This window comes from Rhinichthys klamathensis, unplaced genomic scaffold, assembly GCF_029890125.1.
Source record: "Rhinichthys klamathensis goyatoka isolate OS25496 unplaced genomic scaffold, OSU_Roscu_1.1 h1tg000098l_1, whole genome shotgun sequence".
NCBI lineage: Eukaryota > Metazoa > Chordata > Actinopteri > Cypriniformes > Leuciscidae > Rhinichthys > Rhinichthys klamathensis.
The window spans coordinates 3,050,110-3,255,408 of NW_026606637.1; the positions used below are offsets into that span (position 1 = coordinate 3,050,110).

At 39.4% G+C, this 205,299-nt stretch overlaps 7 protein-coding genes across 15 annotated transcripts; all 7 read right to left on the reverse strand.

Moving 5' to 3' along the window:
• Positions 1-55,373: 55,373 nt before the first annotated feature.
• Positions 55,374-63,105, reverse strand: fam174c (family with sequence similarity 174 member C). Its single transcript, XM_056252662.1, has 3 exons — positions 62,700-63,105; positions 56,148-56,276; positions 55,374-55,978 (listed from the first exon to the last, which is right to left on the reverse strand). Exons 1-3 carry the CDS (start codon positions 62,975-62,977, stop codon positions 55,975-55,977), a joined length of 411 nt encoding a protein of 136 aa, XP_056108637.1. The 5' UTR covers positions 62,978-63,105; the 3' UTR covers positions 55,374-55,974.
• A 2,260-nt stretch (positions 63,106-65,365) lies between these two features.
• Positions 65,366-81,007, reverse strand: ptbp1b (polypyrimidine tract binding protein 1b). Of its 4 annotated transcripts, none has more exons than XM_056252665.1 (16): positions 80,907-81,002; positions 80,328-80,378; positions 79,032-79,062; positions 74,885-74,945; positions 74,625-74,797; positions 73,908-74,054; positions 73,255-73,410; positions 72,970-73,080; positions 72,670-72,844; positions 72,498-72,578; positions 72,250-72,395; positions 68,930-68,963; positions 68,035-68,127; positions 66,927-67,143; positions 66,773-66,850; positions 65,366-66,151 (listed from the first exon to the last, which is right to left on the reverse strand). In XM_056252665.1, exons 1-16 carry the CDS (start codon positions 80,912-80,914, stop codon positions 66,019-66,021), a joined length of 1,695 nt encoding a protein of 564 aa, XP_056108640.1. In that variant the 5' UTR covers positions 80,915-81,002; the 3' UTR covers positions 65,366-66,018. The 4 variants fall into 4 exon arrangements, with proteins under 4 accessions (XP_056108640.1, XP_056108638.1, XP_056108639.1 ...); XM_056252663.1 differs by having other exon boundaries at positions 73,201-73,410; XM_056252664.1 differs by lacking the exon at positions 80,328-80,378 and having other exon boundaries at positions 73,201-73,410; positions 80,907-81,007.
• Positions 81,008-82,538: 1,531 nt separating this feature from the next.
• On the reverse strand, positions 82,539-85,679 carry si:ch211-262i1.5 (uncharacterized). The gene is made up of 3 exons (XM_056252631.1): positions 85,084-85,679; positions 83,817-83,937; positions 82,539-83,658 (listed from the first exon to the last, which is right to left on the reverse strand). Exons 1-3 carry the CDS (start codon positions 85,656-85,658, stop codon positions 82,918-82,920), a joined length of 1,437 nt encoding a protein of 478 aa, XP_056108606.1. The 5' UTR covers positions 85,659-85,679; the 3' UTR covers positions 82,539-82,917.
• Positions 85,680-87,993: 2,314 nt separating this feature from the next.
• On the reverse strand, positions 87,994-88,577 carry LOC130086570 (thymic stromal cotransporter homolog). Its single transcript, XM_056252632.1, has 3 exons — positions 88,499-88,577; positions 88,170-88,326; positions 87,994-88,074 (listed from the first exon to the last, which is right to left on the reverse strand). Exons 1-3 carry the CDS (start codon positions 88,569-88,571, stop codon positions 88,044-88,046), a joined length of 261 nt encoding a protein of 86 aa, XP_056108607.1. The 5' UTR covers positions 88,572-88,577; the 3' UTR covers positions 87,994-88,043.
• Positions 88,578-89,113: 536 nt separating this feature from the next.
• On the reverse strand, positions 89,114-90,169 carry LOC130086571 (thymic stromal cotransporter homolog). The gene has a single exon (XM_056252633.1). It carries the CDS (start codon positions 90,114-90,116, stop codon positions 89,115-89,117), a length of 1,002 nt encoding a protein of 333 aa, XP_056108608.1. The 5' UTR covers positions 90,117-90,169; the 3' UTR covers position 89,114.
• Positions 90,170-94,174: 4,005 nt separating this feature from the next.
• misp (mitotic spindle positioning) lies at positions 94,175-106,825 on the reverse strand. 3 transcript variants are annotated; one of them, XM_056252668.1, is made up of 6 exons: positions 106,726-106,825; positions 106,348-106,518; positions 99,740-102,128; positions 98,830-99,071; positions 95,397-95,435; positions 94,175-95,319 (listed from the first exon to the last, which is right to left on the reverse strand). In XM_056252668.1, exons 2-6 carry the CDS (start codon positions 106,405-106,407, stop codon positions 95,233-95,235), a joined length of 2,817 nt encoding a protein of 938 aa, XP_056108643.1. In that variant the 5' UTR covers positions 106,408-106,518; positions 106,726-106,825; the 3' UTR covers positions 94,175-95,232. The 3 variants fall into 3 exon arrangements, with proteins under 3 accessions (XP_056108643.1, XP_056108645.1, XP_056108644.1); XM_056252670.1 differs by lacking the exons at positions 106,348-106,518; positions 106,726-106,825 and adding an exon at positions 104,006-104,081; XM_056252669.1 differs by lacking the exons at positions 106,348-106,518; positions 106,726-106,825 and adding an exon at positions 103,086-103,162.
• A 5,253-nt stretch (positions 106,826-112,078) lies between these two features.
• palm1a (paralemmin 1a) lies at positions 112,079-194,801 on the reverse strand. Of its 4 annotated transcripts, XM_056252671.1 has the most exons (9): positions 194,629-194,801; positions 162,339-162,384; positions 148,270-148,350; positions 124,790-124,917; positions 121,221-121,329; positions 119,235-119,265; positions 118,861-118,926; positions 115,914-116,045; positions 112,079-112,762 (listed from the first exon to the last, which is right to left on the reverse strand). In XM_056252671.1, the coding sequence occupies exons 1-9, from the start codon at positions 194,631-194,633 to the stop codon at positions 112,185-112,187; spliced, it is 1,176 nt and encodes a 391-aa protein (XP_056108646.1). In that variant the 5' UTR covers positions 194,634-194,801; the 3' UTR covers positions 112,079-112,184. The 4 variants fall into 4 exon arrangements, with proteins under 4 accessions (XP_056108646.1, XP_056108647.1, XP_056108648.1 ...); XM_056252672.1 differs by lacking the exon at positions 118,861-118,926; XM_056252673.1 differs by lacking the exon at positions 115,914-116,045.
• Positions 194,802-205,299: the final 10,498 nt, after the last annotated feature.

A 205,299-nucleotide genomic window follows, 5' to 3' on the forward strand; every position in this document is an offset into this window, starting at 1 on the left:
CCGACCAGCCCAACCTGGGAAATTGGGGTGACCAGGAACAGATCCTTGTCCGCATCTGCCATATCAACCAGGCTGAGCCAACGATGGTGCTCCTGGACCACTAAGGTGGACATCGCCAGACCGATCCCGCACGCCACGACACTTGTGCCCCAGAGGGTGAGGTCGGAAGCACTGCAGTGCTCACCTGTGAGCGCACGGTATGGGCTACCCTCGTGCATGTCCATGGGTGCCCTGGCCTGACAGACCTGTAGCAGCGTCATGGCACGCAAGAGGAGGCGGCTTGCCCACAGGCTTTGTAAGCTCTGCCCGTCGGAACGGACAAGAACTCACAGGCCTTAGGGGGGAGACGAGGATCCCCCCCAAAAGGCAGCGGCCACCGGACACAGGTGCACCTGTGTCGCAACCGACCTCTCCACTGGAGGGATAGACTCGCAACCCTTCAACGCTCCTCCATCAAGGGTAGTGAGGAGGAAAAGCTATTCAGGCAGTTTTTGGCAGAGAAAGGTGCCGTCCACAACCTGGTAAGCTCTCCATGCACTTCGGGAAAGAAAAGCACTGAGGTGGCGAGCTCAGAACCAGCGCGGCCCGCCCTGAGATACCAATCCTCCAACCGAGACTGAACGGGACACGGTGGAGGGTTCCACTCGAGCCCGGCAGCCTGGGCGGCCCATTTCAGCATAGCTGACATTTCTGGATCTGGCTCAGCCAACGTTACACTCCCAGAGGGAGATAACACAGCCGAGTCGTCATCTCCAGAGGCCAGCTCACCCTCCGATGCTGCTATCAACATCTTATCCTCTGGGGGAACCCCAATTGAAATGGATGATCGGTCCATTACAGAGGGACCAGCACGTCTAACAGGAATTCCATCGGCTGCGGTGTGATGGAGGAGTGAGGAGCCCACAGGGAATGGTTACCGGGCGAGACATCCATCACTATCCTCCGATCACCCATCCCACACGGCACCCGGGGGTGGGGCATGGTAATGGGGACTAGCGCTTCGCGGACGAAGGCAAGTCTCGATCACAACACCGCGACAGTCATATTCCCACAATGGGAACATGAACCGTCCACAAAAGCTGCTTCAGCGTGCTGTAAGCACAAAAACACGTGATGCAACAATTGTGACCGTCAGAGAGGAAAAGGGAACGGCCCCATCCAGAAACGCACTGGTGGAATAATATCTTGAAAAATACGCAAACGCACCCGTGTTGCTCTTTCAGGAAATAGGACCCATCACCAGTGCCGGAGCACACAGGGGAATGACCACGGCAACACTGAACAGTGAACTGAAACAGTGAAGCACTCACTTTTCCGCCCTCTAACCAGCCATCAACACACAAAAACATTTAGAAATTTGTTGCTGTTAAAACAGCAGTTGAGAGCTCAAAGCTCGCGATCACCGCTGCACTCGCGCTTTAGAAACCACCAGCACTGGGAGAGTCTTCCAGAAGAACACAGACACACTCGCTCGTTGTAAACAACAGCACTCTTCAGAGACATCAAACGATCGGCTCCGAAGCGAAAGGCAACTAGTGCGTGCATCCACTTCCGTATTTATACCTGCACCGCAGGGGCAGAGTGTGTGATGTCATCACGCACGCCAATTCCCATTGGCTCGTTCAATAGTACTCGAAGATGATTGGCTCCCTGGCGTGATCCCCATTCAGTCGACGTCGACTACGTCTGACGTTCTCGACTGAAAGGGAACCACACTTAACATTAATGAGAACGGACGAAGACTGAGGGAAAACACAGGGTCTACATACACAGAACAAACAAAGGAACTTTAATTAGATAATGAACAGGACACAGGTGAAGGAGATGACTAATTAGACAGACCGGGGGAAACTGGGTCACATGACTAAACCCAAAACACTATGGCTGCGTTCCAGTCCAAAATCTTCATGCCCTTCACTCGCTAACTTCCCTCCGTCTCGTTCACTCGGATGTACGTCATTGCTTACGTTGCATGAGTGCCCACTACTGGCGGAACCTTTTCAATAGGCTGAATTGGAACGTGCTAAGCCCTTGATCCCTTAGAATCCACAATGGGATTGATTTATTTTATTATTTTTTTCCCTTACGAAATTCTTTAATGTAGCATTCTATATGTATATAGGTGTGTTTGTTTGAGTTGTTTAAATTAAAAAATATATATATATTATATCATAGATTTGTTTGTGGTGGGGTAAATTAGCAATATGCGTTGACGTCACAATCGTGTTGCATTGTGGTATTTGGAGCTGCCTGAAGTGTACATATGAAGTAGACTTGCTCCCTCGGTCAAAATCGAGGGAGCGAAGCCTGTCCATATAAACTTCCCTCGTCCACTTCACAAAGTGAAACGCACTTCCAAATGGCGGCAGGGATTCTCCTGAGGGGAAGTGCTTAGGGAAGTTCGCAAGTGAGTGTCTAAAAGTGGACTGGAACATTGTCTAAAAGTGGACTGGAACATGGACTATGAAATATGGGAGACAGACCATACATGTAACACTGAGATTTTAAACTTAAAGGGATAGTTCAATTTAATATTAAAGATAATTTAAATTCTGCCATCATTTACTCACCCTCAAGTTGTTCCAAACCTGTATGAATTTCTTTCTTCTGCTGAACACAAAAGAAGATATTTGGAATAATGTCGGAAACCAAACATTGACTTCCTTTTTTTTTTTCTTTTTTTTTTTGCATGTTTATAATTCTTTGATGCAGGTTAATGGTCACATGATATGCAGGTAAACAAATTATATATATATATATATATATATATATATATATATATATATATATATAAAGCTTCTTCTATGTTAAAAAATATATATATTTATTTATTTATTTATTAGCTTTCATTAATTATTAGCTTTTCATCAACTCACAAACCCCTGCTTTTACCCCAGATTGGGACAACATAAAAAAATAGCTTTTGCTGTTGTTTATTGTGTATTTGTTTTGTTTTGGGTAGCTCAATATGTTCTTTCTGACTTGAATGTGTGTCTGATATTATAAGAACAGCTGCCCAACTTGGATGTAGGAACTTCTCAGGCGGACTTGAAGGCAGCATATGCATCTTTATTGTGCTATCTCTTAGAATCATGAGATTGGTAGTATGGTGACACAAGCACGTCTCCTCAACCTCATGTTCATCAACAACACACAAAATGCATACAAATTAAATTGTACCACAAACATTCACAATTGGCTTTATGCCACAGCTTCACTACTTCCTGAACTTCAGCCAGCCCTTTGTTTCCTGTCTGTCATTATTGGACAAACTGATTAATCCAGGTGTGCCTGGCCTCAGTAACAATAATCAGGCACACCTGGATTAATCAGTTTGTCCAATAATGACAGACAGGAAACAAAGGGCTGGCTGAAGTTCAGGAAGTAGTGAAGCTGTGCATAAAGCCTATTACAACTAAATTCTCACTCAGAAGCTCAGGGATTAAAGAAAATGCAAAGTTTCCCCACTAGTTACTTGATGGCGTCATTCATGCACACTCAACTCGTAAACACGATCATTCCGACATGACTTAGACGAGGCATTAATGAAGATGACAGACAAGAACACAGGCGCTCAAAGAAATCCGTCCATCACAGGCTGATTTTCAGAAAACACAAAAGCTCGTCACTTGAGGACTCATCAGGCATTAATTGGCCTGTACTTTATTGTGTTTTTGCAGGAAAAGACCCTTCCATCCAATCAAAGTGTTGAAAAGGTCCTTCAGGATTTGAGTGTGATGGGAATGGCAGTGGCTCTCCAGAGGTCTAAGTAGGAAACTGGATGATGAGCGGAAAAATGCTGTCCTTTCTGCCCACTGTACACCTCACAAGTGCAACCAATTAGAGTAATTGAAAACAGGAGGCATGTCCAATTAATAGTTTGTTCAGAGAAAGCAGAAATGGTGCAGAGTGGTTTGAGGCAGGTCGAAAGCAGGAAGAAAATTGGCAATTATTTACGTCTCACATGCCAACGCCATTATCTGCCCATTCACTCTCAACAGGGATTCCTGTAAATAAACAATGTAACGGACAAAAAAGCAAGGGGTGGCTGGTGGGCGGTGGAGGGCAGAACAGGACCACCAGGAGAAAAAGGTACTCGTGACGGGAGGCACTGAACCAGAACTTTGCATAATACCCCTTTAGGCAAAAGCGGCAAACTGACAGGGGCATCTGAACTGCGGACATGCCTTACTTGCCAATAGAGCCATTAGGAAGGCCTGGTGCGGAGTTTTGCCTTCACATGTCAAATCATGCATGCTCTCTCATCTTTTCCTCACCAGACAACACATCAAAACCTTTCCCGTTCCATTCTGCCGACACCGCACACGGCAATTTATATTGATCACTCTGACATTCCGCTTGTGAGTGCGATCATTCGACGGTGTGGCAAGATTTGGGCAGCACTTACCGCTTCCAGAATATGGCAGGAGATGTGCCATAAGTAGTTTGCACGGTGGGGGGAGAGCATCTCTGCTACATTTGGCCATTTTTTATCTGCGTGTTTTTGTGTGTATTATGGGAGTGGATAGAATTAGCATATAAACTATTCGCTCGCTTGGTGATTTCTGCTTTGGTGCAGTCAGCCAGATCGTTCTACTGACCTTTAAAAACCTTACAAAAGTCAATCTAAAACTGTCTAGAGTTAACTTTTTGTGGGGTGGGGGTGAATTAATTCCTTTAGGTTCAACACACATAAACATGGCAGCCATTAGCAAATTTTGATCTCCTACTATTATGTGCTAATTTTCAGACAACTGGGAATCTGGACCCTGCTTTAGTAATTGTACAGCTACAAACTGCAGCGTATACGCACACGGTCAACTTAATGAAGACCCTAGGCACCACAGTAAAGGGCAGTTTGAGTCACAAACATTGATGAGTGATGGAGAAAAAGCAAGTTACAAAGTTTAAAATGCAGATATGTGTGTCCCAATAGATTTAGACATAAAGAGTTTAAATATATAGGGACAGATTCAGATCGTAAATGCCATGACTAATATAAAGTCACTGGAAAATAACATCCTGACAGGCCTAAAGGTGATTGTAGTCAAGCCCTTTATTTGTGATTTATCCTGAGCTGTGACATGAAATGCAACAGTGAAAAATATGTCTTAAAAAAGCAGTCACTGGCCAAACATCTTCTATAATATAATGAAACATGAACTATTGAAAATATTGAAATATTTTGCTTGCAAAAAAAAAGGACATATTTAGCAAAATTTTGTAGTTGAGTCATAATAAAAAATTTGGTGAAAAACCTGTCCCTTCAATATTCAGTTATTAATACATTTACATATATATATATATATATATATATATATATATATATATTATAAGGTAATACATTTCTAATAAAACCTTATAATATAATCATAATAGTGTGGAATTTTTGAATATTGAATATTGTTTTGCACACTTAAAAAAATCGAATTTGTCAAGTGTCTGGGGAAAAACTTTCTACTTCATCTGGTACATTTCTATAATATCCACAGTTATGTTTTGCTAATTTATTGATGAGTTTTTTTTAATAAGTGAGAAATGTAATAATCCATTTTAACAATTAATTTAAGTTAAATGTTTTTGTTACATTGTTTTGGTAAAAAAAAAATTAAATGAATAGAGTATTTACATTAAAAACAGAGCAAAATCCAATGAATGGAGCCAGATTAGTACTATCTGGTGGAAATCAATGTCCTAGATCATCCACATGCCAATCTTGGGGGAAACAGTTACTGGCTGGGAGGGTAAGTTTGGTTAGGCAGAGCAAAAACAGCAGAAGTTTTCTACGTTTTATGCAACCTGTGTGTGTGTGTATGGGAAGAGCTACTTCCAAACTGTGATGGTTGGGAATGTGTGATTGGTTGGCATAGGGATAATCAACAACATCAAGTTTAGGTGTCTTACAAAGAAACATTAATGCTAACAGTGTAAACTGTTTGGTATTAATAATTTTTTTCTTATAATTCCTGTTACCAAACTCTGCGTGTATAGAACAGGATTGAGGTCAAGGCAGTAACCCAATCCCAGCAAGGCAGATGGACCACCTGGGAGGCTGTCACCGACAGGTCCATCACGTGGTCTGATCTATGGAAGTTGCCCCAAGCAAGGCTACGTTTCTTGATCAGAGCCACATATGACACTCTCCCAAGCCCCCAAAATCTGCACTGCTGGTACGGCACAGAGGAGCCCTGCCAGCTTTGCGGCCACCAATCTCCCAGCCTCCAGCACATCCTCTCTAGCTGCAAGACTGCGCTGACCCAGGGACGCTACGGGTGGCGTCACGACAGAGTCTTGCGAAAGTTAGCAGAAGCCATTGAAGCACGCAGGCTCGAAGTGAACCGTGCCAGCCCATCAACATCACACCCGCCCATCCAGTTTGTTAGACAAGGGGGAGAGGCACTCAGTAGCACAGTAACAGAGTGGTCCTTGCTGACACCTGGAGGGGAGTGGGCCCTTAAAGCTGACCTGGATCGCCAGTTGAAGTTCCCTCAGGAGATCGCCATAACCTCCCTCCGGCCAGATATCGTGATTTGGTCCATCGTCACAAAGACAGTCGTTATGGCCGAACTGACCGTGCCATGGGAGGATGGGCTGGAGGCTGCCTTTGAAAGAAAAAAGGAGAGGTGTGCGGAACTGGCAGCTGCATCCGCACAAGCTGGGTGGAGAGCATACACCTACCTAGTGGAAGTTGGTTGCAGGGGCTTCACTGGAACCTCCATCCAGTGACTCCTCAAGACCCTTGGAATCAGAGGTGCCAAACTGGAGAGAGTCCTCAAAGAGCTGGCAGAAGAGGCAGAGCAAGGGAGTTTTTGGCTCTGGCTCCGTAGAAAGGACAAGGCTTGGGGGAAAGACGGATCCTAAGGCTGGCTGCAGGGTGCGGCAGGGAGACGTCCCTGTCGCTGCTCCACCACCCGGAGGTGTTCCGGGATTAAAGGAGCGAAACATCAGTGAAGGGTGGCTCCCGGCTGACGACCCTGCAGCCGGACCAAAGGCACTGGTGGAAGTGCGTCAGGCAGAAATGCCTTGCAGGTGGTCTCACCTGTGCTTACAACTACAGTAAGTACATGACTTGAGGTCCTGAGTCCAGGGGTTGCACCAGCGGTAAGTTCTAGTTCGTAAGTTCTTTCTTAAATTGGAACGAAGTCCAAGTCCACACTGGCTTAGTAACTACTAGTTTGTAACTAAATCTGTACTTTATTCGGTTGAACCATTTGTTCTTAAAGGGATAGTTCTCCCAAAAATGAAAATTGGCCCATGATTTACACACCCTCAAGTCATCCTAGGTGTATATGACATTCTTCTTTCAGACGAATACAATAGGAGTTATATAAAAAAAAATGTCCTGGCTCTTCCAAGCTTTATAATGGCAGTGAATGGCTGTTTCTGTTTTGAAGTCCATCAGAGTGCATCTATCCATGATAAAAGGGCTCCACACGGCTCTGGGGGGTTAATAAAGGCCTTCTGAAGTGAAGCGATGCGTTTGTGTAAAAAAAATACCCATATTTAAAACTTTATAGACTAAAATCACTAGCTTCCGGCAGATGGCCTACGCAAGTCGACTTACGCCAAAAGAGTAACACTTGACGATGTATGACGTAGGATGTAGGAGTAGCATAAGCTTTGACACCTCTCGCGGTTCAAACAAACAGGGCAGGGCAACAAACTCAAGCTCCTCTGACATTTCTCTTTAAAAATGGTCATTTTAGACTTCTAATTCGTGACTGGTGTTTAGTTTTGCTCTATCCTCTGCGCTTCCACGTTCATCAATGCGTCAGGGTCAAGGGTCACTCTTTCGCCGTAAATCGATGTGTATGGCCGTCTACCGGAAGCTAGTTATTTTAGTCGATAAATAAAATAAAAAATAAGAAATGACATTTATTGATTGGGACATATTTTATTTGACATGCACAACACGGAGCGATGGGACAGATGTTTAGGACAGGTTTGTGTTGAAGAGCCGTGAACAAAGTAATCTTCACACATAATGTTCTCTCTCTTAAAATGTAAGCAGGTGTAAATGTCAGCATTATATATCTCATTATAATATATGTCTAAAGAATGAAAGTCTGTCAGGTTAAAAAAAGAGCTTATTAATGCAGTTTAGTCAGTTTGCTATTTTATTCCAACCGTTACTCCTGATCAGGGGCTTCCATAAATATTTAGTTTATACGTAGAGTTACGCATTAACTAAGTCTAATGGTGCAACGCAAAAATTTGTAATAGTCCGTTAGTTGTAACTCAGTGCCCATTTACGTCAAAGTTGTAACTTACGCACAGCTGGTGCAACTGGCCCCAGGTCAAAAGAAATTTGGTTCTACAGTTTCTGAAAGTATTTTTATATGTATGTTTTGGTTGAGTGAATTCCATGTTTGAAAGATTCTCTTGATAGTTTTACTAACTCTCTAGTTAGGTTTCCTGAGCATAGACAAACATGTCTTGTCAGACTACAGAGAGCTAAGCTAGAGCTACCCGTGATTGACCTTGGTTTGACCTCTGTGCTGTGGAGGTGGCAATTACTCAACACCTAATTCCGTGACAAATGTTTTAAAGATCTGGATTGAGATGAGATTTTGAGCGATCAGTTTGTTCTTATCTTCAGCAGCTAATGACATTCTGAAGATCATCATCATTTCCTCTGCAAAGCCTCGGTCTTCCCGAGAGGCAGCGTTAAATGAACCTCGCTCAGGCCAAATCAGCTTAACTTCCTCTCAGCATGATAACGATACCGTCTCTTGCCCCCGGGACGATTCTCTCGGTGGGTGAGTGATGACAAACACCCCCATCTCCATCACCCACCGCATCAGTCCCAATCTTCCAGATAAACGAGGGTAACTGGAACGACGACTTGCATATCTCCATAAAAATAACAGTGGATGAGGAAAGCCGTTTCCCTTATTTGGCTTCAATGGTGGGGATACTTTACACCGTAGCATGCCAAGTTACAAGCTGCGCATAATGTAAATTCTTTTGAAAAAGTAGTTAGCTTAAGGAGGTTTAATGCCTCGAGGGAGTTATCCATTAGGGTAGCTTTTAATGAAACTTGTTGGCAACATTACAAGCTACTAAGAAAAAAATATATCTAACATTGTAATACAACATCATTAGCTAATACATGGATTTGCCATGGCAGAAAATGGGCTCCCTTTATAATTACTAAAAATCTGTCAATCATTGCAATCTCACAAAGTTCCGTTATAATCAATTAAACTGCCTGCACAATTAATCTCTTATTTACATAATGTCTACACTTTGTTCTAATGAGAGGATTTGTGAATGTGCAGAACTCAGAATCCACTCACTGCTCAAAACTCTGGAGTTTTTGTTCGATGTTAACTTAAACACCTCTGACTGGACAGCTATGTTTAATAGAAATCTTATAAATAGAAACCTTCCACATACGCACTGGATTATTTGCCAAATCTTTCGCCAATATGCTATTATTACAACTGACCCTAAACCAGCAGTAATGAGAAGCTTTTCCCTCTAAAAGCAATCAGAGGCAGCAGCAGGCAGCATTCAATGCTATAGGCATGCTCCGCCTATAGATATATAATTAATATATAATAATATATAATATATAATTAAACTAGAGCCATATTTTTCTGGCACAAAACTATTAGGGTTTTTTTAATGAATTAATCTTAATTAGGGTGACAATCTTAAAATGTATTAAATCTTAATAATCTGTTAAAAACTAAATAAAATGCCATTTAGGGAGAAGAATTGGTGACGTTTATTCGTCTTTCCAATGCTATATATGTGAGAGAGGACCATTTAAGACAAATTGATTCATTACAGTGAATCAGACTGAGAGAGTACTTAGGACAAACCAATGAATCGCACTTTGCAGTCTCTCATATAAGAGAGAGGACTGTTTTTAATGAATAATATACAAGAATTAATCAAATTTTCCAAAGAAACACATGGAAAAGATGATCGTTTTGGACAAATATATTCACTGGAATGAATCGGATTTAGAGAGATGACCATTTATGATGAACCGATTCACTTAAAGGAATTTAACTTTCCAAACCTATGCGAGGAAAAAAAATGACAATTTTGGACGAAATGATTAATAGAATGATTTCACTATAGAAATTATTTAGACTTGTCTTGAGGGATGAACTGATTCACAAACTGTCACTAAAATGAATCACACTTACCAACTCTAAATATAAGAAACAGCTACAAGCAAAAACAAAGTGACGTTAAAAACAGCAATGTTGCATGTGGTTGCTACACCGCTATACTCTTGGGAAAAAGTAGCTTGTTAAAAAGCTACACTATTTTGAAAGCAGCTGATCTACTGTCATGCTACTGAAAAATGTAGTTACTACTGTCACTACTTTTAGTTAGCTACTCCCAATTCTATTGAGCACATTTCTGTTTTACTCTTTTTCTTTATTCCTGTCTCTCTCACTTTCTCTCTCTCTCTCTCTCTCTCTCTCTCTCTCTCTCTCTCTCTCTCTCTCTCTCTGATTGATGGGATGTGAGTTGTGGTATACCGCACTTGCTCAAAGTTCAGACAAGCTTAAAGATGTCAGTACCAGCAACCTTATGGATAAGCCATGGACACCTTCTCACTGTCTCTTCTGACAGCGTCAGCGAGAAGACGGACTGATGAGGAATGAGACCAGGAAGATGGATGCTGTGCAAGGAGAGCAGGAAGATGGATGAATGGGAAAGGTGCGAAGAAAGATGGATAGATGTCTTAACTGTCAAACACGTTACCAGTCATGTGTGAGGGGCATCAGTCTTAACTGAGTCCAAGACTCCAAATTAAATCAATCGCAGCAGAGCATGATGCATCAATTCCTAATCATTCAATACCACTTTGTTTTTCAATCGTAGGATCAAGTTAAGAACAAATTTGAGTGTTAAAGCAGCTGTATAGTATAGTTAGCACATGCACAGTAAAATCTACAGTGTTGAAATCCCGGTGTTAAGTAAAGTGTTAATTTTCTGGTGTTGAATTTCAAGGGATTAACACTGCTAGTGTGAACCGCACCCTCTGGCTGGTGAAAATATGTAGAGTAAAATCTAAATAACACCGAGAGAGTGTAACTAGTCACATCCGGGACATTTACGAAACAAGCTGAAACTTTTTTCACAGACGCCATTTTCTTTGACTCACGATGCAAGGCATACGAGGAGGAAAAACGCATTTAGTGTTTTATTGTTTTATAACAATATGTATGTGCTGTGCACGGCTAAACCGCTCTCAGAGGGACATTTCTGTTGACGCGTGATGCGGAGCAGACCAGGATGAGGTTGCTTTTTAACAGGGAAACGACGAAAGTAAGTGTTTTATCTAATTTACAAAATGTATTTTATTATATATTGATTTATAACTATATTTAAATGCGCTGCGCTCTTAAACGAGCCGAAACTTTTCTCAAAGGCGACATCAAACGACGAGGAGGTTTGCTTGTTACGTTGAAAGGGAAAACACCGAAAGTAGGCCCTAAGTGTTTACAACATCTATTTTTGTATCTTCTTTGACTCGTGACGCAGTGCAGACACGGAGTTTGCTTTTAACAGTGAAAACACAGAGTAACTGTTTTAACTCATTTACAATACGTGTTTTAAAATGTTATATTGTTTTATGACAATATTTGTGATGAGCAAATATCATACAGTATGTATTTATCCTCAAACTATCTTTTACTCTCGATTCTTCCGGCAGCTGACTATTTAGTGAGATTTCTTAAGGTGCGTGTCTTAATTTATTCTTAAAGGGTTAGTTCACCCACAAATGGAAATTCTGTCATTAATTACTCACCCTCATGTCATTCCAAACATGTAAGACTTTCTTTCATCTTCACAACACAAATGAAGATATTTTTAATGAAATCTGAGAGCTTCCTGTCCCTCCATTGACAGTGCACGTAACTACCACTCTCAAGCCCCAGAAAGGTATAAAGGTACATCATTAAAGTACTCCATGTGACTCCAGTGGTTTAACATAAATTTGATTAAACTACTCAAGTGCTGTGTTTGCAGCAAAAAACAAAAAAACATTTACCACTTAATTTATAAAATATTAATTTCCAACGTGCGTTCATGAGAACATTACAACTCGTGCATGTTGTTGATGCGAGAGCAGATGTTGCGTGAACGTGCATTGAAGATTCATATTTTGTAAATAAAGTTGAGTTAAAATTGTCGTAATAAAGTCGTAAAATTGAGGTCAAACTACTGGAGTCACATGGATTACTTATGATTTCCTTTATACCTTTCCGTGGCTTTGTAAGTGGTAGTTGAATAGGCTGACGATGAAGGGACAGAAGTCTCTTAGATTTCATTAAAAATATCTTCATTAAGTGTTCCGAAGATGAGTAAAACTCTTACTGGTTTGGAACAACATGAGGGTGAATAAGAATGACAGAATTACATTTTTTGGATGAATTAAATCTTTAATTTACTTGGAAATCAGTAAATTCTTAATCTAACCAAAATAGTTTCTTGTTTGAGTCATGAAAGTCTAAGATGATTGAACTTTTTCCACCATAAACTTGCTGTATTTTTAAAACACAAATGGTATTAATTGCAATTGGTCTGGTTTTGTGTTGTCTAGGGAACCAGCACTCCAGGATTTTTTGATAAAGTTGGATCTGCACAGCCTTTCCTGCTCTGTGAAACAAGCACTGAACTTTACTGTTAGCAACTGGACACAACTGATCCACTCATATCTGTTGCAAAGTCGAAGGTACTGAATCAACTTCACTGACACAGGACTTACATTCACTGGCATGTACAGGACTTGAAGTATTACAGACCATTTGATAAGCAGCTTTCATATAATTCTGATGAAAGAAATGCCTATATTTTGCCTTCATCATTTATTTTAAAAGTTAACCTATGATGTAAAGGGGCTTGTTCGTTAATAAAAAACTTTGTTAAAACAACTGTTTGCATTTTGCCTTTATTTTTAACTTTACAATGAATACAGAATTCATCTATGATCCCAGACTAAGGTTACAATTTAACTTTCTGGATTGTTTTGAAATAAAGTTTTGAAAGAGTAATATAGAGTGATGTGTTTATTTCAAAGTGAATTTATTCTTTTTAGATTAAATGATTTGTCAGTTTATTTTACAGTTCTTTAAAGTAGGTAATGCAGAACCCGTCCCTAATAAAAAAAAAAACTGGTAAATCCTTTAGTGTTTTTATTTGTAAAAAGGTGTTCTACCAGAAAGACTCGGGAGATAAGATACTGTACAATGATGCATTTTATTAACAGCCCAGCAAGCCATACAGTATATGCAATAAAGTTCTTTGGCGTAGGCCCCGTCCATAGCTCGCAATCCGAGGGTCCGGACTCTGCATTTCCTGCCTGAAGACGAAGGCAGGGGCGCAGCCGACCCCCCAGGAGGTATAGGAAGGGACCATCCTGGTGGTGGTGGGGAGGTTGGAAGGGAAGGAACCATCTTGGAGGTGGTGGGGAGGATGGAGGTCAATGGAAGCGTCAGCATCTGCGAACTCAAACACGTGTAAGTACCGGTCTTTTATACCGCAAGTATTAGACGCGATTGGATAGATGAGAAGGTAATACATGACATAACAATTGAGTCTTCCTGGCGGAACTTACGCTACGCTTTCATTTCTATCAACACCAGGATGGTGTAATATTTGGGGGTGTGCTAGTTTCTCATTTCTTGCCCTCACTTCTGTCCAGAATGTTCATTTAAATGTCAAAAATAGAGTTTAAATGTGCAGTGGGTAATTTTTGGTACCTCTAGTGGCACCAAACAGAATTGCAACCTGCGAGTGGCCTGACAAAGCAATATTGTGTCAATCAAAGAGGTACGTATGATAGGCTCTGTTCCGTCAAATTGGCAAAATTTCTGTGAGATTTCTATGTTCATAGATTATTGCCAATAGGGTAGTTCATACAGAAGTCACTTCCAAGATGCTTTTTGCTGAATCTGCGTGACCAACTTGAACATGTCGCAAAATCTGCATGGGCAAATCTTCCGTCCTCATGCATCGATTCCTACCGAAGTGATTTCGACCATAAAAAATAGTCCATCGACACCTTTGGTCAATGACACAAAGCTTATTTTTTTTTAAATATTAAACATGCAATTCATACAACTGAATACTTGAATACACTTATCATGTGTTTATTAATTCATTTAAATTAAGTAATTTCTAAATCTGATATTTTTTGGGGCCTTTGACCTTTGAATATTTAACTTTTGAATATTTTGACTACACAGTATGTATATTATTATTATTTTATTATATTACACTAAAAAGCCCCAATCGGACAAGACTGTTTTCACAGAGGACATTAGAGAAATTCACAGATTTACTTTGTAATTATAATCCTGTCTGAATCTGCTAAGTCTGTCTTTTTTTTTACTCCTCTGTAAAAATTCCAGAGCAAATTACCTGTTTTTCAGCAAACACAATAGTTCCCTGAAAAAAAACAAATCTAATCCGAAATCAAATGCCTCCTGTGAAATTCATTTAAATAAGGTTTTTATGATAAATGAAAAATGATATAAAAATAATTCATTAAAAGACCTACGGTAAACCACACTCCTGCCTCTTTAATAAATGTAGAGAGGTTAGTCCAGTCTCATTTGGTACATAAAATCACAGATGTCAGAAAATAATTTTTATCTCAAATGCTGTTTTAAAAACTAGTTCTGTTTGAATAGGGCTTTGTGTCAACGATCTACTTGATTCATTCAGAGTTCATTCATTCATTCAAAGTTCTGTAAACTTGAAAACTCCAAGAAACATTTTCCATGCAAGTTTCTCGCATGACTGGCACACCTGTCGAGAGTTCATCTGTCCCATGAGTCTCACAGTTCGACCTTTATTCCTCATTTTCCGTAGGCTGGTCCTGATTTGGTCTGGGTCGTGAGGCCAGCGTTCATCCAGTCCTCAAGTAAAGAGCACCAGAACAGCTAAAGGCAAATTCCAATAGTTTTCCAGCAGGGGCTTCAATCCCCACTGAGAGTGTTGATGGATCAGAACACAACGAGGACAGGGGTGGGTATCGACGCAATCACTCATTGAGAACATACGGAGAGCCAACAGGAGAACAGGGTCTGATAAACACTCCGTCTGTGCACAAATCAATTAGAAGAGGGCGTCTAAATGTCGGCACTGGGGTGCGTTCAAACACATGCGTACAAACACACCCTCAAAAAGCATTACAAGAAAACATAGACACATCTCTATTGCTTTATTACATTTTCAAAACGCAGGCGGCAACAGTAGGCATAGCGTAGGGCCTCCACCGGCTTATATGAATAACTTAGAGACCACCGACGGCTGCTCCTGATAGCTGGAAAACTCATGATGGCTTTTGAGTGAGAACTCCAGGGCGGGAAGTGATCGCCACATGCATCTTTGAACTGTTGTCTAACTGCTGGTGGCAGCACAGAGCTGCTGCAGTGCCGACGGCGAGCGGGGTAGAATTGCCTCAGTCTGGGGCCGCCATCAGATGCAGAGGAAGATGGAGATGTGCAGTTAAGAGCCTTGTTTAGTGAGGACACAGATGCTCCACCTGCCTCCCATTGTGAATATGCGTGTGTGATGTTTGAGAGATAGACTGGGTTAGGATTTTCACTTGGGAAAGCCACAAGTGTTTTCCTGTTGTAAATAACCAAAAGTTGTGGCGTAGCTAAATGCATTTTTAAGTAACCTGTTCATAGATAATTTTGTAGCTTTTCTAACAAACAACTAGCAACACATTCTCGCTTCCCAACTCGTCACATAGGCCTTGTTTACACTGCAGGTCTTGATGCCCAATTCTGATTTGTTACCTTTATCCGATTTTTTTTGACAGTCCGTTTGCACGTTCTTTTAACTGTGACCCATATCCGATTCATGTGTTTACACTTGCCATACTATCGGAAACATCGCGCCTGCTTAAAGGGTTAAATTATCTTGCACAGATGGACGAACGCGAAATATGCTTGATGCTAGCTCTGCGATATATGCGAAGTTCGCCAAACATCACCATGATTTTGAGGCGGAGGAGGACGAAAAGTGCAGCCATCGCCAATTGCAGCCTGCGTATATGCTTCAGTTATTGTGTGCGAGAGAGATCTCAGGACTGGTGGGAGCATATTGTGTTTAAATATTGGCTTTAACGAGGAGCAGTGGGTCCGAAATTTTAGGATGAGCAACCAACCTTTGATACGTTGTGTCAACGTTTGTCCACATTCTTCTCCTACGACGACACAACGTTTCGTCGGGCCACTTGTCCCTTTGCAGATGCGCGTCAGGGTTTCTCTCGTCATTAAACCGCGGAGACGTTGCCTAATGCCTCAGAAATTCACAAAATTAACGGAATGCATAGCTCATATAAAAAATTGGATGACTAGTAATTTCCTACTACTTAAAGGATTAGTTCACCTCAAAATGAAAATTTCCTAATAATTTACACACCCCAATGCCATCCAAGATATCCATGTCTTTCTTTCCTCAGTGGAAGAGAAAATAAGTTTTTTGAGGAAAACATTTCTGGATTTTTCTTCGAATAATGGACTTCAATGGACACCAAGGTTTTGAAGTCCAAATCAATGCAGTTTCAAAGGTCTTTGAAGTGCTTCAACCGGCTGTGCACGATCGCAGCTGAGGAAGAAGGTCTTATCTAGCGAAACGATAGGTCATTTTCCAATATATATATATATATACTTTTTAACTACAATTGTTCGGATTGAGCTGATCTGCAACGCGCCGGGAACTTTCATCAAGTTGAAAGGTCACGCTCAATGTCGCCGGCGCCGGCGGAAGTACCGCCCCACTGTTTGCAAAGCGACCGTGCGAAGGAGGATAGTTCAAATTGTATTGTATGTTGAATGACATATTTATGTCTTTGTGTCATATTATTGTTTAAAATGGTCCTTATGTGTGCGTATCCTGGGTGTTTAAATCTCATCGAGCGTGACCTTTTAATGCGTTCCCGGCGCGTTGCAGATCAGCTCAATCCGAACAATTGTAGTTAAAATGGGTAACAAATGGGTAAAATGGGTAGGTTTAGGTGCAGGGGTTGGGTTACATGCTCAAACATGTCTTAATAGTGTAAATAAAATAAAAAATAAATGTAAAATTATGCTGGCTGAATAATTTGAAAATAACACCCCAATATATATGTTATAATGGCAAAAGTATACCCAATATATCTAATTTCATTGTGACAAAAAAATTCCAATGCCCATCATATGTATGAAGCCAAAGGTTTTTCATTGAAAGCAATGGAGTACCCTGCACGTCGAAAAAAAATATGCTAAAGGGGTACCCTGTGCATTAAAAAGAGACACTGAGAGGTCCTGAACAAGCATCAATATGAGTTTGGGGTGAAAATGCATAGCAACAAGCTATCCAGCATCGCTGCAATGATAGCATAGTATGCCCAAAAAGATTATAAATTATATCCTCAGATAGCTAGAAGCATTATGTAGTTTTTAAAATTCTTTGTATTAGTACTTTGAAGAGTAGCTAACTCAAATGAAGTGAAGGTTTGACTGGTTAGCATGGTTCTGTTAGCCCCTGTTACATTTGGCAATTCTAATGCTAACAGATAGCTTTCTCCAGGTGTTATATTCCTTGACCTAAATACTTAGTAGTTTGACTGTAGTTTATCCAGCCCGTTCTCATCCCAAGGCGTCATACATGTGACGCTTTTGACATTTCGTCGAAATCTTACGCACATGGCATCCTTTAGCGTCAATATGAGACGCAGAACCCAAGGCGTCATAGAGGTGACGCTTTTGACATTTCGTCTAAATCCGACGCATGGCATCCTTTAGCGTCAATATGAGACGCAGATCCCAAGGCGTCATAGCCGTAACCCTACCCCAGACCTAAACCTACCCATAACAGTGCGTGTTATATTGACGCTAAAGGATGCCATGTGCGTAAGATTTCGACGAAATGTCATATGACACCTATATGACGCCAAAGGATGAGAATGTGTTGGTTTATCTGCTTTAGATTATGAGTAGCTTATAACTTTGTCGCTGTGTGTCGCTAGTCTCTGTAGCCTACAGTGAAGACACTTGAATGCATTCCTAGTGCTGTCCCTCTAATGTTATTTGGTAGACTGCACACTTTGACTAGGAATTAGCCTTAAATTAATTAAAAGTAGCATCTGCTGTTGTAGTGTTGTGATATTAAACTACAGCCATTAAAGGGATAGTTCACCCAAAAATTTAAATTAGCCCATGATTTTTAAATTATAGTGCCCAGCCTAAGGCACACGTGTGCAATAATCATACTGTCTAATCAGCATCTTGATATGCCACACCTGTGAGGTGGATGGATTATCTCGGCAAAGGAGAAGTGCTCACTAACACAGATTTAGACAGATTTGTGAACAATATTTGAGAGAAATAGGCCTTTTGTGTACATAGAAAAAGTCTTAGATCTTTGAGTTTAGCTCATGAAAAATGGGGGCAAAAACAAAAGTGTTGCGTTTATAATTTTGTTCAGTGTAATTAACAACACACAAACTATCAATGAATCAAACTCACTGACTGTTGACAGTTTCTTTTTCACGCATCATTTTACTATGTCCATGTATGTGGTTACAGTCAAATCATATAAAACAGTGAAATCGTTCCGAAGCTCTGTCCTGTCTTGTCTGCACTCGAGCTCCACTGACAGTCTTCACTCTTATTGGTTGTCGCTCACGTAATTTGCTGCTCATTAGCATAAAGTTAAACTTATGCTGTACCTGAATTTGCTACTACGCCCTAAAAGTATGTACTCTTTTTGTGAAGAAGTTGTTGCTCTTATTGCTTAGTTACAATCATCCTTTCACGTAAACTGTTTTCTAAATACTCTGTATTCTATATACACAGTAGGCTACAATACTATGCTTTGGGACACACTTATTTTAATCCCACATACTGTTTAGGATGTATAGTATGGACATTGAGACGCATGGTTTGAACTTCGTTGCATGTCTCGCCAGCGCTCCATTGAAAATGAATGGGATCATGTTGCTTTGTCGCTGGCAGTGTGAACAAAGGCTTTAGAATGCTTCATTACAAAGTAATTTCACCAGCACTGATAACTTGTGATTTAATAGTGTCGAACTGTTAACTTATTTTTGTAAAATCTTACTTAGTTGAACAGATTAGTTTGAGTTAAATGTAATTGCTCTGAACAGAATGAAGTTGATAAACTGACAAAAGAAGACAACAAGTGGTCCCACTCACAGCATGATAATGAGCAACTGAGCATTACCTGAGTCGACTAGCTCCATCATTAGGAGCCTGCTGGGGGAGCTGCCTCTGGACGTCTAATTACACACACAGGATTGTGGTGTCACTCCTAAACTCTGCTGTCATCGGACACAGATGGGGTTTGATACCTTTAATTAGTGTGCGCTGCTCCCTACACACAGCTCTCGGGTGCTAATCAGAGACAACAGCGTGCAGTACATCAACATATGACCCCACTGCGGTCACACTGCACCCCTGCCGGGGCTCATATGCCAGTGGAGATGCAGGGGAATAATCTATTAAATACTCGACAGGAAATCGAAAGAGATGAGAGGAGAGATGATGGCTTGAACTGTGACCAGAAGAGCATGAAGGGAAAATGAAGGCCCACAGCTCTCTCTCTCTCTCTAGAATGAAGAGATTAGATATCTTAAAAAGCAGTAGGAGATGAGTGAGATGCTGGAATTGGTAAGAAGTGTGAGGCATGATTTACGAGTGTGTGTGCGCAAGTGTGTGCATGTGTGAATTTGGGAGCGCACATATGAAAGGACACACTATAGGTGTGACTAACGGAAATGCTGTGCATGTATCAGTAGGTATGTTCGACTTGATGCGGCGCTGCGTTTGACTTGAAGCAGTGCATGCCGGTTAGAAATTCTGTCTGACTTGCGAGTTGCCACGAGATTGTGACATATGCCATCAAAGTACCACAAGAGCGATTCGAGAGCTCTGATGACGACCAAAGACAACGATCATGTGTTTCATGAGGAAATTAGTCTTACATAGCCAGACCTTCAGACTGACGGCAGAAGGTCTGGACTCTATCACAGCTTTTCATGGCCAAGGACCGGCCAAGAGGACGTTTGACTGACATGTAACGCAACCAATCACGGTTCGTTTTGTTCCGCATCATGTTTAGGGGCGTGAAAATATAATGTCGATGTCCCTACAATAACAGACCGTAAATTATTAATTCAAGAAAATGTTGTGTAAGTTTACTGCAACAATGGAGCCGTGAACTTCACATACTTTTGAAAATCCAGCATTTAGTTGATCCTGGTAAGCGCTCATTGTCACAGTTGTAAACACAACGGCTTTCTTCTTCCACGAGGGGTTTTGGCATCACAGCATTTCACGAGTTCACACTTACAAATAACTCAGATAGAATAAATGGTGTGCATATTTGGCGTGCTGTCCGAGGAGAGGGCTCCGGGCTCAGTATTTGGCCTGAACCCAGAGTACTCCCCCCGTATTCCTGCTGTGGAAGGAACAAGCCGAGAGTGAGGTGTCGGGGTGGTGGAGGGTGGAGGTGCTGAAAAACTGTCAAAGAATGTAGGTGAATCGACTGAGTGCCTTTATATATGCTTCCTCTCATGCTGATACAGCCCGTTCTCATCCTTTGGCGTCATACATGTGACGCTTTGTACATTTCGTTGAAATCTTACGCACATAGCATCCTTTAGCATCAATATGAGACGCAGAACCCAAGGCGTCATACAGGTGACGCTCGTCTAAATCCAACGCACATGGCATCGTTTAGCATGAATATGAGACGCAGATCCCAAGGCGTCATAACCGTACCCTACCCCAGACCTAAACCTACCCATAACAGTGCGTGTTATATTGACGCTAAAGGATGCCATGTGCGTAAGATTTCGACGAAATGTCATATGGCGTCACCTATATGACGCCAAAGGATGAGAATGCGTTGGCTGATAGGATAGTCATGATGATTGTTGATGACAAGTTAATTGGATTGATTATTTGAACGTGCTCCTCTCGAACTTTGTTTAGTGAAACATCATTTGTTTCCAGGCGGACCGATAAAGAACGCAACACACACACGTCTCCCGAACATCCTGTAGAATTCAGATCACGACTTCGAAACTCCTGAAGTGTTTCCAGAAAAGTGTGCCATATGCATCAGACATTCAGCCAACGGTATTGGGCGTGACGTCTGAGGCTGAGACTATGTAGAAATGTGCCCAAACCTTAAATCCGAATTTGGAAAAGCAAGGAAAATGAGTAGCCCATTCTACGGAGAATGTCCCCTACCCTTGCTGCAGTAGTCGTTTACATTACTCTACATCAGATTTCTACGGTGGCCGAGACAGCTCAACGCGCTGCAACTGAAGCAAACACATGCAAATAGAAAAAAACGCGTGCAAATAGAAAAAAACACATGCAAATAGAAAAAAACGCGTGCAAATAGAAAAAACACCTGCAATTAAAAAAAAAAACATCTTCATCAGTTTCACAACACATGTGTGCTCCAAATACAGAAACGCGCTGCAAAAGTTCACAACACAACCAAATACAGAAAACGCACTGCAAATAACACAGACCACAACGGAAATGTTTCCAGGGGAACCAAATAAGTGACGGACCCGGCTGGGACATGCTTACTGCTCGTGAGCGTCCCTGTGCCCTACTCCCTTCGAAGGGCAATTGCAGAGCCCTTAAAGTGGGCCTTTGGAGTGAGCAGGGCTCTAGTGTGCTGTTATAGCCGTGTGGAGCGCACTTGATGAAGGGAGCAACGACAGACAACGTAATTTCCTCATTATTTTCACCTGGGATGTTCCCATGACAACGCAGCACGGCGTCCATCAGCTGTTCTTACCACAGAAATATAATGCTGTTAACATAACGGATGCAAATACATTTTTATTTTTAGTTTACAAAAAAGCTTTTAAAATATGCGTTATATATCTGTGTGTCTCAACTTTACAATTTTGGACCCTACGTTACCTAACATTTCTTACGAAACTTTTCTTTATGAAAATGTAATAACATGAAACAATTTGTACAGTGTAACTGATGTATAGATACATATCTTTCCTTCATGTTTTTCTTCTTTATCTTTTTTATTTATTTATTTTAGTTTCCAGCTCATTGTTCTTTTCTCATTTGTATTCTGATGACATTGAACATATTGTTAATACATTTTGTACATTGTATACAAGTTGTATGTCATAAAAAAATGAATCTCTGTATGTTTTGCACAAATAAATAAATAAATAAAGTATCATTTTAAGCTGTAAGCACCAGCACCCATAGATTTATGGATATATGCCAGCACGTCCCAGCCGGGTTCGTCACTTATTTGGTTCCCCTGGGAACATTTCCGTTGTGCTCTGTGTTATTTGCAGCGCGTTTATGTATTTGGTGGTGTTGTGAGTATTTGGAGCACACCTGTGTTATGAAACTGATGAAGATGTTTTCTTAATTTGCGGGTGTTTTTTTATTTGCACGCGTTTTTTTCTATTTGCATGCATTTTATTTTATTTGCATGTGTTTTTTTCTATTTGCACGCGTTTTTTTCTATTTGCATGCTTTTTTTTCTATTTGCATGTGTTTTCTTCAGTTGCAGCGCGTTGAGCTCTCTCGGCCACCGTAGATTTCACTTATGAAGATAGTAAGGAGAGATGACTGACGGGAAAATGACAGAGGATTTGGTGCACAATAGATCCTGAGCATCATTGACAAATAGCAATTCAATGCCCCACATATTGATTTATATACAATATAATTGCCCAACTGTATAATTGCCGATGACCCAAAAGCATAGGAATATATTTTTTCCTCACATCTCATTTTTTTTTTCCATCACCATGTCCCTGTCCTTTAGGGGTTCCGTAGAATGCGTCATTTCCTTTCCGAACATAGTATTCGGCTTCAGGCAGATCCCTAGTTTCATGTTTATTCTGAAACATTCACCTCATCTTATCCTCACAAGTTTGTTTTTATAAGAATAAGAACTATTTGCATGTAACCGTAGTGTTATATTGTGTAATTTATTAAAAATAAAACTGATAAAAATGTAGGCCCACTTTAATTGTGTTTAAATTGTATAGGTTGACATTGAACTTTATTCTTTTTTTTTATCAATATATTTATTATTTTTCACATGAAAAATTCACAGATTCAGTTCAGTACACAAGTAAACAATATATTTTTTTTTTTAAGTTTCTACTTTGTCTTGAACAAGGCAGTTGCAAACAAGTGGCTAAGTGGGACTATAGAGGTTGTCTGCTCTGGGTTAAACGCCATCACAACGAACAGGTAAACTCATCTACTCATTAGTGGCTTTAACAGCCTAATTATGTTTAAATACTCATGCTTTTGCAAACTATTCTAACTCAAACTTTCCAACTTGTAGATTTTAAATAAAGATTGAAAGAGTCGCCAGAAGCTTAGTGCGGATACATTGAAGTCATGTGTTGTTCATAGACTAACTTTCGCTTTTTACTTCTTTACTTCATTTGTGAAAATTGTGTAAGAATCAAACTTTTTTTGGACACTGAGATTATTTTCTGTAAGTCAATGGAGAAGTTCTATTGCCTTTATGTTGAGGGAACCAGGATGATGCTTACTTTCGAGTCATTCTTGCAGCAGTCTGTTCTTTCACTGTAATTCAAATGTAATATTTTTCAAAAGTCACTCTGAGTAAAAACCCATAGCAAATACGTGACCTCCATTAAAGGATACCTTGTTTATCTTTTACTGGTTGTCTAGGACTTGTACTGACAGCTAGTGGCGTGGATGTGACATCACATAAGAACGTTTTCAGTTGCAGATGCTATAAAGACATACCCAATAATTAGATGTGACCATGTGATCTTAACATGTCTGCCCCCATGAGGCTACCTTTTCTATGTAAAATAAAACAGCTTTTGTAAGGCTAATTGATTTTTAAAAGATTTTTCAAAACTATTAAAATGTGTTAAAAAGTTAAATGGTGAAAAAAAGTGGCACCCTGACAAATTCCCCAGCAACTTTTAAATTGGCCTCTCAAAGTTGCCTTACCTCTATGAACATTATTGTAAACTCTGCATAAAAACTGCGGCAAGCAATAATCTCTCAGCAAATAAGACTCAGTGGCCTATTTATACCTGTTATGACTCTAAAAAGATCTGCAAAAAAAAAAAACAGCGGCAGATTTTCACACTCCCTTCTACAAGCCCAAATGACTTTTTCATGAGCCTAATAGGAAATTATGGGTTATTATATTCTGCCGCTTGACACCCTGATTATAAAATAGTGCAACACAAAGAACTGCAGGAGAGTGGGAGAGGAAAAAATGAGCCAGGGAAGAATGTACCACTTTATTTTGAAAAGAATCACATTCTCTAATTCATTACTCTCCCAAGAAGCAATATACACCTCATTACACTAAAATGAATGGAAAAAATAATTTTCCCGCCTTACATTTGCTCATGACTGCGACCTAATCCTCAGGGCCTCGGGGTAACCTACTCCACACCCCCAACATCCACCCTCCGAAAAACTCATCAGCCCTCATTTGCCTCTAATTCAGCTATCTGTTCAAGTTTAACCATCCATCTGCCCCTCTCAGCCGACAGTGGAGGAGACTATAGCGAAATGTATACCATGTTTTACGAGATTTACAGCAACTAAATTCTTCACTAAGAAAAAAGTGTCAAGAGTTTCTTGAGTGTTCAAACATTAAGATAAAGACTGTTAACTAGAAAACAATTATGCGCTGGCCAACCCCAGAGCCTCAACTCTCTCTTTTTAAACATCACAAAAGTGCCCTTTCCCCATAAAGTATGAAGTAACAACAGTTTCTGAAGTCCTGCAGGCCTTGTTGGAACAAATCATTATGTTAACACATTAAAACACAAGATATATGGCCATGCTGCTCCAAAAGAAGAATTTTTGGAACCCGTTTTTTTTGGCACAGTTGTGAAATTCTCCACATTTACTAGCAGTCCAGCGAGAGATGACAAATGAATTGGCTTTCTGATGACTGATGGAGCACTTTTTTTTTAAATGTAAGTGTTTTGTCTTGTTTTTGTTCTTCAAAGTTACCACGGCTTTTGGATTTAAAGTTGTGATTTTAGGATTGTTCTGGCACTGGTCTAAAATGCAAAGATAGGATGCGAGAGATGAGTTGATCGTGTCAAAGCAATCTGTCACAAACAGAATGAATGATATTTCAGACAACTTCATTTATTTTACTTACATGCATTTGACAAGCATGGTTTTTATGTTTATTCATTTTTTAATAATTTTTGGTTTGTTTGTTAAATTAATTTTTTTTTTAAATCTCAAACTAGGTTGGATCATCTTTTTGAGCTGGATTAGTTATTACAGAGACGTTGAAGTTACCTCAGATACAAATAAGCAAAATTAAACACAGCACATTATTACACAACTCTTGATTTTGATTGGCAAACTAAATGGAAAACTGTATATTTGACCATTGTCCACAGCAACATACCGTGGAATTTTCATGTCTCTGTTATCGCTAAAGTCCCTTTTAAGGAAAGTCTGTTCACTTGGCAGCCATATTTGCAACACCTACAGGCATCTATTTGGCGAATGCAAGAACATCTCCAATCTTTTTGAATGGGGAAATACAAAATTCTCAAAAACTGATTGCTTTTTTTTTTCATGTTTCAATACAACAATAAAATCTGACATGAAATGTCTCATAAATGTTGTTCATTGTGCTCAAAAAGTGTTAAAGGGGTCATATAATGGTACATGCACTTTTACAAGTTGATTGTACTGAAATGTGTGTTGGCAGTGCCTGTACACAACCATCATAAAATGATAAAAATCCATCCAGTGTTTTTGTTTTAATCTCCTTATATGTTTTCCCCTGTCTCAAATCAAGCCGTTCGACCTTGTGACGTCACACGGTCGGAAGCCCCTCCCACGATTGTTGATTGACAGGAGCGTTTCAACACAGACCCGCCCTCGCTCGTGAGCCAGCTGTCAATTATAGTCGGAATCAATGAATACCCTATGAATGCCCTACGCCGCGGACAGGCGCGGTCATTGTTGATATGCTGGAGCACTGTCTATGAGCAGAATGGCGTCTAAGCGATTGTGGTGTTCTGTTCTTGGGTGTAATAACGAACACAGCAGTCATTTTAATGTTCCTAAATCCGAACCGCTTAAGACGCAGTGGCTGTGTTTGTTTTCGAAGGGAACATTCCCCACGAGCAACGTCATGCTCTCATGTTTGCGCGAATCATTTCACACACCAGACTACTTTATAAACGAGGATCAGTATAAAGCTGGATTTGCTAAGAAGCTGCTCATGAAAAAAGGATCGGTACCAGATATTCGTGTTCCTGCTGAATCTCCAGAAGAACGGAAGTGAGTGTAACGTTTTATTAAACTTTATATTAATATATTAATCTTTGCAAATCGCTAGCTGCACGCTTCACAATGAATGCGTCTAAGGTTTACACTCAGGGTACATTACGGCATGTTTTCTATGTATGACGTTCTCAATATAATTCATAATCCCACGTTTATACTGAACAACGCGTTATGGTTATTGTGTTATTGAGTTACAAACTGTGTACGCACAGAACAGAGAGGCGGGGTGAGCAAAGCTCATTATCATTTAAAGTCATATGCACTGAAACGGCGTGCTGAAAACAGAGCTGTTTTTGACCAGGTAAAATAAGTGTTTTCTTACAATACTAATGAGAATTTTTAATTAAAGTATATTACAAACTTTTAATTTAGACCCTAAAGAATCATATTAGCTTGTACAAAAATGGCATTATATGACCCCTTTAAAAACATATATTTCGGGTTGATCCAGCCAATGTGCATGTGCAGTCCTAAGCGCAGATCTCAGTTTCTATGTGAACTGGAGCCTCTTGCTGTGTTCATGCCATGTCATAAATGATGTTTTATTAACAAAGTTCGGGAGGAGCACGTTCAGATAATTAAACCTAATTAAACACACGTGGAGCACATTCAGATAATCAAACCTAATTAGACAAGAGTGGTGCTTAATCAACGAGTTAAGCGCTGTGTATATATACAGCAAACTTACCTCCGTTCATTGACAGTTTAACAGCATTTGGCCCCGCAGTACCTTCCTAACATGCCCGAATCGAGCGTTTTCCGTTTGATGAAGAATCTTTCGTCCTTCAGGATTAGGAATCTTTGCCACAATCCTCTGGTATTATCTCGTGGGCGTCAGGCCAAACAAATGGGTCCTCGCCACCGCGGGCGAAACATCAGCAATCTACTTCCGCGTATTTCTTTAAACTGTCCCATTCAATAATTCCTGCCATAGAGAAATGGTCATAAGGCAATGCCGCCCTCTTAATTCGAAGGAACGGGTCTTCCTCCAGCGTCAGGCCGCCCCAGCAGGCCCTAAGTAAGCCGCGCTGCAGATTCAGTCCCGGTCAGTCCACACTCAACATCTGCCGGGTCAACTCTGTGAGTGCTTGGCTCAAAACCTTTTCGTTTTCTGTCCCTAATTGAACTTCGTATCACTTCAGTTGTTGAATCACGAGCAAGTTATGCTATCTGGATACTAATTTTGATCGGGGGAACGCGCGTTTTAAATAGTTTCCGTACAAATGATTTGCCGTTCATTAACGCGATGCTTCCTTTTGGTAAACTCACACGTAAACAATAGGTCGCACATTACGTGCAGATTGCACACAGAATCATTAAGAACCTTTCGTTAACACTGTCCTGCAATTTATTTACAAAAATCGCTTAGAAACTTAAAGTTATAGCATAAATGCATTTTTTTTTTTTTTTTTTTTTTTTTTGAAGTAGGTAGGCTAGTTTAAAGCCACAGTTTCACTATTGGTTTTTCTGATTCAGAACGAACAAATCGGCAGGTAATATGACCCATAGAAATGATCAAAATAAACGAAATAAACGGAGAAAATAAGAACATTTTCGTACGTTTAATAATCGATCTCTCAGCCCCGCACAGTTTCTGCTGAGCTCGGGATTCCAATTGCACAGGTTAAAACCATGGGTTCAGCCTCGTCCATTTGAATTCTGGGCATTAACTTGGATACAGTTGTTTTCCAGGCCTCACTGCACAAGAAAAAATCGATAGGATATTTTGATCTCGCCCACCTTCCCACTGTTCTAAAACGCGAACTGCTATCTTTGCTCGGCCACTTAAACTTCAGATGCGCATAATCCTGCAAGGATTTAATCTCTCACCACCTCTTCGCGTTTTTGATTAACGCGCAAGAAGACGAGCATCGGCCCACCAGGCCCCAACCTACTCCTCCCTTTGCTCAGCCTCACACCAGAGGAACTCAATTTGTCCAGGTAAATTTCTCCACTGCCGCAGCAGTGATGTCTTCTCCGCTCCCGCAGGAGCTCATTTCTCCAGGTAAGTTTTCTGCTCCCGCAGGAGCTCTGTTTCTCTGGACACAAGTTTGACCCATGCTTTTTGCTTAAAGTTGAAGACCCAACTTTGTGTATGTTTTGTAAAATTCCCTTATCTGTCAAACATGTTTTATTAGATTGTTCTGCCCTTCATGCAAGCAGAATGCTCTTTTATGAAGTTTCTTCATTGAAGGACATATTTAATGAGATTATGCCTGAAAAGGTTTTAGATTTTTTATCATGTTAATTTAAATATATATATTATATAATATGACTTGTTGTTTATATTTGCTTTGTTTTTATTGTATTTATATGATACTTGTATTTTTGTGATTGAATTTTTGCCATGAAAATAGCTCTGGATGCCGACATGGCATTAAATAAAATAATCTGATCTGTTTCTCTGGCTATTTTCTCCACTGTCGCTGCAGTGATGTCTCTTCTGCTCCCGCAGGAGCTCTTTTTTCTCCAGGTAAGTTTCTCCACTGCCACAGTAGTGACGTCTCCTCTGCTCCCGCAGGAGCTCTGTTTCCCTGGCTATTTTCTCCACTGCCGCAGCAGTGATGTCTCCTCTGCTCCCGCAGGAGCTCTGTTTCCCTGGCTATTTTCTCCACTGCCACAGTAGTGACGTCTCCTCTGCTCCCGCAGGAGCTCTGTTTCCCTGGCTATTTTCTCCACTGCCGCAGCAGTGATGTCTCCTCTGCTCCCGCAGGAGCTCTGTTTCCCTGGCTATTTTCTCCACTGGCGCAGCAGTGATGTCTCTGCTCCCGCAGGAGCTCTGTTTCCCTGGCTATTTTCTCCACTGCCGCAGCAGTGATGTCTCTGCTCCCGCAGGAGCTCTGTTTCCCTGGCTATTTTCTCCACTGCCGCAGCAGTGATGTCTCCTCTGCTCCCGCAGGAGCTCTTTTTTTCTCCAGGTAAGTTTCTCCACTGCCACAGTAGTGACGTCTCCTCTGCTCCCGCAGGAGCTCTGTTTCTCTGGCTATTTTCTCCACTGCCGCAGCAGTGATGTCTCCTCTGCTCCCGCAGGAGCTCTGTTTCTCTGGCTATTTTTCCACTGCCGCAGCAGTGATGTCTCCTCTCCAGTACCTCACTATTCAGAATTAATATTCCTGTTAAAACCCCTACGTTACCTCTTTCTCTGTCCAGCGAGCATTGGTCTCCCAGCGGACGTTGCATGCATCTATGTTTCCTCTTTCTCTGTCCAGCGAGCATTGGTCTCCCAGCGGACGTTGCATGCATCTATGTTTCCTCTTTCTCTGTCCAGCGAGCATTGGTCTCCCAGCGGACGTTGCATGCATCTATGTTTCCTCTTTCTCTGTCCAGCGAGCATTGGTCTCCCAGCGGACGTCGCATGCATCTATGTTTCCTCTTCCTCTGTCCAGCGAGCATTGGTCTCCCAGCGGACATTGCAAGCATCTATGTTTTCTTCTTTTTCTGTCCAGCGAGCATTGGTCTCCCAGCGGACATTGCAAAGCATCTATGTTTTCTCCTTTTTCTGTCCAGCGAGCATTGGTCTCCCAGCGGACATTGCAAGCATCTATGTTTCCTCTTTTCTGTCCAGCGAGCATTGGTCTCCCAGCGGACATTGCATAATTCTGTCCAGCGAGCATTGGTCTCCCAGCGGACATTGCATAATTCTGTCCAGCGAGCATTGGTCTCCCAGCGGACATTGCAAGCATCTATGTTTCCTCTTTTTCTGTCCAGCGAGCATTGGTCTCCCAGCGGACTTTGCATGCATCTATGTTTTCTCTTTTTCTGTCCAGCGAGCATTGGTCTCCCAGCGGACTTTGCATGCATCTATGTTTTCTCTTTCCCATCCAACAGGTATCGATTTCCCAGCGGACAGCAAGAAATCTCCAGTCCGGGCTTCCAAAAAACGCGCCACTCCACCGTCAGCCGGTAGGGCCCATCAGCCCGACGCTGTGAGCTGCTCCCGTCGGAAGCTACATGGGCCCTCCCGGTTGGGCATTCCCAAATCTTGTCAACCAGTAGGGCCCGTCCGCCCAGCGCAGTGAGCTGCTCCCGCCAGAGGCAACACGGGCCCTCCTGGTCAGGCGGCATAAATCACGCTGTTCATCGGCCGGTAGAGCTCGCCTGTCTGACGCTGTGAGCTGCTCCCGTCGAGAAGCGGTGCGAGCCCTCCCAACTGTTGTTCCAACTTACGACTGCTCCCCGTTCGTGAGCCAGCAGGCCCTCCCGGTCAAGCAACCAGGCTTATTCTCAAAACGCCAGCCCGCCAAATTCTCTGCGTTTTGGGGGGTCTTTAGTCTGGCGGCTGTCCTTTGCTCTTTTTGCCTTTTGGGGGAGTACTCTGGGTTCGGGCAAAATTCCGAGCTCGGAGCCCTCCCCCCGGACAGCACGCCAAATACGCATAATCTTTACTCTGTTTAATTGATGTAAGTGTGAACTCGTGAAATGATGTTTTATTAACAAAGTTCGGGAGGAGCACGTTCAGATAATTAAACCTAATTAAACACACGTGGAGCACATTCAGATAATCAAACCTAATTAGACAAGAGTGGTGCTTAATCAACGAGTTAAGCGCTGTGTATATATACAGCAAACTTACCTCCGTTCATTGACAGTTTAACAGCATCCCTCCACCACCCCATCTCCTCACTTATAGTCCTAATACTCTTACAACAACGGGGGGAGTACTCTGGGTTCGGGCAAAATTCCGAGCTCGGAGCCCTCCCCCCGGACAGCACGCCAAATACGCATAATCTTTACTCTGTTTAATTGATGTAAGTGTGAACTCGTGAATTACTAGATGACAACCTGTGATGTTCTACTTGGAGCTGTTCAAGTGCCAGACTCCGAATTATTCAGTTCTATGGCAACACTTATCAACTTGCCAGCCACTGCCAGCGTTTTTGATTATTTTCACAAAATATTCATGGCCCCTAGAATATTTGTATAAATATCTGAACATGAAATATAAATAAAAAATAACTTTTTTTCTTTTTTTTATCAATACTTGAATGTGGGTATGTTTCATCAAAAAAGCAACATTTTGAACAAAAAGCTGAGAAAAGTAGTGCTTTTTTTTAGATTATTTTGGCATTTTTAGGGCAAAAAAACTGAGATATTTAAAAAAAAAAAATAAACGACTTAGCTACATTTTACTGCTGAAGCCAGTGCCATTTTGAGTGTTTCCGCATGACGTTACAGCAGCCAGGAGGTACAAGTCTGAGCTTTCAGAAAATTCAGTTTACAAGTTGTAATTATGAGTTGTGAACACTTTTTACAAATCAAATTTTGTAATTGTGATAATTTCGACATGGTGTGAATATTTTGCGTTGCATTATCTCTATAATAACAACTAATAACTAGGGCTGTCAAATGATTAATCACGATTAATCACATCCAAAATAAAAGTTTTTTTTACATAATATATGTGGGTGCACTGTGTATAATTATTTTGTATATATAAATACACACACATGCATGTATATTTAAGAAAAAAGTATTATTTATATATAAAATATTTATATTTATATATAATATAAATTATATATAAATCTATATACAGTATATACATGAAAATATTTCTTAAATATATACAAGCATGTGTGTGTATTTATATATATAAAATAATTATACACAGTGCACCCACATATATTATGTAAAAAAAACTTTTATTTTGGATGTGATTAATCACGATTAATCATTTGACAGCCCTACTAATAACTAATACAATTAATAACTAATACAAATATGAATAAAAAGAGTTATCAACCACGTCACAGTCTTCGCTGCATGAATTCTAAATAAAATACAGATTAATCGTTATTAAAGCTACAAAAGTTATTCAGTCAAGAGCAATGAGTGATTTTTTATTTTCTTTTGTTCTTTGATTAACATTAATGACAGACATCACAGCTGCAGGTTTATTAGGCTGCTGCCACTTTAAGACCTGCCGCTGATGCACATGATGTGAATCTGACACGCATCCCATTTTCTCACATCTCTTTACATTCATTTAAGAATTTATTTTACAAACTTAAGACTGTGCTAACGATGATGCTCGACAAAACTGGCATTTTTGCATAATTATGTGTTTTCGTCCATTCAAACGCTGTTTGAAGAGGCTTTCTGTGCGCCAAGTCATGTGTGTGTTACTCAGACATGAGATTCACAGACTCGCACCTGTACTGCACTGCATTTTCTTTTTGTGCCTAATCGTGCTTGAATGGTTTAAAAGCATTTGCTTGAATAAGAGCGTGATCATATACTGGAAAAAAACAGATGCAGCGTTAATTGCATTGAATATTTTTAACACGTTAAACTGAAAAAAATTATCGAATGCTTTAACGTTCATTTTGACAGCCCTTTATATATATACACTACCGTTCAAAAGTTTGGGGTCGGTACAATTTTAAATACTTTTAAAAGAATTCTCTTGTGCTAACCATGGCTGCGCTTATTTGATTAAAAATACAACAAAAATCAGTTATAGTATTAAATATTATTCCAGTGTAAATCAGCTGTTTTCTGTGTGAATATATAGTAAAGTGTAATTTATTCCTATGATCAAAGCTGAATTTTCAGCATCACCAGTGTCAGTGTCTTCAGTGTCAAATGATCCTTCACAAATCAGTATAATATGAGGATTTGATGCTCAAGAAAGATTTATTATTATTATCAATGTTGAAACAGTTGTTGGTCTGTCAGTTGTACAGTTTTTTTTTTTTTTTAGGATTCTTTGATGAATGGGAAGTTCAAAAGACTTTTGTAACATTATAAATGTCTTTACTGTCACTTTCGATCAAATTAATTATTCCTTGATAAATAAAAGTATTGATTTCTTTCCTCCAAAAAATAAAAATAAAATTCTCACTGACCCCAAACTTTTGAACGGTAGTGTATATATAAATAATAGCTTTTTTGGCCGATACTGATTATTGGCCGATACATTGGTGCATCCCCAATATATACTGTGTATATACACTACCGTTCAAAAGTTTGGGGTCAGTGAGAATTTTATTTTTATTTTTTGGAGGAAAGAAATCAATACTTTTATTTATCAAGGAATAATTAATTTGATCGAAAGTGACAGTAAAGACATTTATAATGTTACAAAAGTCTTTTGAACTTCCTATTCATCAAAGAATCCTAAAAAAAAAAAAAAAAAAAAAAACTGTACAACTGACAGACCATCAACTGTTTCAACATTGATAATAATAATAAATCTTTCTTGAGCATCAAATCCTCATATTATACTGATTTGTGAAGGATCATTTGACACTGAAGACACTGACACTGGTGATGCTGAAAATTCAGCTTTGATCACAGGAATAAATTACACTTTACTATATATTCACACAGAAAACAGCTGATTTACACTGGAATAATATTTAATACTATAACTGATTTTTGTTGTATTTTTAATCAAATAAGCGCAGCCATGGTTAGCACAAGAGAATTCTTTTAAAAGTATTTAAAATCGTACCGACTCCAAACTTTTGAACGGTAGTGTATATATACAGTATATATTGGGGATGCACCAATGTATCGGCCAATAATCAGTATCGGCCAAAAAAGCTATTATTTTCACTATCGGCCATCAGTCGATTGTTTAAAAACAGCCCATGATAAAGGCCGATTATATTCTGTCAATCAATAGGCGGTGGAAATGCATTTCAGACTGCAACTCATATTATGTAAGAAGAAAATGTCTCTTTATGGTTTGTCTCTTAATTTAGGGCTGTTGAAGTTAACGAGACAATAACTATAAAATATTGACGTTAAAGCAGGCTCTATTCGACCCTGAATTACCTGAATCATTGTTCAAGCCAGGGTCGCCAAGTCCACAGTTTTTTCCAGTTCTACAAACATTATTTGTAGCGCCTCTCATCCAATAATAGCAAAGAGCTTTGTAACTTGTGATAAGAAACAAAGTCTCAGCTTTCAAATTTTGTCCATTTTATCATAAAATTTTAAACAATAAATGGCGTTTTGACGCTCTTAAATGTGATGTCATGATGTGACAGATCACTGTCGCGCCTCAGTTCAAGTGGCAGCACGAGTCTTTTCTTCCACTTTAGTACAAGTTAGAGCACGAAAAAACACGCATGAACATCAAAAGGTACGTTAAAAGATACAGTATAACTTACCGAAATATATCATTATGTCTCATGGATTCGCTCAATGTGTTTCAACCATGGAAAAATAGTAAAAAAAACCAGCTTGTGAACAATGTATCACTTCATGCATTAACCTCAAAAGATATCCAATGTTCACAGTTTGTTAGTTAGTGAAAAAACAACAGAGAGAAGCTTATTTACTGTTAATTTTTAGGGTTGGGAGGGGGGGGGGGGGGGGTATATTCACCCAACTATCGCAATTATTTTTACGATAAAATTTGTATATGTATTTGTATCGATATTAATACATATTCAATTGCTTTATTTTAGTCCTTTTTTACGAGACAGAGGAAAGTTACCTCTTTTATTTCAGCAGAGAGAGTTGTATCTGTGAGTATTACATGATGTCATATCTCTTACTAGTGGACACAAGAAAGTGAAAAATGGTGGACGGAGAGATATCTACGGATACAACCTGCCCCATCATGTATAAGTGTATCATTCAACTTTTCCCCATGGTCTAGAGCAGGGATGGCGAACCCGCGGAATATGAAATTATTTTTAACAGAAACTCGGCTCTCGCGCGATTTAACATGGCAGCCTATTGCCTTAACGTGAAGTACGTTAGTAGGAATCATCATGGCAGAATCAAAGGAGCGTACAGCTAAGCGCAAATATGAAGATGAGCACAGAACATTTTTATCTGAATGTGAGGATTTATATTTTTTTGTTGAACGAAATGGAAAACCATTCTACTTGATATGCCAGACTTCGTAGTCGCATTTTAAGGCTTCAAATCTTGAGCACCATTTCACATCACTACGGTGGCCCGGGAATTTCCCAAAGGCAGTGAACTTCGCAAGCACAAGGTAAACACTTTGAAACGTCAGTCAGAGAAGTAAAGTCAGCTTTTTCGGAAATTTACCAAGCATTCAGAGACAGTGACATTAAACCACCTCTTGGCTTTCAAGAGGTAATGTGCTTTCTCGTTTTTTTTTTTAGCTTTTAAATCCAGTGAAGCTGTTCCTCACAGAGAAACATAAGGACTATCCTGAGCTACGTGATCCCCAGTGGATTTCGGACTTGTTGTTTTTTTGGTCGACATACTGCATTATCTGAATGGCCTCAATGTGGATCTGCACGGGAAGATAAAGATGGTGTCTGACCTGGTGCAGAGTGTTTTCACATTTGTCAACAAACTCAAGCTGTTCAAGACTCATCTACAAAAGAGACAGTTAACACATTTTCCATCCTTGTTGAAGGCAAGTGGACAAGCAGCAGAGGTTGTAAACGGGAGTACTGCACGGTATGCAACACTGCTTGAAAATCTCGAACAGTTTTGAGGACAGATTCTCCAGCCTACGCCAAAAAAAGACCACAGATTACATTTCTCATCAACCCATTCACTGCTGAATCAGACTGTTTAAAAGCCCCTTTAGTGGAAGATGAAGCAGCATCTCAGCTTGAAATGATTGAACTTTCTGAGGATGACAGACTTAAAAGTGTTCTGAGGCAAGGAACCGTGGAGTTTTGGAAGATTGTGCCGATTGAGAGATATCCCAATGTCAAACAGGCTGCGGTCAAACTATTGTCAATGTTTGGGCCAACTTACATGTGTGAATCACTCTTTTCAACACTGAAACAAGTGAAATCAAAGCATTGCTCTGTCCTGACTGAGTCACATGTGAAATAGTTACTATGAGTAGCCAGAACTGAATACAAGCCAGACTTAACAAAGATTGTGGAAACCAAGGAGTGCCAGGTGTCTCACTGAGTCAAGTAAAAGGATGAAGGTAGGCTGATACAAACATTCAAATCTATGAAAACTATTGTGTGTTATGTAATTAGTAATTGTAATAAGTAATAAATTGTAATAGTAATAAGTTATTGTGAGACACATCTGTTGTGTGGCTCTTTGTAGTGATGAGGTTTTTTTTTTTTTTTGGCTCATCATGCTGAACAGGTTCGCCACCCCTGGTCTAGAGTTTAAAAAGCAAACAAAAATCGCAATACATAGCAATATCAATTCGCAATACTTGTAGAATCGCAATTCACGATACAAATCGTATCGGCACCCAAGTATTGTGATGGTATTGAATCGGTAGACAGGTATATCGTCCCATCCCTAATTGTATGTATGTTTGAATAAACTTATTTGCAACTGAAATAACTTATGTGCAACTGAGTTGTATACAAATATTCAAGTTTTTATTTGAGTGATAATAATGGCTATATCTGAAAATAAATAGAAGATGAATATAATAGTTTGGGCTCTTTTGTTAATTTTAACCTCTAAAACTATAATTTTAGAGTACCAAATAATTTTTTGTACCAAATGAGCACTGTCACAGCTTTCTTTACGTAGCAACTATTAGGCTCTGATGCTTGATCACAAAATAACCTTCTAAAATGCATACACTACTAGAGCACACAGTGCACTGAAAAAAAATCGGTGTAGAATTTACTTAGAAAAGGCTAGGAAACAATGTTCACTATATATTCACTATTTTTCACAAATAATTACAAATAAATATTTAGTAAAAGTTTTTAAGAAGAAAGACTTTCAGTCTTTCTACTTAAAAAAACTGTCAGTGTTTTCTTGTAAAAAAAATACTCCAATAATCTATGTTTTATTAAAATCTTTTGCATAGTGTGTAGTATGTCATTTGGGACACATCTAAAGACAGAACTTATACTTATGCTCTTAAAAATCATAGTTATCTCCTGGTTTCTGGTATCTTTTTTTTTTTTTTTTTTTTTGCCTGTTATTCTTGGTTCTCTTACGAGAGTATCTCTCGTACTGCATAATAGCTTACGCTAGGGGAAAAACTCTTTTCCACGAGATATTGAAGCCAAAAATTATCCTTAATTTTTTATTAATGTAAAACGCTTTGCAGCAGCAAGCAGACATAGGCGAAACAGCTCGCGCGCCTATTGGTTGCTCTGCAGCAAATGCAGCAGCCTATCGAGAGAGACTCTGCGTGACGTAATGACCAATGGGGGCAATTCGCGCCCATATCGTCACGTCCCGCCAGAAGGGGCGTGGTCTCACCCTATAAATATGCTCGTTAGGCTGGTACAAGCTGATTTTTATCTCTTCAGCGACGCACACGCATCGCTGGATCCGGAGTGAGAAGCCGCGCCGTCGAAGCAAGCCTTTCAGCGGGACGAGCTCTGGAGTCGCTGGCCTCGCCGCCTTCAACTGCCGTACCTGCTGCGCTTTCCGGCGTTCTATATCCTTTTATACTCTGTGTGTATTTACTCTGTTGAGAGTAGGGTTGGGTACCGAAACTCGGTGCCAATAGGGAACCGGTTCCGACGTAAACGGTAGTAACCAGACCGAATAAGAACGACAATTTCGGTGCCTGATTTCGGTGCCTGACTTAATTAGGCACACACGCGCACACACACACGCACAGTCTCTTCTGTCTCGCATGCGCGCTCTTGCTCGCAAGGTTTGGCTGCATTTCACGTGTAAAATTACGCGTCAGAACGCCCTCTGGGTGTGCCGATAGTCTGAATCCCATATAGAATCAAGCCAATTCATTGGCTAATGGCGCGTGCGCCGCCTCGACGCACTTACGTCGTCATATTATGTTGGAGCGCGCGCGCCATCAGCTCCTCAGATTTCTCTGCCGAAAAAGGAAGCTGGTCGGCAGCGCGAGGAGCTTGGCAGCGTCTCGTTCCCTATTGAGAGAACATAGGTTACACCAGTAACCAGAGATGTTCTCTTTCATAGGTTCACTCAACGCTGCGTAGCTAGAAGCAGTGGATTTGTATTTGTAGGCTGCTGTATCACGTGCCGTTTGAACTGACGCGCTACAGCGATCTGTCACATTTCAAAGAGCCAAAACGATATTTATTGTATTAATCTCGTAAAAATATTGACAGAATCTGACAGCTGTGGATTTGTTCCATATCAAAAGTAACCTTCTCTGTCTTGTCTGTCGGTGTCCTCTTTGTCCGCGATTTTTCTCTGCGTGAGAAAATGGATGTGTGGCGTGCGTGAGCGTGAGTCTCACGGTCAATGCGTGAGAGTTGGCAGCTCTGCCTGCTAGTAATCTCTATTAATCTCCAGTATTATTACATTGTTTGATACAATATTGTTTTATTTGATATTATGTAAATGTGTAAAATGTAAACATTTTTATTTTATATTGGTTTTATTATTACCATATGTTACTTGTATTTATATTGTTTAAAGATTTAAGTTAATATTGTGTCCAGTTTGGCCCTGTAAATAAAAGGGTATTATTTTTTGATAAAGTGTGTGCGGTTTCGTTTTCTTAAGTACCGTTTCAAGAACCGTTTAAGCACCGGAACCGTTTAAAAAATACCGAGTAGGTACTGGAATCGGATAAAACCCAACCGATACCCAACCCTAGTTGAGAGTGTTTGCTCGCTTACTTGACGCGACTCACACTTCTCTCACAAAAGAGCTGCGTCTTTTTAAAGATGCCTTCCTGTGGCTCGTGCCGCGCCCCGCTCAGCGATGGAGACCGGCACGTCATCTGTGTTTCCTGCCTGGGTGAGGATCACGCGGCCCTCGCGCTCGCTGACGGCGGATGCCCTCATTGCGAGTTTTTGCCTATGGTGACTCTGAGGACTCGCCTGGCATCATTCTCCGAGCCTTCACCGCAGCCCGCCGTGGTGCCGCGCCGCAAGAAGCGCCGCGCCCAGCGCGCTCCCGAGCTCTCTCCAGCCCGCCAAAGCTCGCCGGTTCGCCCGCCAGCTTCGCCGGCTTCGCTCGAGTCGCTCACTGACGGACAACGGCCGCCGCCTGCCGCCGCGTCCATCCACGAGTTTGACGAACCCACCGAGGCGTGTTCTCTTCTGGCATTCGATAGCGAGGATTGGGCGAGCTCCGTGGACCTCCCCTCCGCTAGCGTTTCCCGCCAGACCACTGGTAAGAGAGCCGGCATTGAGACTGAGCTGATGTGTCTGCTCTCTCAGGCCGTGGAAAGCATCGGCCTCGATTGGGAAGCGCCCGCGCAACCGCCGCGCAACAGGCGAGCTCTGTGGACCTCCGCCTTCTGTCCGCGAGTCGTCAAGGAAACGGGCCAGCATCAAGACCGCGAGCCCTAAAACCGCGGCTAGCTTTCTTTACGTTATAAGAAATCTACCCCGCCCCCCATGGGCGTGCGTCACCGGCAAATGAGAAAAGAGTGTGTTTTAGTCCCCGCCGAGGCCGGACTAATCTCCATTTCTTAAACATTTCTCGGCTCCTAGTTTGAGCGGCTGAAAATGTCATTATTGCAGCAATGAGCCTGTTGTATAACACGCACACCTGCATACAAACGCCGACACACACAAAACTGTGATGAAGCTCTCTTATCTGCTTGTGCTAGTGTAGTTCTCCCTGTGGCCCAGTGGCGGAACCCGAAGCTTTCACGCGAGAGACCCGTGTTCGATCCCGGCTCTCGCAGCAGATAAAAATTTAGTCTCGCCGCGGCCAGACTTCCACCAAAAACTTTTCGCTCGTTCAGTTCCAGAAAATGCGACTGTTCCAGTGTATTTTGCAGTAAACAAGCTGGTACCACGGCCCGCTTGCCTGCACATAAAGGCCGTTTCCACGGCGACCCAGAAAAATCATCTAATCATTGTATTTCTGGTTTTCCGGCCACAGCCGATGGTGTTATAAGTGTAATAAAATGCTCACAGCCCAGTGTTCATTTCTACACACAAACACAGCCCGCCACGGTACAGGGCTCGCACAAATGAAATCGACGCATGTCAATTGTGCATTAAATGTAGTAAATGTGCCCACAACCCAGTGCCCACAAACACTACCACGGTTTCTGTAAAACGAAACCAACACAAGTCTTCCTAGCCTCCTAGGAAATCGACGGTGTTTCAGTCTCGCCGTGGCCAGACTTCCACTGAAATTTTCGCTCGTTCAGTTCCAGAAAATGTGACCGTTCCAGTGTATTTTGCAGTAAGCAAGCCAGTACCATGCCCGCTTGCCTGCACACAAATGCTGTTCCCACGGCGACCCAGATAAATCACATAAATGGTGTATTTTCTGGTATTCCGGCCACAGCCGATGGTGTTATGAGTGTATTGAAAATGCCTACAACCCAGGGCTCATTTCTACACACAAACACAGCCCGCAAAAATGCAGGGCTCGCACAAACAAAATCGCCTCATGTCGATTGTGCACTAAATGTAGTGAATGTGCCTACGTCTCAGTGCCCACAAACACTACACACCACATGTCCCACGGGTTCTGTGAAAACGAAACCAACACGCATTCAGGGTTCACTCCTGAGGACCTTTTATGACTCTGTAGTGGCGTCAGCCATCTTCTTTGGTGTGGTATGTTGGAGTAGCTGCATCACAACGGTAGACAGGATGAGGCTGAACAAACTGATTAAAAAGGCAAGTTCTGTCCTGGGTTGCTCACTTGAGCCAGTTGAGGTGGTGGGGGAGAGGAGGGTGAGAGCTAAGCTCTCATCCATGTTGGAGACCTCGTCCCACCCCCTTTATGGGATACTTACATCATTGAGAAGCTCTTTTTCTGGCAGAATGATACATCCACGCTGTGTGAAGGAAAGATTCAGAAGATCTTTTCTTCCGGCGGCTGTGAGACTTTATAATCAGTACTGGTGAGGGGATTGTTCACTTAGAATATTTTTTTTTTTTTTTTAAAGCTTACCTCAAGGGCATCCGGGTTGTATGGAGGATTGATTTCGAAGTGTACTGTCCCTTTAAGGCATTATACAGAAACTACTACGCTATAAATCAATGCACAATGTCACTTTGTATCGTTAAATGGGAATTGTATTTGTTTTTATCTGTTTTAAGGTTAAGAATAGCATGTCTTATGCATATATTTATCTTAATGTAACTTATTATTCTACCCTATTCTATACTATCCACTTTCTGCTGTAATGTTGAAATTTCTCACTTGTGAGACAAATAAAGGCTGATCGTATCGTTTCGTATTCAGTCAGCTCAGGCCGACGGTGTTTTTCAGTGCAGTAAATGTGCCCGCTGTCCTGCGCCCACATTCACTCACAGACATGTTAAGCCCCACGGGGCTCGCCCCGCTCTCTCTCCCTCAGCAAACTGCTATAAGGGTTTTGAGCGCGGCCAGGCTGCCCGCTGCGATCGGCGCGCCCCCCGCCTCACACACTGTAAACACAGTGTCTGCGTTACAGCACGCCGGAGCTCTCTTGCCGTCACTATGTCTCGGCCAGAGCCCAGATCTCATTCTACCCCTAGCTATTCACGCGAAAGTGTGGGCACAGCTTCCTGGGGTATCAGAATGGGTGCTGAACACTATAAATAGAGGCTATTCGCTACAGTTCGCTCGACGTCCCCGCCGTTATACGGCGCGCGTCGAGACGACGGTGGAAAACGAAGTATCTCATCTACTTCGAGCCGAGATAGCGAAACTACTGAGCAAAGGTGCTATAGAACCTTTATCTCAAGCTCAGAGCAAAGGGGGCCTACACAGCAGATATTTTCTGGTACCGAAAAAAGATGGAGGTCTCAGACCCATTTTAGATCTGCGACAGCTGAACAGAGCGCTTGTGAAGCGCCAGTTCAGAATGCTTACGACCAGGAAAATCCTCGCGCAAGTGCGCCACGGGGACTGGTTTATGTCAATAGATCTGAAAGACGCCTATTTCCAAATACAAATGGCGTCCCATCACAGGCGATTCTTGAGATTCGCTTTCGAGGGCCAGGCATATCAATACACAGTCCTGCCGTTCGGCCTGTCCCTAGCACCTCGTACATTTACGAAGTGCATGGACGCGGCGCTCGCACCCCTGAGACTTCAGGGCATGCGAGTCCTGAACTACTTGGACGATTGGCTGATTCTAGCTCGATCACGATCGGAGCTCATAGAACACAGGGGCGCATTACTCGAGCACCTCGAGGAGCTGGGCCTCACAGTCAATTGGGCGAAGAGCTCACTGTCTCCCAGTCAGAAAATTTCCTTTCTGGGAACCGTGTTGGACTCGCTGTCCATGACAGCACGCCTGTCACCAGAGCGCGGGCTAAATATTCAGCGCGGCGCGAAATCCTTCCGCCACGGCGCGATAGTTCCGCTCAAAAGGTTTCAGAAAATGCTGGGGCTGATGGCCTCAGCAGCCTCTGTACTCCAGTTGGGCTTGCTCCGCATGCGCCCACTGCAGATGTGGCTGAAAGCGCGGGTTCCACCCAGGGCATGGACAGCGGGTCTGTTTCGCCTCAGGGTCGACTTTCAGTGTGTTTCAGCTCTGGAACCTTGGAAAATAACCGACTGGTATCAGTCAGGTGTGAGTCTGGGGACCGCTTCGAGTGTGAAGGTGGTGTCTACGGACGCCTCCACCTCGGGGTGGGGAGCGCTGCTCGAGGGCAGACCGCTAGCTGGCCTGTGGTCAGAACGGGAAAAGCTCCTTCACATAAACTGCTTGGAGATGATAGCAGTCGACAAAGCGCTACGGCCTTTTTGTCCCCAGGTAACAGGCCACCACGTCTTGGTCTGGTCGGACAACATGTCAGTGGTGGCATACATAAATCGTCAGGGCGGCGTCAGGTCACGAAACCTTCACAGGCTGACGGAACGCCTCCTGGTCTGGGCTCAGCACAACCTGCTCTCACTGAGAGCAGCGCATGTGCCTGGTCACCTGAATGTGGGACCAGACAGACTGTCCAGGAACAATGTTCCAGCAGGGGAATGGTCGCTGCACCCGCAGACGGTCCAGCTGCTGTGGAAAACGTTCGGCAGAGCACAGGTGGACCTATTCGCGTCCCACGAAAACGCTCATTGCCCGGAGTTTTTCTCAAAAAGCAAGGACGCGCTGGCTCATGTTTGGCCCCGCTGCCCCCTATATGCTTTTCCTCCTGTCTCGCTCCTGCCTCAGGTGTTGGAACGAATCAGGGAGAACGGATGCCCAGTGCTGCCTGCAGCTCCGCTCTGGACAAACCAGACGTGGTTCCCTGCCCTGATGCAGCTGACCAGCACTGCCCCATGGCCTGTACCTGTGGAGAGACCTCCTCTCTCAGGCGGAGGGCTCGATTTGGCACCCTCGCCCGGAGTTGTGGTCCCTGCACGCATGGGCCATCAACGGGTACCCGCTAGCCTCCCAGAAGGAGTGTTAAACACGATCGCGCAGGCTAGAGCTCCGTCTACCAGGCGGCTCTACTCCTCGAAATGGTCTGTTTTCTCTGCATGGTTTCAAGCCCAGAGCTTTTCACCTGTGGAATGCGGGGTTTCGGAAGTGCTTTCCTTCCTTCAAGAGCTACTGGATAAGGGCAGGACCCCATCCACGCTCAAAGTATATGTGGCGGCCATAGCAACGTTTGCAAAACCGGTGTCTGGCCAGTCGCTGGGGAAAAACGACTTAGTCGTGCGTTTCCTTAGGGGAGCTCGGAGGCTGAACCCTCCCAGGCCCCCTTCAGTCCCGACGTGGGACCTTTCCACGGTCCTGGAGGCCATGAAAGGCGCCCCGTTCGAGCCAATCCAGCTGGTGGACATGAAACACCTGTTGTTCAAAACAGTGTTTCTCATGGCTCTCGCTTCAGTGAAGCGCATAGGGGACTTACAGGCGCTTTCAGTAAGCGCGTCGTGTATGGAGTTTGGGCCTAATGACTCGAAGGTCATTCTCAAACCAAAGCACGGGTATTTCCCGAAATCCCTCAATACAACGTTCAGGGCCCAGGTAATTTCCCTGTCCGCCCTTCCGGTTCTCAGTGAGGAGGAGGATGCGAGTCTCCTTTGCCCCGTCAGGGCATTGAGAGCTTATGTGTCACGCTCGTCTGTTTTCAGACAGACGGAGCAGCTTTTTGTTTTGTTTGGCGGGCGTTCCAAGGGACTCGCCGCCTCAAAACAGAGCCTATCCAGATGGATAGTGGATGCCATTGCGCTCGCTTACTCTGCGAAGGGCCTACAGTGCCCCTTGGGTGTCAGAGCGCACTCCACGAGAGGCGTGGCCTCTTCGTGGGCATGGTCGAGCGGGGTTTCCCTGCAAGATATCTGTACGGCCGCGGGCTGGGCCTCGCCGTCTACATTTATAAAATACTATAACCTGGAGGTACCCGCCTTACAAGCTAAGCTTTTGACGGTCTAAAATTCAGTGCTATCTGCCCCGCTGTGCGGCCCAGATGCTGAGTTTACAGCAGCCCCATGAGTGTTGACACACGTATGGCCACCCAGATCAGGCTGAAAGCTTTCACCCTGGCTGCGCGTTTTATTGTCATATGATAGCCCCGCTGGGTGCTTTTTTATAGGGAATGACGCTTCCAGCCTCTCTTCCTCCACTCTATGTGAGTTTATGGTGATTATGCACTACATGAGCCCTGGGCTTCGGCCCCCGGGACTTTGGTGTTGGATCCCTGTACGCACGGCGTGTTGCATTGTGTTCCCCTAGCGTAAGCTATTACCCAGTACGAGAGATACTCTCGTAAGAGAACGTACTCGGTTACTAACGTAACCTCGGTTCTCTCTAGAGAGGGAACGAGTACTGCGTATCTTGCCGTGCTTGGAATAAGCTCTGGTTCGCTTCAGCGATAAAAACCAGCTTGTACCAGCCTAACGAGCATATTTATAGGGTGAGACCACGCCCCTTCTGGCGGGACGTGACGATATGGGCGCGAATTGCCCCCATTGGTCATTACGTCACGCAGAGTCTCTCTCGATAGGCTGCCGCATTTGCTGCAGAGCAACCAATAGGCGCGCGAGCTGTTTCGCCTATGTCTGCTTGCTGCTGCAAAGCGTTTTACATTAATAAAAAATTAAGGATAATTTTTGGCTTCAATATCTCGTGGAAAACAGTTTTTCCCCTAGCGTAAGCTATTACGCAGTACTCGTTCCCTCTCTAGAGAGAACCGAGGTTACGTTAGTAACCGAGTACGATTTCTCTGTTTTCGCATGTGCCCCTTTGACCCTGTTACTGTTTGGATTGGTTTACCCTGGGTTTTGACCTATTGCCTGTCTTTGGATTATATTTTTGGATTGGCCTTCAATAAAACTGTGTTTGGACCGGTGTCTCGGAGCAGTTCATGACAATTATGTATTATAAAATAAAAGTTATTATAAAATCATCCCACTTGATAGTGAAAAAGAGAAAGGTCACAAACTTTACAGTCCCAGAGTTTCCCACTGTCTAACCTATGCGGATACATGATTCTGCATAGCTTTTGTTCTGGAATCCATGAGAAAAAGCAGCAGATAAATAGAGCCGCAGAATAAAAGCAAATCTTCAATCACCTGCTTGAATTGTACTGTTGAGTGTGTTTGAATCTCTACTTCCTCAGAAGTGTCTGTCAACCTTATAGTGAACATGGTCCAATAGATGTGAGTGAAGAGTGAAAGAGAGAATGTGTGTGTGTGTTGGGGGTGTTTAGTGAAGGATTATGCAAATAAAATTTGAGAGAAAAAAATTCCTGTCCAAAAATGACTCGGGCGGAACGCTTGCTCAGGCGGGGTGCTTGACTAGCATGTGTGACCGAGCCGCCAATGCCCACGCCTGCCCACAATCCAGCTTTGTTCACTGGGACGTCACCGTGAGGGTCTGTGGAGAGGAGGAAGAGCAAAAAAAAAGAAAAAAGAAAAGAAGGAACAAAGAATGGTAGATAACTAAGGAAAAGATACTGGTCCATCTTTCCATCTCATTTCTATCAGATTTACTGCAGCGTAAAATACACCCTTGGGGACACAGAGCTCAACAGCTTGAACCTATACAATAGAGAACAGTGTCATGATTTCCTTTCCATTAACTTCTAAAGTTTCCAATAAACTGGCGAAGCTGCAATCCAGCAATCAGATGCAATTATTAACAGGTCAATTGATCAATTATCTAACCGCTCTGGGGGGAAAATGTTTCCTAAAGCGTGGACTGGTTATTGGAATAGCATATGAGCATACTATTCTTATTATTCCTGCATATAAATAATGATTTTGACTAATATAGTAAGTGAAAACTGGGAGGAAAACATTCATGTCCAAAAAATGAATAGGGCGGAATGCTTGTTCAGGTGGGGTTTTAGCATTAGAATAAGTGGGTTGTATTGTAGTATGTATATGCACAGTAGATTTTCTGTAATACCACACAACCCATTACATTTGTCAAAATTTCCAATGAAATGAATGAGCAGAAGTAAATACATTAATGACTTTTATCATCTCTATTCATCTGATTTATTCAATGTTATTAAAATTTTCATTGAACATGGATTGAATCAATTTAACATTAAACTGGCCAACATGAATATACACAAACACAACAGAATAAAGATACACATGAAATAAACAGTGCTTTCCAGGTAGGTATACAGTAACTGTAGTTTTCAGGTACAGAAATTGAATTAAGTAATCAAATGTTCACGTTCACTTAAGCTATAACTGTGTTTACTAGGTTAACAGTAAAGATTTTCTAGACTATTCTAAGTCGTAAAGTGAGCAGGATATATTCAAATTTCAATAAAAATTTAGTCTGAGAACAGCAGCGCCAGGCCCGCCAATGCTATCTTACGACCAATTCGTACGAGGTGGCTAATTCATACAAATTCATACGACCTCACTCGTACGAATTCGTATGATTTGTCTAAACCCCAGTGATGGGTATTTTTAGGGGTGGGGTCAGGGGTAGGTCATTTGTACGAATTCATTCGAATTGGGCAACTCGTGTGAATATGTACGATTTAGCCAAAATCGTAAAGTACGAACGAATAGCCGTGAGAACGGGTTGGGCCAGCTGGTGTTGAGGTGGCAGGGGATACGCAATCATCTTTTATAAAAATATATTTTTTTTATATCAATATTTTATGTATGTACTGAGTTGACAATATCAAATAAAACAATATTTCTTTAAAAGTCTGCAAATTTTTCACCGTATCACTATGATGGCATATTTTGCCATAGACTGCTCTTTTCTAAACCATTATATCCCTTCTCTAGCTGCCAGTCTTTTTAGGCTACATGATCAAAACAATTCTTTTATCATTCAATTTTACACAAAATATGTGACTCCTTCAATATTAATTAAAAATAGCATTATTTCAATCGTCATATATTTTGGGACAGTGGGACAAAAATAAAAATTTTCCTTATTGAGAGCTTTTACCTCAGTTTTTTGTCAAGCCAATAAAGAGATTGAAATTGAAAGTGTCATATGTGGAATTGACTCATTTATTATACATACCAGCAGAAGCTGTCCCAAACTTGAAAAAGGACAAGAGAAGAACTTACATTCCGCACTTTTGAACTTCCTGGGTCGGGCCTCTTTGGTCAACGGGAGAGTGACCGCAGACAGAATCACCATGAACACACCACAACCCCACCAGCAGAAACATTCTCAGCATCTCTCTGACCCGGGTGAGAATGACAGATGCCGCTGGGCTCTTTAACTGATGTCAGTCAGCAGAAGAACACAATGCCAAAGCTACAGCTTCAGCTGAAAATTGTGTGAAACTTCCAGGGGGAATATTTAATGCTTGCTGTGCAGACAATGGACAAATGGCCGAGGAGAGCCAGAGTGACTCAGTGGGGAACCAGGAAAATCTCCACACCAGCCACCGGATTTCAGACAAAGAGGCACAAAAGGTAATTTTTTATCTGCCGAGCAGCATCTAAAAGGTATCTAGCGGGAGCTGCTTTTCACGGCTGAGAGCGCAGATGGAGTGCTGAATCAAGCTGGGATGATCATCAACAACACACCACTGCTCTTCTGCCTTTCAAACAGTCCGAGCACAGCTTTTCACTAAGTTGGATTTTCTCTTCTTCTTTTTTTTTTTTGACTGAATTAATCTCTCTTCTAGCATGCTTCTTAAAATTGGAATTCTATTCAGAGCTTAGCCACTATGTTTCCAGTATTTCTTCCTTTTTTCTGTTGTTGCATTTTTCCAAATTCCTGCTGTGGCGATCAATAGCATTTGTCATTTGTTCTCCTTGTTAGCTTGTCTCTCCACATTTTCAGGAGGTCGGTAAATTGGTCTCTTTTTAGAGTCAACTGGAATCATCAAAAGAGAATCCCATCACAGGACAATGAATTGTTCCAGCAGGAAAAATCTTTTGTTGCTCAAAGCTTGAAAAAACCTTTCACGACAGACCAAAAAAAATCCTAAATGTTTTATATTGTATAAATTACAGCCAAAAAAAACACTTAAAGGGGTACTTTACCTCTGGCAAAATGGGCTTTGTATAAAACGTGTCTGCCTATGCAGTAGAAAGGTGGGATAAAAATTGAAATCAGTGCTACCTGACCAGAGAAAACCAAGAAAAAAGGCCATTGTCTGTTTGAAAACATCAACACCCATAATGCACTGGGCATGTTGCCATCAAAGGCCACTCCCACCAGTCTGCAATTTATAAACTTAACCGGTCAAACACCTCCTTGCTTTAGTTTGAAATACTTATTATCAAACTTTTAGTTATAATGGTGTCGACTTGTATTGTTCCTGTGTGCATGCAAAGAGTAAATGCTTAGCGGGAGTGAGTTACTTTCAGTTTCCAGTGATGGATTAATAACCTATTAAATTAATAAATGGACGTTAATAACCCTGTTTCGATTTCAACCCAACCATGGGCGTGGATACAAATACTTGGAAGTATAATAATTAATAATTATTAAATATAATAATAAGTATAATAATTCATTTACATATATTACCAACATTGTAAAAATTACAAAGCCGGTTGATCCCCAAAATCAGTGAAGTTATTTTTTTTTTATTTTTTTTTTTTTTATGTGTTGACAATTTTCCTGAAACGAGAAGTTATGGATATATAAGACAGGATATATATAATGGCTAATCTCTTTTAAGGGGTCCTATAATGCCCTTTTCACAAGATTTAAAATAAGTCTCTGATGTCCCCAGAGTGTGTATGTTAAGCTTTAGCTCAAAATACACCAAAGATATTTTTTATAGCATGGTGAAATTGTCACTTTTTGAGGGTGAGCCAAAACATGCCGTTTTTGAGTATGTGTCCCTTTAAATGCAAATAATCTGCAAAGGGGGCGGAGCTTCAAGAGCTTGTGTGTTAGCATCTTCAATTACCTCACATAGACACGCACTGAAAATTTTAAAAACTTTTAGTCTTTTATGTTCAAACCAGAGTTGGACAGAGATGGAGAGACTCGGGAAGAAGTGTATTGCAACAGGACTTTTCTGATTGATGAATATATTTAGCTGATGTGGAGTTAACTATCTTCTAGTCACTGAGCATATTCTGTCATGATAATCTATAAATCGCATTCCCGGGGGCAGGGTTTATGTAAATTTTAGGGTTAGGGATGTCACAAACCCGTGAAGAAGCTCATTTTAGTCCCTATTTGTTAGTCCTTAAAAAATGTGATTTCTTTAAAAGAAAACATATCCCTTAGCTTTGAACTTTGAGCGTCGTAACTATGCAGATGTTGTTTATGCTCAAACAGCAACATTACTAAAGTTAAAAAAAGTGAAATCCTAATCAACCACTTTAGTAGGCTTTAGAGGCAGCAACAAACTTGATTTGCAACTTGTTAGTGCCATTAGGGGCCGGGACATTCTCATTCTAGAAACATTTTGGTTGGACAAAAATCCCTGTAGTGCAGAATGAGTCATCAATATTTTTGCTCCGTTTTAGACAGTAAATTTTAAATGCGTATCTGCTAAAAGTGAGCTTTGTCAACCTGTATTACTACACTAGCAAATAGATAGCTGCAAAACTTTGTTTGGATTTAAAAAAAAAACAATAATACATTGTTACAAAAATTTGTAAACATTGTTACATTTAGGCTGTATTTTTTTTCAATATTGTTTAAATAGAAATGTTATTACACATTATAAAAAAAGTATTGTGCAGTACCAGAACAATGATGGTATCGGTGGTATACCATGGTACCATATTCATGGTGTCATATTCATGTACTATGGTATAAATGGTACTCCAAGGTAGGCTACTTTAAAAAAAAGCATAGAACTGAAAAGGTGAATGTCGATGAAATTATGCATGTGATATTCTATAAAATGAAAGCTTTTTGTTGCATTCAGAGTTTGATAATGGACATTGAATCATTCTGATAATCAAATAAGTTTATGTTAATAAGTTAATAAGTTTTGTAGCTTTTAGACATGCTGAAAAGAATTTGAGTTTCTATTCAAACTCAATACTTCATTGAGATTCTGAAATGTGCGAGACTGTTGCTCATTAAGCCGTGTAGATGTAAGCTCTCATCATGTTAATGTAATATAATGATTATGTGTGTTTCGACCCCTTTTGACCCTGCTTGAAGAGCGCTATTTCTGTGCTGATTGTTCATGGTCATATGGGGCTGAATTAGGAGAATATGAACCCTTTTCTGTTGTTTCAGCATAATTATAATCTTAATTCTCTATGTTATTTAGCAGGTTTAATGGTTCATAAGGCAGGAACGAAGCCAAACTCAACTCAACAGCTGAAAGTGCGTGTGTGTGTGTGTAAGTGGTCCTGTATGTTATGGGGAGAAAATGTCCCTACAAGGATAGTAATACCAGTCATTTATGACCTTGTGGGGAATTTTTTTTTTTTTTTTGGTCCACATAAGGAAAACAGCTTATAAATCATAGTAAATTGTGTTTTTTTGTTGTTTTTTTTATGTAAAAATGCAGAATGTTTTCTGTGATGGTTGTTTAGCGGTAGGGTTTAGGATAATGGATAGACTATACAGTTTGAACAGTATAAAAATCATTATGTCCATGGAAAGTCCCCATAAAATATGGAAACCCAACATGTATGTGTGTGTGTGTGTGTGTGTGTGTGTGTGTGTGTGTGTGTGTGTGTGTGTATACAGTGTGCACTGCTATTAGATGGCGCCATCTAGTGACTGAAAATACCAGGTTAAAGAAACGACTATAAGAAATGAAAAGGAAGCCCCCTTCACAAGGAAAATGTTATGATTTTATTTAAATGTATATTTTGTTAAATATAAGTATATATATATTATACTGTTCATATCAATTAAATTTACCGTATTTATACTATCACTCAACAGAGGCTTTATTAGTTAGACACCAAATGTTGATTTGTATTCATTTATACGCGTTTAGAGCAAATTACAATCTTTGTTGATTACAAAAAAAGTTAATCATTTAAATATTTTATTCTAGATGCATTTGACGCGTTTAAAAGTTATTTTTATGCTAAAGGTATGACAACTACATAAGATTTTAGGCTACACATTTTAAAGGTGTCATGACATGAATATAGAATTATTATTTTAATGTTCCTATTTTGCACACACACACACACACACACACACACACACACACACACACACACAGGTGGAAAAAGGGTTATTTTCAACCCTCATTCTGACTCTGACTGTGTCCGAAAACCAGGATAAGGAGGTAGGAAGGTAACCAGGCACGTCCGAATCCAATGTTCGAGCCACATCCTGTCTCCTGAGATACCTTCACCTGAGCGAATTTTGCATAGATGGATCCTACGCTGCCTTTGATATCCCACAATCCTGTGCGTTCCATTCCCTGACTGTTGAGCTAAAAAATAAAGATGGCATCTGAAATTTGAGGTTGGTGGTCAGTTTGTGTAAAGTGTACATTTTGACCAACTTTTCCCACTTTTGATGACATTTTAGTATTGTAGTAATTAAATATTCAATTAGTTGTCACCAAAGCTCTCTGTTTTGTTATCGATCATCAAATCGTGATGCCTCAGAAGTCCGTCTGAAACCAGTTTCGTGAGGTATCTTAACGTGTAAACGCTGGCTGCTAAGTCATTGCCTGGCAGGGCAGCGAGGCAACAAGTCACCGCCTAGGTTTTCAGAAGCAGCCTCTTTCTGAAATTATCTTTGCTTTTAGGGGTTGCTCCTTTAAGGCTTGTCAGTAACCACTGGTATGATTGGCTATTGCCAGAGCCATAGAGAGAAAGAGTTGCGACACTCTTTGATGTCGCCGCGACGGCTGTCACGTCACGTGGTTCATGTAAGCCCCAATAGTTCCAAAACGTACGCGGGCTGTCATGTTCTTCTATGGACAGACAGCAGCGATTGCATTATTAAACGGTAAATATAAAATAAAACACACACCCAAGTACTTTTTAAGCTGTTATTGCGTTTTGTTAATGTCAGTTTTGCATTTGGAGAGGCAGGGTGACAACTTAGATAAGTTTTAGGCTATATTTTTGGAGGGAAAAGCTTAGTGTTCATGTTCGCATGGGTAGTAATAGCACTGGCTTTAGCGGCTCTAACTTAACTTTTCCATGTCATTCATCTGATGATGGACGTCTCATGATATTTATTTTAGCACAACTGGGCTGTATTAGGCTATTGATTCCCGTGATCTTGCTTAAAAATTCCGATTCAGCCATTAGCCTACCTTCGTGATCACGCAAAGAGGTCTGCAGTCCGTTCAGAACTCCAACCAACATAAAATATAAATAATTACGCTGTGCATGTACAAATGAATGATTTAGGAGGGAAATAGACTGCTCCCATAACGTAGAAAGCAACGACTATATACAGCAATGTTCGGTAAATATTCAACCGAAAAATATTCTTCATAAAATTAAACCGGAGAGATAGTTAATGAGTGAATTAACTATGTTCCTAAATACATATAAGCACATGCATAGCCCTAACCCATTTAAATATATGAATTGTGTGTGTGTGTGTATGTATATAATATTATATATAGGCTATATATATATATATATATATATATATATATACATATAAAATATTATTAAAAATATTATATATTATATACATCAGGTTACCAGTTAGCTAACGTTAGTGAAGTGTTGGTCACGTAAGCTATCGCTGCAATTAACCTATTATCTTCCAATAAACATTTAAACTGGCTACATAAAATATAACTACAGACTAGATCCACGAGAGGTCGGCTAATGTGTGTAAAAGTAAAAAAAAAATACAGTAATTTCATTAATTTACCAGCGAACGTACTTCTGAAGCACTGAAAATGAATGGGGTTCAATGGAGAAACTATCAGTGTTTGGAACTATTGGCTGCTCCACGACACGCGTTACTTCCGCATTCCAAAGTTCCTATGGAGGTCTATGGGAGTGTCGCAACTCTTTCTCTCTATGGCTCTGGCTATTGCATAGGAAAAAGTATCAACGTCCCCCTCGAAATCCCAGGCGAGAAAGTGCTTTGAAAACATTAAGCAATAGCTTCATTTTTTGTTAGCAAAAAAAGTGAATAGCTTTGAAAACTTCCAAAGTTGAAAAATGACAACCAGTGAAATTCAGCCATACATGTTTGAGCCAGAGTCTGATCCCGAATCACAAGACAACGAACCTACATCTCAAAAACTCCAGCCTGCAACAGTGTGCCAGTGAATCAGATCCAAAAATATCCAAAATGAACCATTTTTGGAGCTTGGTAAAAAAAAAAAGCTTTGTAATGAGGAACATTCAACAATATTAATGATTTGACTGCACTGACACTATTGGATAAGAACTGAACTGGACGATGACATCACTGTTTTCTGCAGAACTGCCTTATAGATGAAATAAACTTATTTAATAATTGATGATCTTCACAACAGAACTGAATCAACACTGAACTGACTTCAGCTGAACAATGACACTTTTCTTCTGCTGTTCCTTTGTTTGCATCATTGAATAATTTTCCTGTTATCACTTTAAAGCTACTTTTAAACAATCTGTATCATAAAGCGCTATATATATATATATATATATATATATATATATATATTTCTCAATAAGTATAAATTATGATATTTTGTAAAGAGAAAACAGTAGCCGTTTCAAAGCTGGATGTGTAAAAGGGGAAGGCAAATATAAGTTAGCTTCTTCTTTCTCCTTTTTTTTCTATATTTTTTCTTTTCTTTTGAACATGCTGAGATTTTGTTCTTATTATCTTCTTGTTAAAATATGTTCTGTTACTAATGATCATGTTCTGAAGAGGAAAAAGAAAGAAAATAAATAAATTATTCATTCATTCATTCATATAAATAAAGGTGGCCTGAAGATGTTTATTTTTAACATTATTTTGTTTTATTATTTAGCTATTTAACTCACAGGATGTTTTTATAGTACAAAGACCTCTTGTATGTCAAATGATTTCTCATGTCATAACCTCTATAAACTGCTTCACACTACATCAGTTCTACATAATGATTTAATGAAAATTTAAAACGTAAATGTTTTTTTTTTAAAGCCAAAGTAGATCAATAACTTCAGAATGATAAAAATAGAGCAAAGAGAAATAGGAGAAAATATAGAATAGAATTTAATTACAAAAAAGCCCAAAAACACATCCAATCAAATGCACTTACAAAAAGGCGATGAATGCAAGGCACACTTCAGGAATCATTAGAATTATGTACATTAAATATTGATAGAGCAATATATCATGCATTTAAATTTGACAGTATTGGTCAGAATTGACAAGTCAGTACATTTATAACCATGTCATTAATGCCATCATTTACACCTCTGTGGTATGATCCATATACCTCAAGATGGCTTGCTGTTTTGACAGCACAATCATTTGTCATTGGGCGATTTAATTAAGGTTGACTTGTGAAAGTTACATGCTTTTTTTCAATGGGTGTGGTTTTGCAATTAAGTAAATATGCTTAATTGCAAAACCACATCCATTGAAAAAAAGCATGTGACTTTCACAAGTCAACCTTAAGTAACACGCCTAATGACTTTGAATGCAGAACTGAGCACGAAGCACATCTACGTTTGGACCCAAAATGTTTCATCTTTAAAAATACAACTCATTTTATTTATCAAACCAACCTTGTAATGGTACAAAGACGGTCAGGGTGCTCTCATGGCATAAAATATAATGACTGGCTGTTTTAGTTTCTAAACCCTAAAAATTAAAGTGCATCTCTTACATATGCTGGTATTTGGCATATTCATACACATGAAACCCATGAATTTATGACATTTCAGAATTCACATCTGAAATTAATAGTCAGTATAGTCCCAGTATAGAGAAAGAGAGAGCGAAAGAAAGAAAGAAAGAAAGAAAGAAAGAAAGAAAGAAAGAAAGAAAGAAAGAAAGAAAGAAAGAAAGAAAGAAAGAAAGAAAGAAAGAAAGAAAGAAAGAAAGAAAGAATTTAAAAAAGCAAAATATCTTTCATAATATGATGGTACATCTAAAACGAAAAATTCACATAGTCCAAACAATGTAATGGTCTCATAAATTAGCAAACAACTTTCAGGACTGTTAGTGTGTGTTTTATATTAATTAACACACATTGACTCAAGAGATTCATACTCCAAAATAAAATGATGCATAAGTAACTTTGGCACAAAACAGTTTTGTAGCAGAAAGAAAGAAAAGAAGATCATCTGCTAACTTTCTTTCCACACAAAAAAGAAAAGAAAAAAAGTACGACCTTCCAAGAAATTTCCAAAAAGATCAATTTGGTCATATCAGTCCAAAATGTAGCGATCTAGTTTAAAGCCACACTTTAATATCCACTTAATTCTTGGAACAAAAGCATCCAAGCGTCGTGACCAGGTCCTCTCATGGTTGTTGAAAACGACGACAAAATCATTCAACAACCATTTTGGCGGAGAGAATGGGATTGTCTTCATTACATTCTTTTTCTGGCAGTGTTCACACATCCCCAGAGATTCATCTGTTAAAAGAAGCAGGGCAGAAAAGCTGTTAAAAAGCAGGTCAAACAAGATCATATCTGAGGTATAGATTTCCGACATCACAGTCCAAAGTCTAAAGTTGAGCAGAGACTGAGTGATACTTGTGTCAATATTTGAGGGATCTGGCAGAATAATCTAGTGTTTGACTACCTTCTCAAAGATTTGGCTTCATAAACAGTGTTATCGTCCTCATCGCTTTCCAGGTGGGCCATCTCCATTGTGTCGTCGTGGTTTGAAAGGAGCCCGTATTTCTTCCTCTGAACACCTTTTTTTTTCAGACTTGAACGAGAGCACAAAGAAGAATCATTAAACACTTGAAGGAACAGTTCAAACAAACATATACACACACATACATACATATATATTAGGGCTGGGAAAAAATTAATCGTGATTAATCGCATCCAAAATAAAAGTTTTGTTTACATAAAATATGTGTGTGTAGTGTGTATAATTATTTTGTATATATACATACACACACATGCATGTATATATTTAAGAAAAATGTGTTATTAATATAAAAAATATGTATATTTATATATAATATAAATGATGTATAAATATATATACAGTATATACATGCAAATATTTCTTAAATATAGACATGCATATGTGTGTATTTATATATACAAAATAATTATTCACACTACACACACATATATTATGTAAACAAAACTTTTATTTTGGATGCGATTAATCACGATTAATTTTTTCCCAGCCCTAATATATATATATTAAAGGTAGGTACATAATGCAACTTTTTGGTTTAAAATTTGATTTTTTTTTTGTCAATTGCTAAGTATTGTTCAATACTGAAGCCACATTTTCAAAACTCTTCACACAGTCTGCATTACCAAACAGTTAATCTCACCTTCCAAACTCACTCAGACCAACAAAACACTGCATATATGTCTCAAGATAAGCTCGTTCCTGGCAACAATTCTCATTCAGAAAACATGCATTTCATTCATAACACACCGACCTGAAAAAAACACTAATCTTTAAAGTTTGAATGATTATTTTTTCACATAAATATTAATTATTTGATAAAAATAGGATCTTTTCAGTTTACTGACTGCATTACAGCATAAAGAATGAATGAGAAATGCAGCAATATCTTTTTCTAAAGTTTTACATAGAGTAATTTACATGCAAAAAAATGAAAAGTTGAAACAAAACCACCAACAACGCGTCTAGTATAATGTATGTGCAGCATTGGAGACACAGCGATGTCAGGAGGCCTTTCTGTGTGTTGACATTGGTTTCCTCTGGGTTTACCACACAATCCAAAGACATACAGGACAGGTGAATTGGAGACTGTAAGTTTGCCTATAGGTGTGAGTGTGAATATGAATGTGTGCGAGTGCCTGTGATGGACCAGGGTGTTTTCCTGCCTACGACCCGAGACGCTGGGAAGACTCCACGACACAGCCCTACAGGACAAGCGCTTTGGAAACTTGTATGGAATACATGGGTGGATGGATGGATGGATTTACAGTACTGTGAGGATTCTAGTCCTCCTCCTCTCTGCCAATCTTCCTCCCTCACTCTACCAATCTTCTTTCCTCACCTATGTGTCTTCCTTGATCCATGTTTCCATACAAAATCCCTCTGAAGCCATCCCAATTTACTAAAAGATAACCGTAAAAAAAATATTACTGTAATAGAGACTAAAATATGACACCTGGGTCGGCTTTCATCTGAAATTGCAATTAGCTGTGTTTGTAATAATTACTATTTAATTTCATTGTAAATATTCTGCTAAGATTTTAGATTTAAATATAATTCCTGCAAAAATGCACAGAGTTTGTCATCATTCTGATTTGAATGTGCTTTTGTCAGTTTTGAAAGCAGTGTGTTAGCATTCGAAAAATGTGCTGCAAATAGTGTTTTGCAGATGGTGAAGTATGAATGACAAAAGTGTTTATGGATTTTGGAAAATGTGGTCATTGAATGCATTTTCCGTAAAAGCAATGAAAAATGATTCACAGTTTGGTCCGCATATACTTCAAATGTGTGAAGACGCTGTGTGAAGACAATGTATACACTGACTGGTCCTCATTTATCATTCTTGCGTAGAAACGGGCGTATATGTTGGCGTAAGATTATGCTTACACTCCTCTCATCGCCTGATTTATGAAGCTGTGCATACCTTTGAAATCCAGGTGTACGCAATACCTGCCCTTGATAAATCCCGCGGCTGAAAACGATCGTCATTAGAATAACACGCCCCTATATATTCAAGTCTCCGCTCCCCCCACGCCCTCATTTTACGCCATGGACACACGGAAGACGGCAAAGAAGAGAAACTTCTCTGACGTGGAGCCGAAATGACCTATCACAATGCATTATTTTACAGCACGTCTTGAAACAATTAGCATTCAATTTCGAATCACGTCACATGTATTGGGGTGTACAATAGTGATGATGTGATGTGGAGTACCATTCATTCACATTAATAATTGCATGACAATTTGTAATATTCTTATTATTATGATTTGTATTATTAATGACGCTTATTGTTATTTAGAAGAAGAACGTCGTTTTTATTATTTGTATTATTATTTAAAAGAAGAATGTATTTTTTATTATTTTGTCAGTCTGAATTATTTTTTGGTCATTGAAAGCCTTTCATTACCGAACCCAGTCCGTGCGCACCTGCCGGGCCTAACCATGAAACGTCAGGGTAAAGCGCACAGGCTCGCAACTGAAGTAATACATATGGCTACAAATCAAATGCTTTGGTAAAGTCACACAAATTAAACATTGAAGTCCATGTTGCACAAAAATAAACACTGAAGTTTATAATTACTATGTTGTTGTTGTTGGTCATAATATATCATATCTTTTAGTTTGTCAGTGCGTTTTGTGGTGTTAGGAATTGTTTTTCTGCGCATTTCCGCACTAACTCAAAACGTGCGTACACCACCTCCTGAGCTGGCGTAGGATTTGAGCGTGCCGTACGCCAACGTCCATATTGATAAATCTCAGACTGATCTCATGAAATGGCGTATGTATGACACGCCAATTCGTATTTCCATTTTTGGCGTGCTATCAACACGCATAATCGCTTTTCAGCGTGTTTATCAACGCCTTTGACTTAACGTTATATTACTGTATTATGTATATATAGATATATGACCTACCCCAACCCCGTCCCTAAACCTACCCGTCACTGGGGTTAATACCATTTATGAGTGTTCTCCTACCATCCTAGGAAAAGAAATATCGCTCCACAGATGTAGATATAGATTTTGCTTCGTTTCGCTCGGACATTTAACGGCGTACACATACACGCGGAATCACTCGGACGTTTAATGGCGTAGACATACACGCAAAAGATTTCGGCGTGGACATACACGCGGATAGCTCAAAATGCGTATAGATAACACGCCACTTGACTTGAAAGTGGCGTGTATGTTTACGCAAAGTCATGATGTCATGTTGTAAATCTCAAAGTCACCGTGGTTTTGGGTGTATGCCAGGTGTACGCTGGAAATTTGGTGTACGCACTTTTGATAAATGAGGGCCACTGTGTGAAGAGTTTTGAGAATGTGGCTTCAGTATTGATCAAAGCTTGTTAGCAATTAAAAAAAAAAAAAAAATACAAATAAAAATGGTAATGACTCAATAGATCATCAATGTAAAACCAGACCGTTCTCAGTTGTAACTGAGTTATGGTCTGGCAAAGCGTCATAGACAAATCATTTTCCAGAGGGGCGTCACCAACGGACGTCGCGGATAGACCTAAAACCAATCAGAGCGATGAAGGAGATGACGTATGCAGAGCGGCAGAAACATCTCCGAGTGTTGTTCTTTGCTCGGTTTTTAACAAAAGGGAAACGTTCAAATCGCTTAAAACAGACGCGATAGCTGATTCGAACGAGTGATGTTCGACGGCGGCATCCATCTTTGTAATGTAGGCTACAAAATCTGCTTCAAAATCCCAGCGCTATCGTCATCTTGTAAAGCCCGCCCCAACGTTTCTGATTGGTGCCGTGATTTCGACGGATTGGAAATGGGCTTGAATGCGCTCTTTGCCAGACTAACTTTCAGAGCAAATCTAAATTTGCTGGAAGTTGTCTGGGTTTTCCCAGGCTACATCAATCCTTCTTCCAAAGCGTGTTTTTGCCTTACCCTGATTCACTATTATAAGTGTTTATATTTTAGACCAGGTGGGATGGTTTTCACAGGAAATTGTGTACATACGTCACTTGCCCATCCATGCCTCCGTAAATAGAGAAAAGTTGCTCAGGCTACTTTTGATGCCTGTATGATATGGGAGTGCCATAGCTTAGATGTCAAAACGAGCGAGAAAGGTTGACATTTAGCAGCTAAATCTCGAACCTCTAATCACACGTTTAAAAAAAAAAAAAAATCTCAGAACAGAGGAGAGTCTGCTTGCAAAAAGAGAATGCGACCGATCTCGTAATGAAACAAGAATCAACATTAGCTTGGCTTTTCAGAGATGATGAAAACTGAGGGATTTGAAATGTTGTAAAAGAGATGCCGTTTTTATTACTCAACAGGCGAGTAATGTATTTTATTGAACAGATAAATTGCCATATGTAGCTCTATATAACAGGGTTCATCATTGTAAAGCATTATTTATTGTGAAGGGTCAATTCATTATGGGTTGTTGTAGCGCTGTACTGGATTTTTTTCAAGGAAGTACCACACCTATTAATGTGCAAAGCTGCAGTAACATCTTCAGCTAGTCAGCTTGAGATCCTTTCCATCTAAACTGCTATTTTTTCTTAAGCTTAGTAGTGAATGTTTTATGAGCAGTAGGATAATCTCTCTCTCTCTCTCTGTTGTGAGAAAGAACCATTTTTGGCAGAGCCAAAGCACAACCAAAATGTTCTTCTGCAAAATACATGCAGTTTTTTTTTTTTTTTACACAGTGTAAAAAAGCACAATAAAAGCAGCCCACATAACTGTTGTACTTCATTAGTGGACTTAGGGAATAATTATGACCAGGCCAGCTGACAGTCTTGCCTGGGCCCGGGACAAGATAATCTTAGATGGGGCCCCCCCCCCCACGATTTTTTTTATTTTTATAAAACACCATATACTTTTACCCAAAATGAATAATAAAAACACGTTTAAATGGGTACATTTTCTATAAATGTCTTCATTTTCTTTTCTGACATAGCCTACTGCAGTTCTTGTTAAAACACACTAGACATGCAAAATCTGTGCATTTTGGGCACTTTTTGTGTGAAATCATATTTATTTTTTGTCCATCAAAAGTGTGCTTTCACTTCTAAGCATGAGCAGCGCAGCAAAAATAGACTCGGATCTGACCCATTATCTGTTCACCGATGATGACAGTGATGCATTTCAGCCGGCTTTTTATTTCTCATCTCCATAAATATATCTAGTAGTAAAGCTAATCCAAGGGCTAGAAATCAATGAATTCTTTGCTAATACTTCCTCGTCATCATGGAGAGCGCAGTTCGCACCGCTTTCTCCTTTCCACAAGCGCTTAATTGCTCTCCCGTGGCGTCTGTCGTTGCTATGCAACAATGAACTTAGGCGCGCATGTAAAAACGAGCGCGCCGCGTCGCTATTATGCTAATATCCAAAATATTTCCATATGTGGCTCTTTCCTCCTTTCTTATCAACAAGTGGATTTACAGCCAGCACAGCAGCAGCACCGCCGTGTCGCCATGTCTCAGTGCTTTTATGAAGAGGACGCAACTGCACGCGCTTTGGGCATGCACGCGCATCCCGGGTTTGAGAAAACCTGGTACCGTGGCGTGACGTTTAAAAAGAAATTTGTACCGACTTGGTACCGAAGTGCCGGGTCTTTGACAACACTCATAAACGTTGGCTGCGCTGTTTCTTACCTTGCTCTACGTTGACTTTACTAACGTTACTTTCCAGCTTCACCGTCACCACCTTTTTAACAATATTTGTTTAGGACATCTCGAAGGCCTCTATTTTCTTCTTCTCTTTTCTTTTCTTTTCTTTTCTGAGCACCGGACTTGTGCTGACCGGACATTTTGAGCGTAACGTTAATGTGTAGAGGACTTCAAATCAAATGACAACATCACATTTCGATCAGTGGCCAAACCATTTTTGTTTTTTTTTTGGGGGGGGGGGTTCTTGACCACTATTTCTAGGACAATTAGGAAGAAAACGAATAAAAAGCTTTTATGTAACTCAAATATTAGACATTTTTTCAACAAATATGCCTATTTTATTTATTTTTTTAACAATTATTCCATAATTTAATGAGGGCCCAGTTCTGGGCCCCCCTCCCTACCCTGGGCCCGGGACAACAGACCCGTTTGTCCCCCCCTATCGGCGGGCCTGATTATGACACTTCGGTCTGTAAAGTAAAGCAGGGGCCATGAGGGGGCGACTCGCTCCATGTAACGTTATATTTCAACAGCCTTTTCAACAAGATGCGTTTGGGTGGAATCTTCTTGTAAGCATTCTATCCTTAATATTTCTCAAAAATGCTTTTTATTTGTGTAAAACTTTTTAGAATAGCAATATCATGTTAAAAAAAAATAAGTTAATATGTTTTTGAGCAGCTCTCCTGCTCAATAAAAGGCTATGAGTATGACACAACGCAAAGTTTCTTACCATAAAAGCACGTTTGCCATCGAATCTATAGTATTACAGTATGTAAACTTAACACTGTCTAGATGAGGGCATTTTAATACAAAACCTAATTTTCAAGATTTCACTTACCGGACCGCTCGGACTAAGAAATACAGAACTCCGATGGCCGTGATCCCGATAAGAACATACAGTGCCCGGTTAATCATCGCGCCGTCCAGATCGAAGCCCATTTTATTGACGCTGCTTGTGGTGTTTTTATCAGACCCATCGGTACTGATGCTGATGTTTGAAGTGTTCTTGAGTGCGGTTAATTGTTTAGTGGTAGTAGTGGGCTTCTGCCCATTGTTCGCGTCGTCGGCGTAAGACACAGCCCACACAAGCAGAGGCAGAAGTAATAAATGTTTCATAGTAATTGAGTTCGTGGTTTTTAAAGGCAAGAGAAGATCCACACACAAATATGAAGTTCGCTTTAACGACTGAGTCCAGTTCCTCTTCCTGATTTAAGACGTGACGACACAGCACACACGTAACGTTAGTGTTACGGTAAATTGTGTCCTGAGGGGAATCAACAAGGAGACCAGGTTCCTTTGTGAGACCATTAACACGTTCTATTCATAGACTATTCACCTTTTACAGAGGGTTCAAATAATTAATAATATAGTATTTTGATGGAGACTGTTGTTGTCTGAATCATACTCTACGCAAATACGTCGACCAAGTTGGTAGTTACTAGCAAGTCCGAATTTCTTAAGTCTGTGCATAACGCAACGGCATGCGTTTACGCAAGGGGTATTTCCCTCTTGCGTGATGTATGTTTAATGTGATCTTCTCTTAACCCTCTGGGGTCCTTCATTTCAGAGTCACACTCAGGACCTTCGGGTCCAAATGGGCCGGAAGGGTGGGATTAATATTTATAAAAAAAAAAATCATCATTTTTTTTTTTTTACTTGTTTTTTATAAAAAAAAATTATTTTCTTTTTTGGTGTTTTGAGATAATTTCAAAAATAAAAATGATTTATAATTAATATTAATGCAATAATTATGACCCATTTTTTCCCCATTGAATATAATAGAAATTTAAAAATTTTTTTATTTTTTTAAGCTGTATTTCATTTTAGAGTCAAGCCTAGGCCTCATGAAAGCAATTTTTGAAATGAGATGGATGCCATCTGGTGGACAAACTGAGCATTTTAAAAATTCAAAACCCATATGTAATCTGAATTTATTAGTGTGTATGTGTATAAAAGTGTGTTTGTGTGTGTGTGTGGATGTGTCTGTTTTGCACTCTTGATGTTTTATAGATTCACCCCTTCACTGTTGTGTGCTTTTTTTCTGGATCGTGGCTGATTTGTAGTTTGTACGCACAAAATAACTCTGTATTTTCACATTTTTGCCAATTTCCCATTCATTTCCTATGCGGGTCCATTTGGACCCGAAGGTCCTGAGTGTGACTATTTTTTTTACAACCACTTAGACTATTCAAATCCTGTCCCCAATTTTTTGGGGTGTTCATATGCCAAATACCAACAAAGTCACCAAATTTCGGACCATTCCGATAAAGCAATGATTTAAAAAATATATATTTAAATGCTTCGGGTCCATTTGGGCCGAAGGACCCCAGAGGGTTAAAAGACACAGTAGCTGTCCTTTATTTGTTGACACACGAATGAACGTGGCTACACAGACTGGAGTAAGAAATTTATTGAAGGCAAAAAGTACAACTAGGAATGCCATGAGGAACAAGATAAAGACTGAAAACAGTGTAATCCTGATTTTAACCATTTTATTTTGAACTATATTATTGCATGATGATGGTCCATAACTGTAATCAAAATATACATGTTTTCAGGTAATATAAAAACCCAAAACTTTTAACATTGTGATACAAAAATAGTATTTACACCTCATCTGTCCACTATAAGAAAAAGCACTTTATCTAAGGCAGATGTTGTAAAATGAGGGTTTTTAAAGTTGTGCAAGGATGCATAATCAGGTTTTATCCAGCCACTGAAAAATAAATGTTTTCAAAAATGCTAAAGCGATTCTTTTTTCTATATCCAAGGAGCATTTGCATTTTTTTAAAGCACCGCCTTATATTTTTTTAGATTGGTCCCACACAAATTGTATAACATACAACAAAGGAAAAAAAAACATAGACAGAACCTAATGCAAAAATTAAAAATAGTAAAGTAAAATAACTTGATCAATTATGAAACATTGCCAGGAACATAATATAAACAAACAAGATTCCATTTTCTTTACATTTTCTGGTCCGAGTGTCAAATTTAGGCCACCACCATAGAGCCTTTCGTTAAACATTTTTTGAAAGTTAATGCAGATGGATGTCCCCAGGATATACTGCTATGAGTCAACCAAGACATTTTAAAAAGGCACTTGTCATTTCAAAGACCCAAACTTTACAGGGGTCACGGAAGGCCATTGTGTCTGATCTGAGCATTATGTGATGTGCACCTGTCCCAGTTCACTTGAACTGTTTCCATCACTGATCACACTTCTTTACAAAGAAGGGAAAGCATTAAGCCCCTCAGAGAGGCCACGTGCCATTTATCGTGAGGCTAAAGGGTGTCAGGATGTCCCTTAGAAGGTACATGGAGGAAAGGCTTTGGTATCAAGCTGTAGTGTACACACAGGTACATGAATACATAAAATAAATGGGGCATTGAAGTAGAATATCATAAATAATCTACATCACACAATAACATGAAGTACACTGAACATCTACGCAAAATACAGGACAAACAGTAAACGAACAGCGGTTAATGATCCGCTGACCACAGCCAACATGCAATGGCCCACAGTATAAAAACAATACAAATCTTGACAACACTATAGGATTCAAACAAAAATGATTGCATTAACTTGAAGGGAAAAAAATGACTGTAAACATTCTATGTCTAAAATACAGTATAAATGCTGAAGCTAGAGGCTATGATGACTACAAACCTATTGGGAGATACATAACGCAGAGGCGCAGAGTTTAAGGCCTGTACCATCAGCCTGATGAAATTATCCATGTCTCATAGGAGCATCAATGCTTGGCCCCGAGGCCACGAAATGGACTCTTAACCACAGATTTGCAAACATTAGTTGCAGATGTTTGACTGAGGTTCTAGAGATCTGAAGGCACAAATGGAATCAAAGGCCTGAAGTGGTTTGTCTCTGCTTCTATATAAATCATTTTACAAGCCTTAACTAGACTGAAACTAATAGATGGAGTGATACATACAGTTAATGAACTTTTCAGGGGAAACTAATAATACATCTGTTCTAAAAATTTGACTAAAATAAAATAAAAAGAACATTTGTAAATATCCACTAAAATGCCTCTTAAATAAAATAATGGAATGATGGAAGTGAGCTTTGTGATTAAGACTCATTAAGGTTTACAACGACTGGCCACTCCCGCCCATTCTAGAGAATATTTCTCTCAAATGGTGGACTTGGAGAAGGAAACCCTAAGATGGTGGTTTTCTCCAAGATCATGGTTGTGGAACTGGATAAGGCACTCGATTGCTTCCTCCACTGAACCCATCTGAATCAGAGCCATCTTGCGATCCTTCCTGAAAGTTGATGAATTTGTAAGTATTTCTCATGGATAAACCAACATAGAATTTATGTGCTGAAGATAATAATTACAGATTGTTGCTGCCAAAAACTGCATTTTAACTCAAAATAACCAGGTAGCAAATTACTTAAAACCATTCACTATATACTTAAACTAATAATCCAAACTAAACTAACTAAATAATAATACATTTTATAGTGCATATAGGTGATCAGTGTGTTCATACCATTTTTTAACTTGCTGAAGTGTTCTATTTAAAAAAATAATAATCATAACCATGAAAAGGCAGAAATTATGAGAAATGACAATCCAATGTGTCTAGAAATTCTATTATTCAATATAGAAACACAATTTCAATATAGAATGTCTGCCTGATAATATATTTGTAAAAGTTATGGCTAATAACAAGCTTATATTTAATACAGAAGTAATAAAATAGTTTAATATTAAAGTAATATAACAAGTAATAAATAATAAAATCCTAAAAACGTTTAGAAGCGAATTGTGCACAAGTAAACATTCTGTAACACATTAAAGTTATCGGTTGTAATTCCATTAGCAGTATCAATCAATTTTAATTGATAGGCTACTGCATGTCACAGCTGCAAAGACTTACTGAAAGAACTTGAAGTTCTTGACGAGACCACCACTGCTACCAAAGAGCATCTTCAGGTCATCTTCAACAACGGCGGGTCTAAAACACAGAAACAAAGTTACAGATGAGATCTGGTTTTTAAATTCATATAAAAACAAGAAGCTGATAAACTCACGGGATGTTAGACAGGTGCAGGGTAGATGAGGGAGGGAAGATGTTGGAGTAGTTTTTGGAGCCTGGCTTCTTGAAGCGATGGAGAGGAGAGTTGCTGTAGTCTTTGGTGAGACCCTGGTCTTCATGTCCCTCCCGTGGCATCTGGACAGTCGTGTGTTTGGACAGTGTTATGCGCAGGGGCCTGCCGTATAACTTCTGCCCGCTTAGATGGCTCATTGCTGAAATATAAAAGTGTACATGAATGTATACACTAAAATTGAAAACTAACGAAATATACAGAGGGTGTATCATTCTGCCCCTAGTTAGCCATGACGTGAATCAGTATACTGCAAAAACCAATTTTAGCACTACCATAACATTTTTGGATTCTTGCCGAATGAGAATGGAGCTGCCGTTTCAGTATCACTTTCAATAAATTAATTTTTGGCTTGATGTTTGTATGTTAAAGAATGCCACTATAGCCTAATGTGTGTGTGTTTTTTTATAGTTTAATATATAATTTATAGCTACTTATTTTTCATTCTTCTTGTTCTGAATACCATTAAATTTAAAGGATTTTTTTGTGGAGTGAGGGGACAATAGCCTTGGCAATAGTGTTTATAATGTTTGTAAATGTTTTGTTTTATTTACAGAAATTTAATATCTAAATGAATTTAATTGTTTGCAATTATGAGGTTAACGGTGTTTTTGGAGTAAGATCAATTTCTCTTTCATACGATTACTTGCTCTTCTTGGCCGGGTTGTGTTTCTCCATGGGGCAAGGCTCCTTAACCGTATTTAGGGGGCGTGATATTTAGACAGCCAAAGTTGTAGCTGGGCACTGTGGATAGACGGCGTTTATACGGTCATAGAAAACAATGTGTTTGAATTTTAAAGATGTGGCACTGCGCAGCTCCTTTTAGGGGAAGGGCTCTGATAGCAATGCCATGCAAAGTGATAGAACATTTATATATAACGCGCCAAATTGGCTCGTGTGTTATGCGTTACTCGTTACCTGCATTTGGTGGGCATTAATTTTAAACCATGTGAATATTATATATATATATATAGATTATAAAAATAGTCTGCTCCTTCCCTAAGCAAATACCCATAATATTAAGAGAGTTTACCGAGTTGAGCCTGTGTCCCATCAGACATCTGTATTAGAGCGTTCTCCTTTTTGTTGAACATGATTTTTACTCTCATTACATCCCCATATACACCTACAAAAAGACAGGATCATGTCAGATACAAATATGCAATTAGTTATGATCAGACACACCTCATCAAAACCAGTCTGAGCTATAAAACAACTTCAGTTCACAATCAAGATACTCCAATCTATCACACCATCACATGCTTTTCAGGGTACAAAAAAAATATAAAATGACTAGCGTGTAATAGCAATTTTATCAGGGCTTTAAGTGAAAAAGGACAAAGTAACTTGTTTTAAGAGGAAATTCTTAGTTAAGAAAAAAAATATTTAAGAGTAGAGTAGTGGATCTGCAAATCTTAGGAAGACTGCAACAAGCGTTTGCGTTTTTTTACGATCTCATGAGGAACAGATTTAAACTGATCGATTGAGATAAGAATCGTTCAAGACTTGAAAGATAAAAAGTTTTGAGGGGGATGAAAATGCTATCTAACCCAAAAAAAGAATAAACATAAAACAGCAGGAGTCTTGACTATTAAACCAAGTATTTTAAACAGCTTTTCTCCAAAGACATGCAATAAAAAAGGTGGAACGAACAGTTTTCAAAAGCATGCAACATTTTTACAAGAAGCCAATTTGCTTTGTTCCGTCATAAAAAGCGGCAGCCTCCCGTCTGCATTCAAAGGAAGTGCTGTCGTTTCGGGAAAGCTGCAGCTTTTCATGACGCGTCTCATCTCACCACACCAAATACTGCAGAAAACAAGCGAGGCACTCAAAGAATTGGGCCTCACAGATGCCTTGTGAGGAAATAAAACCAAATTAAAAGAACAGAATAAATGAGTGACAAAAAAAGATGCTAAAGGATGACATACCGAAGAGAATAAAGAGGCAGTGGGGCGTAACTCTCTTTAAAGGACAGCAGAGGGGGGCAGCGGAGGAGGAAGAGACAGGTAAAGATCGGAGGCAGAGTGGAGGTTCAACATATCCGAGGCAGCGAGGCAGTTCCACGGGAAATGGCGAAAAACGATGGTTGGATCATGAAGATGGTTAATGGTTTGGGAGCAGAGAGAGGGGTGGGAGTGGGGGGGGGGGGGATAGAAGAGAGAGAAATGTTTGTGTGTTTGAAGTCATGTTGTGGTGTGTGATTGTGGGATGATGTGGAATTGTTCGTACAGATCAGATGAGTAGAGACATAATGGTGCGTGCAGCCAGATGGCAAAGGAGAACGAGGTTTCAAAAACAAAAAAAGAGCAATGGGATGAGGGGAACGGGGAGGGAGAGAAATAGGAGAAAAAAAAGGAGGTAAAAAAACAAGGTCAGTATACATAAAGAAATACAAAATATAGTGCTAAATTTAACAAAGAAACTTTACCAGCAAAACAAGCTAATCTTTAGCAATAAGTTACTGTAGTAAACAATGTGCTTCTTTTTTTAAATATGATAGATACATGTGTAAATGCACTTTCCAATGGTCTGTTTTACAAAACAGTACAAATGAATGAATAAATAAAACCAACTTCTTAACAGACCAACAGAAAATACAATTTCACAATTTTACTGTTGTATAATATTTGGAGGAGATGAGTGGAATATGAAATAAAGCAGCAACATATTCAAATGGAAGCAACAAGAAGAATGAAGCTCAACTGAATGGAATTTTTTAACACAAAACCTGAGGATGTTAGAGGAAGAAATGACAACGCATTATAGAAGGGGTGAGGACACTTGAGCGAATAAAGAGCCGGAGCTTCGGTTAATGGAAACACTAAACAACAGGCTTTGTGCCCTGTACACTGCAATGACTGAGCGAGCCGGCGACAATAGATCATAAACGCACTAAAATTAAAGAAACATTCAGCAGTTTAGCAGTAGTAACAACACCAGTTTACAATATCCACTGTACCGTTAATTTAATTCAGTTAATACAGTTAAAAGGTTACATGCCATTGTTTTAATTGAAATTATCGATATTTATACCAATGTTTGTATTAGAAAATATTTGGGGTGTGACCATTCACTTAGCTCACGTGATGAGACGATACATGATATTGCGTTCACGAGAACGAGACAAGAGTATATTATCACGCTGTTTTTAAGAAATCTTCAATGATGAAATAATGACTGAAAAAAAAAAAATTTCATTCACCAAAATACAAATACTAGGTGCATTTTGAAAAGTCTTTACTTATCTTGTAATGAATGTCATATCAGTTCTACTTTCCGAGTATTAATCATCATATGCTGAACAATATGACAAACTCAACTCCGTCATGCTGATTTCGCGAGACAGCTTTTCACATCAACGAGAAATAGTGTCTCGGTGTAATACTGCGAGATCTCGTCACACCCTTAGAAAATATAAAAAAATTTTTTTAAAAGGTGGCCATGTAGTTCAACTATGTGGCCATTGTTTTATTTATACCAATATTTTCACATTATAACATAAAAATTCACATTTTGTTTTAAAAGAAAAGTGTACCACTCACTGAACTATACGAATGACAGGATTGCTCATGACATCATAAAATGTGAAGCCACCACAAATCATCTGCTTTTAATGAAAAACATTACCTAACAAGTCAGTTTTTATATCTGAAGTCTCCCTGTACATTCTTACAATGCAAACATCCTAAACATTTAAATGGTTATTTAATTTCTACTGCTTATTAAAAGTTATGTTTATCTTCATTTCAGTAGTGAATATCAGATCAGCTGACGGACAAGACACCTATTACAAATGTCAAAATTGTATTACAAACGTCAAAATAATTCTTCTGAAATCTGAATAAGAGCTGCACGATTCTGACAAAATTTGAAATGCTGCAGTCTATTTAAAATGTTAAATTAATCTGAATGGATTATTTTAAAAAAAGGTTTGATTGAATGATTAAATAACTTACTCATAAATACTTCACTTATTTCATTACTGGATGAACCAGCATTTTGAACGAATCTCTTGAATGAATGATTCAATGACAAACACATTTTTAACAGTCACTTTTCGCCTCCTGGTGGCATAATGCAATCGATGCAATCATTATTTAAAAGCGTCAAAAAGTGATTTGCTCTATTTCGATCGCTTCTGTAGACAGTGCTATATCCGAACTTTCCACAATCTTTTAACGATTAATCGTGCAACTCTAATCTGAATACAGATTTATGCTTGGCATGCACATACAACTTAATTTGCCATGTACACAGACAACTTATTTACTGTGGTTATGTAATTAATTATATTGTGTTAGGCTATATAATATTGTTTTTATTCACACAACTACAAAATATTCAACAGTGTTTTCATTAACAAAATTTAAATTTAAACATTTGTTAAATTAATAATTAGCTCAACATTATATACAAATAACACTTGAAGCACACATGGTGAAGCTTGGATTTTAATACAATATACTATAGTGCAATCTTGTAATGGGGTCATGTATGTATTGTAATATTTATTGTATATTCCAAATCAATTTCTGCAAATATTCCCAGATAAGTGTTCATGCTTAATATTTCCTGCATAATTACGTACATAAAGAAATCTATTTTGTGTTAGGTAAAGTCAGTTGCCTGTGTTGGCAGTGTGCAGTACACCCATCTTGGATTTCTATATATCGCTTATCCTAAAGTAACAATTAATTTACATACATATATCCTAAAAACTAATCCTTCACCGCCTGATGGCAGTTTAGAACAAAATGAGCAATCCAGTCAATTATACAGACCAGTGATGTTATACAGGACCAGGTTTTTGCTGTAGTACCATTACCATTGTTTTGATTTAAATTATGATTATTTATTCTATTATATATTACATTAAATTATTCATTACATTTCGTTTAAAATGAATGTTCCACTAAGCTTTTGCTGTGGTGCCATTGTGATCGTTTTAATTTAAGTGATTAATATTTATGCATTACAATATTTGAAATATACACTTAAATGTAAAAAAAAAAAAAAATGAAAGTGTTCCGCTGTTTTTGGAGTGAAATTTTAGCATTGTGACAGCTTTACAAATAATGCATTTCTCATTCATTATACAACTTAATATGAGAGAAAATCTAATTTAAGGATCATTAGGAACAGTAGGCTATGGCACAATAAAAAAAGTCCCTGAGCTTGCTCAAAGACCTAACGTTTAAATAGACATATTGAGCACGTCCCGGTCCATGAGAGACTACGAACTACTAACCTCTGGGTTCAGGTTGCTGACCAGCATAACGCAGTGGGTTCCGGGGAGGGAGGGGAAGCCCATTCTGCTTGCAGCCGCAGCGGCCGCTGCTGCCCCAGGCATGGCCAGTGAGGCCAGGGCTCCATGAACCCCAGGTATTGTCAACCCTGATCAAGACAGTCTCAATTTACGTGACAAATCACAAGACATAATAATTCGGAAAATATAAAATGGAGAAGGCGTTAGAATCAAGCTGTGTGCTGTCGTACCTGCAGCCTGCTGGATAGCAAAATGCGGAGGGAAGGCGTGTGCTCCCGCATATGGTGAGGCAGAGATGATCCCGGGAGTAGCTGCAAAATACGAGAACTTTTAGAAATTTCGAAAAGAGGCAGAATGGGACTGTTACTGTGGTTAAGAAAAGTGTGTGCTGGGCATTTGTACCGAAAGCAGCCATATGGTGATGTTCAAGAGTAGGCTGGCTGTCCCCTGTGGGCAGGTCTGGACGAGTGTAGTCACGGCTCTTGTCGTTATTGTATTTGACATTTAAGCTGGTAAGTTTGGAAAAGCTAATGCGCAGGGTACAGCAGCCATTGTAGATGTTCTGGCCATCTAGAGCCTGAGGAAAGAGAGATTTTAGGCTAAATCTAGACTTTCAAATTCTTTCATAGTATGTGAGCTGGCATAAAACCAAGTTTTAATATTTGTCATTACATAAGATGGCTGATAGATGGCACCACTCACCAGCTTGGCATGTTGTGCTGTCAGGCCATCGGCAAACTGGAGTAGAGCTTGAAACTGATTGTTTTTGGTGAATGTGATCACTTTCAGCACTGTGCCAAACTTGGAGAAGATCTGTTTAGGAACCGAAGATATTTTAGTATCTATCAAACAATCATAACTGCCAACAGCTAATTCAGAAAGGATTAAGTCAGAAAGTCAATTTCAGAGTACTAGACTACAGGAAGTGTATACCTGGTGCAGGACATCTAAGGTCACGGTGTAGAATAGACTAGAGGAAGTGTATACCTGGTGCAGGACATCTAAGGTCACAGGGTAGAATAGGTTTTCAACGATGACTCTCAGGACAGGGCTGGGGCCAGTCATACCGGATGGGTCAACAGCACCTAGAGTCATGCTACCTGTCTGGACAGCATTTACTGCCTGCAGTGCTGCCTGTGCCCTCTGTAGACACCAAACAATGGCAAAGATTAAATTCGATTTCAATTAGGTTTAAAAGAAAAGAAAAACGCTGTTTATCCATGTGCACGCATGAGTGAATTTGTAGATGGCTTATTCTGAACAAAATCGAGTATGGAGTAAACACTGTTAGTTGGTCAAACAGAAAAAGCTAAACAAATTAAGCTATCCTCCAAATGAGCGCTGATGGGCTGCAGCTGTGGAATTCCCTGCTAAAGCCTTTAGCGGCATATAAACTGTGTTTAGAAAAGGGAAACGGGCAGTGTGGAAAATGCAGGGAAAAAAACAAGATGCGTAGAAGACAGCAAACCAGGCCCTCTGCTTGTATCAATCATCATGCACACAGCAGCTGGAAATAAATCTCAATTATAAATGTATACATTTTCAAATGATCAACTATGTAGAAAAGTGGAATGAAGCCTCCCAAAGGCCGCGAACGTTACGGGATGGACGGACGCCAAAAGAGATTTTGAAGCACATACCACTTGGTTTGGTGAGTTGTCTGTTTTCAGCTCTTTGTGGTTGGAGTATTGCATGAAGATGGGATGATTTCTGATGACGGGTGTTACGGAGGAGTAGTAAGTAACCATTGTCTGTGCTGCTTCTTCAGTATTCATTTCCAAGAAAGCCTGCACAAAAATGCAGATCATGCATTTTCCTTTAAGTCTGAAAAATGCTCTATGCAAGCACATGAACGCAAAAACTTCTAGCTAAACAAGCTAAATTTCACATACACTACTTTTCAAAAGTTTGAGGGCGGCAAGGTTCTTTTGATTAAAAATATACTAAAACAGTAATATTGTGAAATATTATATTCAATATTTTTTTAGAAACTAAGATACTTTTTTTTTCAGGATTCTTTGATAAATATAAAGTTCCCAAGAACAACAATTACTTAAAAAATAAATCTTTGGTAATATTATATATGCCTTTGTCACTTTTTTCCTTGCTGAATTATATTATATTGAATTAATTTCTTTCAAGATTCTCAACAATACACTCACAAACAATTTCTAGCCAAAGAAATAATTAAGTCTGATGTTAACGTTGCTAATGCTTAATATGCGATACAAAAACAAATCTAGAACACACTAGTATTGGTGACGGCACTAATACTAGTCTAAAGTCAAAGTTAAGTCAACCTTTTCTCATACTCTGAGCTAATGCTAAGAATGTCATAACAGGAGAGGCAATGGTACCTGGTTCTTTCCCTTTAGCATGAGCAGATTGGTGACTTTGCCAAACGGAAGGCCGAGGGAGATGACCTCTGCTTCGTTGATGTCATTGGGCAGCTTCCGGACATGTATAACTCTGGACGGGGCGGCAGGACTTCTGATTTCACCTTTGAACTTCTTGCTGTCGTTGCCGTTGGCTACATTGAGAGCAGATGATCAGGATGGAATGCTGGGACAACACATCTGAGAAAGAAAGAAATAAGTATAGAGCATAAAAATACTACCTGCTGAGCTCATGATATAAGGCCCACTGGAAACACAGGAGAACAGCTCGTCAGATCCTCTCTGAAAGAAAAGAAAAGCTCTAGATCAAACCTCGTAATTTTTATGAGGTTTAGACAGTTTAGGTCAGTTCTGAGGTTTACAAACTTATAAACAGGACACTTGAAGGAAAGAGGAAGAACATAATGATAGATGAACCCAACCTTAGCCTGAATGGTAACAAGTAGTAAAGGAAACAATGATAGTGGGATGTCCAAAAGAGGACAAGTTTACATCAGAAACTCTGAACGCAGGAAATGGGCAATGCTACATTCAGCCTTCCCGTGCAAACAGCAGAGCCTTAAGGGCGGGCGGGGTCAGAGATCAACCACAAGACATCCCCCACATCCCCAAACCTATGAAGGAAGATCTCTGTAGACTATGGGGAGAGGGGTGGTTTTACATTTCCGGGTCGTCGACCAAGAGGAACGTGTGTCCAGTCCAGACTGAATTTTGCATTTGCTCTATCACACTTTTCTTTGTTAAAGAAGGACGGAACATGTCTAAAACCTCTTATCCTCTGCGCTTGGTATCAAACAGCCCATTTCCAACACATCTTAAGCCAAGATTACACATGACTTAAGACATGTGATTAACATTAGCAATAAATCACAGTTCTGCAAATAACTGTCTTTGTCCCGTTTAATTCAGACAATTGAAAGCAAATGTTTGTTCTGGTTGTCCATTATCCGAGTGCAGACATTTGAGACAAAGAAAGTAACAGTAGTTGGATGAATTAAACTATAGTCTGATTGTCCAATCACAGCGTATGACTAAAGAAAGAGTGATATAAGTGTATTCAGCAGAAACTACTAAGCCCATGCAACCGCACAGGCCTGCCCACCACATATTAAAATTCCACAGTCAAACGACTCAATGAGAACCACATGTAACCCAGAGGGGGGTGGCTACACAAAATACATCTGCTATGACACACTAAGCTAAAAAAAACAAAGGGTTAAATGGTTACTGAAAAACACGCTAATCTTTACACTTTTACAGAAACCTTCTTTATAGCTCTACTCAGTTGCTTGTTACCCTGTGCCGTTTTCTAGCAAAACGAACAATGAACTGACAACATGCTTGCTTGACAACTGTTAAAGTGCTGACAACTGTTAAAGTGCTTGCGTTAATTATTTCTGAAAAGGATTATTAAATTGTCCTTTTATAAGTAGAACTACTATTCTATTCAAATTCACTTCAAGTTTTGGGTTAAGGACAGTGTTTTATGGAGTTTGCTTTGCTCCACGTAGCCGGTACATTGTGAATGTCTAATATTAAATGTGTATTATATTTAGCTTACCTTTGTTGTCATCCAACACTTACTTAAAATTGATCTTAAAAACAGTAGTAACACAGTTAACCGTAATCTTTAAAAAAAACTCTAAACAAATATCCTTGTCATACTGTACATTGTATGACAAAAAATATAAAATTGGATGTTCCCACAACTTCCCTCATTTTAGTTAAATCAAGTCCATATTGTACTAAAACGAACCACTTTCAGTGGTTTCTATTACATAGCTACACTGTTAACTTGAGCTGAACCCAGAACATTCCTTCAAAGCTTCTAGATGCTGTCAGACAGTACTATCTCTGTGCATTTAATGAAGTTAATTAAGCATGGCAAACATTCAATGTGTTAACTTTTTGTTGGGTGTGGCATGATGGGATACTTGCTTAAATAGATTAGGGGGTGTGAAGGACAGGGGGAGGGGCGAAGACAGCAACAATTCACAAGAACAAAAAACGGGGCCGTTACCACGGCTCCGATTGTAATGCGCTCACCATGGAAACCTAGTGCTGCAGGTAACTGAAACCCAACCCAGAACTGAATACACAAGACCCATTATCTCCATACGCCCAGGTGTGCCTTCTAACTTGAGCCATTTACTACACTAACCATACAGGTTATGAGCACAGTTCCAGACCTTTTTTACATTGGAAAGTGCTATAGTAGCAACGGCCGATCAGAAATTGTCCCTGTGGAGAGTCGATATACACGTGGCGGACCACTTTTTTGACAGATAAATACCTGGTTGTGCACCCTGACACCACAAAAACAACATCACGATTTTAGAGAGTTAAAACATGCTGAGAGTATTGTGGATTGCCAGCTCACTGTAATCAGCACCTGTGACCCACAAGCTTTCGACTTGCATTCTTTACGAGATAGCGAGAACAAGAAAGAGAGACTGATAGCATCAAGCGAACCCCCATGTGACCCATTAGCACCTCCCCCAGCCATCTTCCCTCTGATCAGCCCTGCTGAACAAACACAAGAGCTACATGTGTGTGCTGAGTGATGAGGCAAACATATTTGCATTTGATGAATAGACTGCATTCATCTCATCATATCAACAGCCAAAACCAATCTCCGAGGAATGTCTCTGAAATGGGTTCAATCATTAGGCTGAGGTAGAACCTCAATAAAATGCTTGCCACCTGTGTTCGCAAAGACAAATACAGTCATCTGAAAACCATCTAAACAACCAGAACATCCAACGACCAATTTAAAAACATTAAATTACAATTGATCGACATCTACTTCTCTTAATGAATGTCTTTGACCTTATTGTGCATGAATTTAATGCATTTTAAATAAAGAAAACATATTTTGTGCTGATAGAAAAGGTTTTGTTGGTATAGAAAAATAAAAACAAACAATAATATGGCCCAGTGTTCATGATAAACATCAAGTTTCTCCCTACATAATTTCCTACTGTATAATTGGTTTCACTCTGACATGCAGCACATTAATATCTTGCGACTGCAGTTTAATTTAGCCCAAAAGACAAGACCGAATAGCTTGCTCCCAGTTAATATGGACCCTTTTACAGCTTCTGTTCTTATTTTTTAGTGAATGATTGGTGTATGCTATTCCACCATTTTAATAGCTTAAAATGTAAATGTAACATGCTATTCCTCTAAAACGACTTTCCTTGTCTGATGACATCACCTAGACCACATTAATGCTAACCAATAGCCAAATAGCCATTTAGAATGTCTTGTTTCTAGCAAACTTGCATTCAACCTAGCTCAATTCTTGTTATCTAATTTTCAATCCAATTAGTTTACAATTAATAAAATCGAGCCCTATCCTACATTTCTTTCCGATATCCTGATTCACCCAGAAATGTCAGAACGGCTTCCGAATGAGGTTTCACATTGGATTTGAAGTCCCCCTGTGGGGAAAATCAAGTTTTTAAATGTTGTTTATATGTCTATGTGGTGTTTTTAATATGCTTTAAGACAAACCATGTGCAAATTCACAAGTCAACATCATTGATAGTATCTGCTGTGAACCAAAGACTCTCATAAGAGATTTTTTTTTTATTTTTTTTATTGACTACAGGGGGACTTTAACATTTAGGCTAATTGATCATGAGACATAATGCCCTTACAATTATTTTAACTCCAAAACTAGGAAACATCTCGTATAATTTCAGAACCAACTTTTCTAATTAGCAAAACACTCTTAAAACAGTGCCTGCCCCTTTACCATAGTAAATACAGTGCCGGTAGGTTTTATGCAACATAAGTTACTGCATGACCTGAAGCGTGTAAGTAACTAACCTAAATGAACCTCATGAATCAGCCTTTGTTCCACATCCTGTAGGTCCCTCCTCACTAGCCACATACCACAGGAAATAATCTTTAATGAGAGAATGAGCGGGAGTGTTCATGTTGTTGCCTCGTAAAGGCTGATCCAGGCAGCAAGTTTGGGATTTCTTAACTACGCATTTCACAATAATCAAATATTATGACATATGATCCAGCATTCATTTTTTAAAGTTAAATGATAACTCTGATTTCATAAAAAGTTGAGAAAGCACAACGTGGAATGGCACAATGCCACAGTGCTTGTTCTAACAAATCTTTTTTTTTTTGCTTCGAAACGATTCACCTTGTTGCCAGGAATGATGAATCATATCTAGACAGAGTGATAGCACAAGGTGTGGAAGTCACAAAGGCCATGTGAGAGTCATGGCACACAGACAGTTAAAGGATGATGAAGTGTAAAAATCTGCTCTTATTGAACCAATTCAAACTGTATAGCACGTGTCGTCTACCGTAGTGACCCCGAAGGACCAAATATAAAATTCTTACCTTTGTGCCAACTGCAATATCGTGAACAACGCTGTAAAAGAAAAGAGAAACGAAAGGAAAAAATTCAGAGCAGGAAAACAGAAGCAAAATACATGAAATTAGAAAAGAAGAACAGAGGAACCATTCTGACCACATGCATTTGTCTAAAGTCCCAATGAAACAAAAGGTAAAGAAAAAAAATTGTTTCATGCACAGGACAGTATGTCTAATGTGTAATTTTCAGAATCTATCCCATTTCTGCAAGCCAAAAGGCGAAATTAAAATCCTCAACCAAAATAAGAAGTGTGATTCATATTTAAGTGGGTCTAATGAGTTTAATATTTCATTTGGTTCATGTTGGTCAGATGTTTTTCCCATTAAAGGAATAAGCAGAATGTGAATAAACTGTGTAATCTAGTTCCTTCCCACAGATCTCCCTTAGAGCAAGAAATATGAGTGGTATTTTGGGTCAGTCTATGGTTGAAGATTAACCCCCACATCCTGTTTCACATGAACTCATAGTAAACGCAATACCAGAAATCTCCCCTTTGGATCAGGTCTTCAAAAAGTCCTCATATCTACAAAGCACAGCTTTAATGCTTTTATGTTTGAAACAATGAATTGAAAAAGAAACAGACTGTGCCAAACAGATACATCTTTCCCAAGAGGGAAAAACATGTATGCAAATGAGAGCTCAAAGAAGGGGGCCCTGAGGACTGGGGTCATTTTTTTCACAATACCTGGGGTGTGGTTTTAGTTTCTGTGTATCATCTTACATGGTGCATGTGCAGTGTGTCTGTCTGGTTCATCCAGGTCTATCAGACTCATTTGAGACCATTTACCATAGAAACCACAATTTCTGCCACATTACAGTAGTTACAACAGTAATTGTTACTGCTATGTGGTATTAACCACCACTAGGTTACTATTCAACAAACAGAGTTTCTTGTTCCACCAAAGAACAAGCCTCAAGAAGTTGAACTAAATTTGCTACACTATATTGTGGTTGCTTTTTAACCCCAAATTTGCTACATAACAGTCTAAATACAGTTTAAAACTCAAATTTTTGCACTATTCAAGCAATAAACAAAAATAAAAAATAAAATAAAAAGCAATAGTCATTGATAGTCACCTGCAGGAATTTAAAATGGCAAAGTGACTACTTTGTTTTGTGGAATCTATGGCAACTATGGAGCATTTTGTAAGAGAAACACTGGGGCACACTGATATCCCTCTAATAAAACTACTAAATAAAAATGCAATCTCTGGGAGGTACAAAAAAATAATTCTGAGCTATAATATTTCAGATAGACTTACTCTAATTCTGCGTAACTTGATCCCATAGGATACAATTGAGTCTCTAGGCGGCTGCACAGGGAAAAAGATGTCAATGCCATCACACAATCTAACTAATCAAGTTACTCTTACTCACGTTCCTAATCATTTTCTGGTTAGAAAGAAAAACACAACTTTGAATGCCTGCTTTCCCCATTAATGCGTTTTAAAGAATGTTATTGTTTACTTTTTAAACTTTTAAAACTGCATACGATGCAACAAGTCCTCTCGGTGGAAATATAATTGTTTTTGCAGAAATCAAACTCAATTAGGCTGCAAAACACGAACGATGATAGTTTATAAAAAATAAAACAGGCAAACCAGGGGGAAAAGCTAAATGTGCCAAACAAAACAGCGAGCATCATGCAGAAGCCTGACGCACGGAAACCTACGGGTTTGTTTCATCGTAACTGGTGATGATAAGAGCGCTCGCGCTGTCCAATCAAACAAAAAATATATAGACTACATTACAGTTGATAAACGTACGGCTTTACCAGTGCAATGTTTATAACCAGGCAAGTCCAACTTATTTTCCATTCATAACAACGTAGCATCACTCACCCGTCCATCGCATACAGAGGAACAGCAGCTCTGATCCGCAACTTTGATGCTTGGCTGAGTTTTCTTAAAGCGCTACAAAATGGCGGAGTGCGTTGAGTAAAGCCTCAGCGGTGAGCTTGGTGATTGGCCAACCCTAGAAAATAGTGGGCGTATAAGACACGAGGAGGATTGTGATTGGATAAGACGAATTGAAAGCAAAGGGCGGTTACAGTTGAGGAAGGAGAAATTGCGTGTCGTGCATCCTAGTATTGTTCTGCGTGTTTGAATAATGGAGTATTCACTAATGGAATAAGTTTTATTTTGTTCAATAAACGGATTAACCTGTTATTTTGCCAGTGTAATAGTAACTTTACTAGATAAAATAGATTATTTCTTTAGTGATACTAATTATTTTAACATAATAGAATACACGTGATCACTCTTGGCCACAGTTTTTAATAAGTCTAAACAGCCAAGGGTAGACTAGACACAACAACAGCAGACTGAAAGCTAATATAACCGGTTACATGAATATTTAAGTTTGCAAGGGTAGCAGAAATCCATTATGTCTGATTAGGGATTTGATTACTGTTTCCACAAAATACTATATATATATATATATTAAATCGATAAAGGTTCCAGCATCACAGATACTGGCCAAAGTAGGACTATGATGAAGGATCTAGTCTCTTTTAGATAAAATACTGTAACTGGCCTTTGATCAGTCACACAATCTTATGAACAGAATCTTATTTAGTTGGATTGCTGTCAGTTAGATTTAAGCGCCTCGGATATCAAAGGCTCCATGATCTCATTGATGTCTCTCAGAGCCTCTGCAGTGAATCTTTTGCGACCACCTGGCTGAGTCTTTACTGTCATTTACCTCTTTTCACAGACCAACATTAAAACAAGCAAATAAAAACATTTTTGGTTTGATGGAACCATCTTGTATTCAAGGAAATGTAAAAGCCCTACATTAAAGTTTAAAGAAATCTTGGTGATTTCACATGTCTGATCTAAAATAAGAGTTTAAATTTGAACCTGCAAAATGGTTTACACGCTTTAAATGTCTTGTCCAGAAGGACTATGGGACAAGGAGAGCTTTGGCATCAAGTATCATCATCAATAATTACCTGTTTGTCACACTCAGGAAATTACTTTTCCCCCTGTGCCGTAGGAGACGCACCTGCTTAAAGCTAAATAATAGATGGGGGTCCGCAACAGAAACTGAGACTCATTGTCTCCAAGGTAGCTAAATGAATCATCAGATGATCTGGACAGGTAAAAAATAGGCCAGAGCAGAGGCCTATCAATCGGTAAGGCTTTTACAGTACAGTGGTGTACAAGAGAAGCTTTATATTTATAGAAACATTTATTTATATTTATGTTTAATTTACATTAAAGTTATTTACATTTATATTGATGCAGTGTTTCTGTAAACATAAATAACTTTATAAAGCTTTTCCTGTAAACATGTACATATAAATAACTTTGATACCATGTTTCCGTACTTAATTTATTTATATTAACATGTTTCCATTTCAGTGGTGTAAAGGAAACACATTATAAAGGTATTTATAGGTTTTCAGAAACATTGCATAAAAGTTATATATGTTGCGTTTACATTTATGCAGTGTTTCTGTAAAAATTTCGATCCGGTTAAACAACTTTATACAGCTTTTCTGTACACCACTGTAAAAGTGTAATTAACTTTGACACTGTGTTTCTGTATTTACATTATTTTTACATGTTTACATTACAGTGATGTACAGGAAAGGCTTTACAAAGTTATTCATACGTTTACAGAAACACTGTAAATTCATTTATATTAACACGATTACATTATCATTTTTTTTGCTTGCCACTGTTAAGTTGTTTATGTTTACAGAAACATTATGAAAATTATTTATTTACATGCTTACAGAAACACTGTATCAGATTTATAAATATTAACATGTTTAAACTTTACATTTATCTACACAGTTACATTAATCCTTTGATCTAAACCCCAACACCAAGTTTTGTCTAGTCTTTAATCCTTTGCCCATCCTTGTAACAAAGGGCCATTCTGGTAGTTTGTAAGGAGGCAAGCAACAGTGTGTAGCTGGTTGATGGTCCCGATGTTGGAGAGAGGGATGACTGTATCAAACAGCTGGTGTTGCCTCACTCTGCAGATGAGAAGCTCAATGTGGGCCCTCAGCCGAGCAATGGAGTGAGTCTCCTTCACCTCATTAGCTGGAAACTCTTCCTGCTTGAACAGGCAAGCAGGTCTGTAAACTTTGCATGGTACACAGTCATCTACAAAAAAACCTTTGTCGACCATAATGGCCATTCCAGGTTTCAGGAGCGACACAATCCCAGACTGCTTCAGAAGTTCCTTGTCACTGACAGATCCTGCACACAAGGATGACACAAAAGTGACTGCACCATGCGGTGCTATGCCAATTAACCCCTTGAAGGAGCAATGGGACTCTTCACCTTGAAGCCGGAGAGAGGATGGTGTTCGGCAACGCAGCTCTGTGCAGTCAATCACTACTTGTGTGTCTGGGTAGTCTTTGAATTCCTTTGGCATTTGAGCCTTGACCGCCTCCTCAGGCATCCAGACGCGCACAGATCCAAGAATGGTGTACAGAAAATTGGCCCATTTTGTAATTATTTGACTCGCGGTGGACTGATGGATGTTGAATCTGTGGCCCAGATCCCTCTTTGTTAGCCCAATCGAGAGATGGACCATGAAGAGAAAAAACTCATCTATGGGCTGCAGGGACTGATACTGTTAAAAGAACAAAATTGGAGAAGTGTATGTTAATATAGAGAAAGTAACATTAGAAACATTCTAATTTCTTTCTATTTCAACTTTCTATTCTCACATGTATTTAATATATAGCATAATACATGATAGGTTATAAATTGCATTAAGTAATTATTTACAGATGCACTGTCTGATGCTCCATCTTCACTCTTTGTTGTTGCTCTGGTCAAACGAAGCATGTTGTGGGATGCAGGCTCTATCAGTCTCCAGAACGCCATCAAGTGGTTGTAAGTCGCAAACCTACACGAGATGTGGGACATGTTTGAGATAATATAGCCTACACCAACAAATGTAATGCACAACCTAGAGTTGTAGCTTATACTTTTTGTTAAGAGCAAAATATAAGGCTATATGAACTATAAATCCTTGTGAAAACGAAGTATTTGTTATAACAGAAATAATAGCCTATACTTTAAAGAATATACTTGCATACAAACTGATTGAATGTAATGTTTTCAGATAATTGACTGCGCATCATTTACAATTAAATGAAAATATATTTAATATAACCTGTGTGTCATATATTTAAATATATTTGAAATTGCACATTTGTAATGTTGCAATTTAGTACATTTAAAATATATATTAACTTTAAATGTAATATCAAATAACCACACTACAGTTAATTATAAATGTTTGAATTAATAGTGCTTTAAAAGTGCTTTAAATGTGCTCAACTATGTTTGTCAACACATCAAAATAAATGTACTTCTTTAAAGTAAAAAAAAAAACTAAACAAAGGTTGACATTACAAAGTGCACTTTTTTGTGTACGTAAAGCGTTTTCAGAAACATGTCATCAGTTTTGGGTAAATTACTCCAAAAAAGTAATTAATTTCAGCTACTATATCTTCAACAGTGTGATCGATACAGGGGTACAGTTGAAAAATACAGGAGTAGACATGCAACTGCTCTTTTAATGTTTTCAAATAAATAATATAAAATTGCAAATAAATTATTCTTGAACTGACCAAATTATTTAAAGGGAGAAGGTTACATTAAAAAAACATACATTTTAACATTAGGCTTTACATTTTGATGTTAAATCCACTATTGTTTTATATAGAAATATTCTAGTCTATACAGTATGCATCAAAACTGTCAATTACAGAAAGAATTATGGGAAATCCCTTACTTTACGTGTATTAAGGGATAAGTAAATAAATTACAGTGATTCATTGATGCACACTCAACACTGTATATCATGAAAGTGTACATGAATATTTTTGTATCATTAAGTAGTTTTTTTTTTTTTTTTTTTACTGTAAGTGCAAGTGCAAATTCAATACAATTAAGCGAACTTCTTTTATTATTAAAAGACCAGAAGAGTAGTTTTAGTTTCAGACGACCAATGTGTATGTTATACTGTTTATGTTTTAATGCTTACCTAGTGTAAAACCATATGTCATCATCAGATGCAGCAAATCGCCCCAAACAAAATCTCTGAAGGACAGTCAACTCTGCCACCTGTCTCATCAGGCTCTCCACCTGCTTTCGGAGATCTTCGGTCTGCTTCACAGCCAGATTAACCTGGACTGGAGATGAGCAATAATCATGATCCTGATGCGGGAAGTCCGTAGGCACGCGATCTTCTTTCAAATGAATGAAAACTTTTCTCTTCCTCCGTAACTCTGTGCGCTTTGGTGCTGGAGTGGAATCGTTCCTCGGGAACACCGTGGGCACAGCGCCCTTCTTCAGTAGCCGGCGTGCTGTAGGAGTCGATGGCTCAATCAAATCATCACTCGTGAAGTGACGACTGCAGACTCTTGTATTAGGGCTAACGTTCAAATCCTCACGCCCGACATTGAGAAGCCACTTTTTCCGTATTCCGTCGTCCAAAGGGAAACAATGGAAACTTATCACAGAATTAAACCTTGAGGACATTTTACAGAACGGGACACAACAATATCGAGACGATGCACCACCCTCACGCCGAAGGTATTTAAAGCTTTTTGAGCTCATTACTAAAACGATATATTTTAAATAATATATTAAAAGTGTATGTTAATAATGTATGTAATGATATATGCATTTGTTTGTGATCGATATAGTTAACTGAAATATGTCAGAAAGAGTTTACTACTATAGCCTATTAACACAGTTTGTTATCAGTACTATACCGGAAGCTCGAGTAGACACTGAAAGTTTAGCGGAAATACGTAGGCATATGGCAAGCCGTTTTAGCATTTAACCCATTTAATCCCACATTTCCCCAGAATTTGTATGGTATTTGTAAGGAAATTATACAATCAATGTAAATTATGTACAAATAGCCTAATAATAATTGAAAAGTCCAGAATTACTTTTCCGGTAAATACACAAATATGCTGTTCACACAAGCAATGGCATTCTGGCTTTTTACCGGTAAGACACCATTCATACTTTAGCACCAAAATACGGGTTAATTGTTTACAATTGTTTACATTTACAATAGGAAGTGACAGAAGCAATAGGAGCAGACAAGAAAATAACTATCAGAAAAGTATTAGGCCTAACTTTCTATTCTGTTTCAACAGATGACAATATCCTTGATTATGTGCACGGATAAATTATAATAAACACTGACAGCTATAAAAAAAATATATATATTTTTGATTTGAATCATCTCACATTAGGATTACAGAGATATCTCTAATTATCAGTCTGACTTAAAATTATAAATATTACTCATCAAAATACAATTGAAACTAAAATATATCCATGAATAAAATCAAACCAAAGTTTTCTTAACTAATTCTGCTTGCCACAGTAGGTCGTGCACAGACGATTTGTGACACCATGTGGCAGCTGTTGGACATTACAAATAAAACACACCTGAACCAAAACATAAATTGAATTTGGAGGAAAAACCTTTATTAGTGAACTGCAGAACCCCATACTCATGCTGTTACAATATAGCCAACTTGGGAACAGCATGCTGAGCAGCCAACCAACGAGCATCAAGCTCTTTAAATGAGGTTTATTGAGAATAACCCATACAGGAAGCACATTTATTGTAACAATATACACCATCTGTAATGTTGTTCTCTATCAATAAAATCATTTAATTAACAATATATATATCCAATAGAAATATATGGAGGGTTATATAGAAAGTGTTGGTTCACCCTAAAATGAAAATTAAGTCATAATTGTTTGATCCTAGTTATGTTCTAATACCGAATGCCCTTTTTTCTTTGCCGGACCACAAAAGGCTTGTGCTCGTCCATATAATGACAGTGAATAGTGACCAGGAAAAGAAGTTATCGTGTTCACATCTGGCAACTGTCATTCACATCTGACAACTGGAGTTCCGGTCTGGAGATATTCAACTCACAGTTAAGAAAGCACACAGATAATTTTTTGGGATTTCTAGGCATTGTATTTCTGTCGTGTTTTTATTCATCTTAATTTTTCACAACTTTTGTGCTTTTTCTGGGTGAGTCAGATTGAACTGTGGCGCTAATAGAGTCTCATGAACGCGCACGTCACATTATAGCTTTGGACAGAAGACCAAAGGCCAAGGTCAGGATTTTTGTTAAATAATACTTTTTTTTTTACCAAACCATATCGTATACCCCCAAAACACGTTGGATATACAATATGTGTTGCATGGTATCATTCTTTTGCATATTTTATTAAAGGTTGCTGCTGATCGCTTACTGCCATATGCACGAGTGGGACATTTTTTTTTTCCTTTTGTGGTCTTAAAAAGAAAAAGCGGCATACAGTATAAGAACAACACCAGGGTGAGTAAATTATGACTTAAAGGAATTGTTCTCTTAAAAATGAACAGTTTGTGTGTTGATGACAGTTGATGAACCCCATTGACTTCCATAGTATTTTTTTTCCTATGGAAGTTAATGGGGCCCATCAATTGTCTGGTTACCGACATTCTTCAAAATATCTTCCTTTGTATTCAGCAGAAGAAAGAAATTCATACAGGATTGAAACAACTTGAGGGTGAGTAAATGATAACAGAATTTTAATTGTTAGGTGAAAAATTCCTTTAATTTTCATTTTAGGTTGAACTATCCCTTTAAGGCACATGGTGATGGGGAAAAATGAAATTGTATTTCAATGCTTTTGCGCTCGCTTGCAAAACTTTTGTGAATATTTCAGTGCTTTTGCAAGTGAACGCAAAGTTTCATGGGGATGCAAAACTTTGGTGAGAGAACACAAAGGTTCTGTGAAAAAAACGCAGCGTTTCTTGGGGAATGTAATACTTTTGAAAGAGAACACAAAATGTTGTGAATGAATGCAAAGTGTCTCATGGAATGCAAACGCAAACGCATTGAAATATAATTTGATCATATATTATCTCATTAGGGGCTCAAAAAGAATTGCAACAGACACATTTTCATGTTCTCAGGTTCCATGTTCTCTGCCACTTAGATAACTGAAAAACAAAATAAGTAGCTGTTACTACGCATGATCTGAGAAGAAACCAAAAAACTTTTACTGTTGTTTTTTTTTAACCGTAGATTTACTTACATGATCGGGATGGCACTAATGTAACTAATGGCACAGGAGAGGATGAAGCAGAAGCCACTGAACCAGCCGAGAGTTAGTGGATAAATGGAGGTGAAAAAGACATTAGACAAGAGGTCAGTCACAGCCAGAACCAGCTGGAGCAGCCCAAATACTCGCCCTGCCAAGAGAAACAGCAGAGGACTCTCATGAAGTATCAAATAGCATGCATCATGACCTCAAATATATGACTTGTACTTAGATGAAGCACATTCTAAGAGACTTCCATATATGGCCTGCTATAATAGTTTCTTCTGTCTCTAGTTTTTGTTTCTGTGCAGGTGTGACTTTACCATATTGCTGAGGAGGCAGATTCTTGGACAGCATTGCTCGCAGAGTTGGCATGGGAACGCAGGCAAACATCATGATTCCTCTAGCTGTATAATACAACACATCTCAATGCAGAAACTTACTAAAACCAAAACAGCTTAACAATGATGATTTTTTATATTGCACAGTATGTCAGTCATGTTGGACTTATGACACCTAGTAGTGTAAACTGATCCTTAAACTCCTAGTTAACTCATTGTCCACAGCAATATTCAAAGGTCCCATTATTATTTTTTTCTGTTGTTTACTGGATAGTCCAATTTCTACCTGATAAAATATTTTAGAGCTTGGTATAACTAAAAATGTATATTCAGTATAAAAATGCATGGAGTTGTAAGATTTTATTAATCTACATGACAACATGACAATGTAGAAGAAGATATTTTGAAGAATATGGGTTACCAAATAATTGATGAACCCCATTGACTGCCATAATATTTTTTTTCCCTCCATAATATATAAGTACTGTAAATGGGGCCGGGCCCATCGACTGTTTGGTTACCGAGATTCTTTAAAATATCTTCTTTTGTGAAAGAAATTAATAAAGGTTTTAACAACTTAAGGGTGAGTAAATTATTTTCATTTGAAATTTAAATTTTTGGGTGAATACCCCTTTAATACCAACTTACCCAGGAAGTAGACCCAGCTTTCTATTGCAAATGTCATGATTGCCATCCCTGTGCAGTTGGACACAATACCCAGAAGAGTGAGGGCTGTGTCCCCCAACACATTGAACAGAATCACAACCCCTAAGAAGCTACTGAGGTACATGGCACTGGTGGCGGCCCTGCCATATCCTGCCCACACCGAGTCCCAGCTCAGAGGGGGCTTCAGTACATACAGCTGGAGCACATTTTCTGCCCCGATCACGCCTAACATGAACAGCACCATGGCTGTCATCAGCATCCCTATGGAGACTCGATCCATCATGTTCCCACTTACGGATTCAGTCAGCAACGGCTCTCCCTCGGATTGAGAACATCTCAAGTCCGAGAAGGCAAACACAGTGTACAGTAGTGCCACAATGCTGACAAGAATTGCTGTCAGGAGGAGAATTGATGGTCCCATCTGGTACAGATATCCAGACAGGAGACCTCCTACGACCCCTGCGACCCCAAAACAGAAGTCCACGATGTTGAGTTTAAGAGTGCGTTTGCACTGCTCCGAACTCAGAGACGCCAGGGCAGCCACCCCGGCCCAGAACATTGGCCCGCCTCCACTCAAACCATGCAGCAAAGAGCCCAAGTACAGAAACTCCAGAGGAACATCACAGTACATGAAGATTACAAGCATAAACATGCCCAAAACTGAACCCATTTGAGAGGCCACCAGGAAGACTTTAGGTCCATGACGGTCTGCCATGCGGCTCAGTGGTATAATGGACAACATGGCCGCCACTGAGGATAACACACTCTGAATAAGAAGAAAGCGCGAGGATAACACCTGTGCTTGATCACTGTCTCCTCGTGTTGCCCTCAGCGACTGGTTGTACACAGTCTGTGTGAGGGCCATCTCAAAGAAGGACGTCCCCAGTTTATTGATGACAACCACTGGCTCCACTAAAGTTAGAATGACCCCCATTTGATTGGCAGACCTTTAAGACAAAAGATAAGCCTTATATATATATTAGTGCTGTCAATATATTACAAAAATTAACTAATTAATCACACATTTGTTCAGTAATTACTCATGAATAATCACGTTTTTTTTCTTCAAATGAAATGAGCAATCACAGCAATTCAACATTACAGTATAATTGAAAGCCATCGTTTTTAACATTAACAACTTTTAATTTAAATTAACTTAAAACAATCTTCACATAAAACCATTATAATAAATGTCACATTTAGTTATTGCTTTTGTTGTTTTTGATCCATGTAACCTTAATTAACCTTAAAAAATATGTTATGACATCAACATTTTACACCAGTGAAATTTCTCGGTTCCAATTTTTATACCACGACAAAACATATTGGCCTAACAACTATAACGTTTTTTTTTTTTTAAGACAAGAAAACAGTCAGTAATAAAATATGAATGCAATAACAAATTACAAGCAATAGTACAAACTAGTGGAGTAAAGTTTGTGAACAAACTTTGATGTTTAAAAAGCTTGAAGCAGTTTTAAGTTCATAGGGTGTTCTGAATGATTGCTATGCGGTTGCTAGGGTGTTCTGGATGGTTGCTAAGTGCCTCCACTCAGAAAAGTAACACGTACCATGTGACAGCGATGCTAAGTGCAAGCGCTTATATTTTTGTTATTGGTTCAGCCTTGTCAAGTACTCCGGTCATTTTTTTGAAGTAAACTAGAAATATGACATCCTTGTAAGCGTCTCAATTTACTAGAACTTTCACTAACATTGATTAACATTAATGACACCGACTGCAGCCGGTATATTAAGATGCTGTCACTTTAAGACCTAATGCAACATGACATGACACGGATTTGACACACAATTGATTTTCTCCCAAATCTTTGTTCAAGACCTTTTTTTTTATACTCATTTTAAAACTCATTTGAGACTGTGCTTATGAGGATACTCACCAAAAACGGGCACTCTATATATATATACACTCACCGGCCACTTTATTAGGTACACCTGTCCAACTGCTCGTTAACACTTAATTTCTAAGCAGCCAATCACATGGCGGCAACTCAGTGCATTTAGGCATGTAGACATGGTCAAGACAATCTCCTGCAGTTCAAACCAAGCATCAGTATGGGGAAGAAAGTTGATTTGAGTGACTTTGAACGTGGCATGATTGTTGGTGCCAGAAGGGCTGTGTCATGTTGGTATTTCAGAAACTGCTAATCTACTGGGATTTTCACGCACAACCATCTCTAGGGTTTACAGAGAATGGTCCGAAAAAGAAAAAACATCCAGTGAGCGGCAGTTCTGTGGGCGGAAATGCCTTGTTGATGCCAGAGGTCAGAGGAGAATGGCCAGACTGGTTCGAGCTGATAGAAGGGCAACAGTGACTGAAATAACCACTCGTTACAACCGAGGTATGCAGCAAAGCATTTGTGAAGCCACAACATGCACAACCTTGAGGCGGATGGGCTACAACAGCAGAAGACTCCACCGGGTACCACTCATCTCCACTACAAATAGGAAAAAGAGGCTACAATTTGCAAGAGCTCACCAAAATTGAACAGTTGAAGACTGGAAAAATGTTGCCTGGTCTGATGAGTCTCGATTTCTGTTGAGACATTCAGATGTTAGAGTCAGAATTTGGCGTAAACAGAATGAGAACATGGAACCATCATGCCTTGTTACCACTGTGCAGGCTGGTGGTGGTGGTGTAATGGTGTGGGGGATGTTTTCCTGGCACACTTTAGGCCCCTTAGTGCCAATTGGGCATCGTTTAAATGCCACGGCCTACCTGAGCATTGTTTCTGACCATGTCCATCCCTTTATGGCCACCATGTACCCATCCTCTGATGGCTACTTCCACCATGTCACAAAGCTCTAATCATTTCAAATTGGTTTCTTGAACATGACAATGAGTTCACTGTACTAACATGGCCTCCACAGTCACCAGATCTCAACCCAATAGAGCATCTTTGGGATGTGGTGGAACGGGAGATTCGCATCATGGATGTGCAGCCGACAAATCTGCGGCAACTGTGTGATGCCATCATGTCAATATGGACCAAACTCCCTGAGGAATGCTTCCAGCACCTTGTTGAATCTATGCCACGAAGAATTGAGGCAGTTCTGAAGGCAAAAGGGGGTCCAACCCATTACTAGCATGGGGTACCTAATAAAGTGGCCGGTGAGTGTATATATATATATATCAAATATTCTCAAATCAAATATTTACATTTTTTTAGCAAGTAAAAAGGCCCCTTTTATATAATTGTAAAATGTCCAACTTCAGGTTGTAGTGCATGTGTATTTTTGCTGTAAAATCTCTCACGATATGAAAACATAAGAATAACTGATATTTTTAGGAAGCAACTTTAAGGTGTCTACAGAATAAAGCCATAAATATTTTGGTATATTCCAAATATTGGAATATATTCCAATATTCCATATAGCATAAAGTAAAAAATAAACTTCCAAAAATAAAGCCACCTTGAAAAATATTCACTGTAGTAAAAAAGTGTGACAACTAGCCCCAGTCTTTCCATATTATTGGCATTAATGTTCCATGGAAATAAAGAGAAAGAGAACAACAGTACAAGCTGAAGTAGGCCTATGTTGTCTTTACATGGCACAAAGATTAAGATTGATCATCTTCTAAATCAAAATGATAAATGCTGAATAAAATATGTCATCTCACTGATTACACAATAGCAGATGTTATGCAATTACACTCATGCATTTGAATGCCAGTACAGGCTAATATGAAAATTGATGTTAATATACAGAAAAAAAATCTCACGATATACTCACAGGATTTGATCCACTGGAAATGGATTTTAATTGATGTGAAAGCGTGGTAAGCCCCGCTTGGCATTGAACTTAGTTTAAATCAGGATAGAAGCTGTGTGATTTAAGTGAAAGTGATTTTAAAAGGAAACGTGCTGCTGCTTGTAAATGCATCTACTGTACCATGAGATTCCCTCAATTTCACCTCGGAGAGCATAAAAACACAAAGTGTGATATCAATACACAAGGGTTCGTTCAGAGGTGGTTTTGAGTCTTGTCTAGCGTCTGTGGTTTTATTTAATCTGTTCTGCTGTTGTGTAGACATATTTATGACACTGCCATTGAATTACCAAACAATTAAGCAAATTACGTTGCAAGCATTTAGAAAAATCATGTTAATAGAGTTTATTCACTAGGGGGCGCTGTAGTGCCATAGTCATACATGTGCTGGCATTCAAAGAAACAACAACAACAGAACCCAGTAGCACCTCAATGCAGTACATAAGATCCACAGGGAGGAGTCGGATCAAGATCCGAGGGGTGGAGATGGGTAGGATTAGGGGTGGGTTTAGGGATTAGGGGTGTGTTTAGGGATCAGGGGGCGGAGATGGGTAGGTTTAGGTATATGTAAGGTGGGAGGAGTTGGATCTGGATCCGACTCCTCCCCGTGGATTTCATGTTCTGCAGTGAGGACCATCTCACAGAACCACCACATTTAACTTGAATGAATTTAACAGAAATATTGGACATAGGTATTCATTAGATGGACTGGAGCCTGAGACCATGTGAAGAAAAGATTATTTTTCAGATTTTGACAGTGCTAAATTAGTCGGATGAGAATATTGGTGGAACTTGTTAACATAGTAGTTAGCAAACAAGTCGAGATACTCAGTTGTTTTGCACTTTTTGCAGATTATAAATGTATAATTTGATTGTTTGTTTTTTGTTATCTAACTTTTTTTCCCACAATAACTAGACTATTGTTTTCCAACCTTTTCTGTCTTATGTGTCCCAACAAATTAATAAGGCTCAAGTACACCTTCATAAACACCAAACATTCAGCATATACTTAAAGTCAGCCATTATTGATGTTGAAAAAAAGAAATAATAATAAAAAATAATACTGATTGTAAAAAGCGACTCAGCAAATGTATAAAGCCCTATTTCCTTTCCTTTTCCATTATGTTTGATTTCCTTAAAAGTGAGAAGTGATAAAAGTGTCTGAAAAAGTGATATCATAAAATTTCTCTTTCGCTTAAAACCTTTTGCAGTACCACTGGTTGGGAATCACTCTCCAGTCTCTTGACTCTTGTAGCAAATCTTATATTATACAAAAATGTAATAAATATTTTTGACTAAATGAAACATCTCTACTAAAATCAAGCATTTTATTAAATATTTTGAATATTAGTGTATTATCATTATTTTTATTATTAGGTTAACAACACATAATACATCTATTAAGTTAATTTTGATATACCAGACTATTATTGAAACAAAACTCTTCTGAGTGATGATGACATAACTTACAATGTATAATCTTTAAGTAGATTGGACTTTTTTTTCTTTAAAAAAAGACAATTCTCATATCACATTTACAATACTGCAAAAATCTCCAGAGCAACTTTTTGAATCTTCAAAATTCAATACAAAATGAATATTCTATTAATATTTTACATTTTTCAGTTAAAAGCAAGATTCAATATTAGTTCAAAGCGGAGACCTTTGTTAGATCAACAGGCTTGTGTGTGTTAATGAGTTCATGTCCAGGTCCAGATTTCTTAGGCCCTCCTCTTTACGTAGGAACCTGGCTCTGTGATTATACTTTTCTTCATTTGTTTTATTCCTCATATAAAAAGCAGGCTGACCTATCAATTTAAGCACTGATGAAGGTCATTGAAAAATCTGCACTATACAGTTTGATGTTTTATTTTCATTTTTTATAAATGTGTATTTTTTTTAAGAATAAAGAATGATAGTTAAATGTTACTGTTAATCTACTGGGCGGAGAAAGAGATAAAGAAAGTTTTCATTATTGCATTTGCAAGAGCTTCTCTGTAGAAGCGAATGCATACAATTCACCCCAAGCAGGCAAGATGCTCTCCACACCTACACTATTTCCACCATGCCAGTTGATTCTAAACAGCCAGCAAAACTGTGAATGAGATGCCCATCCATGTTTCACGTTCATTGACTTTATATGGTGAGGTGGCGCAAGTAGTGTGTCTGTAAGTGAAATATGGTATTAAAACTAGTCCATTAAGTCATCCTTGTCTGAAGATGATTTCAGGTGTGCATCCTGTTAGGTCGATGACGATTCATTAGCTCTCCTGGTTGGCGTACATGCCAGCCTCCCACTGCAGGGCTCGTTGGTTTTTATGCCTTGTTACACGGGTGGCCTCTACGACCTGCGGAGAAACCACTGTTACACAACATGATCAAACTCTTTATCAGAGGGCACTTGACATAGAAAACCTCATCTCACCTCGTTATTTACGGCATCAACAGGTTGGATCCCAGCGTACTGAGAGACAATGAGGAAAGAAAAATTTATAAAGAGAAAATTTTTAAACGTCTCTAAATTAGGGATGTCCCGATACCACTTTTTCACTTCCGATACCGATACCGATGCCGCAGCTTTGGCTTTTGCCGATACCGATATTAATCCGATATTTTTAGTTTATTCTTAAACTAATAAAAAATATAGCAATTTTCTCAATTAGCCACCTAAAATATACCTCCTATATAGTCCACAACAACAGTTGATTATGAAAGATTGCCACCCTTTATTCAAACACTACAAAAAAATAAAGAAATATATAAATGAAAGAAAATACAGATACTTCAGTACTTAAAGCTAGCTAGCTACCAACAGGTTTAAAGTTAAAACAATTTAAACAGCAGCATTCTACATTGTAAATACCAGTACAGTTTTTGTTTTTTAAATCAAGTAGAATTTCTATAACTGTGTGTTAAACTGATTATCACTCTTGTGTGTGTTAAACACAATCTACTTAATACAGACAGCTTCATTATAAAGATAAACAACAAATCCCCAAAATATATGATCATAATCTATGACAAAAATGCTATTATAAACTAGATTAGTGGATAATACAACATTGCTCTTCTTATTGTTGTAAAATACATTCATGAAAAACAAGGGTAACAAAAATGAAAAAGATAATTATTTTAGATATAGCTAAATCTGCTATAAAATTGAGACATGTTTTAAGTGTATTGCACAGCTATTTAATGAGGCAGCAACATTAATAATTATTAATGTTAATAAGCTTTAATTGCGTCACTGCATTATGATATGAAAGGCTTCAATACAGTGCGGCACAAAGCGCGTATGCGCATCCCGAGCGGAGAATGATGCGCTTGAAGCCACGTGGAGTTACAGCACGCAGCGCGTCGAGTCCGCTTTGAAAAGTTCAAAGCACAACGGAGATACATATTGATGGACAGTGTATTATACAGTATCTATCTATGCAATCGTTTATTGAGCCTTTTCTTTTAACAGTTTTAAATTTTAGTTACTGTGCGCGTGAAGAACAATTATAGTGCTCTGACTCTAGTGTTGTGATCAAACCCTATGGATCAAACCGACAGCGTCCGACACCCGGTAGAGAGTAACACGATTGAGTTACAGGCTACAGCAATAAAGTCCAGCAAGATAAAGTTGTTATATGCGAAAACATAGACCTTTATCTTACAGATCAAGTATAATAGTATTAACATTGAATCATCTTGAAGATAGTTTCATCATTGACTGTAACCGAACGCGACGCGCTGTTTGAATGCTGAATGGAGAATGACTGACAGCCGCGAGAGGGAAAAGTTTACGTGATCTTGAATTTAATGACTTAAATATTAATTTCTATCTCACATAATGGCTTCAGAACACTTATAATAGAGTGCACGAAAACGTTATGGTACTTTAGAATGTTTTTTTGCCTTTTGTGGGGCTTAACAATAACACATAATAGTATACCCACAATATCGGATTTGGATCGGCCTCGTCTGATCGATGTCTGATCGATACCCGATCCCGCAAAAATGGCAGTATCGGAGCCGATACCGATCCTGAGTATCGGATCGGGACATCCCTACTCTAAATACATTGTTAAAACTGTATCTATTGTATACACTCACCTAAAGGATTATTAGGAACACCATACTAATACTGTGTTTGACCCCCTTTCGCCTTCAGAACTGCCTTAATTCTACGTGGCATTGATTCAACAAGGTGCTGAAAGCATTCTTTAGAAATGTTGGCCCATATTGATAGGATAGCATCTTGCAGTTGATGGAGATTTGTGGGATGCACATCCAGGGCACGAAGCTCCCGTTCCACCACATCCCAAAGATGCTCTATTGGGTTGAGATCTGGTGACTGTGGGGGCCATTTTACTACAGTGAACTCATTGTCATGTTCAAGAAACCAATTTGAAATGATTCGAGCTTTGTGACATGGTGCATTATCCTGCTGGAAGTAGCCATCAGAGGATGGGTACATGGTGGCCATAAAGGGATGGACATGGTCAGAAACAATGCTCAGGTAGGCCGTGGCATTTAAACAATGCCCAATTGGCACTAAGGGGGCTAAAGTGTGCCAAGAAAACATCCCCCAAACCATTACACCACCACCACCACCAACCTGCACAGTGGTAACAAGGCATGATGGATCCATGTTCTCATTCTGTTTACGCCAAATTCTGACTCTACCATCTGAATATCTCAACAGAAATCGAGACTCATCAGACCAGGCAACATTATTCCAGTCTTCGACTGTCCAATTTTGGTGAGCTCTTGCAAATTGTAGCCTCTTTTTCCTCGAGTGGTACCCGGTGGGGTCTTCTGCTGTTGTAGCCCATCCGCCTGCGTGCTGTGGCTTCACAAATGCTATGCTGCATACCTCGGTTGTAACGAGTGGTTATTTCAGTCAAAGTTGCTCTTCTATCAGCTTGAATCAGTCGGCCCATTCTCCTCTGACCTCTAGCATCAACAAGGCATTTTCGCCCACAGGACTACCGCATACGGGATGTTTTTCCCTTTTCACACCATTCTTTGTAAACCCTAGAAATGGTTGTGCGTGAAAATCCCAGTAACTGAGCAGATTGTGAAATACTCAGACTGGCACCAACAACCATGCCACGCTCAAAATAGCTTAAATCACCTTTCTTTCCCATTCTGGCATTCAGTTTGGAGTTCAGGAGATTGTCTTGACCAGGACCACACCCCTAAATGCATTGAAGCAACTGCCATGTGATTGGTTGATTAGATAATTCCATTAATGAGAAATTGAACAGGTGTTCCTAATAATCCTTTAGGTGAGTGTATATGTATTTTAATAAATATATTATTCAAAGATATATTACTTTTTTCTTCCTTGGATTTGGAATTCGGGATGACATTAAAGGGATAGTTCACCCAAAAATGAAAATTACCCCATGATTTACTCCCCCTCAAGCCATCCTAGGTGTATATGACAAAAGCTAGTTATTTTAGTCGATGAAGGTTTAAATATGGGTATTTTTCTTACACAAACGCATCACTTCACTTCAGAAGGCCTTAATTAATCCACCAGAGCCGTGTGGAGCACTTTTATCATGGATGGATGCACTTTGATGGAATATACAGCCATTCACTGCCATTATAAAGCTTGGAAGAGCCAGGACATGATTTATGTTTTAATATAACTCCGATTGTATTCATCTGAAAGAAGAATGTCATATACACCTAGGATGACTTGAGGGTGAGTAAATCATCGGCTAATTTTCATTTTTGGGTGAACTATCCCTTTTAGGTGATTACATGATGGCACAATTTAAATTTTTTGGATGAACTATCCCTTTAAGTGCTATTTACTTAGGAGCTTTGTGATATCAAACTGTTTCCTGAAAGAAACTTACTGCACTTTCTTCCAGCTTCAGTTTGACACGTCTGTCCTCAAAGTCCTTTAGCAGTGTCTCAGTCAGACCTTTCTGGGAGACAGGTGATGACACATCGGCAAGTGTGCTCAAGGGATTGATGGGGGTTGCTCGGGAAACAGTTGGGGACATAGGTTTTGGGCTTCCCCATGGCTGGGGTGTCATAATTGACATAGAGGGCAGTCTGGAACTGGGTCGTTGTGAGGACAACTGTAGACTTTTATCTGGAGAGATAAAGCAAAACAAGAGATTATGATTATGATCCATTCACCTACTTAAACAAGTCATTCATTTCCCAATTCCTTTTCTCTGGATTACAGTTAAAATGTTTGAATACTGTTTCATGTTTTCCACTGAGCATTTTTTTTAAATAAATACATCTGAACATACAATACTATATATCTGTTGAAATGTAGGTCTCAATTTCATTGTGGATACAGATTCTGTACTGATAAGTGTACTATAACCTTGGCCTGACATGAATCCATGGTTTATTTGTAGAGGGCCAAGCACCAGCACAAATTATATCAGAAAACAAGACATAGCATGTATGCATTGGATTGTCTGAAAAACAGTCTTTAACTTGAAATGTGCATTTACATCCATAAAGTAAATGATTAATCATTCTTCAGTGAAGCAGAATGCCATGTCATGTCCAAAGTTCAGAAACTAAGTTGGCAATTCTTTTTTCATTCCTTGGTGCTGCTGACATCCATAAACATTTAACACTTAAGTTAATCAGTTAGCTATAAACAAGAAAGTTATGAAATGCATTTGCCCCAAACATTGAACAGAATAATAAGACAATAGTGCCTATATGCAGTCCCCCTTTGCCCATTTGTTATGTTTATGTTGGCCATGTATTGAGTGCAGTGAGACTGAACAGTTTTACCTGCCATGGATAATCGAGAGACAGAGAAAGTGTCCAGACTCCAGGAATAAGGGTAACTATAATCAGTCTTCTTTTCTGGAAATACAGAATCCACTTCTGCTATGTCCCCATGTGGAGTTTGTGGTGAGAATACAGTTTCCGCACTACTATATAATGGAGATCTGGGTTCAGAGGAAGTAGGCACTGAAGTCTTGGGTGCTGAGGTGAGTACTGAGAAAGACTCTCTCAGATCTTGGAGCTCTTGTTCACGCCTGAGGTCCTCTTCAATTTCCTGGCGGATGCTGTCTGGGGCATTCTGCATTTTGGGGCTCCAGTTGGTGTGCTCAAGCTGAGATCTCCTTGTAGGAGTGTACCAACTATTTTTTGTGGGATCCAGTGGGGACGGAATATTTGGAGAGTATAATCTGTTCTTTCCTAACATGCTGTTGTCGTTTTCTGCAATCCAGGGTGGCTCTTTTTCTGTTATGAGGTTATTGGTTTGGCAGTCAACACCATTTTCTTTATATACCCTTACTTCAGAATGGTTGTTTTCCTCAGAATATGCACTCGTTTGGGCTTGGTTTCCAAAAGTGCTGCTGTCAGTGTTTCTTTGAACCATAGATTCATCAGGATGTCGATGAGGACAGCAAGGCGAAAGAACCTCCTTTGAATCTGAGATGTCACCTTCATCTACTAGTACAGGTTGCTCTGTAATCCACATGTCATTTTCAGAGACTGCTATTTGCTCTACATCATTTGAGAGACTTTCTCTTAAACTTGTCCTCATAGATGTGATTACAATTTCATCGGGTTGTGAATCAAATGACTTCTTGTCCTGTACTTGGTTCTCTCGAATATGGTGACTTGAAACACGTTGCGTGTTATGTCTCTGTTTCTCAAGTTCAAGCTCTCTCTGAATAAGGAAACTCACTCTGTTTGTTTCTTTGGCTTTTGCAGCTTTCACCTGTGAAGACGACAAGGTCAGAATTGGTTTTGTCCTAATCTCCACCATCTCTGAATTGTCTGAGCGCAAGATACCCCTTGATCGCCTTAGACTCTCTTCACGTTGTTGGGAAATTCTGATTTCCCTTTGAATGGGAGTCTCATCTGCACTAAGCATTGTCAAGCTACTTCCCATCTCTGAAATGGAAGGTTCGTTCGAAATGCTCCAATTATTGGCGTAGCCTTCACTTCGGTCACCAAGACCAGAATCAACATCATCTATGGCACCACTCAGAACACCATCTTCTGTAGCCTCAGTCACAGTTACAGTCTTTACTTCTGCCTCTTGTTGTGTTGCTAGTGGGATCTGCTTCTCCTCTAGGCTGTTCTCTTTGCTTACTTGTTTTGTAGTGAAGATGTTGGCTGTTGAGGATAGAGATTGTCCTCGCAATTTAGGGGAGTAAGGAATCGGCTGAGAGCTCTGTAGGAAGGGGTTCTGTTTTGATCTTTCCATCATTAAAAACTGCTTTCGTGCTGCATTGAAATCAATTTGCTCATTGTCTATGGTGCCAGGCTCAACCCTGGCCTGTTCGGTCTTTGCACTCACTGGTTTGTAGCGTAGACTAAACCCATCCAGGAGCCTTTGTGGCATGTTACTGAGGTCTAGATTTTCCAAGGCACTCCACTGCTCTTTAAGGGCAGGGCTATTCTTGGGTGCCTGATTCCGGATGATCTCAATTCGATCTTGATTTTCCTCCTCTTCATTCACTGTGGAGGCATCCCTCACTCTGTAAAGGTCATCTCCGTTAGTTTCTTCGAATAGCCTTCCAGGTCTCTTTTCCTCTGTGTACGTCTGCAGTTTAAATGTGCTCTTCTCCTTCAAGGTATTCAGTTTGGCCTGTCTTTTTGGAGAAATCATGTAGACTTCATTCATCTCTGCTTCTGGGCTTGCTGGGTCATCTACGAAGGAATAGAACCCAACATGTGAGCCTGTGCTGCTGGCAGTTCCAGGGCTGCTGGGGTTGCTTGGGGTACTGGCCATCCAGTCCTCACTGTCACTTCCATCCTCAGACACAGACACTTGTCGAGCCTGGACCATCATGTCTGGGGTGCTTTTACCACTGCCAGATGACCCCTTCAGAGTGGGCTGCATGCCTGTTACTGTTATGCTTTCCAAACTGAACCTGAGAGAGTCACCCTCCTCACTGCTACTCCACGTGTTCTCTAGCGACTGTGGTTGACCAGTAGGGCTCAATATGGAGCGCAAATCCGACTGCTCTAGCTTAGGGGAGAAGGGCTTTATTACCCAACGCTTTGGGTTGCTGGTCATGGGGACTGGTGGATGGTTTGGGGCAGGCCTGGGAAGTAGAGGTCTCAGAGAAGGACGGGGATGAATCACAGCCTGCTCCTCTAATGAGGGGGGTGTGCATGAATCATATGGGTTGACTGTCACAGTTGATGCCTGTCTCTGGGTAACAACAAAGAAACGAAAGAAAACAGATTTACTACTGGAGCGTGTGGAGAGTATCAGATGTTTGACACATATTGTGTGTAGTGTGTAAGTAAAAGTGACTAAGTATCTCCAGATATGTAACATGCAAGGTTTAAGATGTCTGAGCTTAAAAGGTTAAGCAAGTTGTGTCTAATGAGTGAAAAACATTTACAATGTACATTTAGAACTTCTATGAAACATTTTACACACATTACATTAAACAGAAAGTCATGATAATTTAAAACTGTAAAAAATATAATGCATAGAGGGAGATAATACACTTTCACTTTCAATACACTTGCCCTTTGTGAAAATACACCATAGTTCTTGCAGAGTAACCATGTTTTAACTGTGGTATTTTGTAAAATTTGGTTTAATTTCTTTATGTTGATGGCTAATTCCAAGCTATCACAGTTTTATAATAACTGTTATTTTAGTGGAAACTATGGTTACTATGGTCAACTTTACAACTGACATAATTGTTATACAATGCATTTCCATGACTGTTTAGAATGAACATTTCCTCAATTTACAAAAAAATATTTCCTTACTATAGTACAATCATGGTAAATTGATATAGTTTCATCAACTCAGCCTACTATTCAGCTGAAAAACAATGTTTCTGTTTGCCTTTTTTTACAGTATAAAAAGACCCATCTTCTACTTTGTATTAAGACATCTGTCTGTATCTCTGTAGTAAGAATTTACATATTAAATTATAAAAATGCAGTAAATGGGTTATTTAAAAGCTATACATTTTATGATTTTTAATAATACAATTAGTACATTTTTAATAAACCTATAAAAACTAAATTTGTATAATAATTTCTGATGATTTAATCTAATTTAGGTCTAATAACTTCTGATGAAAAAAGTATTTGAAAATGTATACAGCTTCAGATGGTGTGAAAGGTTTAAAAAGCTGTCACTCACCTCAAGTTATTGAAGAGATTTGTAATATTCTATAATTTATATAAAATAATTTAGCATTGCGGGAAAAACAGTTACTGCATCAAAACAATAGATAAGACTGTCTACTCTGAACAAGCTTACGTAGTTGTAAGGGAGTTTTGCTTACTGCTAGTGGGTGCCAATATGTGACATTGTGAACTGTGAACCGCTGATAAACTGATTTCCTGGAAACCGCTGCTCTGCCTATGCTGATTGGCTCAGACTGTTTGAGGGGTGTCCCAAAATGTGCATAAAATGTACTGTAGCTTTACAGTGTGTTGACCAAAGCATAGAATCATGCAAGTCATGTTACAGGGAGTCTTTACCAAATACAAGCTTTTTTATTATTATTATTATTTTTTCATATGTACCCACTAGATTAGAGCTTCATTTCCAGATCCAAATGCAATTTCATGAAATTTTAACAACCACTGATAACAGAACAGCCATGTTTTGATAGATGCTCAGTGGAATGTGGAATGGACTCAACATAAAAAGCACATGTAGGTGCACAAGCTGCTCTTTTATTTTCTTTCAGACAGATGCAATCGAAGTACTCTATAAAAAATAATTGCAAGATACATAACCATATTCAACCTGATCAACCTTTAGTGTACAGTGACAATAAAATGGCTGAAAGTGAAAACATTCCCGCCATGAAAAAGATTATAATATTGAGATACGTACTTTTGTCTTTCAGAAAAACGGAATGTTCAGCTACAAAGTTGTACTCTTTTAATTTACTGTTTACATTATATGATTTAGGCATCTTATATATCCTGTCTCTCTTACAAATGATCTCACACCTTTCAAATGTATAAATAAGATTAGCTATTTATTCTAACGTAACAAGACTTTAAAAAAAATACGTTTTAGCCAAAGAAAAAATGACCAACACTCACCCTCTGACATCAGAAGTGGAATCAGAGCCTGTAGTGTCACATGAAGGAGGCACTTCTGTCTTTACTGCACTGACTTGACAAAGTTCAGCTAATATAATATCATATATGCAGACACACCCCACACCCAGACTGAAGGAGTGCAACAGACTGATAGATTGTGGAATGGGTTTTGAGGAAGAATAGGCACCTGGCAGATTAATATAAAAGCTTATTACTGATCCATCTGTACACAACCATCTGATGGTTAAAATTAGAGATGTTTAACAGGCCTGAATAAATTAATAAACATTCTTGTTAACTACGATGTATCCGTATGGACTGTAGTGAGGATAACAACAACAGTGCAATTAAAATTAAAGCTGAAGCTGTCATTTGAGCTGTGCAGTGAGTTGAGGAAAACACTTGGGTCAGAGCAGATGGATGAGTGTAAAATAAAGAGCATGACACTCATATACATTCCAGACTTTATGGCCAAGCAAAGTCATCCCCAGTAACTTTTTAACTAGTCATGTAAAAAAAAAGAAAAAAAAGTCTATTACAGAGTCCTTTCACTTTTGTGCACAGAGGTTTCTGGGAATTGAAAAATACAAATCCTGACATCTAGTGGATAAGAACCATAAACTAGGGAATGTCAAGCAGGATGGCAGGGTCCATTTACATGACACCATTTTAAACTAAAAACTCGGGCTTAGCCATCATTTCAGAAGTGAGGGGGACAGAAATGTCAGGTGTAATACCAGTTTTTATCTGACCTTTGTCTAATTGACAGATTTTTGATTTCATCGCTTGCTTTTAATTAGGTAAGAAATAAAATACATAGCTGAACAATAACCACTAATATCTATAATACATGTTTCTTATATTTTATGACAATTTTATGATTGGTTTATGTACTGTGCATTTGTGCAAGTCCTCATGGATTTTATACAATGTAAAAGTTTGAAACATAACAATTGTTTAATGTTTTTGAAAGTCTCTTCTGCTCACCAAGGCTGCATTTATTTAATAAAAAATGCAGTAAAAACAGTAATATTGTGAAATAGTATTACAATTTAAAATAGATGTTTTCTATGTGAATATATAGTAAACTGTAATTTATTCCTGTGATCAAAGCTGAATTTTCAGCATCATTATACTCATATACATCATATACTTTATTGTCAATAAATACCTTGGAGATGGCCTGAAAAACACACAACCATATATTGTCACATTCGTGTGTTTATTGTCTTCAAGTTGCATCAGTCAAAACATTTCTGTTTTTTTTTATTCAGCTGCTGCTATAGCCAATAGCTGGATGCCTTTGTCCATATAAGTGATTTCCTGGAACGTCATAAGTTATTACTTCTACGAATCCGTTTGGGCTTTCTGTGAGAGAGCGCCCTCCGGCTTTGTGTAAGAAAGAATCATAAATTACATGACAGTGTTAGCGCCCCATAATGTTCATATTGCCTCGTTTTGGAAAAGAATAAAATGATATCATGCATAGACTATCTTGAAATCTCTTTGAATTAAATCTTATTTATTCACATTGGCCTCTATGTGAACACACTTGACCCGCAAAAAATGCGGGGGACGCATTTATGTTTCAGGGGCTGAAAAATGCTAACTTTTAAAAACGGGTTTCAAAATGCAAGTTTTTAAACAATACCGTTATTGTCTCCATGTAAACTACAAAAATGTGGATTTGTGAAAACGGTTATGCCATGCGCATGCGTGTATTACATGTCTAGTCTATAGATAGGCACGTACTGATAGATAGGCACAAAGTGACCGTCAACTACTGGCATTGCTTGCATAAAACAGCGTTTTTAATAGTTTTCGTGGATACGTGTGAAAGGGATCACTTTGACAACGTTGTAGTCAGGACGCGAAAAACGCAATGGAAAGACTTTTCTGTTTTTAGTACATCGCTGTAAGTTAATTAAAAAATTATAATGTTTATTTATATGCGTTAAAAAAATTACAATATTTTCTAAGTTTTTTTTTTTTTTTTAGGTAAATATTTCTTTGCCAAACCACTTTAAAATGTATTAGATAAAAATAAAGTACAATGCACAAGTATTTGACTTGACTGGGTACATCAACAATGAACATATTTTTAGCTATTTAATAAAAGCATTAAAATACTAAAACACAAAAATACACTAGTATTGTACCATACACATTTATTTTATTTTATTTACAGATGACTGAAATTCCATATATGTATAAAACTTTAAATATTTTGTAAACCTGGTCAAGACAGGCTAGTTTGTCAATTTATTGTTGTAGAATAAAATACTTTTTAAAGCCCTATAACATACAAGCACTTCTTGAAACATGTATTTGTACAACCTTACCTTAAAATCACGATCCAGGCTGTTACACAGCACCTGCCAGGGAGGTGTGTACCTGAACATGCTGCTCGCTGTGCGTCTGAGCTGGTGTTTGCTGCAGTTCTACTTGCTTATTAGAGTTTCACAGGAAAACCCAGCATGCAGTTATCTCAACTCAGTCCGAATGAGTCCAGTCTGTGGAGGAAGTTGGGTTAATGAGGAGAGGGTAAAGTGAAAGGAAGAGGACAATCATTTTCATATAACATAAAATATCAACAATCACCATATCAATTAATGTACAAATACTCTAGTATGTGTCAGATAATACAAAATATTGTATGATACAATATATTTGCAAAGTGTTTTTTAATCTCAAAATAAGATATTCTTCCTCTGACTCACCTCATCTTTTGCAGGCCCATGGATACAGCAAGACCATCGTGCTTAATACCGCTGAAAGATACAATCAAAGCAGGGCCCGGCCTCCCCATCTGTAATTCTGCAGGGTTCAGTCTGGTTTAGACCGCATCAGCCACACTTGACACTTTCCCACCCACCACCCATAAAACTTGTGTTTTGGCTCAATTGCTCTGGTAAAGCCCCTCCTCCAATATGGCTGCATGTGTTGTTTACCGTTCTCAGCCAAACCGAGAAGTATCATCTTTAGCGAAAATGCCAAAAATGTATGTGGGGTGACCTGGCCCATGGTCAAAGATTCAGTGCATGCATGCGTGTCCCTGCTGAGGGCAGGGATACCAGTCTGGAATACTGCTATAATCAGCAACCTTAGAACAAAAGCTGAGAATACCACTCTACTATCCAATAATGCACCTCATAGTTGCTCTCTAGCCTGGTCATTTAGTCATTGACAAAGGAAGTGACAATGCCGCAGTGGCTCTCAGATTAGTTCTGAATGGCAGCAGAGTGGCGTTCCTCAGGTCTCGCTACTAGGCCCGCAACGAGCTTGTATTTTATAAATTAAGAAAAATTCTTTCCTTGCTTAATTCCCTTACTCCTTGACTGTGTTCTTTAAAAATCTACTAGTTTGTGTCAGATGTTGATTCAGTAACCACTCTGATGATTCATCAGACTGATTCAAACTGGCAACTGATAAAAGGCATTCGTTCAGGAGTCATACTACACTTGTCATACTGTATGTTTTCAATTCACTAAAAAGAACTGGCTCATGAGAGACATGTGTTCTTGAATCAGACTATATTGCTATTTGTTTTCGATTCAATAAGAAGAATCAGCTCATACGAATCATGAGTTTGTGAATCAGACTCCACGGGCCATGCTGTATGTTTTTGAATCACTAAAAAGAACTGACTAATTTGTTCCTTAATCAGACTACACTGGTCGTACTGTATGTTGATTTTACATTTAACAACGCTTTTCTCCAACATGACATTTCTTTGCCATTATTTTGCTGTGAACTATATTTGTATTGCATTGCATCCAATACAGACTGCAAACTCACAAAATGAATCTTTTGCTTTTGCTTTGCTTTATAAAAAATGTGGAGAAGGGAGTGCTGGTAGATCCTAAGAAGCACATGGTACATTTGTTGTTACAAAGAAAACAAGACAGACGCAGGGATTTCCGTAAAGCACATCACATTTTAATGTCTCGTTCCAACTCTTTCTACAGCTCTGTCAGGTTGATTAGAAAGCAGACCTTCACAACACACAGACAACAGTGGCAGTAATAGCACACACACTCATTATCAGGAGAACCAATAAGAGAGGGCTGTTCAGACAGGCAGAGAAGTACCCCGTCTGGGCCGCCCATTATCAGTACTCATTAGAACCAGGTTATATGTTCCTACATTGTCCTCTGTTCTATCATGCCTTTGAACTCAGCTTGACATCAAGGGTTAGGGGGTTCAAGCACAGGGACATTATCTAACATGGAAATGTATATGTATATGTAGATATGTGTGATTTTTGTACCTATAAAAGCATGCAACTATACAAAAGAGATACGCCGAGCCCGTGGCCAGACAACAAGGCATTCAGGGGTGAGGAACAAGTCGGAACTGGAATGTTAGTACTGACGGACAGTAAGGTGAGCGGCAAAAGTGTGAGGCAACCGTGAAACTCACAGTGAAGCAAAGACTTTAAAGGAGGAGTCCCAGATGAGGATTGGGGGAAAAGCAGACTGGTTCTTGATCAGCTGAACCATGAATTATAAACTCATAGATGCTGCTTTACATCCCCAAACTGTGTACATGGAGAAGTGAAAATGTGCAAGTGTGTAAACATGAGGAAACAAGATAAACAGTAAGGTTGTTTTTTTTTTGCATTCATGCTGACCTCATTTGGCTCCTGGGCCTCTGAACACACACGCATATTGATTTCCACAGAGCTCATCCCAGTGATTCGGGCAGTTAAACAGATATTACAACTATGTAATTAAAATGGGAGATACATGACACATATTAACTGACATAAATCAAAACACACACTTCATCTAGCACATCTCTACCAGGGCCATATAATTAATTAGTCTAAAATTAGTTCATAATTTGTCATCGAATTAAATCGATGAAGCAAATAATTTACAAAATAAGGTACACAACAGATTTAACATTCATGAAGAAACCCTCCAATGTAACGTAATGTACAATTAAAGGTGCATTTAGTAGTTTGGCGCTAATTCTGAAACATGAAAAAATAAATTGTTTTCGTAAAGTGTCATCTGAACGGTGCACACTCACATGAGATGAAGACTATACTCATAAAAGATGTTTATAAAAGCGTTTTAAGTATGTATATGCTGTACGCTACTAGCATAGTGTTGTTTGGCGATTCAGAGAGCGTAAATTAGACAATAGACACTCTAATAATAATGCTTTAGTGTTGAGAGAAACAAAATATTTTAGACTTTGTAACCTAGGTTCGACTTGTTTTCTGAAATCACATCATGTTGGCCAGTTTCACACATGCTCGGAAAACACTGATTCAAAACAAATGATTTGCAGGCTTCATTAGCAGTGTTTTGAAAGCACCCATCACAACCTGCATGGCCGAAGACGCAGAAAAAGTCTGAAGCCAGAAGACAAGACAAAAAAAAAAAAAGGTGGCATATTACACAAGGTGGGGAAGATTTGATGATGGAGAAAATCCTGATATTTATTCAGAAGTTGGTTCTTTTCTGTTGGACAGCTAAGGGAGTTTATTATTCTGTAGAAGACTGCTTGCTAAAACTCACTAGATTGATAAAACTCGAGATGATTGTGCTAGACCACATCAATAGATAACGCCATTGTGATATCAGACTACTGGATGCACCTTTAATCTTACTAGCAATGGAAAACATGGAAATAAAAAGCAAAATAAATTTAAAATAGCACCGCATTAAACCATAATGCAGTCAATCACCCATCTCTTCAACAAAAACTATGCTTTTTGTTTTTACTGAAGCATTTGGCATCATAGCTACTTTAAGGGCAATTTCAACTATTTTTGTTAACACTTTTTTTTCCCTAAAAGAATCTAAAAAAAGAAGAAAAAAAATCTTCAATACTTGGCATGGTAACCTATTAAACTTTTCCTGTCGCCTTGCCACACTTCCCCTCATTTCATCGGAATAGCTAAGGAAGGGCGGATAGTGTCCTTCCTGTCTTTCCATTCTTGAACTGTTATGATTGTTGTTCAACTGAGAGAGCTTTGCTTATTCTGACACTAGTTTACACGCATGAGGGCTCTTGCATAGGATTGGCTGCAGCAGTTTTCTAATGTCACATGTTGGAAATGAGCTGTCAATGACCCTTCCTGAATGCTAATGGCAGTGCAGACTGGAATACAATCAAAATACCATCCTGGACACAGCCAGCTTGATACTTCAACAGCTCTTAATGTCAGAACAAGGGCAGGGCTTTTTCAATAATCAAAATGCATATGAGAGATGCGGGTGAAATGATGAGAAGGCAACAAATGATCCAATGCAAGTTTATATCACGCAGCAGTTTGAAAGTAACCAAGAGAACAACTTACTTCTTACTCTTTATCTCTATTTCCAACAAATAGAGCACTTCAAGTTGGGATAATATATGACAACGTGTTTTAGTTAGAGAACAAAGGAACAATTGAACATGCGTAAGCTCTTTGCTGGACAAGTCTAACTGAGAACGACCACCGAAAAGCCTAACTAAATATCAGAGCTTACTGAGATATCGTCAGCTGACCTGTCCTATGTTTCAATATGAAAGAGTGCAATCTACTGGACTCACGGGAGAACAATAAGAAGAAATACAGATTTTCCTTTAAGGAGGGAAAAATGGTGCTGTATCGCTCCCTTGTGAGTGTATGTGAGGGATTGCAAAGAAAATTGAAAGGGATGCTCTGATAAAAGAAAGCGCTTTGAAATATTCTTTCATTTGAAGCAAATAGTAATTTGTGAGAATGCTGTCTCAGCGTAAAATACAGTTACACGTGCATTTACAGCAATGTTGGTTCGATAGAGGAGAAGCTGTGACATAATTTCATTTAGCACAAAATTGTTATAACTCATCCCTATGTTTGTAAAAAAACAAATAAAAAGCATGTATATAATGCAAGTATAATGGAAGTCTATGGTGGAAGGCATAGGAATAAATTACACATTTTAATAAAGTCTAGCTACAAGACTATACACTACTGTTTAAAAGTTTGGGGTCAATAATTAAACAAAAATTGCATTGCATTAAGTTTATCAAAAGTAACAGTAAAGATTTTTATAATATATTAAAAAAAATCTATTTCAAATAAATGCTGTTCTTTTGAACTTTCTATTCAATAAAGAATAATGAAAAAAAAAGTCAATTTCCACAAAAATATTAAGCACCTTTACTATCACAGGAATAAATTACATTTTAAAATACATGACAGTTATTTAAAATTGTGATATTTGTGTTATACAATATCACTGTTTTAATGTATTTTTGCTGCCTTGGTGACTTCTTTCAAAAACATTAAAAAATCTTATCTACCCCAAACATTTGACCAGTAGTCCATGTGCTCCTGTCATGACCATGTAAAGCCAGCAAGGATTTACAGAATGATTTAGACAACAGCTCAAGAATAAAAAATAAAAAAAAAATACAAACTTCAAATTTTTGTAAATTTTTTTTTTTTCATTATAAACTGAGGAATGAGTCAAAACAATTTTCTATATCAATCGAGAGCTTAACGTGTATTTAACCCAAAAATCATTTAAAACTCCCGTATAACGGTCAATCTGTTTGTTTACAACAATCCTGTCATTTCTAAACAAAGGCGAAGAGCGCTCTGTCCATGGTTTTATTCCTAGTTTGAGAAAACCAAAATGATAATAATTGAAATACTTATCACAGCTTCATCAGTAATAAATAGAGCGCAATGCACGATGTTGAAAATGTTTTCTTTTATGCGAAAGTGAAAATACTTTGCAGTGCAAATGCTTTGCAAAAAGGGAACTCAATTAAAATAAATATTTTTTTCAAAAACAAATGATGACGTCATGTAATTATGTGAGATAATTCATTCCTTTATGGTAGGACTTTAGGATTTAAGAGGCTTGTTGGATGCTGATCGGTTCAGTTCAGTTAAAGGGTCTTTAATCTTCAGACTTTTCTCATAGGAACGCATACGACGTGATTCATTTCAGCCACAATAAAACCAGAAAAAAATAACTATACGCATAAAATTTAAATGAGGTTAGAGAGTATCAAGGGAAAAGGATCAAGCAATATAGAAAATATAAAACAGGTCAAATCAATTAAAGAAACAACAGCTTCTATCAAAAGATAGTGAATGTTTATTCTTTGCCTTGCTATTGTTCTCTCTGTATGTTGTTGCATTTCATCAGTAAAGTCCATGTTTGGGTGGGTGCGTTTAGGCTCACATGATGGCGCAGCACTTGCAGGGTTGTTTCTCCTTGCTCTTGACCTCAGCAGCGCCCCCTTCTGGCTGTCCCGACTCTCCTGCCGCCTCTTCAGCCTTCGGTGGCTCTGCTGGGCTGCCGTTAGAAGGTGCCTGCTCCTGCATGGTGTCACTGGTGGTGGTGGTCTTGGCATCTCCATCCTCTATGACGACCACCTCGGCCTTCACAGTCGTGCTTTCCTGCCCCAAAACCTTCTTTGTTTCATCCTCGTCCTCCACGCTCTGGTAACCCATGAAAACCATCGTAACTGGGTTCTCCGCACTGGCCCCGCCCACTTCTGTCTGAGGTGTTGCGGGTTTCGGTTCTACACCTGTGATCTCCATTACGGGGGTGGAGCCGGCTGCACCTGGGACTACATCTTTCTCAACCTTCTCCACTTTCTCGGCCTGCCCTCGCTCGAGTCGTGGCGTAGTCTTGCCGCTCTCGCTCATGGTCACCTCATCAGCTTTGTGGAGGAGCTCATCCACCTCTGAAGAGCTGAGCTGGTGAACGCCATTGGTCACTGCGCCGTCCACACTGCGCACTTCATGCACCACTGCATAGAGAAAAATAAGGCACATTTCAGTGAAACCCTGACTGACTGCCCTATATCTCAAATTGACATGACACCCCCTAGAGCAATATCGACCCTGAACATTTGTGGGTCAACGACAAATTTGAGTGTCTAAAATCAATTTTAAAAAAAATCCTTTACCTTGTTGGTTTCATATGGTTGCCTAATTTAATCCATCACTAAAGGTCAAAATATCTGATATTTAACAAGACTTAATAATAGGTTTTCTTTTAATGAGGAATTTACATCATTAAATTATCAGGACAGTTGGATCATTTGAATATTCCAAAAAAATCAACATCAAAATTAATTTTAATTTAGAAATTAAAAGCATGTCAAAATGTTATACGTATAAATGTATTTTTTTAAATGTATTTTTACATAAATTAATCGATTCAAACAAAAGTGAGTGTCATGTCACTGACCCTTAAATCATCTTTCAGATTATAATACAGCACTCATGCCTTACTTGACAATGCCTATATGAATCCTTTATAAAGTGCTATAGGAAACATTGCAGCACATTTGGCACATATTAACTGCAGGTTTGCTGTAGTCAACAATTATTATTATTTTTTATTTTTTTATTTTTTACAAAAGAAGGATTTATAATACTGTGACTTAATCATTTCTGCTGAAAAACCACTATTTTATTCTAACCATTGACGAACGCATGGAAAGCATACTGTGCACAGTTAGTGACTACTGTTAGCATCGTCTTTAAAGGTTGTGTGCCAAGTGCACTTCAATTGCTAGAAGTGCTCACTTGACTGAGGGGATCAAACACAGGGAAAGAGTGGCAAGCAGTAAACAGAGCAGGAAGCAAGCAGTGCTACTGGTGTTAGCATTAGCAGCTAGCAGCATACGGTACAAACAAATACAGTAAATTAAGTATTGTAATCATCCATAAAACCTTGGAGAATATATTTAATTTATAGCTTTATTGTATAACAACACATTTTAACTGGGAAGGGTGAAGTCAGGCTGGAGGCTCATGGCTAAGCTTGGCGGCAACATACCCAAAACTAGCAGTCAAGTTGCAGGGTGACCAAATTAGAGTTTAATGAATGATATGGTCTTTTGTTCTCTACCGGGAAATAATGATGTGTCATTGTCAATCAAAATCAGGAGTTTGTGGTAACCCTGCATCTAAAGCCATGTTTAGATGAACTTATTCCTTTACGAGAAGTGGTCAGCATTTGATGACATATCCAGTGTGTTACTTTTACTAAAAAAATGTAAGATTCATATGTGCTAGTTGACACTAACTCATCCTCATGTGGTTCCAGACCCATTTGACTCACTTTCTTTAGTGGAACCCAAAAGAGATGACCAAGCTACTCTTCTCCATACAATAAAAACATGCAGGGCTCATCAAACTCCAAAAAGAACAAAAAGTACCATAGTTCATATGACTCATGGATCATTGGAAAAATGTGCCTGCCTACGTTGGTTGTTGTATTGCGGCTGTTTGGAATTGAAATGTGCGGTGAGTGGCTCTGAAAGGTTAATGCTCTGTTGTGTTTGAAAATAAACCCTAAACCTAACCAATAGTTTTAATGAAAGCAAACGTGAGATTAAAATGCATTTGCTGAAGCAACCACACCATTTTAACTTGCTGCTATAAGTCTTTGAGGTCTTTTCTCATGACTCATATTTCACAGGACTCATACCCGAGCGCTTCAGATCGTAAGTGCAGTGCTCTACCAGTCCCGGATGAGCTATTAGAAAATGTACTACATCGGAAAAGCCATACATAAGGAGCTCTATGTGACGCACACATCAAAATGTATGTTTACAGCATGCTCTTAGTGTTTTGATGTCATACATAGTATTGTGCAAGGAACTGTCTTTATTAATATATAATCTGCCCCTGTAATCATAATTTGTTTGAAAAGGAATAAAACTCTGTGTTTTACTGCCACTAATGTTCATTTCGTCTGGAAACCAGTTAATTGTATTGGTGCGCTTTAGGAGTTTTGCAAAGATGTAGATATAGAGGCACTTTTTTTTTCACTGATACATGTTGTCTTAAATGTCAAACGCCTGTAAATACATGTAACCCTCATCCTTCCTTCGCACTTTGTAACACATCTTTCCCTCGCGGATCAAAATGACCCAAAGCCCTAAAATTATACTTTTTTTTTTTCTCAGAAAGCTTATTTTATGTAATTTTTAACCTTTATTTTTTTTATGCAATTTTTTGTGAGATTTTTCTGTTCTTTTTATTTTATTTACTAAATTTGATCAATAAATAATAAATAAATAGTAATTTAAGCATATTCCTCACATTATTTCAACAAATTCAAAATAACTCACAATTTCATCCCTTTTAATTCAGCTCAAAATATCTTACATTGGTTGTCTTTGCCCATCTCTTGTGGAAAAAAATGTATATAACATGATATTTCATGACTCATGCCACTAGATGGCCTTATAGCTCTATTTGGAGCAAATGAGCTGTTCCGCTGGGTCCTAAAGTCAGTATGTATTCAGATACAAATGTAGACATTATTAAAAAATTGGTGAAGTTTTAGCATTTTTACTTAGAATTTTGAGCATTTTTAGGTTTTTCTTTGTACTGAAGCATTCCTCGCATTCCATTCATTCCTAAAGAGGTCAAATTGACCCGTGAGGGAAGGATTTGTTACTTTTTTTAAATTCAACCACAAAAACTCCTCAAATCCATTACATTTTTTTGGTGTATTCGTGGTTCAAGTGCGACAAATGTCCTAAGGGTCTTGGACCCCTCTGATGAACACTCAATTAATTTCGGGTCAAAATGACCCGAGGGAAAGATGAGTTAAATATACCACCTGGAAGTGCATCATGCCAGGTTTGACGTAAATCATGCTGAATGGAAATGGTTCTCACGTGTCACATGACCCACAACGACACAGCAAACTAAAATATGTGAAAGTTAGAATAAATTATGAGAGCTACGGAAGAAAGAAAGTCATACGGGTTTGGAACAACACAAGGGTGTAAGATGACATGTTTGTGTAAAACAACATAAACACCAGGTCTGGTCAAATAAGATAAACTACAGCTGATGTTTTATGTAAACATGCAGACTTCTCGTAAAGTAGACATATCTAGCAAAGCCACGCACGCCTGCTCTATCGCCAGCCACCTTTCTGTTCATCCTCATAGACCTTGACCCCCTGCAGCGAGAGGTCTTTGGGGAGCAGTGTGTTAGTGGACAGGACTTTGGTCTTTCCAGTCACCAGGTCCTTCTCAACAGTGATCTCTACGGAGTACATCGCTGCAGTGCCAACGAAAGAACACATTACAATCCTGCAATGATGTGCTGTCACACTCACATGAAGTCATTTAACACACACACATACGCACACTTGTTTGGGACCAGTTGCTTTATTCAAACAACCAGTGAAACAAGACTTTCAGAGACTGTCTGTTGAGCACTATGACAACAATGACACAGAGTGAGGTGTTGAAAGACAATATGACTGATAGGCACTACATGGTGCTGTTTGTGTTCTAATGTAATTCATGATAAATAATATTAATTGAATAATCAGAACTTAGAAATTCCTTATAACCAGTTTTATATATATCTTTATAACAAAATACAAAATAAGTAATTAAAAGAAGATTTCACAATACTATTGTTGAGTATTGGAGAAATATTTAAAAACATAAAAAACAAATTATATATGATATTTAATCATTTGTTGCGTTTTTATTGTATATTTTTGAGGTTTATTCTAAATATCTCAATGATAATTTAAGATTTTCCTAAAGTCATATAATCAGAACTTAGAAATTCCTTACCTGTTGTATATTTTTATACAAAATATATAATATTTAAAATTTTAAAAATACTTTTATATATATATATATATACACTCACCGGCCACTTTATTAGGTACACCTGTCCAACTGCTCGTTAACACTTAATTTCTAAGCAGCCAATCACATGGCGGCAACTCAGTGCATTTAGGCATGTAGACATGGTCAAGACAATCTCCTGCAGTTCAAACCGAGCATCAGTATGGGGAAGAAAGTTGATTTGAGTGACTTTGAACGTGGCATGATTGTTGGTGCCAGAAGGGCTGGTCTGAGTATTTCAGAAACTGCTAATCTACTGGGATTTTCACGCACAACCATCTCTAGGGTTTACAGAGAATGGTCCGAAAAAGAAAAAACATCCAGTGAGCGGCAGTCCTGTGGGCGGAAATGCCTTGTTGATGCCAGAGGTCAGAGGAGAATGGCCAGACTGGTTCGAGCTGATAGAAGGGCAACAGTGACTGAAATAACCACTCGTTACAACCGAGGTATGCAGCAAAGCATTTGTGAAGCCACAACACGCACAACCTTGAGGCGGATGGGCTACAACAGCAGAAGACTCCACCGGGTACCACTCATCTCCACTACAAATAGGAAAAAGAGGCTACAATTTGCAAGAGCTCACCAAAATTGAACAGTTGAAGACTGGAAAAATGTTGCCTGGTCTGATGAGTCTCGATTTCTGTTGAGACATTCAGATGTTAGAGTCAGAATTTGGCGTAAACAGAATGAGAACATGGAACCATCATGCCTTGTTACCACTGTGCAGGCTGGTGGTGGTGGTGTAATGGTGTGGGGGATGTTTTCCTGGCACACTTTAGGCCCCTTAGTGCCAATTGGGCATCGTTTAAATGCCACGGCCTACCTGAGCATTGTTTCTGACCATGTCCATCCCTTTATGGCCACCATGTACCCATCCTCTGATGGCTACTTCCACCATGTCACAAAGCTCTAATCATTTCAAATTGGTTTCTTGAACATGACAATGAGTTCACTGTACTAAAATGGCCTCCACAGTCACCAGATCTCAACCCAATAGAGCATCTTTGGGATGTGGTGAAACGGGAGATTCGCATCATGGATGTGCAGCCGACAAAACTGCGTCAACTGTGTGATGCCATCATGTCAATATGGACCAAACTCCCTGAGGAATGCTTCCAGCACCTTGTTGAATCTATGCCACGAAGAATTGAGGCAGTTCTGAAGGCAAAAGGGGGTCCAACCCGTTACTAGCATGGGGTACCTAATAAAGTGGCCGGTGAGTGTATATATATATATATATATATTTAAAAACTTTTAATATATTAAAAAAACATTTTTTACATATATATATTTTTGTCAATATTTTTTAAATATAAAAAAAAAACAGATACATATCATTATGTAATCATTTGTTGTATTTTTTTTTTGTAACTCTATCATGGAAAAAAAATGATAAAAGCCATGTTAACCTAATCCTTTATTAATGTAACTTCCAAAAAAAGCAGTTTCTATTAGATGTTATTCTGCTCACACACACACACACACACACATGCAAACACACATCAACTGAGAGAACAGAGAATCAGAAGACAAGATTAGATGAAATCAGCACAATATTAGTACGTTTTTCAACACTGACAATAGGACAATATTTGTGAGTTTGAAACCCACAAGAGTTTATCAACTTTGTTTTGTGGTCTAGTCATCTATTTCAGTCAAAAAACTGTACATAAATTCAGAGCAGAATTTAGACCTAAACGCTTTTTTTTGGCAGGTCTTTAGTTTTAATCAAGAGATCTAAACAGCACCTTTCATGTATCTGACTCTAAAACACTGATTCAGCAATTTGTTTTGAACATATCAAAATTAACCAAGAGGCATTCAAGTGCTTCTAAACAGACACATAAGGTTTTAACAATGAAACTTTTCTCCAAATATCTCAATCTGTTTCTAATTAGATTACCTGTGCATTTGAATTGGGTAGAAAAAGAAAATTCTAAATATACTATTTGGGTGTATATGCCAGTGTTTAGGACATTTCCCTAGTTCGGCAAAGGCACAGTTAAGGGTCTGAAAGGTTTGAGAACCACAAATCTACTGCAATTAGACATTAATAGGCTAATAGGTCTAAAAGTGTGCTTTTTTGAGCCCAAAGAGAACCTTAACTCTTATTTTGTGCCTCTTTCCATCAGTATGTGGTATTTATCTCAGAATTAGAGAAGTAAAGGGTAAAAACAGCAGGAAGAGTGTGTGATCTCTGCGTGAGCTATGGGTGGACCAACACTCACCTGCTCTCATCATGTCAGAGACACCTCCGGATTTCTCCAGACGAGGGCTGACGTGAACTTTGACCTCTAATTAGGGTCATGAATGAGGACAGAGAAGGACAGAGAATGATAAAAAGGTATAAGAAGTGAGAGTGTGGAACAGGAGGGAGAGAGGGAGGATGGGAAGGAGTACTAGACACAAGACTGACTGCAATGTCCTTTACCCCAGTGGATACATGACAAGGATAACTCCAGAAACTGGCCTTTTGGCAGTGTAACTTATAATTAGCTGTTTTTGAGATTTCAAAGAGTGTGGAGAAAGAATTCTGATCAAAGGTTGATCATGAAAAGGCTGTCATTAGAGGTGTTTCTGGTGTCAGAGATGGTGATGTTACCTTTTACACCTTTTACAGAGTCTGTCACAACCTGCAAAAAGAGAGAGAAAAATTAGGTTGATCCAATAGATACATGTTTGTATTAAATATGAACTATCCAAATACAGTCATCTGTCAAATAAATTACTTTGCTATTGTGAAGATAGACTTTTCTGTTTACTACAAGAGTACTTTTTCAGATGAGTGTTAAGTGAGTCTAAACCAGAAACATTCAGGTTAGTATCTGTGCTTGGGTTTCCACAGTTATCAACATCGTAAATCTAGTAAAGATTTTTTAATATATATATTTATTTTAAATGAATACATATTTATAGCGCTACATTTTGTCTTGTATTACCTTGGTGTTTCTAATACAATGAAAAATGTGACATCTTTTTTTCAAGTTCTAACTGCTGTAATCAATCTCTCGATATTTTTTCCCTCTTTTGGAAAGTAAAATAAAAGCAATTATAGATTTGTTTTCCTTTTGATATTGGAGCAAATGGGAATACAGAAATTATATTAGTTGTCATCTTCCGTTTATAACTATGGAAGTTTACCCAACTATGATGACGACTTCTGCTTCTGAGAACCCCAGAAATGTAAAAATTTAGATTGCCAAAGATTCCATTTAGATTCGCATACAACTTTCTGCAGTGTAATATCTTAAAATGTGAATATGTATCCTAAAAATATGGATTACTTTGTTTAAAACTATAGTAATCTAAAAACTGGGAAATAAAACCATTTAAATATATATTGTGTAAAAATTATGAATGCCCCGTTAACTTCCTGAAGTGTCATTTCCACCTCATTTTTTTTACTTAGTTTATTTGTTTACCAATGACTCGAGACAATTTCAGTAAAGACAAGAGCATGCTTGAGGTGAAATATGAGATATGTATTGTGTGAAGAAAAATAAAAATCAAGCTACCTGTAAACACTGTATAACGTGTAAGCTTATTATAGGTATTTTCCAATCAAGCTGTAATTTAGTCAAATAATATTTTATTGTGCATACACATAAAATGCTAGCTATACAAGCAGCCATAATAAGACAAAAGAGCATGAAGCACAGAATGCTATTTAACACAATACATAATTGGAGATGTGGGAATTTTCATTACTTTCAGAAAAAAAAGACACAATTGTCATGTGATATGTATACTCTATTGGACATTGTTAAATAAACATTTGTAAAACTAGTCTGTGTTTTAAGGAATTTTAGCTTTTAAACATATACCCATAGTTTAATACACACTTCAACTGGTAAAAAAAACCCGATTCAGTTCAAGTCAGAATGTTTTGAAAAGCTCTGACTTCTCTCATTCTCTGTCATTTATAAGAACAAAAATGGCAGTTGCCTCAACAGTTCAAGACAGTTAGCTACCTCAATGCATATTTCATGTGCTCCAAGAAATTGTTGAGATAAGCAAATACTTATTTTTGCTGTCATCAACGACAAAGCTACGTGGATCTATTTTTTCCATTCTAAGGGTTTATATAGAAACTGAACATTTGGCCTTGAACAACTCTAAGTTGTCGTTTCTTAATTCTTAACGGTAATTCCGGCATACATAAAAAGCACGTTTATCTGAACATTTGGAAATGTATTCAAATGAACACATAAACTGTAAGCACTAGAGGCCAACATGCACTGGACAGTGACATGATGTTCTTTAGAGGATATTGACCACAACAGAAAAGTCCAATTTAGAGAAAATAATGTGTTATAGCAGCGTTTCTGCCGTTGCTATGGAATTCCCTCTGAATGCAGAACAATAACATTTCCAGTGAGTGCAAAAGTCAGTCAGTTGTGAATGTTTCGAGCATGCTGCTTGAGTGAGACAGATTTCTGCACTTTAAGCAGTGATGCCCTTAATCAAGATGGCCTTTGTGTAGCCAGACATGAGACGGCCCCCTATTGTGTGTCATGCTTCAATAGAAGCCTTGGTATCTCCTGCTGCCCGGTTTATGGGTTAGAAAGAGCTGCTGGTCAGAACTCACCATTTTCTCTACTGTCACGGTGTTGACTTCCTGTACTGCGTCTGACAGGTTCTCTTTGGTGGATGTTGCAGACAAACCTGTCTCTAGCTCTTCCAGCTCTCTTTCCAGTCTGGGGTCAATAGAGGGAGAGACAGAGGAAAATAAAAGATGGTTATTAAGTATCTTATTTTTATATAACCAATCACAAGTCTTGCACAGTCAAAGAAAATAGCTTACTTCTGCGTTGCAAGATAAGGTTTCGTAATGGGAATGGGTTTATCTTAAGGAAAAACATAGTTGTTTCTACAATTAATAATATTCATTTTATACTACGGGGCTGTTCAATGCTTGAATCTGATTGGTTAACAAACATTTTAAGGTGTGCAATTATTTTCAGGGAAACGCACGGCTAAAGTAGTTCCAGGCTGATCTTAAACAAATTACATGTTCCATATCACTTCGCCAAATGATTTCAGATATTTTTAAAGGTCCATACAGCCTACCACAGCAAAAGAACCAAAACCCACAACGACACTAGCCAAACAAATAAATATAGTATATAGTAAACAATACACTCTTAAGACAAATGGTTCTAAACAGTACCAAATTAGGGTTCTTTGGCTTGTAACAATAGCAGAACCCTTTTTATAAGCTTCCATAAAGAATCATGCTTTGAAAGTGCTATATAGAACCTTAATGGTGTTATAACCTTTTCAACAATATTTATTTTCATTACTATTAGTATATTATCTTCATATTGTTAATATTATTTTTTTAATACATTATTTATTAATATTGGTTTTTTAGCCCTCTATCTGCCTGATCTTATATCTTGTTGCTTCTATTTGGGTTTTACATTTTTAAAAAACCAGCATGTTCTTGTTCATGTACTTTTATTTTTTATTGACATGGCAGATTGTAGCAAAAATGACAGTGCTCTAATAACAGTTGTTAGCTGAATACATTAATAAATAACAATTGACATTGAACACGATATAGATGTAATGAAGACCAAGTTCCAGTGAAATATCTTCACAATCCTCTACGATGTCTTTACGTCCTTCATTATGTGTGTATTCTGAGCAGTTTCTCTCTGCAGATGATGAGGTTATGGCATGGAACAGCATCTGAAATAAACAATTGAGTTTAATGTTACACTGTGTCTCTTCCATTTGATTATGTAAAAACAATTGTGTTCATGAAGGCCAAAATTAGCAAAAATGGACAGAATGAGGCCTTTACCATGTTAAAAGGAAAAAGTGATATAAAGTCTCTGTAAAGTCAAAATTAAGTATGTGTTTTGAGTTTGTCACACCACAGAAAAATGTGTTATTAGCCACCCAGCCAAATTTGAATGATAAAAAAAGCCAGCAAGTACATAAAATAAGCTATCAAAATCTTGAAAAAATGAGCAGTAATCTCTGCTCTCAAACGCTGGGGGCGTGTCCACTGGCTGCGCTGAAACCACGCCCACTCGCGGGAAAGCTGCCGTCGTCGACTCGCCACACTCAATTCTACAGCCGGAATGGATGCTCGCACGGTGGGCACGCACTGCTGAATGGCACCAGTTGTCCGCGCGACGGGAGGATGCTGAGGCGGGAGTCGGTTCGGCCCCATTCACCAGTAACAGCGGATTATCAGTGAATGTCTCAGTTGTCTCCGACGAAAGTTTATAAAACTATCCCGTGTAAAATGATTACTTACAGAGGCGGGTTTTGGCGGTGATCCTCAGCTCTCCATCAAGGTTGGCTCTTCACAAAATTAATTTCCGTGACGAAGGCATTGCTAGTAGCTAGCAATCTGTAGGCTGTGTTACTAATAATAGTACTGACAGTAACTCGCGATTGAGCGGCAAACTGATGTGAATGTGCTCTATAATATTGTTAGGAGCGGCCAGCCTCAGGGGCTCCAGTGCGTCATCAAGTAGGGGCGTGTCCAGGAGCTCAAGGGCAGTGCGTCATCGAGCCCTGTTTTAGCCCCGCCCAGAAAATCCGGAAAATAGCAATGGTGAAAAACTGTTTAACGATCTAACTCCACAATTCAGTACTTCACAGTTCACAGTCTTTGTAATATGTTTTAAGCAATACATTTCTAACATTTATAATGTGTTTAGAATTTTTTTTTGAAATTGCCTTTACAGGGACTTTAATGTTTTTTTTGTGACTGGGTATGTTTAGGCATAAAGTAAAAAAATCAAACAATATGGATCATAAATTCCATATCTTTGTGGAGAAGAGAAGATGAGTATCCTTAACTGAACAGAGCTGCTCACACTTACATGTTCTGTTAAACTAAAAGAGAAAAAGACATGATTGTTAGGAAATGATTGTTAAAATTTTTAAAGTTATAATTTATAGACATTTTAAGAAAGAAATCATTTACCTGTTGAGAGTATGTGACAGTCTGTGTAGTAACTGTAGTTGTATAGCTGAGCTCCAGAAAATCAGTAATAATAAGGAGGCTTTGACAGTTACAGATTTGAAAAACAAAAAGGCGGGAATAAAGAACCCTAATCTCTAACACAAAGAACCATTTCAGCATGACCCTAAAGGGTTCTTCAGGACGATACGGTACTATATAGAACCGCCACTCAAACGCACACACGATGTAAACGTGTTGCCAGCGCCGCTTTGACGATTTTATCAATAAAATAGTTTAGCAACTTAAAAGGTATGTGACATTTCTCACTAACAAGGTAATACCGGCACTGTTCTTAGAGCAAAATACATTTACAGTTTCGATATTAGTCGAGATGCTGCTGCCGAACACTGTTGAGAGACGCACAGTACTCTGGTAATTCACACGCTTAATATCTATCGTCTCCCCTCTCTCTCTCTCTTTCTCTCTCTCTCTCTCTCTCTCTCTCTCTCTCTCTCTGTAATAACTGCATTAAACTACTATCAGTGGCTGAAGCCTCAGTTACTAGCTCTAAAATGACTTTTTGGAATTAGCAACGGAGGCTTGGGATTAAATGCGTAAAGTAGTCCTATTTTTCTAATAATTCAACGGCCCATTGTCAATTAATCCTTTCTTATTATATATCTGCACCAATTAAAATCTGTTCTCTTCATTATTTACAATTATGTACACATGTATTAACACATTTTTAGGTTACAGGACAAAACACTTTCACAAAGTTAAAGGACCTGTAGCAATTCAAATCTGTTTTCACAAATCTTGATTTTTCACGCCACACCTTTATGAGAGGGCCTTCCACACCAGGCCTTACTGGCATTGGCTGTTTACTGGCATGATTCACTGGTTGGCATACCAGTTCTGTGCCAGGAGCCCTAGCAGCCAGAGCAGAGATTTAATCAGGGAATGGAGATCCAGACAGACTGCTCTGACCCATGCCACTTTTTCACCATTAGAATTAAACTGAGACAAATCACATAAGAAAAATCTTGGCCACTAGATCCATATTACACAGTCCAGGCTGATGGATCCCACATTAGGGACTCTAACCGCAGCTGGACTGAAAAACAGAGGCAGGATACAGACATCTACTTCTGTTTACTAGTCCTTTTATTAAAAGTGTCTCCTTTTATAGTTAAATGCAACTCTTTATTGCACTGGTGTGACTGGTTTACCTAAGAATGGTCTCCTCAAGACCTCTGGTTTTGGCCTCGTCTTCCCGCAACTGTTTTGTAGTCTCGTCTTCCTCCGGTCCTGCAGAGGGCGCACCGTCTAGCAGCCATCTTTCCCTCAGTGCCTTTGACTACAAGAAAATGCACATTTTCTGTAAGCAAGGAATACTCAAATGACCTCGTGCATTTGTCAAAATGTGCAATATACAACAGAATATACTCTGGGTAAAACTGTATCCCATAATGCAACCTTCTGTGAAACAATGTAACAAATGATATAGAAGCAATCATTACTTTTTTTTTTTATTCATTGATTTTATCTTATTTCAATTAATCCAAATGTTTCCACCAAATGTCATTTTTACATGCGGAATATATATATATATATATATATATATATATATATATATATATATTTTTTTTTTTTTTTTTTTTCTGAGCGGTCAGTTATGCCATTTAATTTAAAAATATTTGAGCATTGATTGCTGCAACTGACCAATCAGAATCAAGTATTTCAAGAGAGCTATGTAACAACGTTTCACATTGTATACTGTTTTTTATTTTTTGTAAATCGTATGCAGTATATAGTATAAGTAAACAGTATGCTTGTATTCCATTTTGAACACAGCTAAATACACTACTGGTCATCATTACAAACATTACAATTTTTAATGTAATGTGAAAAAAGTCTCCAATGCTCAACAACGCAACATTTATTTAATCAAAAATACAGTAAATACAATAATATTGTGAAATATTACAATTTAAAATTACATTTTTAAATATTTTCTGTGATTTCAAAGCTGAATTGTCAACAGTCATTATTCCATTTATCAGTGTCACATGACCCTTCATTCTAATATTATGTGCTCAGGTATCAATAAATTATTACTGGAGCTCAATGATTAATAATGGTTCTTATTATTATCAATGTCAAAAACATTTTTGCTGTTTAATATTTTTGTGGAAACCATGATACAATTTTAATCTATAAAGATCAAAAGAACAGCATTTTTTTTTTAAATAGAAATGTTTTGTAACATTATAAATGTCTTTACAAAATATTACTTACCCCAAACCTTTGAAAGATAGTGTTTTACAGTGATCACAGAAACAGAAAGTTGCAACATTTTCAACATTGATAATAATAAGAAATAGAGTAATGGCTGCTGAATGGCAAAAAGCTTTTGCATCACAGGAATAAAGTCATTTTAAAATATTTTAAAATAGAAAACAGTCTTTAAATTGCAATAATATTTCACATATCACTGTTGTTCAACTGTATTTTGATCAAATCGTTATTGTATATATTCTTTACCAATGCAAACACAGATTTAGGGTAAAGATGGTGTTGTTACAATGAAGTTACAATGTTGTTACAATCGTTTTAACCAATATGCCCCAATACAGGTCTTGACTGGTTTAGAGAAGAAATAAAAATCACACTTGGTAAAAGAAAAGAAAAGAAAAAAGCTAGATTTAGTGACTTAGATTTGGAAAGTTATAGAAAATTTCCATGGCAAAAAAAAAAAAAAAAAAAAAAAAAATATATATATATATATATATATATATATATATATATATATATATATATATATATATATATATATATATATATGTAGGCTATAGATAAAAGTGATTCATGCATCAGTTGAACAATGATGATAGTGACACATGTCCCAAAAGAGTTTGAATTATGTTATCTCCAGCCTTTGGAGATCTCCTATGAGAGAAGAGATCTTTACTAACCAAATAGTGCACAGCTCTTGCTCTCAGAGCCTGAATTATTCAGTTAATTGGCACTAAAATCGAAGTGTTGAGCTGGCACTAAGCTGCCTTGGCACCAAACCAGGCACTGCTCTGATTTACTCTCTGAAACTGATCTTACCCTCTTCTTGACTCTTAAAGCCTGATGGTTGCTTAAACTTATATGCCAATTTGTTTGCCATTTACAAACTGCATAAGATGTGCATGTGTATAGGCTGTCCTGTACCCAGCCCATTTCCATCAACCATTAAAAAAGTCTTCAGCTAAGTACAGTTCCTTCAAAACTTCAGCAATATAGACTGGGCGGGGCAATAATGCTGCTATGCAAACCTTTTACAGTAGCAAATCCAAATCCAATCATTTTTGCTGCTTTTAGTATACTGCAGTCCTAGCATCATTTATGTTGATTAGTTCTTTTATTGCAATATATGGATATCTGACAGGCAGTCAAAAAAGAAAAATCATAGATAAGACTGAGCATTATGGAAGTGAGTTGTATTATTTGGTGGCTGTCCAGCCCCTAAAGGGCTCTTGGCATTAACTGCTAAATGCTCTGCAGGCCTCGGACATTCCTGCCTCTCCCAGCTGTTACTGATCAAACCTTTGAAGATGGCCGTCTTCTTCCTTTCTGTCAAGTCATAACATTCTTTATGTGCTAATACTACATTATATATTTTGATTCATGCATAATAGTTCATGAATACCCGTTCTGTCTTCTCTAAGCTATATTTCTGGGCCAATAGTTCAGATTTGTTCTTGCCCTTGCAGTTTTTTTTACTGATCTATAAAATTGTTCAGATTAATTTACAGAAATAAAAAAAAACTTACATTTTTCTTTATTTGTTTTTACCATTAATTATTTCATTGTTTGTTTGTTTTTACAAAAAGCAATATTTGTATTAATAAAATGTTTTTTTTATTATTTTATTATACTAAAATAACTAATAGTTATAATATTCACAAACATTTTATTAATAAAGTTTCTCATTGGCATAATAGCTGGAAACGATAACACTATGCAATTCCATGACAATAGAGCTGTAGATTAATATTAATGTTTATAGATATGTTGATATATTTTTTATAATAAGGAAAGATAATTTGTAACCAGATAATTTAAACTTCTTCCTCTTATCCAGCTACATAATATTACCTCGGTGAACATCTGAATATGATCAAGGAACATATGATGGTAAGTAGCACTGGTCTTTTAAAAATACTCAAATCACTAAAAGAGTAAGTAAATCATATTTTGAGTATAGGTCATCAGTGAGCATTATTTCTCTTTTATTCTTTCGTTTCTTTGTCTTCTTTCATCTCCTTTTTCATTTTAGTTTGAACTGCCACCTCCCACTCCCCAGAGACCCACTGTGGGAGAGCGTACTGACCACACTCTCTCTCTCACACACACACACACACACACACACACACACACACACACACACACACACACACACACACACACACACACACACACACACACACACACACACACACACACACACACACACACACACACCTCTTCACTGACACAATGCAATAAAAAATACAGGACAAAGCGCACAAGCGCCTGTGTGCTTATAGTGGCAGACCCAGTGTTTTCGAAAGTAAATGGATCCAGATTTTTAGGCAACAGATTAAAACAAAGAAATTTGTTGGCCTATTAGAGTTCACCGCTCTCGATCATGTGTCATGTGACCTGTGTTAACCTATCCCACTAATCAAACCACACCTAACCAATCCGCATCATTAACATCCTGTCAGTACATCCTTTAATCAGTCTGGAGTAACCAAAGAGCCAATCAAAACAGGGAAGCTTTGGAGCCAAAATACTGACATAGTATGAGTATGACACTTCATTCCGACACATAGGGTTTAGCAGGACTTGGCCAGAGGCCTAAAACTGCATAGCTTCATACCTCAATTGGTTTGAATTGTTCTGTATTTGGACAGAACCCTTTGGCCCCTATCTTAGATTGACAAATGCCTGCTCATATATCAGAGAGCATGTGTTTTCAGGACTCTCAGAGGCCCCTCCATACTTTTGCGACCTGCGGCCCATTATTCACCGGCTATTCATCTCTCTCTCTTTCTCTCCCTTTGCATTTTGCTGACTCTGAATGGAAGCTCCATAGAAACTGCTAATGAGGAGAGTTTTTGGATCTTATCTCTGGCCAGCACAGCAAAGTCTCTGAACCACAGCTGCTCTAATGTTGTGGAGCCTCAAAACACAGACAGAAAAAACACAGCTAGTTTCAACTTCCACAATAATTACAAGAAGGACTATCAATAATAATCATGATCCAATTAATTACAGCATAAGATGAATGAATACTCAAGTTAAATCACAATTAATCATATATATATTAGTATCTGCAGCCTCCAAAAGAAGATAATGCAAAAACATAACATCATTGTGGCAGAAGAAAGCATTACATGCCGCGAAAAAGCATCCACTTTACAATAAAGTCTCTCTGTCTCAAAATAGATTAACACAAGATGCATTTTGGTATTAATGTACAGATTCAAACCTATGCCACATGAGCACCAATTTTGGTGAAATAATGAGTTAAGTAAATGGCAAAAATCATTATTTGACGTTGTTAACAGTACAGGGAAACAATAAAATTGCAGTGTTATTATAGTATTATTTATTCATATTTTTAAGTTTTTAATTTTATTTTTTCAATTTTAGGAAATTTTGTTATTTGCCTCTGTCATTATTATTATTTAAATATTTCTATTTATCCTAATTTAGTTTTATTTCAGTTTTAGTAATTTTAGTACTATAATTTCAACTTTAGGTTTAAGACAACTTTTCTAATTCAACATGCTGGTGCTGCCTAAATAGACATACATAAATCCCGTCGCAGATCTAGGCAGGTGGAGCTGGGGAGGTGGAGGGTTTCAGAGGAACTCTGAACAATGAACCAGACTATTTAAATGTTGATCAAGATATCTCATTGGCTGCAGGATCAGCAGAGGCCAATCAGCTTGTGCCATGTGGTAATTAAGTGATTGCTTGCAGATTGCATGTAAAGAACCTATCAGCATGCGCCCTCTAGAGTTTCGTGATTGAACTAAATATTAAGTCAACCGGGTATATATGTATACAGAAAAAACATGCACACTGTATACATGCTGGACACTCAGGGGTGTGCGTTAACTCTTTTTGAACATACTGGTGCTACAGATGTTGAAAGTTTTGTAGCACAGGCCACACACTTATAGCATAATAAGTATAAAAGCCTTACCATTTCTGAAAACAACCATAAATAGTGCAGTTCATCATATATGCTATGTATGTTTGCTAATTATGTTATCAATCACATAAATAACCTGTTTTTAGGGCTGGGCGATGTATCTTAGGTTGTTGATTTGAGTTTATGGACCAAAATAATATAAATGAAATAAATATGAATAGAAGTCTCATAACATTATGGTTAACTAATGGCGCTTTTCCACTGCATGGTACGGTACGGCACAGTTCGGTACGGCACGCTTTGGCGCTTTTCCACTGCATTGTACGGTACGGTACGGCTCGCTTTAAATGGTACCACCTCTGTTGAGGTTCCAAGCGTACCGTACCGATACTAAAATGTGACGTGAAAACACTGCAGATCACTGATTGGTCAGGCAGAATTGTCGCTAGATTTAAATAGCCAGTAACAGCCACCGCTGTAGCACCTGTTTTAAAACTACTTGCTTGACTTGCTTGAAGAAAAAAGAAAAAAAAAACTTCCAAAAAAGAAATGGCTGAATCGTGGTCAGTGGACGAAGTGCAGACGTTCCTCTCGTTGGTTGCCGAGGAGCGGATAAACTATAACGATCAGTCTATAATCCCACCCACTTTGAAGCGGTACTAACTGCAGTGGAAAAGCAAACCGCCAAAAAAAAGCGCCAAAAGAGCCTATTTTTCTTGTGCATATGGTATTTTCATATATTATTAACTGTGTTAATAATTTTTTATGTTTATTAACTATTATTATATATTGCACTTATTATACTTTAATATATTTGCATAATATATCTTTATTCCTAATAACTGTATTATTAATCTGTATACTGTCTTTATTCTGTTAATTTCTTTTATAACTGTAAAACACAAAAAACATGAAATACACACATTTTTATCAAACATCCTCAATATAAGTATCCACATCCTTCTAAATTAATATTTAACTCTTCCAGAAAATGCTTGACATAAAAACAAAAATTAGATTTGACATTGTTCCGCCAAACTACTACTCACCACTTCTTTCTGCTTGTTTAGAGGATTTCTCTAAACAAGTTTCAGAAAGTAGTAAAACAGTGAGCGTGTTTTCGTGACTAAACAAAGGGCGCCAATGTGAGTATGCACACCGACGCGCAAAACGGCAGGCGTAAAAGCGTAAAATAAAAAAATGCCTCGGGTTCGTATTTTGGTTTGACATGCCGCGTTAAAAACTGGCCAACCAATGAGATTGGCGCTTTTGTCCACGTGCCTGGAGCTGCTGATTTACAGTACTTGGTGGCGCTAAAGCACAAATGGTCTTCCTGAGCACACACTGATAGAAGACGACGACAAAGAGGAAGTAAGTAGACGAAGAAGAAGATGCAACGAGGCAAGATGAATGTAGAGCTGCTGGTCTCTTTGGTGTCTGAACACAAAGAACTTATATGACAAACGCCACAGCGACTACAAAAATATCCATGTTTTGTTTGCCAGTTAGCAAAAAGTGTGTGAATGGTTTTGGCAAGCACGTAAATACTGGCTCTCTTCTTCTTCTGTGTGACAAGCGAGTGTCAGAAGCGTAAAGTTGTGCAGCGCCACCTTGTGTAACGGGGTATTTCTGTTTTTCAATAAGCGCCATCTACTGTCAGAGTGTGAAATTGCATGTTCACTTGGCACGTCGGAAAAACGTCTCAAAAAACGCTGGCGATAAGCGCGAGCGATAGGCAAAAGGAAAAACAAGGCTTGAGTCAGTACGCGAGTCCCGCATTGAGTTATTTTTCGCAGGTTATTGCACTTAATATCGTTCTGTGCCTTTCGAATTCATGTATCTTTATCGATTTAATGTGTCAATAAACTTTAAGCAGTAGCTGCTTCACTGTGCAAATATATACATTATATATTACACATATATTTACACATTATGCATGCAATGTCTCTCATTTCGTCAGCATGAACGCTGCAGAGCATATGAGTGGGAAAAAGGTTTGCCTGTAATGAGTGGAAGCAAAAGGCTGCAATACAACAAACAACAAACTCTCACTTCACAAAAACAAACAGCTCTGTCTCACACACATGCGTTTTGTCCCACGCATGCAACTGTGGTAAATTTGTTCATCGCACAGCCAGATTTTTTCATATAGCACATGCGATATATGTGGTATTGTACAGCCCTCAATGGCGGTCTTAACATAGAGGCATAGGTAGGCGGCTGCTCTGGGCCCCCTACCAGCGGTCGTAGTAGGGGGGGCCCCCAACCAACCTCAAAAAAAAAGAAACAAAAGAAAAGAAAAATCCCCTTATCATTATGAACACTTCAAAAGCATGGTAAATTTTATTAATATTCTTAAGAAATACGTTGAAGCGTTGAAGTAGTAGTTAAAATGTCCAGTTCATGGTTATCTGTCCCTACACATACACCCTCTACTTTCACAATGAAATGGACTAGTCCGTAACGGTGCGCGGCGGGAAAGATAAACACGCAGTGACAGGAGGACTGGGAAGTACACAAACAGATATGAAGCAAGACAAGTCTAAACGCGAAAATGAAACGAAGTTACCCAGGCGGCTCAAATAAAAGAAAAAAGCGAAAAAAGACACCGATAAGTATTTGGCAACGCTGCCAAAGATGACAAACTTTTTTACGGTTACTGTTGGGGATACAGACAGGAACAACAACGTCCAAAGCATTGAACATGCCGCTACAGCAGCAGCAGCTAGCTGTGAAGTGGCACTAGGTGAAGATAACGTTAACCAAGACAATGAAGAGGACATGTTGTTGCCGCCCGCAACAACGTCTCCAACAGTGTTATCAACGTTGACACAGATGAGGTGGAAGAGTTGTCCAGTGATTGCCATTTTGACACCAATGATGACGATGATGGGGCTTTGGTGAGTCAACCGCCTAGTTCTGCTAGTAATAGCCCTAGCTGTGCTAATCCTGCTGCCACCGACCAAAGCACTGTAGGCTTGCTGACAGATGACCCGGCTCTCTGGCCTAAGATGCTCACGGCCGAGGAGCGATGTGTGATCGTTCGCAAAGGTCCCATACAAGTTAATGTAGAATTCCCCAAAAATCAAGAGGGGCGGAGATTTACCAGTAATAATTACTGCATCCAAATGAAAAACGGGGAGAAGATTAATAGGACGATTGCCAATTGCAATGCCAATTGCAACCTCACTCACTCACATGGATATATACGTGGATTTGCTTAGAGCCAAATGCAACCTCAACTCCCCAGTTTGCCCCTCTTACCCCCTCACTCACTTATTCACACACACACACACACACACACACACACACACACACACACACACACACTGTTTGAATGTTTGAAATGTTCAATCTCAAATGTAATGTCAATTCACTTACAATATCCTGTATCTTGTACATGGGTTTGTTTGTTGAATGTTTCTCAAGTGCAATGCCAATTGCAACCTCACTCACTCACTCACAAAGTCAATTATTCATCTTGACAATATTTGCTAAGTATATGGCTGTTTGTGATGTTTTGCTAAGTATATGACAGTTTGTGATGTTTTGCTAACTATATGACTGTTTGTGGGGGTTTAACCTAACTACTTGTCTTGCTGGTTATATTGATATTGATTTGATCTTAAAAAAAAGAATAAACAGTGCTGGGTTTCCTGGCATTTTGGCAAAGACAGGTGTTATCTGAAACCTTATTCTCTGTTGGGTTCCATCGTGACTATTAGTTTGTGTAATGCTACACTTTGTGTGTTCTCTGCTTTCCATCTTCATTTTAGAATAAAGCAGGGTATAAAGGGGAAGTTTTTTTTTTCTCCTCTCCAACCTTTACTTCCCTGTAGATTAACTTTACCTGCATATCACCCATTCATTTTTTTTTCGTTCTCTTTAAAAGATCGGATGGGGGGCCCCATAAATACCTTCACCTTGGGCCCTCAATTTGCTAAATCCGCCACTGTCAACCCTCTGGGGTCTGAGGTGTTTTCGGGGTCCTTGAGATGTTTTGGCATGCTCTGACATTTCTGCTTTTTTCAGTTGCTTATAAACATTAATGGCACAGGTGAAATTACACTCTATATAGCACACACAGGGCTACCATAATATGTGAGCAACATGTATGTACATGTTTGTATTTTTGAGAGAATATTGTTTATGCGTGGTTATTGAAAAAACTAAAAAATAAAGTTTCTAATATAAGGCCACAAATAACATACTAAATATCTTTCCACAAGACTTTTGACAAGTGGATGTTGTTGCCTAGAGTGTTTGCTTCAAATTGATCTGAAAATCATTCTGCCTAATCATTCACATAAAACAATAGATTGTTTTAAATTGTGAAAAACATTTTTTGTTTGCAAAGGCAATATGCGGATGGGCGTGAACGACCCAACCCCCTCAAGAATAATTAGGCAGTTCTCACCTGAGCAGACTGCATACTAATGAGCCTTTCATTCAGGGGTGTCACACAAGAAAGAATGCAAGGACAATATATATAAATAAATAAATAAATATTTATACACACACACACACACACACACACACACACACACACATATATATATATATATATATACAAACAATCAAAATATAAATGAACGCCAAAAGCACATTTTTAGTCACCTTTTAGCCATCCACATACCATTTTTAGCCATCCACCACGGTAAAAATAAACCAGTCGCATTTCAAAGTCGTTCGCGAAATGACCGCCAGGTGGCGCAAAGGGACATTTAGCAAAACGTAAGTGGGGCTAATGTCTGTAGCCTAAGGATGAAATACTACAAGTTATGGTAATTTCCAAATTAGCCTACAACAAACATTTATAGCCTACTCCGTAATTGTTGGTCATACAGATAAGATATAATCTTTTAAAACTGTAAAAGGCTAAAGTATAGGCCTACACTCACAGGCTAAAGACAAAACGTTTTCTCGCTCATGTGAGAAACAAAAGTTCGGGTATTTCTCAGTGAGAAAATTCATAGCCGAGCGGTAGAACTTACGATTCATCATCAAGATGACACGGGTTCAAATCCCGCACAAGCCTGGTCTGTTGTAAGTTTTATATTTATTTAGATTTGTCTAGCTCTAAAACTCTGTTACACCATACAGTTTTTTTGCTTATATAAATAAAATACAATTATCATGCATTTCCATTTTACACACAAAATAGTACCCAACAGAACGACTTTGCATCTGTATAATAATAGGCTACCAATCGTAATTTCAAAAGCAGTTCTGTAATAAATAAATTATATATAGCCTATATATACTATATATATTTTTTTTTCAGGGCTGCCAACTCTCACGCACTGAGCGTGAGACTCACGCAATTGACCCAAATCTCACGCTCTCACGCCACACCCCCGATTTCTCACGCTGTAGTGTCAACCCGGTCGGTCAAATTCCTAAAAGATATAGTTTATCTATAGATCTACCTGTTGAGCCACTCGTGATCGACTAGTTATACCGCAAATTAGTTAAAATATCCCGTAATCTATCTAGAGCGAGCGTGCATGCGAGACAGATATTGTGCTCCAAACCATGCGCGCGCATGGCAGAGAGGTCTGTTCCCTACAACCTAGAGTTTTAAAAAACATGGTTTTAAGTAAAGTGTGATTTGCCAGGGGGGATTGGGATTTCCTTCTGGTCTAAACATCCCTGCTTCTGCTGAATTATTTTAATCCCCACACCCCTCCCTCCACAGCTAATCAATGCTATAGGCTACTTCACCAATATCAAATATAAAATAGAGATATGCAACAGGCACGTTTAAACGACAAACAATAAAATCAAAACCAGCGTTTCAGTTGTTCATTAGTTCCAGTGGCCCTAATGCATGCAGGGCTTTTCAAAATTTCACAAAGCGTGTTGATGAGATTATTTTGAATGAAATATTGAAGTTTATAATTAAGTGTTTTGGCACACCACGCCGAGTGGCCCTATGTATTTTTCTAAAGTCGGGTTCTCTTACGAGAGTATCTTTCGTACTGCGTAATAGCTTACGCTAGGGGAAAAACTCTTTTCCGCGAGATATTGAAGCCAAAAATTATCCTTAATTTTTTATTAATGTAAAACGCTTTGCAGCAGCAAGCAGACATAGGCGAAACAGCTCGCGCGCCTATTGGTTGCTCTGCAGCAAATGCAGCAGCCTATCGAGAGAGACTCTGCGTGACGTAATGACCAATGGGGGCAATTCACGCCCATATCGCCAACGTCCCGCCGAGAGGGGGCGTGGTCTCACCCTATAAATATGCTCGTTAGGCTGATACAAGCTGATTTTTACCTCTTCAGCGAAGCACACGCATCGCTGGATCCGGAGTGAGAAGCCGCGCCGTCGAAGCAAGCCTTTCAGCGGGACGAGCTCTGGAGTTGCTGGCCTCGCCGCCTTCAACTGCCGTACCTGCTGCGCTTTCCGGCGTTCTATATCCTTTCATACTCTGTGGGTATTTACTCTGTTGAGAGTGTTTGCTCGCTTACTTGACGCGACTCACACTTCTCTCACAAAAAGAGCTGCGTCTTTTTAAAGATGCCTTCCTGTGGCTCGTGCCGCGCCCCGCTCAGCGATGGAGACCGGCACGTCATCTGTGTTTCCTGCCTGGGTGAGGATCACGCGGCTCTCGCGCTCGCTGACGGCGGATGCCCTCATTGCGAGCTTTTGCCCATGGTGACTCTGAGGACTCGCCTGGCATCATTCTCCGAGCCTTCACCGCAGCCCGCCGTGGTGCCGCGCCGCAAGAAGCGCCGCGCCCAGCGCGCTCCCGAGCTTTCTCCAGCCCGCCAAAGCTCGCCGGTTCGCCCGCCAGCTTCGCCGGCTTCGCTCGAGTCGCTCACTGACGGACAACGGCCGCCGCCTGCCGCCGCGTCCATCCACGAGTTTGACGAACCCACCGAGGCGTGATCTCTTCTGGCATCCGATAGTGAGGATTGGGCGAGCCTTGTGGATCTCCCCTCCGCTAGCGTTTCCCGCCAGACCACTGGTAAGAGAGCCGGCATTGAGACTGAGCTGATGCGTCTGCTCTCTCAGGCCGTGGAAAGCATCGGCCTCGATTGGGAGGCGCCCGCGCAGCCGCCGCGCAACAGAATGGACGGACGCTTTCTCGGAAATGACGAGGCTCCGACGAAATCGCGGCCCGCGCACTTCCTCCCGGAACTTCACGAGGAAGTGACTAAATCGTGGAACGCCCCCTTCTCCGCCAGGCTGCGTACCTCTGCCTCTGCTGCTTTCTCCTCGGTGGATGGCGCGAAGGACAGAGGATACCTTTCTGTTCCTACTGTGGAACCAGCTGTAGCGTCTCATCTCTGCCCGCCCTCCGCTGGACGGCGCGCTCACACGACGCTACCTTCTAAAGCCTGCCGAGTGACGTCAACCATGCACGGTCGCGCTTACACCGCCGCCGGGCAAGCAGTTTCAGCGCTGCACACTATGGCTATCCTGCAGATCTTCCAAGCCGACCTTCTCCTTAAATTGGACGAGGAAGGACCCGGAGCGATCTGCGTGGCGGACCTGAGAAGCGCTACAGACCTCGCTCTTCGCGCTACTAAAGCCGCTGCACAGGCCATAGGACGAAACATGGCCTCCCTCACCGTGGCTGAGAGACACTTATGGCTGACGCTGTCCGAGATGACGGAAGCCAAGCGCTCTGTGTTCCTCGACGCGCCCATTTCACAAGCGGGCCTTTTCGGATCTGCCGTCAAAGATTTCGCGGACAGATTCGTGGAGGTGCAAAAGACTTCGCAGGCCATGAAGCACTTCCTTCCGAAGCGCTCGAGCTCCGCTGCAGGCTGCTCAAAACAGCCGTCTGCTCGCAGTTCTCAGCCGCAGCCTGCACCGCCCGCCGCCGCCGCTTCACAGCGCCGCCACGCCCGAGACCAAAGACCGCGCTCTCGCTCTGCTGGATGCCGCCCCCCTCAGCGCGGGCCCCGGCCGAGGATTGAGATCAAGCCCGAGGCCTCAAAATCTTCCTAGCCATTCTAGGAAAGCGACGGTGTTCAGATCCCGCTGCGGCCGGATTTCCACCAAAACTTCTCGCTCGGTCAGTTCCAAACATCGCGACTGTCCCAGTGTATTTCGCAGTGAGCCAGCCGGTGTCTCAGCCCGTTTGCCTGCGCACAAAAGCCGTTTTTACGGCTACCCAGATAAATCCAATAAAGAGTGCATTTTCTGGTGTTCCGGCCACGGCCGATGGTGTTATAAGTGTTGTAAGAATGCCAGCCCAGTGCCCATTCCCACACACAGACACAGCCCGCCACGGTGCAGGGCTAGCACAAATAAAATCGACTCCGGTCGATTGTGCAAACAATGTAGTAAACGCGCCCATGTCACCATGCCCGCTCACACTACATGCTGCGTGTCCCTTGGTTTCTGTAAAAACGAAACCAACACACATTCAGTCGGCCATGAACGACAGTGTTTTCAGTGTAATAAATGTGCCCGCAGCCCCGCGCCCACATTTTCTCACAGACACGCCGATTCCTACGGGATCTCCCCCGCTCGCTTTTTCTGCACAATCTGCCATAAAAAAGCTGAGCGCGGTCAGGCCGCCCGCTGTGATCAGCGCGCCCCCCGCCTCGATCGCTGTAAACACGGTGTTGTGTTCCCAGTATGCCCGGGCTCTCGAGCTGCCGTTTTGCCGCGACCAGAGCCCGGATTTCATTCTGCCCCTAGCTATTCACGCAGATGCGTGGTCAAAGCTTCCCGGGGTATCAGAATGGGTGCTGAACACTATAAAGAGAGGCTATTCGCTACAATTCGCTCGACGCCCGCGCCGTTATACGGCGCGTGTCGAAACTACGGTGAAAAACGAAGTGTCTCATCTACTTCGTGCCGAGATAGCGAAACTACTGAGCAAAGGGGCTATAGAACCTTTATCTCAGGCTCAGAGCGAAGGGGGCCTATACAGCAGATATTTTCTGGTGCCGAAAAGGGATGGGGGTCTCAGACCCATTTTAGATCTACGACAGCTGAACAGAGTGCTTGTCAAACGCCAGTTCAGAATGCTTACGACCAGGAAAATCCTCGCGCAAGTGCGCCACGGGGACTGGTTTATGTCGATAGATCTGAAAGACGCCTATTTCCAAATACAAATAGCGTCCCATCACAGGCGATTCTTGAGATTCGCCTTCGAGGGCCAGGCATATCAATACACAGTCCTGCCGTTCGGCCTGTCCCTAGCACCTCGTACATTTACGAAGTGCATGGACGCGGCGCTCGCACCCCTGAGACTTCAGGGCATGCGAGTCCTGAACTACTTGGACGATTGGCTGATTCTAGCTCGATCACGATCGGAGCTCATAGAACACAGGGCCGCATTACTCGAGCACCTCGAGGAGCTGGGCCTCACAGTCAATTGGGCGAAGAGCTCACTGTCTCCCAGTCATAAAATTTCCTTTCTGGGAACCGTGTTGGACTCGCTGTCCATGACAGCACGCCTGTCACCAGAGCGCGTGCTAAATATTCAGCGCGGCGTGAAATCCTTCCGCCACGGCGCACGGCGAAAATGCTGGGGCGAAAACGCACGGCGAAAATGCTGGGGCTGATGGCCTCAGCAGCCTCTGTACTCCAGTTGGGCTTGCTCCGCATGCGCCCACTGCAGATGTGGCTGAAAGCGCGGGTTCCACCCAGGGCATGGACAGCGGGTCTGTTTCGCCTCAGGGTCGACCTTCAGTGTGTTTCAGCTCTGGAACCTTGGAAAATAACCGACTGGTATCAGTCAGGTGTGAGTCTGGGGACCGCTTCGAGTGTGAAGGTGGTGTCTACGGACGCCTCCACCTCGGGGTGGGGAGCGCTGCTCGAGGGCAGACCGCTAGCTGGTCTGTGGTCAGAACGGGAAAAGCTCCTTCACATAAACTGCTTGGAGATGATAGCAGTCGACAAAGCGCTACGGCGTTTTTGTCCCCAGGTAACAGGCCACCACGTCTTGGTCCGGTCGGACAACATGTCAGTGGTGGCATACATAAATCGCCAGGGCGGCGTCAGGTCACGAAACCTTCACAGGCTGACGGAACGCCTCCTGGTCTGGGCTCAGCACAACCTGCTCTCACTGAGAGCAGCGCACGTGCCTGGTCACCTGAATGTGGGACCAGACAGACTGTCCAGGAACAATGTTCCAGCAGGGGAATGGTCGCTGCACCCGCAGACGGTCCAGCTGCTGTGGAAAACGTTCGGCAGAGCACAGATGGACCTATTCGCGTCCCACGAAAACGCTCATTGCCCGGAGTTTTTCTCGAAAAGCAAGGACGCGCTGGCTCATGTTTGGCCCCGCTGCCCCCTATATGCTTTTCCTCCTGTCTCGCTCCTGCCTCAGGTGTTGGAACGAATCAGGGAGAACGGATGCCCAGTGCTGCTCGTAGCTCCGCTCTGGACAAACCAGACGTGGTTCCCTGCCCTGATGCAGCTGACCAGCACTGCCCCATGGCCTGTACCATTGAGGAGAGACCTCCTCTCTCAGGCGGAGGGCTCGATTTGGCACCCTCGCCCGGAGTTGTGGTCCCTGCACGCATGGGCCATCAACGGGTACCCGCTAGCCTCCCAGAAGGAGTGTTAAACACGATCGTGCAGGCTAGAGCTCCGTCTACCAGGCGGCTCTACTCCTCGAAATGGTCTGTTTTCTCTGCATGGTGTCAAGCCCAGAGCTTTTCACCTGTGGAATGCGGGGTTTCGGAAGTACTTTCCTTCCTTCAAGAGCTACTGGATAAGGGCAGGACCCCATCCACGCTCAAAGTATATGTGGCGGCCATAGCAACGTTTGCAAAACCGGTGTCTGGCCAGTCGCTGGGGAAAAACGACTTAGTCGTGCGTTTCCTTAGGGGAGCTCGGAGGCTGAACCCTCCCAGGCCCCCTTCAGTCCCGACGTGGGACCTTTCCACGGTCCTGGAGGCCATGAAAGGCGCCCCGTTTGAGCCAATCCAGCTGGTGGACATGAAACACCTGTCGTTCAAAACAGTGTTTCTCATGGCTCTCGCTTCAGTGAAGCGCATAGGGGACTTACAGGCGCTTTCAGTAAGCGCGTCGTGTATGGAGTTTGGGCCTAATGACTCGAAGGTCATTCTCAAACCAAAGCACGGGTATGTCCCGAAATCCCTCAATACACCGTTCAGGGCCCAGGTAATTTCCCTGTCCGCCCTTCCGGTTCTCAGTGAGGAGGAGGATGCGAGTCTCCTTTGCCCCGTCAGGGCATTGAGAGCTTATGTGTCACGCTCGTCTGTTTTCAGACAGACGGAGCAGCTTTTTGTTTTGTTTGGCGGGCGTTCCAAGGGACTCGCCGCCTCAAAACAGAGCCTATCCAGATGGATAGTGGATGCCATTGCGCTCGCTTACTCTGCGAAGGGCCTACAGTGCCCCTTGGGTGTCAGGGCGCACTCCACGAGAGGCGTGGCCTCTTCGTGGGCATGGTCGAGCGGGGTTTCCCTGCAAGATATCTGTACGGCCGCGGGCTGGGCCTCGCCGTCTACATTTATAAAATACTATAACCTGGAGGTACCCGCCTTACAAGCTAAGCTTTTGGCGGTCTAAAATTCAGTGCTATCTGCCCCGCTGTGCGGCCCAGATGCTGAGTTTACTGCAGCCCCATGAGTGTTGACACACGTATGGCCACCCAGATCAGGCTGAAAGCTTTCACCCTGGCTGCGCGTTTTATTGTCATATAATAGCCCCGCTGGGTGCTTTTTTATAGGGAATGACGCTTCCAGCCTCTCTTCCTCCACTCTATGTGAGTTTATAGGGATTATGCACTACATGAGCCCTGGGCTTCGGCCCCCGGGACTTTGGTGTTGGATCCCTGTACGCACGGCGTGTTGCATTGTGTTCCCCTAGCGTAAGCTATTACGCAGTAAGAGAGATACTCTCGTAAGAGAACGTACTCGGTTACTAACGTAACCTCGGTTCTCTCTAGAGAGGGAACGAGTACTGCGTATCTTGCCGTGCTTGGAATACGCTCTGGTTCGCTTCAGTGATAAAAACCAGCTTGTATCAGCCTAACGAGCATATTTATAGGGTGAGACCTCGCCCCTTCTGGCGGGACGTGACGATATGGGCGCGAATTGCCCCCATTGGTCATTACGTCACGCAGAGTCTCTCTCGATAGGCTGCTGCATTTGCTGCAGAGCAACCAATAGGCGCGTGAGCTGTTTCGCCTATGTCTGCTTGCTGCTGCAAAGCGTTTTACATTAATAAAAAATTAAGGATAATTTTTGGCTTCAATATCTCGCGGAAAAGAGTTTTTCCCCTAGCGTAAGCTATTACGCAGTACTCGTTCCCTCTCTAGAGAGAACCGAGGTTACGTTAGTAACCGAGTACGTTTTATTCTGGCATGGTGAGTTAGTGTTCGACAAACGCGGCGGAGCGTTCATTTAGATTAATTTATTTTTCTCATTATTACAGCTAAAATAACTTAATAGGCGACTCCGTAATTTTTTGGTCATACAGATAAGAGTAGAGTAGCTTACATCGTTCAAAACTGTAAACTTGTATTCATATTAGGCTAAGTTAGCCTGGCTAAAGAAAAAACAGTATCTGTCGTCTCTGTCTCCGGGAACTGCGCGTCACAAAAATGAACCGAAAGCCACTTCAGCTCAGTCACGATAAGAAATCGGCGATGTCTAAAGCCTTTAAATGTCTAAATATTTAGGCTAATAAATGTTATCTGATTATGTAGGCTAATCCTTATGAAAACGAGAGGTACAGAGGATCTACTCAAACATGTAATGGAAGCGCTTCCCAATGAGAAAATGACAAGACAAGGGTGAAAATCTCGCTCTTATTAAATGTAGGCTAAATCGCCCTGAATTAAAATGTAAAAACAGATCAAATAATGTATTTGTCGAAATGTTGCGATATTGTTTCATTTAAGTTCATAATTATTCTATAAATGTTATTAAATTTAGCAGCATTACCACGAAGCACCGTGTTTCGATATTTATTTGAATAATACAAAATAAAATAAAAACTTAATTCACAAATTGCATGCCTGGTTGAAAGGATCCAAAGATCCCTGTATACTTTAATATTGATTTGAACATTTTGTTCATGACAACAAATTAACATGTGATTTTTCAGATTATATTTAGTTTTGCTTGGAAAAAGCTGGCCCAAACCAGTTTTATTTCATCAATTATTGAAATAATGAAATATTTAGTAATAAACTTTTATGACAGAAATATCACCAGGCTACATGTAACTTAAATCATTTAATTCCTTCATTATCAACACTGTCTAGAATAGCGATTTAAGTGTGAATTGCGACTTCTCTTTGTGTTAAGTCAGCCTCAGACTCCGATAGCCTGTGGGGGGGTTGGAGGGACAGTTGCTGGACAAAGGTGTTAATGTTCCTCTTTCATATGGAGAGTGTCGGATAGCCAGCCTGATGAGCAGGCAAAATTATTGTACCCTGAAATGATTAATTTCGAGAGAGACGCGGCGCGCGCAGCGAGGGAGACTAAATAAACTTGTTAAAAAGAGATCCCGCGCGAGAGAGGCAAAGAGAAACGCATGTTTTTAATTTAATTATGTTTCTTTGGACAATTTTCGTTTTGTACTGTTTTAATTGTTTAATTTAGCTGTAATTTCTTTGGCAATACAAATTTAAAATGTCGCAAGAATAAGATTAGCCTAGTGTTTCTTATTTTGCATCGCAAAAGAAATAAACTCTAAACCCGATGCAACCCTGTTTTAAATAAAAAAAAACTGTCCCGACACTTTATTTAAACCTTGAAATGTTCGAACTTGGTTTCAAACTTAAGTAATTTTAGTGTTCTTTTACATTACACAATAATTTAGCAGACTAAAGACGAGCTTCTTCATTTTCATTTTCTGATGCAATCGGCTGACAATCTTCCTTCATCAGTTTTTGTCGTTTGTGCAGCGGCTGCGGTTCTACAGGAATGTAGCAAATTTATGTTGTAATGATAATTAAACAAAACTATTGACTTTAAATAAGTAAACAGTTATAAACAGTTACCTATTTAAGCATCAAGGTGGTAAAATATAAACGCTGTAGGCCAACATCGGTTAACAACATGTCTGCTACATTGAGATTCGATCTCGGGTCTATTGAAGCTCCTCGAAGCTCGTGTTGTTGCGTTGATCACTGAGCTACCGTCTGTACGCTGTTACAATTGTAAAGCCTCATTGATGTAGCCTTGATGTTGAAATGTTTTCATTATTTATTCAATTACATTTCAGTAGCCTAATTTCAGTATTGTGATTATGAATTATTTTAACTACGTTTCACTTGTTGAATTCATCTGCTACCAGCTTTCAATCGCTCTGAATCAGCGCGGTGCGGCAGCAGATTACGCATTAGAGAGAATAAACCGGAATAAACAAACACTTTTCAGAGTCTATGATTGTAGCGCCTCTTAGCGGTAAAAGGCAGCAAATACACCACACATTATACCGCCGCGGTGGAACGGCTGATGTGGGCATTGTCATGGCTTGCCTCGACATTTGCGTTTGAATAGCGCGCGTCCTCCGTGGGCGTGTCAGATTAACGCGTAATGAAGTGTAATGAGCTGGGGAAAAAATACTGACAGCACTCTCTTTTCATACAGATTGCATAAACTGAGAATATTTGTTTTTTATATAAATTACTTCATTTAAAAGAAGAGAATACAAGCTTCATAAAGAAAAATCTCTCGTGCCTGTGTGACAAGTAATCGCGGAGTTACAGTTAATCTTAGGACGCGTTTCAGAATGGACTGCACTGACAGAGAGAACGCAGAACTCGCATCATGTTTGTTTTTCTTTATTTGGTGAAAAGCACAACACTTTGTTTTTATTGTGAGTATCCACAAAAAAAATAGAAACTTAACAGGATCTAATGATGTATCACACTTATATATAAGATCAAAATCAACCGAGTATTTTGAGTCTCTTTTGCACTGATAAGAAAAAAAGCGAGACAATCGCGCCGGCGCGATAGCCGACCCCAGGGGGTTAAAGAAGTAGTATTTGTATGATAGCATGCTATATTACAAACATATCCAAAGACATTAAAATGTATATTCTAAACTACTGCATAAACAGAAATGGGGGGAAAAGACCTCCAACAGTTCACAATCATGTACACCTGACCTGAGGGCCACAGAGACAATACACCATATATTTAGCAGAGTGAAGCATTTCCCTCTTCCCACAAACAGGATGTCTTATCACCTCCCATGGCAAATTCTCCTTCTTGTGTCTGACGGGGTGTACTTGGCCCAGACTGCACCAAATCACAGTGCTCCAGTCAACACTAATATCATCAGACAATCTTAAAGGTAGAGCTGGGCGATTTTTTTCCCTAAAAAAATCTGTGATTTTTTTTATATAAAACTCGATTTTCTATTCGATTAGATTTTTTTTTAAATCAAGTAGAATTTCTATAACTCTGTGTGTTGAACTGATAATCACTCTTTTGTGTGTTAAACACAATCTACCTAATACAGACAACTTCATTATAAAGAAAAACAACAAATCCAAAAAATATATGATCATAATCTATGACAAAAATGCTATTATAAACTAGATTAGTGGATAATTCAGCAGTAAAATTTAGACTAGAAAAATCACAAGTGCACAATAATTGTATAAAATCTGAACATTTAGTGAAAAAAACTTTAGTGGGGAACACATAAGAGCACTAAATCTGGTAAAATGTTACACATTGCTCTTTGTATTGTTGTAAAATACATTCATGAAAAACAAGATAACAAAAAAACAAAAAACAAAAAGATCAATTATTATATAGCCTAGTCTACTATAAAATTAAGACATGTTTTAAATGTATAGCACAGCTGTTTAATGAGGCAGCAACATATGATAGATAGGACAGAACAAAAAAAAGGCTATTAATAATCTTTCATTGCGCAAAAGTATTATGATATGAAAGGCTCCAATACAGTGCGGCACAAAGCGCTTATGCGCATCCCGAGCGCAGAATGATGCGCTTGAAGCAACACGGAGTCACAGCGTGCAGCGCCTCGAGCCCGCATTGAAAAGTTCAAAGCACAAAGGAAATACATATTGATGCGTAGTGTATTATACAGTATCTATCTATGCAATCGTTTATTGAGCCTTTTCTTTTAACAGTTTTAAATTTCAGTTTCTGTGCGCGTGAAGAACAATTATAGTGCTCTGACTCAACTCTGGTGTTGTGATCTAACAGACACCCGGTAGAAAGTTAACGTTACATGATTTAGTCACAGCAATAAAGTCCAGCAATATAAAGTTGTTTTATGCGAAACCATAGACCTTTATCTACAGATCAAGTATAATAATCATCTTAGAGAGAGTTGCATCGCATTGATTGTCATTCCCGAACTGTGCCGCAGGGAGCGTGCTGTCCCGCAGGGAGCGTGCTACGGAAACTGAAGGAAGATTTGGCGAATGCAAAATGTATGTACGCTATACTGAAGGGGGGAGATTTTTTTTTTAAAAAATCGTTTTTTTTTGAAAATATGAATCGAATTGACCTACCAACTCGATTTTTAAATCAAATCAATTTTTTTCCCAGCCCTACTTAAAGGGATAGTTCACCCAAAAATCTGGCTCCATCTTAAGTTTATCAAGCGACGAGAATACTTTTTGTGCAAAAAACAAAACAAAAATAACGACTTTATTCAACTATTCATTTCCTTCTGTGTGGGCCTCTGACGTGAGTTCACGTAGTGTAACAGCAAGGCGCTTCTGTGTTGTACATCACACGTAGGCTCACTATTGGCCGACGCTGGTCATGTGTGTGATGCGTGTGACGTACAACACAGAAGCGCTGCGCTGTTACACTACGTGAACTCACATGAGAGGCCCACACAGAAGGAAATGAATAGTTGAATAAAGTCGTTATTTTTGTTTTGTTTTCGCACAAAAAGTATTCTCGTCGCTTGATAAACTTAAGATTGAGCCACTGTAGTCACTTGGACTATTTTAACAACGTCTTTAGTAACTTTTCTGGGTCGGCAAGTTTCAATCCCTTTGAAGCCTATGGAGGAGAGATCTAGCTCTCAGATTTAATCAAAATATCTTAATTTGTGTTCCGAAGATAAACGAAAGACTTACGGGGTTGGAACAACATGAAGGTGGGTAATTACTGACAGATTCTTCATTTTTGGGTGAACTATCCCTTTAAAATGCAGCACTTATAACAGGGATCCCTGCTCCATGGGGGCCTTAGCCTGAAAAAGTTTGAAGACCGCTGGCATAAAGAATAATGGATCGAAGGGAAATCAAAGACTATGGAAGTACATTTCTCTGGCACATAAAAAAACAACATGCTTTAAAAAATCATAATTATAACATAAAAACTAAATGATGACATAAGACAAAATGATGACACAAAAGTAGAAAATTATGACAAAATCATAATTATGTATTTAAGTTATGATGTAAAAAATTATTATATAAAAGGTTTAAATTATGACCAATGCAAAATTATTACACAAACTCATAATTATGAGATAAAAAATGTAAATTATAAAATAAAAAGTAAATTTGACCAAAGTCATCATTCTCAATCTCATCATTTTGACTTTTTACGTCATTATAATGACTTTTTTATCTCATAACTATGACTTGGTAGGTCATATTTTTTTTTCTTATGTGCCAGAAATTTGCTTCTATAAAAGAGACATGGGTTAGAAGGAGTGAAACAGTTTAATGAAGCTGGAAACTGTCACTTCATCTTCAATACTGTAGTAGGCCTTTGACTTGCCTTTCTATTTTATTTTTATAGTGGGTTACCTTTAGAATGGAACTCAACGCTGCATCATGGCACTATGGGAACGCTTCTGCATGACCAGTGTCTGAAGCACGTGTGAAAAAATGCTCATCTTGATTGGTTGACGCGAGGCCAGGTGATGTAGCGTATCGTTTTTATTTTATCGAAAGTTTTAGACAGAATGGCCAGCAAAAATGCTAAGTTAGGAGTTCGCCTTTCTCATTGGCTTCCTCATTCCACCAAGCATCTTCCAAGGCACTAACCTAGAGTGCATCCTTGCAAGATGTTTGTGCTGCGGCCACACATTCATAAGATTTAACATCCTGGACATGGATTCAATCCCAGGATCACATGTCCTTCTGGGTTGGTCCAGCCTTTCTGCTCAACAAATGTCTGTGTCACAACCTTGATGGGCAGGCACTTTCCCTCAGTGTGGTGGCGTTGGTATTAACTTTCCCATAGCGTCAACTTCATAACACAGCGTCGAATTACATATGTAACCCTGTTCCTTGAGAAGGGAACAAGACGCTGTCACACTGAGGATTCCGTGGCGTAAGGGCCCTTTTATGGTCTTGCTGATGCGCTACACTACGTCACCTGTCCTCACGTCAGCCAATCAAGATTGCCGTGTTTTCACACGTACTTCAGACACTGGTCACGCAGAAGCATTCCCATAGCGTCAAAGCCATGATGCAGCGTCTCATTCCCTTCTCAGGAAACCAGGTTACATAACCTGAGAAAATGTTTATCATTTTAAATTATGGTTTTATATCAATATAAACTGCAGTCATGACAAATATGTTGGCCTCAGATATCAGTGTCTTACCTTGAGGTGCTGAAGCTGTCGTCGGTCATCCTCTAGTTGTCTTTTCTTATTCTCAATTTCTGTCTGTCTTTTCCTCCTTTCCTGTGAATAAAGAAATATCTGATATTAAGAGAAATACTGAGTTAATACACATCCAAAGCACTAACATGATTTTGCGCTGGTGTATTGTTAAACAAAATGCATGCAAACACAAAAGAGCAAATTCCTCTGGCATTTTCTGTACCACTCAGCGATAGCACTGTTCTTCGAAAGTTTTAAAACATTAGTTCTGTGAAAATAGTTTCCTTTTGGTGTTTAAGGTTGGCGAAAAAAGCTTTTCTGAGGGATTAAATATTTTGTTGAAACCTATGCCATTGCTCTCAGACCAGAGCATGTGTGATATTGAGTGCTAACAATCTTCATATGTGAGAGAAAATGAGCCGAGAACAAATGTGTTCATCAAACAGTGAGACCCCAACCAGCAGGGAGAGCATGTGTGTGATGAGAGTGTATGGCTGACACGCAGCGACATATACAGTATTATCAGCTGTATGATGTGTTTTTACCCTGAAATGATTAATTTCGAGAGAGACGCGGCGCGCGCAGCGAGGGAGACTAAATAAACTTGTTAAAAAGAGATCCCGCAAAGAGACTGATTGCCGGAGTGATGAGTGTGGCGAGCAGGACGAGGCCGAGTGGCGTGAGAGCGGCGCGAGGCCGGTGGCGTGAGTGGTAATGAGCGACACCTGTGAGACGCACCGGTCTCGCGTCTCTCACGGAGGAGCGGAAGCATAAAGGAGGAGCGACGACAGTGAAGATCGAGAGAGGAACAGGCCTAATTTTACGTTGTGTTTCTGTTTTGTGTGGCCAGCAGTCGTCCGCGAGGGGCTGCTGGCATACTTTCATTTTTGTATTGGTTTATTTATATTTATTAAAAGTGTTGAATGTTCGCCGGTTCCCGCCTCCTTTTTCCCATAACAACGAACCCCATTACAATGAGATACTTAGTAGACTGTCCTCACTCAATGGCTGTCTGTCTAAGTGGTGTCCGCAAAATAATATAGGGTTCATAGACAATTGGAAAAGTTTTTGGGGCAGACCTGACCTGTTGAAAAGAGATGGTATTCATCCCTCCTGGGATGGTGCTGCTTTTCTCTCTAGTAATATGGCACTTAGTCTTAGAGCTCAAACATGACGATTTGGGGCTCAAGTCAGGAAGCAAACAGACTGGCTAAACCGACCGTCTGCCAGCTGTCTCACGTCACTAAGGTCAGATAAATCCCATCACATAGAGACTCTTTCACCTAAATTTCATAATATAGAGACTGTGTCTGTTCCTCAAATTAGGAAATACAAAAAACTCCCAAACCCATTTGAGGGTAAATATTTAATTGATGTTCAACAAATAAAAAAATAGATATAATACAGATGAACAAATGATAAAATTGGGTTGCTGAATATTCAATCCCTTACTTCAAAAGCACTTATTGTTAATGATATGATTACAGATTATAACCTAGACGTGTTGTGTTTGACAGAAACCTGGCTAAAACCAGACGATTACATTACTTTAAATGAGTCCACCCCCCAAGATTACTGTTATAAAAACGAGCCACGCCTGAAAGGCAAAGGTGGAGGTGTTGCTGCAATCTATAGTAATATCTTCAGAATTACTGAGAGGTCTAGTTTCAAATATAATTATTTTGAAGTGTTGGTGCTTAATGTAACACTAGTGTAATCTAGTGTAAATGATAAATCAAGCTTGACATTTGTGCTAGCTACTGTATACAGGCCACCAGGGCACCATACAGACTTTATCAAAGAATTTGCTGATTTTTTATCGGAGTTAGTACTGGCTGCAGATAAAGTCCTAATTGTTGGTGATTTTAATATACATGTAGTAGGCAGAGATGGGCACAAATACATCAAAAAGTATTTAATTACAAATTATAAATACTTACTCATCAAATGTATTTAAAGGGATACTCCACCGTTTTTTTTTTTTCATATTAAACTATGTTATTCCCTTAACTAAGATGAGTTGATACATACCTCTCTCGTCTCAGTGCGTGCACTCAATCGCTCTGGCGTGCGAGACACTTTGATAGCACTTAACTTAGCCCAGTTCATTCATTAGGATCCAAGCAGAGAAGCGACCAAACACCTCCACGTTTTCCCTATTTAAATACAGTTACACGAGAGTGTAACGCGACCAAGAATGGTGACACAAAATAAAACGTTGCGCTTTTCTAAGCGTGTAAAGTGGATAACTATAATGTATTTGGTCGTGTTTAATATGTTAACATAGTTTAATATGTTAAACTATGTTAAACATATTAACATAGTTTAATATGAAAAAACGGTGGAGTATCCCTTTAAATAAAATACAAAATACTGCTGTGAAAAAAGTAATTTGTAATTTGAAAATACAAAATACAGGTCCTTCTCAAAAAATTAGCATATTGTGATAAAGTTCATTATTTTCCATAATGTAATGATAAAAATTAAACTTTCATATATTTTAGATTCATTGCACACCAACTGAAATATTTCAGGTCTTTTATTGTTTTAATACTGATGATTTTGGCATACAGCTCATGAAAACCCAAAATTCCTGTCTAAAAAAATGAGCATATCATGAAAAGGGTCTCTAAACGAGCTATTAACCTAATCATCTGAATCAACGAATTAACTCTAAACACCTGCAAAAGATTCCTTAGGCTTTTAAAAACTTCCAGCCTGTTTTATTACTCAAAACCGCAATCATGGGTAAGACTGCCGACCTGACTGCTGTCCAGAAGGCCATCATTGACACCCTCAAGCAAGAGGGTAAGACAGAAAGAAATTTCTGAACAAATAGGCTGTTCCCAGAGTGCTGTATCAAGGCACCTCAGTGGGAAGTCTGTGGGAAGGAAAAAGTGTGGCAAAAAACGCTGCACAAGGAGAAGAGGTGACCGGACCCTGAGGAAGATTGTGGAGAAGGACCGATTCCAGACCTTGGGGGACCTGCGGAAGCAGTGGACTGAGTCTGGAGTAGAAACATCCAGAGCCACCGTGCACAGGCGTGTGCAGGAAATGGGCTACAGGTGCCGCATTCCCCAGGTCAAGCCACTTTTGAACCAGAAACAGCGGCAGAAGCGCCTGACCTGGGCTACAGAGAAGCAGCACTGGACTGTTGCTCAGTTTTGCATGTCATTCGGAAATCAAGGTGCCAGAGTCTGGAGGAAGACTGGGGAGAAGGAAATGCCAAAATGCCTGAAGTCAAGGGTCAAGTACCCACAGTCAGTGATGGTCTGGGGTGCCATGTCAGCTGCTGGTGTTGGTGCACTGTGTTTTATCAAGGGCAGGGTCAATGCAGCTAGCTATCAGGAGATTTTGGAGCACTTCATGCTTCCATCTGCTGAAAAGCTTTATGGAGATGAAGATTTCATTTTTCAGCACGACCTGGCACCTGCTCACAGTGCCAAAACCACTGGTAAATGGTTTACTGACCATGGTATTACTGTGCTCAATTGGCCTGCCAACTCTCCTGACCTGAACCCCATAGAGAATCTGTGGGACATTGTGAAGAGAAAGTTGAGAGACGCAAGACCCAACACTCTGGATGAGATTAAGGCCGCTATCGAAGCATCCTGGGCCTCCATAACACCTCAGCAGTGCCACAGGCTGATTGCCTCCATGCCACGCCGCATTGAAGCAGTCATTTCTGCAAAAGGATTCCCGACCAAGTATTGACTATTGACTATTGAGTGCATAACTGAACATAATTATTTGAAGGTTGACCTTTTTTTTTTGTATTAAAAACACTTCTTTTATTGGTCGGATGAAATATGCTAATTTTTTGAGACAGGAATTTTGGGTTTTCATGAGCTGTATGCCAAAATCATCAGTATTAAAACAATAAAAGACCTGAAATATTTCAGTTGGTGTGCAATGAATATAAAATATATGAAAGTTTAATTTGTATCATTACATTATGGAAAATAATGAACTTTATCACAATATGCTAATTTTTTTAGAAGGACCTGTACAAACAAAATGTACAGTCTTGTGTAGTGTGAGAGTAAGTGTGGAGTTAGATACATGTAAGAGTATAGAATATCGGAATATCATCGTTTAGTGCAGAAGATGCACTTTTAACGTACATGTTGCCACATACTGTCATAATAAAACATCATTACGCCTATAACACTTATTTGTATAATATTACACAAAAACTAGTTGACGCTGCTGTGAGGGTGTTTCTAATACCCCGGCTGTGACAAAGTTGACATCTTTCTCTCTTCCGTCTGCCATTATCAATCTATCTAATTTTTTTTTACTCTTTGTGAAAGTTGTGAAAACGCTGTTGTGGCGTTTTTCTTTTGCTATTTGAGCAAATGGGAACACAACAAATATATTTAATGTAGTCTCTAATTCACTACTATAGAAGTTTACCCAACAATGACGCCTTCCACTTCAGAGAAACCCAGAAACGTGAACAGGGTCAATAGAGGGTATGCGCATGACGTCACCGTCGGCCGGAGTGAATGCGGTCACGCCCACAAGTGGCAAAAAGACTGAGCGGCAGGATTTGTTTTCAGCGTGAATGCCGTGAAAAACACACAAAACACATCTAAAACGGGAAAGAGCTTTGCGATTGACTGTACAACTAGATTTGACCAGAAATCTGAGGTACTGTATATTTTTACAGACTGCAAAAAGCTACAGAACAGACTATATTCGGCATAATTGGATGTTTTTAAATAAACACTGACAAAAAACTATACAAGTTTTAGGGCTGGACGATATGATGATATACAGTATAACATTAATGTAAGTGATCACTCGGATTTAGACCTATCTATATTGTATTTATATAAAACGTTTACAGGCAAATTTTCTTAATTTATTTCCCCGGCGTCGAAATCAGGCACATATAAATGTCAGGAAACACGATTCTTGGCTGCATGTCAATATCCATGGATCACTGGATCTTTGATAAGTTGTAAGGAACACTATATCGAGTCCAACTTTTAGTTTAAACTGATAATAGTTTGTTTTACTTGCGTTTTCGCAGTTTCCCCTATTAACTCCAGTCACGTAGCAGCTCTTTTGCCACTCAGTCTGGCTGAGGGGGGCGTGTTCCGGCGGGAAAGTGACGTTAATGCATTCCCTCTATAGGATGTGTCACATCACGTGATTTTCTTGCCAGAAACTGTGAAAGGCAATTTGTTAGTCCTATTTGTATTTTATGTCTATGGTCCTAAGGATAGTTCACCGAAAAATGAAAATTAGCCCATGATTTACGCACCCTCAAGCCATCCTTGGTGTAAATGACATTCTTCTTTCAGACAAATACAATGCGTTCGTGTAAGAAAAATATCCATATTTAAAACTTTATCAACTAAAATAACTAGCTTCCGGCAGACGGCCCACGCAAGTCGACTTGCGCCACAAAAGTAACCATTGACGCATGATGTAGGAGTAGCGTAAGCTTTAAAAAGCTCCTCCGACATTTCTCTTTTAAAAATTGTCGTTTTAGACTTCTAATTCGTGACTGGTGTTTTGTTTTGCTCTATCCTCTGTGCTTCCGCGTTCGTCATTACGTCATGCGTCGGGTCAAGTGTTATTCTATCGAGTAAATCGATGCGTACGGCCGTCTGCCGGAAGCTATTTATTTTAGTCGATAGTTTTAAATATGGATATTTTTCTTACACGAACGCATCGCTTCGCTTCAGAAGGCCTTTATTAACCCGCCAGAGCCGTGTGAAGCACTTTTATGATGGACAGATGCACTTTTATGATGTATAGATGCACTTTTTGTTACGTGGGTGCAGATTGACGAACCCAAAAGCAGACAGAATGCTCTTCACACAATTTATTGAAGACAAAAAGGGGAAAACAAAGCCCACGAGGGGGCAAAACAAGACAGGACTTTGGTGACTAACTAGACAACGACACTGACAAAATACTAGAAAACAAACAACACTTCGAGAGATACTAACAATGACTAGACCTTCAATGACAAGACTTTCACAGGATACTCACAAGTAACGTTTGGCAATGAAGACAATGAAGACTTAAGAGACGAGACAACACAAGCACATGGCCTTGACAATTGGCCATGCGCTTGTACACAAAACATGAGTCTGTCATGGTCCTGCCACAACACTAGGAAGATACACAGATAAGAAGGCAGAACCATGACACTTTTATGATGGATAGATGTGCTTTGATGGACTTCAAAACTTAAACAGCCATTCACTACCATTATAAAGCTTGGAAGAGCCAGGACAGTTTTTAACTCCAATTGTATTCGTCTGAAAGAAGAATGTCATACAGTATACACCTAGGATAGCTTCAGGGTGAGTAAATCATGGGGTAATTTTCATTATTGGGTGAACTATCCCTTTAAGTCTGGTGATGAAAGTTAATATGCGAAATAAAATGATATATTTCAATAAGTATTTTAAGTATTTTAAATACAAATTACAGTCTCTCTAAGTATTTAATTACAAATTACATTTCATTTATTTTTGTTAAGGAAAATACAAATTACAAAATACTCTAAAGTAATTAAATACGTATTTCAAATAAATGTAATTAAAATACTGCCCATCTCTGGTAGTAGATAACGAAAAAGACCCATTGGGATTGGCATTTAGAGACATTCTGAACTCTATTGGAGTTAGACAACACGTGTCAGGACCCACTCATTGTCATAATCATACTTTAGATCTAATATTGTCACATGGAATCAATGTTAATGCTGTTAAAATTCTGCAGCAGAGCGATGACATCTCAGATCATTATCTAGTCTTGTGTATACTCCATTTAGCCAAGGTTGCAAAGCCGACTCGGTGTTACAAATATGTTAGAACTATCACTTCTGCCTCTAGAGATTGCTTTATTAATAATAATCCTGATCAGTTTCATGTCCTCAGCATAGTTTAAAAGAACTTGATATTGCGACAGAAACTTTTGACTCTCTCTTTTCCAGCACTTTAGACACAGTTGCTCCTTTGCGCTTAAAGAAGATTAAAGAAAATAGTCCAATGCCGTGGTACAACGAGCACACTCGGGCCCTTAAGAGAGCAGCCAGAAACTAGAAGAAAAAATGTAATTTCGTGGAGAGCGAGCACGATTGCGTACAGAAAGGCCTTAAAAACTGCTAGATCTGCTTATTTTTCGACTCTCTTAGAAGAAAACAAACACAACCCTAGGTACGTATTTATTTGATACAGTGGATAAATTAACAAGAAATAAAGCTTCCACTTCTGAAGTTTCCAAAGAGCATAGCAGTAATTACTTTATGAACTTCTTTTACTTACAATATTGATAATATTAGAGAGAAAATTATAACTATGCAACCGTCTACTACAGTATCCCATCAGGCAGTAGATTGTAGTCTCCCTGAGGAAAAATTCCATTCATTCGTTGCAATAGGAGAGGAAGAATAGTCTAAACTCGTTAAATCATCTAAATCAATAACATGTATTTTAGACCCTATACCAGGGGTAGGCAAGTTCGGTCCTAGAGAGCCGCAGTCCTGCAGAATTTAGTTCCAACCCTAATCAAACACACCTGAACAAGCTAATCAATGTCTTCAGGATTACTAAGGCTATAGGCAGGAGAGGTTTTTTTCAGTGTTGGAGCCAAACTCTGCAGGACAGCGGCTCTCTAGGACCGAACTTGCCTAACCCTGCCCTATACCGACTAAGCTACTGAAAGAAATGCCAGAGGTCCAGAGGTCATAGATCGTCTATGATCGTCTTCTTAATTATCATTAATTCATCTTTGTCACTAGGATATATGTACCGAAAACTTTTAAGCTGGCTATTATTAAACCTCCTTGCTATTAATAAACGCAACTTGATCCTAGAGAATTAGTCAATTACAGGCCGATCTGAAATCTACCCTTTTTGTCAACGATACTAGAAAAGGCAGTATCCTCACAACTATCTTCCTTTTTAGAAAGAAATGGAATTTGCGAGGATTTCGAGTCAGGATTTAGACCATACCATAGTACTGAGACTGCTCTCATTCGAGTTTCAAATGATTTGCTCTTATCATCCGATCGTGGTGTGTCTCTCTATTAGTGTTACTCAATATTAGTGCTGCATTTTATACCATTGACCACAACATTATTTTAAATAGACTCAAAAATTATGTTGGCATTAGTGGAATTGCATTAGCATAATAATAATAATAATTATTCATTACATTTATATAGCGCTTTTCTAGGCACTCAAAGCGCTTCACATGGATGGTTGAAATCATACTTATCTGACCATTATCAGTTTGTAGCAGTAAATGAAGAGATGTCTTATCGATCACAAGTTCAGTATGGAGTACCACAAGGCTAAGTACTAGGACCGTTGTTGTTCCCCCTGTACATGCTACCCTTGGGAGATATCATTAGGAAGCATGGGATTAGTTTTCACTGTTATGTCGATGATACTCAGCTCTATATCTCTTCGCATCCCGACGAAACTTGCCAATTCATGAAATTAACGGAATGCATAGCTGGTATAAAAATGTGGATGACTAGTTATTTCCTATTACTTAATTCTGAGAAAACAGGGTTTCTAATGATTGGACCAAAAACCTCTGCACGTACCAACCTAGAATACTGTCTAATAATTGATGGCTGCTCTGTCAAGTCTTCGTCTTCGGTTAGGAACCTGGGTGTGCTCTTTGATACCAATCTTTCATTTGAAAGCCACGTTTCCAGCATCTGTAAAACCGCATTCCATCTTAAAAATATATCTAAATTACGACATATGTTTTCAATGAAAAATGAGGAACAATTAGTTAATGCATTCATGACCTCAAGGCTAGATTATTGTAATGCTCTTATGGGTGGTTGCCCTGCACGCATAATAAACAAACTACAGCTGGTCCAAAATGCAGCAGATAGAGTTCTTACTAGAACCAAGAAGTATGACCATATTAGACCGGTTCTGTCAACACTGCATTGACTCCCTATTAAACTTCGTATACATTTTAAAATATTGCTGTATTTGCAGTATAACAAATATACTGCGCCTAGACACGACCACAACGCATGATGTAGTCAGCCGGATCCATTCCTGAAGTGTCAGCAAAGATTGTGTCAATTAGACTCTCCCCTGTGAAGGCCTCATCAACACGACAGCCACTGCACTGCACTGATCCTCAACAAACCCGTCTCCATACCGGTGTGATGACTCCGATCTTCAACTAGATGGAACTGGATAATATTCTGATAGTTCCAATCCAATCTGACTTCTGACCTATAATGCTGCCTGAATCATAATCATACACTGTTCGTTCGTTGGCCAGAGGAGAACTGGACTGAGCCTGGTTTGGCCACCTGATGGAGTTTTGGTTCCTTGCCACTGTCGCCTTTTTCCACCTTTTTTCACCTTTATTGCCATTGGCTTTTGGCTTGCTTAGTTGGGGACATTAATATTCAATAATAAAATTGATCTGCCTGCACTGACACCATTATTTGAGAACAGAACTGAGCTGGACGATGACATCACGGTTTTCTCCATCACGGTTTTCTCTATATATATAAATTAACTAAATTAATAACTTTTTTACAACAAAAATGAAACATCACAGAACTTACTTAAGCTAGACTGTGACACTAATGTCTTCTGGAAACAAACTTTGTTGCATTATTTTCCTGTTATCTCTGTAAAGCTGCTTTGAAACAATCTGTTGTGCATGTAAAAAGCGCTATATAAACAAATGTGACTTGACTTGACTTGTGAAGTGTGTGTGAAGTGTGCACACATGTGTGAGGACTAAAAAAGGTGCATGGATTAACAGATTGAACTATTACAGTCCTCTTTTTTCTAAGAAAAGAATACAAAATATTACAAATTATCAACTATTGTAAACAATCAATCAATAAATAAAGATTTATATTATCATAACAAAATATTTAAGTTGACTTAAAGGTGCCCTATGTAAAAATTGAGGTAAAATTATCCAAAAAATGAGCTACACGCATCAAAAGAATGAGAAGAAATAAGTGCAATGATGTCATTAAAAAATTGACAAGTTATAGTGCTGCCGAGATATAAACCTAAATTAGCATGCTAAATTACTAGCGCCGGCCCGACTGGTGTCGTAATACCAGTTTCGATTTGACGGTTTTAGAAGATTAACAAACCGAAACTAAAAAACAGACTAGAGTAGGCCAACTTTCTGGAGGTATACTGCCCCCATCTGGTATGGAATATGCGGAGTATGAATTTTATTTTTTGGCAGACATTCCACATGGCACCTTTAAAACATGATTCTACCATAAAACAGACAAAAATAAGACATCTGATTTATGTTTTAAGTACAGGCAAAATCTGAATATGAAGGGAACTGTGTTGTTATTTTCTGGGTTTCATTGTTAGATTTGCCTTTATTTTTGTTATACAAGCAGTTGGAATAATATGCAGTTTTCAACGACTATCATATTGGAGTTCAAATTGCTATCGTAATTCTCTAAAGAAATCACTTAATTGTTAGAATTTGTTGCATGAATTTTTATGCAAATAGTCTAACTCTATATGAGATCATGTGTCTCTTGTCAGCTAAAACCACATTTGATCTTATTTCTTCATCAAATTTGATAGATTAAATTAGTGCTTAAATGAGATCGATTTTGTAATCGTTTCATCTGATTTGAGGCCGCATGTGTCGGACACTCGGGTGAAGAGAGGGGCGGAGCTGTCAACTGATCACCACCTGGTAGTGAGTTGGGTCAGGGGGTGGGGGAAGAATCTAGACAGACCCGGTAAGCCCAAACGGGTAGTGCGGGTGAACTGGGAACGTCTGGAGGAGACCCCTGTCCGCGAGATTTTCAACTCACACCGGCAGAGCTTTTCTGGCATCCCTGTGGAGGTTGGGGACATTGAACCTGAGTGGGCAATGTTCAAAGCTTCTATTGCGGAAGCTGCAGCGGGAGCCTGTGGTCTCAAGGTCTTAGGTGCCTCAAGGGGCAGTAACCCTCGAACACCGTGGTGGACACCGGTGGTCAGGGAAGCCGTCCGACTGAAGAAGGTGGCCTTCTGGGATTTGTTGTCCCGGAGGACTCCGGAGGCGGTTGCAAGGTACCGACAGGCCCGAAGGGCTGCAGCCTCTGCCGTGGCAGAAGCAAAGCAGCGGGTGTGGGAGAAGTTCGGAGAAGACATGGAGAAGGACTTTCGGTCGGCACCAAAGTGCTTCTGGAGAACTGTCCGCCACCAATGGAGGGGGAAGCGGGGAACCATCCAAGCTGTGTATAGTAAGGATGGGACTCTGTTGACCTCAACTGAGGAGGTAATTGGGCGGTGGAAAGAACACTTTGAGGAACTCCTAAATCCGACTGACACGCCCTCTCTAGTAGAGGCAGAGCTGGAAGCGGATGGGGGATTCTCATCAATTTCCCTGGTGGAGGTCACTGAGGTAGTCAAACAACTACACAGTGGCAAAGCCCCAGGGATTGATGAGATCCGCCCAGAAATGCTAAAAGTTTTGGATGTGGAGGTGCTGTCTTGGATGACACGTCTCTTTAACATTGCGTGGAAGTCGGGTACAGTGCCCAAGGAGTGGCAGACTGGGGTGGTGGTTCCCCTGTTCAAAAAGGGGGACCAGAGAGTGTGTGCCAATTACAGGGGTATCACACTTCTCAGCCTCCCTGGTAAAGTCTACTCCAAGGTGCTCGAAAGGAGGGTTCGGCCGAAAGTCGAACCTCTGATTGAAGAGGAACAATGCGGTTTTCGTCCCGGCCGTGGAACAACGGACCAGCTCTTTACTCTCACAAGGATCCTGGAGTGGGCTTGGGAGTATGCCCATCCAGTCTACATGTGTTTTGTGGATCTGGAGAAGGCATACGACCGGGTCCCCCGGGAGATACTGTGGGAGGTGCTGCGGGAGTATGGGGTGAGGAGGCCCCTTCTCAGGGCTATCCAATCCCTGTACATCCAAAGCAAGAGCTGTGTCCGAGTACTCGGCAGTAAGTCGGACTCTTTCCAGGTGAGGGTTGGCCTTCGCCAGGGCTGCGCTTTGTCACCAATCCTGTTTGTGATATTCATGGACAGGATATCGAGGCGTAGTCGTGGTGGGGAGGGGTTGCGGTTCGGTGGGCTTGGGATCTCGTCACTGCTTTTTGCGGATGATGTGGTCCTGATGGCATCATCGGTCCGTGACCTTAAGCTCTCACTGGATCGGTTCGCAGCAGAGTGTGAAGCGGTCGGGATGAGGATTAGCACCTCTAAATCTGAGGCCATGGTTCTCCGCAGGAAACCGGTGGAATGCCAACTCCAGGTAGGGAATGAGCCCTTACCCCAAGTGAAGGAGTTTAAGTACCACGGGGTGTTGTTCACGAGTGAGGGGAGATTGGAGCAGGAGATTGGCCGGAGAATCGGAGCAGCGGGGGCGGTATTGCACTTTGTTCCTACCCTCACCTATGGTCATGAAGGCTGGGTCATGACCGAAAGAACGAGATCGCGGGTACAAGCGGCCGAAATGGGTTTCCTCAGGCGGGTGGCTGGTGTCTCCCTTAGAGATAGGGTGAGAAGCTCAGCCATCCGCGAGAAGCTCAGAGTAGAGCCACTGCTCCTTTGCGTCGAAAGGAGCCAGTTGAGGTGGTTTGGGCATCTGGTAAGGATGCCTCCTGGACGCCTCCCTAGGGAGGTGTTTCAGGCACGTCCAGCTGGGAGGAGACCTCGGGGAAGACCCAGGACTAGGTGGAGAGATTATATCTCCACACTGGCCTGGGAACGCCTCGGGATCCCCCAGTCAGAGCTGGTTAATGTGGCTCGGGAAAGAGAAGTTTGGGGTCCCATGCTGGAACTGCTGCCCCCGCGACCCGACCCCGGATAAGCGGATGAAGATGGATGGATGGATGGATGAGATCAAATGTGCTGGACCAGCACTTAAAGACACAGTATATAAGTTTCATCACTAGAGGTCACTTTTTCAAAACAATAACAAATGTATACCAGACATGTGTTATGAAGCAGGGTGGTTCCGAGAGCCTGGGACATTTTACATTGCTGTTTTTATTATGCTTATATGCCGCAGTCGGCCGCTGCCACTCCGTTCGCTTTGTTGTTTATGCATATTTTATGATTAAAGTTACTGTTAATGTTACGTTTAACATTCACCTGCTTCCCTGAAATTTAACTTTGTTACAGTTACGTTTGATCACTTAAATTCACATTATTTTATTTCATTCTAATAAAACAGCTGCAAGTGCTGAATTACTACTCATACAGGTCACTTTATCTGACGAATTAAAATTGGGGGGTAATACTGCGCTGTTTAACTTTGTCAAAACAATCATACTAAAAATACGTCTGAGTGTGTTGAAAGTGTTGTTATAACATTACTCTGCGCGTTCTCTCTGTGGCTGGTATGAGACACTTGATGCACACCGCAGTAAGCTAGATCGATATTATCATATTAATAAAGCTGGATGATTTATGTTGCTAAATGGCATGCAGTTAATTTTTAAATATATTGTGTGGTAGAGAAAATGCTGTATTACTGTTGCTACAAATAAAGCTCTTTCTGATTTTGCTATGTTAGCAACAAAATAGTGTTGTCTCTGGTGTTGTTGCATGGTACAAACATGTTACTCGCAGTAAATCAAGAAAACAAGAGATCCAAACAATAAGAGTAACCGTGTTGAGCTATATAACAATGATTAGTTGTCTGTCTATAAAACTATCCAAACATTTGTTCACAAGTCTTATAAAGTGCGTCTTTAGTGTTTCAATGGTTTCTACAGAAGTAAAACCGGAAATCGGGAGTAACCCATATGACGTCATTGAAAGGCGACGTGACGACACGGGCCATTACACTGGTTAAAATAGCTGATTTATCTGGATTAAAACATTGATGGAAAAATTTGGGATAATGTATGTACACAAGTCAACCAAATATATAACATAGTTTTAGTGATTTTTGGATATTTTAATCCCAAAATCTTACATATTGTGCCTTTAATGGCATTTTTAAGCCACATACTGTATGTAAAAATCTCTGACCCAGTTTCAGATTTGTGAAATGGGTTTAGTAGGTGGGTTTATTAGGACTGCCACGGGAACGACGTGGTGTGTGAGAATCTGACTTACTGCAATAGCCTGGAGCCGTTCCTGCTGTGAGCCTGATTCTGACATCCTGAAAGACAGAAAAAAATATATTAGGCTAGTAGATACAACAATGGTCCCAAACAGAGGACAGATTTGCTTCCTGTTGGTAATTTGACTCTCTTAGCTATTTTGGTGAATTCAGAAGACTGAGTGTAAAATTACATAGTTGCTGCCTTCACATAGGTATATTGTATATATACTGTATATGAGATGATCATACCCACACAACACATAACCACGATGTTGTAATTACCATTGGGGAATTTTCCTAGAGCCCTGACTTTGAAGTGTTAATTAAGAATCATGATGGAAGCATATTGTTATTGATTAGATAGATAGATAGATAGAATAGATAGATAGATAGATAGATAGATAGATAGATAGATAGATAGATAGATAGATAGATAGATAGATAGATAGATAGATAGATAGATAGATAGATAGATAGATAGATAGATAGATAGATAGATAGATAGAATCTGTTAAAGGTCTTAAAAATAATAAAGACTGCCAAGATGCAGCTTAAAATGGTGCTTTCCCACAATGCAAGAAGGGAAAAGTTTGAAAACCGATTCTGGAGCTTTCTGAGATTTGATTCATGCTGAGTTTGATTGAGCAAGAGAAGAAAATATTCAGCATTGGAGTGAAACTGCAAAAATTCCTTTTGTAAGGTTTGTGCAATTGTTTCCATGAAGAGCATAAAATGGCTGAAGAACCGTGTTAACGTTGACCACATCCTCATGCGGGAGAGATTGCTGTAGACAAATGGCAGTGTGAAGTTATTACAAATGAAATCAGTTTTCCGATCAGGAACATCCTCATTCAACTCACTCCCTCATATATTGTCAACACACACACATTTCCTTGTTCATTCGCTAAAAGCCCAGCCTAAAAGGTCTTCCAAACAGTAAGATGGACCCCTGCTGTCAGCCCCGTCTGCTGAAGGACACAGCTGTGGCGGAGGCTCCTATGCCATCAGGGAAAAGAAGAATGTGAAGGTTGTTCTCCGACCCACCACATTCGCATTCCCATCCCTCCCACGAGTAAAACACAACACCTGTACAAACAGCCTGGCAGAGGAACTGAACGGATGACAGCAGCAAAAGAGTGGAGTTAGTGCATGATGCTGAACCTGGTAACCATACGCCAACACTAGGTGATTATGCAAACATCCTTTTGGAAGGCAATATGACTGGTAGGATGATGTTTAAAACTATGCTTTGTATCTGAACTATTATAAAATAGTGAATTTATATCTAAATCTCAAATATCCAAACCATCATTATTATTCTTTTCCGCCAACTGGTGCTTTTGGACAGTTAGTTTCAATGAACCGGTTCAGAAAAACGATTCACCAGTTAATATACGCAATCATGCAAAGATGTCACGTATATGCAATTATATTATTAAATAATGATGTGAAACACAGACGTTTTATGTCTAAAGCATGAGGTGAATAAACTAGTATTAATCAACAAACCTCTTTATAAACCATTTCGTCATTCAAGTCAACTGCTAGTTTTTGCATGCTCATATCAGCAGCCCATTGGTTCTTAGCGGAGATGTCTGAGTCTAACTGTTTCCTCAGTTCAGTGTACTAGTAATTCGAGAAATGTTGTAGGCCTAAACATTAATCGATCCTTGACTCGAGAGAGAACTGCTATCAGTGTACTGCTGTTGACTAGAGAACTACTGGCATCAGAAAACTGTTATATTTCCAATACATTTTATTTATGATACTTTATGCTTTACAGCAAAAGACATTAGAAACATCTCCCCTCCCTTTATGGCAGACAGTTCTCAGCATGTCGGATATGTCCAATAGACTGTTCTCAGTTCAGTGTACTGTTGGACTAACTGAAACACTGAATGAGTTGGCAAAAACTGGCATCATAGGATATCCTAGGAATTGGCTCGATTCGAATTGGTGTGACTGTCAGGCACGTCCGAAAGTTTTGATTGAGTAACTAGATCTGTGCTGACTCAAGCCATGAGTTGTTTCAGAAGGTTCAGTCCGACTGAACTGGTTCATCTAGTTCACTAAAAATAACTGGATCAAAGGAAAGATTTATTCGCGAACTGAAAATCACTATAGACTTATATTTAAGGAGTGTCCTGAGCCATATCTATGGAGCAAAATAACAGAGACGAATTGGGCCGCATGATTAATCGAAATTAAACCAGAATCGCAATATGGCTTAGTGCAATGATCTAATCGCAAAGGCTGTGATTTAATTAGATAAATATATGTGCCTCATGTTTCAGAGTGAAGCACGGCGCTGTATTCTTACACATGAGCAGTCCATTATCTGATGTTTGCAGCATCTCAGAGCGGCTTGGTTTGCAGTAAATGCAAAAGTTTGGGTCGATTTAATGTGCATTTGGGAACAAGGCAACCATCTTCCCAAACTTGTAATGAGAAGCGCTTATCAACAAAGGAAAAACGTTAGGGGCTTTATATTATATTATAGATATTATTATTGTTGTTGTTGTTTTGTACTGTAGCCATATTTAAATATAGCCTGACTATGTCAGACTTCGTACTTCCGCTCAATTTCAGTTCGCTTCTGTACTCAGTCTGAGATAGCGACCTATCTCTCAGTTTTCCTCCGGCCTGAAAACAGCCGGCCAATCAACGAACAGAGGGCGGGCTGAGAGCCGTGATGTAGACGCTAAGCGCCGAGTATGATTGTATGTTAGGTTAGGGAAATCGAAAACGACCGCGGATATGGAGATACGGGATGCAATTCGCTCTGTTGTGGAGAATATTCCCGGCATTTGCAAACTGAAGCCCGAACAAGAATAGTGTTTGTTAAACATTTTGAATGGAGGTGATGTTTAAGTTGGAGAGAGAGATGATTGGGTTATGTGATTGGCTTACGTGTAACCAATGATTTTATACTTCAGACAAGCGCCCCCCGCGAGAAAGAAAACACTTTTCAATTATGCCATTCCAGACTCTGTCTACGAAGCAAAGCGAAGTAGCAGAGTTTGGTATTACCAGGCTAATTAAAATACTTATATTCACAAAATTTTGGCCAAATTGTGCAGCTCTACAAAACACAGCAAACCTGGATTTTTTTTAATCGCAATACTTATCAGAAAGATCACAAGTGTTTTTCCCCAAATCATGCAGCCCTGATTGAGAGTGAGATCTTTTGATTTGGACAAGTAAACAACTACCTGGCAACACTCCCAGAAAACCCTAGCAAATCAACAGCAACATGCTAACAACCATTCAGAACACCTTAGCGACCACCAACACCCTGGTAACCACCAACAACACCCTAAAATTGTGGCAAACCATTCACATTTTTTACATAAAATATAAAAATGAAGCAGTCTTCCCTTCTTTGTCATGGAACAAATCTAAAATTGGTATAGCATGAGTGTCATGGTTAGGTGGCTGTAATAAAGCGCACGATAAAGGTGAAACTCAAGAAGAATTTTAATATGATACTCCACATACCAAACAGGAGAAAATCTAGGAGAATATGCAACCAAATAACACATAGACCTTAAACAATGCAGAACAAGAAACAGGAAGAAACTGAGGGCTTAAATACAAGTGCAAACAAATGAGTTATGAGATAATAAACAAGACACACCTGAACAGAATACTCAAATCAATCAGAAACCATGGAGACGAACAGGCAGGGAACAGATGAAGACACAACTAATTAACAAACTAGAAAGCTGACCTCGAAACAGACATGAACAGAACAAAAAAAAAAAAAAACAGACCAAAGATGAACTCAAAACGTGACAATAAGGTATTTTAATGGGGATATTTTTTTGTGTGTGTGTGTGTGTGTCAGTTCTGCTTGATTTCTGCATTGATCAGAAATGAGTACTCAGCAGTATTCGCATCCACATCCAGACAGACTGATGATACACTGCACAAAACACTGCATTAAGCATTAAGCAAAACAACTAAACCGATCTATATGGACACAAATATTTAATGTTCCTCTTTGATTTTAAAATCTTGAAATAATAGCCTCACCATAAATAAGGGAAAAATCCCTCACCATAAATAAGTCATACTCACGAAACTAACAAACACCCATTATATTCAATGAAGCCAGGTGCACTGCAAACAAACTATAGTTGTGTTGTGTTCTGCAAAATAATTGGCCAATTTGAGATTATTGTACCAGACTGGCAGATGACAGAAGTGTTTTCAACATTTTAGTCAATTTTGACTAGATATTGCGAAAAATGCATGTTTTTGGTTGGTTTTTTGTTGCTTTCAACTGTTACGTGTTATTTGCAACCAATGCTGAAGAAAATAATTCCTGTCACTTGCAGCACAAATGAAGTGCGAAAGCAATGCCTAAATTGGGAATAGCATAATATTACTCTTCCTATGGTAAAAATAGTGAGAGTAGGCCAATGACGGTGTTCAAAAGGTTTCCCAAACACTCCCCTTGACTAACATAAATAAATTGAATAAACAAATAGTCCCATGCCTGAAGGCCTGTTCACACCAACACAAATGTTCGACACAAAAATTCGGTCTTATTTTCACAATTTCAGATTCTTTCTTTGTCACTTAGCAAAATAGTCTGATCATGAGTGTAACAGAGTTGTAGATTAATTAAGATGTTTATCGCGTCACATTTTCGCACCAGACATTCATCTTGGAGTGAACAGCCCAACATTGGCTGAGCCAATATTATGTCAGACTGGTGGGAGGCTCAAACAGCTGAATTCGGAATATAAATACCACTGAACGACAATAATTGCTATGCTAATATGCTACTCCGAGTTTGGCTAATGTTTACACATTTGAGTGGAATCAGTCTATAAATGATTTACAAATACAGATACAGATGCCCATATTGGGTAAGAAGCAAGAAAAGCAGGTTAGTTAGTTTCACAAACAGAAGAAAAAAATGCTTCATAAAAAGAAACTGTTCCCTACAAATTGAGCTCAGTGCAAGTCTGCCGCAGTGCTGGGTTGGGGGTTAGTAGGTCAGTGTTGTCAGGCATAAAGTGACATAATGTAATTCTCACAGAACCGTAAGGTCTCTTCTGTAAGGACTTTTCTCTCTCACTCCTTCTAAAAAAAAACAAATCTATACAGCTGCAGATTCTGTGCAGTGGAGGCTCAGTCATCTGTAAAATGAGGGTCATGTGTCTTGTTAATTTTCCTCCCGTCACATGCTTATCTGCCACAGCTAGCACAAACAACAGCAGGATCTCAGAGCAGGTCCGGTCAGCACGCCCCATTCGCCAGCTGATTAGATTTCCTTTACAAGCTTAACGCTTTAATAGCTGTCAACAGCGTGTCCAAGTTGTCTTGTAATGTTATGTAAGAGCCAGTAATGGGGAAGCTACTAAAACTACTCAGCTACTCAGTTAAGTTGCTCTTTTCAGTTAGTCACACTACAAGCACTACAATACTTATCAATTTGAAATATTTAACTTAATTTTAATTTAATAATTTGATTTTTAGTGCACGTCAGTTCCCCACAATAAGTGTAGACTACTGTTCAAAAGTGTTGTGTTGCTAAACAGACTCTTTTTTAACCCTTTTGATGCACAACATGGGTCTAAATAGACCCGACTGAGTTTTCATTTTCTATATCTTTGCAAGACATTTAATTTCATCATTCAGTATTCCAGGTATTCCTCAATTAACTTGTTTTAGATCATTACAAATCCTTATTTAAATTTTTCCTTTCTTACTTTTCGAATAAAAATCGTTTTTGTGTCACTACCCTTCTAATGCGCAACATGGGTCTAAAAAGACCCGTATTCATGTTTCTTTGCTGAATATTTGAAAGAAATGTATTTTATCATTTATTAATCAAGGTATTCATTAAATATCTTGTTTTTGATTTCCACAAATCATTATATTTATTTTTCCTTTCTTACTTTATAAACAAACACGTTTTTTGTATTTCTACATCAATTTTACACACATGGGTTAAAAATGACCGTATAGGAACCTTTGATATTTATAAATAGTACTATACATATATTTACTGCAGAAAACTATTCACCTGCCACACATTTCACAATTCAACACGGCTGCTTTTGTATATTTCATGCATGTAAGTTTTATTTAATACATTTTTTGTCACAGAAAATATTTGATATTTTGTGAAAGACATCTAGATATAGCCTAATATTTGAACGTTTAGGCTAAGGTTACCTTGACCTTGAAATCCATTACTAGTGCAAAAGAGAAATGAAAGATGTCCAATACTATTAGCTAGCTTGCGGTCGACATATTCTATTTGATCTAATAGCTAGGTCAACAAAATAAAAGTTGCAATAGAAAGTTATATACAAGTATATATTGTCGCTGTTGGGCAGAAACCTTGTACCTCCATATTCATTTTTATTTGTGGTCATAAATCAATGCTATCGGTCACATAAGCCGTCGTGTGGCGTTCTGGTGCACTATGGCTGCTGTCGCATCATCCGGGTGGATGCTGCACATTGCTGGTGGGGAGATCCCCCTACAGTTGCACTACACTACAGTTCAATTTCAGTGTTATCGGTTATATGTTTGTTATGTATGACAAAGTGGCCAATAAACATATTTCAAGTGTTACAGTAAATGTGTTGATCTAAACAACTGTGACATTGGCTATTTTAACAAAAAGTTTTCTTTATTCCTTTGTTTTATCACGCTTGCATAGATGGGTCATTTTAGACCCACGTGTGTAAACTTGATGTATTAACACAAAACCTAGGAAATATCAAAATATGAATTTGTGATAATTGAAAACAAGATATTTTGAATATTCATAAATCATGAAATTTATAGATCATGAAATATTAAATGCTCAAATAAAGTGATTTCAAAAGGTGAAACAAAAAAATGCCAAGCCATGCATGAAATAAAATGAATACGGGTCTTTTTAGACCCATGTTGTGCATTAGAAGGGGTATCCATAGCTTGCGCTTCAAAGGGTTAAGTCTCTTATTCTCAACAAGGCCGCATTTATTTAATAAAAAATACAGTAAAAAGAGTAATATTGTGACATATTACAATTTTCAGTCGTAGGCGTGTAGTGTTTCTTTACAAAGTGACATCGGCAACTACTGGCCTGGGCTGCGTTTCCCAAAAGCATCGTAAGCCTAAGGTGATCGTAGAGACCATTGGTGGCAATTGTTCAACTATCAACTTTTTGAATTTATTATTAAAGACTGTTTTTGTTCCTACTCCTGCGTCTTACGATTTCTACAGCTACCAACCGTGACAAGTAACATTTCTTCTTATTATTATCAATGTTAAAAAAGTTGTGAAACCGTGATGCATTTTTTTCAGGAGTCTTCGATGAATCGAAAGTCATAGACATAATAGAACGATATAGAAATAATAAATCTTTTGAAAAATTATACTTTTGATCAAGTTAATGTCTCCTCGCTGAATAAAAGTAATTTCTTTCAAAATGAAAAAATCTCAAACTTTTAAACAGTAGTAGTTCATCACTATGAACAGGTTGCATGTCAATGAAAACAACAATAGCAATCACAGTTCATATCCGGACCGGAGCAAGAGTTTTTCAAGTTTACGGATATATTTCACATACTCTCCTTATCCAAACATGAGCCAGCATTGTGTATGCGCGCATATTACATCCTGTCTTCAAATGAAATATATATGTGCAAATAAGGACACTGATATAGTGGTACATCTAAACATGAACACGATGACACAATGGATTATTCTGATCCACAGAAGAAAATAATGTAGACAAAAAATGAAAAGAAGAATGGGCAAAAAAAGTAACTATGCCTTAATTACCCAAACTCTGTTGTTTGTTTGTGTTTTTCTCCACTCATATTTTAATTAGAAGTCAACCGATTGAATGGTTTTGCCGATTAATTGGCACCGATAGTCGATTGCTGGAACAATCAGTTATTAGAAAAAATCCCTACCGATATACACTCACCTAAAGGATTATTAGGAACACCTGTTCAATTTCTCATTAATGCAATTATCTAATTAACCAATCACATGGCAGTTGCTTCAATGCATTTAGGGGTGTGGTCCTGGTCAAGACAACCTGGTCAAGACTCCTGAACTCCAAACTGAATGTCAGAATGGGAAAGAAAGGTGATTTAAGCAATTTTGAGCGTGGCATGGTTGTTGGTGCCAGACAGGCCGGTCTGAGTATTTCACAATCTGCTCAGTTACTGGGATTTTCACGCACAACCATTTCTAGGGTTTACAAAGAATGGTGTGAAAAGGGAAAAACATCCAGTATGCGGCAGTCCTGTGGGCGAAAATGCCTTGTTGATTCTAGAGGTCAGAGGAGAATGGGCCGACTGATTCAAGCTGATAAAAGAGCAACTTTGACTGAAATAAACACTCGTTACAACCGAGGTATGCAGCAAAGCATTTGTGAAGCCACAACACGCACAACCTTGAGGTGGATGAGCTACAACAGCAGAAGACCCCACCGGGTACCACTCATCTCCACTACAAATAGGAAAAAGAGGCTAAAATTTGCAAGAGCTCACCAAAATTGGACAGTTGGAGACTGGAAAAATGTTGCCTGGTCTGATGAGTCTCGATTTCTGTTGAGACATTCAGATGGTAGAGTCAGAATTTGGCGTAAACAGAATGAGAACATGGATCCATCATGCCTTGTTACCACTGTGCAGGCTGGTGGTGGTGGTGTAATGTTGTGGGGGATGTTTTCTTGGCACACTTTAGGCCCCTTAGTGCCAATTGGGCATCGTTTAAATGCCACGGCCTACCTGAGCATTGTTTCTGACCATGTCCATCCCTTTATGGCCACCATGTACCCATCCTCTGATGGCTACTTCCAGCAGGATAATGCACCATGTCACAAAGCTCGAATCATTTCAAATTGGTTTCTTGAACATGACAATGAGTTCACTGTACTAAAATGGCCCCCACAGTCACCAGATCTCAACCCCATAGAGCATCTTTGGGATGTGGTGGAACGGGAGCTTGGTGCCCTGGATGTGCATCCCACAAATCTCCATCAACTGCAAGATGCTATCCTATCAATATGGGCCAACATTTCTAAAGAATGCGTTCAGCACCTTGTTGAATCAATGCCACGTAGAATTAAGGCAGTTCTGAGGCGAAAGGGGGTCAAACACAGTATTAGTATGGTGTTCCTAATAATCCTTTGAGTGTAGTTTTTCTGGGTTGTGTCCTGGTGCGCTGTCATTACACAGTACGAGAGCGGCCTCTAGAGGCGAAATGAAAACTATCACTGACACCTCATGGAGTTTGTTTTGACACGTGAGGCTGAACAGAGCGGGAAACTTCAGTTCAGATGTGGATTTAAAACAGAAAATGGTTAAAACAGTGAAAAAAATACACTCAAGTTGTATAGCGAAGATGCATAAAGCTAGTGGACAAGAAAAAAAGCATGCAGCCGACAGAAACAAGTAAACGCATTCAATTTCAGTTCTTTTTTATTGTCACTAACACATATTTTACTATTTTGATTAGATAATCAAGTGTTCTAACATAGAAGTAAATTTAAGTGTGAGAGTATACATACAATATACATATGTCTAATTTCAATGCTATTGCCTTTGTGTAGATATTTAAAAATGGCCATCTGTAAGAATGACTGCTTGGGTTTATATGAAATGGTAACACTTTACAATAAGATTCCACTTGAAACATTAACTAAGGTTAATAAAAGCATTGTTCATTGTTAATTTCAACATTTTCTAAAAGGTTTTTCCATTTTAAAGTTGTTTCTCTTAACATTGGTTAATGCACTTAACTAACATAACTAATGATCAAGGTATAATTTATTTTTTTATATTAAAAAAGTACAGAACATTTTCATGGTTCAGTACTGTTTTTCAATTTTTGTAATAAAGTTCAGCACTATTTTATGTGTTATGTTTGTTTTTATTCAGTATCCATTTAAAAAAAATTATCGGTTGATTAATCGGTTATCAGCCAGCGTGGGCTAACCTACCTATCATTATTGGTAAAATCCACTATGGGTAGCCCTCTAATTTTAATATTCATTTGTCTGAATAATGAATGTGTTGCAGGTCTGTTTTATTGGTGGTTTCTCCCCTTTTCCCACCCTCTATACTCCCACTTTTCCACAGCTTTACACGCCCAGTCTTTTCAAAGCTGAGCTGTGAACGACCAGGCTAAAACAGGGGGGTTTCATGACACTAGGAACAAGGAACAGGTGCAAGACTAATTAGAAACTATGGTAACTAACAATAAACTAGATCTCAGGCAGAACAGTGACACAAAACTAAACTAAATAGGACATGATTGTTACAGCAGCTTTGGGCAGAAGATGGTGTTTCCAATTTGTTTGGACTGTCACTGAATAATTTACCCATTACTAAAAGTAAAAATAAAAATACTAGCAACTAAATTCATGATTTTTTTATGTTTTTCTGTTAAAAATGATATATGTGAATGATGTACATTCACATGGAACTTCCAGGCATATTAGTAGCCTGAAGCATGTTTGCCTCACATCTTCAAGATCACAAGACTGGCCGCATAGTAGTTCCTCTGTAACCCTGCTATCCAATACAGAATAAATTAATCTTGGCTGACAGTTAATACAGATTTTTTTACATTTACATTGGCAAGTTGGATATGTGTGTTGCTGATTAGCATCTGCATTGCTAAAACAAACAGTAAAACAAACCACAAACAGTGAAACAAGCCAAAAACATTAAGTAACAGGTTCTGATTGTATAAAACATACCGGTACATATACACACATCCACAAGTCCACATCTATATTATTCTCTTGGCCACAATAATATGATGACGCTGGTAGAACATGATAGGCCATAAAAGGAAATTATTGTTTCCTCTGTTATTTTCTTAGATTAATCACATATTTTACAAATTAAGCTGCTTGTAACATGCACCACTTGTTTGAAAACAGTCTAGGGCGAAGAAGGAATTCAAGGCATCTCTTTTACTAAAAAGAAATCACATCAGACATACTAGAGAACTAAAACAGATGTTTTCCACTCAATAAAGCAGAACCTCATCTCAACACGGTCTGAATGCATTCTTCTAACAGTTTCAGAAGTCAGATCATTTCACGTCTCTCAGCTGAGTTCAGAGATGTTTTGAGGTCGTGTGGATGAGCAAATGTCCTCCTGCAGTGAAAAAAAGCAGACACAAAGAGCAGCTTTGAGACCCCGTGACTGCGGGAGTGTCCCGCAAACAGAAACATTAAGAGAACTATTCATGTCAGATTTTGACCAAAGAACTAATTTGTGTTGTACATAGAAAATAGATGAATGATCATATTACCTTCCTGTGTCTTCTCACCTCTAAATTAATGAGCACAAAAAAATTAAGGGCCCAATAAAACTGATTTTTTTATTACTTATTAACAATATTTTGTATTATTTTTTACTAGTTCATTTTCAGGTTACTGATCAAGAAACCATATTGCTTTAAGTATTATAATGTGCTTTTTCTTTCTATTTAGCTTTAATTTATTTTATTACCTCAACTTATTTTATTTCAGTTAATTCCCAAAGCAACATTTTTAAATTTTCATTCTATCTATCTATTTACCTATCCATCCACCTACCTACAGTGGGGAGAACAAGTATTTGATACACTGCCGATTTTGCAGGTTTTCCCACTTATAAAGCATGTAGAAGTCTGTAATTTTTATCATAGGTACTCTTCAACTGTGAGTGACGGAATCTAAAACAAAAATCCAGAAAATCACATTGTATGATTTAAGTAATTAATTTGCATTTTATTGCATGACATAAGTATTTGATACATCAGAAAAGCAGACCTTAATATTTGGTACAGAAACCTTTGATTGCAATTACAGAGATCATACGTTTCCTGTAGTTCTTGACCAGGTTTGCACACACTGCAGCAGGGATTTTGGCCCACTCCTCCATACAGACCTTCTCCAGATCCTTCAGGTTTCGGGACTGTCGCTGGGCAATACGGACTTTCAGCTCCCTCCAAAGATTTTCTATTGGGTTCAGGTCTGGAGACTGGCTAGGCCACTCCAGGACCTTGAGATGCTTCTTACGGAGCCACTCCTTAGTTGCCCTGGCTGTGTGTTTCGGGTCGTTGTCATGCTGGAAGACCTACTGAGGGAAGGAGGTTGTTGGCCAAGATCTTGCGATACATGGCCCCATCCATCCTCCCCTCAATACGGTGCAGTCGCCATTTCCCCTTTGCAGAAAAGCATCCCCAAAGAATAATGTTTCCACCTCCATGCTTCACGGTTGGGATGGTGTTCATGGGTTTGTTCTCATCCTTCTTCCTCCAAACACTGCGAGTGGAGTTTAGACCAAAAAGCTCTATTTTTGTCTCATCAGACCACATGCATGACCTTCTCCCATTCCTCCTCTGGATCATCCAGATGGTCATTGGCAAACTTCAGATGGGCCTGGACATGCGCTGGCTTGAGCAGGGGGACCTTTTGTGCGCTGCAGGATTTTAATCCATGACGGCGAAGTGTGTTACTAATGGTTTTCTTTGAGACTGTGGTCCCAGCTCTCTTAAGGTCATTGACCAGGTCCGAGTAGTTCTGGGCTGATCCCTCACCTTTAGGGTTGGGTACCGAAACTCGGTGCCAATAGGGAACCGGTTCCGACGTAAACGGTAGTAACCAGACCGAATAAGAACGAAAATTTCGGTGCCTGATTTCGGTGCCTAACTTCATTAGGCACACACGCACACACACACACACACACATGCAAGGTCTCTCGCTCTCTCCCTCTCCGCCGTGCCCGTGCGCTACACAGTTTGGAGCACAGTTTCTTCTGTCTCGCATGCGCGCTCTTTCTCGCAAGGTTTTGCTGCATTTCACGTGTAAAATTACGTGTCAGAACGCCCTCTGGGTGTGCCGATAGTCTGAATCCCAAATAGAATCAAGCCAATTCATTGGCTGATGGCGCGGGCGCCGCATCGACGCACTTACGTCGTCATATTATGTTGGCGCGCGCGCGCCATCTGCTCCTCAGATTTCTCTGCCGAAAAAGGAAGCTGGTCGGCAGCGCGAGGAGCTTGGCAGCGTCCCGTTCCCTATTGAGAGAACATAGGTTACACCAGTAACCAGAGATGTTCTCTTTCATAGGTTCACTCAACGCTGCGTAGCTAAGAAGCAGTGGATTTGTATTTGTAGGCTGCTGTATCACGTGCCGTTTGAACTGACGCGCTACAGCGATCTGTCACATTTCAAAGAGCCAAAACGTTGTTTATTGTGTGAATCTCGTAAAAATATTGACAGAATCTGACAGCTGTGGATTTGTTCCATATCAAAAGTAACCTTCTCTGTCTTGTCTGTCGGTGTCAGTGTCCTCTTTGTCCGCTATTTTTCTGTGTGAAAAGGGTAATTTGCGTGAGTCTCACGTTCAATGCGTGAGAGTTGGCAGCTCTGCCTGCTAGTAATCTCTATTAATCTCCAGTATTATTACATTGTTTGATACAATATTGTTTCATTTGATATTATGTAAATATGAATTTTTATTTTATATTGGTTTTATTATTACCATATGTTACTTGTATTTATATTGTTTAAAGATTTAAGTTTGGTTTTATTATTACCATATGTTACTTGTATTTATATTGTTTAAAGATTTAAGTTAATATTGTGTCCAGTTTGGCCCTGTAAATTAAAGGGTATTATTTTTTTATAAAGTGTGTACGGTTTCATTTTCTTAAGTACCGATTTAAGAACCGTTTAAGCACCGGAACCGTTTAAAAAATACCGAGTAGGTACTGGAATCGGATAAAACCCAACCGATACCCAACCCTACTCACCTTCCTCATGATCATTGATGGGACGAGGTGAGATCTTGCATGGAGCCCCAGGCCGAGGGAGATTGACCGTCATCTTGAACTTCTTCCATTTTCTAATGATTGCGCCAACTGTTGTTGCCTTCTCACCAAGCTGCTTGCCTATTGTCCTGTAGCCCATCCCAGCCTTGTGCAGGTCTACAATTTTATCCCTGATGTCCTTACACAGCTCTCTGGTCTTGGCCATTGTGAAGAGGTTGGAGTCTATTTGATTGAGTGTGTGGACAGGTGTCTTTTATACAGGTAACGGGTTCAAACAGGTGCAGTTAATACAGGTAATGAGTGAAGAACAGGAGGGCTTCTTAAAGAGAAACTAACAGGTCTGAGAGAGCCGGAATTCTTACTGGTTGGTGGGTGATCAAATACTTATGTCATGCAATAAAATGCAAATGAATTACTTAAAAATCATACAATGTGATTTTCTGGATTTTTGTTTTAAATTCCGTCACTCACAGTTGAAGAGTACCTATGATAAAAATGACAGACTTCTACATGCTTTGTAAGTGGGAAAACCTGCAAAATTGGCAGTGTATCAAATACTTGTTCTCCCCACTGTATCTATCTATCTATTGATCGATCGAGGCTTTATTTCATTTAATGAAAACTAAGTATGACTCATTTTACACATTATAATTATACTCATGACATTTCTCTTTCAACCCCGTTACTTTTTACTTTTTTGAGGCAAAACATTACAAGGTTAAAGATTAAAGTACAAAATCGACTAATAATGGAATTAATTAACTAGCAAATATCATTGCATATTTTTGTTTTCATTTAAATAGGACAACTAAGTTCCGTGTCAATTTAATTAGGCCTATCTAAATAACAGAGTATCAAACAAAAACGTATTACACAAAAACCTCAGTTCACACACAAATGTTAAATCAAATGAACAACAGTTCATGTCTTTAAAGCAGTCTACATCCCAGTGGCAGAACAGTCTAAAGAATCCACCTAATGAGCCATGCTCCTATAATGACCCTACAAAACAAATAACCATAACTCAGTAAAACACACTTAAATGTCAAGGCTAAGAATGTCAATGCCTATAGAGATTATTGGTTTAACCTTTACTACTGCTGCTCATGGAGGAGAGGATAAGCATGAAGGCTTCCAGGCTGTCACGATCCCAGTCTTGTGGTCCCATGTTGTGTAAAGGACTTTTATGTTGAAGTGTTTTTGCTGTTCCTATTGTTTCGGTTCACTTCCTGTGTTTAGTTCCTGTTTCCTTTGCTTTCTTTGTTTGCTGTGTTCGAAATTGCCCGCTATACCCTCATTCACTATTCCCTTCATCAGTCCATTAATAGTCCACTTGAAGAGTGAATAAAAACGAGCGAGTTAATTTCAGACACTTGAGTCAGGGTTCCTACGCAGTTTGGAAAAGTATGGAATTTGATTTGAGTAATTTCCAGATCTGGAGAAGTCTGGAAAAATGAAATCAGATTATGTAAATATGGGTGCCCAATTCTGTTCCTGGAGATCTACCTTCCTGCAAAGTTCAACTCCAACCCTGATCTAACAATGAAGCAGCTAATTAAGATCTCCAGGAACTTGATCATTACAGAAAGTAGGGGTGTAACAATACATCGATATGTATCGATGCATCGATCAAACGTCGATACCACACATAAAATATCGATATAAGGTACCTTTATTTTGACACTCTCCACATCCTCACGTAACTTTTCTCAGCTGAAATAGACATCTGACAAGATTAACTGAACCCTAAACACGTTTTGTCACAAAAGCCGGTAGGCATAAGGGAGATCTTGTTGTACAGCAAAAACCGACAAGCACCCTTGTTGTTTGTGAACACAATCAGTTTTAGCGAATCAGCAAGGCTGTTAGTCACTTAGGGTGTTTTCACACCTGCCTTGTTTGGTTCGATTGAATCGAACTCTAGTTCGTTTCCCCCCTTGGTGCGGACCTTTTGGGCAGGTGTGAATACAGCAATCGAACTCGGGTGCGGACCAAACAACCGAACCGAGACCCAGCTGAAGAGGTGGTCTCGGAACGGTTCCAAACGAACTCTGGTACGGTTCGTTTATGGTGTGAACATGAACCGACCCAACTGCAAGAAAGCACTGCGCCTTTGAGTTAACAGGCTTCCGTAGTCAGAGATTTTGGCATAATGGTTTGTGTTATTGTTGTTCAAGTGCGAAAGAGAATTCCATTCCGGCGCGCTGTCTGGCCACACGATACTGTTGCGCGTCTTTCTGCGCGTCGTGTGTGCATCATTGGAATGGAATGAATGAATGAGTGTGTGCATCAGGACATTCACATACAGAGCGTTCTCTTTAGTCTAATCGCGCATAGATGCAAAAAAAGCTTTTGCAGTTCATATAATGTAACGATAGTTACAATACAAGGATGATGCTGCGTTAAACTGGACAAACTTAAATCGCAAGCGTTAACATTGACAGCACTTGTTAGCAGTATATACAATAAGAATCTCATTATTTGAATGTGTGAACATAGCCCCTCTCTATGAATCAAAACTTTATACCTTATCCGTCTTCTGCGCAGTTTCTTCATATTGCGTTTAAGTAAAATTAAAAATTAATTAGTAAAAGAACAAATATTGCAGTACGAAATATCTCCATGCTGAGCCTTTTTTGCACTTCCTGATTTCCCTACTTGAGAATCCTTGTCCAATGAATGGACGACCTTAGCACACGTGTGGTTTTGTTTACAAATTTTGGTTCACTTGCAAAAAGAGCAGTGTGAAAGTGAACCGTACCAAAAAAAATAAAAAAATAAAAAAATAAAAATTTGGTCCGGACCAAAGCAAGTGAACTATCGGACTTTCCTGGTGTGAATACACCCTTAGAAATTACGCACAGGCTGAGAGGAGTTTCGCCAAAGCTTTTTTTTATGACAGCCACTATTCACAAATACAAATAGAATTGAATTTTAATTTTATAATAATGTACCGACTGGGGTTCCCTGTATAGTTTACAGAATTAGTTGATACTTGATACATACCCTAATGTCCACTCAAACAGTGCCCTATTTAAGGGTATTTAAGCCCTTGTTTGTCACCATAGCTATCCTTATTTATTTCCATGGCTACTCGTCACTTTCTCTTGTCCCTTGTCCACCTCTTTATCTTGTGTATTTTGACCCCAGTGTTTTCCCATGTTCTTTTTCAGGTCTTGTCCTTCCATGGCTGATTCCTGAGTTCCTCGTTGTACTGTCCCTTATATTTTTTGGTTGTTTTGTTAACCCTCTGGGGTCTGAGGTGTTTTCGGGGTCATTGAGATGTTTTGGCATGCTCTGACATTTCTGCTTTTTCAGTTGCTTATAAACATATTAATGGCACAGGTGAAATTACACTCTATATAGCACACACAGGGCTACCATAATATGTGAGCAACATGTATGTACATGTTTGTATTTTTGAGAGAATATAGTTTATGCGTGGTTATTGAAAAAAATAAAAAATAAAGTTTCTAATATAAGGCCACAAATAACATACTAAATATCTGTCCACAAGACTTTTGACAAGTGGATGTTGTTGCCTAGAGTTTTTGCTTCAAATTGATCTGAAAATCATTCTGCCTAATCATTCACATAAAACAATAGATTGTTTTAAATTGTGAAAAACATTTTTTGTTTGCAAAGGCAATATGCGGATGGGCGTGAACGACCCAACCCCCTCATGAATAATTAGGCAGTTCTCACCTGAGCAGACTGCATACTAATGAGCCTTTCATTCAGGGGTGTCACACAAGAAAGAATGCAAGGACAATATATATAAATAAATAAATAAATATTTATACACACACACACACACACACACACACATATATATATATATATATATATATACAAACAATCAAAATATAAATGAAAGCCAAAAGCACATTTTTAGTCACCTTTTAGCCATCCACATACCATTTTTAGCAATCCACCACGGTAAAAATAAACCAGTCGCATTTCAAAGTTGTTCGCGAAATGACCGCCAGGTGGCGCAAAGGGACATTTAGCAAAACGTAAGTGGGGCTAATGTCTGTAGCCTAAGGATGAAATACTACAAGTTATGGTAATTTCCAAATAAGCCTACAACAAACATTTATAGCCTACTCCGTAATTGTTGGTCATACAGATAAGATATAATCTTTTAAAACTGTAAAAGGCTAAAGTATAGGCCTACACTCACAGGCTAAAGACAAAACGTTTTCTCGCTCATGTGAGAAACAGACGTTCGGGTGTTTCTCAGTGAGAAAATTCATAGCCGAGCGGTAGAACTTTACGGTTCATCATCAAGATGACACGGGTTCAAATCCCGCACAAGCCTGGTCTGTTTTAAGTTTTATATTTATTTAGATTTGTCTAGCTCTAAAACTCTGTTACACCATACAGTTTTTTTGCTTATATATATAAAATACAATTATCATGCATTTCCATTTTACACACAAAATAGTACCCAACAGAACGACTTTGCATCTGTATAATAATAGGCTACCAATCGTAATTTCAAAAGCAGTTCTGTAATAAATAAATTATATATAACCTATATATATATATATACTCTATATATTATTTTTTCAGGGCTGCCAACTCTCACGCACTGAGCGTGAGACTCACGCAATTGACCCAAATCTCACGCTCTCACGCCACACCCCCGATTTCTCACGCTGAAGTGTCAACCCGGTCGGTCAAATTCCTAAAAGATATAGTTTATCTATAGATCTACCTGTTGAGCCACTCGTGATCGACTAGTTATACCGCAAATTAGTTAAAATATCCCGTAATCTATCTAGAGCGAGCGTGCATGCGAGACAGATTGTGCTCCAAACCATGCGCGCGCATGGCAGAGAGGTCTGTTCCCTACAACCTAGAGTTTTAAAAAACATGGTTTTAAGTAAAGTGTGATTTGCCAGGGGGGATTGGGATTTCCTTCTGGTCTAAACATCCCTGCTTCTGCTGAATTATTTTAATCCCCACACCCTCATCTGCTGTACTGAATTCATCTGCTACCAGCTTTCAATCCTCTGAATCAGCGCGGTGCGGCAGCAGATTACGCATTAGAGAGAATAAACCGGAATAAACGAACACTTTTCAGAGTCTATGACTGTAGCGCCTCTTAGCGGTAAAAGGCAGCAAATACACCACACATTTTACCGGCGCGGTGGAACGGCTGATGTGGGCATTGTCATGGCTTGCCTCGACATTTGCATTTGAATAGCGCGCGTCCTCCGTGGGCGTGTCAGATTAACGCGTAATGAAGTGTAATGAGCTGGGAAAAAAATACTGACAGCACTCTCTTTTCATACAGATTGCATAAACTGAGAATATTTGTTTTTTATATAAATTACTTCATTTAAAAGAAGAGAATTCAAGCTTCATAAAGAAAAATCTCTCGTGCCTGTGTGACAAGTAATCGCGGAGTTACAGTTAATCTTAGGACGCGTTTCAGAATGGACTTCACTGACAGAGAGAACGCTGAACTCGCATCATGTTTGTTTTTCTTTATTTGGTGAAAAGCACAACACTTTGTTTTTATTGTGAGTATCCACAAAAAAATAGAAACTTAACAGGATCTAATGATGTATCACACTTATATGTAAGATCAAAATCAACCGAGTATTTTGAGTCTCTTTTGCACTGATAAGAAAAAAAGCGAGACAATCGCTCCGGCGCGATAGCCGACCCCAGGGGGTTAATAAAGGTTATTGCTGCATTTGGATCCTTCTCTCCTGCATTTTTAAAGTTCACCAACACCCATGCTGTCACGTGACGTGGCATCAAAGCTCACGAAGACGATGAATACACAGAATAATCTTTAATAAGAAACACGTAGGAGATACTCATTAATTCCACTATTATGTCAACAGCATTGACATAAACGCATACATTGATGAGAACGGACAGAGAACAAGGGAGAACACAGGTTTTAAATAATCAGGAGAACTAATGACATAATTGACAGAACAGGTGAATGAAATCAATAATCAGACAAACTAGGTCTGTAAACTAGCAAACAGACGAAACATAGGAACCCTGACAGTAAGCCACCCTCTGGAAACGTCCGTCCTCGCACCGTATACGGCCCAACTGAGGGAGGGAAGGCGGGGACTCAGGAGGAGGGCGAGGAACTGGAGAGGAGCAAAACAGAAACCAAGTACAAAGAATAAGTTCATGGGTGAGTCCAGGGTGGGAGGAGCCAGGGGAAAGCCAGGAGCAAGAGGAGCTGGATGTTGAGCCAGATGTCAGCCAGAACGAGTTCCTAGGGAGGAGTCGAAGCGTGAGGAGCCATGGTGGAGACGACTTGATGGAATGCACCCTGGCTATGACTGACGAGGTACTGGAGGTGTACCTGCAGCGACGGACAGAGCCGAAGGTGCAGGCAGGACGATGTCCGGCCAAGGCAGAGCCGGAGGGACGAGGGAGCTCGGAGAAGCCATATGGCCGATGGTTTCCGGTAGGGATGTAACGATATTGACGATATCGCGCTATCGCGGTGGTAAACGTGTCTCGATATCGTCGTGGTTGGGTTACAATATTAAAAGGACAGGTGTCCGTCACAAAGCAAGAGGAATAAACACAGTCCCGCGGATCACAAACTTCCAAGATGCCGTCTGCAAGTGTGTTTATTGTCTGCAACAAATCGCAGAAATCAAGGGAGAAGAGAAATGTAGATGAACTGCTGCGCTTGTGACAGGGCGCATGTTTACCTGAACGAGCAGAGAGAGAGCGAGAGAGCGAGCCCCGGTCGCGCGCGCGCACTCTCTCTCTCTCTCTCTCTTCGGAGCCAAGCAAGCGAAAGGCTCAAAAGGTCTCAAAACTAAGCGCTGTATTGCTCTCTCTCCCTCGCAGGCTCGCACATATTAATCAAAATAAATCGACAAGATGTTTTTTTTTTCCTGACGTACATGAACGCTAAACAAGTGATATGTTGATGTGCATTTTAGCATTGCTAATATTCCTGTGTTTTCGTCTCGTTCGGGATCCATTTGAAGCTGAATGCATCACCTGAAAAGCTGGCACGTAATGTTACGTGTCAGTGTCAAATAATGTACACATAATGAATGGCGACTGTAGAAAGTAAAAGCTGAATCCCGGACATTTTGGGTGATCTCGAAATGTGGGACTGATTGTGCAAATCAGCAATGTAACGTTAGGATAGCCTAGCGTAGCAAACTAGCGATTTTTAAAAACGTTAAAAACATTTCAATAAACAACATAGTTGCAAATATATATGTACATAACTGTGTAGAGCACAAAACAAGACTGTCATAATTTTTTAATCAATCATTTAAGCCAAAAATACTTACATTTATGGGACTCTCTGGATGATATGCCTGCCATTGTTGCCGGTTGCGCAGTGCATTCTGGGTACCCCTTGGTTTCAAGTAAGCTCGCGAAAATTCTTGGTTTTAAGGGGTGTCTTCCCCTTCCCCTTAGCCCTATTATTTAGATTATCATCACAAACACTATCGTGAGCTATTTAACAATACCGTGAGCTTTTCCACAATATCGCAATAAATATCGTACCGTGAGGTCAATATCGAAATTGTATCGTACCGTGAGATTTTGATATCGTTACATCCCTAGTTTCCGGTGGAGCCGAGGGAGGAAGGAGCCAGGGTGGAGCCAATGTGTCGACAGGCTGAGGGGGAGCGATGGGCACAGAGGCTGAAGGCAGAGACAGGGGATCCTCTGTGCTGGATGGAGCTGGTGGCCTGAAGACACTGGGCAGGTCTTCACAGCATGTGGAAGATGCCGAGGGGCTGAAGGACACAAGCAAAGGCGGGGCTGAGGAATTGGCTGAGGAAGAGGGAGGCTGGGCGGGAAAACTAGAGATACAGGAAACGCTGGAGATACAGGGGGCGCAGGAGAAACAGGAAACACTGGAGATACAGTGGAACTAGAAATAATTTATCCAAAAAAGTCAATCAAATTTTCCTTAATGTCTTTCAGTTCCTCAACATTTCCTCCAGACGCCAGATCGTACTCACACATAGCGGCGGGAGTGTGGGTGGGGCTACCCTCAAAGCCGTCACTCTCCACTAAGTTCCCTCTGCGATCCAGTGTTGTAGGCTTGCGCACATGGTCAGACACGATGTGGAACAGCCTCCGGGGCAATGACTCCTTCCGACCTCCTCCTCGGTTCGGGCTTGTCCATCGCGGCAGGTGAGTCTCCACGGTCTCCAGTGGACACATGCAACTTCTCCGTCGCGTCACTCGCTGGTGGTGGAAGGCTGGTCTCTGGCAGCGGTGGAGTGGGACTGCTAATGCTGTCATCCTCAGCAGGGCCAATGGTAAATGGTGAGTTGTTTACCAGCACCCACTCCACGAAGGCGGCGAAATCCTCCTTAGGAGACCGTCCGCTGGAACAAGTGCCTTGGGTAGTGCGTCTGACACGCAAGATGTAGAAAGTCCAGTGTATGAGCTTCAAGCAGATGGTCACCCTGCTTCAGGCAGAGTAATTGAACTGCGGGGAGGTCCATGAAAGAAAAACAAAAGAATCAAAAGGGAAAAACGCCGCAAATAATATAACTGTCTAGGTACGTTCTTCTGTCACACAACGTGGTATCAAAGCTCAAAAAGACAATGAATACACAGAATAATCTTTAATAAGAACATGCAAGAGATACTCAGGAGAAACATCATTGACATAAACGCATACATTGACGAGAACGGAGGAGAACACAGGGTTTAAATAATAAGGAGAACTAATGACATAATTGACAGAACAGGTGAATGAAATCAATAATCAGACACACTGGGAAAAACACGAAACATAGAAACCCTGACACAGGCTTTAAAGGTACAATATGTAAGAATTTTGTAATAAAATATCCCAAAATCACTTGCACAGTGTGATACATTTCCTGCAGTTGTGTACTTACAATATCCCAAAAGTCTCCAAAGATTTTTTATTTCAGAGAAATTCCAATTTTAAATAAATGGCCGTCCCGGAAAAAAAATTCGCCTGTCAATGACGCAATATCCGCGCTATCCTCGGTTTCTGTTCATACTGCCATAGCTATGACGTAACCATGGCGACAGACGTGGACAACAGCGTAGTGCGTAACGTTTAGCAGCACGCAGTTCTTGTTTCTTTCAAACATAGACCATGGCAAGCAGACTTTGGGACAAACAAGGAGAACTAAAATGAGGATCAATATCAGCGTGGCGTTTTTGAGATGCCGAGAGCTCCACGCGACAAACTTGGACTTGACAGAGTTTCACGAGTCACGACTTGACCGCTTTATTAGACAGGTGAGCAAATGTACATAAAACAAATCAATGTTATATTACGTTAGCTCAACATGATGAAATGTTAGAATATGTTCAGTATGTTATTCGAATGTTGATCTAGCTTACTGCTAGTTTCGTATAGCAAACGAACTAACACGTAGTATAACATTATAACTTTCAACACACATTTAAATGCCGTTTAGTGTGATAGTGTAACGTTAGACCAAGTGAAGCAGCGCTGCGTTACCTCTAGGGGTGTGACGGTTATTATATAACCGTGAGACCGAAGTTGAACACCGTCATTAGAAATCTATAACCGCCAAAACCGTGTTATTAAAATATCTTGCAGATAAGGTTATATAGGCTACTAATATCAGTGTTGGGAAGTAACAGAATACATGTCCCGTTGTTACGTATTCAGAATACAAATTATGAGTAGCCTAACTGTAGTCTCCACAGAACATAAAATATTCATTTTATTTTATTTTTCGTGTTTGCATTTATGAGGAAAAAACAATGTTACGGACGTGACAGTTCACCGTCACGGACGTGACCGCTCTGAAAGCATTAAAACTTTTCACAGAGACATCAAACAGAAAGCACAAAACCTTTCTTTAAAGTGAATTTCGTTTTGTATTAATTGTATCTTAATTTTAATCAATGTTTCATCAACCAATTAACCCTTCGCTAAGCCCCGCCCTCCTTAGTTACTGTTGCTACGCCTGTCAAGCTTTCGCGGCTGCCACGTCTATTACAGTGTGAATGCACCAGTGTCAGACATTCCCTAGGAGATAATTCGTAATTTTTGGCGAACAGGTGAAATATCTGAGAGAGCAAGACAAAAGGGACTGCAGTATGTATTCGAGGGATATATCCACGACATAATTTGCAACCGATTAGAGAATAATTTCATAAAAATTTAAGCTAACGTTAGAGCCTATAACGTTAGGTCCCAGCGCAAGCAGCAGCCGCCTCCTTAGCAGACCATTCAAATGGGAAACACAAATTGAGGAACAGCTATGTTCATGCACAGCAGAGTAAGTGCAATGTGAAAATAATCTAATAATTATAAATCAAACAGCTTATCCATCAATCTAACACCGGGAGAGCCGCGATCGGATTGGGGTAAAGTTACTCAGGGCAGGGTAACGTTAGTAGGCCGTCGATTAACAAAATGCTGAAATATATTTTAAAGTATGTCAGTGAGCCTCCGTCTTGCCTTTAATCGTCTTATTTTACGTTCAAATATATGCGTTATGAACAAAGAACCGCCATCATTTCCAAGCAATAGTTTTTTTTGTTTTGTTAATCCTGTCGACATTTAGTTGTGAATGGGTCTCCCACACTGCTTGATCCACGCCCGGCATTTCTCCCCTTTGGCTTTTAGGTTTCGGGTAGGGAAAAACTGCCACCCCACCGTTCAAACTTTTAGGATACCGGGTATCAGATTTGCACAATCCATACGCACACAACGCGTCGGCATGTTTCCCTTTTTTGGAGGGTGTGGCTTAGCGAAGGGTCAATTGCCTGATTTAATAAATAAGAAGTAAATATATAGCAGACGATAGATAATCACGAAACAGAGGCGCCGGCGCGTGAACTGGAGCTCGTCTCATAAATGAACCGAAACTCAGCGTATAAGGTAGCCTACTTGCCTCACAGTAACAGACATGTCTACTTTTAAACAGAGCAATTCAAAACGAAAGAAAACAGACTACAGACTGCTCTCTTCTTATGCAATCCGTATGAAATGTGCATTTCTCTCTGGCGCGTTCACTACTTCAGCATCTACTACGCGAGTCAGCATCATCAACTTCATCTTTGGCCGACACTGACAAAGAAAACACTTGTTTATTAATAAACAATTAAAATATCTCCTTGCTATATTTTACATATTCATAATCATTACTTTTGCCGGTTATTTGTGACAGATTTTAGGTGCTTTATTGGCAGCGCCACCCTTACATGTTACATGAACGCGTCACCACGCATCACCGCACCCACCAGAATAGGCCTGTTTTTTTTTTTGTTAAGGATTTGTTTACTGTGTGTGATTCATTTAATGGAAAACACATTCACTGCTAGTTGTCTTGCTGTTAATTTTAAATAAACGTAGAGCAAGTAGCTAATCAGTGTCTGCTCGTTTATTCAAACTACGTTGTCCTATAACAGACGAACGTCGCAACGCCCCGCCCCCTCCCCCGACGACGGTTATGTTACGAACCGTCACATTTGACTCACTTCATAACCGTCATCACCAATTCTGAAACCGGCACACCCCTAGTTACCTCACAAGTTTAATTCATCTAATAAACTGACCTGTGTGAGTAATCCAGCACTTGCGGGTAGTTGGGTAGAATTAAATGTCCTTATTCCTTTATATCCGCGGGACTCGCGGGTGATATCTGTCTCTTTAGCAATCGCGACCTGCTTCATGCCACTGTAATGTTAAAAAACATGAATGTTTGCACTCATCCATAAACATTATTAGATCCATCAGCTTGACAGCAAGTCCCATCATTCAGCTCATTACTGCGTCATAAACCTACGCCTTTGTTATTGTTGGAAACTGCGCCCTCTTGTGGTGAAAAAAAACCCTACATATTGTGCCTTTAAGTGGTGACATTATAATATAATAATAGAATTTCTTAGAAGAAAAGGTTCTATATAGAACCTTAAGGGTTTTGTCAGGGTTCTTCATATATATATATATACAACCTTTTAGGGGTTTCCATCACGGGATCAGTTTTAATTAATACATTTAGTTTTAATTAATTTTAATTACATTTTATGAATTAAACAGCTTGTAAACATACTTTATCAGCATACAAAAATGTAATAACCTGCTAAACATGAAGGCATTATGCAACTATTTAAGACATTTCCCATTTACATAGAAACTTTTTGGCATAAAGCATTCTTTATAGAACCCTAGGGTTCTACTAACCCCAATAAATCCTTTTTTTTTTTTGTTAAGAGTGTACAAATAGTTTGAGATCATTCAGTGTATTTCCACACGGTCTAAAGATTTCCAAAGTGAATTCAGCCAAGGAAATGAGATGCTAAGCCTGAAGTATGGACTCAGACTCTATAGACTGACTCTGATTTATAGTGTAAATGTACTGTAACCCATGTGCAGGGCTGTTCGTGCCTTTGGGCTCAAAACTAGTGACAGAGGCATCCAGCAGCCTCACAGACAGAAGCGTCACAGCAGAGCAATCATGTCTGGTTAAAGGGTCACAGACACAGATGAGCAGCAGGAGATGAGAGGCCAGATTCTGCTGATGCTACTCTTTGAGAAATCTATGAACAGTTAACGTGTCTATTTGTTTAACATGGGAATGTTCACCCAAAAATGAAAAGTCTGTCATAATTTACAACCCAACCTCATGTCATTCCAAACATGTATGATTTTTAGTCAATAGGGTTTAGTCAAAGTCAATAGGGTTCAAAGAATACTGGAACTGATTCTAAGATTTTTTTTTAAATATATATTTTTTGTGCTCCACAGAAGTTTGGAACAATATGGGTGAGTAAATTATTCCTTTAACTAAGGCTTAAATGTAATGCACATGCTATCTAATATGCCAATTTAACAACACACACACACACACACACACACACACAAACTTTAAAAAAAAAATTCAATATGCTTTGAACATAGATATCATAGATTGAACAAAATATCATTGAGACCTACCTAGAAACCATCCAGAACACATAAGCAACGACATATAGAAACTGCATAGCAACGCTCTGACAACCAGCCATGATGGGGAGTTACAGTATATATCAAAACAGAGGCACGATTTAAATAAGTTAAATGGTTTTTAAGTAATTTTAACCATGATTTAACTAAATTAAAACAAGGGAACAAACTAGTACAAAGGTGCTTGATATTATAATTTATAACTCTTAACTGCATGTTAAAAAGTCAGAATTGTGAGATTAAAAAATTGCAATTACCTTTTTTTTACTTTTTATTCAGTGGCGGAAACAAGCTTCCATAGGGCTTAATTTATATTTTGATCACAAATTAAGAATTTGTGAAGGACAAGATATTCTGGCCATGAATTAAAAATTTGTTCCCATGAATTATTCTTTCCCTTGTTTTAGTTAAATCGTGACCATGTTATACTAATGTGTTCCTTCGTTTTAGTAAAATTGTGGACACAAAATTGTTTCCTCATTTTAATTTAGTCAAATCAAAACAAATTAATGAATTGGTAAAACATGGCCATGGAATTGGTAAGACATTGGAACCAGTGGCATAGCAAAAATCCATGCCCAACCCTCAACCCCCCGCTTGAACCACAAGTCCACAATATCTTTTTTTTTTCAAGTCATGTGCAGGATTCTGGATTCAGAAAGTGTTAAAAAAGTGTACAAAATATTCCTGCAATCCTGGAAAGGAAATGATGTAATTCTGTAGTTGCATGCCCTTTCAGTTTGATATCCATATCCAAAGTTGCAGTACTGAAATCCACACTATTCTGTCCACATCCCTATGGATTCACTCATGAACTGCTCAATGAATTGAATTGAAAGAACACTGTCTAATTTATATGACCTCGCCCCATATTGTCAGTAAAGGGTGTTGGCCATGAGTGACATATAAATTAGATAACACAGAGCTCCTCTCACACTGATAATGAATAACAGACTGAAGAGAATAACAAAATGGACAGGAACTGAAGGACAGAGGATACATTAGTTTTAAATCATGGTGGGAAGGGTTTCCCATTCGCTTTTTTAAAGGGGTCCTATTATGCCTTTTTACGACGTCTCACTTTTGTTTTGGGGGTGTAGAATATGTTTTCATGCTTGATTGTTCAAAAAATGCATTTTTACATATTTACATATTTTACATTATTACAGCAACTCTCTCCCCAGTCTGGTTTGAACACGCCGATTTTGATGAAATGTGCTGTGATTGGTAAGCTGGCCCAGTGTGTAGTGATTGGCACCACTCAGCGTGTGTTTTGAAATTATGTCCCACCCCTCCACAACTGCGAGTTCTTCTCTAGTGTAAATACTTAGAATGGCGTCAATTTCAAACCAATTCGAACCCGATTCAGACAATGTTAACAAACAAGAGGATCGTCCAGAATGGATTTCATGCACAGATTTTGCAAGCACGGATTTTCCAGGACGTTTCAGAGTGGTATGTTTTTTGTAATTTCCTTATACATTTTAGATACAATGTTATCTACCATTTAATCATGATATTTGTCTGAAAACTATGGTAATACAAACAGTAATCGATCACAAACCCATGGTTTACTTTCCTAAGGAGCGGTGAACGTCTTACAAAAGCGAGAGCTTACAAAAGCAACAGAAAACAAGCTGTTCTCCATAAAATGTGCAGCACACAGATAAACGTTGGGGTTATAATGTTCAGGAACAGTGATTTCACCCCTCTAAGTTTGTCAGCCTTACTAAGGTCAAATAAATGAGTTTTGGAAACGTTGTGGAAAAAACAGTGTCTCTTTGACATAGCTACAACACTGTCTTCTCTAACTCAGCTCAACCAGGCCTCAACCCTTTTTTTCATATTCTATGGGCGGAGATTATTTAACATTAAGGGCCCAATTTTAACGATCTAAGCGCATGGTCTAAAGCGCAAGTGCACTTAGGGCGTGTTCAAAATCCACTTTGCTAGTTTAACTACGGGAAAAATGGTCGGCGCATGGTCTAAAAGGGTTGTCCACATTCTCTTAATGAGTAATGGGTGTGTTTTGGGCGTAACGTGCAATAAACCAATCGGAGTCTCATCTCCCATTCCCTTTAAAAGCCAGTTGCGCTCGGACCAGGGCGGATTCGCTATTTACATGGCAGAATTTGCAAGCAGAAAAACTGAACGCTTCTCTAGCGAGGAAACGGATCTGTTCGTGCGCGAGGTTAAAGCGCGCAAGCAGCCATCTACGGGACAAAGTGTACACGTGTTGTGGAGGAAATGAAAATGATAACTGCGTCGGGCTGAAACTAGCAAAAAAACACTTGAGTCGCGCTTAGCGCTGCATTGCGTCTGGTGTATGATAGGGCCCTATGACTTCATAAAGCCCAGAAAAATTGCGTTGTAGTCCAAACGAGCCATTCGTTGAGTTCTAGAAAAGGGGATTCTGTAAAATAAATCTCCCTTTGGAGTGGACTGAGCTTTGTAACCTTGCAGATCTTTTTTTATGTTCAAGCAGCAGCATTACACACTAACTTAAAGGTAAAAAACTGGAAAAGCATAATAGGACCCTAATTCGCTTTAGTTCTCACTCAGTTTTCATCCTTCTTTGAGGAACCCTGACCAAGCAGTTTCAGGCCTGTTCATTAGGGCTCAGCTCAGACACGGTGTCTGATGAATTCTTTGAAGCTTCCCAGCATTCCTCAACACATGTGGCAGAAATCAGCACTTCATAAGCAAGAGGAAAGGATGACAGTGGAGAAATGGTACACATGCTGAGTTACAAAGCAACATCAACAGGAAATGATGCGCCCATCAACCTTCTCAATGAAGCCCGAGATTAACAATGCTCCATCTTGACTATACACATGAAGTGAAAGGGAAAACGAGCAGCTTTATCATACTCAAATTTCACCACAACTGCACCGGTCATAAAAAGGCAATGTGCAGTACCCAAAATACACAATAGGATTATACATACATTTACCGCCACATTTTTTTCAGCTAAAAGCAGCTCTTATCATATTTCAGGGAAGATATTTTCATTGTGCCAATAAAACAGCGCCTAATTTCATCCTCTCCTGAACGGAGTGGTCATTTATGGGGTTTCAGACAGACTTGTGCGAGTCACTAATGGAGAGGCATGTGTCATCCGATATGGGTAGGGCCTTTCATTCAGATTCCAGGAGCAACTGTCAGCCCACCCCTCATCTCTCTCCCTCTGGTGTAGTACATTAGAGTAATTAAGTCTGCCGGCAGTTGTCTCTGCTCTTCTAGCTAAAGCCCCGGTCATGATGTATGTATCCTCTCACTTTCACAGAGGGAAACAGGATTCTCAGTGCATGGATTATTAGGTTGTTTCACATCAATGGAGCTCACTGCATTCTTTCAGATATCAGTCAGACAGAAATCTTTTGTGTATCGTTTATGTACCAATAAATCTTTTCATTTGACATGCTTGAAATCACCATGAAATGGAATCTATTTTCTGAATGCATCTTAATGATCTCATTAAGGATAATTTATTCATATGTACTTTTTAATCAAAATATCACAACTTTCAAATATTCCAGTGAAACGACAAACTACTTCACTCTCTGGTTCAATCATTTAGTCCGCTTAAGCCCCACCCCTTTCTTACAATCAACTGCAAGCTTGCATTCAGATCTGCCTCCATTCAATCAACAACCGATAGATAGATTGTATTATTATTTTTTTACAATATGGAAGAAATGATCTGTTGCCATTACATCACAACTATCATTTATCTTTCTCAATGTCATGCATTAGTCAACTTGCAAAGTTCGATTTAATGTACAATTTACTGAAATGTTGCAATAAACAAGATGTGTATTGCTCGAAGAAAATATCAGCACAGCAATATAAGTTAAAGCTCAGAGTAAGCAACAGAGAAACGCAGCAGAGAAAAAAAGACCCATCACAATTCAATATGCAAATGAGTGCAAAAAAGAAGACCAATTTAGAACGCTAATTATTAGCAATAACCTAATCACTTTTTAGTTTTGAGAAATGATCCTTGCAAGCACTGTGAAATATAGTCTACATTTTGAATTAAAGTGGAGTTGTGTGATTTTGTATAAGACTTTTAAAAAAGCATCTGTGTTATTCAGTAGGCTATCAACCTTTTTTGCAATGCAGAAGAAAGCTATTTTCTGTGAATGTGCAATATTTCTGATTCATTAGCCGCTATATAAATAACTACAAGAAAAGGTGCAGTAAATGGTAAAACTATTTGTGCGGGGAAAAAAACAGTTTATGATGATGAGAATAAATTAAAATAACATGACAACAAATACCAGATTGCTCACTATCAAGCATCATGTACAAAACCCTCTAACCTCTAATGCAGAGTTCACACTGCACGATTTTCAAAGTAGTCAGGTCACTGTTCTTTTCACACTGCGTGACTATCTGGGGTATCATTCAGTTGCTGGTGTGTTCACACTGCACGATCGATCGGCATCGTGTCTTTGATAATTCACACTTGTGTGATTGTCACTCACGTGAACGAGCACCAATTTGCCTATGATTTCAGGCATTTGTTGGCGATCTCCCAAAACCTGTCGGCGAGTGAAAATCGGGCCTAAAATCGTTCAGTGTGAACTCGGCATAAGTGGGTTTTCTCTCACTAGTGTGCATGGAGCGAGAAATATCAAATCTGGATTGAAGTGATGCATTGGGCAGAGGGGAGAGCTCTGTAAATCCATTCCATTCATATACAGTGTTCCGCAATTTCAGTGCCTTGCTTCTTTAGGGTGTGTTCACACTCGCCATGTTTGTTTAGAGTAAAACTAACTCTGGTTTGATTGTTCTGTTAATGCGGTTCATTTGAACAAGTGTGAACGCTGCCATCCGAATCCTGATAAGCAACAAACAAGCGGACCGAGACCGCTGAAAAGAAGTTAACCAAACCCAAAGCATACTGTTCTGGCTTCTTTTCAAACTATTTCCGTTGGCGGAGATGAAATATTAAAAGAAATTAGCTGGTTTCTCTATTCAGTGTAGTACCTCATATTGCTTACTTTATAGGACGGCTAATCGTTCTGTAGCACTGAATATAAGCATGGCAGCTTAGTAGCCTCGTGCCTATGACCGAATCACAGGTTAAATACAGTAGCCTACGCGATACTGTAAACAAACACTCATGTAAGATGAATAGCAAGTACCTCAAAGATTAAAAAAAGAGACATGCTGCTTCTAAATTAGCCATGAAAACAACTGCACTATGTGTCAATGGCATGAAGGAGACACCTATTTCTGTCAGCACGGGGGATATAGAGCGCATGTGTGCTGGATGCTGCTCACCCCTGGATGTCATACCGTTATCCGCTGTACCGATACACATTACACCACAGCAAAAAATACAATATAGCTCTAAACCATCACCGTTTTAAACATTAACATTTGTAACATTAAAAATGCAGCCTTCAAATATACCGTTTAATTGTGCCATAGGAACAACAAGAAGAGCAGAGCTTGGGATGTTTTGCAGGTGTGGCTCCGTTCACTCATTAAAAGGGCCAGCGGCACACTGGCCTGCCCACTAAATGAAGAATAGTTGCTATACTCACTGCATATTGTCCCAGTGCTGTTTCCCCTCAAATTTCAGGTTTATTCTCCCGTTTGTTTGTTTTTATCAGATGCACAGCACCATCAGTGTCAGCCCTGTGTCTTCTTCCCTGTGTGTGAGCAGTGAGACCGGGAGCTGCTGCTGCTTGCGTCCCTCCCCTGAATCTGCCCCTCTCTGCCTGTCCACCGCGAAACTGAAAAAAAAAAAGAAAAAAAGACACTTCACGTCCGTGTCAACGAGCTCTAAAGCTGATCACTGTGGTAATATCTCTTTATGAACTCTCTGAGAGAGTCCGGTTTCTCGGAGATCTGAGTTTTGTATGCTATAGATGTTTTATTTAAAATGATATTTCGCCCACTGTGGTAATTAATTTGGGATTTGTCGCCCTCTCATGGACGTAGAAGGTACTATGAGTCTATGTGAATATGTGCTGACATCACGTTGCAAATACTTCTATTTATATATTTTTTAATTATTTAGTCTGTTGATTGAACTCTCAACTTGGCATTTAAAAATGTATTCACTGTACAATTATATTAAAGATCTGTTCTGAATTTGTCATTTATTTAAATAATTTATTTTGACACAGCTGCTAGATTTTTTTAAATAGACAAAACATGATTCATGTTCCTGTAACCTCTTTAACCTCTTCATTGTTCATTCAGAAAGTAAATTACAGTAGCATAATCTAATGTGCACTTCTGCAACAAAATGATTGGAAAAGAAGATAAAGCCTATACTGATTCCCCATGCCATACTGTCTTTTCAACCCTTTCTTAATTAAAGGGTTGAAAAGTTAAAATGGCATTGGAAATCATTACCTTCCTGTTGTGCAAGTTGTGTAAGTGCATCTACAGAACTTCTTATAATTATTAATCTTTATCCCTTGCCCAATCTGAAATGCACAAATAAATATGGGGAATATATCTAAATATGTATATGTAATAATATAGGCTATTATATATAGGCTAATATAATATATATGAATAGCCTACCTTTAATGCATTTAATTTTATTTTAAAGATTTTATTTAATTGAATAGAAATAAATATTTAATCTTTTTTTTAATCATCAAATCAGTTGTAGGCCTATGTTTATTTTTGATTTTCTAAAATTGCAGTGATTATTTTATGCATGTTATTGAGTGCACAGAGGAGAATTGGACATGAGTTGTTATGTTATTTTCATATTATATTATGCCATTATGATGACACAATATGACAATCTGGGGTGTGCATCTTTCAGCCGACACTGCAGCTGGGTTGTGTTTGGCAGGCAGCCTGTAGATGGAGTACATCACCAGCTCTTGCTGTACATATACATAGAAATATTACCATGACCATAGGAATCTGAATTCATTTTGAAATGGGTGATAAATCATTGAAAATGTATAAATCAATGAAATATATAAGTTGAGCACGATTCTATCCTCCTCACTAACAGAGGAAGCAGAAAATCTTCCATCTGTCTGACTTCCACAACAAGATCACACCTTCAAGCCTTCATAAACGAGCGAACACTGTCAGAAATATTCACATTCTAGTCGAATGCATAGGTATAGCTACTGAATCTCTTATGTTAACAACATTTATATAACATAGCAGTAACTTATTGAGCATGTTTAATGCCGTGGATCTTGCCCACACAGCTCCACCCTGATACTCCTCACGCAGACTCTTCTTCAGCCACACGGATCTGCCTCACTGGCCTGCCAGTTGCCGTGGTAACTTGACATGTCTCCATTTGCTCTGATCAATGGAAATGTTGCTGTCGCAGGGGATTGGAGCGCTGCCAGCTCTCTCGGAGTGCAACGTGAGTCCCTCTCTCCCTCTCGCTCCGAGAGAAGGAAGACACAAAGGAAGAAATAGTGGCAGGGGAAGCAGTGGGGTGGTGGAGGTGGGTGTGAAATGCCATTTGGGTGGTTTCTTGGCCTCTGTGGTCAGGGTTAAATGGTCACTCATGAGGCTAATCTTTTTCATTTGAGTGCAGTGCACTGATTCTGTAATAACAAAACAATCAGTCTGAGTGCACTCCTGTGATGTAGAATAAGGGATTTTCCTCAAACGATCAGCCTTCCTGATTTTGCTGAGTAAATTTCTGAAGGAGTGGGGGTAAAAATGGCTGCGGCATCCGTGTGTGTTTGTGTGGAGGAAGATTTGATTTCAGCTTGATGTCTTGCCAAACCTTGAAGAATTGAGCAGTATGCATAGAAAACCCCCTTTGATGTCAGATTTAAGGTATTGTTTGTTCTCTATCAGTGAAACATGACCACAGTGAAATTGAATGTGACATGCTTAAAGGCACAATGTACGAATTTTGGATTCAAATATCCAAAAACCACTAGAACAATGTTATATATTTAGTTGACTCTTGCACTTACCTTAACCCAAAGGTTTCGAACAATGTTTAAATCCAGAGAAATCAGCAATTTTAACCAGTGTAACGGCCCGTGTCATCGCGTAGCCTGTCAATGACGCCACATCCATGTGTTACCCTCGATTTCTGTTTTTACTTCCGTAGAAACACCAAGAACGCTTGTTTTATTAGACATGTGAGCAAGTTTTTGGATACCTTTATCGATTGTTGTATAACTCAACAATTTTTTCTTGATTTACCGCAAGGAACATGTTTGTACCATGCATCAGAGACAACATCAAGTAAACCACGTAAAACAGCGCTGCGTTACACCACAATTTTAATTCATCAAATAAAATGAGTAGTGGCTAATTCAGCATTTGCGGCTATTTCATTAGAATGAAATAAAATTAAGTGAATATAAGTGATCAAACGTTACTGTAACGTTCAAGTTTAGGGACAAAGGAGGCGGACCTTAAACAATGTTAGTTTTTTTGTGATTGTTGCGGGCAAAAATCCTTGATTACGCGGCCCGTTTTCTTTAAAAATGCGATGGAATATGCGGGATATTCATGCAATTTTTTGCGATGAAATTGCGGGAACTTGCAAAAATTGCGGGAACTTGCAAAAATTGCGGGAACTTGCAAAAACTGCGGTTTGATGAAAAAGAGAAAAAAAAGTGATTCCCCCAACACCCTGTTCTCACTAGGCTACTACTTTAATGTAAAGAGTCCTTTCTTATTACTTCCTATGATAAGCAAGCATACTACATCACAGAAAGTGCTGGAAATATTTAATTTCTCATCTTGTTTTATTTCAGTCTGTAACGAGTGGAAATAAGGCCCCCTTTAAAAGCTGCGCGCTCCCTGTTGAACTGTCTGCAGTATTATATTGTATGTGTCATGCAACCTCGAACACCACATGTGTGCGGGTAATTTCTGTTTGATGCTACTTCATCTTATTTTGTTTATTAAGTAACGATGTGGACGGTAGAACGTGTGACAGACAGTTATACGAGTTCGATTTGGGAATAAAGTGCGAGTTGTGAGATGCCAATCGCCTCCGTGAGTCTGTCTGGCCTCTGCAATAACTTCAGCTGTGAGCTATCCCTATTTTTCTTCCCGACACAATGCGTTACAAGACCTTAATAAACACATCAAACTTACAAAACATTGATGAGTCAAACAAGTTCTGTAGCTTTACTAGAGGAATATGCTACAACTTCAGTAAAAATAAATAAATGAAATATTTAAAAATAAAGTGTGCTCCTGTTTTACAGCTTTTCGATGATGTTCACGTCGCGTGATTACGTCACTTCATAACGTTCCCATGGCAACAGGGGGAAACGGCTGCTCTCGTGTGAAGCAAACGCAACATTTTCCAACTTTCTGCTAAGATATATGTGACTTTTTTGCGACGAAAATGCGGGGATTATGAAATCATGCAAGCCCCGCATATTTTGCGCGGAAATCAGCAATTTATGCGGCGAAATTGCGGAGTATTTGAAAAAATGCAACCCCCGCATAAATATGCGGACTTTGGCTGATTATGCATTGAATTCAGCGATCGCATAATTGCGTTTTTCTGGAGGGACTTGGTTAATCGTAAAATAAACAACAAAATGAAAGAAATACCAGTGGCCTACTGCAGCACATAAGCATAATTAAAACATCAACATAAAATGTCCCAGGCTGTCCCATAACACAGTAACGTTAATAAAACTTTAATACATTAGCTCAACCATAAACATGATTTGTGCCTGAGTCCCGTTGGATTGCATTCCATCGGCTGTGGAGGTGAAGACCACAACTCCCGTGATTCCACACTCATGGTGTCATCAAGCTATGCCTTTGTTATTGTTTTGAATAAGTGACCTGTAGCGACGAAAACTACATACTGTGCCTTTAAACTCCCCCTGTAGTCAATAATCCCTTAAAAACTCATCTTTGATCACCAAAATTACATATTTAAACTTTTTTTCCTTGAAAAAAAATTCTTAATGCCTTAAAATAGCTTGAATGTTGAATGTAACTCTACACTGTAAAAAGAAAAGGTGCCTGAAGGAACCTTTTGGGGCTCTTCACTTTGCCACACCGGCGGAACCGTCTGTAGATCCTCTAGGAACCCTTTAAAAAGGGGCAGTTCTCTGAGGAACCACCCAGGTTTCAAAACCGCCTTTTTGAGACTGTCTTTGGGTCACTGTAGTTTTAAGAAGAAAATACTCAGCAATGATGTTGACTTGTGAATTTGCGCATGGTTTGTCTTAAAGCATATTAAAAACACCACATAGACATATAAACAACATTAAAAGCTGGATTTTCACCACAGGGGGATTTCACTGTTTAGTGAATGATTACAGCACAGTAATGAGTCTACATTCATCAGTTCTACTACACATATAGGCCTAGGTAATGACGCATTGGGTCTGCCGTATGCAAGACCAATAGAGTCCCCTCCAAAGAAAAAAGAAAGAAGTGAAATCAAGTTAAAATGGAAATTTGATTTTGAAGTTTCATGGTTATTGTAGGTAAATTATAAAGTGCTGTAAAATCATTAAAATTGGTTAAAAAATATATATAATTGGGACAATCTGTTCAAAATGAATCCTTCAGAAATCATTCTAATATGCTGATTTGGTGCTCAAGAAAAAATGTGTATTATTATCAATGTTGAAAACAGTTAAGTGCTGCTTAATATTTTTGTAGAAAGCGTGATGCTTTTTTACAGGATTCTTGTTCAACCAGAACAGCATTTATTTAGAAATATGTTGTAACATTGTAAAAGTCTTTACACTTTTCTTTATAAAAGTGTTAGTCTCTTACTGTTACCAAACTTTCGGTGTGACCCATTTTGAGGGCTCACCAGTCGAGAACCATACAGTTCATAATGACCAGTTTTGCCTGAGTCCACTATACCTGTTTGGGTCATAAGCATTGAGAAGTGGTCCACTCCTCAAAGCTCTGCAAAAAGTGTGACATTTGGCCACCTGAGTTGGTGCGATAGCCCAGTAAAAGTGCTTTCCAAAATAAAAGCTTTATCACCATGAGCAGCCGAAGCACCTGGAGATCAAAGGGCCGCGGTCTTCATTAAAGCTCTTGAAAATTTAATCAACGTGAATTTAATCAGGGTGAGTAAACTGAATACTGAAGGGACGAGCAAAAGTCATCACCCGCTATCTCCTTTACAGCAGACGACTGATTGCATTCTTCCTCTAGTTATTTTAGACACATAAATATGATGAATTATGAGGAACAACAATTATATTGTATGTTGGTGTGCATTTGGGTGGTTGAGTTAGCAGATACTATTTGATCTATTTTCCTTTATTGTTGGACTCCTGCATACTTTGATCCATGAGGTCAAGTAATCTCCTGCCAACAGATGAAGAACAGGCTGATGAAATGAGAAATATATTGTGGTCTAAATATCCAAAACCCATTAGTAAATCATCTGATAAGATTTTAGTAGAAGAACAATTTCCATCTCATCTCTCATCCATCAACAGAAGAATTGAAAAGGAATGAAGCAAAGTGACGGCTTTAAATTGAATAACATTTCTACGTGACATTATTCCATAGAGTCTTCTGTCTAGTTTTTCTTTAGTCTTTTGAAAAATGATTACATTAGATATGACATCATAAACCCAGCCGTACACCTCGCAGCTGAAAATAAAGATAAAGGAAATTTTATCAGTGCTCAAAATCCATTTCAACCTCTCATCTTTCAAACTCATTCAGTGTAATGAAATGAATTGAATGTCTATGTGATTGTGAGCCCAGACCCACCCCTTGAAACACATAGTTCTTATTAAAATGATAAATTGCTCCGCACTGGAGGCCCCCACTGCTCAACCCAGTCACCATAGCAACAGCCAGAGCTCTGTTTGTGAGCTCTTTCGCAGACTTCACGATAGTTGCAGTGGATGGCGTGGGCACTGCTCGTGTTTGGAGAACGTATGTAGGCGTCAGAGTTGACTAGGTGGAAGAAGCATATACTGATGCCAGGTGAACCATCGGCTTTCTGACACACAAAAAAACATTATTACATAAGCAGCGTGTGTCTTTGCCTAATGATCATTTTGGAATCAAATAAGAAATTATTTGCTAGGGCATCCACTTTGGTACTGTAACACTTAAGTTCCAATGAAGATATAGTGTAACAAGGTTTAATAGATAAATCCAAAAGGGCAGCCAACATGCGAGACAGTGTGCTAGTGCACAGACAATACCGGACAAGGAGTGCAGGTGAAGGAACAACTTAAGTATGAACACAAACGAGGATAATTACTTAAACACTGACACATATGACCTAATAATGATGGTAGCCTAACCAAAGAGAAAAACGAGTGGCGGGAATCTCAACAAAGAAGACAAACTGAAAGTCCATGGAACATAACGGTGACAGGTAAATTCAACTGTCAAATGTTAGAATTAAATTTACAGAACATTTAGGGACAGATTTACTTACAGCTTGCGCCAGCGAAAAAAAAAAAATACTGTCAGGATTTACTAAAGACACGCTGTGCAATATTATTGTTATGATTTCAACCCGTGTCCCCCTGTATTGAGTGTTCCTGGACTTTTATGTTATTTCCTGTCTTCCTTCATGTTTTGCAGTTCCTTGTTACTTTAATGTTGGTTGGCCCTGTCCCAATATCCACACTACGCCCTAAGGTCTTCCTCGAAGTGGACGCTTGTTGAAAGCTGTGAAGAGCAGAATTGGGACAGTTTTGCACACGCCACTATCTACGTCACTTCTGTTGTGATCAGGAGAGCAAACACCGTTCATTTGGCTAATGTGTGTGCTGCTAATAATAGCTGTAACATGACACAATCCTTCGAATGAAAAAATGTATATCTTTTTTACTCTTAAGTACCAACCTTTCTGTTAATGTTATTCATATTAAAAAAAAATTTGGCTAAGATAAATTGTGATATAAACTAAACTATGAAGTGATGTAAACTATACTGCATTATACTGAGAGCTGTTCCTAATATGTTGTCAATTTGGTGAGTGAGTGTGGAGAAAAGTGAACAATTTTCACTTAAAAAGACATTTCTTCTCCATTTGTTTGTCCTCTTGCCGGCTTCCTTTTTCTTCAGAGTTTTCCCGCTGCCGACCAGCACCATAGCAACCATTTTGCTCCCCCATTGGTTAGCTGTTTGAAACGTCACGACACTACAAGGATTCTGGGTAATAGCCCATTGCAAAGTAAAGTCTGATGCGCACTTGCGAAAGGGGTGCATTAAGTGCGCTGATGATCACCCCTGCCCTGGAGAACACCATTAGAGGATCGGGACATCCTGCGGGACACCTTAGAGAGAACGCGCATTGAGGGGCACAAGGGCGGAAGTGCGGATATTGGGACAGGCCCGTTGACTAGTCTCCCCTGGTGTTTCTTATTAGCCACGCCCCCTTGTTATCTTGTTCTCTGTCAGTCGTTGAATGGACATTCCCTGGTTTAGTGTGTTTCCTCCTGTTCCATGTTTTCATTTGTTTTCACCAGTTACTTTGTGTTCACACTTTAATAAATCTAACCTGCACGTGGATCCGCTTCCCAGCCTGCTTCTTTGCCTGTCTCAAATGTTACAGTTATCACCGAAAAGGCGTGGACAGGGTCATTTTTGCGGCTGATCTTTTTGCATATGCATTTGTAGGAGTTTCTCTTTCAGAAGCAAAATTTATGGGAAACGCAAAAATTGACTGTATACGCCATTATTTACCACCCCCAAAAAGAAAACACAGCTTAAACCAGACGCCAACTGGTAGATTGCGCTGGTTGTTATGAAAATGTTCCGGCTGCGTCTGTGTTCTTAATTTCTTAAAGTCCAGCAAATGCAATAGTGCTATTTTTTCACTGTGTGTCTTTAGTAAATTCTGACGCCAAAAGAGGGTTTGCGCTGGCGCAAGCTGTTAGTAAATCTGGCCCTTATTCGTTTAGCAGACTACATCTGCAGTGTGTTTGAAATGTAGCAGTGAAATACAGACAGATCTTTAAAAGTTACACTGTAAACCCTAATGCTCAAAATAATTAATTGGTTTGAGTAGGACAAACTTAAATTAAACAAATTAGTTCAGTCAAATTAACTTTTATGAGTATTTAGCACTTTCTTTTTCTTTCAAGTTCACTGAACTGATATATTTTAAGTAAACTGAACTGTTTCATTGTTTTGAGTTTTATGAAATTATTTATTTTAATTTAGACGAACTTAAGTTTAACTGAAACAGCTGGGATGTCTATTTCCCAGCATGCTTTGCCGATGGCACTCGAAAGGGAGAGTAAATGCTAAAATTAAGTGTAATATAATGTTTTTTTGTGTGTAAGATTAATGTTATGTGTGAGATTTAGTAGTGATTCATGTTTTGTTATGCTAATTTAGAAGAATTTCTGTTAATGTTGGCTTTAGGATAGTTACCATCATGGTGACAAGTGGTGCATGCAGCTTGATTTGAGAGCAAATACTCAATTTATATTGCTGTGCTCATACAGCAAGTGTTTCTGTATAACATACTATTGCTAATATGTTAGCATTTACTATGTTAGCAGATTAGCTTTTTAAAGCTAACTAAGTTCATACTAATAAAAGTATTTTGAGTTGCTAACTTATTTGGGTTTACAGTGTACTTCATAGATTTAAGTTATATTAACTGAATGGAATTAGTACTATTAACTTTATTTACCCAAGTTATCTTAACAATAAGTTATTGAGTTACTTGAACACAAATCAAATCTTTTTTTAAGCTTAAATTGTTTGAGTTAATAAACTTAAATGATTTAAGGCAATCGGTTTCCTCAAACGGTTTGAGTTGAACTAACTCATCAGGTTTTACAGTGTAGTGCCTTTAAAACATTTTTAGGTTGCTTGACATTCATTTGGACTGAAAGAAAGCTAATTGTTGATGCCTCGAGAGGAGAAAAGAACATCATTTGTGCTTCTTTGCAGTACTACTACTCACTTAGAGGATTGCATGGCAACAGTATAATTAAACCCCAAGTGTGGGATGCTGTCTAGGCTTCATAGATGTCTATGTTTCATTTTTTTTTTTTCTTGGTATAATAATCATTACTCATAAACCCCTGTGTTCTTTTAATCTAAGAAATAAAAATCTGTTACAAATAGTGTACTTTGGAATAGTAGAAAAGTCTTCTGATTTTTTTCTTCTTCTCTTCCTGCCCTTAATGACATCCTGGCTGCATATGAAAGTTTCATATTCAAACTCATTTTATATTTAGGAATGCTTGCACTGCCAGTGCTTTGGTTTAATCTGCATTTAATAAGATTTTAAAGTATGACCTCAGCAAGTCTTGCAAATGCTAGAATAAAATGCTCTGGGCTACAAATGATCTCTGGTGGAGCGATTAAAAAATCCAGTTTTAATGAGAAATCAAGCTATTTAAAAACCAGGTCCTAAATGCTGGCTTGTCATATTTTAATCCAACTGTGCTCTACACTCTACATCAACACACACACACACACGTATCTACAATTTGGTTTTCGTAAAAACACGAAAATTCGAACATTGTTTATTTTGTTGAGCATTAATATATTATCGCATTTATCTTTTTCCATGAAATTCCACAGGTGAAATGAAACAGATGTTTGTTTTATTTTATTCCCCTGTATCCTGCTGACAGAAATACGAAATGCATGTTTGGTGTATTATGTTTGTGTATGTGACATCATGGGGTCTGTGAGGCCCGACCTTAAGAAGCGGCTCCTCGCATCAATCGAGAGCTTCTTCTTTTCTTTTCTTTTTTTGCATTAAAGTTCCTGACACCCTGCAGCTCTTACCTGGTTTACTAAAACTAAGCATGCTTGACCAATGCCTGGATGGGAGACTTGTTATGAGAATTAATTTGCTGCTAGAAGTGAGGCCAAAAGTGTGTTTGTGTGTGTGTGTGTGTGTGTGTGTGTGTGTGTGTGTGTGTGTGTGTGTCTGTCTGCTAATGCTCCAGCGATGAGGATGATACTGTACACTGTGAAAAGGCACCATTCTTTGAATCATGGTCATTGAAAGAGAAAGCAAGACATGTCCGTTGTCTTGCTTGGCAGATTTAAAACTATGTAGCCAGTAAACTGCCTTCCTGTGATTTGTAATTGTTTATAAGTAATGTTTATAAACCAAACGTTACCTTACCTTTCAATGTACATCATGGCCAAATGTCAACTAATTGGTTCAGAATCTTAATCTCCAGCACTATCCTGCTGTAGGCCACCAGATTTACACTTTATAATTTGAAGAAAACATTTGCAGTGCATTACAAATTACAAACATTGTAATTTACTGCAGCTTGTTTATTGTTGTCATATATGTT

Excerpts from the sequence above, each read along its gene's own strand:
- LOC130086570 (XM_056252632.1), bottom strand. The coding sequence starts at position 88,571 with ATGATGTTTGCCTGCGTTCCCATGCCAACTCTGCGAGCAATGCTGTCC. Across the intron at positions 88,327-88,498 it reads TCTGCCTCCTCAGCAATATG|GGCGAGTATTTGGGCTGCTC; the intron begins GTAAAGTCACAC and ends TTCTCTTGGCAG. Across the intron at positions 88,075-88,169 it reads ATTAGTGCCATCCCGATCAT|TTATCTAAGTGGCAGAGAAC; the intron begins GTAAGTAAATCT and ends TTTGTTTTTCAG.
- si:ch211-262i1.5 (XM_056252631.1), bottom strand. The coding sequence starts at position 85,658 with ATGAGCTCAAAAAGCTTTAAATACCTTCGGCGTGAGGGTGGTGCATCG. Across the intron at positions 83,938-85,083 it reads GACATATGGTTTTACACTAG|GTTTGCGACTTACAACCACT; the intron begins GTAAGCATTAAA and ends CATCTCGTGTAG. Across the intron at positions 83,659-83,816 it reads GAGCATCAGACAGTGCATCT|TATCAGTCCCTGCAGCCCAT; the intron begins GTAAATAATTAC and ends TTCTTTTAACAG.
- LOC130086571 (XM_056252633.1), bottom strand. The coding sequence starts at position 90,116 with ATGGGGGTCATTCTAACTTTAGTGGAGCCAGTGGTTGTCATCAATAAA.
- fam174c (XM_056252662.1), bottom strand. The coding sequence starts at position 62,977 with ATGAAACATTTATTACTTCTGCCTCTGCTTGTGTGGGCTGTGTCTTAC. Across the intron at positions 56,277-62,699 it reads TTCTTAGTCCGAGCGGTCCG|TCTGAAAAAAAAAGGTGTTC; the intron begins GTAAGTGAAATC and ends CTCTCGTTCAAG.
- palm1a (XM_056252671.1), bottom strand. Across the intron at positions 148,351-162,338 it reads AACGGCTCCAGGCTATTGCA|GAAAGGAGGAAAAGACAGAC; the intron begins GTAAGTCAGATT and ends CTTTATTCACAG. Across the intron at positions 119,266-121,220 it reads CCGTGACAGTAGAGAAAATG|GTTGTGACAGACTCTGTAAA; the intron begins GTGAGTTCTGAC and ends CTCTTTTTGCAG.
- ptbp1b (XM_056252663.1), bottom strand. Across the intron at positions 74,798-74,884 it reads TTATATCATGAGCTCAGCAG|CCAACGGCAACGACAGCAAG; the intron begins GTAGTATTTTTA and ends CTCTCAATGTAG. Across the intron at positions 74,055-74,624 it reads TGCTAAAGGGAAAGAACCAG|GCTTTCTTGGAAATGAATAC; the intron begins GTACCATTGCCT and ends ATTTTTGTGCAG.
- misp (XM_056252668.1), bottom strand. The coding sequence starts at position 106,407 with ATGTTCAGGTACACACCTCCCTGGCAGGTGCTGTGTAACAGCCTGGAT. Across the intron at positions 102,129-106,347 it reads GCCTGGATCGTGATTTTAAG|AGACAGGCATCAACTGTGAC; the intron begins GTAAGGTTGTAC and ends GTTGTTACCCAG. Across the intron at positions 95,320-95,396 it reads TTGATGCCGTAAATAACGAG|GTCGTAGAGGCCACCCGTGT; the intron begins GTGAGATGAGGT and ends GTTTCTCCGCAG.